The 257472-nt window shown below is 36.4% G+C and overlaps 7 protein-coding genes across 13 annotated transcripts; 2 read left to right on the forward strand and 5 right to left on the reverse strand.

The window, feature by feature from the left end:
• The first annotated feature begins 2186 nt into the window (after positions 1–2186).
• On the forward strand, positions 2187–28464 carry LOC129242595 (arylsulfatase B). Of its 6 annotated transcripts, none has more exons than XM_054879332.1 (7): positions 2187–2313; positions 16658–17008; positions 20935–21094; positions 21397–21623; positions 21738–21999; positions 27271–27428; positions 27500–28464. In XM_054879332.1, the coding sequence occupies exons 2-7, from the start codon at positions 16766–16768 to the stop codon at positions 28340–28342; spliced, it is 1893 nt and encodes a 630-aa protein (XP_054735307.1). In that variant the 5' UTR covers positions 2187–2313; positions 16658–16765; the 3' UTR covers positions 28343–28464. The 6 variants fall into 6 exon arrangements, with proteins under 6 accessions (XP_054735307.1, XP_054735310.1, XP_054735309.1 ...); XM_054879335.1 differs by having other exon boundaries at positions 2225–2248; XM_054879334.1 differs by lacking the exon at positions 2187–2313 and adding an exon at positions 2371–2427.
• Positions 28465–35562: 7098 nt separating this feature from the next.
• Positions 35563–36765, reverse strand: LOC129242867 (putative uncharacterized protein DDB_G0282129). Its single transcript, XM_054879758.1, has one exon. The coding sequence runs from the start codon at positions 36603–36605 to the stop codon at positions 35730–35732; it is 876 nt and encodes a 291-aa protein (XP_054735733.1). The 5' UTR covers positions 36606–36765; the 3' UTR covers positions 35563–35729.
• A 7595-nt stretch (positions 36766–44360) lies between these two features.
• On the reverse strand, positions 44361–126491 carry LOC129241033 (CD151 antigen). Of its 2 annotated transcripts, XM_054877160.1 has the most exons (7): positions 125835–126491; positions 106109–106235; positions 54285–54371; positions 50511–50702; positions 46163–46258; positions 45769–46065; positions 44361–45703 (listed from the first exon to the last, which is right to left on the reverse strand). In XM_054877160.1, exons 3-7 carry the CDS (start codon positions 54360–54362, stop codon positions 45656–45658), a joined length of 711 nt encoding a protein of 236 aa, XP_054733135.1. In that variant the 5' UTR covers positions 54363–54371; positions 106109–106235; positions 125835–126491; the 3' UTR covers positions 44361–45655. The 2 variants fall into 2 exon arrangements, with proteins under 2 accessions (XP_054733135.1, XP_054733134.1); XM_054877159.1 differs by lacking the exons at positions 106109–106235; positions 125835–126491 and adding an exon at positions 105938–106102.
• Positions 126492–142971: 16480 nt separating this feature from the next.
• On the reverse strand, positions 142972–143987 carry LOC129241272 (uncharacterized). The gene is made up of 2 exons (XM_054877517.1): positions 143874–143987; positions 142972–143816 (listed from the first exon to the last, which is right to left on the reverse strand). Exons 1-2 carry the CDS (start codon positions 143892–143894, stop codon positions 143133–143135), a joined length of 705 nt encoding a protein of 234 aa, XP_054733492.1. The 5' UTR covers positions 143895–143987; the 3' UTR covers positions 142972–143132.
• A 23865-nt stretch (positions 143988–167852) lies between these two features.
• Positions 167853–212678, reverse strand: LOC129240205 (sulfate anion transporter 1). The gene is made up of 6 exons (XM_054875847.1): positions 212580–212678; positions 183486–183922; positions 182803–183403; positions 180866–181609; positions 180653–180801; positions 167853–170709 (listed from the first exon to the last, which is right to left on the reverse strand). The coding sequence occupies exons 1-6, from the start codon at positions 212586–212588 to the stop codon at positions 170154–170156; spliced, it is 2496 nt and encodes an 831-aa protein (XP_054731822.1). The 5' UTR covers positions 212589–212678; the 3' UTR covers positions 167853–170153.
• A 38167-nt stretch (positions 212679–250845) lies between these two features.
• On the forward strand, positions 250846–252363 carry LOC129241089 (dynein axonemal assembly factor 10). Its single transcript, XM_054877249.1, has 2 exons — positions 250846–251408; positions 251466–252363. Exons 1-2 carry the CDS (start codon positions 251134–251136, stop codon positions 252313–252315), a joined length of 1125 nt encoding a protein of 374 aa, XP_054733224.1. The 5' UTR covers positions 250846–251133; the 3' UTR covers positions 252316–252363.
• LOC129241088 (tetratricopeptide repeat protein 27) lies at positions 252319–255187 on the reverse strand. The gene is made up of 6 exons (XM_054877248.1): positions 255029–255187; positions 254599–254963; positions 254275–254533; positions 253973–254210; positions 253067–253907; positions 252319–253006 (listed from the first exon to the last, which is right to left on the reverse strand). The coding sequence occupies exons 1-6, from the start codon at positions 255090–255092 to the stop codon at positions 252386–252388; spliced, it is 2388 nt and encodes a 795-aa protein (XP_054733223.1). The 5' UTR covers positions 255093–255187; the 3' UTR covers positions 252319–252385.
• Between the last annotated feature and the right edge of the window lie 2285 nt (positions 255188–257472).

The raw sequence follows: 257472 nt of genomic DNA on the forward strand, positions 1-257472 counted from the left end.
AAATTCAAGAAAAATGTTTATGGAATTTTCGGTAATTACTGATTTGGCGCGGATGTTCATTGTAATTTATGTCTTCACAACAATTTCTGAAAGGTGTAAACCACTAATGAACTGTGGCACGAGATGGACAATCATCGCCGTAAACTTTTTTCATCAATTCAAGTGTTTCGGTAAACGTTTTACCGATTTTAAAACCAAATTTGATCCTAGCTCTTTGTTCGAAACTCATTGTTGTACCGATGACACAAATATACTGACACTTTAGACGCAATAACTTCGCATCCACTGAACCGAATGTCACCAAGCTTATACTGGAAGTCAGCTAGGGGTGTAACTTTCAACGCGCAGATGGCGCCATCAAAAACAATTGGCGCAAAATTAATCACCCTATCGGAGGATTTTTACACAAGATTGGCAAACGACAGAATACGCCAATCATATTTGAAACTTGTGAACTAGACAGCTGCGGTATACAAAACAAGAAGCATTGGAGCGCGTGAAGGTTAATATAAAGACTGCGACCATTTAAGATCATATTTTATATTTAGTTAAAGAGTTATTCAAAAACGCAATTAGATGATTAGTTTTGCGCCAACTTTAACTGTCCGTTGAACAGCTTTTTTAAAACTTTCAGTTGGGCAGCCGTGACTACTACAAAGTCAACTTAAAGAAAACCCAAGAGACTTGGTAGTTTGTGTTCGTATTAAATCTGCATAGCCATAAGTTAGACCTTTAAATACAACGTTTTAACATTTCGCGCCACGCTACACTTTTCCGCCTACGTTATGACAAATTTTCTCTTGCAATAGATGGTGCGGATTGATGAGTTTTGTCTACAAATTTGACTTCTATTAAGTGCACTGAGCAAATAAGTATGTCTGAGTGCTTCGGAAAAAGCACGCCCATCTTCGTTCTCTTTCGTTCAAAAAGTAAGCATGACAAAGGAACTGCGAAGCAAGGAAAGTTTGAGGCTAATTTGGAGCGAGCGCATTAATCATTTCATCCCCATCCCGGCTTTTTGAGTGTAGCTCGAACCAGAGGCGAAGCTGGGATTCCGGTTAGAGGAGGCTCAAAGCTCAGTGATGTAGTTGAATATTCTAAAGAGTATTTCAAAAGACGCGCCTCGATGTTGTTTCTCTATTTCTTTCAGGTTTCACTATTTGCATTGCCTTTTTTTCGCCCCATTCGAGGATCCTTTTTAAAAGCTTATAGCCATAAATCGATGGAAATGTAAATTTTATAAAGCGTTCTGGAAGCTCAAGTGTTAGGTATAATTGAAATATGTCAAATTCGCGTCCAAAGTCGAAGAAGCCAGTCTGGCCAAACCCTTTTTAATTTTCAACTTTTTTACGATATTCGCTTAATAGTAGAAGAAGTGATTCTTTCGTGCTTGTTCGTATATCTGTCATTCGATCGCCCAGCTCTCCTAGACAAAATTAGGAGCCTTCCCATAACTTTAGACGCCTATTAGCCTATTTTTTATATAATATAAGACCTTATGCGCTTAGTACTCCACTTATTACGAAATAAATAAACCATGCATAGAGAAATGTACCCTTAGTCTAAGTACATCAGTTTTTTTAAAACCAATCGCTCCATATATTTGCAATGCCAACAACACTGGCACTTACATACATCATTTTCACCCTCAACCTACCACATTGTAATATTTATTGAGATTACTGTCTCTCTTTCTGCTCTCTCTCAATGACTGCCAACACTTCCCCAATGAAATCCATGAATGCTGCTCTGTTGTCTGGCGATCTCTTCACACCAAACATTGTTTTCTATCTATAACAACAAATTTTAACTTTACAGCGCAGAAATTGAAGTTGAAGTTGAAGTCGATGTCGACGTCGACGTCGACGTTGTCGTTATTTGGATTTTCGCAAATTACAACGCTCCCACTAATACACACATATTTGATTGTAATTTAGTAGGCAAATGCTTAAGCATGAAAATGATGAATGAAGCTCATTGCTTCTGCCTCCGCTCAGTAATACATACATACTCGTACTATTATAAATGTATAAGTACGAGTATAACGTAAAGAGTTAGCTTGCGATTGTAGCAAAGGTAGCGAATATAAGAACTTGGTTTGCAGGCGTATTTAAAACAATTGTATTATAGTAACTACCCCGTTAATGCGGCTGAAAAAGCTTTTCGGATATTATAGTAAAAAAATTAAATGCCTGCACACACAAGCAATAATTAAACAACAACAAAAAATGATAACAACAATAACGTGGTTGTATTAGCATAAACGTCAGCGATCGTCGGCTTTTATATGTACTTGTATATGTACGCATGTAGGTACGGTTTGTTGTTACTGTGCTAATATATTGGCTGGTTATTTGCTTTGCGGCGACTAAAACAAAAATATTGTAGAAGCGATTGTAATTCGTCAGACTGGTGTTCGGTGTTCAGGTTAGTCGTCGCGAGGAATTGGATTGGGAAGGATCAGTCGTGGATAGTAATTCGGTATAAATAGAAGTTAAAATTATTTAAACGGAGTTTGCCGTTTAAAATTTTTTTGATTTTTAAATTGTGAAGTGCTGGTGCCGTATACATCCGTACATAGGTATATGTATCTATATATACCTGTATACCTGCCGAGATTTTAGTGCATTTATTTTTTGTTAAAGTGTTTACTGAAACGGGAGAATCTATATTTTATGCATGTGAAAAGAAAAAAAAAACATATTTAAGTGTTTGTTAAGAGTGCAGCAAAATTTTGTAAATATTTAATAATTAATTAACTTTTTTCTTGCTCTCTCGTTTATATTCAAACGCGTTTTATTTAATTTAATCGCCAATCTAATTTGAAAACTCACGTAATCAACTTTTTACTCAACTGCTACTTTTCTTATGCGCACGCCGCACGCTTTTATTATATACAAATACAAAAAAAAAATATCTCGCCCAACGCAAAACAATTATTTTTTTTATATTGTTTTTTTGCTTTTTGCTTATAATAATTTTTTTTTTTATTTTCGGTTGAAACCATTTTGGGGAAGCCAGAATTTAAAATTAGATTTTTTATTGTCTTTGTTTTGTTTATAATAATTTTTTTTAATTTTAGTTTGAAACCATTTTGGAAGTTGGTATTTAAAACTTGATTTTTTATTTTTAGTCCATGAATTGCAAAAATTTTCTAAAATTTCACTAACTTCTCATTTTCAACAAGTTGATTGTAACAGCTAAATTAACAAAATGGGTAAAAGTTCAAACTTTGGAAGTTATTTGGCACAAAATTAATCACCCTTTGGGAAAATTCACATATTTTACAAATTTGAGCTTCATTACAAGTTTTAAGTCTTTACCTTATCGGTAATTCGCTTAAAACTCGGCTGCAAAGTTTCTAATGAAATCTCGGATACAGAAGAAAGTTGGTTAACATAAAAGCGGTAAAAAAACATAAAACATGTAGACCTTAAAATTATAAAAATATATTTCATATTTTAAAAACTTTCAGCAAAATTTTTTATTTTAACAATTGTTGGGAAACATCCGAACCCCTCACGAAATTCGCGCTCGCATAAAAAGTGTAACATAATTTATGAAATAATTATATTATTAATAGAAATGAAGACACCATTTAAAAAAAAAAAAACTTTTTTATTCAACATAGGCCCTTTTAGAAAGATATACAAAACATAGGGTTGGTCGAGCTCTCCAAAATACGCCTCTGTCACGACGATGACTTCCTCGGAACAAGAAAAAGTCGCAGAGAGCCAGATCGAGTGAATAGGGGAGGTGCGACAGCAATTCATAACGCAATTCATGCAATTTGGCGTCGACAAATCCGGATAAATTTGCTGGTGCGTCATCGTGGTGAAACAGCACCTTCTTTTTCACCTAATTCGGCCTTGACTCCCTCAATTTTTTGTGAAAGCGGTCCAATAACTCACTGTAGTATTTTCCTGTGATCGTTCTTCCTTATTCTAAAACATCTATGAGGATAACGCCGTGCGCATCCCAAACATCGTCGCCATGACCTTTCGGCCGATGGGACTGTCTTCCTCTTCTTTGGAGCAGATTCACCGAGAAAAATCCATTGTTTCGATTGTGGCTTAATTTCTGGTGTGTTATGATGAATCCAGGTTTCATCAAGGGTGACTACTCGACGCAAAAATGCCTTCAAATCTCGCTTAAATTGATCCAAATACTGCTTCGAAGTTAATAGCCGTATCTGCGTGTTGTCCACCATTAGCAATGGCGGCATCATTCGGGCCGCCAATTTTTTCATCGCCAATTTATCAAAAAAAATATTAATTGCCGTTCCGGTCGACACACCTACGCCCTCTGTTACTTTGCGCACTTTCGTTCGACCATCAGCGAGAATTATATCGTGGACTTTTTGAATGATTTCCTCGGTAACCACGTCTGCTGTGCGCCCTGGTGGCTCCTCATCCAAAAGGGATGTTCGCCCATGTTTAAGTTCGTTGAACCAATATCTAACTATGGTCATAGATGGCGAAGCGCCTCCATAGACAGCATCCAACTTTGCTTTTATCTCCTCGCATTTTTCCCCATCCGATAATAAAAAGTGAATTACCGAATGATAGCGAAAATTTCGAAACACGTCTTACTCGAATAGCTGCCAAATCCAAATCCTTCCTAATCTTAACTTATCAACCAGCCAGAAATTTATTTTGCCGTTGTTTGATAAATGGCAGCTCACGATGCGAACACCAACTTCCCTTAGAAATGGCCTCTGCCTTCAAAAACGGGTAATTATTGAACCGCCCTCGTATACCAAATTAGTACCTAAATAAACTGAAGTTGCAAATTTCCTTATGTCGCTTTCAAAACAGAATAAATAAATACGTGATTTTTTGCAGTCAAGTACGAAATGGAGTCGATTAAGCACTCAACGAGTTGTAACAAGTATTTTTTCCATAAATTAATTCTACCTGTTTAACAGTAAATTTGTTCTGAGACTTGATGCCAAAAACAAACAAATTATAAAAAAAATTCTAGGAATGACAAAGTCAACTCTCGTAAGCAGTGAATAAAATTACACATTTACATACCTACATATACACATGCATACCTGCATATATACACACATACCTGCATACACACATATCAAACATTCGTATGCACGCAGTTAGTTCTCCTTAACGACTCTGCTCACTTTCATTTAATTGCATCTTCAGCAGCTATAACTGGACTCTTGCGATCGATTCAAACTGTCGCTTGCACGGCTTAAAGTTCTTTAGCCATAACCTTAACCTTGAGCTGCCGGCCGGGCAGTGTGATTGCTCAGCTACGAGTACTAGACCGGTATCTCCGCCACTCTTTTGGCTTGGTAATTTTCCAAAGAATTGAGGAAGAACATTTACTATTCTTTGTTTACGCTTTTTTAGAAGTATAACGACAGCCAACATTTCATTTATATTTCTTACCTACTATGAATTTGATCACAGTGGTGCCAGTGCGTGCTTACATATTTACACGCATAGTCACTTGTCTTTTCGATACTTTGCTGCTACTTGTCCACCTGGACTTTGCATGCATGTTTGCCATGTCACGCTCATACATCAAGCGCGCGAGCGTTCAACCACTCACACACACGCATACACATTTCATATGGTACATATATGAGTGTATGTGTGTGGGTATTTAAGCCTGCATATAATCAGCCTCTTCCCACAATTGGGTTATTTGTACAAGGCATTCAGCTGCTACATAGCCAAGGTCACTTGCTGAATGGGCGGATTACAGTGGCGGGTCCATACTTTTCTACCAGCAAATACTCGTCGCACTTATCGTGATTAGTGGCGTCACGAAATTTATATTTTGCTATGGCTAAGAATTTTCTCATGATTTGCTTATAACAATTGTTTGCTCTATTCAAATAAATTTGCATATAGGTTGCATATTGGCGGTTCGTAAGATTAACTAGATAATAAAAACATAAGATTTCAATACCAAAGCGTTGATATGCTAACCCCATATTAAGTAATTATTTGACTTGCCATTCACTTGGCCAGAATAGTAGACAAATCGATCGAATCACATTAATTACGACGCGGCGTAGCCTTGAACCCCAGCCTGATAACTAAAATGTTTTTTAATAAAGACGAAGCGACATTAAATAATGGAATAAAACAAACTGTGGGTCAGATATTAGCCTGCGAAACTCTGCGCTTCTTAGATCGTTATGAATCTGTGTTACAAGCGCGTAGATTATCTTCCAGTTATTAGCTGATTTCAGCATGAAACCCATAATACTTTCTCTGTTTAAATTTTAGAGTTTTCGGAAGCTTAGCGTCGGCATTGGAACAAGTCATGTTGAACATCATCTTAACTCTCCGTGAAGCTTGGGCAGTTTGGTGAACTATCACGGCCAAATCTGTGGAGGTATTTTCCAAACACTCCGCGCCCTCAAAGGAATTGAGTTAGGCGATAGTTTGTTTCCCCGCGCGGCTCCTTTTTAAGCAGGTTGGGAGGGAGGGTATTAGCTCATGCGTGCATTACCCTTGAGTGACCTATTCCACCGGTCCTGCCAGTGAGCGATGGAGCGACGCCTTTCTTCTTCAGCGATTTCTTTACGCATTGCTCTTACGTCGAGTCCCATAGCCAACCCGAACGTCAAATGGGATTAGTCCTGCAATGACGAACGATGCGTCGTCAGAAATAGTGCGGAAGCCGCAGATAGTCCGCAAAGCACTCAGCCGATAGAGAGCTATTAGTTTTTTTGCGTAGCTATTGATGTTCATTGCATCAGTCCAGATCGGTGCCGCAGAGGGACAACCCTACTACACAGTATTCTTTTGCTATGACTAGGGCCACCGTTGTTTGGCATTATTCGTGCCAGACAGGGCTGCACACTCAATGCTTTGCCACTAGTTTGAATAAAATCTTTTTCCCGCCAGCCACTTCTTCAAATATCAAAGGAATGAAGCCATGCCTGGACTGGAGAACAGGGGGGATGTGAAACGAATTGAGTCCATATTTCTATTAATTTTGCACCCACAATAGCTGAGGCGTAAGCTGCTACATTGTCGTGATGGAAGATCTACTGGAAGGAGCTTCTGAGTCTTTGTAGACTTAGAATAGCCTGAAGCTACCGTCACTCATCCCTTATTTAATACAGAAAGGATTTTTTTGTGAAATGTTCTATATTTCATAATATTTTGGGAAAATGGAAAATCAGAGTATGCAGATATTTTATTTCTTTTTTAAATTTAATTTCTTAACAAAAAATATAAAAAAGTGTTCACTCATTTCATTGTAATGCAGAAAACAAATTAAAGCTTTATTTTTAACAAAAAAAGAATAGCCCAGACGAAATTAGTTTACTTAACGAAGTCAACATTATTTTACAAAAGGGTATGTCAACAAGGCATGTACCCAAACCCATATTATATTAGTCCCATATTAGTCCCAATGAACTCCATTTCCACTCCGATTGCACTTTGGCTCGAAAACGTGACGTGCGGTTGCGGTATAGATTCGTTTTGCTTCAAAATGTGTGCCGCCTTTGATATCATTAAAAATTGTAAATGTAAATCATTCAAATTTATGCAAGATGTATTAAAGTTTTTCAGGAATAGGGCACATAGATATGATACTTAACTTACACTTTGTTACTTAAATTAACAGTCACTGTGCATATTTAAGCCCTGGCAGCAGGCATTCAAGTATACGAAATAATTGATAAATATAGGATGGGCCATGTAAAATTTGATTTTTGAATCGGCTATAAAAAAAAACTAGTTAATATTTTGTCAAACTTGTTTTTTATTTTAAAGATTGAACATTGTAATTTATGAATTAAAAATAATATCGTTCAAATGACTGCCACGACTGGCTTTACAGTAGGCCACTCGATCAACCCAATTTTTAAGCACATTTTCGATTGTTTGGGCTCCAATTTCATGAATGGCAACTTCGATTTCGTGGTTTAAAGCATTAATCGTCTCTGGATGGCTCGCATAGCATTTGTCCTTAACGGCTCCCCACAAAAAATAGTCCAACGGGCTTAAATCACACCTCCGAGGCGGCCAATAGATATCGGAATTCAAAAACGGTAGCCAAAAGTTCGAGTGTAACTTTGACGGTGTGACAAGTTGTACCGTCCTGTTGAAACCAAATGTCGTCCATGGCATCCCCTTCAGTTTTTGGAAACAAAAACCAGTTGAGCATGTCACGGTAACGCTCACCATTTACTATAACCACGGCTCATTGCTCATTTTCGAAAAAAAAATGGCCCGATGATGCCGCCAGACCAAAAACCGCACCAAACAGTGACTCGTTGTGGATGCATTTGCTTCTCTACAGTAACGTGAGGATTTTCTGAGCCCCAAATCCACCAATTTTGCTTATTGACGTAGCCGCCGATGTGAAAATGAGCTTCATCAGAAAAGATGATTTTTCGGTAAAAATGCTCATCTTCGGTCAAACGATTTTCTGCCCATTGAGCGAAATTTTGTTCAAGCGTATAGCGTCCCATTTCGTAAATGTCAAACCTTTAAGTAAATTATGAACACATTTGACATGTCATCCTCTTCAATTTGTGTTACCATTCTCAAAAAAATAGGTGGTTCAAAAAGCACACGCTATATGGCCCACACTGTATAATAATTATTTTGGAAATCATTTCTCTGATGCCACACTTTTCTACAATAACTTCACCACGTAATATTTGCATCGCTCGTTCAACATATAAAGTAATATTAATGTTGTACGAAGTCTCATAAAATGCCTTAACAGAAACCGGCTGTAATGAGTCGAAGTTGTACCAAATAATATAGCATTAAAATAATTGTACTAACCTATCTAATACACAGATAAGTAGGTGTGAGTGTGTATGTGTACTTATTGCAAAATCTGCACTTTTTACTTACAATACATTTAAAAGTATGGCTCATGGAATCAATCTGTTATGTCTAACATAATAAAGCTGTTAACATAATAATTAACATAGTTAATGTAATGACATGGCAATGTTAATGTTAATGTAATAGAGCCATATCTGAGTGTGAGGCTCAATATTGCAGACGTAAAATAAGGTTTCACTTTTTAATTGCATTAATTTTAGAGGTTAGTAAGGCATTTTCAAAATAAAAGATTTGATGATATCTGACCAAATTTTCCTACATTGCAAAGGCAAGCGGCACACTTTCGAAATCATTTAGTTGATGCTTGTCACAGATCTTTAATAACCCTTCACTACATGAATTACTCGTAATAAAGCGTTAAATAAAAATAGTTTTAAGGCGGAAATAGATTTATTTAATTATTACAATACACTAAAAGAAAAATAATGAATAAATAACCATGTGAGGTTATTTCGAAATGTCATAAAATGATAAACAATTTTCTTGCGTTTTATTTTATAATGTATGGCCCGTGAGCTAATTAAGTTAAGGTTATATTGCATATATCCCCTATAAATAATAATAATAATAATATACCTATATTATGGGCTAAAATAATTTGAATTATTTTATTATATTCAATTTGGAAATAAAATTTAATCAGAACTGCAGTACCATAGATGGGCGCATGCAAAAAGCGATAAAAATGTAAATGCCAGCCAGTCTTTTGTTATTGCATACATCACTTACAGTATCGGACAAAACATTTACAACTGCAATGCAGCCTTCAATTTATTTTTTGTCATAATGTCATTCTTCACTCAATTGCAATTCAATTTCACGCTATGGATACTAGAGCATCTGAGTAATATTTTCCAAAAAATCTTTTCAAGCTCCTTTCCTTTTTGTAGCTGTATTTAAAAAAAAAATTAAATTATCTGGCAACTATGAGCGGCAAAACAATTGCAACCTTGTGAGCTTAGCTATATAACGGTAAAAATGCTTGAGCTTGGTTTTGTTTTCTAACTGTTCTAAGTTTAGTTTAATCGTGTCAATTTGTGAACATCAGTTTTGTGCAGAATTTGTGGCGATAACACAATTTTTTTGTAAAGTTGAGTTAAATGAAGTAATGGCTCGAAATAAGTTCGGTGAAGTATTACGCGCGCGTGTTGTAGATGAATATAACAAAGGAATGCCCCAGAAAGATATATCCTAAAAATATAATATTCATAAGTCATCAATTTCTCGAATTATTGCGAACTTTATAAAAAACAAAACTATCGCGGTGGTGCATCGAGGAGGCCGACCAAGAAAAACGGATGAAAGAACTGACAAACTGATAGCGAGAGAGGTAAAAAATATCCATTTAGAAGTGCCCCCCAATTGGTAAAGGAGCTTGGGTTACCAATCAGCTCAAAAACTGCCAGTCGTCGCCTGGCTGAAGCTGATTTACGGACGTACCGACCAGCAAAGAAGCCGCTTATTAGTAAGCGTAACCAACAAAAACGATTGCAGTTCGCAAGGGATCACATAGATTGGCCATTAAGCAAGTGGAAAGCTGTTCTTTTCAGCGACGAATCCTAATTTAATTTGGTCGGAAGTGATGGCGTATCCTACGTTCGACGCCCACGTAACAAGCGTCTTCAAGAATCATACTGTGTAAAGACTGTTAAGCATAGTGCTTACATTATGGTCTGGGGATGCTTTTCTGCTGCTGGTTTGGGACCACTCCATCGTATTATGGGCATAATGGACCAGTATGTTTACAGGGGCATTATGGAATCGGTAATGCTGCCACATGCTGAGTGGGAAATGCCCTTGAAGTGGGTCTTCCAACAGGATAATGACCCGAATGACCCATATAAAACCTATCGGAAATAGTAAAAAAGAGAATTGATCGGACTAATGTGGCAAATACTGACCAATTTTTCCAAAGAGTCCTGGAGACATGGAGAAATATACCACAAACGATAGTTGACAATTGGATAGCTTAAATTCCGAGTCGATGCTGAGCTGTTTTTCAGAGCAATGGTTTTGCCACGAAATACTAAGTTTAATAAAAATAGTTTACTGATTTCCTTTAGTTGCAATTGTTTTGTCTTATTAGATACAGGTGTTGGACACATTTGATTTTTAAATTTAAGATACGAACTGTTGAATTTCAATAAATTTGTTTTATTTACCTAAATCAACATCTTTTATTACAAATAAAGTGAAATTAACAGGTTCCAAATAAATAACGGCTGAGCAATCGAAAGTTTTCATTGCCCACATTTTAGTTGCAAATGTTTCGTCCGAACTGTACGAAATTTCAGTCAGTGAGCTTAGAAGATAATTATTATTACAGGTAAACACCAATATTTCAGTCTCCTTTAAACTGCCGGAAACGAGCAGCGTTTTTCAAGCAAACATGCAAAATGCTTTAGGATTGCTGTTGGGAGGGAGACATTAATATTTTTTCCGATTGTCAAGCTGCAATCAAAGCCCTGTCGTCGCCGTATTGCAGCTCTCTTCTGGTTAACTCCTGTAGGGAGTATGGAGTCTACACATTATTGGTTCCTGTTGTATATTAATATCCAAGGGGAGCAAATCAAGCAAGGCATTTAGAGCATCGCCAGAGGTTGTAATCATGGCACACAGAATCTATAAACATACGGTTCTCTGCAGTCTGTATAGTTCCCGGAGTGTGGACTTAACCATGCTCCGTCACCACCAAACCACAGAGGCGTAAGTGATGATTGGTCTGATAAGTGCTGTGTATATCCATAGGACCACAGCAGGTTTCAGACCTCAGGTTTTACCAAAGGCTCTGCGGCATTGCTGAAAGATCCTTAATGCGCGATTCACCTTCAGTGAAAAGTGTGTCTCCCAAGTCAAATTCTTATCCAAAATTACTCCTAGAAAGACCAAGTGTCACACCTTTCAATGTTGGAAGACTAAGTCCATCCTATTTCCGTTATCTCTTGAACAAGACTATGGTGGTTTTGTTCGGAGTAAGTAAGTTAGTCTTGTATCTAATTGCACTCATAGGAATTTGACTATCCTTCTTGTCGATAAAGTGGCTGGGAAGTTGTATATCTACTTCTAAAGGGGTATGTCTGTTAGTTAAAAGAATTAGCTTTGTTTTTTCCGTGGCCCATTTTAATCCGTGATCCTCTAGCCATCTCTGAGTTCGGATCATCACCTGATTTACCTTCCTTTTGGCTTCGAGCGATTATTACAGCGACAATGTCATCTGCGTATTCCACTAAATGCACATCCTCAGGCATCTCTATTCGAAAGATTTTATCGTAGTTTATATTCCAAAGTTCAGATCCGAGTATTGACCCTCGGGCCGCACCTGCTGTTATTTTTTAGTCTTGCAACGTTCTCGGGTTTCATATAAGAACACGAGATTGCTTAGATAGCTGCGAATAATCTTCAGTAGCTTATTTGGGACCCGTGAGATGTGGGTTGTTACTTGAAGATCAAAGATTCGACTCATTATTCTCGCATATGAGAATTTGATACCTCTATAAAATTCATATCTATGATTCCTAGAGCATTGATAGATTTCCAAAGATGTTTGCCTGTCGTAGCATTCAACATTTCCTTTAAAATTAAATTGAATGCTATTAAATTGACTACATCACATATAAATCAGGTGTTCTCGGCAAGACTCACATGGGAATGTGGGTGGCCTCTACATGGTGTGACGGGACAAAAAAAAATAATTTTGTACTTGCATAAATCACACGTTACACAAAACAATAAAACAGGCCTGTGAAAGGATTTTTGTGCAATTTGTGGCCACTTCTAATACAGGGTGGCTGATGAATTTTGCTACATTAAGAAACTCAAATAACTTTTTTTTAGTGTATGGAATTCATTTTTTTTTTCAAGTTGAAAGTCATTAAATTTTATTAAATGTAGCTTAACTAGTTTTAAAAATAATTGAATTTAAATGCCCCCCATGCTCGTTGACACAAGTGCGGCATCTTAGTAAAAAGTTGTTCATTGCTGCTTTGAAAGGTGCGACAGGAATAGCCGCAATTGTTGCCCGAATGGATTGTTTTAGTTCATCCAAATTTGTTGGCTTTGTTTTATAAACTTCTTGTTTACATAAACCCCACAAGAAAAAGTCAGGTGCAGTAAGGTCAGGCGACCTGGGGGGCCAACGAAATTCGGAGTTTCTTGAAATCGGTTTATTGGGAAATTTTCGTCGCAACTCTGTCATAACAGTCTGGGCTATGTGAGACGTTGCCCCATCTTGTTGAAACCACACAGAGTTGAAAGGAATTCTCTTTCGGCGTAGTTCTGGATAGAAAAATTCTTTCAGCATTTTCAAATAACGGTCTCCAGTAAGCGTAACTGTGTGACCATTTTCTTCAAAAAAATAAGGCCCGACAATACAGCGTGAAGAAACCGCACACCACACTGTCACGCGAAGAGGATGCAATTCCGTCTCGTGGAGTATCTGTGGGTTAGAAGTACTCCATATTCGACAATTTTGTTTGTTCACATTGCCGTTTAAATCGAAATGGGCCTCATCAGACATGAAAAGGCAGTTTAACATGTTTTGGTCTTCTTCCACCATTTGCAGGATCTTCTGGCAAAATTCCAAGCGAATCGGCAAGTCTGCTGCATTCAGTTTGTTAACCATTTGAATTTTGTAGGGAAATAAGTCTAAATCTTTGTGCATTATTGTTTGCAAAGACTGTCGGCTGACACCAAGTTGAGCAGATAAGCTTCTTGTTGAAACCCTTGGATTGCTTTGTATAGCTGCAGCTACAGCAGCGATCGTTTCCTCCGTCCGAACTGGTGGGTTTCGATGATAAGGCCTTCTTGCGACTGTTCCTTGCTCAGCAAAATTATTCACCAGTCTCATTATGGTCCATCTGCTCGGGGGATCGCCGCCAAACATCCGCCTGTACTCTCTCTGTACTAAAACTACGGACTCCAGTGCGTGATAGCGGCGGACTATCCAAATTCTTGTTTGCGTGTCCCAGTTATCCATTTTAATAAATTTTAAAGATCAATCTGCAAATTAAAACAAAAATGGAACAGATAACTTAAAAAGAAAAAAAGTTATTCAATTTTTTTTTGATAGCGGCTTTCATCAGCCACCCTGTATTAAATAATTATTTATTTCTGCCTGCCGGCTCATCCAGCTTAACTTCTTTAAAACTAAGTTGACACATTCAAGGATAGCTGCTCCGTATAATAATTTTTCAGGAAAAGCAGACAAATTGGTCTGAAATATCATCACCCTCCCAACGAGTGCCACTTAATTTGTTGTCAATGACGTCTATGGAATCACATGTTGCGCTAAAGATTGTGCGCCGTGATCCACCCAACTAGCGATCATAACAGCCTCCTCTTCAGCTTGATAAGAGGCCTTAGTGATTTTGCAAGCATCGAGGCTGTGACAACGATCTCCCTGTGTGTTTTGTATACGAAGTCCCTGATGTGTCTAATTGCAAAATCTTTATCGATAATTGGTTTAAGTTAAGGGGCGTAGATTTACAGTTCGCCAATTGGTCAGCGAGTTCACCAACCTGAACCCTTCTAAGTTATTGACAGTAAAATGAAGAAAATCACGGGTGTACTGTGATTTGATTTCATTATCAGCAAAAATATAAATATTGCGAATAGTACTATAAAGATAACAGATTACAATATAAAAATTATAGCTGGTTATAAATAACTAGATAGCTGGAAAAAAATGTATGAATGAAAATATAAAAGAAAAAGCAAATATGTAAATATGTTAATAGTAAAACGAATTTCAAGTGATGGCCAAACAATAAACGAGAAGGTTTATTAATAAATTCCTAAAACCCAAAAATTCATGAACAACTTTCTGTTGTACACACATACATACGTAAACGTACAAAAAGCAAGCACAAAAAGGTTAAGATAAGAATAAGATAAGAGTTTATTAAGTAGAAAAACGTTACAATATTTATGTTATCGCACAATTTACAGAATATGATATAAATCTTAATTCTACATCATTATATTTGTATATTTATCACAGGTTTGGTTTTTTAAACGAGTTTTTCTTTTTTTTCGAAAGGTTATTACCTGCTCAACAGTGCGTATAAGTTATCTCGCATTGCTTTTCGTACCGGATAATTCAACTACACAGATCTACAAACAAATATTAAATATCAAAATATCCAAGAGGTTTTAACTTATACACAGGGTCCGACACTCGAAGTGTAACCAATTAGAAAGGCCATAAATTTTGTTTGGAAATTTACTTTTATTCAATTCAAAGTAAAAAATGTGTGAGAATAAGTCAAAATTAAGAACGAATTTACTTATGCTCGATATGTCGACCTTTCTCCTTGACCACGGCCTTGAGACGGTTCAGAAACGAATTGCAAGCTAACCGAATTGCGGACAACGGCCTTTTTCAGCGTTTCGATACTGGGGAATTTTTCAGTTCGGACTTTGCCCTCCAAAATGACCCATAGAGAATAATCCATCGGACTCGCGTCTGGTGAATTCATTGTGTGGACGTTATGAAGTTCGGAACGTTGTTTTTTAGCCATTCTTGATTCACTCGAGCTTTGCGTGATGGTGCCGAGTCCTGTTGCAACGTCCGTGGTTTGCTTCCGAAATGTTTGTCTGCCCACGGCTTCAAAGCAACCTCCAGAATACTTTTCCGATAATATTTCCCATTTACCTTGACGCCAGGCACGAGGAAAATGATTGGAGAGTGCCCATCTGCAATTACAGCGGCCCAAACAATTACCAGTGGCGGCCCCCTGGTGGCCAATTGATGACTCAAATTCTCGTATGAATAGTCGGTCAAATGAACTCTAGCGTTTTGGGAGTTTACGAATTGTTCAATTTGAAAAATTTTCTCGTCAGAAAACACAATGTTCGGAAATTGACCGCTTTCGGCCAAGCGAAGCAACTCCTTCGCTCTCTCAAATCTGACTTGTTGCTGTTTTGGTGTGAGATCATGCGCCTTTTGGGTCTTTTAAGGCTTGAATTTGAGATCATTTTTCAGTATGAGGCGGGTGCTACTGTCAGCCATTTGATTGGCACTTTGTCGGAGGTCGGGGATTTCGCTCAAGTCCCTTCATCACTTTTTGAACCATTTCACGTGACGTTGCAGTCTTTTGATGGCCCCCTCCATGACGTTTCATTGTGACGAGTAATGCCCGGGCATCAGCTGCGCGAGCGGTATGAAGTTGGTTACACGGCAAGTGTCGAAGCCTGTATTATTTATTTTTGGTATTTCTCGTTTTCTTTTTCCCAGGTCTGAAATGAGTGCAAATTCTTTATTCTCAAAACTCTTGAAAATGTATGTCATTTTACCTCTTTTTACATTTTTTAACAATTAAATATAATTATGGAATATGAAATGTAAAATTAAAAAAAAAAATGTACTATTTATAACACAAAACAGAAAATATAATATAAAAATTAAAAAAATATATAATATAAAATACAAAATATAAAATATGAGATATAAAATATAAAATACAAAATATAAAATATAATATAAAATATAAAATATAATATAAAATATAAAATATAAAATATAAAATATAAAATATAAAATATAAAATATAAAATATAAAATATAAAATATAAAATATAAAATATAAAATATAAAATATAAAATATAAAATATAAAATATAAAATATAAAATATAAAATATAAAATATAAAATATAAAATATAAAATATAAAATATAAAATATAAAATATAAAATATAAAATATAAAATATAAAATATACAATAAAATATAAAATATGTCCAAATCGTTCATTTTTATTCAAAAACTTAGTGAATAATAGTTCCTTAACTCGTTTTCCCCTTACAGATTAAAAAGCGTGACAGTCATTTAAATGCACGCAGCACAACAAATAAAACTCAACATACCTGAAAACTGAGAAGCACAAAAACCAAAAGCAAAAACAAAACACGCAAAATGCAACACCTAGTTGACCGCCAGCGAAGTTTCGTTGGCCCCTATTTGTTGTCGTTGCTCGTTTTATTGCCGGCATTGCTCAATCAGAGGCATCACGTGGCTGCAGTTACACCAATTAACTCGGAAGCAATGAATGAAAAACAACAACAGCAACCAACACAACCCACAATACAGCAGCAGCAACAAAACCAACAGCAAATCAACGCAAAGCCAAACATAATAATTATGTTAATAGATGATATGGTGAGTTTTACTTTAACTGTACTTGACGTACTCAACCTCTCTCTGCGGCGCTAATGTATTAGTGCTGTACGAGTATTAAAATTGCAAGCAAAACCGAATGTTTGTGAAAAGTTGTGTGTTACTGAATTGACTGAGTGGAATTTCTGAATGGGAAATGTTAAAGGAACTTAACAATATTTTTTTAATCAACATTATTAACGAAATTTAAAAAATTTTGAAAATATTACAAAATTAAAAAAAAAATTTGTTTGTGGGTTGTATTTTGATGTTTTCCCACAAATGGAGAGACCTACAGTTTTGTACCGCCTCCAAAGCGCAGATGATTTTCTCTAATTTCTTCAGGTGTAAATACACCAATAGCTCGCTGCAGACCTGTTCTCTCTACGTTCCACCTCTCGCATTTAAAGAAGGTGTGTTCCGCATCATCATACTCAGTATCTCCATATAAGCAGTTTGGTTGGCTCACTTTTCCCATTCGCCACAGATACTTACGAAAGGACCCATGTCCGGACAAAAACGGTGTGAGGTAATAGTTAACCTCACCGTGCTTTCTTTCTACCCACTTTTTGAGATCGGATATTAGTCTCGTTGTCCATCTACCATACCTTTCAGAGTTCCATCTTGCCTGCCAAAGTGTGAGTGTTTGAACTCTATTATCGGAGAAGTATGGTACTGGGATTCCTGTGTTTTTGCCTCCCATCTCCGTTTACGCTCTTGTGCTAGAATATCTATAGGGATGGTTCCGCTGATAACTAACACCGCTGCTTCAAATACTGTTCTGTATGACGAAGCCACTCTGAGAGCACAGGTGCGTTGCACAGATTGCAGAATTTTCCGCCGGCATTGCACCTTAAGAGAATCGAGTTCGTCGTGTCCATTAAAAGTTTGCGCTTGTTCTGCGTTGGACCTTCAAGGTTTGCCATGAGCTTACTTAGCATGCCACTTACCTTGGCAGCTCTTGTGGCAGCATGGTTTATATGCGCCCAGTAGGTTAGTCTTGTATCTAATTGCACTCCTAGGTACTTGACCACTCTTTTTGTGGATAAAGTGGCATCAAGTACTTGTATGTCTACTTCTAATGGGATACGTCTGTTCGTTAGAAGGATTAGCTCTGTTTTGTCTGTGGCCAGCTTTAATCCATGGTCTTCTAGCCATGTCTGGACTCGGATCATCACCTGATTTAACTTTCTTTTGGCTTCGTCGGTGTTTCGGGCGATTATTACAGCTGCAATGCCATCTGCGTATCCCACTACGCTATATCCACGCTACGAATAATCTTCAATAGATTCTTCGGGATCTTGAATGTTACCTTTCAGGCTTCAATTACGTCGTTCCAGCTTAAACTGTTGAAAGCATTTCTAATGTTCAGTGTGGCTAGTAATACTAAGCGTTTGGAGTATCGATTACCCGCCTGGGCATGTTCTACGCTAGCTATTACATCTTGGATGGTTCCTAAGGTGGATCTGCCACTTCTAAAACCTACGGCTTCGCTAAGCCTATGCTTTATCAGTTTCTCAAAGAGTTTTTCTGCGCTATCCAGTATACATAGCGGTCTATAAGAGGACGCTAATGTTGGGTCTCCCTTCCCTTTAGATTAGTACCAGTTTTTGTTTTTTCCATATTTCTGGAAAAATTCCTTCTTTTAGGCATGCGTTGTACATGTTTAGCAGCAAAAGAGGGCGTTCGATTGCCAATAGTTTCAATATTTCTGCAACTATGCCATCAGGTCTTGGCGCTTTATTGCATTTCATTGCTTTTGCAGCATCTATTAGTTCTTCTTCTGTGAATGGGACAGGTTCCGTTGTTTCATGCTCGAGTTCTTCCCTCTCAGCACAGTGTGTTGGGAAGAGTGTGTCGACTATTTTGCTTACCACTTCGGTTTCCATATCAGCAGCAGGGGATTTGGCCCCTAGCTTTTTCATAACGATTTTGTAGCCCAACCCCCATGGGTTATCGTTTCGTAGCTCTTCCCATTTGTCTTTTTTGCTTTGGCTTATGGCTTTCCTCAATTTTTTTCTGCTCTTTTTGTATTCTTTGGATTCCGGTATCGCCGGGCCCAATCTTCTGGCTCTAGTATACTTTCTACGCTTATGGATGCACATATCTCTAAGTTCTGCGATCTCATGTGTCCACCAGTATACAGCATTTCTGTTTTTGTTCTTATCTATTTTAGGCATAGATGCGTTGCAACCTATCGTAACGCGTGTCGGCATATAGCCGACCAAATTAGTTCGTAGCTACACGGCTCGCAAAGTCTGTCGTTCTGAGCGATAATAAACGCATAGGTATAGTAAAAGAGTCACGTTTTCATTCAAAGACATTATCTTCCTTATAATGTCAACTTACGATGTGAGACGACGGTAGAGTCAGAACGAATTTCAGTTCTTCGTTTCAGTCTCTCTAGGTCTCTGCCAGAGGAACCAGCAGGCTTTTTATATATTTTATCCTACGCACAATGGCTAAGCTATCTAGAGATGATACTTTAGATAGTGACAGTTCTGACGAATATTACTCTGAATCTGATAAGACCGAAGATGACGGCATTGCTTCGTCAATTTGAGCAATACCACAAAATGCTCGAATATAAAACGTATACATAAATACGACCAAACATCTTTTTGTTGTTTTTTTTTTCAATTTGTTTGTTTATAATTATTTTTTGATTTTATGAAACATTGTTCTTGTGTTAAGTAAAGCCTTAGTTTTTATAACGTTCAAAGTATTTATTTTCTTTACTGCGCAATCCAATATCTCTCGACCTCATCGACGCTCGCCCGTCGAGCGGCTCCGCCCCGAAAGGGTTAAAACTTGGTAATTCGTCGCGCTCCTATTATTTCTTTGAGTACAGAAGTGCAGTTAATTTGTTCTTATTTTTTTTAATAAAAGAGTTTTAATAAAATATTTCGACAAATTTAATTGTATTATATTTGCATTGAAAAGGCAATTTGGTATTGGAATATTATCATTTTTGACTCAGAGGAATTTCGTATCTAAAAACGCAAAGGAATTTATTGAGAAAAACGGCCAGACACGTTTAGCCTTTTTAGGCCTCCTTTCAGAATATAAATATCATTAAAATTGTGTGTGTATGTAGGTCTCCCTCATGTGTGATAATATGTGCACGGTGTAACCAACAATTTATGGAATACATACTTTTGCCTTTTAAGGGGTTAGGGGTACTCAGAATTTTCAAAAAATTGAATTTGTTGTTTTGAATTTTCTGAAAGTATAACTAATTTCTCTTCTCCGATTGATTTTAGATGAATTTTCAAGGACTTGTAATGATCACCGCAAGGGACTTCTGGCGAAACGGGCTCCACACAAACAGCGATAACTTTTAAAATTATTAATTTTTTTTTGAAATTTTGCTAAAGTTAAATCGAAACATGACGCACTTGTGCTAGCAAGTGACTAGCAAAAAAATTATTGAAAATCATCATTTTTCGGGCCTCTGTCTACCCCTAAACCCTTAAGCCTATACAGTTTTTCTAGCTAAATTTACTTGCACCTTCTTCTTCTTGCTCACCTTTAAAACTATTTACTATATAAAATTAGTATCACTTAACAAGGATGCTGTTAGTTGCCAGCTGATACTGCCTTGAATTTGCGAATTGTTTAGCCATTTTTAATAATTTGCATTTAAAGATTTCATCCTAACTACTTCCTTCGCACAAGCGTTTCAGTCAAGTGAAAAATCCCTATAAATCCATTAATTAAAAGAGCTTGCAATTTACAAACACCCAGATTTGCTACTCTAAAGCACACAATGCTAGTATGGCACTTTAATGTACCCATCACTGCCACTAATCAAAAGACAAAACACAAAAAAAAAACACATCAAGAATCGCTCAGTCGCTCACATTCACACACACGCGTGCATATACATTAATCACACGCCATGGGCTCTATGTTTTCTCCCTTTTCAGGGCTTTAACGATGTCAGCTTCCACGGTTCGAATCAGATATTAACGCCGAACATTGATGCGCTCGCCTACAATGGCATCATACTGAACCGTCACTATGTGCCAAATCTATGCACACCATCACGTGCGGCGCTGCTCACGGGCAAATATCCCATACACACAGGTGCGTATGTTAGTGCTCACACATAGTAAATGCTCACTCATACAAATGAACTATGTATGCGCTAAATGAGACTGTGAATGGATTAATTGAAGTGGCTTAACGAGGAGAACTCATACGAAATACGTTTAATTAAGAGCCAATACAGTGACAGTTTTTTTATTTCATTTCATCGCGGTTTTTTTCATTTTTGCACAAATACATACACATTTTGTTGCTTTGCTTTTTCTTTTTCGTTTTTTATTTAATTTTTTTGACACCTCAAATTCTCTTCTTTGCCACCGCAAACACTGCGCGCCTTTTAGGTATGCAACAATCTGTCATTATTAACGATCAACCATGGGGCCTGCCACTCAGCGAACGTTTGCTGCCCGAAATACTACGCGATGCCGGCTATGCAACGAATTTAATTGGTAAATGGCATTTAGGTTTCTGGCGCAAAGAGTTGACGCCTACATTGCGTGGTTTCGACCATCATTTCGGCTACTATTCGGGTTACATAGATTACTACAATCACACAATGCATATGCTGGTGAGTTAGAAACTGTAGTAAATTAAATTTTAATTGCGCGTATTGACCACTTCAGAAGTTGAAATTTTAATTTCATTTTTTTTAATTAACTTTGACTGTTGATTTCACTTTAAGGATCGTAATTACACGGCCGGCTTGGATTTCCGTCGCGACTTGTCGCCATGGCCTGAGGCGGATGGCCTTTATGCGACTGATATTTTCACCCAGGAAGCGGAACGTGTTATCTACCAACATGATGCGGCGGCAAAGCCTTTGTTTCTGCTAATGAGCCACTTGGCCGTGCATACCGGCAATGAAAACAATCCAATGCAGGCGCCGGAAGAAGAGGTGGAAAAGTTTTTGCACATCAGTGATGAAAAGAGGCGCACGTATGCAGGTGGGTAGGAGGATGAAAAGACTATAGTTGTTAAAAAATTATTTGGTTCACAGAGTTTATAGCAGTATGAAAGGCTAACTTAAATCAGTATTAACTGTAATGAGTAGATATTTATTTTTTTTGTTTCAGTTCTTGGAGTAAAAAATATTCTTACAGACTACACAGCTCACACTGAAGTAATCTAAATGTGAATCAATCTCAAAATTGATACAAATATTAAATACATGAGCTAAGATACTGGTTGTTCAATAAGTTTGGCAGTGCGATATAAAAACCAATTGGTTTATGGTTTAAAATGCGTTTATTATTCAGTATAGTCTCCCTGAATATCTATACCCTTGTTGCAACGAGATTCCAATTAATGAATTCTATCCCTTAAGCGGTTAGAGGTAGTCAGAGGCCCGAAAACATTATAATTTTTTAATCATTTTTTTTTTGCTAGTCAATTGCTTTAGTTTACAAAAATAAAAATATAGCATTAATACCTAATATTTCGACTTCAGTTTAGCAAAATTTTAAAAACAAAAATTTATAATTGTAAAAGTTATCGCTACTTGTGTGGAGCCTGTTTCTCCAGAAGTCCCTTGCGGTGATCAACACAAGTCCTTGGAGCTTCACTTTGTTTTTCAAAAGCAGTATAAATTTTATTGAAATCTAAGAAGCGATTTTTAATTGATCACTGTTATTTACCAATTCAAAAAACATGGTTTTAAGAAAAACGCATTTAAAGTTTTGCTATCGGCTCCGGAGCGCCCGAGCGTCCTTTGTTAATTGTTGAATAACTCGAAAAGTATTTGTCGGATACGTTTCAAATTTACACATAATATTTTTAAGATATTATACTTTAATAAAATGGAAAGAAAAAACCATTTTTTTTTTTTTTAATTTTGACTATCCCTAACCCCTGAAGTGAGAATCTGAAAGGTTGCAAAATACGCTTCCACAGCTGTTAAGACCCCATCATTTGATGAAAAACATTTTCCACGCATGAATTTGTTTAGGTCTGCAAACAGTTGGAAATCGACAGGGGCCAAATCTGGTGAATGCGGGGGATCCTCTAACAATTGGATCCCTAATTCATGGATTTCGGTCATCGTCAAAATCATCTTATGAGACCGTGCCTTGTCCTGATTAAAAGGAATTTTTTTCGTTTGCAAACTGTTTATTTTTTTACGAATGTTTTCCTTCATTTGGTCTAAAAGGTTACAATAATATTCAGAATTTATTGTTTTACCAGTTTGCAAGTAATCCACAAACAAAACTCCTTTCCTTTTCTTGGCCGATTTCTGAACACGAACTCATTTCGGAGCCGAAGAGCCAGGTTCACACCATACTTTAACCACCTGTTTTAATTTAGGATCATGGTGATACACCTAAGTCTCATCCATAGCAAAGAATCGGTATACAAAATCCACTTTATTCGAGTGTTCTGAAATGTTTCTGAGACATTCGCTTTCGAATGTGTTTTTGTTTCATTGGGCTTTCCAAAACCCAATAACAAAGAAGTAAATAAATAGTTGGCGCGTGCACTTCTGTTAGATATTTGGCCGAGCTTTTCCTCCTATTTGTGATATGCGATTTGATGTTTTTCTCGAAAAAGGGGAGCTACGGTTTTAAGCCGACTCCGAATGGCAGTTGGTTTTTTATGAGAAACTTTTTCATGGCATCCGCACATTTGCCATTGTCTGCCGAGAGGCGACCGCTATTGGAAAAAAACTATTTCTCTTATTTGATGTTCAAGCACGGATATATGAATCTACGCACTCCTGAATGGTAGTCACGTTCCAACCCATTCAGCTACGGCGGCCACCTTCTGAAACCCAATACTTCAATATATTGCTCACACTGCCCAATGAGATGTCTAGGGTTTCTACTAAATCTCTGTCACTCGATTTTCCAATACGATTTCCTGTATTTTATCTGCGATTTCTGATGGTGTTGCTGTTTTGGACATACCGTATACACTTCAAACATTCGTTCATAAATTTACGTTGCTTTAAAACATTCCAAAAATAAAAATTCAATCGCTGCACGATACTTGCCCTTTTTCCATTGTATTGGGTTGTTCGGAAAGTAATTTCTTTTTTTCCCGACAGAGGATTTAATTGTATTTTTTCACAGCTAACTTCACACTTAAGTCGCATTGTCGTTATATGTTTTCAAAGCTGATATAGCAAGGCTTGTGTGTGAATAAGTTCAATTGATTTTACGCAGTAGTTTTTGGTGGTGCCCTTTTAAATATGGAGCGCAATAAACAGCATTTTCGTCAAATTTTACTTTTTTACTATACAAAAGGTAAAAAAATGATGTTCAAGCCAGAGGGAAATTTACCGATGTGTATGGAGGAGATGCGTTGACAATATGCCAGTGCCAGAACTGGCTTGCAAAATTTCAATCCGGCGATTTTGATGTCGAAGATGCACCACATTCTGGAAGGCCGGTTGAAGCTGATCAAGACGCGATAAAGATATTAATTATTGCAAACCGGCGAATAACAACACGTAAGATCGGTGAGCGGTTAAATTTATCGAATTCAACTGTTTATGACCACCTGGATTTAACGTCGAAGCTCAATATATGAGTTCACCATGTCCTCACGCACAGTGCGGCCGATTCCCGAAAAGCTGGCCAAAACTCAAAAAATTAAGTAATTGATTCAAAATTTTTACTCGGGGGTTGTCGGGGTCGCTGATTACGAATTTGATCTTAAAATTTTGAAAATCCACCCCCTTCCACCCCTATTGGCCACCCCCTCACGTGAAATAGCGTATATTCTACAACATAATCAAGATGCATGTAAATTTATATGTTTTCGGGGTCGCTGATTACGAATTTAATCTTAAAATTTGTATAGAAACCTACGTTACTTATACAAGCAGATCCCCTCTTGAAAGTATAGGCTTTCACTGTTTTCTCTCATTCTCTCTTCGTATTTATTTCTTGTGCACAAAAAATAGCATAAAAGCCAAGGTAGCAAGTAGTAGCAGCTGAATCTTGTTTTATTCAGTAACCATTACTTTTTTGAGTAACCTTTAATAGGTTTCAAAGCAGCATATGACGGCGTTGTATTACTATACAGTTTGAAAACTCAAATTTTATAAAAAAAAATTGCAAAAAATGTATCTACGTATTGCTGCAGCTAAAAATTTTGAGTCGAGGTATTGATATGTACTAAAGATTTCTCGTATTTTACTAACCTTCCGAAGATGATTCCATTTGGTTTTGTTCAATTTACTCCATTACAAAATCTTTCAAATGTGTACAACTTTCACTATTCATCGACAGTAATACGATGCTCAAACGAAGGCCACGTTGCGACTGAAAATACAGAGGATACTTAGGGTACAGGACGTTGCTATGAACGGTTTTCACTACTCAAGGCATTACTGTAGCCAACCCAAAGACGAAAAAACTCTATCTAGAAACTTTTTTTTCGACTTTTGGCCAGCTTTTTGGGAATCGGCCGCACTGTGTCACGTCAAGAAATTTGTGTCGTCGCGCTGACGTCTGTGCTTCACTCCTCAAACGTCACGAAAATTTTCAATTTTTGAAGCACATCATTACTGGGGACGAAAAATGGGTTGTATATAACAATGTCAAGCGCAAGAGATTATGGAGCAGAAAAGATGAGCCGGCTCAAAGCATTTCAAAAAACAATATCCATCAAAAAAAGGTGATGCTGTCTGTTTGGTGAGATTTCAAAGGAGCAACTTTTTTTGAGCTTTTACCGGATAACACAACAATTAATTCGGAACTCTACTGTCATTAGCTGGGCAAACTAAATGTTGCACTTCAAAAAAAAAACGGCCAGAATTACTCAACAGGAAAGGTGTAATGTTCCACCAAGATAATGTGAGACGCCATACAAGTTTGGTCACTCGCCAAAAGCTTTTACAGCTTGATTGGCTTTACTGCCACATAGTCTTCAGTCCTGGCCCCTTCGGATTATTATTTGTTCCGGTCACTGCAAAATTTTTTGGACGATTGAATCTTTACCTCAAAAATCACCTGGATTAGTTTTTTGTCAGCAAAGACCAAACATTTTACGAGCGTGGAATCATGCCACTACCGGAAAAATGGCAAAAGATGATGGATCATAATGGCCAATATATAATTTCATGAAATATTTATTCATTAAACGAAGATCGTCTCTAATTTTCAGTACAAAAAAAAAACGAAATTACTTTCCGAACAACCCAATAGAAAATACTGTGCCACGTCGATACTAAATAGTTTGATTACAAAGTGTGAATTGAGAGATTGATATAAAACTTAACATACGGTCGTATGAAGAGTGTACCAACCTAACACACAAAAAATGGTGGCTAGTAGCAACGCCATCTCTTATCGAACCGCAAAACTTATTGAACAACCTAGTACTACAAGTTACGTGAAAGCATTTATTGCTATTAAGCTTCCACTTTTTCTGTTTGTGTCGGATTGCAGATTGACTGACTCACATAAATCTGTATTGGCTGCAAAAATTTTAAGGTCGTCAACGCAAAGCAGAGAATAGGCAAATTTGAAGGATGAGCTGATTTCACTGATGAAATGAAAAAAAAAAAAAATTTTCTGACTATAACGGAAAGTTTAGAGGACTCGAACAGAGAATTCGCTAGCACCTTTCTGCTGGTGACATGTAAAGCAGATCTTTGAAGATTTACTTGGTTTCAATGTGAATTTCAGTGCGGAAAATATTGCTCATAAAGACAATCTGTTGTTCCGAAGCGCGAGAAAAAATCGGAACCAACATATCGATCAAACATTTTAGAGTTTATGCTCGTTGTCGAGGTGACATTTCACACTAAAAAAATTCGTTTGTTGTTTTTTGTTTAGTCCATTCAGTAGTAAGTTACAGGGTGTTAATAATGGAAGTCAACAAAGAGAAAATTCGGTACAGTTTACAGTTTTTCTTTGATAAAGGCGAAAATGCAAGCCAGTTCGCTGAAATTCTGATTCGTCGATACCATTCAGGCGTTTTTGATGTTAAAGAAAATGTCAATAATGTCGATAAAATCACAGAAATAATTGAAGTTGAGCGGCCTGTAACTAGTCATAGCTTCGCGCAGCAGATAAAAGATCGACCATAAAATAATTGCAAGCTATTTGCACAAAATAAATAATAAATGAAATAAAATGAATTTCTTTCTTCCAAACTAAATAGGGATTAGTGTACCAAACTAATTTTAAGCACTTTTTCAAACTCCCTATTTGAATTTTCGCTCACTTTTACGATTTACCAACTCATATTACTTTATCTAAATTATCTAGCGATGGTCTCGCGCTTGGATGACAGCGTTGGCCGCGTAATGCGTACTCTCTCCAACAAAGGCATGCTGAACAACTCAATAGTCCTGCTATACTCAGACAATGGTGCCCCTACGCTGGGTATACATTCGAATGCGGGCTCTAATCATCCTTTCCGCGGCGTAAGTACCTTCAACAAAATTATACCTCTTCTAAATCAATTAACCCTTAATTTGCTTCTCCACACGCACAGCAAAAAGAATCACCTTGGGAGGGCGCTCTACGCTCGGCTGGCCTCATCTGGAGTCCGCTGTTGCAGCAACAGAGTTACGTTTCCAATCAAGTAGTGCATGCCATCGATTGGCTGCCCACATTAGCTAGTGCTGCTGGCATAACACTTCCGTCCGAATTGCAACTGGATGGTGTCAATTTGTGGCGTGTGCTTAGTGAAAACGGCGCCGCACAACCTCGACGTCTTATTCACGTGCTGGACGAGTATGTCGGCTATAGCGCCTTTACGCGTGGCAATCTCAAGTATGTGAATGGCACGAGTTTTGATGGCCTCTACGATGGCTGGTTGGGTGATTTGGCCGCAAACGAACAAGACCCCACTGCAGCGTATTATGCGCAACAGGTGCTTTCATCAGAGGTGCATCACGTGCTCGGTAGTGAAGCGCTTAGTGTGGCGATGGTGGAAGAGCTGCGAACTCAAGCAACACATAACTGCCCTGATAATGTGGCGAATTACACAGAGGCTGTTTATCGCTGTGAACCGTTATTAGAACCTTGTTTCTTCGATATCGAAAAAGATCCATGCGAGCGTTATAATTTGGCTAAACTCTATCCACTGCAGGTGCAATTGTTGGCACAAGAGGTCGAGCAGTTCAGGCAGGGTGCGATGGCGAGTGTACGGCAAGTGTTTAGTGACCCACGTTGCGATCCGGCATTGCACGGTGGCGTTTGGGAATGGTGGGCAGAGAAGTCGGCGGCTAACCTACGATGGAATATACACGTTGGAGGCGTAATGGTGATAACTGCGGTGGTTAATGTGATAGCGAGTGCTTGGCGCGGAATACTGGCGGAGCTCTGCACTTAGTGAAACATAATTTTAAACTCTCAGCTTCAAAAAATGTTTACTGCTTTTAATTATTATTTAATTAATACTTCGTAGTTATAAAAAATTTATATTATATAGGAACTATTATTTAAGAACTTAGAGCTTGCCATTGGTAAATAAATAAAGTATTAAAACTAAAAAGCAAATATTAAATAATTTTCGCATTAAATAATCACTAAAAGGCGACGCAAAATTAATCAACCTACTGGAAAATTTATAATTTTTGCAAATGGTGTCGTGCGTCAATCATATTTGACGCTTAGGGTATAGACAGCTACAGTATGAAGCGCGTAATGGTCAAAATAATAAATTTCCACACTAAATAAAAAAAATTATTCTAAACCAAAATCTTGTAGCAGGAGCAGGAGCTTGGCCAAATGCCCAAAAAAGGTGTAAGCGTCACTAATAAATATTTTATTTTATTTATTTCTATTTATTGGGTTCGGGAATTAGTTCGTAGCATTTTTAATAGCAACTTTTATTTAAACAAAAAACAATAACAATTTCAATAAGTTAATCAGTTGTATATTCGGTTTTGCTGTTTGCAACCTCTTCCCACCTCTCGACGAATTTGTTCATACCGTTCTGCCAAAAATCTTCTGCTCTGGTGTCAAAGAAGTTGTTAATCCAGTTTTTAAGGGCCTCTTTATTAACGAAGGCTACGCCTTTCATACGGTTTGCAGGGGAAGGAAACAGATGATGATCGGTCGGTGCAAGATCCGCAGAATAGGTACGGTGGATGCTGAAGTACCTGCCATTCGAGTTCTTGGAGTGCGGCTGTGACGACTTGTATAACATGGAGCCTGGCGTTGTCGTGAAGGAGTGTGAGTTTGACTTTGTTGATTAGGTCTTTTTAGTGGAATAGCCTCATTCACGCGGTGTAGCTGGGCATCCTTTTTCATTAATTTCGCAGTGTACCATGAACTCCCAGTCCCACCAAACACTTAACATGATCATCTTTGGATGAAGATCCGACTTGACTCTCGGCTTTGTCGTTTCTCCTGGAGACACCAAAATCCCTTCTTTACTTCATATTGATGCACCATTTCTCATCTCCCGTGTGGTTCATTTCTGATAATATTTTCTTTTGATGTTGTAGCTCAATTTCTCCATATAACGACCGCATGACATTTTTTTCGTCGTGGGCAAAAAGTAAGGTGAATTTGGTTGTAAAATGAAAAATCTTTACTTATTCTTGTAAATCAATTTCATCCCCTTCAAAATAATCCCCTCTCGATGAAATACACTTATGCCAACGATTTTTCCAATCCCCGAAACATGCCAAATTGTCCATTTCCGGTATATCCATCAGCACCTTCTTCGATTCAGCTTTTATCTCCTCAATCGACTCGAAACGCGTTCCCCGGAGTGGTCTCTTGAGTTTTGGGAATAGCCAGAAGTCACACGTAGCCAAATCAGGCGAATACGGTGGTTGCGGAACGATATGCGTGGAATTTTTGGCGAAATGGTCACGAAGAACGAGTGCATTGTGAAACGGTGCATTATCGTGATGCAAAAACCAAGAGTTGTTGGCCCATAAATCTGGCCTTTTTAGACGAATTGATTCACGTAAACGACGCATAACGCTCAAATAAAATTCCTTATTAACAGTTTGGCCAGGTAGAAGGAATTCATAGTGCAGTACACCACGAAAATCGAAAAAAACTGTCATCATGACCTTTATTTTTGAACGACTTTGACGTGCTCTTTTCGGTCTGGCCTCGCCTTTAGCACGATATTCGCTTGATTGGTCGGTTGTTTCAGGGTCATAAGCATAAATCCAAGTCTCATCTCCCGTAATGATGCATTTGAGCTTGTCCTGATAGTCTGAAAGCATTGTTTCACATACATCAACGGAACGACTTTTTTCCAAGAAATTGAGAGTTTTCGGTACCAAACGAGATTTGACTTTTCGTAGGCCCAAATGGTCTTTCAAAATGGTTTTCACAGATCCTTCTGATATTCCGATCATATCAGTAAGGTCTTTAACAGTCAACCGACGATTTTTGAGCACTAACTCCTTCACTTTTATTGCTCCAAGTCATCAACACGTTCTCTCTTTAAAGTCTTTGTACCCCTTATAAACATTTTTCTGCGACGTGGTCGAATCACCAAATGCCTTCTGCAACATGCTAAACGTTTCAGCAGCCGAAATTGCATTCCGCAAACAAAATTTGATGGCACTTCTCTGCTCAATTGTAAAAATTGTAAAAATCGAAAAATGCACTCTTGGTCGTTTGGTAAACACAAGCGTAAATATATTACTGATAATGACATTCACATGAAAGTTGGCCCAGTTATTAACAGTGTTGCCAACTCATGAAAAAAATAACTAGAGCGAAATTTTAATCCCGCGAAGTTTGACAAATAAATTCACCTTACTTTTTACCCACAGAAAATGCGACATAGCTTAGGGGAAAAAATATTTGGAATTAGAAATAAATATTTTGTAATCAAACGGTTTTTATTGAAATATAACGCAAAGTATAGAAAAATAAAGTATAAAAGCAAAATATGTATCCGCTTTGGCTGCTTACAAGTGAATGATTGAAAAGAGACAGTAGAGAGCATTTCGACAGAAGGTCTAAATAAACCAAATAAGGTTGCCATGTAACTAAAATACATTAATTGGTTCAACACTCCCATTTTTAATTACATTTCATTTTAAAAATTAAAAAAAAAAAAAACTTGCAAATGCACAAAACTTGAGTTTTTATATGAGAATCAAACTTAATTGGTCTCTGAAATTAATAAATTTATCTTTTGCAAGCGATTTTGTTAAGCCGTCCGCCAGTTGTTCAGCTGACTTTCTGAGCACCAACTCACTATGCCATCGCACAGTGGTCCGGCGGCTGGACAAAATTCAATTTACAACATTTTTGAAATAAAAACTTGATAATGCAGATGTTTTCTTAAATATTCAAGGCAGATTTCCTGAAAATATTACTTAATTTAAAAAATTTTTCATTGTAGTTTTTTGACTTTAAACATGAAATTGTATGCAAATCGTACTTCATACAAGAGTTTCATTTTCATGTCTGCAAATAAATATTACCATTTGATTGTTAACCAAATATTAAAAAAAAAAAAGATAATTGAATATATTAACGAAAACAGTAACAATTATCTTAAGTTGTGGTACAAAATCCAATTTTTTTTTTTTTGAAATTTCAAAATTTTTCGAAATTTTTTTTTAAAGATCATTTTTTTGAGTGGTCCACACCGGTCCACTTGAAATCAACATGAGTGATGTAGCCACATATTTCAGCTATGATCTCAAACTGAAATCTGTTGCGCAAAGTTACGCAAATGAAAAATAATATAGCTTTTGTGCATTTACCCACAGGCAAAACGTTACATATGGCTTATGCAATTTTGTGTAAAAGACAGAAAAAGACATCACAGACCCCATCAGCATTAAGAGACAACAAAAAAAAAAAATTTAAATTAAAAAAAAAACAAAATTAAAAATTAAAAAAAAAAAATTAAAAAAAAAAATAAAAAATAAAAAAAATCTAAAAACAAAAAAAAAAATGAGGAGAAAATAACCTTACCGTAAACCTCCACGTGGTACTCTCTGGGGTCGTGAAAAATGTAAAAATGAACTCACCAGCTAATTACGGAAGTAAAAATGTATTTATAGTATTCAATGAATTTAAAATTTGCTAAAACTAAGGTCAGATTCGTCATCACTGATCCTTAAAACCCCTAAATATATATTTTCAGCTTAATTAAATGAGTTTTTGAATTTTGTCCGCCAACGCCTTCTGGTCGGACCACTGTGTTCGCGTCTGCACATCACCAGCGTAGTCTGCATCGCTGTAACCACGTAGTTCAAGAGCGCTGCTACTTTTATAAAATATATCCATACTCAACGTGCCATTGAGGTATGTACCTTAGTTTAACGTGTGCTGTTGTCGGCTTTTCGTTATACCGACTCATATTTCACCCAGCAAAAGCTATATCCGGCGGTGGCTACAACCAGATACATAAGGCTGCCGATGGTCTCTCTACAGGGAAACTTTATCGAATCACCATCATTGTCAAGATCGCTCCAATTGGTGGAACTGTCAGCGGGTGGGACTGCAAAAGAAGAGTTTTGCATATTAAACCTTGCAAAATTACCTTGTTAGCATAAGTATTTTGACCAATGAAAATTGAAAAGAAAAAAGAACTTCGCTCCAAAGAATTTTATTTTTAAATTTTCCTGTAGATGCTTCATGAGTCCCGTAACGAGTTCGCTATTTGTTGCTGCAACTATACCACAATCAATGTAGATAGCCAAAATCTAACATCCATTTTCGGTGTTGCGCGTAAAAACTCCTAGATAGCGATTTGAGATCTTGAGTCCAAAATGTTGAAGAAAATATGTAAACTTCTTATTCCAGCAACGCGACGCTTGCTTGAGTCCGTATAAACCTTTTGGCAGTTTGCATACACGACCACTTTCGTCGTCATACCCTTTCAGCTGCTGCATAAAAACATTTTCACTTAGATCGCCATACAAAAATGCCGTCTTTACGTCAAATTGCATAAGATGCATTTTACGCACTGCTGCCATAGCCAAAATGCATCGAATCAATGTAAATCTTGTCACTGGACTAAAAGTTTCTTCGTAGTCAACGCCATACTCTTCGGTAAAACCTCATGCAACCAAACGTGCTTTGTAGCGGTCAAAAATAAGTACTTATTAAAATCTTGCCAATATGTGAGGCCTTATGATAATTTCGAAGAGTGTTTTTACAAGAGACGGCGCACTTCCAAAATCAAGACTAATTGAATGCAAAGCACCTAAAATAAGTTTAAAACCAAAACCTATTGATGTATAAAATCACTTTCGTGTTATTGATTGGTACCTCTGATATTATGAAACCTTCGTACACATAATTCTTTATTCATATATCCATCATAGTACTCGTATTGAATGGCCTTCTGCATGTACATTTTATTTCACAGATATCTGTAAAATTTCGAAAAACATTTTTTTTTTCATAAAATTTTAATATAATCCTTTAACCAGTTAACTGTGGCGCTCCCATTTAAAAATGCCAAGTTTTGTGTCGCCAGAATTGAGCTATGACGAGTATAGTCGTCAATCACAGAGTAAGTTGCGCTGGTAAGATATTGGATGAAAAAGATGGGTTAATTTTATAAAATTGGGGACAAATGAACTAAAAATAAAAAAATAGTAATTTACAGAACTTCTGGACAACTTTATAATATTTACGCACTTGAAATTCTTACGTTGCACTGTACTTATTTGATAGGAACCGCCGACACTTGGTAAGATATGCACTGACACACACGAGTTAGCTGTCTAGTTTATAAATCCACTTTTTGACTTTTGCCTTTGCCCCTTTTAGGTTAGCATCTAAAAAACGTTATCATCGCACATAAATAAATTCATTATGCGAACTGGTGAACTTTTTCAACCAGTGCATACGGGGAAGCATGACATCATCTCAAATTGTTTATATTTTCTATTTGTTTGTTTAATTCCGGCATAGCATCAAAATATTCTAAACATCTTGAAATTTGAGAATATGTGTTGTTTTTCTCAAAAATTGTAATTTAAATAGCCAATGGTCACTAATTTATACGCATGACGAGTATACTCGTCAATACACAAAATTTTGCCACTTCTCCATGACGAGTATACTCGTCAATCACAGTTAACTGGTTAAGAACATGTCAAAAAAGTTTTAGAATGTAAATTTAAGTATTTCTTATATAGGGTGGGCGATGTAAAATTTGCTTTTTGAATCGGCTATAAAAAAAAACTAATCAATATTTTTTCAAACCTTTTTTCTTTATTTTGAAGACTGAACATTGTCATTTATGAATGAAAAATATTATCGTTCAAATGACTGCCACGACTGGCTTTACAGTAGGCCATTCGATCAACGCAATTTTGGCAACTTCGATTTCGTGTTTTAAAACATCAATCGTCTCTGGATGGTTCGCATAGCATTTGTCCTTAACGGCTCCCCACAAAAAATAGTCCAACGGACTTAAATCACAGCTCCGAGGCAGCCAATTGATATCGGAATTTCGTCTGATTATTCGGTTTTCAAAAACGGTAGCCAAAAGTTCGAGTGTAACTTTGACAGTGTGACAAGTTGTACCGTCCTGTTGAAACCAAATGTCGTCCATGTCATCCCCTTCAATTTTTGGAAACAAAAACTAGTTGAGCATGTCACGGTAACGCTCACCATTTACTATAACCACGGCTCATCGCTCATTTTCGAAAAAAAATGGCCCGATGATGCCGCCAGATCAAAAACCGCACCAAACCGTGACTCGTTGTGGATGCATTTGCTTCTCTACAGTAACGTGTGGATTTTCTGAGCCCCAAATCTGACAATTTTGCTTATTGACGTAGCCACCGATGTGAAAATGAGCTTCATCAGAATAGATGATTTTTCAGTAAAAATGCTCATCTTCGGTCAAACGATTTTCTGCCCATTGAGCGAAATTTTGTTCAAGCGTATAGCGTCCCATTTCGTAAATATCAAACCTTTAAGTAAAATATGAACACATTTGGCATGTTCATTTTCAAAAAAATAGGTGGTTCAAAAAGCAAACGCTATATGGCCCAGCCTGTATTATAGATCGTCAACCGTGACGACTCTATTCTGTGCGTTCGAGCGCTGAGAGAGGTTGAATTTTCATGTATTCAAACTTTAGACGCGTTTTTCTCAAAACTTTATTTTTCGAATTGGCGTACACAATAACTCGAAAAGTTATTGACCGATCTCCCTAAAATTATACACACATCTTTTTTATGATATTAATTTCTATGTGAATTTACAATTCGAAAATTTTTCGAAAAAATAATTTTTTCGCAGAAAATTCACCCAAAATTTCCTTTTTTTTTTTGAAGCATTTTATTCCGCAATTTTTTTCCATTTTTGTTTAATTCATATAGAAATTATGACATTAATAAACAAAAAACTGTTTGGTTTTTTGTATTCAGGTCACTGACGCCGATGCTACAATGCCCGCCGACTGAGAAGCCCCGCTGAGACCTTCCTGGAGGAATTGAGTGCACATCCGCCATTTTAAATGATTAAAATTAAAAAAAATCAAAATTTTGAAAAAAATATATTGACTTCTTCATTTTAAGTAATTTTAATGAAAATCAGAGAAAATATGGCCGTTTACAGGTATCTGTCCCCTTAAAACCAAAACAGCATCAATTCCTTTAAATTCTTATCAAAACCAAACTATTATTTATTCAGTATAGAAAATGGTCACACAAAGCAACACAATAAAAACAGGCTTATTATGTAACACCATTTCGCAAAATAAAATATTAAAAAAAAAAAAACATTCAAATAAAAGTATTAAGCAAATTATAATAAAGTTAAGAGCCATTCAATTCGCTCAGCAAATCTAAAAGTATTTTTTGATGCTCCACCGCACGCACACCCATGCGCTCAAAGTCCACTGCATTCATATTCAAAAACTGGTCCAAGCTCACATTTTGCTCTTCAAAGGCCTCTGTGTACCGCTCCAGGCCGACACTACGCAACAGCGTGGCCACATTCATGGTGCGATCGAGCAGATTCATGTCGCTCAAATTCTTTGACACGTTACTGTTGTTGTTGGTGCTATTAGTGAACGTGACATTGTTGCTGCTGCTCAAACTTGCTGCCGAATCATTAGTGCTGCTATCGCTGATGCTGTTATTATTAACACTCCCAAGTATAGCTGAGCTATCGGGGCTTGGGATGTCAATGCAGAGGTCTGTGTCTGAATTTGTCGTAGAATTCAAAGTGAAGACTGGCGGTGAATCGCCCACAAAATGTGAACCGTAGGCGTTCTTCAGCTGCTGTGATTGTTCTTGGTAATTTTGTTGCTGCTGCTGCTGCTGCTGCTTCTGTTGTTGTTGTTGTTGCGATTGTTGTTTTTGATGTGAATTTTTGGACTTCGAAAGAGGTGCTTTGAAGTACTCCTCCTTAATAGGGGCCGCCATTGGCTTGGATTTCTGTAGGCACTCCATATTAGCTGCCACTCCTATGGCGACACCGCCAATCAGCGTCTGCGTGCACTCGTTGATGGGTGAAAGCCCGGGCGATTGAAAGTTCTTCATAGTCGGAGTGAAACAGCGCACTTGGATGTGATTTACAAAAAGGCTTTGTCCGTCATGGAGGCGGCTCGGATCGAAAACCATGGTGGGCGTAACCTCATACTTGAACTCCATCACCTGGGCCAGCGTTGGCGTTTGACAATCTTCCATTTTACGGGGAGGCAAAAATGTAATTATTTAAAAATAAAAAAAATTATATCCTATACAAAAATTTTTCAATTATGTACTATTGGACAAACGAACACACACAAAATTACTAATTAAATGAGCTGTAATGCCGTTATCTTGGAATAAGTAGCTGCGCGATATGAAAGCCGTTATGCACTGGCGCGCTGTCAAAACAAATGACAGCGCGAAAGTAAAGTAATGCAGAAGAGATGATTTTTTGGGTATTAAATTAAGAAAAAAGAAGAAAGGACATTTATAAAAGTAGATATTTTAATTTATTTTTATTAAGGGGTTAGGGGTATTCAGATGCCCGAAAAAATTATGATTTTCAATAATTTTTTTTTTGCTAGTCAGTTGTTTCATTTTACAAAAATAAAAACATTGCATTAATACATCAACTTTCGACTTGACTTTAGCAAAATTTCAAAAAACAAAAAATAAAAATTGTTATCGCTGTTTGTGTGGAGCCCGTTTCTCCAGAAGTCCCTTGCAGTGAACATCAGAAGTCCTTGGAGATTCATCTAAAATCAATCGGATGAGAGAAATTAGTTTCATTAATAGATAATCTCGTGCCTGATCGAAGGCGGCCTTAGTAAATATGTTTCAGATTTTCGAGAAAAAAATCGACAATTAATTGTTTAAAAAAATTGAAAATAAAAAAAAAAATCCTTCGATCAGACACGAGTTTTCTATGCTTTTCAAAAGCAGTATAAATTTTATTGAAATCTACCAAGCGGTTTTTAAGTTACAGTGATCACCAGCTCAAAAAACATAGTTTTGAGAAAAACGCATTTAATGTTTTGCTATCTGCTCCGGAGCGCCCGAGCGCCCTTTGTTAATTGTTGAATAACTCGAAAAGTATTTGTTGGATTCACTTCAAATTTTCACACAATATTTCTAAGATATTATTCTTTAAGAAAATGCAAAAAAAGAAAAAATCAAATTTTTTTGAAAATTCTGACTACCCATTAATGACAAAGTATGATATATCATACGCAAAAAGAGCTTTTTTCAAAAACTCACCAAAAATCCACTATTACATACATATAAGCTTTTTATATTTACAGGACGAGTGAGATAAAAGAGTAATTTGAAAAAAAAGCTTTTTAGTTGTCATTTAAAGCTCTTTTGTTGACATTATTCAAGCCAATACATGTTGCGTTTTTCGAAAAAGTGAATAATGTCACGCAGGTGAGAACAAGCAACAGTATTATATACATAAAAACGTGCATTTACTCAAGGGTGAAACCATGAGGCATTGAATACATATAAAATGCAGTGAAAAATGTGCCCCGAAATGTGTTTTACCTTCTTGTAAATCATTTTTATCATACGTAAACGCTACCCCAGTTTGGCTTTACGGGCATTCATATACAATACCTTTTTATAGACAAGTAACAACTGAGGAGATAATTGGATGGCTCGAAGATCTGAATGAGGACGATAATGCAGACATTATAGACGACATCAGAAATGCCAATACTTCCACCTGAAGAGCAAGAGTTATCCGATTGCGATGATGCAGATGAGGACGATGAAGGTACACTGGGCGACTTGGGCCGCGGGGTTCTAAAAACACCATGCGAGATAAAAATTGCCAATTCAGAAGTCGATAATGTATAGTTTTTTAATGATGTGAGCAATTCAAAAACCTCGCAATCAGTGAGTTTCACTCAAAGGAAAAAGAAAAACCCACAATTCGTCGAAAGTGGTTCAAAAAAGAACTAAAAGGAAGAGAAGGCACAAACACAGCAATACGCGTTCACACTCCAGATATTATAGCAGATATTTTGAATAACGATTTAAGTCCTCTAGAACTTTTTAAACTAATTTTTAATGACGATTTTATGAAATATACACAAGCACAGACTATAAAATACGCTGTAAACAAAGGAGATGAAGCATTCACCCTAAATCTTGAGGAATTGTACACTTATCTAGGCATCCTTATACTAAGTGGGTTCAACAAAATGACTATTCTCAACCATAATTTCACTTGATTACCTGATAAATTTATTAGTTGCATTTTTAGGTACCAGCTTCTCGGATGTACTGGGAGACAGAAAGTGATGTGTACAACCATTTAGTGGCAGGTTCAATGGTGGAATGATAATTATAACGTCACGATGACAACAAACTGTAAAAACGATAACATAACGACCATAACAGGACTATGCAAAAGATATTGTCAGCAACAAAAACGTAGACAAGACGTAAAGCAACCAGTAATCATCAAGAAGTATAATTGCGGAATGGTGGAGTCGATCTCTTCGATCAGCAAACGGCAGCTTACCGAACTCGGATTAGATCAAGGAAATGGTATTGGCCCATTTTCAAATTTTGTCTAAATGGAGCTATTGTAAACTTGTAGATGTTATTTCGAAAAGCTTATCCAAAAGTAACTCTTCACGACGTCTTACAAGAAGCATTCTTTCAAAACCAATAGAACTTCATCCAGTTTCAGGACGAAAGAGGAAACGAGAAGACGAAACTAGATACGATGGAGTCGACCACTACGTAAATTATTCAAGAACTCAGCGTCGATGCAAATTTTGTGACAAGTGTACAAAATTTATATGCATGAAATAAAATTTCGGATTGCACCCAGATAACTGTTTTTACAAACATCATGTAACTGACTCATCAAATAACTAAGAAATTTAAAAATGTGTGGAAGTACATATAATATGCCAATTTATAAATAAAATGTTGATTAGAATTCAAAACCTATGTATATATTGTAATTTTACTTTCATAGAAGTAGCTCTCCGAATACGCTTATGTATGATATATCATACGCTTTGCCACGCCTACATCTTTTGAGATAATTTTTTGAAAAATGGAAATGAGCCGTTTAACATCAACACAAATATTTGGTGAAAATTTCAGTCACCTTTCTTAACTCGTTTTATGTGTGAGCATTAATGGGTTAATGAAGATTTAAAGAAATATTCCATTGTACATTTGTATGGGTAGCCTTTGTTTGTCCAATATTTGTTATGCTTAATTACGAGTGGAGTTCAATAAGTGCTCGTGTTACAACTGAAGACACCATTTTTTTCAAATCATTTTTTATCATTTGCGGCAGCGATTCATAACGATTCATGCAGTTTGGCGGCGGCAACTCCGGATGAATGGGCTGGTGCGTTATCGTGGTGAAACAGCACCTTCTTTTACGCCAAATGTGGCTTTGTGAAAGCGGTCCAATACCTCACTGTAGTATTGCCCAGTGATCGTTCTTCCTTTTCTAAAAAATCCATGAAGATGATGCCCTTCGCATCCCGAAAAATCGTCGCCATGATCTTTGCGGTCGATGGGACTGTCTTCGCCTTCTTTGGAGCAGATTCACTGAGAGAAATGCATTATTTTGATTGTTGCTTACTTTCTGGTGTATAATGATGAATGCAGGTTTCAGCAACGGTGACAACTCGCCACAAAAATTCTTTCGGATCTCGCTTAAATTCCTCCAAATACCGCTTCGAAGTTAACAGCTGTATCCGCTTGTTGTCCGCCGTAAGCTCCCACCGGGCCGACACTTTTTTCAGCGCCAACTTAACTTGTAAAATATTAATTGCCATTCCGGTCGAGACACCTACGCACTCTGTTACTTCGCGCTCTTTCGTTCGTCGATCAGCGGGAATCATGTCGTGGACTTTTTGAATGATTTCCTCGGTAACCACGTCTGCCGGGTGTCCTGGTCGCTTCTCATCAAAAACGGATGTTCGCCCACGTTTAAATTTGTGGAACCAATTTGTAACTCTGGTCATAGATGGCGAAGCATCCCCAAAGACAGCATTCAACTTTGCTTTTATCTCCTCTCATTTTTCCCATGTAAAAACAAAAAGCGAATTACCGAACGATGCTGCTCCATCATAGCGAAAATCATGAAACACGTCTTACTCGAATAGCTGCCAAATCCAAACGAACCTATCAATCAGTCTAAGATTTGTTTTGCCGTCGTTTGATAGATGGCAGCTCACGATGCTAACACCAACTTTCCTCAGATACGCCCTCTGTCATCAAACGCGGGTACTTATTGAGCCGCCCTCGTATAATAGCGCCTTGTGATGTATAAAAAGTAAACAAAGCTTATGGCAATTTTGTTTCTCCTAAAAACTGTTGCCTTTTCTTTGGCTTCCTTTCCTTTTCCTTTTTTCCTGATCAATTTTAAAATAAGTGTAGTCCGGCGCCAAAATACTGTGTTCGATTCTAAAAATGTCACAATCAGTGAAGGCAATTGGTTTATCGAAAATCATCTGACTATTCAAAACGTTAATATTAAGATATGCGTGGGTCAGACGAGTCTTGGAAAAGGCCCATGAAAGAAGAATCGACACACACCATCTTTTTGTCGATTTTAAACCTGTTTTCGGCTGCACGAAAAGGAGTTGTCTGTATGTCGCGATGTCTGAATTTGGAATCCCCTAAACTATTACGGCTATGCAAAATGACGTTGCTCAAGCAGCGCCATCAGAACTGGAAAGGACCTCTCCGAGCCGTAGCACTTAACAACCGCGCTGTTAGTTCCGCCTTTTCCTAACTTTATAAAACAGCGAAGGCAATGGGTCTGGTACAAAATTTCAGTCATGGTGTGGGGATGCATATACAACAAGCGAATAGGTGCTTTGATGTTTATGGAAGATAAGATAGATGCTCGATAATATTTGAATATTCTTCAATGTCATTCGACAAATAGTGCAACAAAGTTTGGCTTCATTTGTGGAAACACTCAGCTCAGTTTAAATTCTACCAGAGCAAACATCCAAAACATTAAGCTCATATGGTCAGAATGTGGCTTCTTTTTAATTCCAGTAAAATATTGGATGTAGTAGAGGAAGAGGAAGGCCTCCTCTGCGTTGGAAAGATCAGGTGGAGAAGGACTTGGCTTCACTTGGTGTGTCCAATTGGCGCCGGTTAGCACGAGAAAGAAACGACTGGCGCGCTTTGTTAAATTCGGCCAAAATCGCGTAAGCGGTTATCGCGCCAATTAAGAAGAAGAGAAAATATTGGATATCAATCCAATAGAAAATTTATTGGCATATTTAGAAATGAAAGTTGCAAGAAAAAACACTGAAAAAGTCGAGCAGAACTCGTTATTTTAGAAGGATGACAGAAGATACCTCAGGGCTGTCAAAAATTTAGTCATCCTATGAGAAGCAGACTTTACGAGGCTGTGAATGCTCGGAGTAGTCAAAGAAAGTACTGATTCACATTTTATTTTTTAAACTTAAAACAGGTATTAACTGCAACGTAGAAAGACTTTTTTGACAAACTGTATTTAAAGGGTGTTCAGATTGGAGGTAATTTTTCCAATAGAGTTTTTTTGACAGATAGCGCGTGACTACTGTCAAACTAATTTTTTTCAGTATTTATTGACATTTCATCATGAAGAGACTTACGCCTCAGCAATGTTTACAAATCGTACAATCGGACTACGACAATCGACGCTCTATGAAAAGTGTTCATCGCGCGCTCAAACCAACTTCTGGTGCTCAGCGATGAGGCCCATTTTTGACTTAATGCTTACGCAGTCAATAAGAAAAGTTGCCATATTTGAGCTGAAAAGTAACCTGAAGCGTTTCCAGAACAGCCATTAAATCCTTTGAAAACAACCGTTTGGTACGGCCTATGGGCTGGAAGAATCATCGGCCCATATTTCTTCAAAGCCGAGGCTGTCTGAATGGCGAACGCTATCGCACCATTATAAATGAGATTTTGGTGCCGGCAATTGAAGCCCGTGATCACCACAACATTATGCTTTTTTTTTTGCGGATGATGGGGTCTAAAATTCATAATGCATCATCAAAGCTACCTTCGCTGCAATGGTGTGTCCCCGGACTAAAACATTCTCCCTCGTTTGGATCGGTCGCCCACTCTGGAACCGCTTTTGCATTACTTCAGAGTGGCGTTCCATCTTTCTCATTGTAAATGTGCCTGCGTCGAGGTCCCGTTTCTTTACATGGAGAATTCTTTCCGCGAAACAACTGATAATCTCCGAAGTTTCCTCGCTACTTAGCATCTTGTCGATTTCATTTCCAGTTGTTAAGTGACCGACTGCATTCTGCAGCGTTCGACGTTCTTGTTCCCAACGCATGCATTGGAAGCGGCATGTGCATGTGGGGTGCTCGCTTTTTCATATTTTGAGTAGGTATTTCTAGGCGGCCGCCGTGGCAGAATGGCTAGGTGCGTGACTATCATTCGGAATTCGGAGTACGTTGGTTCGAATCTCGGTGAAAGACCAAAATGAAGAAAAATATTTTTCTAATAGCGGTCGCCCCTCGGCACGCAATGGCAAACCCCCGAGTGTATTTCTGCCAAGAAAAAGCTCCTCACAAAAAATATCTGCCGTTCGGAGTCGGCTTGAAACTGTAGGTCACTACATTTGTGGAACAACAATAAGACGCACACCACAAATAGGAGGAGGAGCTCGGCCAAACACCCAAAAAGGGTGTACGCGCCAATACATATATATATTTATATATTTCTGCAAATACCCGTGCCTCGAAAGCATTTGGGTTGTACAAAAATTGACCTCGCCGAAGTCCCTGCTGTTTCATGTGGCGATGTCTTTTATAAGCCGAGCCGTCCATCTGCCGCATGTTTCGTTAATCCAGAGGTCTTGCCATACATATCCTTAGCGTTTCATCCCCTATTTCGCGCGCTGCATATTTGCTAACTCTTTGTTCCATCTCCACAACATTTGGTTCCAACAAGACGGCGCTACTTATCATACAGCACGAGAAACAATGGATTTACTGCGTCGTTGTTTCGGTATGCAATTTATCTCTCGTCTCGGACCAGTGGATTGGCCACAAAGATCGTGTGATACCACACCTCTGGACTTTTTTTTGTGGGGGTATGTAGAGTCTAAATGCTTTGCGGATAAAACAAGCTCCAATTGAGGCATTAGAAGCCAACATTGCTAAAATTATTCACGAGATACCGACCGAAGTCCTCTAGCGAGTCATTAAAATTTGGTGTTTACGGATGGCCGAATTGCGGCGCTGTTGCGGCCAACATTTGAATGGGATTATTTTCTAAAAATAAATGTCATGGATGGTTCTAGACAATGAAGTTTGCCAATCAATTTGAATGTTCGTATATAGTATGTATAATTGGCGCGTATACCCTTTCAGGGTGTTTGGCCGAGCTCCTCCTCATATTTGTGGCGTGCGTCTTGATGTTATTCCAGAAGTGGAGGGACCTACAGTTTTAAGCTGACTCCGAATGGCAGATATTTTTTTTATTTTTATGAGAAGCTTTTCTATAGCAGAAATACACTCGAAGGCTTGCCATTGCCTGCCGAGAGGCGACCGCTATTAGAAAAAACTTTTTCTTCTTTTGGTCTTTCACCGAGATTCGAACGTCCGTTGGCTCTGAATTCCGGATGGTAGTTACGAACCAACCCATTCGACTATGGCGGCTATTATTTCAATTTAAAATCCAATACCCCTAAGTTGAGCACCTTTTTATATGGAGAAAAGGAAAAACAATTTCATATTTGATTCACTGCACTTTCTTTCGCGCCCTTTTTGACTCACCGCTTTAGATTAAACTAACGTTATTTTTACCATTTCTTCACATTTAACTAAATTTAAAAATATAAAAATGTAATAAATTTCATAAATTTACAAAAATAAACCCAAAGTATTCTGTGTAATTTCAGTGAAAGTTTCATGGCTGAAAAATTCCACTAACAGCATTTCGTCTTCAAGTTTCAATAAATTCCAGTCTACATTCGTGTAGTTTAACAATATTTTATTTGACTTTTATTGATTAACAAACATCAGTATTACTACGAGTACATTTATTATTTATATTTATAATTTATATTCGAGTACATACATACAATGCAAGAAACAGATTTTTTAATTACAGAATACAAGACCTATAGAATTACGATATTTTACAGAGTTGCTGATTACTGCATAAAAATACATTTAAGTACGCAAAGAATATTGTATTGTATTGGGTAAGGGTACATTTGTATTACATTTATATAATTTACATGCTAAAATAAGGGTAATATAATGAAATGTACTTTCATTCAATTATTTTATAGACTAATATTATATATGTAAGTAAGTTTATTTAATTTTTGCATGGAGACTACTAAAATATCAACGAGTGTATATGTATGTATATGTGTATTGAAACTAATTAAAAAATTACAAATAATTGTACATAGAATGAAGTTTTCGGAGAACCGCTGGCTTTATGCCACAAACTAATCAAAGCAGCCTAAAAGTATATACATGGTTTTGTAAAGTACACAAAGTGCATTGCCTGTTAAAAACACGTGCAGTAACGTTCTTGCGTTGAAGCATACTTTTAGGCAACCCAGCGCTCCTTTGAAACGCAAAACATTTTGTACAAATGTACATACACCTATTTTACAAATAAAAATAATGACATATTCAGCACGCCTCATAACAATGCCAAAATTAGTACTAAAGTATACGAGCGTAGTTATATTCACTTACAAATTCGAAAATAATACTTTTTTTTTTGCATCAGTGGCGATTTGTATCGCAAAATTTACAGGCAATATAAACAACCTTCTTTTTGTTGTTGTTGAGTTGTTTAAAAGTCTAAAAACTAAATGAAAGTGAGCGCGAAAAATGAGACAACGAAGAAATATTGCATGCCTACTATTAATTATATACAAACATATGTATATGTATAGAGGTATGGTGAGAGTTGCTGAAAAACGCGCGAATTTGCGCGATTATAGATGCATACTTTCAGGCTAACTATATTAGCGCTTAATTGAGATTTTGATTTCAATTTTGCTCATTGTTCAATATTTTCCTCTTAAGTGATGTTTTGAGTGATTGTGTGTGTGTGTGTAGTGTATTTTGTGTTAGTATATGTGTGTCTACTTTGGAGTATATGCGACTTTGAATGCATGTGTGTATATGTGTTGGTGTGTGTGTATGTGTGTAAGCGCTTTAAATTGCTAATCAGTTGTATGTGCCTTCTCACTTTTTTCTCTTCCCCATCTTCCTCATAAGAACTCTCAACACCTTCCACTATTCAATCATATTGAATAGCAGGCATGAGAATATCATGCCGAATATCTGCAATGCAAAAAAAAACAATTAAAACAATTTCCTTCCTTATGCAACACCTCTTAATCACATACCATTAATATGGCCACCGCTATGGCCGTGCCGCCAATTAATGCCGCATGATCGCGTATAAAGTTTGTTGTCACATACAAACAACCCTGACTGTATAGATTTGTTATGGTTGGAAAAATGCTGCATTCTTTACGTTGACCTCCAAACAATTCCTGACAGCAAGATTCCGGTACGGGTCCATATCGATTCCAATCGTGCCAAGTGTCAACACCACAGCACTGCAGACGCTCCTGCGTTTGATCCCAAGCCATGGTGACATCACGACGGCTTCCATAGAGAGCCATGGTGGCGCGCATTTCCTACGCAAGCGCGAAAGAGAGGTGGATAAACGAATAGGAAATATTATAATTAATGTTTCGTGCAAAATGCATTTATTTTAAAAAATGATTTGGTTACCTGTCGCATCGTTTGCTGTACGCGTTCTCTGAAGACATAGCCCAGTATGCCACCGATTAGCATCGTCACAAACACTAATGCCACAATTATGAAGTACTGCAAAGCATATAAAAGTGGTAAGTTTAAAAAAAGTTTTAATTTGGGTACTTAAAGGTATTAAAAAAATCTATGAAATAACATATTCTATGAACGTTTATTTAAATGTAACTCTTTTGAACTTCATTTTCGAAATGAAATTTTGAAACACATTTCAATTTGATATACTGATAGATCAGTAACTGCTGCAATAAAGCTGACTACACTTCAATAAAACAAATTTACGTTTAACAACTTTTGCAGCTTAACCATGAGTAGCGTCATTTTTCTAACAAAAATTAAATTGTTATTGTAAAGCTGCTGATAAGTGTACTTCCAACCCAAGAACGATTGGTTATCCATCGTGCTTTCAGCCGTTCTCTAGTATGCAATGGCATTACTCTGACTCTTTCTTATACATGTATATAGGTAAGTATATACTTATACATCAAAGCGACACTGCAGTTCCATTGAATTCAAGAGCAGCCGTTAGTTTTTTTCTCTCATAGGCTCATACATATTTTTTTTAATTCATTTTTCGAGTTTAGAGGGTGAGCGTCTGGTGAGCGTTTTCAGGGGTTAGGCAATTAAGGGGAATTAACTATTAGGCCTCTTTTTTCACCAAACTTAGCAAGTGCCGAATAGATGAAGCAAATAAACATATGACCGCACCGCGAGAAGAGAATTTCCTGAAATAACATGTGCTGGTAAGGCAGTGCGGCCTAATGAACAATGTATAGCCATACTCGCTAGCGGCGATTCTTACACGATAACTTTGTTTTTGCTTTCGCATGCAAATTTTTCGTCAAGTTAGGCGAACATAGAGACAGGGAGCGCGGAAATGGCGAATAATAATGAAGATTTCAGCAAAATCATTAAGCATCACTTGTTTTATCGGAATGGCGGCGCTTGATTTCACTGCCCAATGAGCAGACGACTCAACAGTCGTAAAGATTAAAAAGACCAATCTAAAATGCTGCTCTTAATCTATAATAGTGTTCTCCCTAGTCCAGATTACCAACCAGAATATCATAACTTATAAGAAACTAAATGGAGTGGCGACGGTCAAGGACTGTCTGAATAATCCCAGGCAGCACCCGCATGGACTAATTCAAAGTCAAAAAAGTCAGAAGGTCGAAGAAATAGGGCCCTTAAGTGCTAAGTCTTTCCTGGAAAACGATTTTGAACTCACTGCGAGCAATGTGTTTCCTAAATAAACCTATAGAACGCTCTAAGATTTACTTTAACAAATTGTGAACTCAATCGAAATCAATTATTATTATTCATATTTATCTATGAAAGATACCCAAGATTCCCATGTTTATACTGAATGTAGTTGAGCTTCTGCATTTTTTAGACTTTTTGGATTACTTTTACCACTTATTCATATCATCATAAACATACGCATTTTGTAAAGACGGCGCTAATTGTGATTGGAATGAACTACTGCGTCCAAAAATTTAGTCGCCATGCTGCTCACCACAACTACTCTTATGCAATTCAATACTTCCTTTCCTAAATTTCTCTATCGAAACTCAAATATTCGTGTGGGAGCAGTGAGATCCATCTTGGCATTAGTTCTTGTTTCAGGATTCTTTGTAACTTTCAGCTCATTTTCATTTTCAGTTTTCTTAGTGTTTGCCATTATTCTTTACTCTTGAAGTCATTGCTGTAGATTACCTGACCGAATTAAGGCTTGCTGTGTTCTTGAATTTAATACTAAATATCGAAGATTCGTGAAACACAGAACTGCTGACAACAGCTGCGGGTGGGAAGGAGTAAAGAGATGATTTACTTACTTATATTTGAATATGACTCGAAAAGTTATGGGAAGCCCATAATGAAAGTAACAGGGATTGTCGTGCATTATCTCAACTATGTATTAAAGAAAAATATAAGAAAAAACCTGAGGGGGAGGTATTTTACAAAAATTACGAAAAAAAGCTTTTTTCGAGCATTTTGAAAAAAAAAAAATTTTCCAAAAAACAGAAATCATTTTATCAAGTTATTTTACCTTAAAAAAATTGAAAAGAATATGTATACCTATATAAAAAGTTAAAAAAAATCGAAGATACTACTGTTAAAAGAAAAATATACCAAAATTTTCAGCGTTAAGTAAATCTCGAAATAGTGAAATTTTTTTAAATTTTTTCAGTTTACTTTTTACTATACTCGTACTCAAGCCTACAAATAAACCAATTTTTAAAAAAAATTTGCGGCAATGTCAAACTACGTGGCCTACTTGACATGGAATCGCGCAGTAGCAGTCATTGTATAGACCCAAAAGTAAAAACACTTCCAGCTGGTCATCGAAAATTGCGCACAGCTGAGATCACCTGATTCCAAAACGCTGTTTTACTATATGGGATATGGTTACATCGCATCAAAATCGTATCAAAAGTGGTAAAAACTGACGTAAAAACTTAAATATAATATTTCTCAATAAAAAAGCATTATTATGGCTAAGGAATATATAACGAACATTTGTTATTCTAAAATTTATCCACTAACTTAATTTTCGAGAATTCGTTCTCAGGAGAAAAATGTCGAAAAGGAAGTACATGAACGCAAAAACCAGTAAAAAACTTAATAAATTTTATCTAAAATATATTTACTTGCATTCTCCATTATAATAACCTTTGACTCAATTCGCAAATTTTAATTCGTATTTATTTTTATATTGCGATCAGCTGTTTTTCTCACTTGCAAATTCTTACAAGTAAAAATGTATCCAGTAAACACTTGCAACTTCCCCTCAATATGAAATATTATTTTGCTCTCTCACTTTCCCCTACTTGGCAATTTGTAATAATAATTACAAATTGTTTGCTTCATGAATAGGCCTAAATATTTGTTATTCTAAATATTTATTATTCCAAGTTAAAGATATTATTTTGTATATGTTTTTTTTTTTTGTCGATATTCTATTGTTTTTAGTGTTACTATAAAAATTCTTATTTGGCATAGCAACCCCGCCAATACCTTCAAGCGAAATTACCCAAGCACTCACACCATCACACACCTCGGTACCTATCAAAAACAAAGGCAGAGGAAGAGAGTATTTACTTGTAATTTTGCACAATGGTTGCAGGAGAGCACCTAGCAGTAGAATCTCCTCTCACAATAATAAAATATACGCCACTGTTGATTTTGCTCCACTGCTGCTACCTTGTAAATGTGCATTGTTCGTGCACATCGCTGTACCACTACTCGGCTCTCAATAAATTTGGCAGGGTCGACTACTGAGCTGACGAAACTGGAAAGTTGCGCCTATTTTTGTTTTTTTGTTTTTTTTTTTTGCTTTAAGAAAAAAATCCTCCTTTTATTCTCTCTCTTTCTATTATATTTCTTGTTCCCATTAACGTAACCTAACTTTTAATTTCTCTTTACAAATCTTTGCTATTTTCACACTCTCCTTTTAGTTCTCTCACACACATCGGCTGGAATTACGAAATGCTATTTTTCCACATCGATATGCGTAAGCTTGAATTCTGTCATTGTTGGCGACACTGAAATTGAAGTCCTACTGCCGCCTTATCCGTAACCCCCTCACAATAATTCCAGCTTTGCAGTTGATCATAGAGCTACAGAGTCCATTAAAACTAGTTCAGTGTATTCCAGTCAGCTTTTTTACTACTTCAAAGCTTTGGTTACTTACATAGGTGCTACCTAAATGAGGCGAATTCGCTAAAATGATTAGCAAAATTTTTCTTTTCTAGGAATCACAATTTGAACTTTGTGGCACACAAGGAAGCACAGAGCAGCCTGCTTCACCCGAACTAAAACCTACGAATATCTAAATTCTTTTATAGACAAGAAAGCGCAATTCTCGGCTCGAGCCTCTAACAAAACTTTGCCTAGAAAGTGCACCCAGAAACCTATCCCATTGGAAGTAATTAGAATCGGTTTAGGTTCCAATTCAATTTTGCATGATGATTTTGCCAGCCGAGCTAAAAAATGCGCCACCCAAAACCCCATTGCAAGTAATTATTAGAATCGTTTAATGTTATAACTCGGTTTTGCTTTTGCGTGATGATTTCTCTAGTCAAGTTTTGCTAACGAAACGAGCCGGGAACTGCACTTTCTTGTCTGTATGTCTTCAGTGCTAACACTTAAGTAAATTATGATTTACTACACTTAGTTTTAATTCAATTTGTTTCGCTCCAATTTAGTTCATATCAGTCCATTTCATTTGATTTGAGTATTTGGGTATGCATTCCATTCCATTCCATTTCACCTTGATTTTATTAACTTCATTCTTCATTCAACTCACCGTTAACAGCAAACATTTGACCTCTTTACCCGCTCCCACACAACCCAAAAACGAGAGTAAACAAATCGCTACCGAAGTGACTAATAATACGTAAACAGCACCCGAAAATAGATTCGTGCCCAACAACTCGTTCATGAAACTGCGATCGACCAGGGTCCAGAGTGTAAGCGTGAAGACAGTTGCGCCACCGATCTGAAAAATACCAAAGAGTGAGACAAACTTTAAATTAAACCGAAAAGAATGGTTTTGATAAATAAAATGTTGCATTAAAAAAATGCTGATATTGAATTCAATGTTTTTTATAGAGGGTGTTTTTTAAGAGCTTGAAAACTGAATGTGATAACACGAAACAGAAATATTGTTGGAATGGTTTTTTTTATTATAATCTAGTAGATAATTTCATGGCATTTTGTGAATATAATTTTAATTAATTACGAACCACAAGCAGCTTGTAGTCAGCTGATAAATTGGCTAATAAAGGCTCTGTAAGTATGCCACTAGGCCCTGAACTCTTTCTAGGTGTCAATTCTGCATCAATTCAACCATGGATTGACGACTTCATAAGGTCTATCCATAGAGAGCGTTGGTCTGGGTTGAACTCATCCGGAGTAGTCAAGTGCTTTGTGAAAGAACCAAACAGGAAAATAGCGACCGTTCTCCTAAAACTCAGCAGAAAGGACCTGAGAGTACTGGTGGATGTAATCAAAGAGCGCAATGCCTGTGGTCAGCATATGGCTGCCTTGGGGCTCGTCGACAGCCCGATATGCCTATACTGTCTTGAGGATGACGACACTGCAGAGCATTTTCTCTGTAGCTGTCCGGCGTTTTCCAGAATCAGACTTAGGATATTGTGTTTGCGATATACTGAGTAAGGATAAAGTTCATCCTCTCCCTCTCCCGGATATCTTAAGATTCATCAATAAATCCAAGGGATTTGTAGAAGAGTGACCTCAAACAAATTTTTCCGTCTTACCACCCACATTTTATCTTTCCTATCTCTCTATTCGTTCTACTGAAATCTATCCGGGTGTAGTACAATGGTCTTCGTACTGAGTGCTTGGTATAAGTATCTGTTGCGTGCCCAATGGCCGACACTTCGACTTAAAAGAGCTTCTGTGCCCTAGTACATGTTTTAGAAGTAGTTAATACTAACCCTACTGACTGGCGCTGCTATCTTAAATGTATTGCATAAGGTTTTATTTAATCTAGATCTTCCGTGAAAATCAAAATCTTTCAGTAAATTTTCCACCTTGTGGACAAATTTCAGAATATCTACAACAGGAGTATTCTTGATTGCATTCGGATCCATTTGAACTCGGTAAAAGATTTGCAGTATTCGCTTTGTCAAGCCAATACAGTTGCACAAGTTACGCTCTGTGGTTTTAGCATCCTCCAGAGTCCAGAGTCTACACTCTGTCTTATTCCCAATATGAATTTTTGCGAGCTGATAATTTAAGTAATAGTGACCTGTCAGAAAAGCTTTTTTTTCTGATGTCTGCTTTAGGCAGGTATACGACCTCGGTAATCTAGCGTAAGTGCACTGGCCTACCATCCCAGAGGTTGTGTGTTCGAATCCCACGGTCCACGCACTTTTCCAAATTCGCCTACTTTCCCTCTTTCTATTGATTTTCCATCCCAAAAACATTTTCCAACTCACTCCTCAAACACCAACTTATCCTTCCCATCCTCACTCCTGCACAGTAGTTAGTGTATTATTTGCATTGTGGCTGATAAAATAAGCAAAAACAAAAAACAAAACCGGTTACATATTGCATCAGTGGCGCCAGCAAGAGAAAGCGGGCAACCGCGCTAATAGTGCAAACACATCAACTTTAGCGAAGTCCTCAACCATCTGTGCGATCCTTTTGGCAGAAAAATGTAAAACACAGATGGTGCTCCGAGCAGTAAGAAGGCGTTGTTCTTAAGTTTAGGACTGGTAGCGGCAGGCTGCTCACCTACTCTGTCCGAAATCAAATAGATTAACGTATCCAACGCAAGACAAATCTCTTGTCGAGTCCCTATGCTCCCGAGAGGAGTGAACAACGAGAAAACATAAACATGTCTTATAAGCCTTTTGGCTTTGTGGAATTCTTGTGTGACTTTCGAATGGCTAATTCTTTGAGTATTTTCCCAACAATTTACCTTGCATTTAGCCTCTGCCCAGTTGATACCTCAGAGTTCATCCGCAATTTCATTACCTTTCATTCGAGAATAACCCGGAGTCCAGCAAAGTACAATTTTATTTATTGCACTAAATTGGTTTAGGTCGTTAAGGCAGTCGTACACTAGTTTCGAGTCCACAGAATATGACTTCACCCCTAACATGATTTATTCTCGCACCGATTTAAATTGCTTAAAATTCAGACTGAAAGACGCTAACCGATGAGCCGATTGGTTTGGAGATTTTCGTGTTTGGACTATAAATTCCCGCACCGATTTCAATATTTGTTTTCGAACCATCTGTGAACCACTCGAGATGCCTGGGATCGCCGCAAGATCCTCCCAATACCCGTTCATCGCGATCTGAGATTATGATTTCAAAACAGTAGTTAAAAGCCCATTGGAATCATATCATCTGCTAATGAATAGATAATATTCTGAACCGGCATCTGTGATTTCAATACCAGCGGTACCACATTTCCACTGTTCCGGCGTAAAACCATACATGATGACTTGCCACACCTTATATAAAGAGTTTTCCAATAACAGGTGTTACAGGTGAATGGATTGCGCTATTGAGAGATGATTCACGATTTTTTATGGCTGGAATTGGATGGTATTGATCTGGACAACGTTTTTTTATCAACAAGACGGCGCTACGTGCCACACCAGCAACGAAACCATTGCTCTCTTACGGGAAAAGTTTCCGGAACGTGTTATCTCTCGAAGAGATGATCACAATTGGCCTCCGAGATCTTGTGATTTAACACCTTGTGACTTTTTTCTTTGGGGCCACGTGAAAGAGAAGGTCTACGCCAACAGCCCAGGGTCGATTCAAGATCTCAAAAATGGAATTCCTGAGGCTATCGAGGACATAGGGCAGCCACTTTGCAATTCATTATAGAAAATTTCATGAAAACGATATTGTCCTGTAAGCGTGATCGTGGTGGTCATTTGCTTGATGTTATTTTCCACTATTAACGGTGTACTTTGCTCTTTATAATGAAATAAACATCCGATCATTTATATTAAGAAAAAGCAGCTTTCTTTGAATATCAAAATAACATCTCTTATTAAAAAACCGTTTTGAACTCCTCCTATTTGTGGCGTCCGTCTTGAGGTTGTTCCACAAATGGAGGGACCTACAGTTTCAAGCCGACTCTGAACGGCAGATATTTTTATGAGGAGCTTTTTCATGGCAGAAATACACTCGGAGATTTGTCATTGCCTGCCGAGGGGCGACATTATTAGAGAAAATGTATTTCTTAATTTTGGTGTTTTACCGAGATTCGAACCTACGTTCTCTCTCTGAATTCCGAATGGTAATTACGCACAAACCTTCTTGTCTACGGCGGCCAGACCTTACTGAACTGAAATGTGAACACAGCTTGCCATTCTCAGCTATCAAACCATAGTTATCGATATCGATAGTTCTCATGCAGGTAAAATGAAAAAGTCCGATACAAGAAATCCAACACAAAAATGTTTTCAAATTAAGGTCACAAATGCGACGTAAAGCAGCAAGGTCTTGCATTGAGTTTTTACAAAGCGACTTCACGCATTTACGATAAATAAAGTCTGATAAATGATTTTTTTTTTTCAATTTTCACTTACAAATATTACTAAATTCGAGATGAAAAGGCTGTACTTGACGAATTGCCCGCAGCAATCCATGCGCGAACTGAAACCCATGTCGTCGTCCTGCAAAAGAGAAGATAAGAGGAAGGTGTTATTAAAAATTAAAAAATATAATTTAATAAAAATTCATTATTTGCTACAAAATTAATAATAATCAATTGACGCTGCGCATAACTAATTTGCGCGCGTTAAAAAGTCAATGCCAAATAAATTTGAAGAATTCGCACAATGGAGTGATGAAAAGATGAAGGCTCACTTTGGCGTTAACTGTAGTTGGGGTCTTGCATATTTTAGTTAGCCAGATGTTGAGCCTTTTGCTTCACAAGACGAGTACTGTTATTATAAATTTAAATTTATTTTTTGCTCATTTAACCTGTCACTTCAGTCACGCTGGATTTGTCACAATTGATTGAACATTAAATTAATTGCGTTCGCCGCTATGGGCGCTTTGGGGCTCTCAAGTGTCGAAGAACGAAAAGAGCAAATGAAATATACTATAAAGTGAACAAAATGGAATAATTTTTTTTTTGTTTTTGCCGTATACACTCGATTAATGGCAAGTATTATAAAGTTTTGTATAAATTACCAGTATCCGTCAATACTGGAAACTATACCTGTCATCAAGCTGGTATATCGTAGCCATATAAGTATTTATATATGGCTTATATGTAAACGGATTTCGGAAACTTACAGTGAATACTTGAGTTGTTTTGAGTGGCAGGTGATACCCAAGCGAGTTTCCGGATTTAAAGCACCCACCAGCACATACCGCGCAGTAGTTCTTGATTTGTTAATTTTCAAACATTAGTTGGGCAATTCCCCATATCAACGATATCCACTCAAGTCATACTGCGGTGTTGAGTTCAATGACTGTGCAGATGCCGCTGTAGATAATATATGTAAATATGTTTGTTGCTATGTAGCCGCAAACAGTTAAGAACGACTTGTGAGTCATCTCGGTAGGAATTGTACGCGTAACAATAGGTCGTCCACAAGCAGAAAGCTGTGTCAGCTTAGTGGTGCCTTTTATGGCTTTAAAATTGATGTGAGAATTGGCTGAAATTACTTTTAATGGCGCACTGAGTTGTTGTTCTTTTTAATAGCCAACTGAGTTATTTAGTTTTTCCATTAATAGTATGCGTGGAATTTTTGATATATATTTGGATACAATCGAATATGTACACCCGGCGACAGAAGTCTGCATACAGTGATTAATTTTACACTATTCACAGTAGATTAAATATTTTTCTATATTTTTTTTATACAAATGTAGTTCATTCAAGACGTACTATGCTAATATAAAATTGTTCGAATCAAAGGTTTTAGCCCAACGGCAGGAAATCAAGATGTATAAAACTTTGATACGTCCGGTTTTTACTTATGGTGCTGAAATCTGGATACTGAAAGTTAATGATATAAACCAGCTACTGCGATTTGAAATAACCATAATGAGAAAAATCTACGGTTCTATTCGGCTTGAAAAAGGCACGTATCGAAACAACAACGAAATTGAAAACTTTATTGGTGGTGAAAAAGTAATACGTTTTATTAAAGCGCAGCGAATAAAATGGATGAGTCACATCATAAGAATGTCCAACGAAAGAATCCGAAAAATGGTGTTTATTTTGCGTCCAATTAGAAGAAAAAAGAGAGGCCGACCAAGAAAGAGATGGTTTGATGTCGTCGAAGCAGACGATGAACGTTCGTAATTGGCGAAATGAAGCAAGAGAGAGACTAAATTGGAGGAGGTTTGTTGATGAAGCTATTGTCCACCATAGACTGTGAAGCTAAGAGAGAGAGAGTTCATTCAATAACGTAAGCCATATAAAAAAAATTCAAAACTTTGAAATGAATTGACGAAAATACATAAACTGGGCTTGGAATAAATTCATTGCGCTTTTATATTTTCTTTATTTTACAAGGATTTATGCGCTGTTTGGTAAAGAGTAAAAATTCGTTCGATAGAACTTTTTCTGCTCTGATGTTGTTTATATTTTTGAGTTATGTATTTTTTTATTAGTTTTGTGGCTTAGAAATGGGATACCCAGGAAAAAAATCAACATTTTCGACACCTACTCTTCTTGGCTTTTCATCGAGATCAAAAAGCTGCCGAAACAGGCGAAGCAGCCGGAATATTTGCGACATTGTGGAGAAGGTGTCAGAGGCGAATTTGCAAATTTCAAAAATGGCGACTTTGACATCGGTGACACGTCCCGCAGCAAATCGTCTTCTGAATTCGATGAAGAATGTCCCACTCCACTTTTAAAAGAGAACAGTCGTGAATTGGTGGAAAAAATGAGCTACGATCATAAAACGATCACCTTGATTCAATGGGATTAACCGAAAATTTTGGAGTTAGGGTGCCTCACGAGCTCAACGAAAAAAACAAAGAAAGTCGACTTCAAATGGCTTCTTAGCGTTTCGCCCGCCATCGAGCAACACGCGGTCATAAACAGCTCTTTTTGTACCGAGTCATCATGGGAGATGAGAAATGGTACATCTACATCAATATGAAGTAAATGAAGTAGTGGGTGGCTCCAGGAGGTGCGACAAAGTCCAAAGTCAAATTGGATCTTCATCCAAGGAAGATCATGTTATGTGTTTGGTGGAACTAGGAGGACACGGTGCTCTGGAAAATGCATAAAAGAATGCCGCGATCAACAAGGAGCTCCACATTGCCCAGCCACACCGTGTGAATAAGGCTATTCGAGTGAAAAGACCTGATGGAGGTGATCAAACCATATTCCTTCACGACAACACCAGACCCCATATTGCACAAGTCGTCAAAGCCGCACTTCAAGAGCTCGCATGGGAACTCCTTCAGCATCCGCCGTATTCCCCGGATCTTGCAGAAACCGATTACCATCTTTTCCGCTCCCTCTCAAGCCATATGAAGGGCGTTTCGATAGCAAAGAGGTCCGTAAAAACTGGCTCAACAACTTCTTTGACACCAGACCAGCCGATTTATGGCGGAACGGCATCAACAAATTGGTTGAATTGGTCGAGAGGTGGGAAGAGGTTGTAAACAGTAACGGCGAACTGATTAACTTGATGATATATTTTTTGTTTTCTGTTTTCCGTAAAAACGCTACGAACTTATTCCCCAACCAAATAATTAAAGTATGTTTTATCAAAACTTTTAAATTTAAGAATTAAGAATTTAAAAAAAAATCTAAGGTATGCAGTTTATAGCTCAGTCCATTTCAATACTTAAAATCCAACGTAGAATCACACTTGGCTACTTTGGACTAAGTAGACAATTGAGTAGTAAAGTCCTCTCTCGATAAACAAAACTAACACTCTACTAGGCTCTCCTCATGCCCGTCCTAACGTATGGAACAGCAGCTTAGACGATGACAACACTTGATGAGGCGTCCCTTGGAGTGTTTGAGAGAAAGATTCTGCGAAATATTTTTAAGCCTTTACTCATTGGTAACGGCAAGGGTTGCATGTGATGGAACAATGGCTGTTTGGTAGCAGAGGAAGAGGAAAGTCGCGCCTCTGCGTTAAAAAGATCAGCTGGAGAAGGACTTGGGTTCACTTGGTGTGTTCAATTGGCGCCGGTTAGCACGAGAAAGAAACAACTGGCGTGCTTTGTTAAACTCGGCCCAAATCGCTTAACACATTAAAGACGGTAGATAACGCGACGACGGTCCCACCTCATTTTACATCCTAGACCGGACGATATTTTGTGTAAGCATAAAACAATATGGAGTTAAGAAAGTTTATTTAAACTCTTAAAACTACAGGAACTATATAAAAAGAACTAAATACTAATTACAAAAAGCTTTTTAAAAAAATATTTATGAAAAGAAAAGTGCATTGCAAAATTCGCATTTGAAGCAAGTCAACTTTCTATTTTTATGTGCCTGACAAACTATGCAGTTTCGTTGGGCATATAGCGTTTTGCCTTTATTTTCTATCCGAATTAATTTGTGCTTTTTGATGTCTAGCGAAAGGGGTGGATAAATTTTATGTAGCTCCACCGTGGTGCCCAGTTCTATGTACCATGGTACCAGGTTGTGGCTCTTCAATGCCCATCAATGCCCCACCTTCGGTTTTTTTGTCAGTTATAAGACAGTCAAGATAAATCGAGTACTACAACTCCCTTCTTTAATGAGTTAGGCGGTTTTCGCGCCAACCAAGAGGAAGGGGAGTATTTTTTATGTTAAATGCCTGTTCAAGTGAATACCCAAGCACACAACATTGCTTTCTTGCTTGTTCAAGATATCAACTGAAATTTTTAAAAATATTTCTTGATAGGCAAAACTTTAGAGCCTGACTACCTATAACTTTTCATGCGTAAATCGTTGGAGTTTAAAGCGGAATATAAGAAACATAAAAATTTACAATGAAACTTAACGGTTTAGCTTGTTGTTGATTGTCGCTGCATGATCTCGACACAAAGAAACTTCTTAATTCTAAAAATGCATTAAAAACTCCAGATTATTAAATTATATCTAATGGAGAATATAACAAGAATATAGACTGTGGGAGTATACCACCGAAGCCCCTCATTTATTTGGTGACAAATCATTTTTATTATATTATATTTTCTAGAACTGAAAAACGCAATAACGCACATCTGCTCCAATAAGTTTTGATATTTCGTAAATTTGTTGTTCGAACATAACTCAGAACTATTTCGCCTTAAAAAAACAAAAAAATTAGCCGCACTCAAATGATTCATTCAAAAATACTAAGAAGCGCTTAATTAGCAATAACTTAATGACTGTTGAAAACAGCGCAATAAGCGAAAATTGGAAACTAAATAGCAAGAACAAAAAACGAAATGTACAAAAAAACAAACAACAAATAACTAAAAATAACAACGAAAACAAGCAAATACAGCATCTCAACAATGACATTCAGCCAACCAATTTTGAAAAGTAGAAAAGCGTTAATAATGAAAGAGCACATTGTTTGTATGTGTGTATACGTGTGTGTATGTGTGTTTGTACATTCCAATATGTAGCAAAAATTATAAATATTTTTGAGAACTTAATACGATGACTGGTGGCTAAAACTTTTTTTGCGCACCTGAATTGTGGCGACGGACAATTATGCTAATTGTCAGGCGTCTATATGTAGGTGCGTATGCGTATGCATTAGGACGGGTCGATTTAAAAATCGCTCATTGCTCTGTGAAAATCGTATTCTAGGAATCAAAATAAGAAACTTTGCCGAAGGAACCATACCTCTAAAACGAATTCTGATGTCCCCCAATTTGGGTCGAACGAAAAATCCCACTTTGACCCATTTAGAGTGCTCCAATCGAATCCAACTGTATGACCGACCCCCACTAACTTTGGACGGCCGAACCACCCATGCCAGTGGCACACCCCCTGCAACTCTCCTGGGGGGTTTCCCATACAATAATTTCAAAATATCACCATTTTTGGCATCTACATGAGAAAAGAAACTAAACAGTTCGACCCAAATTGGGGGACATCAGAGATCGTTTTAGAGCTTTGGTTCCTTCGGCAAAGTTTCTTATTTTGATCTCTAGAATATGATTTTCACAGAGCAATGGGCGATTTTTTTGCAAGGTGGCGCAAAGTTATTAACCCGTTTTGTTTTTGAATAAATTTTTTACTATGTAAAAAAAAAACTTTGAGTCATGGAAATCTATATTTTGACCTTTATGCGCTTCATTGCTTACATACATACAAGGTGGCGCAAAATTAATCATTCAATTCTGTTTTTGAATAAATTGTTTACTATATAAAAAAACTTTGAGTCATGGAAATCTTTATTTTGACCTTTGTGCGCTCCATTGCTTACATACATACAAGGTGGCGCAAAATTAATCATTCAATTCTGTTTATGAATAAATTGTTTACTATATAAAAAAAACTTTGAGTTATGGAAATCTTTATTTTGACCTTTATGCGCTTCATTGCTTGCATACATACAAGGTGGCACAAAATTAATCATCTTATTTTTGTTTTTAGGTGACTTTTTTACTAAATGAAAAAAAAGATTTGGAGAGATGGAGATTTTTATGTGGTCCTTTACGCGCTTCATTCCTTGTCTGTTTGTATACTGCGGCTGTCTAGTTCACAAGCGTCAAATATGTTTAGCTTGAGACGCCATTTGCAAAAATTATACATCTTCCGATAGGGTGATTAATTTTGCGGCTTCTTTTATATACATAAAAAATCTTTCAAAGGATTATCTTTTTTTTTAAACAAATGTAAAAGTTTAGATTCTTTCAGGTTTCACTATTTTTCAGAACGCCGAGATATGCATCGATGTTTCAAGTTGTTCAGCAACACTTTGCGCTGCAGCAGCAATATTCTCAATAGAACGACCAGTTTTTGGTCTAACAGTCCTTTTTCTAGCCTCCGCAGAGTCAGATTATTGAAATACTCTCATCAATCTTTGGTTTGTCGACTCATTCGGATGATTGTTTCCAGTAGTTTAGTAATTTCGATCCGAATGTTGGATCGCTGGAATCGTTGTTGGATTACATATTTATAATACATAGACTTTGCTTAAAAAAACCCGAGTTTGGTATGTTCTCTCCAGAGAAGTTTGGAGTCAATAGTCATTCCAATGCATCATGCTTTGGTGTCTATCGGGATTTGTGAATTTTTTATTGTCAGATTCTTATGTCCTACTTTCTTGTCAGAGTAAACTACATGAATTGTATTGCCACTATTGATTTGTATACCCCAAGCATTAAACCATGTTAGTGTTTTGTTCAAAATTTGTTGCTACTTCTAAGGTTTTATGAGTTGCCAATAGGCCGGTGTCATCTGCAAAAGTTTCTATCATATCGATACTTGCAGGCAAGGGAATATCAGCTGTGTACAGCACATATAGTACAGGCGCTAGTACACTGCCCTGAGGTACGCCGGCTTCCATCAGTTGGATATTAGAGTATTTGTCTCCATGTTTCGCATAAAAGTATCTGTTTGCGATGGTCCGGTCTAGAACGCTGTAGAACTGCAAAGTGTTTTGTGACAAGTGCGAACAGAAAACTGTCAAACTTTCTACTAAAACTTAGAAGGAAAGAGGTTCGGTTGATAGTCGGTATCATTACAGGACACAACCCATGGGGTCAGCATATGACCACCATTGGAATCATTGAGGCCCCAATGGGCCTGTCGTGCTTGGAGGAGGCGGATAGCACTGAGCACTTTCTCTGTGAGTGTCCTGCCTTTGCTAGAGCACGGCTACGAGTTTTGGGTTCCGATGTCGTGAGAATGCGTAATATTCGTTCTCTAAAACTGGAGGATATTTACAGATTTGCCAAAGAGTCTGGAAAATTCTTACAGGACTAACTATCTCTATCTCTGTCTCTATTCTTTCCTATTTCTTTCTCTGATACTTTTCTCCTTCCCTCCTTGACTATCTAGCCCCTTTCGAGAGCTTTAAATACAATGCTAAATACAAGGCTAAAATCCTGATTGTTTTAAGAGCCACCAAATCGCCTGGTGCTCCTTGGCTCGACCTTTTCAAATTTCAAATTTCAATTTTCAATTTCAATCCGTTTGCTAAATAGATTTTCATTATCAAATAGTAGTCAAGTGGAAGATACTGTTTAAGTTTAAATATAAACCTTTGTGCCACACGCTGTCGAAAGCTTTCGCTACATCAACGCAACGCATGTATTTCTTTTATCAATTTTAGACAATATTTTATTTGTTACTCTATGTACCTGTTCTATTGTTGAATGTTTTCTACGAAAGCCGAATTGGTGTGAAGGAAATAAGTTTCGCGTCTGTAGTATGGGGTCAAGGCGGTCAAGTATAAACTTAACAAAAAGTTTGGATAATGATGGTAATAAATTAATTGGTCTATATGAAGAAGCTTCGGAGGCGACTTTATTAGGTTTGGGTATTGCAATAATTTCGGCTACTTTCCAAGGCAGTGGAAAATACTTCATTATATTTCTTAAGTACAGAGTGCCTTTGTCAGGTAACTCCTTTAGAATCCTTCCTACGATTCCGTCATTATTTACGTAAATTTTTGTCTCAATTGCTATTCGTATTTCTTTCGAAGTTATTTGCTTAATTGGTATGTCTATGTTATTTGTGAGGTGAGCATGAAATTCAGAGTTGTCAATGTCATTGATTATTATGTTGAATTGTAAATGTTTTTTTTTTTCAAAATGATCTGCCAGTATATTTGCTTTCTTTTGGAGTTTTCGCCCAAGAATTTGTCCTTGCCCTCAGAGGGGGTTGGTGCATAACAACGTTGTTGATTTTTTTGCAGGCCTTCTATAGTGTATAGTTTGTAGCTCTAGCAGCTTCCAGTGATGCGATTTTTTTGTCAAATTGTTCGTCCTTATCTACTTTTAATATATCTTTAATTTCTTTTGTTGCTTTATTCAGCCTTTTTTTAATAACTGGTGAACGTGTAGATTGCCATTGTTGCCTTAGTTTTCGTTGTTCTCTGATTTTTCCCTAAGATTTTATGGGATAATTTTTATTTGTTGTTACTCATTTTGATTTGTGGAAGTTGTTGTTGCATACATTATTGCACTTTATTTTAATGCGCATAAATTGTCAGCTGCTAATAACCACAAATTTGCGATAATTTTGTGGTTAGTTCAAGAACTGCTGGCTGGTAGAAAAAATTACATTTACAAAGGGAATTTGCTTGGATGTTGTTGGCAAAAAAAAACGAAAAAAATTATTGTATATATAAAAATAAATATAAAAAACGTATATTTGGAAAACATTTAAACAAATTTTTAGCACCTGCTGTTTTCAAGATTAACAACTCATTTTTTTATAGCTACGCTACGCGGCATTGAAAATCAGGTGGTGTACTTAAAAAGTGTTACTCGAAAACATTTAAGTACCAACCACAATTTCCAGTACTCCACACAATTCAATCAATCTTTGTGTACGCCGCCAAATTATTTTCTCAATTTTTTTTTTTTTTTTGTATTTTCATTGAATGAATGAGAATTATTGTTGGTCGCGCAGTAGTGAAATAATGAAAAAAATAATCGCAAACAAGTTAAGTACACACTGAGTAATGCCACTAAGTTGCGCTTGAATATTAATTTTAAAAATATGTATAAAAAAAATAGAGAAAAAAGCGTGCTAAAAAACAAAAACAATACAAAAACGCTGGGAATCGTGCTAAACCACGACAGGTTGCCTCTTTTGTGGTTGACTGCGCTTCGTTTGTTTAACTAACAAATCTTCAACGAATGCCAACTCTGCTGCCGCTGCCGCTGCTGCTGCTGAACTAAGTAAATATAGCAGCCGCACAATGAAATGCCTCACTCTGGAACTCTTTCATCGCTTCAAACGGTTGAGTGATTGTACAACCATTTAATTGTTATTTCATTGCTTTTGACTTTTATATGACGATAAAGAAAATTTATTACTTTTAAGTGGCCTGAGTGATGTTTATTCGTAGCAGACGTCTTATAGTTTTAAATATTTAGTTTCTTTGTATCAATCACAGCTAAATCTGGGTGCAAAAGGTTTACGCCAAAAGTGGTAGTAAAAAATTTTTTAAGCCAACTTTAAGCACAAAGTGACTATCATTATTTTTATTATAAGCTTTTTGCAAACTTTTTATATACCGCAGATTTTTTATGTTTTCTTTGAAATTTCCTCATATGAGTCTTAGATAATCATATATTTAATTTTTGTACTTTTTTTTTAATTTTAATTTTTTTATTTTTTTTTTTTGTATTTTTTTAACTAACTTTTCAAAGTTCTTTGCTCTTGGCGATCAATCACTCTGAACCTACTTCTGAAAATTCCTCGCTCGTGCGATAAATTACACGTAAAATGGTTGTATGCCTGCTACCTTCTCAATCATTGCTTGGCACCAGTCAGCATTCACTTGACCCAGAAATTAAAAACCTACTAATTATAAATGGGAAAACTAATTTCTTTGATTGGGATTAACTAATTACAAAATATTTGCATTCACTTTAGAAATGCTGGAGGCGCTTAAGTAATTGGTTGGAAAAGATTACATTCTCTTGCCGTTTTGTTTTTTCTGAAGCCTCACGTAGAGCCTCGTATAGAGCTTTAGATTGTTTGCCAAAAATATATCTGCGTATAGCTGACTAAGTTAATGATATACAAAATACCTACTAAAAAAATTCAAAATAGACACATTAGGGCAGCTCACAATTAAGTGCAATTGAGCTGGCATCGTAATTTCAGAGGGAAGCAACAAGCTGCACAGAAAAGAGGTTGCTTTTGGTCAACGAAAACTGGAAATTTTGGGAATTTTCAGCCACGATCTAATGTTAAATTCTTTGTTAAGAAAAGGAAATATATTGCAACCATTTTTTGAAAAGAGAAATGTGAAGACGAACCTCAGCCGAGCCATCAAGTAATGGTAATGGCCGAGGGAAATATAAAAACAATAAATGATTGGCGCGCACACTTCTGTTAGGTGTTTGGTTGAGCTGCTGCCCCTATTTGGGGCGTGCGTCTTAATGTTGTTCCGCAAATGGAAGGACCTACAGTTTTAAGCTGACTTCGAGGAGCAAATGGTTTTTTATGAGCAGCTTTTTCATGGTAAAAATACCCTACGATCAGAAAGTACCGGGAATGTTTAAATAAAACAAAACAGAGTTAAATTTCAGGCAAATTTATTTTATCGCCTTCCAAATATGACCCATCTGAAGCAACATACCAACTCACATGTGACAACGTTTAACTCAGTCCTCCATACACTCCCGGGAGGCCGACGATCTTGATCTTTGATCTTCTCTATCGACTGTAACGCGTCTCATACCCAAAACATCCACCACAATGAGTTGTGCTGTTCCATATGAAATGCCAAGTTTACTAAAAATCTCTCTTAAGCTGGCATGACGATTTTCCATCACGATTTCTTTCACTTTCTCAACGTTCAACGTAGTGTTCGACGTCGATGGGCGTCCACAACGAGGCAAATCTTCCACTACTGTAGGACCACTTTTAAAGGCTTTATACCACTCGTATGCTCCTGTTTTTGATAGAGCAGATTCGCCAAATGCTTTTTGCAGCATTTTCAGTGCATCGGAACATTGGAAATTTCGTTCGTAACACAATATTTCAAACAAACTCTTTGTTCAACAAAATTATCCATGGTAAAATGCGACAAATTGAAAACAGTTGACTGATGTAAACAAACGCCAGGCAGACACTAATAATCCGATAGCGCTGAAAAGTGACAGATGTGTGTCTTACAGTCCTACCAACATAAGAAAAAAATATGGACCGGTTTTTGATCATAGGGTTCACTCAGGGAATTGTCATTGCCGAACGCTATTAGAAAACACGTTTTCTATCATTTTGCTGTTTCTTCCACGAATACTTGAACGCACTCCCGAATGGTAGTCACGGACCAACTCATTCGGCTAGGGTGGCTGGAGTGAAATATGCTTGGTTTAATTGGTGATTCCAACTAGCGCTTCTGCACCATTTTGTTGTCACATCCTTGACACCACCTTTTTAATGGTTATTTACTACATTACTATATCCAGTCTATCCGGTGCAGGAGCATTATTGGGTTGTTGACATCTAAGCCAGATTCTTAGGGTTAATTTGTTAACTTCTTTATGAAGCAACTACCACCAGCTGCCCATTAACATGACTTCCCCAAGATGCGCATTACCACAGCAATCCATAACGGCATAAACACTCAAATAAACCGAAGACTTTAATAAAATCGCCCCTGCGAAAGATCAGTCCTAGTAGTGTTGGGCCAATACATGAATTTCGTCACAGTTAGCCACGCAACGCTACTCGTTAACAATGGAAAATTCACTCTCATACAGTGATTGAAGGAGTAGTGTGCAACTAGCTCTGCATTCGTCGATAAGATATTTCAAGATCCAAACTTTTAAACAGAGCAGCATAAAGCAAGGCTCGACGCAAGGTGGTGCCCATTTTTCTCACCTCTTTCTTTCTATATCTCGAAGCCACCTCAACCACCAGAGCTAATTCCCTGGTTCTCATACGCTAACGATTCTTCGATAGGAAAGTAAACGGTCAAGTCTTTCACTTACAATCTTCACTGCTAGGAATTTTTCCACATAAAATCCACGCGATCTTATTTACGATCTGCACAAAGGTGATCAAACTCTCAGCGGAAGTCGATAATACACCAATTCCAACTACAAACCATCCAATCTTCCTGGCTGTGCCTTTGGATAGTTAGCTCTCCTTCTCAGCGCATAGATACGCAATCTCCACTAAGATCCAGTACCGCAACAAGGTCCTTCAGTCCTCGCAAAGAAACGTTGCTGGCGGCGGGCTTAGCCATCTGGTGGGCTTAGCCATCTGGTAACTAGCGATACACAGTGGATGTAGCTCCAGACATGCCAAAATACTACACTTAGCACAGCGACAGGGTGCCTCCTGATGTCGCCTTACCAACAACTCCAACACGCAAGGTAGGTATACTCACTCTTAACCAGCATAACATCATAAACAGTGATTACCGAAGGAACCAACCCAGTAGGCACTTGCTGGCGGCTGAGCCACCTCTTAGGCACATCAGAAAGCACAACAATCTCTGGTATACTTTACAGTGACATACAGATCAGTTATTAACAATCCTCACTGAGAGTTTCTCACTAATTTTATGAACACAGATCGCAGACAAAGAGCTTCAGCTGTCTCGTTATTCAGGTTAGTCTCATTATTCTATTGGTAGTAAGTTAAACTCCTACTTATCCAGAATTGACGCAGACATATTCAACATTTAGCTTAATGGGAGCCTACGAGGTACGACACTACCTACATCTTTACCTGCTCACTGGAACCCACTCATCTTCCTTTTCCCCTAGTCATACCGTGTCGCTGCAACAGGTTTCCTGTGCCGGCCTTTCAATGAGGCAGTCGACGTTAATGACCGATTATACTGGGCAAGGCTTGAAAACTACTATAAAAATAGAATACGAAAATGTAAAAAGTCGAAAAGTTAGTACTGCCTCATCGAGGAACTAAATTGTGACAGATAGCAGAATAACTACAGATGAACAAAGACCGAATTGGAGGGGAGACTCTACGTGAGCATTTTCATATGGAAAACAGTAATGGGCATTGGATAACGCGAATAATCACACCACTCGAGCAGCAACGACGAAAGGGCTCATATTTCCAAAGCTCATATTCCCTTGCTCGGGATGTTTAAAAGCCACACTACAGTTCAGACCTGACTCCCAGGTTTTCGGATGAAAGTGAGATGAAGCCGAGCACACAAAATCATTTTGAAAATAAATTAAAATATTTTTTCAGTGGCATCGCAAGTACTCGACGTACGTAAGGCCACACAAAATCGATGGACTATAAAGCGGCGTACTCGAAACTTACAAAAGAATTCTGATTGAATAGTGTAAAATGTTGATGAAAACTTGAATGGATGATGGAAAACCATAAGCGCTTACGGCGAGCTTAATCGAGCCACAATCACGAATTTTTTCTCGCGCAGTGTTCCGCTCAATCGCATCAATTGAAGTCGATACCGATCCCCAGTGATGGGTTCACTTGGTTTTAACAGTTCATAATAAATAACACCAACTTGGTCCCACCAAATACATAGCACAACCTTCGCAGCGTGAATATTCAGCCGATGCGACGACGTAGAAGTATAACCGGGCAGTCCCCATGACTTTCTTTTCTTTGAATTGCTGCAATGATTACATTTTTCATCGCCCGTCATGATGCGATGAAAAATACCCTTCCTTTTTTGCCGCTGGAGCAGTTGTTCATAGGCGAAAAAACGACGTTCAACATCCGTTGTTTCTAACTCATAAGGAACGCAACTCCCCTGTTTCTGAATCATTCCCAAAGCGTGCAATCGCTTGAAAATGGATTGGCGGTTAACTCCTAATACTGAAGCAAGCACTTCTTGCGTTTGTCACGGATCCTCATTGAGCAATGCCTTCAATTCAGCGTCTTCGAAGGTTTTTGGCCTTCCTTCACGCGGACGGTCGCCAACATTCAAATCACCGTCTTTGAAGCGACGGAACCAATCTCGGCACGTTGTTCCACTTAAAGCAGCATGTCCATAAACTTTTTGTAGCTCTCGATGCGCTTCAGCCTCCAACGCAATGGGAAATGGCAGCAAAACCCATAACGCAAATGGCAAATCTTTTTCACAAAGTATTTATAATAAATCCCCTTGTACCGAAATAAATTATTGTCCAAATGTACAATAAAAAAATTATTTTTTTGTTTGTGCACAGAAGCAGCTGCTTCTATCTTCATTGGCCAGCACTGTATCGTGGGTGGTTCACTGGAGACAATTTATTTGTTGGCATGCGTAATTTTTTGCAGAGTTGTAGGTTTCGATTATGAGCCGCATTTTCGAATTAAATTTTACCAGAACGAAATTAATTTGTAATTGAATCGTCTACTTTTTAGTTTCCACCGAAGCAGATTCAACAGGTAGGGGGCAGTAAAGTAGCTTATTTGATTTCTGCGCTATTCGTTTGGTCTCCGAATTTTCAAATTTTGTGTTAATTACTCTAAACTGTAAATTTTTTCCTAGAGGTTTTTGACATTCCACGCACCAAAAAGCAACAACAAAACACATTGTTCTTCTTGTTTTTGCGCTGCTGCTACTATTCGCCTGTTCGCTGCGCCTTGGTTGCGACTTATGAGTTTTTTTCAGTTGTATGAACTAATTGTTTATGCCGTCATTTTTTAAGTAAGTTTTTCATCATTATTCAGGATATGCTAACATACACATATAAGTATTTATTTATTTTTATTTATATGTAAATGTACGCACATATAAGTAAAATATTAGTACTAAAAATGCTAAAAAGCAAATATACAACTTTTTTCTTTCATTTTTCCATATCTTTGGCTGAATCAATGCGAAAACTTGCACTCGCAATTGAAATAAAGAATTTGATTTCATGTTCACTCACTTAGATTTTAATAAAATAACTCATATATTATTCAAATTTACGCATGTAAATGGTATACCTATGACTTAGTTTCCTTAATTTGTATTTTTTTGAAAAATATATCACAATTTACACACCACAACGCGGATTCCCCGACACTGCACTGCTGTAAAATTCAAAACAGATTGTTTGACTTTTGCTTTTCATTTTCTGTTTTTCAGCTGTCAGTCTTCAGAGCACGCACACACCAGCCATAACACACTTACACACATGCACACATCGCGTATACATACACACGCATATGTATGCGCATGCGCTTGTTTTACCCACAAATAAACTCGCACACGAAGATCGCCAGCGTCGTGCGATTATGCAGCCAAGTCATGCTCCACAAGTACATTTAACCATGACCCACTTTACGAACATTAAATAAATGTTAGTCTACAACTTATAATGTTTGTTGCTTACTAACTACTCACATACATACATACGTACATATGTACGTGTGCTTATGCAGGCACACATTCACATCTCTATTTCTGTTTGTGAGCCAAGTTGATATGAGAGACGTGCAACGACGCAGCAGCAGCGCGATTAGACGATGAAAATTGGCGTTGCGCATGCGCATTGTTTACGCTGCTTACTGCTACTCTTTTGGCTTTCAAACGTACGCGCATACACGCGCATTTGTCTGGCGCACTTCATGCGCACATGCGCGCGCACAGTGCCAGAGGTGGACAAGGAAAATGCTAAAAAAAATTAAATCAAATGTAATTTGTTGCTTTTTAATTGTTTGTCCAAAAAACCGTAACAAAATTGCTAGGTAATACAGCAAATTGCTACATGATCTTCTTCCTCCTGCGGCTTTAAGCCTACGTATTTAGTAATTCATAAATTCAATCGAAAAAATCGCTCGCTTTTTTCACTCACTTCGCATGGCCGAGGCAGGGAGTGAACTTGTTAAAATGCGCTCGACGCATGCGTAATAATTTATGTGTCATTAGCGCGCTACTATGTGACTACAATACGCCTCTCACGCCATACCAAAATCCAACAATGCGAATGACCGTCAAGCCGGCAAAACGAAATTGAAAGTAAATTTTTTTTTCTGGTGTGCACAAAAGACAAGTGGAAAGACAGAGGAAAATAGAAATAAATGTAAGAAAACCCACGCATACTTGAACACATAATTATGTTGCATAGTGTGAACATTTGCTTAAGAAATTTTACAAGTAAAAATAAATTTTGCGCTTATGGGTTAAACTTATTTTATTCTTTAGAAGAAAAAAAAAGAAGATGATGATAAAAAATAAGATTTCGATTAAAAATTAAAATAAAAGAGATTTAGCAAAATCCCACTCCTTTAATGAGAAGCACAGATGATTTGCATTTGTGGTACATTAACGCTTCTACAGGCTGCAATGCCTCTACAAGTAGTGGACGCCGCAGCTGCTATTTTTTTTTTTTTTTTTGTCGGCCCAACTAGCAAGTGTAGCACTCAGCCACTATTAAGTCTACTATACTACACTCGGATTCCCTTTTAATTTTCTTCTACCGATTTCCGAATAAATCTGAGTAGATCTTGTGGTGTCAAGAAGCTAAGGTGATCGCTTCTTAACACATCAGTGCCAAAGAGCTCAAACCTGATTCGAGCGATTCAAATCTGCAGTCCCTTCTGCTTAATGAAAGGAGAATTTGCGACAGTCGGTCGGACATGACATCAGTTTAGTCCATCTGCAGCCTCTCTTAGCCTGCCTAGCTTAATTTTGGGTTGTATGATAGTAACCCATTTGCTAGCCGTGGCTTTGATGGCTGCAAAAGGGAGTGGCAGAACGGGCTCCGGGCAAAAGAAGTTGGCCTCAAAGCCCGTCATAGCTAAGGTCTCATAATCAAGCTATTGTGTCCAACTACAGGACTTGACTGCCCCTGATGTGGTTGGGGAGCTGTCTAAGGCCCTGAGCGCAGCTTGGCTGTCGCTGCAGATACATATTGATCTGGCTCTCCATCTGTTTTCCTCGGTCCTGGAGCCATCCGTGAAAATGCGAAAACAGTGTTTGCCGAGCTCATTTCCTGAGTTTGACCACAACTCTTTTCAATCACGACTCTGAATGGTATGGAGTCAAGGGGCATGGCAAGGATTGTTGAATCAAAGTCAATGCCTACTCTGTTGTCCAATGCCGTACAAGGGCCGTACCAATTCCCAAAGTGTTTCAGCCTGCAGATAGCCTTCAAGGCCTCTGTGACAACGTGTGGCTTCCAAAGAAGTTTACTATTAAGGACTACTCTAAGATATTTGATTTGTTTGGATTGTGACTCCTTTTAGCTTAGGCAGAACGACTCCATCAAGCTTCCTTCTTCAGCTGCCATAATAAGGAACATAAATTTAGCGTCAAGTTGATGATGACAAACATTCCAAGAAGCAACATTTTTAACATTCCAATCGGTGTAATTCCTCAGTATCTCTCTCATTTACGCACACGCTCTGGCAACTTTTTTCCTATGGCGTCTTGCCCTCTCTGCTTTGCTCAACTCATTGCGATGGTTAAATGTAAATCAGCTTGAATGCTGTTTGGACACTTATGAATTTGAATATATATAAGTAAATGTTGGTATACACATGTACATACACACAACACATACATACGTTTATAAATATGAACTTGAACCTGGTCTCCATTATCGTTTTTCACAATACGCCTTATTGAATAGTAAAACCAAAAAATGTTATGCAAAGAGGTCACCACAAAAAAGCGGGAAGTAAAGATGAGTAAATGATGGTATATTTGAGTCATTTATTGTTTTTTATTTTTATTATTTGTATCAAACGAAGAGACTCTAAGAAAGATTATCGAAACCAGAAACTTAAAAAGTATTTTGGAGAAAAGAAAACGAAAGAACGCGCTTAATAAAATATTTGAAGAAAATTTTTGTATGGAATACTTTACTTTTTTATATGAAATTTCTTTATTAAACTCTCTTAAGCGGACACCTAGGGAACTGAAAAATTAGTCCGCCTATGGGAGGTGTCCGCTTATGAGAAAATTGAAAAACAATGTTCGTAATATGTTATAGGAGGTTTAAGGTGTTATGGGCGGGTTGTCGGCTCAAAAGAAAAAAAAATTGTTTTAATACTTAAGGATTTTTAGTATGTATTGAAAAAAGTCAGCTTATGGGAAATGTCTGCTTTAGAGAGGTGGCAGTTAGGAAAGGGTACATTGTATTAAGTGCATATTTTTCATTCAGAAAGTTACTTAAATCTTGCGAAACTCGCCTGTTTTAGAATAAAATAACATTTTTAATTTACGTGCTTGCTCCTGTCTATGTAGTGAATAACCCTATACAAATTGAAGATATCTTAACGCAACTTACCTCAGGCATAATTCTTGACATGAGATTAGGAAAAATACGAAAATAACGAAGAAACATACGCGTTTTTGTAACTCTCCAAAAAGTGGAGACTTTGGTTTCTTTAAAAAAAATGCCTACATCACCTTTTTAAACACTAAAATGTAGAAAAGGGTAAAGAAAAAGTGCATTTTCCAGCTCTCCAAAAAGTTCATATTACTAGTTTTATACAAAAACTTCTTCCCCACCGAAGGGAACGCTCAAGAGGATGGAAATATCAACACCGGTAGATTTTTTTCAACTCTACATAAAGTGGAGACTTTTCAAAAAATGCAAATTTATCTTCAATTTTTGCTAATTACGTTAAAAAAAACAGATATTTAGTACAGTCAATCATGCACAATGAGTATTTTACCGACCGCCTTTTTCTCCACTTTCAACTATAGTACATCGTTCTTTATCAACTTTAGCGCCCCCCATAAGCATTGACAATCCCACGTAGCTTTTAAATAAGTGCATGTGATTAATATACTACATGCAAAAACTATTATTCCTACCACATATCAATGTTCTAATGTTTCTAACACGTTACAAAATTTACGTGTCCATAAAGTTGGAAAACTAAATAAATAAATTACGAATATGAGCACACTTTTAACACAATGGTATTTTGATTGACAACATGTGCGCATAAATCCGCGTTAAATAGTTCAATTTGCATAAATGACTAGAATGCCATAAAATTGGCTTTTGTAATTCAAAAATCTACAAACAAGTAAGATCAAGTATACATTTGGTTTTATTAATAGCAACAAGAGTTTAAATGACAATCTCAATGAGCGCACAGGTGTCGGATGCGAAAGTAAGCAATTAAAAAAGATATGTAAAGTATAGGTATACGTAGCACACCAATAAAAAAAGAAACATAGAAATAAACGCTGAAATAATTTTTCAAAAAAAACGTGAACACAGCAATGTCGTTGAAATTCTCAACATCTGCTAGCTTACATGCTTATATAGTAGGTAGTTTTTTGAGGTGATATTGATTTTTTTTTTTCTATAATATTTTCATTTCTTTTTTTTGCCTCACTACAAATTTTGACTTGTCGAATTTTGTAGAAGTCTTTACAGTATTAGCTTTTTATTCGACTTAGCTCGTAGTCAATTAATTAGTTCACCACGCTGCCATAATTATGACGTGATCCACAAATTGTAAAGAAATCAATATACATAGATAAGCTCAGAATATGTGCATATGTATACGAGGTATGACTACTAAGTAACAAAACTAATGCTGCTACGCAAAAAGTACGCTAAACGTGTGTTTCACGTGAAGCCTTCTCTGTCGAGTATGGTATTCGCCCAATATTTAAAAAGCATTATGCTGTAAAACTGTTATCTTTTTTCTAAAACTTCAATTAAAAAGTTTGAAACTTTGAAGCAAATTTATTGATTTGTTTTAATTTGCAGAAATTGTAAAACTTGGTTTTAAATGGTCTTTATAGCAGAATTTACTAGATATATTCTAAAAAAAAATATTTCTAAAATATAATGAGAGACAAATAAATTTTCAAAATTTGTCAATAAGTCAAGGGGCCTATAGTTATTTAACGCAGAGTATATAGAATATACTCAGCAACAGAGCTTTAACAGAGCAGCATCGAATGAGAATATTTGCCGAAATGTAGGGCGTAACTTTCCACAGTTACCTGCAGAAGCAACAAGCATCGTAAGGCAGAAAAAACGATTTCTCACCACTCGTATAACTCTCACACATTCTTCAAAAGCATGTTACGATATTTAAGGGCCACATTTTTAGCTGGAGACACACACCCTATCGTAAGATTTATAGTTTTTCAAATGGTGTTTTATTTGACACTTGTGAACTATGCAGCTGCAGTATACAAACAGACGAGCAATGGAGCACGTGAAGATCGAAATAAAGATTTCCAGCACTTAAAATCATTTTTTTTTTATTTTGCATTTTTTTTTTATTTTAATATTAGCTTTTCAAAAACAAATTTTATTATTAGTTAATCAAACACAAATTTGCATTGGATATGCATAAAAGTTTAATACTGTTTATACGGCACACTGCCTAAATGGTTGAAGAAGAGCAACTAAAACTGAGCTATCGAACCAAAATAATGGCTGCTAATGTGTCCTAGTTTTAGCCTCTATTTTTAAGTCTTAGTGCAACTCAGCCACGCATTTCTCACGACAGCTCTTTCTGCCCATCCACCCTAAGCAGGTGTTGTTGACTGGCTTATGTGATGTTATAAAAGGCCTTCCTTCACTACAACAGTCAATCTGCTCTACAAAAACACACAAATATCAAACTCTTACTAATTGCGGTCACTTTAGCGAAGGAGGGGGCAAACACTCCCTTAATAGATTCAGAACCTTTCTGCGGGGTAAATAACAGCTTCAAAAGTGCCTGAGCAGGAACAACGAGGCCTAATCGATTACTGAAGAGCCCAATTGGGAATGCGGCAATCGAAAAGACGCATACATCCAGAACGGATAAAGGCAGAAGCAATTCTTAACCTAAACAGAAATGACATAAAACTTCACACTGAACTACTAACAGGGTACTGTAAACTTAATCATCACATGAAAAGGATAGGTGCGATAGAAAATGATTCCTGTAGACTCTGCAAAGAGGCACACGAAACACCAGGGCACGTGCTATGCGACTGCCCAGCAGTGGCACGACTCAGACTAAATTACCGGGGAATGGGTCTGTTGATCCAAAATTCCTAGTAGGAGCAGTTTAAGGATTTATTAACAGCCTAAAACTGTTTGAGCAGGCTACATGGCTGCACAATAGATTTCTTCAGGTCGCACTGCACAAACAACCAATCAATAATAATAATAATAAAAAAATCTTATACTAACAGAATATCTTATTTCTCTACACAATTTTGAATATTCCTTTAACCACTCATCTGCTTTACATCCGCCTTTTTAGGTAATTTACCCTTTCTGCTAGACAATAAGCGGCGTTCGTCGGTCAGCAAAGCGCATTCAGGTGATTTATTAGCTTTTCGGTAATTAGTACTACTAATTATCTGCATACATAAATACATACATACATGTTAATATGTGGCTTTTCCTCTATTTCATTAACGAAGTATCTCAGAACATGCAATTTTTTGCGCTCAAATTACCCCGGCACTTTTTAAAAAATAGTTAAATGTTATTTGTGTATTTATTTGTTCAAGCTTTGGTAATTTGGCAAATTACTGCATAAATAATACAATACTAACATACAGCTGAACAATCAAAATATTAGCATTAATTTAATTATAGAATATTATTTAAAAGAATTACTCTTTTTCATTTCATTGACCAAAAGTGTTAAGAAATTAGACGAAAAATATCTCACACACTAATTGAATAATGTCTTTAAATATTGAGAATTCTCGTAGTGCTGCTCTTTGGGCATCAAATCAAATTAAGAGTGGAAACTGGCATCTTAAAAGCGCAGATTTTTGGATCTGCCAGTTAAAATTGTTTAGGCTAAAATGCGGATATGCGGCACCGAATGGGGTGAGAAAAAAGCAAATGGGCAGAAAGAAGCGAAATATTTTTAAATTCTATTAACACTAGCACTATGCAGCCGCCGTAGCCGAAAGGGTTGGTGCGTGATCACCATTCGGAATTCACTGAGAGGTCGTTGGTTCGAATCTCGGTGAAAGCAAAATTAATAAAAACATTTTTCTAATAGCGGTCGCCCCTCGGCAGGCAATGGCAAACCTCCGAGTGTATTTCTGCAAAAGCTCCTCATAAAAGTATCTGCCGTTCGGAGTAGGCTTGAAATTGTAGGACCCTCCATTTGTGGAACAACATCAAGACGCACACCACAAATAGGAGGCGGAGCTCGGCCAAACACCCAAAAAATATATATTAGCACTACTCTCAGGCAATGAATGTGGAATAGAGCACTAAGCAGCTGTACAGCACAATTCCGCTGTACTTTCTTTGGAAAAACCGTCCTTGGTAACACCGAAATAGCTCACGTCCTAAACGATTTAAATGATTTTCAATGGAAAAAATTATTCAATTTTAGTTCTAATGCTTCAAAGTACAGACAAGTTATTGAAGATGAATAGACAACTTTTAAAGTCATTATATATACATATATAAATATAATTAGCGCGTACACCCTTTCTGAATTCCGAATGGTAGTCACGCACCAACTCATTCGGCCACGGCAGCCGCCATTGCCGTATTTTTATTTAAATGAAGTAAAAAATAGTATAAATAGTTTTGTAAGATTTTATCTACCTAAATGCGTACATGAAATCAAAAGAATTAGCGGTAAGCTTTGCTAACTTTAGGAGTATTTTAATCAAATTTTTAGTGCTGACAAGCCAAAATTCAATGTGTCGAAAATAAATCCAAAAAATTCGGGTAAAGTTTTCCTATATTTCAAGCTTCCGCAATGAGCCTCTTTCGATTAAAGGGACGTATCTCCGTAAGTTTTCATCGGATTTCCTTGAAATTTTGGCCCAGTATTTGGGGAGCATTATGTTATAAAAACTGCAATACTTTTTCTAAAAATTTCGATCTGGACCGCTTGCCAGATTTTTCCGCAGACTGGCGTACTCGCTTAGTTGACTACAAGGAAATGGTTAACAAATAAATGTAATTTCTTAACTCTAATTATAGTAGTTTTTTTTTACTTATTCAACAGAATTGTCATTCTTTCTGAACTTTTGCGCCCAGAAGATTTACTTCGAAGAACAGACCTCAAAATTTACTTTTGCCAGACATGAATCTTTAATATAATAAGTCATTATTACATCCTCATTATTACTGAAAACCTTTGCTCTCAATTTATTTTATTTGTTTCTTTGGAAGCAACCAGAAAGTATAGAGGAGAAGGTGCATGTATTGGGTTGAAGAATATATTAGATTAGGTTAGTCTGGTTGGCATTAAGCCACGCATAGATCTTTTAGTCCCTAGTGATTCCAGATGGAGACCGACCTCTATGAATACTGAAAGTAGGCATCATGTAGGATGTCAAAGCTTTTGGCGAATCTAAGCAGAGCTGGGGGATCCGCTTTTGAGAGGTATTCCAGACCTTCAAACAGTGGGGCTCCTAAGCATTTTAAACGCGTTTTTAATAATGCCACACAGAAGGTGTTCTAAAATTTCCTCAACATCCTCTCTGCATTTCCTGCATTCGTCCGTGCTAGCAATCCCTATTTTGTGAGCATGTGCGGCCAACATATTATGTCAGCATACCTATAATAGCTTTGCAGTCCTTTTGTGAGGGCGTACTTTTTGCTATCTCTTCTAATATTTCGTTTTGTGCCCAGGTATCCAATAGATGGGCAGCCTTTTGTTTGCGCTAGTCTTTCTATGGCCTCCCTGCTCCGTTGAACATTTTTGGACTTGATACAATATGAGCTTATTGCTTTTATTACTGCTTAACTCTCCACGTATATATCAATTATTGAGTTCTTTCTTGCTCTTTTATAGGCTAGCGCTGCGGCTTTCCCCACATCAAAACCTTCTGCTTAAAAATACTGCTGTGGTCTGGCAGCTTGATAGGCTGTCTTATCCCTAGTTTTGAGCAGTAAATGCCCGCTCCCTAACCGTCTAAAGTTTTAGAGCCATCCGTGTAGATATGAAAATTCCTACGGCTAGGTTTCATGACTTTGTGGAGGATGTCAATTGTAGTACGAAACCTTCTCTCCCTACGGTGCCATGTAGCCTGTGCAAACTGAGTTCCTCTTCCTATTGAGCTATATCCGAAGGTTCTACAGGTAAACACTCCAGCAGGAAGGATTTTCCTGACAGATTTTCCGCCATAAGGTCAATAGGTGGTATGCTGAGTATCATTCCAGCGGATTGGGGAATAAGTTCATAACGTTTTTATATATTTTTTTTATAAAACAATGATTTATTTGCTATTTGGCAAAGGGTAAGTACCCATTCAATAAAACTCTTTCAGTTCAACAAAACTACGTTAATTGTATTTTTGAGTTATTTCATTTTTTATTAGTTTTGAGGCTTAGAAATGGAATAGGAGGCAAAAAACAACATTTTCGTCACCTGCACTTCTTTGCTTTTCATCGAGCTCAAAAAACTGCCGAAGCAGCCTGGGACATTTGCGATGTGTATGTCATAGGCGAGTCTGCAGCACAAAAATGGTTTGCAAAGTTTGAAAATGGCGACTTTGACGTGGATGACACGTTCCGCAGCGGAAGACTTTCCGAATTCGCTGAAGAACGTCTCAAATCCATTTTGAAGCAGAACAGTCGCCAAACCAATCATGAATTGGCGGAAAAAATGAGCTGCGATCATAAAACGACTCTCAATCACCTTCATGCAATGGGATTTACCGAAAAATTAGAAGCCTGGGTGCCTCACGAGCTCAACGAAAAACAAACAAGAAAGTCGCCTTCAAATCGCTTCTCAGCAGCTCGCCCACCATCAAGCGACTCGCGATCATAAGCAGCGTTTTTTGTAGCACGAACTTATCCCGCAACCTAATAATATGTGCCTAATGAGCAGCCGCCGTAGCCAAATGGGTTGGTGCGTGACTACCATTCGGAATTCAGAGAGAGAACGTTAGTTGAAATCTCGGCGAAACACCAAAATTGAGAAAAACATTTTTCTAATAGCGGTCGCCAATCGGCAGGCAATGGCAAACCTCTGAGTGTATTTCCACCTTGAAAAAGCTTCTCATAAAAAGACGCACACCACAATAAGGAGCTCGCCCAAACACCCAATTATATATATATATAATGAATTTCCGGCAGGCTAATCAACTACCCTGTCAGAAATTAAATAGATTATCGAAACTAACGCAAGGCAAGTCTTGTCGAGGCCCTATGCTCTCGAGAGAAGTGAACAAGGAAAAGAAATGAATTCCCACCATCCTTCTGATCGTTATGAAAGCCAAAATAGGGGCTCAGCTCAACTTTAGGCCTTCTTTTAGCTCTTTTTCCATTTACCTTTACTACTGCAGTAATTTGGCTGTTTGGTTCTCCTAGTATGATTAGATTAGCTGCTGGTTTTGGATTCAGCTAACAACTCAGAGAAAAGTTGAACACAGCGTTCTTTTTCCAGTTTTTATAGTCGTGCATTTTCGTATTTAAGAACATCTATAGAAGTATGTATGTACAGTTATTTGTGCACAAAAGAGTGATGTTCCCTTTGCACCTTCGCTTATGAGAAATAATAATTCTTAGTAATTGCCACTCACATGTATAGCAAAAAGTGAATATGATTTCATTTTAACAAAAATTTTAGTTTATAATAAAATCTCACACATTAACACAATATTTATAAAAATAAAATGATAACGAAACGAAGTGCTTCAACCGAACTGAAATTTGTATGGATCAGCTCCTTTTGCTGGTTCAAATGCGACTACTTCGATTAACACTCATTCTGTGCCTGTATTTTCTTAATTGAACTTCGTAGAAAATAATTTGAATACAGGTATTTTGTTATATATGCCAACTTTTTGAATACGACACTACTACCTTATCGCATTAAAAATACTTTTCGAATCATGTAATTAATTCCTTGCTCACGCTCTACAGGACGTATACGTGACAGCTAAATTAACTCAGTCAACCTTTCAGTGCTGAATCATACCATACATCACTTTCTGCAATGTATTGCGATGTAGGATTTCAATGCCTCAGAATTTGTTAAAAAACAGACACATAACTTAATTATATTTAATCAGCCTAGGGGGCGAAAGTAATTAAAGCGGGCAAACTGTAGTACTTGCAAATGGAGGTAGATCTGTACTTATACGAGTAAGTTGTATGTAGTACGAAATTTAGCATTTCAGCAACCGCACTCTATCTTATAAAATCGATTTAACAAGCAAATGACTCAAAAAACTGTGATTCTCAAATGCTAAGTAAGTGATATTTATTCAGATTTCATGCCCCACAATTCGTTGTGCGCAATTACGCTATGAAATTAGTTGTACAACTGGGCGTATACGTGACCAGAACCGATCACACGCTGATGATGCATTAATTACGAGTACATACATATGTGCATACATATAAAGATTTCAGATATTTTTTGTAAACTTTTTTTTATGAAATTGCTTACTTTTACTGGCATACTAAAAATCATTTACAAAGTGCGTTTCATTATCATAAGACAGACCAAGTTTTTCAAAGTATTTTAATTTATAGGTTTCAGGGGAAAATAAAAATTGTACATACAACAAAATTGCAGTAACAAAAGTTTATCTATTTTATTACAGAATTTGGAATTTTTTTAACACATAAAGAAAATTTTTAGCAAAAACATATTTCCAGGCGTTTCAAAATGATAAGGCACTGTTTAATTAAAGTGATCGTTTAACAAAAGTATACTTTTTGCGAATTCTTTTATATCTTCTAGAATATTTCAGTACTTTATGGAAGCATCATTTGCTTCAGCGACACAAAATAACCTTTTTTCATCGATTCTGCTAACCTTTTAAGTAAATTTACATCTAAAGAAGCCAATTCTGCCTTAATTGCAGCTTTAAGCTCGTCGGTGTTGTCAAATTGGCGATTGTTGGCGTAAACTCTTGTGACTAATATACCCCAAATGTTTTCTATTGGGTTTAGATCCGGAGAACATGCCGGCCACGCCATAGTTTCTATGGAACAATCGGTCAAATACTGCCTTGTTTCCCTGCTTACGTGAATTCGGGCGTTGTCTTTCAGAAAAACGAAGGGCACTTCGCGATTATCCTGAATAAAAGGAAGGAGACTATTTTTCAAAACGTTTTTGTAGTCCCCACTATTCATTCGTGGTGATGTAAACTGTATATTAAGAGTTGCTTTCGATGTAAATACACCCCAAACCATAACAGAACCTCCACCGAAGTTGCGCTTGGAAAATAAGATTGGGTTCTTGCGCAAATCTCTCCAATAATTTAAAAAACAAAGGTTCCATTTTTTTCATTCGAAAAAATAACTTTTTTAAAAAATAAATATGAATAATGTCAACATTAAAAATATTCCAAATATCTTACTCCAAACTGAAGACGCGCCAGCTTGTGCCGTGGCAAAAGATGGTGTCCTTTTCTTATTTTTGATAAATTTAAATGATTGCACCTCTGTTGTTTTTGAAACCTTTTTTGAACCTCAGCGGCCAAGTTGGCGTAAGACTTAGTCGACTTGATAGTGATAATTTTCTTCCAACGGGCTTCAAAACGTTGTAATTCTCAGGATTCCGTAAAAAATTCCGGATAACACAATGATAATATTGAACCCCTGGGCATTTTAGGTTATATATATTTATAATTGGGGCGTACACTCTTTTTGGGTGTTTGGCTGAGCACCTCCTCCTATTTGTGGTGTGCGTCTTGATGTTGTTCTACAAATGGAGGGACCTACAGTTTCAAGCTGACTCCGAACGGCAGATATTTTTTATGAGGAGTTTTTTCATAGCAGAAATACACTCGGAGGTTTGCCATTGCCTGCCGAGGGGCGACCGCTTTAGAAAAATATTTTTCTTAATTTTGGTGTTTCACCGAGATTCGAACCGACGTTCTCTCTGTGAATTCCGGATGGTAGTCACGCACCAACCCATTCGGCTACGGCGGCCGAATTGAAATATTATTATAATTAAAGTATAAAAAAATGAATAAAATTATAATTAAAGTCATCCAGAATAACAATCAGCACCTTTTATCTCTTCAGAAGTTTATTTTCGACTAGACTTATTCAACGCTGAAAAGACTAGCAAAAGTGCAGCTTTTTGGAAAAAGATAAAAATATAGTGAGCTTTCGCACTAGAAACAATTGATGGAAGTCCTAAGTCTATAACTGTTAAGATGACGCCACTCCGAGTTCATGGAAAGTTACTCCGGAAAGTAAACGCGAGTTTATGGTAATTCAAAAATTGTATACCAAAGGTGTCTTATATTTATGAAACGCACCTTGGAAACACTAAAACTACCTTTTACTTTCCACCGCCGAATGAAGTGTCCAAGCGCGCACAAGTACGAACGCTAACGAAGGGGCAAGAATGAGCGCGAAGGAGAACGAATCAACAACAATGACTTTCCCTTCATATGATTGATATCTGTCCCAAGTATTTGTGTAAATGATGAAATGGGATCGTTCGACCAACCGCTTTGTTTTCGAATACCAATTATTAAGCGAAAACAAAAAAAAAGAAACAATTGCGAAAATTGCAATTGAGGCAAAAAATTTAAAACCGCAAAATATTTTCAATATTTACTTGAAATAGTATCGCACCTGCTAATTCACATGCTTACCTGTGCACATACACAAGTCATTCAATATGCGCATGAGCAAACTCATAAAAACTAAATGGAACTAAATTACCAGGGGTCATTTGCATGGGATGACAAACGAACAATTTCTACTTAATTGTTGCTAGTAATTTGAGTACCTGAGCTACAGGCTCAAGTGAAAATTACGAATTTATGCACTTTTGACTAAGCAAAAACCAAAAATACAAAATAAAGGTTTGATACACAAAAATAGGTGTAACAAATTTGTGCAAGTAACAACCCTAAAGCTTATATATAAAAAATCAACAACAAAGCAATCATTTACTCACAATTTATCTTTTGAAAAATAACTTCACATTAAAGTCCCAATTCTAATAGCTGCACAGCCATATATTGCGCACAAGTGAATGATAAATTAAGTTTCAAAAAATCTTCCCACAATTGTCTCAAGCATTTCAAATAAATCATGACATTTGTGTGGCATATCTTTATGGTTATACTTGGACTTACATATATATTGTATACTAATAAAAATGTGACTAAGTGTAATACACACATACACATATGTACACAGCAACAAATTTAAGCTTTGAAAAATTGCGGCCAAGTGCGCAATTCCAGCTGAGCTCTACGCTTGGCGAGCTTAAAAAATAGTTCCCATAATTAAAAATATTGCCACTTTTCGAGTAATTTATGTACATGGAAATGTTTTTTTTTTAAATTGAATTCGGTTTTATAAAGTTTTGCATAACATTTGCGTGATAAAGGTATTATTTAAGAGCAAATAATTTTATGTAAATTGGAGTAATAAATTGTTGTTCTCAAATTGAAAATTATTTCCCTTTAATATAATAAAGATTTGCCTTTACTTTAATAACTAAATTTATATAATAGGTTAATTAAATAATTATATTGGATGTAAGGCTAGACGCCCTGTGCGCCGACTAGGAGCGATATAATATGCACTATGATATTTTTCTTAATGCCCTCGACTCATTTGAAATCTTGTGTTTTGAGTATTTCGTTAAAAGCGTGTAAAACGGAAACAAAAAAATTTATTTATTTCTGTTTTGAATATTTTATTTCTTGATCTAGGTATTATTAAAAAATTAATTTTTTTTTTGGTCATATGAAGTTTGTTCAAAAAGTTGTCAGCCTTAAAAAAATGGTATTCACATGGACAATAGCCACAGATATAGCCGGTTCTACTGAACCGATCTTGTTGGAATAAAATTTAAATGACGTAGAGTACTTTTTTCGGACCTTTAAAGTAAAAAAAAGAGGGTCAAAACACGATCTTTCATCTTTGAGCGTCCGCCATTTTGTCAATTTTTTTTTTTAAATCGTAGTTCACACGATAGCGACATTCATACTGAGAAAGAAAATTTTGTTATATAGTATTTGATTTTAGACACCGAAGTGTCCCGGAATCCCTATCGCCTGCGACATACCTTTTCTTGCAAGACCATTTTTAGAAAGCTGACAACTTTTTGAACAAACTTTGTAAGCCTAAAATTTTTTTCTATTTTTTTTTACAATGAATTAGAGAATAAAATACTGAAAATAAAAATAAAAACTCTTTTCTCATATCCGTTGTGCACGCTTTTAAAGAAATACCCAAAAACACCATTTCATAGCTATTTTCATGTAATACTCATACATACCCTATGATCAGAAAGTATGGGGAATGTTTAATTTAAACGAACCGCGCATGTGGGAGCCGGTCCATATTTTTTCTTGTGTTGGTAGGACTGTAAGACACACATCTGTCACTATTTATCCGTTTTGAAGCGTTTGAGAGATGCTGTATGTCGCAAACGGCCGGAAATGAGGGCAAACAATTTTTGGATCTTGCATGATGATAACGCGCCATCGCACCGGGCCCAAATTGTGCTGGATTATTTGACCAAACACCAAGTAAATACCATCGGGCAAGCACCCTATTCACCTGATATGGCCCCGCGCGACTTCTTTTTGCTTCCCAACTTGAAGTTAACACTTCGTGGAAGGAGATTTCAGTCGATAGAGGAGATCAAAGAGAATGCGACGAAGAAGGTGAAGGCCATCCCTTCGTCGGGCTACCAGAGGTGCGTGGAAGCGGGAGTTAAACGTTGACACATGTATGTTGCTGCAGAGGGGTCATATTTTGAAGGAGATAAAATAAATTTGCCTGAAATTTAATTCTGTTTTGTTTTATTTAAACATTCCCGGTACTTTCTGATCATAGGATATATTCTAAAAAGCTACTTTTTCGTTTATATTAAAACCAAGCTTAATCAATGAACTCTACAATTTTATCAACAAAATATTTTTGCATCCATTTGTACTGGTTTGCCATTATGCTTGCCTTTTTATTTCAATTATTGTAAGGTAATCATAATCAAAAAATAGTCAAATGGTAATCACCAAACGCACCACTTCGATTTACGCCCACAACCTCCACAGTAACCATGACGAAACCATTATCTCCAACCAACAATCACTTGTTATTAACTTGAAGGCTCCAACCTAACAATGCTTTAAATGTTCCACTATCAAGTTCGTTAATATTTCAGCCAAAGCACAGTTGTTGGTATGTGGTACTTCTCTCATATGTACACAAAACCAGACACATTTCAAGTGCGTAAGTTAGATTTTATTTATTATTTATTTTCTTCGTTCGATATATCACACATTTTTGCGCTAATTAAATAAGTTGTGTATGGCAGATAGGAGCCATTTAACACATCACACTTGTTTGTTTATTCTATACTTTTTTCCAAATAAGTAGAGGCCAACAAACGTTTCTTTAATGGAATCAACTGTAAAATCAACAAAAATTTGAATTACAAACCAAAAAGCACTTATTCTGCATACTCGCACACCACCGCACACTACCGCAGATTGTGTGCATGTATGTCTATGTATATGTAGCTATGTGTTTGTAAGAAATGTAATTACGCTTGAGTTTCTACCGCTGCTATGGTCATTGGACGTGCTTTGATTCAAGGTTAAGGTTGCATTTTTACCTGTTGTAAGGCTATCAACCAGACAGTCAGGCTTTTAGTGCTGACAAGCCAAAATTCAATGTGTCGAAAATAAATCCAAAAAATTCGGGTAAAGTTTTCCTATATTTCAAGCTTCCGCAATGAGCCTCTTTCGATTAAAGGGACGTATCTCCGTAAGTTTTCATCGGATTTCCTTGAAATTTTGGCCCAGTATTTGGGGAGCATTATGTTATAAAAACTGCAATACTTTTTCTAAAAATTTCGATCTGGACCGCTTGCCAGATTTTTCCGCAGACTGGCGTACTCGCTTAGTTGACTACAAGGAAATGGTTAACAAATAAATGTAATTTCTTAACTCTAATTATAGTAGTTTTTTTTTACTTATTCAACAGAATTGTCATTCTTTCTGAACTTTTGCGCCCAGAAGATTTACTTCGAAGAACAGACCTCAAAATTTACTTTTGCCAGACATGAATCTTTAATATAATAAGTCATTATTACATCCTCATTATTACTGAAAACCTTTGCTCTCAATTTATTTTATTTGTTTCTTTGGAAGCAACCAGAAAGTATAGAGGAGAAGGTGCATGTATTGGGTTGAAGAATATATTAGATTAGGTTAGTCTGGTTGGCATTAAGCCACGCATAGATCTTTTAGTCCCTAGTGATTCCAGATGGAGACCGACCTCTATGAATACTGAAAGTAGGCATCATGTAGGATGTCAAAGCTTTTGGCGAATCTAAGCAGAGCTGGGGGATCCGCTTTTGAGAGGTATTCCAGACCTTCAAACAGTGGGGCTCCTAAGCATTTTAAACGCGTTTTTAATAATGCCACACAGAAGGTGTTCTAAAATTTCCTCAACATCCTCTCTGCATTTCCTGCATTCGTCCGTGCTAGCAATCCCTATTTTGTGAGCATGTGCGGCCAACATATTATGTCAGCATACCTATAATAGCTTTGCAGTCCTTTTGTGAGGGCGTACTTTTTGCTATCTCTTCTAATATTTCGTTTTGTGCCCAGGTATCCAATAGATGGGCAGCCTTTTGTTTGCGCTAGTCTTTCTATGGCCTCCCTGCTCCGTTGAACATTTTTGGACTTGATACAATATGAGCTTATTGCTTTTATTACTGCTTAACTCTCCACGTATATATCAATTATTGAGTTCTTTCTTGCTCTTTTATAGGCTAGCGCTGCGGCTTTCCCCACATCAAAACCTTCTGCTTAAAAATACTGCTGTGGTCTGGCAGCTTGATAGGCTGTCTTATCCCTAGTTTTGAGCAGTAAATGCCCGCTCCCTAACCGTCTAAAGTTTTAGAGCCATCCGTGTAGATATGAAAATTCCTACGGCTAGGTTTCATGACTTTGTGGAGGATGTCAATTGTAGTACGAAACCTTCTCTCCCTACGGTGCCATGTAGCCTGTGCAAACTGAGTTCCTCTTCCTATTGAGCTATATCCGAAGGTTCTACAGGTAAACACTCCAGCAGGAAGGATTTTCCTGACAGATTTTCCGCCATAAGGTCAATAGGTGGTATGCTGAGTATCATTCCAGCGGATTGGGGAATAAGTTCATAACGTTTTTATATATTTTTTTTATAAAACAATGATTTATTTGCTATTTGGCAAAGGGTAAGTACCCATTCAATAAAACTCTTTCAGTTCAACAAAACTACGTTAATTGTATTTTTGAGTTATTTCATTTTTTATTAGTTTTGAGGCTTAGAAATGGAATAGGAGGCAAAAAACAACATTTTCGTCACCTGCACTTCTTTGCTTTTCATCGAGCTCAAAAAACTGCCGAAGCAGCCTGGGACATTTGCGATGTGTATGTCATAGGCGAGTCTGCAGCACAAAAATGGTTTGCAAAGTTTGAAAATGGCGACTTTGACGTGGATGACACGTTCCGCAGCGGAAGACTTTCCGAATTCGCTGAAGAACGTCTCAAATCCATTTTGAAGCAGAACAGTCGCCAAACCAATCATGAATTGGCGGAAAAAATGAGCTGCGATCATAAAACGACTCTCAATCACCTTCATGCAATGGGATTTACCGAAAAATTAGAAGCCTGGGTGCCTCACGAGCTCAACGAAAAACAAACAAGAAAGTCGCCTTCAAATCGCTTCTCAGCAGCTCGCCCACCATCAAGCGACTCGCGATCATAAGCAGCGTTTTTTGTAGCACGAACTTATCCCGCAACCTAATAATATGTGCCTAATGAGCAGCCGCCGTAGCCAAATGGGTTGGTGCGTGACTACCATTCGGAATTCAGAGAGAGAACGTTAGTTGAAATCTCGGCGAAACACCAAAATTGAGAAAAACATTTTTCTAATAGCGGTCGCCAATCGGCAGGCAATGGCAAACCTCTGAGTGTATTTCCACCTTGAAAAAGCTTCTCATAAAAAGACGCACACCACAATAAGGAGCTCGCCCAAACACCCAATTATATATATATATAATGAATTTCCGGCAGGCTAATCAACTACCCTGTCAGAAATTAAATAGATTATCGAAACTAACGCAAGGCAAGTCTTGTCGAGGCCCTATGCTCTCGAGAGAAGTGAACAAGGAAAAGAAATGAATTCCCACCATCCTTCTGATCGTTATGAAAGCCAAAATAGGGGCTCAGCTCAACTTTAGGCCTTCTTTTAGCTCTTTTTCCATTTACCTTTACTACTGCAGTAATTTGGCTGTTTGGTTCTCCTAGTATGATTAGATTAGCTGCTGGTTTTGGATTCAGCTAACAACTCAGAGAAAAGTTGAACACAGCGTTCTTTTTCCAGTTTTTATAGTCGTGCATTTTCGTATTTAAGAACATCTATAGAAGTATGTATGTACAGTTATTTGTGCACAAAAGAGTGATGTTCCCTTTGCACCTTCGCTTATGAGAAATAATAATTCTTAGTAATTGCCACTCACATGTATAGCAAAAAGTGAATATGATTTCATTTTAACAAAAATTTTAGTTTATAATAAAATCTCACACATTAACACAATATTTATAAAAATAAAATGATAACGAAACGAAGTGCTTCAACCGAACTGAAATTTGTATGGATCAGCTCCTTTTGCTGGTTCAAATGCGACTACTTCGATTAACACTCATTCTGTGCCTGTATTTTCTTAATTGAACTTCGTAGAAAATAATTTGAATACAGGTATTTTGTTATATATGCCAACTTTTTGAATACGACACTACTACCTTATCGCATTAAAAATACTTTTCGAATCATGTAATTAATTCCTTGCTCACGCTCTACAGGACGTATACGTGACAGCTAAATTAACTCAGTCAACCTTTCAGTGCTGAATCATACCATACATCACTTTCTGCAATGTATTGCGATGTAGGATTTCAATGCCTCAGAATTTGTTAAAAAACAGACACATAACTTAATTATATTTAATCAGCCTAGGGGGCGAAAGTAATTAAAGCGGGCAAACTGTAGTACTTGCAAATGGAGGTAGATCTGTACTTATACGAGTAAGTTGTATGTAGTACGAAATTTAGCATTTCAGCAACCGCACTCTATCTTATAAAATCGATTTAACAAGCAAATGACTCAAAAAACTGTGATTCTCAAATGCTAAGTAAGTGATATTTATTCAGATTTCATGCCCCACAATTCGTTGTGCGCAATTACGCTATGAAATTAGTTGTACAACTGGGCGTATACGTGACCAGAACCGATCACACGCTGATGATGCATTAATTACGAGTACATACATATGTGCATACATATAAAGATTTCAGATATTTTTTGTAAACTTTTTTTTATGAAATTGCTTACTTTTACTGGCATACTAAAAATCATTTACAAAGTGCGTTTCATTATCATAAGACAGACCAAGTTTTTCAAAGTATTTTAATTTATAGGTTTCAGGGGAAAATAAAAATTGTACATACAACAAAATTGCAGTAACAAAAGTTTATCTATTTTATTACAGAATTTGGAATTTTTTTAACACATAAAGAAAATTTTTAGCAAAAACATATTTCCAGGCGTTTCAAAATGATAAGGCACTGTTTAATTAAAGTGATCGTTTAACAAAAGTATACTTTTTGCGAATTTTTTTATATCTTCTAGAATATTTCAGTACTTTATGGAAGCATCATTTGCTTCAGCGACACAAAATAACCTTTTTTCATCGATTCTGCTAACCTTTTAAGTAAATTTACATCTAAAGAAGCCAATTCTGCCTTAATTGCAGCTTTAAGCTCGTCGGTGTTGTCAAATTGGCGATTGTTGGCGTAAACTCTTGTGACTAATATACCCCAAATGTTTTCTATTGGGTTTAGATCCGGAGAACATGCCGGCCACGCCATAGTTTCTATGGAACAATCGGTCAAATACTGCCTTGTTTCCCTGCTTACGTGAATTCGGGCGTTGTCTTTCAGAAAAACGAAGGGCACTTCGCGATTATCCTGAATAAAAGGAAGGAGACTATTTTTCAAAACGTTTTTGTAGTCCCCACTATTCATTCGTGGTGATGTAAACTGTATATTAAGAGTTGCTTTCGATGTAAATACACCCCAAACCATAACAGAACCTCCACCGAAGTTGCGCTTGGAAAATAAGATTGGGTTCTTGCGCAAATCTCTCCAATAATTTAAAAAACAAAGGTTCCATTTTTTTCATTCGAAAAAATAACTTTTTTAAAAAATAAATATGAATAATGTCAACATTAAAAATATTCCAAATATCTTACTCCAAACTGAAGACGCGCCAGCTTGTGCCGTGGCAAAAGATGGTGTCCTTTTCTTATTTTTGATAAATTTAAATGATTGCACCTCTGTTGTTTTTGAAACCTTTTTTGAACCTCAGCGGCCAAGTTGGCGTAAGACTTAGTCGACTTGATAGTGATAATTTTCTTCCAACGGGCTTCAAAACGTTGTAATTCTCAGGATTCCGTAAAAAATTCCGGATAACACAATGATAATATTGAACCCCTGGGCATTTTAGGTTATATATATTTATAATTGGGGCGTACACTCTTTTTGGGTGTTTGGCTGAGCACCTCCTCCTATTTGTGGTGTGCGTCTTGATGTTGTTCTACAAATGGAGGGACCTACAGTTTCAAGCTGACTCCGAACGGCAGATATTTTTTATGAGGAGTTTTTTCATAGCAGAAATACACTCGGAGGTTTGCCATTGCCTGCCGAGGGGCGACCGCTTTAGAAAAATATTTTTCTTAATTTTGGTGTTTCACCGAGATTCGAACCGACGTTCTCTCTGTGAATTCCGGATGGTAGTCACGCACCAACCCATTCGGCTACGGCGGCCGAATTGAAATATTATTATAATTAAAGTATAAAAAAATGAATAAAATTATAATTAAAGTCATCCAGAATAACAATCAGCACCTTTTATCTCTTCAGAAGTTTATTTTCGACTAGACTTATTCAACGCTGAAAAGACTAGCAAAAGTGCAGCTTTTTGGAAAAAGATAAAAATATAGTGAGCTTTCGCACTAGAAACAATTGATGGAAGTCCTAAGTCTATAACTGTTAAGATGACGCCACTCCGAGTTCATGGAAAGTTACTCCGGAAAGTAAACGCGAGTTTATGGTAATTCAAAAATTGTATACCAAAGGTGTCTTATATTTATGAAACGCACCTTGGAAACACTAAAACTACCTTTTACTTTCCACCGCCGAATGAAGTGTCCAAGCGCGCACAAGTACGAACGCTAACGAAGGGGCAAGAATGAGCGCGAAGGAGAACGAATCAACAACAATGACTTTCCCTTCATATGATTGATATCTGTCCCAAGTATTTGTGTAAATGATGAAATGGGATCGTTCGACCAACCGCTTTGTTTTCGAATACCAATTATTAAGCGAAAACAAAAAAAAAGAAACAATTGCGAAAATTGCAATTGAGGCAAAAAATTTAAAACCGCAAAATATTTTCAATATTTACTTGAAATAGTATCGCACCTGCTAATTCACATGCTTACCTGTGCACATACACAAGTCATTCAATATGCGCATGAGCAAACTCATAAAAACTAAATGGAACTAAATTACCAGGGGTCATTTGCATGGGATGACAAACGAACAATTTCTACTTAATTGTTGCTAGTAATTTGAGTACCTGAGCTACAGGCTCAAGTGAAAATTACGAATTTATGCACTTTTGACTAAGCAAAAACCAAAAATACAAAATAAAGGTTTGATACACAAAAATAGGTGTAACAAATTTGTGCAAGTAACAACCCTAAAGCTTATATATAAAAAATCAACAACAAAGCAATCATTTACTCACAATTTATCTTTTGAAAAATAACTTCACATTAAAGTCCCAATTCTAATAGCTGCACAGCCATATATTGCGCACAAGTGAATGATAAATTAAGTTTCAAAAAATCTTCCCACAATTGTCTCAAGCATTTCAAATAAATCATGACATTTGTGTGGCATATCTTTATGGTTATACTTGGACTTACATATATATTGTATACTAATAAAAATGTGACTAAGTGTAATACACACATACACATATGTACACAGCAACAAATTTAAGCTTTGAAAAATTGCGGCCAAGTGCGCAATTCCAGCTGAGCTCTACGCTTGGCGAGCTTAAAAAATAGTTCCCATAATTAAAAATATTGCCACTTTTCGAGTAATTTATGTACATGGAAATGTTTTTTTTTTAAATTGAATTCGGTTTTATAAAGTTTTGCATAACATTTGCGTGATAAAGGTATTATTTAAGAGCAAATAATTTTATGTAAATTGGAGTAATAAATTGTTGTTCTCAAATTGAAAATTATTTCCCTTTAATATAATAAAGATTTGCCTTTACTTTAATAACTAAATTTATATAATAGGTTAATTAAATAATTATATTGGATGTAAGGCTAGACGCCCTGTGCGCCGACTAGGAGCGATATAATATGCACTATGATATTTTTCTTAATGCCCTCGACTCATTTGAAATCTTGTGTTTTGAGTATTTCGTTAAAAGCGTGTAAAACGGAAACAAAAAAATTTATTTATTTCTGTTTTGAATATTTTATTTCTTGATCTAGGTATTATTAAAAAATTAATTTTTTTTTTGGTCATATGAAGTTTGTTCAAAAAGTTGTCAGCCTTAAAAAAATGGTATTCACATGGACAATAGCCACAGATATAGCCGGTTCTACTGAACCGATCTTGTTGGAATAAAATTTAAATGACGTAGAGTACTTTTTTCGGACCTTTAAAGTAAAAAAAAGAGGGTCAAAACACGATCTTTCATCTTTGAGCGTCCGCCATTTTGTCAATTTTTTTTTTTAAATCGTAGTTCACACGATAGCGACATTCATACTGAGAAAGAAAATTTTGTTATATAGTATTTGATTTTAGACACCGAAGTGTCCCGGAATCCCTATCGCCTGCGACATACCTTTTCTTGCAAGACCATTTTTAGAAAGCTGACAACTTTTTGAACAAACTTTGTAAGCCTAAAATTTTTTTCTATTTTTTTTTACAATGAATTAGAGAATAAAATACTGAAAATAAAAATAAAAACTCTTTTCTCATATCCGTTGTGCACGCTTTTAAAGAAATACCCAAAAACACCATTTCATAGCTATTTTCATGTAATACTCATACATACCCTATGATCAGAAAGTATGGGGAATGTTTAATTTAAACGAACCGCGCATGTGGGAGCCGGTCCATATTTTTTCTTGTGTTGGTAGGACTGTAAGACACACATCTGTCACTATTTATCCGTTTTGAAGCGTTTGAGAGATGCTGTATGTCGCAAACGGCCGGAAATGAGGGCAAACAATTTTTGGATCTTGCATGATGATAACGCGCCATCGCACCGGGCCCAAATTGTGCTGGATTATTTGACCAAACACCAAGTAAATACCATCGGGCAAGCACCCTATTCACCTGATATGGCCCCGCGCGACTTCTTTTTGCTTCCCAACTTGAAGTTAACACTTCGTGGAAGGAGATTTCAGTCGATAGAGGAGATCAAAGAGAATGCGACGAAGAAGGTGAAGGCCATCCCTTCGTCGGGCTACCAGAGGTGCGTGGAAGCGGGAGTTAAACGTTGACACATGTATGTTGCTGCAGAGGGGTCATATTTTGAAGGAGATAAAATAAATTTGCCTGAAATTTAATTCTGTTTTGTTTTATTTAAACATTCCCGGTACTTTCTGATCATAGGATATATTCTAAAAAGCTACTTTTTCGTTTATATTAAAACCAAGCTTAATCAATGAACTCTACAATTTTATCAACAAAATATTTTTGCATCCATTTGTACTGGTTTGCCATTATGCTTGCCTTTTTATTTCAATTATTGTAAGGTAATCATAATCAAAAAATAGTCAAATGGTAATCACCAAACGCACCACTTCGATTTACGCCCACAACCTCCACAGTAACCATGACGAAACCATTATCTCCAACCAACAATCACTTGTTATTAACTTGAAGGCTCCAACCTAACAATGCTTTAAATGTTCCACTATCAAGTTCGTTAATATTTCAGCCAAAGCACAGTTGTTGGTATGTGGTACTTCTCTCATATGTACACAAAACCAGACACATTTCAAGTGCGTAAGTTAGATTTTATTTATTATTTATTTTCTTCGTTCGATATATCACACATTTTTGCGCTAATTAAATAAGTTGTGTATGGCAGATAGGAGCCATTTAACACATCACACTTGTTTGTTTATTCTATACTTTTTTCCAAATAAGTAGAGGCCAACAAACGTTTCTTTAATGGAATCAACTGTAAAATCAACAAAAATTTGAATTACAAACCAAAAAGCACTTATTCTGCATACTCGCACACCACCGCACACTACCGCAGATTGTGTGCATGTATGTCTATGTATATGTAGCTATGTGTTTGTAAGAAATGTAATTACGCTTGAGTTTCTACCGCTGCTATGGTCATTGGACGTGCTTTGATTCAAGGTTAAGGTTGCATTTTTACCTGTTGTAAGGCTATCAGCCAGACAGTCAGGCAGATTTGCCACCAAGCCGACCAAGTCACGATCGGTAGAAACAATTCATTCATCGCAGCAGTTGATCAGCTATGAACCAAGTGAATTTACTGCCGTTTCCAATTCATGAATGTATGTGTCCATATTACTAAATAAAGCATTGTCATCTAATGAAGTTATATAAAAGATTTTTAGTACTTAATGGCTTACGAGCAGATATTCAGTATGCAATTCGACTTTTAGTGCACAGCACTCATAAAAAACGTTTAAGCGACGACGTTTATGTTAGGCGAAAAAAAATTCTAAAATGCAAATCACATTTTTATGGGAAAAAAATGATTTCCCTTAAATGAATTAATATGTGTAGTATAAAAGTGTGAACTGAGAGCCGCATGTGAAGTCATTACTCAGCAACATTTCACAATCATTCATCATACGCCCAGTTGTTCCGCGTGTGACCACAATGCACAGTGGTCCGACCAGAAGGCGTTGGCGGACAAAATTCAAAAACTCATTTAATTAAGGGAACTCGGAGACGTACGTAGGATTTTTTATTTATATTACATAGTTTTTTGTTTAATCAACAATTTTATGTCGTTCTTTATAGTGAAAATTGTAACTTTTTGTTCAAACGTGCACCATTTCGCGAAAAAACAAAATATCGGAAAAATCCTACGTACGTCTCTTTCTGTTGTTATATAGAAACTAAAAAAATTTTATTTTTTGATCCAGGACAAAAATTAAGGAGTTTACGTCTTCGGCAATGGACCCACTAGAAAAAAAGGCGCCTTAGGAGAACTGCTGGACAGCGGGCATTTTGAAATTAATTCAAACGAAAAATTTTGTATTTGTACCATGAAAGCTATATTATTAAACCTATTTCACAGATTTTCGATTGATTCCTTTGTTGAGTCAAAATAAATTCATAAAATATGCCCATTTTTTGCGCTCTAGACCAGCTTCCCCCCTTAAGCTGAAAATATATATTTAGGGGGTTTATGGATCAGTGATGACGAATCTGACCTTAGTTTTAGCAAATTTGAAATTCATTGAATACTATAAATACATTTATACTTCCGTAATTAGCTGGTGAGTTCATTTTTACATTTTTCACGACCCCAGAGAGTACCACGTGGAGGTTTACGGTAAGGTTATTCTCTCCTCATTTTTTTTTGTTTGTTTTTAGACTTTTTTTATTTTTTTTTTAATTTTTTTTTTTAATTTTTAAATTTTTTTTAATTTTTAATTTTTTTTTATTTTTAATTTTTAATTTTTTTTTTGTTTTAGTTTTTAATTGTTTTTTGGATATTTAGTTGTTTTTTTGTTTTTCATTTTTAATTTTTTTTTATGATTCAGAATCCTCGGTCTCTGATGAGCTGTTTTCTGAGGCTGGATCATTTTTCAAATTTAAAAGCGCAAGAACTGTTTTTGAAAATGAAAAGGATTTAAAGTTGTCGTTTAAGGGAAAATAAATTTTTTCAGCTAACCAAGATGCATTCTCATTTAATACGCGACCCCAATGTCTGTTAGATCGTTCTAATTTTCTATTAATATCTTTACAAAAATTACTAACAATCTTCAAAACCTGATCTTTCAATTCTTTCACACTATCATCATGGTATTGAAGCTTCTCAAGAACGTAATCTTGTAATTCTAACTTCTTTGACTCAAAACTTTTTTTTCTGAAGAACGAAAAAAAATAAATAACTCCTTTTTTTCGAAACTATACGTCATTTTGATTTTATTATTACAAGCAATTCTCAGATGTTCGTTAATATTCTAATCGGCTTATGCCCGTTCCTCCAGTGACAGATAAAAATGTTATATTATTATATATAATTTTATTGTATATAGTGTTATATATACATATATCATATTAATATTGTAATAATATTAAAAAAAAATTTTGTTTTTTTAATAATTTTTTTTTTGTTTTAGTTGTCTCTTAATGCTGATCTTTTTCTGTCTTTTACACAAAATTGCATAAACCATATGTAACGTTTTGCCTGTGGGTAAATGCACAAAAGCTACATTATTTTTAATTTGCGCAACAGGTTTCAGTTTGAGATCATAGCTGAAATATGTGGCTACATCACTCATGTCGATTTCAAGTGGACCGGTGTGGACCACTCGAAAAAATGATATTTAAAAAAAAAATTTCGAAAAATTTTAAAATTAAAAAAAAAAAATTGGATTTTGTACCACAACTTAAGAGAATTATAACTGTTTCCGTTAATATATTCAATTATCTTTTGTTTTTTCAATATTTGGTTAACAATCAAATGGTAATATTTATTTGCAGACATGAAAATGAAACTCTTGTATGAAGTGCGATTTGCATACAATTTCATGTTTAAAGTCAAAAAACTACAATGAAAAATTTTTTAAATTAAGTAATATTTTCAGGAAATCTGCCTTGAATATTTAAGAAAACACCTGCATTATCAAATTTTTATTTCAAAAATGTTGAAAAATTGAATTTTGTCCGGCCGCCGGACCACTGTGCAATGACTACTGTGCTTCTATAAACACATGTTCCGACACTTGTTTCAGCAACATGTTTGTATGACAATTCATTTTTGACTGGTGATGACTTTATTTGTTTTTTTTTTTGTTTCATAAGAACTCAAGAGTACTGAAGTGCTTATTTCAGTAATTACCAGCTAAGTAATGAACTATGTAGGTAGATTTTGATGATTTGACTGGCAAACAATAAACTACTTTTTATTGCTTACTTTTTATTTTTGCCGATCTAAATAGCCCATCATTGTTAGAATGTTTGGAAAAAGAAATGCCTAATAATTGAAATAACATTTATTTGCAATGAAGATTTCAAGAATCATCCTATAGTGCGAAACACACAAAATATCTTCGACGACTAACGAAGCAGCAGGAGCGCAAATCAATACTTACAAACATTTTTTGCTTTGTACTTTGGCTTTGACTGGTAGTTTGTAGCAAGAATTTGTCCGAACTGCAAATCAAGCAACTAAGTCTAGATTTTGACAAAAGCTACCCAGAAGAAAATATCGGAGAAATCAAGTGGGAAAATAAGAGGGAGCCCATCTCTCTCTCTCTCTCTCTCTCTCTCTCTCTCTTCACTGATGGGTTCAAAATGGGCTGCAGTGTTAGGGTGGGCAATTATTCCAAATGACACTCAATCATAGCGCATGCGAATCCATATCAGCATATTTTAAGCGACACTGCCAACGTGAAATTCTACTTTGTTTTTATAAACTGAATGCTAAAATTTCCATGAGAATATAAAAAAACAAAGCAACAACAAAGGAGCAGGGCACTTTGGCAATATCTCAAACATCGGAGTACGAAAGAAACTTTTTTTTGAATCCATTTATTTATGCAATCTATTTTTCTGAAAAGAAACTGATGAAGAAAAGCTGGAGGCCGAGTGTCGAGAAGATGAATTGTAGCGGAAGCAATGGTTAACCCCGAACTGTGGTGATGGTGACGAAAAGAAACAAAGCAGAAAAGGAACAGCGTTTTTGACAGCCAGGTTCTACTAATAGCAATCCCATCACCATTAACCAAATTCAAGCTAGTAAAGTAACACAAAATAATAACGCACAGTGTCTTAGTCGATGGACAACTCTCTTAACTGAGTGCAATACATAAGGAACACCGAAGCCATGAGAAAGCTGATTAAACTACCTAAAGCAGGAGTCAGTGTGGGTGAATCGCTAGAGGCCGCAAGGAACACAATGTTATTATACTCTACTTTTTAGAAAAGGGGGTAGAGGTGGTCAGGTAACAAAATATGAAAAATGGCTACACCACTTTGGGTAAACTTCCGCAAAACGAAAGCAACAGATGTGCTAAATAGACCAAACACAGGGGTATTTAGAAATGTAGTGACTACTTTATGGCGTTGGGCACTGAAAAGCATGGCGCAAGAAGTTTCATTTGAGGAATGAGATACAACAGAATATTTCGATTTTAGTAACCTACAATACTTGGAAAATGAAAAATAAAAAAAATTGGCCCGTGCACCCTTTTTGGGTATTTGGCCGAGCTCCTCCTCCTATTTGTGGTGTACGTCTTGATGTAATTCCACAAATGAAGGGACCTAGAGTTTCAAGCCGACTCCGAACGGTACATATTTTTTCTGAGTAGTTGTTTCATAGCAGAAATCACTCGGAGGTTTGCCATTGTCTGCCGAGGGGCGACCGCTATTAGAAAAAACTTGTTCCTCATTTTTGTCTATCACCGAGATTTGAACTGATTTGAATTTGGTTGTCACGCACCAACTCATTCGGCTACGGCGACCGAGTTGGCTTAAGACGTTTGCATTGGTTTAATTCAGTTCAACGAGTGAGTAAATTATGTTTCTTCTATTGAACGAATATCGAAGCAGTAAGAAAGCAAACATGAAATACAATACACCTTTACCATTATTCAGCCGCAGGGCAATGCTTTTTTCGTTTGCTTCACTATTAAATACTGCGCATCGTGGAAGGCTTTCTGACCACTATTTTCTAAATAATAGCTATCACTCAAAGTAAATCAAGAAGTTTGTATTGGTTATTAAGAACTTTATCATATCTCTTATTTTTCATTAATTAAATAGTATTTTTTTAGTCAAGTGCTGTTTGACTGCTTAAAAATATGGTTATTCACCAATGCCTGCAAGACGGCTTACGAGTTATGAATAACTAGAAGAACTAGTGACTACAATTCTTCAGCCTTTATTCAAAAAAAGTGACTGAATAGTTTCAGTTAAAAGCTGTTACTCATTGAATGTGACTGCAAGGATTTTAAGTTGAACTGAACACCTCTAATATGCGATTATCCAGCCGATTTTTAGTGTTTAGTTTTATTTATATGTATTTATGGTAAGAAAAAGCCCTTTTGGCACTTCTGGAAAATATAAAATAAATGAAATAATGAGAAAATTGAGAAATATCTCAATTCAAAACAAAATGTTTTCTTAATTTTGTATGAAATTTCAAAACAAAACGAAACATTTATGAACGATATGGCAGATATTTTGTGTAAAAGTACTTCACTATATTCGTCAGTATCCAAGTACAGGCTTTAACTTAAGAGCTAAAAATAACTGAAACTAAGTTTTAGAGAGACTTTTACAGAGAGACAAATACAGATATATGTAAGTGTCAATTAACATCAAGATAAACAGAAAACGTACGTATGTATGTATGTGAGTATAAATAAACATTAGCATTAACAGAGGTAAGTATATATGTTAAGTTGAGGTTGATAGTAACATTAACAGAAGAAAGTATGAATAAAATAACATAACAACATTAACAGAGCTGAGTATTTAAGGAAGGTACATACTAACACTAGGAAATATTATATATGATGTAAAGAATGAGTTTTCTACAGATTGACTGTGAGTGTTATACAGAATGTTAGTGAAGTTAATAATAAGGAAATAGGAGTTAACATAACGCATACCTAAGCAAAGGTGGGGTTATATTGTAATGTAAGCAGAAAATGTTAATGAAATGAAAAGGCGCAAATATTACTGTTAAGTATTTTTAATAAAACTTAATAAAATTTTTAATTATCTATTATATGGCATGCGAGTAATTATCCATTTTTAATACCAATTTTTCTTTCTTCCCTATCGTATCGAAAAATGGGAAAAAGTATTATGAAAATTATGCCTTCGATGGCGAATCACTCAGAAAAAAAGAGTTGAGTTGGAATTTTTTTTTTTTTACTATTTCCGTGAGAAAAAGTATGAATTAGCAATTCATTGTAAAGGAAAAATATTTAAACTATTTTTATTTATTTATTTATTTATTAAACCAATGAATATAATAGATTCTTATAGGCTAAGTAGACATATTTTAAGATTAATGGGCAATAAAAAAAGAAAGTACAATTAAACTATTGATAATAAATATTCAAAGATTTTAATAGGTGATCTTTTGAAAATGAAAAATCTATCTCAACAAATTTAGAGATTTGATTAAACACAATTAATGTTCCAGGAGCTCAGAGTTCTGGCCGGAATATTAAAGAAAATCCTCTCAAGAAGCTTCAGACAGTCAACAGCCCCACGGATTAAGTCGAAAATGAAAGATACAGATAGGATAATTCTCTTGCTTTGCAATCATTTTAAGTTGAACAATAAGCATCGCGCTTGATATGTAGGGATAGGATCCGAAAAGTGCAAATTACGCAACGCGAAATGTAAAAATACTTTCTGGAATCGTTCAATTCTAGCAGCATGGGACGAATAATGCGGCGACCAAATGAAAGATTTTTGCTTACATTTTATGATTTTTTCATACTTGCGCATGTTTATACATATCAAAATTTATATAATTGAGTTTATATACAACGCTTTAGCGCCAATTGAAGAGAACATGAAAAAATATGAAAATAATGAGATTTCATTACCAATATTTTCATCAAGTATAGAATCTCCGCAGCGGCTAAGGCGACGTAAAGTGCAAAAATAGCCTTAATGCCGTTCAGAAACAACACGACATCAAAATGTAAGCCATTCCTAGAAAAGTTTACTTCATAACTGCATATACACATACAGTTATATGTATACATATAATTGGCGCGTAACCGTCTTTGGATGTTTGGCCGAACTCCTCTTCCTAATTTGTGGTGAGCATCTTGATGTTTTTCACAAATGGAGGGACCTACAGTTTCAAGCCGATTACGAACGGCAGATATTTTTTATGAAGAGCTTTTCCATTGCAGAAATACACTCGGAGGTTTGTCATTGCCTGCCGACGAGCGACCGCTATTAGAAAAAACTTTTTCTTAATTTTTATCTTTCACCGACGTTCTCTCTCTGAATTCCGAATGGTAGTCACGCACCAACCCATTCGGCCACGGCGGCCGCCAACACATATACACATACAGTTGCAAATACGAAAATAGCAGTACCAAAAAATATATTAGATTTAGAAAAAAAATATGGTAACTAAGATGTGTTTAGAAAGTGTGTTAATTAAATAAATTATTTAAATAAACTATTTTTTAACAAAAGATAGATATTCATGCATCCGAAATACAGGTATGCCACTCAACAAAATTTAAAAAAAATGTTAATAAATAGTTTAAATAAAAGAAACGTACTTTCGTCTAAATATGCGCAAAATTTTATTAAAATTCCTTGCATAACCTTAAAACACGGAAGGCACTGCTAATTCAATGTTGCACTTAAAAACGTAACTACGCCAATAAAAAGCCGTTATTTATAGTTAATAGTTACCAGATTTATGCAGATAAACTCTACACAACCTAAAACTCTTAAGGCCCTCGCCTCATTTGAAATGTTGTTTTTTGGGTGTTACTTTTAAAGCGTTTGAAACGGAAACGAGAAAAGGTTTTTTATTTTTGTTTTCAGAATTTTATTTTTTGATTTGTTATTACAAAATAAAAAATAAAAAGTTGTCAGCCTTCAAAAACTGGTATTCACATGGATGATGGACAGAGATATAGCCGTTTTTGTTGAAAAAAAAATTGTAATGACGTAGAATTGATATCGGTATCTTGTGAACTATGATTATTGTGAAATAAAAATTGTTTAGTTTTTTTTTTCGGACCTTTAAAGTCAAAAAAAGAGGGTCAAAACACGGTTTTTCATCTTTAAACGTTCGCCATTTTGTCAAATTTTTTTTTTTTTTTAAGATCGTAGTTCACACGATAACGCCATTCATACTGAACAAGAACCTTTTTGTCTTTTTGATTTGAGACGGCTGTGAATACCATTTTTTTAAGCCTGACAACTTTTTGATCGAACTCGTATAGCAAAAAGAATATTTTTATTTTTAACAATAGCTCCAAAAATAAAATACTGAAAACAAATATATTTTTTTTTTTCGTTTCCGCTTTACACGCTTTTAAAGAAACACCAAAAAAACACCATTCCAATAAGGTGTGGGCCTTAACTCTTCGTAGATATTTGGTATTGAAATTTTCGATTGTATGATTTATAGAAAAAAAAATTATCGACGTCAAAATAATTTTTCAAGTGTACTACTATTTTTATGTTTCCAACTGTACTTATACATATACGTACAAGTTGGAATAGCCAACGCTATAAAATAATTTTTCTTTTTACAGAATATTTTTTTTTTGCCTTTACAGCAGCATTCAAGCAAGAACTTACTCTTTGAAGCAGACCGCCTGGGAAAAGGGTGATACAAAAAATCTTGCCACACTTAAGTAGAAGCATGACTTAGCGATTCAACTTGGTAATACCTGAAATTTTTACACAATTTCTTCTAGCGTTATATTTAAAATAGTTTTCTGTGGAATTGTAATCTTCAGTATTTTTCCGCAATAATTTCAAAGCAAATTTTACTTTCTTAGGCTTCTCTTCTTCAAGTCTAAAAATAGCTAATGTAAGTATTAGGAATATTTTTTCTCTTAACTTTGAAGCCGACAAATTTGTTCTTAAAGAAGCAACAACAACCATAGCCAAGCAAGCACTTCAGCTCCATTATGTTCAGCAATTACTTGCGCCCTTTCACGTTCCAACGAATGGGTTAGCATAAAAAATTAATTGTAAGTTACGCAAATGTTTTGCTTGCCACACGTGCCGGTGAAGCAATGAAGGCTTTAGTGTCGTTTAGCTTTTGTGTTTTGGTCATTTCACGCCTTTTTGTAATTAAATGAGAATGTAATATAAATATTTTAATTTTTTTTTTCAAATTTTTAGGTTATGAAAAATTTGTGACTGATAGCAATTTACAAAATAAGAAAATGTAGGTTTTTTCCCAAAATATTTTTAGTAGTAGCCCATATACTCGTATATGCATTAAAAAGTAGTGCAGGGTGGCGCAAAATTAATCACCCTATCGGAAGACTTATATTTTTTGTAAATGACGTTTTACGTCAATTATATTTGATATCTGGAACATACAAAGAGCCGCCATCGTAGCCGAATGGCAATTTTTTTTTTAAATATAGCATAACAATTTTCTTAACAAAAAATTATATGAAAAAATGTAATACTTTTACGAAATTTAAAAAATATTATTTCAATTATTTTTCAAAACTTTCCATACTCAAATGCACTGTTTCAATAGAAAAAACACGAATTGTTTTTTTTTTTTTTGAAAAATAATATATAGATTTTATTAACAAAAAAATATTTCAAAAAATTTAATATTTTTACGAAATTTAAAAAATATTTTTTCAGTAGAAAAAAAGAACGGAAAACTATTCTGCACAAAAAAACAACTAATATATATTACATCAATCAATAGTAATAGTTAATCAATAATGTCATAATTAATGGCATTGAGATTTTTTTTTTTTTTGAAACAAAGTACATCAAAAAAAGAAATATTTTTTTAGATTTAAAAAAATACCTAGAAAACTTTTTATTTAAAAAATTTTCATTTTTATGTCTTCAGATTCTTCTTTCTTCTTTACATTGCCATCACAGCAAGCAAGCTTCCACAAAAAAAAATTTTCTTTGTCAAAACCTCAAAGTTGTAGTTTTTATTATAAAATAAAGTAATATTCATTAATAATGATTAATTAAGTTTTTTTTAACAACAACAAATTTAATTTGTAGTTTACTTTTCTTTCTAGCAATTAGAAAGAGATACAGAAAGAAATTTTTTTTTCAAAAATCTCGATGTGCATATTTTTTTTCTTCTTTTTGTTTTGGTTTCTTGTTTCTTCACTTGATTTTTTTCCAAAAAAAATACGCCATTTTCGAAATTTCTGTATATTTTGTTCCTGGTATTTTTTTCATTTCTTTTGTTCTTTTTTAGTCGATGTGTTTTGTTACTTTACTTCGTTCTTTCTGGCAATTGGAGAGAAATACAGAAAGAATTTTTTTTCCAGAAATTTTGTACAGGTTTATGTACATAACTTCTGCCTTCTCCCGACAGTTGCCTCAACGTTACCAGACCGTTCCAGATTATTAAAAATTTTATATTAAATCCGGCCGACCTCAAACCGGTACAGTCACCTCAGCAGCGTCCCTCAAACATTAATAAAGAATGTTTTTGCTCTTACAACAATAACAATCTATATCTTGACTTTGAATTCAACTGTGTGGTAAGTTCCTAGGTTTATAGTAAAAATTAGATGGCAACTCTATCAAAAAAAAATTTCGTTTAAATTTTCCTAAATTCTTTTTCTTTAAACTCCATATCTTATATCGTAGATTACTATTTTTGAATTCAAAATTCATAAAAATCAACTACAATCAGTAAATTTTCAAATAAAGTAAAATCAGTTCAATACTTATTGATCTTATTTTAGAGAATTTATTTTTTAATTTTTATAAATGTTTGAACGTACTTATATATACAGATATTTAATTAAATCTGCTTCTTGTTGTTATTTTTTTTTTTGAATCCTGCAGTGTATATAAAAGCAGCCCTCACAAAATTAAAGGGTCTGAGTAAAAAAAAAAACAAAGAAAAAGATCTTTTAAATAAAATATTTTTTATTTTATTTTATTTATTTTTTTTTATCTTTTTTATACTTAATTTTTTTTTTTAATTTGTTTTATGTTTTTTTGTTTTTATTTTATTTTATTTTATTTTATTTTATTTTATTTTATTTTATTTTATTTTATTTTATTTTATTTTATTTTATTTTATTTTATTTTATTTTATTTTATTTTATTTTATTTTATTTTATTTTATTTTATTTTATTTTATTTTATTTTATTTTATTTTATTTTATTTTATTTTATTTTATTTTATTTTATTTTATTTTATTTTATTTTATTTTATATTATATTTTTTTTATATTTCTTATTTTTATTTATAAATAACTTCAAAAATCAATTATATTTCTTAATTATTGCGTACTGACTATAATTGATAATTTTTTCACTTATTCTTAACTGCGCATCTATTTTCTTATTACCTTTCCCCTCTTTTCTCTCCATCTTTCTAGGCATTCACTTTATTTGCCTACACTTGATGCCTGCACTCATTTTAACCTCCAAAAACCTCGTAACCTCAAAATTGTACTTTTTACAATAACAAAAAATACAAAACCAAATTCTATTATTTTCCCGCTAAACAAAATCGCAAACACTTCAAAATTTCCCTGAGAAATACCACTGACTACCTTGCCGATCGACTCACTTACCTTCCCACAAATTTATTTACAAGTTTACGCATTGAAATAAGTGGAGAAGGTTGTTAATGGGAAATACATAGCTTCACGCTTTTTCGCAACAATTATTCAATATCGCACATACATATTTATGCGTGTAACAAATTCGACGAAATTGTAATAATTTGAAAGTAAACACGACTGCAAACTCACCAATAGCTTTGGGCTTGTTGAATTTGAATTTTCCTATGAACACTCAGCTAAGTGATCTTTTTTTTTAGAAATTAAATACTAAGCAAACGCACAAAAAACAAAACACGCACTTGAAACTCGACGAAATGCTACAAAGTGTATTCACAAGTATACTGACGAAATGTCACTCACCTTGTAGTCGTTGAGCACAAATGAGGTTTTCGTTAGGCGACCAATTTTGGCGGCTTTTTGTAACAACAACAGCTATAACTACGATGTTATTGGTTTGTTGATTAGCACAACCGCAATGGGAAGGGTGCTGAAAGAAGGATAAAAAGAGAAGAATAAAATGAAAATTGGTGAAGAGTTGCAAATGGGCATATCACATAATTGCAATAAAGATTTTCCTATAAAAAAATAAATAAAAAAATTCTCCGTAATTTAATAAAAATGGAAGAATTTTGAAATTACATATTTCATTCATACACCTTGTAAAGAGAAGAACTTCTCGCAGTATTGGCATTTATTGTAGATTTTTTTCAACTGCCCCTGTGTATGTTTTATCAGGGCCAACCAAGAAATCGCAGATTGAGACTCAAATTGGTATGAACGTGACAATTTTTGAAAAGACAAGTTTCTTTTATGGGAGGTTACCACCATTCGCTTGGATATATTAAAAATATAAAATAAAAAAATAATTTATATTTTATAAAATATTCTATAGCCCCTCCTTGAATTTGAATATCTATATTTTTTAAATGTCTTATAGAAGAAAACAGTAATGAGTATTATATTACTATACAATTAAGATATCAGAAAAATTTATAATCCCAAAATAAAATTAGCTGTAACCTTCTAATGCGCAAATTTCAAATTTGGGGATGAGGTTCATAGCGTTTTTATGTTTTCTTTTACTTTACAACGATTTTTTTGCTGTTTGGCAACTGGTAAGTATTCATTCGATAGAACTCTTTCTGCTCTACAGAACTATGTTAATTGTATTTTTGAGTTATTTCATTTTTTATTAGTTTTGAGGCTTAGAAATGGAGTACCAAGGAGGCAAAACGAACAGCTGCTAGTCTTTGCCTTTCATCGAGGTCAAAAAGCTGCCAAAGCACCCAGGACATTTGCGACGTGTATGAAGAAGGTGTTATAGGCGATTCTACAGGGCGGAAATGGTTTGCAATGCTCAAAAATGGCTACTTTGCCGTCGATGACACGTCCCACAACGAAAGGCCTTCAGAATTCGATGAAGAACGTCTCAACTCACTTTTGCAGGAGAAGGTCGAGAAACCAGTCGAGAATTGGCGAAAAAATTAACTACGATCATAAAACGACTCACAATCATCTTCATTCAATGAAATTTACCGAAAAATTGGGAGCCTGGTGCCTCATGAGCTCAACGAAAAAAACTAAGGAAGTCGACTTCAAATTGCTTCTCAGCATCTCGCCCACCATCGAGCAACAGGCGGTCATAAACAAGGCTTTTTGTACCGAATCGTCACGGGAGATGAGAATGGTGCCTATACATCAATATGAAGCAAATAAAGAACGCGCCAAAGCTGAGAGTCAAGCCGGACCTTCATGGAAAGAAGACTATGATATGTGTTTGGAGGGACTGGGAGGGTATGGAGCACTAGAAAATGCTCGAAAAGAATGCCACGGTCAACAAGGAGCTCTACAATTCCCAACTATACCACATGAATGAGGTTATTCGACTGAAAAGGCCTCATCGACATGATCAAACCATATTTCTTCACGACAACGCCAGGTCCCATGTTGCACAACTCTTCAAAGCCGCACTCTAAGAGCTCGAATGGGAGGTACTTCAGCATCCGCCGTATTCTGCGGACCTTGCACCGACCGATTACCTGATTTTCCGTTTTTCCGTTCCCTGTCAAATCATATGACGGGCGTTACTTTCGATAACAAAGAGGTCCTTAAAAGCTGGCTCAACAAATTCTTTGACATCAGACCAGCCGATTTTTAGCGGAACGGCATCAACAAATTCGTCGAGAGGTGGGAAGAGGTTGTAAATAGCAACGGCGAATTTATAATGGATTAACTTATTGATATAATTACTTTTTTTTTGTTTAAATCAACAAAAACGCTACGAACTTATTCCCCAACCTTACATAATTGGCGCTTACATCCTTTGTTGGTTAGCTCTTCTCCAATTGGTGGTGTGTGTCTTTGTGTTTTTCGGCAAAATGTAGGTGCCTCACTGTTCTATGTCGTGTCCGAACGGCAGCGATTTTTTTATGAGCAGTTTTTTAGTGGCAGAAATGCACTCCAAGGTGCCTGCCGTAGGTGCGTATTTTGATATATTTTACTTGTTAAAAAAATAATAGTTTTGAAATAAATTGAAACCAGGGCTGCCTGCATTGCCCAAAACACCAGCGTAAGGAAAAGATTGGCGAGATGAGAGAATCGTTTAAAAAGATTTCTGAACAAGAGTTTCTATGTATTTTTATACACAGATGCCAAACCAGTACATGGAAACGCTATGAAGGAAATAAAGCTCCCAGTGATCAAACTCATACAGATTTTTTATTGAGACTTGATCTCAACTTTGCCTGCTGAAGTGAAAAGCCTTGCAGACCGAGAAACCAACAGAGCCAATGTTAAGTATAGGTCCAAGTTCAGCGAGCAAATGATTTGGGAACTTTGGGAACAAGACACGCGACCAAAATGACCACGCGACTTTGCACGTCTGCGTACTAACCCAGCGCTCACTGAGTTGACGCAATACCCGTCTTTCCAGGAGCAAATCACAAGTTCTCAAGGAAACCCCAATCCTCTCACTTTGCGCTGAAACCGTCTCTAGAGGGGCACCCAAATGAGCTTAAAGTCGAATTATTCGGATGCAGTCGAGAGAGAAATCAGGTATTCCCCAACTAATTTCGACTTAATAAACAACTTTCTACCGAAATTTTGCACAGGAATTTGAAATCTCTCAGTATAAATTGTATCGAATTTCATGTTACACCCTAATAAGTAAATACCACAAAAAATTAAGCCTTTTCCTCAGGTGGCTCAGAAATGATAATAATAATAATAATAATAGACGCTTACCCCCTATATTGGTTGTTTGGGTGAGCTTCTCCTCCTATTTGTGATATGCAATTTTTCCCGCCTCCGAATGGCAGATAGTTTTTTTATATATGACGAGCTCTTTCATGGCAGGAATCCACTCGTAGGTTTAAAATTTCCTGCCAACAAGCAACTGCTACCAGAAAAAACTTTTTCTATCATTTGGTATTTCGAACCCGGACACTACCGAATGGACACATCCGGACACACCAACCCATTCGCCTCAATTAGGCTCTGAAACAATAAGTGACATAAAATTGTCAATGACCTGGCCGATGTGTGTGGAAGAATGTTGAAAAGTATGACTCTAAAGAAGCGATCGCTGAAAATGTGCTCTGTGGTCATATTGAATTCTAAAAGGGAATTTGACATGAGTTCAAGTACTATTATACCTGGTATATCCGCGTAACCCGACATTTTTTATTCAGCACAAGTATCAGCGGAGGTGAATGCTGGCAGGCTAAGAGAGGCTGTAGATGGGCAAAACTGATGTTACCTGTCATGTCTGACCGACTGTCGCAGTTCCTCCTGTCATTAAGCAGAAGGGACTGCAGACAGCTGGTGACGGGCCACTCTCTATGTGCGAAGCACATGGAAAAGATAGGCATCTCAGACAGTGCACTCTGCCCAGCATGTGGAGAGAAGGATGAGACGGCGGACGACTTTCTGTGCTTCTGCCTGGGCTTCGCTCGAATCAGGTTTAAGGTCTTTGCCACTGATGTGTTAAGAAGCAACCACTTTGACTCCTTGGCACCACAAGATCTACTCAAATCTCTTCGGAGGTCAGGTAGATTTAAAGAAAATTAGAAAGGCAACACGAGTGCAGTACAATGGACTTAATTGTGTTGTGCTGTGCTGTACTTTCTAATCTGTCCCGACAAAAAAAGGGCAGGTAAATATGATTGCGGTCCCACGTTGCTCTGCATCAACGGTCGTCCAGACTTCTTACTTGCCTATAACAAACTCATGAAGTCTTAGACTTGGCCTACTCGAAGTGGCAGAGTTTTCCAAAGCCAACTAATGGAATTGGTGCAGCTCAAGAAGCATTGCAAACCACAGTAAATTGATGTGTGGCTTTTTTGTAATTTTTTATTTAAGGGGGGGGGGGGGTAGGGTCACAAAATCGAAATTTTTTTTCTTCACTCATCTTATAGTAAATCATTTCAAGAATGTTGTGTCAAAATTTTAAGTGGATCGGAGCAGAACTCTCAAAGTTATAGCCTTTGTAGGCACTCTACCTCGAATACGGAGCATAGATAATTTTTCAGAGTCATTTTTTCAAACGCGTTTTTCCCGAAACGACTTCTTAAAAGTCGGTGCCAATCACAACTCCGAAACTATTCAACCGATTCTTTTCAAATTTGGCACACGTTTTCTAAATCAAAAATACCTCCCCCCCCCCCCCCCCCCACTGTTTTTTTTTTTATTTTTTTTTTTTAAGGTTGTTTTTCACTTACAAATATGGCGAAATTTTTCGCCAAAAATGCTCGTTTTACGTTTGTTTGCCACCAAAACTACAAAAATGAGAAAAAAAAATTTATTAATGGGGGGGGGGGGGGGCATTACGTCATACTTTAACTGAAAAATTCGACTTTTTTAGTTTCAGACGATTCTACGACGAATGCCGATTGGCACCGCAGAGCACCTCTCGAAAAACATATCTCCAAAAAAACTCTGTCATGGGCTTATTTGTCAATATTTTATTATTAATTTTTTTTAAAAACTTACTGAAAAACTGATTTTATTAAAGTATCTTAAGCCATATTTCTGTAAAAAATTCAAAAAAAAAGTTTTTTTTTTTAGCGCTAAACCCTACCACCCCTTTAAGAAAAAGACTTCATTCAAATATAAGAACATTTTTATTCACCTTATTTTATTTCATAACCGCTTATCTCTAGCATATTTACAATTCATCTTCTTCTACGTCTCGAATAATAAGTGAGATGTTGAGCGCAAGCTATCGTTCCGAAAAGAATAAAAATGAGTGCCAGACCAAACAATAAAAGAAAATGCAAATTTGTCATATTTGTGCGATTAGTTTGAAACCCTTTTTTTTTTTTGAAAACTATTTAACAAATACTTGAATAATATAAAATGAATAAAATAAAATTTGAAACCAGACTCCAGTTAATGTAATGCCAACAAGCACAAACGCGCAATAATCATAAATTGCAACACTGCATTAGTTGGAAAAGAAAAAGTAAAAACAACAATCTAAAAATATGAAATAAAATAAATTAAAACAAAAACAATGTTGCTGTATAAATTCCTTTCCACGCAGCCGTTGACTCGTTTCGATTTTCGCTGATTAATCGTTGTTATTTTTTGATTATTTTTTATTTTTTTCTCTTTGCTTGCTTCACTTGCCCATAATTTGTATGCTTTTGCTGCTTAAATGGCCTTTGATTCTATTTATTGTAATTCTCCTTCTTCTTGTTCTTGGTATTTTGCAATCCAGTTTTAAAAAGCAGTCTTGTGTTTGACTTTTGTTTCAATACAAAGTTTAGTTTACTTGGAGTTTTGTGCGTTTTTTTGTTTGTATTTTAACTACACATATACAGTTGTGGCTGCCAGGAGGCTCGCTTAACTCGTAACGGTATCAATTGAACAACGAGTTTTCGAAGGGGTGATTTAAACAAAAACAAAATTTTGCTCGTGTTGTTTATTTATAAATGCTGTTAATGCCTTGACTTTTTGCTTGCGTGTTTTTGTGGCTGCATTTCTTGTTTTTTTTTTTTTTTTGTAGTTTGTGTTTGGATTTTTTTACAATTTTATTTGGATTTATTTCTCCTCCAATACTTACTCTTACTTTTTTCTAGAGGTTGGGCAGTTCGTTGGTTTAGTAGGTGCACTGTTAACTTGTGAGTATGTATGTGTGTATGTGCATATGTTTCTTATTAATTTGTATGCGGTGGCTAAAACCCACTTGCTGAAGATTTGCATTTTACGTTTGGGTTGTTTTTTTTCTTTGTTTTTCCTGTGTCACTTTAAAATCAGACAAACTATGGACTTAACTGTTAGGAAAAGTTTCTGAACCCACCAAAATAATTAGTTGTACATATCTTTGTTATTTATTCATATGTATGTGCAAGGATGGTTCCATGTGTAGAAGTCCACGCAAGTGGGGAAAGTTACTGATCGCCATTCACTTGGGAGTGGCCAGGACGATTCTTCTACATATGGTTCAAGCAGCTCACAACGTCCGGGATTAGCCCACGTATCCTCTGGTTAGCTTCCGAACACCCGTTCGGGAGTGAGCTAACGTGAGAAGGCGAAACATTCCAGGATAGCTGGTTGTGCGCTGGGTTTGGGACCCGCCACTTAAAAATCCTCCCCAATGAAAAGATTAAAAAAGCCTCGGATGAGAACTGCCTTTACTGATGACGACCCCTGCAAACGAAATAAGGAATATGATTTGAGGGCATGCACCTGGAATGTCCGGTCCCTTAATGGGGAAGGTGCCTCTGCCCGGCTGGTTGATGTCCTCGTGAGAATAAAGGCTGACATCACTGCCATCCAAGAGATGCGATGGACGGGGCAAGGAAAGAAAACCATAGGACCTTGCGACGTCTACTACAGCTGCCATGTAAAGGAGCGCAAATTCGGTGTCGGATTTGTTGTGGGAGAGAGACTTCGTCGCCAAGTACTGTCGTTCACTCCGGTGGACGAGCGTCTCGCAACAATCCGGATCAAAGCCAGATTTTTCAACATATCGCTAATTTGCGCCCACGCCCCGACGGAAGAGAAGGACGATGCGACCAAAGATTCCTTCTATGAGCGCCTGGAACGTTCCTATGAGCGCTGCCCCCGCCACGACATAAAAATCGTGCTTGGCGACTTCAACGCCAGGGTGGGCAAGGAGGGAATTTTTGGTCCCACAGTCGGAAAATTCAGCCTGCACAACGAAACATCCGGTAACGGACAGAGGCTGATCGACTTCGCCGGGGCCCGAAACATGGTAGTCTGCAGCACCAGATTCCAGCATAAGAAAATACACCAAGCTACCTGGCTGTCTCCTGATCGAAAAACGCGAAACCAGATCGATCATGTTGTGATAGATGGAAGACACGCTTCTAGTGTATTAGATGTACGTACGATCCGAGGACCCAACATCGACTCGGATCATTACCTTGTTGCAGCCAAACTGCGCACCCGCCTCTGTGCAGCAAAAAACGTGCATCTACCTACGCAAAGAATGTTCGACATCGAAAAGCTGCAATCACAACAGACAGCCAGGAGATTCGCCACTCGACTCTCACTCCTGCTCTCCGAAAGCACTGCCCAACAAATCGGCATACGCGAGCAATGGAGCAACATTTCTCGTTCCCTACGTACCGCCGCCGAAGAAGAAATCGGATTCCGGCGAGCCCGAAAAAACAATTGGTACGACGAGGAGTGTCATGCTGCCGCAGAAAGAAAAGATGCCGCCTATAGAGCCACGCTGCGATCGGGCGCAACGCGAGCCATGTGGGATCGCTACAGAGAGCTGAAAAAGGAAGAGAGACGTATTATCCGACAGAAGAAACGAGAGGCCGAAATACGTGAGTGCGAGGAGCTTGAGATGCTGGCCAATAGGAACAACGCCCGAAAATTCTACCAGAAAGTTCGGCGGCTTACAGAAGGTTTTAAGACCGGGGCGTTTTCCTGTAAGAACAAAGACGGCGATCTGGTGACTGACGTACAGAGCAATCTTAAATTATGGAGAGAACACTTCTCGAACCTGTTAAACAGTGACAGCTGCGCATGTCATAGAGAATGTGAAGATCCCGATACCCCAATCGATGACGACGGAATTGTAGTTCCGTTACCCGATCATGACGAGGTGAGAATAGCGATAACGCGCCTAAAGAACAACAAAGCCGCGGGCGCCGACGGACTCCCGGCTGAGCTATTCAAACATGGCGGCGAGGAGCTGGTAAGGTGCATGCATCAGCTCCTATGCAAAATATGGTCGGATGAAAGCATGCCTGCCGATTGGAATTTAAGTGTGCTCTGCCCAATCCATAAGAAGGGCGATCCTGCAATTTGTGCCAATTACCGCGGGATTAGTCTTCTAAATATCGCCTATAAGGTTCTAGCGAGCGTATTGTGTGAAAGGCTGAAGCCCACCGTCAACCAACTGATTGGACCTTATCAGTGTGGCTTCAGACCTGGAAAGTCTACCATCGACCAAATATTCTCAATACGCCAAATCTTGGAAAAGACCCACGAAAGGAGAATCGACACACACCATCTTTTCGTCGACTTCAAAGCTGCATTCGACAGTACAGAAAGGAGTTACCTGTATGCCGCTATGTCTGAATTTGGTATCCCCGCAAAACTAATACGGCTATGTAAGATGACGTTGCTCAACACCAGCAGCGCCGTCAGAATTGGGAAGGACCTCTCCAAGCCGTTTGATACCAAACGAGGTTTCAGACAGGGTGACTCACTGTCGTGTGACTTCTTTAACCTGATGTTGGAGAGCATCGTACGAGCCGCAGAACTTAATCGCTCAGGCACAATATTTTATAAGAGCGTACAATTACTGGCGTATGCCGATGATATTGACATCATCGGCCTTAACAACCGCGCTGTTAGTTCTGCCTTCTCCACACTGGATAAAGAGGCAAAGCGAATGGGTCTGGTGGTGAATGAGGACAAAACGAAGTACCTCCTGTCTTCAAACAAACAGTCGGCGCACTCGCGTATCGGCACCCACGTCACTGTAGACAGTTATAATTTTGAGGTTGTAAAAGACTTCGTGTATTTGGGAACCAGCATTAACACCTATAACAATGTCAGCCTTGAAATCCAACGTAGAATCTCTCTTGCCAACAAGTGCTACTTTGGACTAAGTAGGCAACTGAGCAGTAAAGTCCTCTCTCGACGAACAAAACTAACACTCTACAAGACTCTCATCATGCCCGTCCTGACGTATGGCGCAGAAGCTTGGACGATGACAACATCCGATGAAGCGACGCTTGGAGTGTTCGAGAGAAAGATTCTGCGTAAGATTTTTGGACCTTTGCACGTTGGCAACGGCGAATATCGCAGACGATGGAACGATGAGCTGTATGAGCTTTACGACGACATAGACATAGCGCAGCGAATAAAGATCCAGCGGCTACGTTGGCTGGGTCATGTCGTCCGAATGGATACAAACGCTCCGGCTTTGAAAGTATTCGATGCGGTACCAGCTGGTGGTAGCAGAGGAAGAGGAAGGCCTCCTCTGCGTTGGAAAGATCAGGTGGAGAAGGACTTGGCTTCACTTGGTGTGTCCAATTGGCGCCGGTTAGCACGAGAAAGAAACGACTGGCGCGCTTTATTAAGCTCGGCCAAAATCGCGTAAGCGGTTATCGCGCCAATTAAGAAGAAGATGTGCATATTTATGGTATATATACAGTGGTGGCCAAAATAATAGCAGCGTTTATTGGCAAGTCAAAGTTTTGACTATTAAGTTTTTGTATTTAAATTTAAATAAAAATAGAAAAAAAAAATAAAATAAAAATTATTTATTTTAAATGTTTTTATGTATAAAAAATTTTTTTTTTAAGAAATATATACGAGCTGGCGCAAAGTTCATCACCTTAACGAAGGATATATAATCTTTACAAATGACGTCACGTGTTAATTCTTTTTGATTTCAGTGGTGCTCAAAATAATAGCAGCGTTTTTATTTAAATTTAAATAAAAAAAGTTTTGACTACCAAATTTTTGTATTTAAATTTAAGTAAAAATAAAATAAAAAATAAATATTATTTATTTAAATATTTGTATATATAAAAAAAATTGTTTAGAATAATAAACGAGGTGGTGCAAAATTAATCACCCTAACGGAATATTTATATATTATATATAATTTTATATAATTTTTTACAAATGGCGTCATGCGTCAATTCTTTTCGAATTCAGTGGTGCTCAAAATAATAGCAGCGTTTATTGGCAAGTCAAAATTTTGACTGCCAATTTTTTTTATTTAAATTTAAGTAAAAAATAAAATAAAAAAAAATATTATTTATTTAAATGTTTTTATATATAAAAATATTTTTTAAAATAATATACGAGGAGACGCAAAATTAATCACTCTATCGGAAGATCTTTAATTTTTCCAAATGGCGTCGTGCGTCAATCATATTTGACACTTGTGAACTAGACTCCCGCAGATTTTTAAGCTTTTCATCACCCAAACTCATTTCTGTTTTTATTTAGTAAAAAATTTATTCAAAAACAATATTTGATGATTAATTTTGCGCCACCTTTTAGCTTATGATGAAAATAATGATTACTTGTTGTGCATAATACAAAGTTCATAATACAACAAAAACCATATACTTCAAATAGAAGAGTGTAAGATTAAAGGTGATTTTTTTTTTTGATTGCAAAATTTTTGGAACACTAAAAATTAAATATAATAAAATAAATTTCGATGAACTATAATTGTAGAAACTGCTGAACAGCTTTCTGTGGAGTTGGGTAGAATATATTGTATAATTTTCTGACCACCTCACTTTCTTGAGTTCCATATATATTTTACTCTAATTTATTTTGCTTTATTTGCTTTAAAATATTTGTAACGAACTGAAGTTTGAAGAGGCCGAATGAAACTTTTCTCAAATATTAGTTTATATATATTACATAAATTCATTCCAAATATTCTGTGCTTTTCCTTACCCAAGACAAAGAAAAACTCGAATATGCCTCGAAAAACTGAAATCGGTGCGCAGGCAAAACTTCTAGCTGGCAGAAGTATATAAAGATCTTCTAAATCTACATTTCTGTGCTTAATGCCTTGGTTTCATTAGAATTTTCTGCAAGCCAGCAATTCTCAAAGAGCTTAAGAGTTATTTTTTTATACACGAGAACTTTTCTTATCACACCAGAACTCTTCGCATGAGACTCGCAGTAGTAACGAGTATACCTAATATCAGTATTTAATAAGAAGAGAATAACCTGCTTATTAAAAGCAGCCTTATTCGTAGGAGAGACACGTATGTGTGTCCTCTTCCGGATTTGTGTAGGATTCGGTCTAACTTTACCAGCTTTTCTCATTTAAGAAATACTGCCACATCTTAATACCATCCCATTAGCAACTACTGGGATGGAAAAATTGCCTGATAGTGCCACAAAACCACTCTACAGGGACTGCTGAATTCATAAAACTAAAGAACAAATATGTTGTCCTTGAAGAAGAAAGTTGTAAGGGGGTCTTTATATTAATAATTTTAATGGAAATTTTATGAAAAAATTTTGCTTCAATAAAAATACTAAACCGTTTGCGTTATTGTTTACATTTATTTTACTTTTGTGCTGTTTCAACTTTCATGAAATCTTAGTAAAAGTTGAATACTCATTAACCCTCTGGAAATATGAATTACAATGAACGTAAACTTGAGTTTAAATTTTAAAATATGGTATTCCAAAAATTTTCATAAAAATTTTAAACTTTTTAATTTCTGAGTATGCAATTTTGTAGCTCATTCATTTTGATATATCCTGATACAAGCTTGAAATGGATTGATTGTTGATTTTTCATTTTTTTTTTTTGTTTTGGTGGCGGTGTTATGTATTGTCTTCCATATGACGAATGCTCGAACGTTTTTTTATATGGAAGCAAATGCGCAACACCGTCAATGAAAAAGAATTTACAAACATCAATGAAAATTTTAGTTACTTCATGCTGGCACCTTCTCATATCGAAATTCAGTGGGCTACAACCAAGGTGAATCTATTAAAGGTGGTATTGGTAAATCTGCTGAGTTTTTTTTACTTTCGCCGTGTCCATGTGGCTGTCAGCTCATAAAGAATCAAGGCGAATATTTTTTTCTAGTTTCTTAATACTTTGCTTTCACAATCAAACGTGCAGAACAGTGTTGTTGGTCTAGTGCCATCACCTTTAAGGAATGCGCCTTGGCTACAACCTTACGTATTCCAAATTTATTTCAATACTTTGATTAAAAAGTTTGAAATTTTGATGAAAATTCATAGATTTTTGTTTTTTTTTTTGGCACAAAATTTAATTAAGAAAATTATAATATATTTTCACAAAAAGTATTTTTATCAAAATTATTTAAGAAACAATTAAATTGTAAAAACTTGTCAGTGAGTCGCTGTGCTACAGTTATAGAAGTCACTGTACTTCTACATTAATACTTAGCTCTTGAGTAGCATCCTTTGATTCTAAGTGCTCTTCTATCAGAAGGCACGGAGTAGAAAAAATCATTGTCAGATGGATTCATTCTATGCAATCCACGAGAGTACTTATTACAGATGGAGGAACCGATGAAAGAGTCAAGGTGGAGGTTAAGAAGGGCTGCCTACTAGGCGGTGTACTCTCTCCCCTACTTTGGGGCTTTGTTGTGGACTCTCTTCTTAACAATTTGCAAGAAATTGGACACGTCCTAGCTTACGCGGATGATGTGTGCGTACTAATCTCAGGACCGTCACTAGTGCATTGTTATATGCAATAAAATGCAGGTAGCTCTAGACATTATTGATCATTGGTGGGAATTGCGTGGTGAATCCGGTGAATCCTATAAAAAGTACCTTTTCACTAAGAAACGCAATACGAAAACCTCTTCTGAGGTCAAATACTTAGCGGTTGTTGTTAGTGAAATAATCCTACTGAAATAATCCTAATTAGCGACCAGCATTGTTTTACTACCACTGTTCTCATGTGATAATGGCTTTTTTATTTTTTTATTTTTTTGTTTGTTTCAAAGTCAGATCCATTTTGTGAGATGCAGGTATAGCTAATTCTTTATCTCGATGTCTGAGATCTCATTAATTTGCTCTAAGAAAAGCTTACCGAAACCCCGAGGTCCGTGCCCTAGCTAGCCCTAGACATTCACATAAGTAGTGGAAAAGGCTTTCCTTGTCCTCTTCCGCTCGACAATTTCTGCAGATGGGATAGAAAGGGAGGTTCAGTCTGGCTGCATGATGCCCTACCTTAAAATGACCTGTAAGGGTTGCAGTGATGCGTTAATTGTTTGGTAGAGAGCATCATAACAGATGATTCGTCTTTTGGATTTTGTACGGCGGCCATGTGTTTTTTGTTGTAATACATGTATTTAATTGCTTCAACTTTCTTTCGGCTAAAGCATGATAATGTGAAGCAATGGATGCTTTTATTGGTTTGAGTGGGGTGGCGACTGCCACATCCTCTGTTATGCCTAGTGTCGAACCTTTTCTTACTGGTTCATCTGCTATCTCATTACCCTCTATATTCCTATGACCGGGAACCCATATCAGAGTAATTTGAAGCCAGTGACCAAGCAGCTCTATTTCCTCTCTACACTATAAGACTAATTTGGTGGAAATGGAGTTGGAGTCTAAGGCCTTAAAAGCTGCTTGACTGTCTGAGAAGATAGCTACTCTTACACCACCTTCCTTGTAGATTTTTAGTGATTTACATGCTTCTCTGATCGCTAATAAATAGTTCTGCAGTTCTGCCTGGAACACGCTGGCATAGTCAGGTAGTCGAATTGACTGAGATAGGTTGAGCGGCTCCGAATGGAAGCCAGCTCCCACACCACAATTCATCTTAGACCCCCGTGTTTAGGGCTAATCCTAGATTGTAAGTGGACCTAGAAGACGCACGTCGAGCAGAAGGTCTCTCAAACACTAAAAGTCTTCTGGCAGTGTAAGAGAGCCTTTGGCAAGGCATGGGGTATAGAGAGCGGCGATAGTACACTCGTTGTGCATCACCCTGATTAGACCCATTGTATGGTGGAAAGCCGCAATGGTTAATTCCGGAGTAAAACATCTAAACAGGCTACAGATAAATGTGTGCTTGGGTATCGCAGATGCTATAAGTACGACATCTGGTGATGTCCTTAATGTCATCCTGAACTACTTGCAACCTCTAGATCTTCAAATCCGGAAGGAAGCAATGAAGACGGCGTACAGAGTCAAAATCAAGTCAAAACGGAAACGAAGACAACACTGGCCACTGATAGATTTGGCACCAGTTGTCGGAGCGGTGCACACTGTTCTCGATGCCAGCGGACAATCAGGTGCCTTACGTTGGCTTCGGTAGGAAGGATGACGTTTTGATCCCAGATAGAGATCAATGATTAAGTACAGAAAACATATTAACGAGATTTCACACCGCCGTATCCAAAACCAGCGATGGTAGCGGATCGGGATGGTGCTTAAACAAAGACACTAAGTATTCCTACGCTACAGAATAGATGACTACGGTGCTCTTAACAGAGGTCTATGTGATCTTAAGTGTAGTATACTGGCTGATTGAGAAAAAGTGGCGGTATATTAGTGCTGGAATTTGTAGTGACAGTCAAGCTGCACTGAGAGTCCTTGGGTTCAAAATTGGTCGATGAATGTAAGACAAAACTGCACAGAAAACACTCGACGAGTATACAAAAACATTGAAGATCTGTACAATTTAGTAAAAGCTTAACGGTATTCATTGCTAAAATCCAAAATATATGTACTACCTTCTATCTAAGCATAACTCAGCATCAGTTGAAATATATTTTCATGCATTTTCTGTATTTACAACACCCATTATAAGTACGTATGTATTTACAACTGTGGCTCATGCCTCGTACTAGCTAAGAGCGCCTACGCTCTCAGCCACAAACTCATTTGCACTCCTCATTAAATATTATCTATGCCATTCTTATACTAAATATTTAATTAATAAACAAATTTAGCCGCAAACTCCCCGCAACACTCATAGATGACCACTGCAAAGCGCATAAAGCAAAAACAAAACAAATGGCATTATTTTTATGGAATTTTTTTTTTAATTTATTATAGTGGCTTTAATGTCATATCATCGCTGAAAGGCAGGTTGGAAGTCGTGTCGTATCACTGACAAGGAAAAAACAGAAGCAAGCAAACGAGTCGACGACAACGATGACGCCCCAGTGCCTTAGTAAGGAAAAAATGCTTAACAAACCAACCTTTTTCTTCAATTTTGTATTTTTGTCTTTGCAAATGCTGTTTCGCTTCCCATGCACAAGAGATCAAACGACTGATATCAACAACTACAGATTGGAGGTGAGCGCATCCAAGTAATAAAATATGAATGTTAAGAAAAAACGTTCGTAGTAAACATTTAAAATGAAAAGCGCGTGCACTTCAACTATTGCATAACTACAATTAAAAAAGTGAATAAGTGAGCAAGTAATTTTTTAGATATTATATTTATATACATATTTTTCGTATATTTCTTATATAACAGCAAGCCGTAAACCATCTAAGAAAACTTATGTAAAAAATTAACTAAAGGGTGATCAGACTGGAGGTACCTTTTCCAATAGAGTTTTTTTGACTGATCACGCGTGACTACTGTCAAACTAAATACTTAATTTTTTTCAGATTTCCTTCATATTTCATCGTGTAGAGACTTACGCCTCAACAACGTTTACAAATCGTACAATCGTATTACGACCATCGACCCTCTATGAAAGTGTTCATCGCGCGCTCAGGACCCGAATTCTGTTCAGCGATGAGGCACATTTTGGGGAAAATGGCTATGTTAATAAACAAAATTGTCATATTTGAGCTGAAGAGCAACCTGAAGCTATTCATCCATTACATCCATCAACAGTCATGGCATCCATTGAAAACAACCGTTTGGTGCGGCCTACAGGCTGGAGGAATAATCTTCCAAGACGAAGCTGGCCCCAATATAACAGTGAATGGCAAACGCTATCGCGCAATGATAAACGACTTTTTGTTTCCGGAAATTGAAGCCTGTGATCTCCACCACATTTGGTACCAACAAGATGGCGCTACTTGTCCTACAGAAAGACAGCTCGTGAAACAATGGATTTACTGCGTCATCGTTTCGGGGAGCAATTCATCTCTCGGTTCGGACCAGTGGATTGGCCACCAAGATCGTGTGATATCACACCTTTGGACTTTTATTTGTTGGTTGGTTGGTGCCGTACTACCATTCGGAGTACGTTTCGGGGAGCAATTCATCTCTCGTCCCGGACCAGTGGATTGGCCACCAAGATCGTGTGATATCACACCTTTGGACTTTTATTTGTTGGTTGGTTGGTGTGTGATTACCATTCGGAGTACTTAGGATGGAATCTCCGTGAAATACCAAAATGAAGAAAAAGTTTTTTCTAATAGTGGTCGCCTTTCGGCTCCACAAATAGGAGGGGGAACTCGGCCAAACTCCCAAACAAATGGGTGTAAGCTCCAATTATATATATATATGTAAAGTCTAAATACTTTGTGGGGGAACCAGCTTCGATTGAGGCATTGGAAGCCAACATAACTAAAGTTATGCACGAGATACCGACCGAAGTCCACTAGCGAGTCATTCAAAATTGGTGTTTACGAATGGCCGAATTACGGTGCAGTTGCGGCGAATATTTGAAAGGGATTATCTTTAAAAAATAAATGTCATGAATGGTTCTACAAAAAAAATAATAAAGACTGCCCATTCAATATGAAATTTCGTTGTTTTATTTCAATTTAAAATCCGATGCTTTTAAATTTATCACCCTTTATAAACGGAACATTTTTTCTCCACCATAAATCAAAAATTGCTGGTGCAGTTGGTGCGGTCACACGTTTTCCAAAGTAAATCTGTACCGCCGCCATTTTATTTTATAATACAAAGTAACGTAAAACTAATCACCCTGTCGGAAGATTTATAATTTTCGCAAACGTCGTCATACATCAATCGTCTTTCAATTGTGAACTAGACAGTTGCAGTATGCAAATAGACAAGCAATGGAGCGCGTAAAAGTCAAAATAAAGATTTCCACCACGGAAATATTTTTTTTATTTAGTGAAAAATTATTAAAAAAGAAATAAAAAATTGAGTGATTAATTTTGTGCCAACTTGAAAAATAATAAAACTTTTGAAAATAATAAAACTATATACGGTTTGTAATATGTGCAATACATTGACCTTTTTTAGAGTTTTGAATTATTAAATTGTCGCGCAGAAAAAAAATCTGAAAGTATGCAATTTTTTCTTACGCTACAAGGTTCTTCTAACCCTTAATAAATTGTTTGTGGCCTTATAGTATACATCTTTAGTTTTTCTTAAAAATGTCATCTAAAAGTTAAAAGTATATATTATAAAAAAAATATAAAAAAATTGTTTAATTAAGCATAATTAAAGAGGTCTAAGAATAAAATTTATCACGCATTGTCAATAGTGTTCTGAGAGCTCTGAGGGAATTCTTTGCGCTGATTTGAAACATTTTTCTTTGAGGCCACTCTTTATGCAACCAGAGTTAATGGTATTCGTATTTTGTAAGTCAAATTTGAAATAGAGTGAGAATTTTTTTATTATTATTGGTGATGCATCCAGAAGTGAAATTTAAAATTCATGTTGATGGGCGTGCAATGAAAGGAGGCATTCAGGGTGTAAATTGTTTTTATTAAATTTTTCAGGCACCGACATGCAGAGAGGATGTTGAGGAAACTTGAGAAAACCTTCTGTTCGTTTGTCCAGCATTATTAAACACGCGCTTAAAATACCTGAGAGCCCCATTGTTTGAGGGTCTAGAGGACGTCCCAAAAGCAGATCCCCCAGCTCTCCTTAGATTCGCCAAAAGCGCTGACATCCTACATGATGTCTACTTTCAGTATTCATAGAGGTCGGTCTCCTTCTTGTATTGCTAGGGACCAAAAGGTCTATGCGTGGCTTATTGCCAACTAGGCTAACCTAACCTAACCTTTTCAGACACCGTCTTTTTCATATCGCTCATTTACTGGAAGGAACGTTATAACCAAAAACAGTACCTCAGTAGGTAGGTAGGTAGGTTAGATGGCAAGAGTGCCACAGGTATATGTCAAGGAACACTTAAATGCCGTTTTGATATCACAATGTGGGCCACTACCTGCGAAAAAATTTTGGGAAGAGAAAACTATCTACAGTCATCCAATGCCGTTGATGTAGTGGAAGAGAAAAAAGGGATCCAGGTTGGAGAATTTCCTCAAGCCATCCCCAAAAGGCGCGCCAAGGAATCTCAAGCGTCTATCCGCCAGAGTCGGACATTTGCATAAAAAGTGCTCAACAGTCTCTTTCACTGCAGTATCCCCACAGCTTCTGCAATAGGGGTTGTACGGAAGTCCAAGCTTCTCCGCATGAGTGCCGATCACCCAGTGACCAGTGAACACCGCAATGAGTTTGGAAATTGAATGGCGGAGAATTCCCATAATTCCCATAGAAACGTCCTGTTTCTATCGCATTGCGACCATAGTGTTTTTTTAAATAACACCCGATGAGACAAACCTCCATCTGTCTTGCGCTTTTTGGAGAAAGAAATTGTACAGTTTCCCTTTAACAACGGTCAAGGTGACACCGATGTCTGAAAGGAACAACTGAAACCGGTTCCCAGGAACCCAGTTAAAAGAAATGTTTCCTGTACGTTCGAGACGTTTGAATTCCTCCATACAGGAGTTAACCAGAAGAGAGTTGCATTACAGCAACGACAAGGCCTTAATCGCAGCTTGACTATCAGAAAAAATATTAATGTCTCCCTCCCAAAAGCAATCCTTAAGCATCTGGCATGCTCGCACGATCGCGAAGACCTCTGCTTGAAAATACGCCCGCTCCCACTCCAGATTTCATCTTGGATCCGTCAGGGAAAACAGAAGTACCTATATCCGCGTCGACTCTCCCCTCCTTCCAATTTTTCCTACCCGGAAAGATAGCCCTAGCACAACCCTCAAATCCCAGTTTTCGGAGGAAGTGGTCTGTACAGAGAAAAAAGAGAAGGAAGGGGACATTTGCTTCAAGATGCTACTATGTCCTACAGGAAGTTGCCTCCTCATTCAACCTAATAGCGCTCTGAGCAGCAATGGATTTAACTTGAAGATCCCGTTGAGCTTTCCAGTACCTCAGTAACTCAATAAATGAAAATGTGTCTTTACTTTTTCTTAAAAAGGCATGGTAAATTTAACACTTTGACGGCAAATTAGATTTAATTTAATACAAAATTGTATACTTATTGTATATAAAGGGTTTTCCAATATCAGGTGTTATGAATGAATGGATTGCGCTATCGAGAGATGACTAGCGATTTTTTATGGCCGGAATTGGATGGTATTGATCTGAACAACGTGTTTATTTTCAACAAGACGGCCTTACGTGTCACACAAGCAACGAAACCATTGATCTTGGACGGGAAAAGTTTCCGGACGTGTTATCTCTCGATGATGTGATCACAATTGGCCACCGAGATCTTCTGATTTAACACCTCGTGACTTTTTTCTCTGGGGCCACGTTGGCTACGCCAACAGCCCAGCGTCGATTCAAGACCTCAAAAGCGGAATTCGGAATTCGTGAGGGCTATCGAGGACATAGGGCAGCCACTTTGCAATTCGGTTATGGAAAACTTCATGAAAAGGATATTGTCCTGTAAGCGTGGTCGTGGTGATCATTTGCCTGATGTTATTTTCCACTATCAACGGCTTACTTTCCTCTTTACAATGAAATAAACATTCGATAAAACGATCATTTATATTAAAAAATAGCATTTTTCTTTGAATATCAAAATAGCACCTCTTATTGGAAAACCCTTTATGTATAGCAATAAAAATATAAAAAAACCAAAAAAAAAACAAAAAATTAGTTTTTTTATACAATAAGTATGCAAGATTTTTTTTATTTTTATTTTTGTTCTAATATTTTTTTAAATTTTTTTTTAATTTTTTTTGTATTCATTTTTTTTTTTTTTAATTTAGCTTCAATACTGTTTACTGAGGATAAAATATTTCACAAATATGTTTATTCTTTATTTTAAATTATTTGGCAGACTTCTTTCTGAACACTCCTCACTCCTATTGGAAATAGTTTTACCCTTTACAATAGGCAGAATTAAAGTTGCTATGTATTTCTTACGTTTTCTTCTCAGCTACTTAATGTTGCTTTGCTTGTTGTTCTAATGATGATCACGCCTTCTGTGTGCTTGTGAAACTCAAAATAATAGATCTCAGCAGACGTTTGGCGTCTTTCCACTTCTTTTTCAATTGTTATGTCTTACTTTTATTGCGAAAATCATAGGCATATCAACTTTGATCGATCGTAAATCGCAGCCACACCGCACGGAATTGATCAACAAACGTTTGTATAAGCGCAAAGCTAAGCAATAAATTAAAGCCCAAATAATGTTTGGTTTTTTTTTTAATTATCAAGGCATTAAAACCAAAATAAAAGTTAACTAACACTCGTCTTCACAATAAAAACAAATACATAGCAAGAAAATTGCCGAAAGTGTAGAGTTGAAAATTACAAAATATTTTTACGGACGCTTATAACTCGTTTCCTCCTTATCTTCGCTTTTTCGTGTTTTTATACGCGCATATTTTTTTGTTTATACAATTTTGTATTTTTTTTTTGTATTGTATTTTACGTTTTTATTTTGAAATTCAAAAATTTTTGCACCTCATAAACAGACTAGAAATGCGAGATTGCATGAAGACCGCATACCGGAGCAGGAAACCAACTAAGCCGGAGACAAACGATCGAACGAACTGCTCAGCGCGAATACTTTACCGAAACTGGTATTGGGAACACTTTGGTAACGCGGTTTTTTATGAGTTACGCCAACAATGGCGTTCGTTGTTTGAATCAAAAGCTAAAGCTGAGGTACCATATTGAAAAAGACAAGCTTTAAAAAATAGCTGAAAGGGAATTATGCGGTAAGGCACTTGTTGCGGTTGCGCAGGTGTGACTGTTGTTGTTGTTGTTTTTCCCATGCTGTGGCTTAGAGCGGCTGCTGTTGCTGTAGCTGCTCCCACGAATGTCGCCACAATCAAAGCCAATAAAATGCTTGTTGAAGAGCGCAGAGAAATAAAAGCATTCTTAACATAAATGTTGTTGCTACCGTTTGCTGCTGCTGCAGAGTCAGCAAGTTTATTACCAGTTGCTGCTAGGTTTTCTTGACTTATTCTTAATGGCTCTCTTACGCCTATACTGAGTGGCTTTTATTACTTTAGTTCAGTTTCGCCTTTTTATTGTTGTTGTTTATAACTCAGTAACTCAGCTGGTAAGCTTTAAGCCAACATTGACCAACAATCAAAAGCTTCGCATGCAATGTTAATTATCATTATGATTTTTTGCTAATATAAAGTTGGCGTGTAAAAAACGAGAGACAACAAAATTTTTGTGAATTCGCGCAGTGGTGCATCGTGAATTTGCTCCAGTAGGACAGTAGTCGATTTAGTCCATTATCTGGCTGCCTTGAGTTGTTTACGAGAAACTACCAGAGGTTTTGTAAAACAATTTATAGTCTCTTCACGCTTGGCATCGACTAAATCTTGAAAACAAATTTAAAAAAAAAATTGCAATTTTTTTATTTTTTTGTTTTTTATTTTGGCAAAACCAAATCCCAGTTTCTATTGGGTATGGGAAGTTCTTAATTATTTCAATAATTAAATAATACATGAAATTATATGAAGTATGCGCCATAGGAAGCTACAACTTTACTCCGTTTTTCAGGCAGCATACAGATTCCTCTGACGAAAAATTCGTCTTTTGATTTGATCTTTTCATTGAGGCAGTTTGCGATGCTCTCGTAAGAAGTGAGCCGCAAGATTTCCCAATTCAGTCCTTCTAAATATTTCTGGATCGATTTAGCAACGTGTGTCCTGGCGTTGTCATGCAGCAAAATCAGTTTGTCATGTTCACCGTCCCATTCTGGCCGCTTTTCTTTGAGAGCTCAATTCAAACGCATTAGCTGCCGTCGGTACCGATCGCCAGTGATCGCCAGTGATGGTTTCAGATGGTTTAAACAGTTCAGTAATAGATCCATTTTTCATCGATGTGATGCAGAAAACGTTTTCTTTTCTGCCGTTCAAGAATCATCTCACACGTCACCAAATATCTCTCGATATTCCTCTCCTTCAATTAATGAGACACCCAGTTACTAGTTACCTGCTTTCTGGATCATTCCCATCGCGTGCAAACGTTTTCCGACGGTTGATTTGTCAACATCCAACTCTTTAGACATATCCTCAAGGGTTCGGCATGCGTGTTCATCCAATAATTGTTGTAGTTGAGTATCTTCGAATGTTTTCGGTGCCTCTTGGCACCGCAGCGCAGATAAGCTAAAGATCAGATAAATGATCAGTGCTAATTTTTTACGAAAATTTCGTTGACATTCTTAACGTTTCAGTTAGAAGTTTTTTATTACTTGGCTTTGAAAAACTCTCATAGAAAAGAATCCAATGGCATCAGATCCCAACATCTTGTAGGTAAATTTACATTGACGCGGCGCGAGTTCACAACATTTTCGACACGCCTTCGTAAAACTCTCATAATTTCGGTAATTACTTTTTACAAATACTTATTCTGAACCCACCAGGTATCATTTTAATACCGCAACGGGCCTACTGTTCTTAAACGCATTCTAGGCGCTCATGGAAACGATTTTTTGCCTGACGATCCTCTCTTCTGCAGAGGCGTGGGCCATATGTTGAGTATCCCCGGGCTTATTGCAGGTTGTTGATCAACGACAGTCATGGTTGCATCCACAAAACTCTCGTCATTTTAGTCGTGAATTTTCGCAATACACTTCTTCTTACCCACCTTGCGGTTGAGATTTAAGGCCTAGAGATTGACGTGCTTGAGATTAAGACGAAGATTTAAAAGACGAAGTTCCTCACTTCGTTACAGTTTGTTACGAGATGCTTGTACGTCGAGGTAAAGCACAACACTTGACGACGAAGTCTCTTCCCTACATTAATCGCAGTCGTTCTTAATATCGAACGGAGATCTCAATCGAGGTTTTAATCAACTTTTTGTTGCAAGCAATTTTTAGAGAGTACCGCAGGGTATTAACTCAGTGCATAACTCGACTCTGGAGTATTTAGTTTAAAACTATTACCCGTATGTTCTAAGAAAGACGCGTGCTCATATCCGCACTTATTAATCCATACTTAAGGCCCCAACATGGTTAATCTACAATTTCTACATTTAAATAAAAATAAATAATTGGCGCGTAGACTTCTGTTAGGTGTTTGGCCGAGCTCCTCTTCCTATTTGTGGTGTGCGTCTTGATGTTTTAAGTCGACTCCGAGGGTTGACAGATGTTTTAAGAAAAAACTTTTTCTATTATTTGATGTGCATGCACGAAGATTCGAAACTACGCACTATAATTATCACACCTTGAAATCCAACGTGGAATCTCTCTTCCCAACAACTGATACGTTGGGCTAAGTAGGCAACGGAGGAGCAAACTCTCTCTCGAGGAACAAAACACAACATTGTGAGTCCCTAAATTTAATTTCCTTATTGAAAGGCGCTTAAGCCGATGAGACGGCTCTCGAAGTATTCGAGGGAAACTTTCGACTAAGACGTTGTATTCACTAAGTAAAGCCAAGTCCTTCTCCACCTTATGTTTCTAACGCAAAGGATGTCTGCCTCTTCCTCTGCTACTACCAGCTAATACTGCATCAAATAAGTTCAAAGAAGGAACGTTTGTATCCATTCGGACGACATGACCCATCCAACGAAGCCGCTGGTTCTTTATTGGCTGTAATATTTCTTTGTCGTCTTAAAGCTCATGCAGCTCATTGTTCAATCGCCTTCGATATTCGCCATTACCAACGTGCAAAGATCCAAAAATCTTGCGCAGAATCTTTCTCTCAAACACTCCAAGCGTCGCTTCAGCGGATGTTGTCATCCTCCACACTTCTGCGCCATACTATAGGACAGGCATGATAGGAGCCTTATAAAGTGTTAGTTTTGTTCGTCGAGAGAGGGCTTTACTACTCGATTGCCTACTTAATCCTAAGTTGTACTTGTTGGTAAGAGAGATTCTCCGTTGAATTTATTATCGGTATTAATCAATGATCCTACAGAAATAAACATGTCGAAATCAAACTCTCAACAGTGACGTGGGTTCCGATACGCGAGTGCGCCGACTATTTTTTTGTTTTTTAACGACAAGAGGTACAGGGTGGGCCATATAGCGTTTGCTTTTTGAACCACCTATTTTTTTGAGAATGGTAACACAAATGACATGTCAAATGTGTTCTTAATTTACTTAAAGGTTTGACATTTACGAAATGGGACGCTATACGCTTGAACAAAATTGGGAAATATTGAAAACAAATTTCCAAAGTGGTGAGTCTTCTACTTCTTCCGCGGTTACAGTAAATGGCGAGCGTTACCGTGAGATGCTCAACGAGTTTTTGTTTCCAAAAATTGAAGAGGATGACATGGACGACATTTGGTTTCAACAGGACGGTGTAACTTGTCACACTTCCAAAGTTACACTCGAACTTTTGGCTACCGTTTTTAATTCCAATATCAATTGGCCGCCTCGGAGCTGTGATGAAGCCCGTTGAACTTTTTTTTGTGGGGAGCCGTTAAAGACAAATGCTATGCGAACCATCCAGAGACGATTGATGCTTTAAAACACGAAATCGAAGTTGCCATTCATGAAATTGGAGCCCAAACAATCGAAAATGTTCTTAAAAATTGGGTTGATCGAATGGCCCGCTGTAAAGCCAGTCGTGGCAGTCATTTGATCGATATTATTTTTTATTCATAAATGAAAATGTTCAATCTTCAAAATAAAAAAAAAAGTTTCAAAAAATATTGACTAGTTTTTTTTTATAGCCGATTCAAAAAGCAAATTTTACATGGCCCACCCTATACTTCTTTTTGTCCTTTTTCGCCTTCTTTCACACCAGACCCATCCGCTTTGCTTCTTTATCCAGTTCGGAAAAGGCAGAACTAACAGCGCCTTTGTTAAGGCCGATAATGTCAATTGGGCATGAGCGATTAAGTTCTGCGGCTCGCACGATCTTTCCCTCGTGCGGTATCAAACGGCTCGGAGAGGTCCTTCCCAATGCTGACGGCGCTGATGGTACTGAGCAATGTCGTTTTGCATAGCCGCATTAGTCCTGCGGAGATGGCAATTTCAGACATCGCGGTATATAGGCAACTCCTTTTCGTGCTGTGGAATGCGGCTTAAAAATCGACGAAAGAATGGTGTGTGTCGATTCTACTTTAATGGGTCATTCCCAAGACTTGGCGTATGGGGGATATCTGGTACATTTTTGATTTCAAGCATAGATTGATTAAGTCATATCTTACCAATGAGTACAAAACACTTCAGCTCTAAAATACTTGATGTGCTATCTGCTAAAGATGGCAGAGCAAGAGGAAGGTGGTTCATTATTGGGAAGATCAAGCAGGGAAGCGTTGGCTTGCATTTCATGAATCTAATTGACGCCACCTAGCACGAGACAGAAGAAACGATCAAAGCGCTTTGCTGCACCGTAGATAAAAAATCTCTTCTACCTTTGGAGCCTTGGAACCTTCGAACGCCATCTAGATTTATGCGACACAATTATCGACAACTGAACCTCCCAAATACGTGCCATTGATCAAAAGGCGCGACGTACTTTTGAATAAGTTTACATTCCACAGCTAATGTCATAAAAGGTTATTTGAAAAAAAAAAAATCTCGTACATTTTTTTATTTACTTTAAAAGACACTTTATTTTCAGAATGAAAAACACATTTCCTGTACATTAAACAATTTCAATTAATGGCAATGGCCTTTGCGAATCAAAATAATTTACTTAGGCACTATTATTATATATGTATGTGCACATATGTATATGTATGTGTACATATGTATGTATGTATGTATGTATGTATGTATGTGTGTATATGGAGCCACATATTTAATTAAATAATAGTGTTTTTTTTTCAATCTAAATAATTTTTCGTTTCCACTCCAAAGAAGTTGGCATTGCCTAGAATCTTGCCACCCACTTAATAGGCCATTCTTATGTAACTTGTGTGTACGTATGTATGCATGTGCGTATGTATTTGTATGCGAAGCGAACCTGCAAATTGAGACAAATACGCAGATTGAATCATTTAGCCAAATTACCACTTACTGTTCAGGTTGTCACGCCAATTACGAACAGAACAAATTGATACATAAAAGCGTTTGCTTTTTTCTCCACACGCCTCTTGCCACACATGCCACATGGGCCGCTTGTGCGTGTACTTGAGTTGATAATTATTGCCACTTAAAGTATTTTGGGTGCGTGGAAGGGAAATGTTTTTTGACAGAATTTTTTTGCCATAAATTTTCGTGCTAATTACAAATTATGCGCAATGCTAAAATGTTAAACGTAAACTATAAATTTAATAAAAACATAATTTGATATTTTGATAGAATTTTTGTTTGTGTTTTGGCATTCTTATGAATCATCAAGGGAGTTGTAATTAAATATATGTAACCGGAAATATTTGTAGGTGTGCATACGCAGGTATATATCTATGTATTAGGGTTGTAAACTTCCGGGATCTTATTTTGTATAATAAATAGTTTCGGGAATCCGGAACTGTCCCGAAATGAGGAGATTTTTGATTTTGTTAAAATTTATTGCAATGCTACTCAAACTAAAAATGTATATGTGACAAAACAATATAGCTTTTAGCGATTTATATATTTATTGAAAGAATAAATTCATTTTATTTATAAACGAGTAGGATAAATGGCTGCCCACGCGGGGGAGCCCACTTGGACAAAGAATACAAAATTCATCCATTTTGATACCTTAAATAAAAAAAATAAAAAATAATTGACGTGTACACTTCTGTTAGGTGTTTTGCCGAGCTCCTCCTCCCATTTGTGATGGGCGTCTTCATGTTGTTCCACAAATGAAGGAGCCTACAGCTTTAAGCCGACTACGGATGGCAAATATGATGTGATATTTTTATGAGGAGCCTTTTCATTGCATAAATACACTCGAAGGCTTGCCAATGGCTGCTGAGGGGTGACCGCTATAAAAACAAAAACTGTTTCTATCATTTTACTGTTTCATGCACGGAGATTCGAGCTGACGCGCTGGCGAAAAGATAGTCACGCACCGACCCATTCAGCTATGCGGCCGATACCATGCCGAGGAGAAAAACAGAGCGAAAAAAACAGAGGGAAAAGCACCAATCATAGGTGGAAAAAGTAAGAAGGGGCTATGGATTAGAGGATGATAACCAACAGTGGATAACTGCGTTTGCATTAACCGCTTCAAGCTACTGATGAAATTCACCAGGTGTGAAATTTAAGTCCGCAATATCCGCAGGTGTAGCAAAAAAGTAAGAGCTCAGATGTATAAATGTTTGTGCGAAGAAAACAGGGCAGCTGAGGAGAAGGTGCTGAGTTTATTCCACCTCATCATCCAGACAGTTTGAAGCAATCCTAAGTCTCACCACCTGGACACCTAACGGACAATTTCCGGTAAGGATACCCACGAAATTCGATAGCTGCGAATTTATTAGCCTTAGAAGATTCCTCGAGTGCCGCCGATCTACACGTGGCTAGAAGGATCTCGCGACTTTGCACGTTTGCGCACTAGCCCAGCGTTCGCTGAGTTGACGCAAGTCCCATATTTCCATGAGTAGGCTACAAGTTCTCAGGGGACCCGCAATCCTCTAATTTTGCGATGAAACTGTATCCACGGAGCCGTTCGTTCATTCAGTTGAGAGAGAAGTCAGGCATTCGCCGACTAATTTCGAACGCACAAACAAGAAAGCCTAAGGCCCTTATTAACTCTTGGTTGTCGGAGTAGATATTTACGCCCTTTACAGTAATTACAAAAGTAAGCAACCAATCTACTGTTTCTTAATTGCTTGGAAAACACTACAGTGGTGCGGAAGCCTAAATTTGGGCTTAACGGGGAATTCCTCGCAGAATACTCTCTTACCAACTCTTCCATCCAACTTCGAGCCATCCAATATACCTATATATTTCTTGCATTATAAACGAGTAAAACAAACCTTTATTTCTAAAAATAAAAGTCTTTTTTTAAGGTATTGCTTTATTCAAAAGCGCTTTATGGAAATGACTGTCTCAACTAATTTTGTTGTAAGGTATTCTAAAAACCAAATTTCTCTTGATCAAATAGATGGTTTTTGGCTTGTATCTCACGGCCAAAGATTCGCACGACACTCGCTTTATTGACCTGAATCGTTTTTAAATTACACTTATAACTTCGATATTTCAGGGAATCTTACAAGAAAATTTTAAAGTGGTTAGATCGGAGATCCGAGGCGCGAAAATTATAGCACCAAGGCGGCTGATAACACTACCGAATTCGGCAAACAAACAATCGTTTGTGGAATGAACTGTACCGCTCTGCTTCCCATTTCACTGCAGCCGAAGTACTTCACAGCTCATCCGTTCAATTATGGCTCACAAAAATTCGGCAAGCTGCAGAACTCTTACGGAAGAAGTAGTCTAAAGGTAACACCACTTCTAAATCAGCACCAAACTCGCACTTTCTACGCATATAAAGGGTGATCAATTTAGAGGTATCGGATTTTAAATTGAAAAAATAACGAAAATTCAAATTGATTAGGCAATCTTTATTATTTTTGTGTATCACCAGTCATGACATTTATTTTATCAAGATAATTCCTTTCAAATGTTGGCCACAACTGCGCCGCCATTCGGCCATTCGTAAACACCAATATTGAATAGCTCGCTGGAGGACTTCGGTCGGTCGGTCGGTATCTCGTAAATAACTTGAGTAATGTTGGATTCCAATGCCTTAATCGAAGCTGCTTCACTCACAAAGTGTTGGGTATGGGAATAAGTTGCATATATTCAAAAGTCACGTTGTGCATCTGGTGGTGTCATCTATTATGAACTACTTAAACCATCTGAAACCATCACTGGCGATCGTTACCGACTGCAGCTAATGCGTTTAAATTGAGCCCTCAAAGAAAAGCGGCCGGATTTGGACGATAGACATGACAAACTGATTTTGCTGCATGACGTCGTCAGGCCACACGTTGCTAAATCGGTTCAGAAATATTTAGAGGAACTGAATTGGGAAATCTTGCCCCACCCGCCGAACTCCCCAGACATTACAACTTCGGATTACCATCTGTTCCGATCAATGCAGTCAGCCCTTAATGGAGAGCGGCTCACTTCTTACGAGAGCATCGCAAACTGGCTCAATGAATGGATCAAATCAAAAGAACTCGAATTTTTCATCAGAGGAATCCGTATGCTGCCGGAAAGACGGAGTAAAGTTGTAGCTTCCAATGGCGCATTCTTCATATAATTTCAAGTATTATTTAATTGTTTAAATAATTCGTAACTTTGGCTGAGAAAGGACGGAAACTTATTCCCATACCCAAAATTTGTAAACATTCTAATCATTTTAAGCCTTTCAAACTTCTACCAGTGAGGAGAAGAACAGCTATGTAGAAGTAAAGTCTTCCACTTTGATCTCTAACTCTATGAATCAGATTCATAGTAACAGTGCAAGGGTCCTACGACTGTAAACCCAATATCAGCATATTTGCTGTGTCCATTTGGGTATGTCTTCCTCTTGATTCCGCATATCCGCAGCATCACTTTGCTGATGTCGCATACCTCTCAAGATCACATGACTTTGTGTTGAACTTAATTCCTTACTTACACATTTACCCGAAAATTAAGACTCACAATATTTGCTGAGAATAAACTACAACAAAACTTAAAAACAAAAACAATACAAGTGACCGTAAAATTAACTAAAGTAAATATTATTTTCAGTAGCAGCCATTATTGTTGTTGCACTCATACTCGTACACAAGTTTTATTGCTCCTGCCAAAAGAAATAAAGTAATTGTTTAGACTTGGCAGGCGAGCTCGAGGTTGCGCGAACACATAAATACTCGTATGTATGTATGTATGTTTACAAGCAAAAACCGGGCAACAACAGCAACAAACTGAAAATTAGTGTAAAGTCAATTCAATGCAAATGTCATGAATTATAACCACAACTAACAGCAACAACAACAACTATAATAGGGCAATTTTCGTATGTGTGAAAAAATACTTAAAGCGAAGAATTCTGTGGTATATTTGACGGCAGCAAAAAGCAGTGAGTTGCTTTGGCAGAAAATTGTATGTGAGAAAATTAAGCAGCAAAACCTGACCGCTCTAACCGCCTACTGTGGCCTTGAAGTAGGACTTTACTTATCCGAAACAAGCTCTACGTATATAAGCGTGAACCAACTATCGATAAAAGTAGACTAAGAGAGCTTACCCTTGGTACCTAAACCTTGACGATTGATGGTTGGGCGTGAGTACATCTATGAAGAGCTGGGCTTTACCGTTGATCGGCTTAGGCATACTATCAAGGCCACCCATGTTGGAGATGTCAAGCCATTATGGTATATGAGTGACTGGGATGGTCATTAATCTCCAATGCCACTGGAGGCTATTGCAAAGCAGATCTTCTTTCCCCCTCACTCGCAATCAAAATCAATGATAGGTAGGATTAACCTAAACCGATTTAAAGATTCGTTTATCTTGGAATCAGCATTAACACCGAAAATAATGCCAGCCTTAAAGTTCAACGTAGGATCTCTCTTGACAACAAGTGCTTCTTTAGACTAAGTAGGCAATTGATTAGTAAAGTTCTCTCTCAACGAGAGGTTGAGTAGTAAAGTTCTCTCTCAACACTCTATAAGGCTCCCATCATGCCTGTCCTAGCGTATGGCGCAGAAGCTTCGACGACGACAACATCCGATGAGGCGTCCCTTGCAGCGTTTGAGGGAAAGATTCTGCGGAAGATTTTTGGACCTTTGCACGTTGGCAACGGCGAATATCGCAGACGATAGAATAATGAGCTATATGAGCTTTACGATGACATAGACATAGTGTAGCGAATAAAGATCGAGTGGATTCATCTTCCGATGTTTCTGTTTTGCGGCATATGCAAAAGAAACCTCGATAACGTATAACATCCATACGTCCATGTGAGAGGAGCCTAGGAGCATGCCACACATACCACTGGAATGATGACGCAGAGATATTAGAAGATGAGCCTATAGAATGAAACTGTCTACAAATATGGTGAACCCAGACGTCGGTGGAGAGTATTGGTCCATTTAATGGGCATCGTTCTGGGCCTTCCCAAAATAATGCAAAGTAGTTCCGGAAAGGGAGTCTCCTAAGAAGAGGAGGAGGGATTGTTTTAGTGGCTACACCATTCGGCGCAGTTGACGACGATCGCTGTAAGTGCGAAAGCATTTTAAGCCCTACCCACCAAAAAAAAAAAAACAAAAAAGTGACTTCGTTGGCTGGCTCATGTCGGCGGAATGGATACAAATACTCCGGCTCTGAAAGTATTCGATGTGGTATCATCTGGTGGTAGCAGAGGAAGAGGAAGGTCTCCTCTTCGTTGGAAAATCAGGTGGAAAAGGACTTGGCTTCACTTGGTGTGTCCAACTGGTACTGGTTAGCACGAAAATGAACGGCTGACGCGCTTTTTTAAACTCGGGCAAAATCGAGTAAGCGCTTATCGCGCCAATTAAGAAAAAGAAGAATATTTAAAAATTGTGTGGTATTAGATAAAAATAAATTTGGGATCATCCCAGGAATTCTAACAGGGCAGTGTCTATTGAATTCTCTTCTTACTAACCTGGGAATACACTCCAATGGAACTTGCAGGTTCCGTACGGAAAAAAACAGGTGCCGGCGTCATGCCCAGCGCTGGTACATAGCCGGACCAACACCGGGGTAAACATGTTTTACTATAGGAAGAAATACAACTCAATAAAATAGGACAAGTGCCAAAATTTATTAAAGAAGTTGGGCTCAGAGAAATTCTCTGATTCCATTAAGGAGGCTCATAATAATTATAGCAATAGACTTTAAATTTAGATTTATTGGAGGGTTGCACTTCGACCTCATGATCTTTTGTGCCCTCTTCTCATCACAGTACCTCATCCACACCCAGTTCCTTTATTAAACTTAAGATAGAGCTGGGTTGGACTGAGCGTATGTGCCTTTCATCCAGATGCAAATGGCCGAGATGTCTCAACCTTCGGCGCGCTGCATTCAAGCTGAAGGTGCATTGGAGTCTACTGGGTTTGGTCACAGAAACAACAAGAGTCGGTGAACCATATCCTGATCCAGTGCAGACGACTACGCAATCTACGATGGCCTGGAGAATGCCCGTAAGCATTCTAAGTTTATCCTTGGGGATAGGAGACTTTTGAACCTCTTTTGGTTGTACCCTCTCCCAGCAAAGATTTCGCCTGGCGTAGACCCACAGTTTGGTGTCAGGTAACCTCCCTTAGTTGAAGCGCTTCACTCCTAAGCTTTTTCTTGATGGGGTATTGTCCCATAGCAAATAAGGCCTCGGTTTCTATTAATGGCGAGGGCGCAACCTCTCGTTTTCAGTTATACCACTGCGTCCTGGGACTCAAATTTGCCGGATGCAATTGTGCGTACCTAACAATCAGAGTTTCTCGGACTGGTGAGGACTTAATTTCACAGGATGGGTAAGCCTTAAGTGCCGCTTGACTGTCACTCAAAATGGCAATTCGCTCACTCCGGAAATTCCTGTCTAAGTTAATATCTGCACATAGACAGAGGGCATACACCTCCAATTAGAAGATGCTTGGAAAATTACCCATCATCACAGAACGCTTGGTTTTGGGACCATATATTCCAACGCTTATGTCTTCTGGTGACTTCGAGCCATGTACCAGGGCAGCATACACTCCTGTAGTTTACTTCTTCTACTTTTCAAATTCTGCACTTCTTTTCGAATTTAATGCCTTTAGTGATATCATCTGTGAGTAGCTGGATGAGTGGGAAATCCAGACTCAGCAATTCCATCTTCTTAGATGATATCACTTTTCCTTTACCGAAGCCTTCACTAGTATTATTTAACAGGATACGCTTGACTGATTGCTGGATAACTATATGAAGCGGTGTCAGCTCGAGCATCACCTCCATCCCAGCTGTGAGGCAGGTCCGCATTGCTCCCGTGATGCACACGCACACTAAGCGCTGGTTCGCAGTGCCCGCATTGTTGAGACAGCGGCTCTCGATGCCCAAGCAACCGCTCGATATGTTATCATTGGACTGGCTTAAAAGGGTTTCGGAGATTTAAGTATATTCATACACCTGCGTCTGTGCACTCCGAGTAACGAAAAAAAATTTTTAAGTAGAAAGTTTTGAGTCATGTCTTAAAAATGTAGCGTTCATAGCAGTAAATTCCGGCGTAAATACAAATAATCTGAATATCCAGACTGAGCGAACTAATACTCATTTGGATCATTTTGGAATACAGGACACCTGAAAAAACGGGTAAGATGATGGATATCATAATTACGTGGCTTTGGATAAGTATCCAGCTGGGTTTGCTGTATCAGATATTTCGAGTCTCCAAGATGCATTTAAAATACTCGTACAGCTACTGTTAAAATAGTGGTGCAAAATTAATAGTCCAGTTTTGTTTTTGAATACCATTTTTATTGAATAAAATAATTTATTTTGAGTGATGATACTCTTTTTGGTCTTTGCACGCTTCCATTACTTGTCTGTTTGTATACTGCAGCTGCCTAGTTTACAACTGAAAGATGATCGACATATGCGCCATTTGCAAAAATTATAAAACTTCCAATGGTGTGCTTAAGGGGGGTCTAGAATTTTGAAAAAATCGAAAAATTGTTTTTTGTCTTAAAAGGTGCTTTAGGGTCTTAGAAATAATATACCAAATGAGGGATGCCAGCAAAAATGTCTAAATGCCCAAATTTTTCATTCGACGGCAGTGCCTCGCAGGTATGCCCCGAACGCTACTTACAATTTTAAACGCGTTTTTCTCGAAATCACTTTTTTTAAACTGGCCGAAGACATAACTCGAACAAATCTTTACCGATTCTTACGAAATTTTGACAATACATTCGAAATACCTTTCTCCGGAGACGTACGTAGGATTTTTTATTTATATTACATAGTTTTTTTTTAATCAACAATTTCAACAGTTCTTTATAGTGAAAATTGTAACTTTTTGTTCAAACGTGCACCATTTCGCGAAAAAACAAAATATCGAAAAAATCCTACGTACGTCTCTTTCTGTTGTTATATAGAAACTAAAAGAATTTTATTTTTTGATCCAGGACAAAAATTAAGGAGTTTACGTCTTCGGCAATGGACCCACTAGAAAAAAAGGCGCCTTAGGAGAACTGCTGGACAGCGGCCATTTTGAAATTAATTCAGACGAAAAATTTTGTATTTGTACCATGAAAGCTATATTACTAAACCTATTTCACAGATTTTCGATTGATTCCTTTGTTGAGTCAAAATAAATTCATAAAATATGCCCATTTTTTGCGCTCTAGACCAGCTTCCCCCCTTAATTTTACGCCACCTTGTATACCCAAAAGAAAGCCAAAGCAAAAAATATAAGTAAAATAATAATAATAAAAATAAGATAATTTTGTTTTATACTTTTTAGTCAATTTGATTCAATTAAAAATAAAGTTGGACAAACAATTTTCGCATATCAGACTACCTTAAGGGGTTATATACAGTTAGAAGGCCAAAAAATTTCCAGAATTTTTTCTGAGAAAACTTTTAAATTTACTGATCTAAAAATCTGTGCACATATTATGTTATCGTTAAACTGTATTTTAAGACTTCTTATTAATAAAAATATTCATTTGGAAAGGAGCTACAGCTGATCTCCGGGAGCTTCTCTCAAAAAAAACGTTTTGCGATGACCACTATATCTCTGAACTCGATCCTCTGAAATTAGAAAACCAAACAGATTCCGTTAAAGTAATGTAAAATCTAGTAATTAATCGACGGAATAAGTTTTTTTTCTGACAAAGTGGCGGTTTCTCAAAAAAAATCGATTTTTGACCTAAATTGCGGCCTCAAATTGTTTATAAAAAAAATAAAAATCGATTTTTTTTTTTTGCATGTTATTGTAGTAAAACATTTCAAAAATACCGTGTTAAAATTTTAAGTCAATCCGAGCAAAACTTTTTAAGTTATAGAGCATAAAGCCGAGCCGCCTCAAACATCTGCCGAGACGCAGCAGTTGCGCGCGTAGTCCGTTACAAACTTTAAACGCGGTTTTCTCGAACCTTTTTTTTTTAAGTGCGTAGTCATTGGCATTTGAAAACTACTCAACCGTACCTTTTGAAATTATGCACACATATTTTACATATAAAAAACCTCCCCCCATTTCGCCCATTTTTCGCCATTTTTTTTTATATTAAGGTGGTTTTACACCTACAAAATGGCGGCATTTTTTCGTCAAAAATCACTTTTTACTTCAAACGACTACCAAATGGCTGAAAATGAAAATAAATCGTCAAAATAAACGTTGGGGGGAAGTTTAACTCATACTTTAACTAAATTATTCGATTTTTTTGATTTCAGATGATTCTACGCTGAGATATGCTGACTGCTGCAAAATGTATTTTTGAAAAGACGTCTACGTAAATGTGCTCTCATTCGCTCATTTTGCAATATTTTTACATGAAAATTTTATCAAATATTCTTGAAATATTACTTTATAATATGCAACAACTTTTAATAAACTGACTTGAACCGTTTCGCTACAATAAATACATGAAAAAAGTGTTTTTTTAGCGTTTATCCCTGTATTTTAAGACTTATTAGTAAAAATATTCATTTGGAAAGGAGCTACAGCTGATCTCCGGGAGCTTCTCTTAAAAAAAAAACGTTTTGCGATGACCACTATATCTCTGAACTCGATCCTCTGAAATTAGAAAACCAAACAGATTTTGTTAAAGTAATGTTAACTCTAGTAATTATTCGAAGGAATAAACTTTTTTTTTGACAAAATGGCGGTTTCTCAAAAAAAAATCGTTTTTGTCCTGAATTTCGGCCTTGAATTGTTTATAAAAAAAAATTTTTTTTGGGTGAGAAAAAATCTTCGTTTAATTACTAAAAAATATATTTAAGAAGCTCGTATTAAAATTTGAGACTAATCGGTTTAGCCGTTTACGAGTAATGTTGGTCACCGACTTTGAAAACACCATTTAGAGGAAAACGCATTTAAAGTACTTTCTTATACTTTCAAGCAGTCTGAAACGCCTTCTCAAATTTGCGTGTAACTTTGAAATATTCACCGGAATGATATTCAATTTTTTGTGTGTATTCTTAAATATATGTACATACATTAAGGAAAAAAATCGATTTTTGAAAATTCTAACTGTATATAAGAGGTTATACAAATAAAATTCATAACATAATAAATACCTGAAAACTAAATGATATAATGATTAAAATAATATTAGTACGATGTCCTTAAGGGGGGGGTAGGGTTTAGCGATAAAAAAAAACACTTTTTTTTGAATTTTTTACAGAAATATGGCTTAAGATACTTTAATAAAATCAGTTGCATGTTATTGTACATCTTTTCAATAAGTTTTTAAAAAATATTAATAATAAAATATTGACAAATAAGCCCATGACAGAGTTTTTTTGGAGATATGTTTTTCGAGAGGTGCTCTGCGGTGCCAATCGGCATTCGTCGTAGAATCATCTGAAACTAAAAAAGTCGAATTTTTCAGTTAAAGTATGACGTAATGCTCCCCCCTACATTAATAAAATTTTATTTTTTTTTCATTTTTGTAGTTTTGGTGGCAAAAAAACGTAAAACGAGCATTTTTGGCAAAAAATTTCGCCATATTTGTAAGTGAAAAACAACCTTAAAAAAAAAAAAATAAAAAAAAAACAGAAATTTGAAAAGAATCGGTTGAATAGTTTCGGAGTTGTGATTGGCACCGACTTTTAAGAAGTCATTTCGGGAAAAACGCGTTTGAAAAAATGACTCTGAGAAATTATCTATGCTCCGCATTCGAGGTAGAGTGCCTACAAAGGCTATAACTTTGAGAGTTCTGCTCCGATCCCCTTAAAATTTTGACAACATTCTTGAAATGATTTACTATAAGATGAGTGAAGAAAACAAATTTCGATTTGTGATCCATTTTGTACTGCCTCCTAAACTTGCATATAATTTCTTGATTTGAAATTCTCTGACGAAATACCTAAAGTAGGGTAATTTCTGTACGAACGCTCTTTAATGCTAAAATACTTTATTTTAAACCTTTTTTGTTTTCAATATTAAGACTTTATTGGCCGTTGAAGAAATTATCGCGGCCACCAGCGGCATGTAGTGAAATTTATAAAAAACAAAAAAGGCCATTCATAAAAACACAGAACACACAGAGACAATACTAATTGCATGCCTATTTTAGGCACTACTCTCTTTTGATCGTACTTTATACAATTCATTATTTCTAAGCAACTTAAATCTATCAGTTCAAATAAGTAAATATGTACATAAAATAAAAATTATTCTGCATTCCCGCCTAGCCATGCGGTACGGAGGAACATTAAAACTCCGCAGTGGATTCGCATTCAGCCAGTTTCAGCATGGCATGCTCCGTCATTGCTTCAGAAACTAGCAGCTGAATTCTTGCTTTAGTTCGCTTGACGATTCGCACATCGTCAAGACTATTAAGGCTAGCCGTTATATATTCGCCAAACTTCTCGTTCGATCCTTTCCCACCGCTTATATATTCGTTACACTTTTCGCTTGATCCTTTTACGCTGCTTATATTTTCACCGCAGGATTCGTTAGAACCTTTGAATACAATTGAGTGGTCTTGAGTTATGTTTAGCTCGTCACTTAGAGGGTCTAATGTTGTTGTTGTTTCATCGTGGTCTAACTTGCGCTTTGACACTCTTAGCGGGGTCAACTTGGGTGAAGCCGCCGGTGAAGCACCAGTTGGTTCCGCCATGAATAGCAGCGCGTTGTAGAACTCCCATTTCGGGGGATGGACAGCTTTACTGCCGCCTCTCAATTGTTTTTTGTGTACTTGCATGAAATTTATACGCAAATTTCTCAATTTCTCGCGCACAGCCTCAGCTGACACACCAACTATTTCAGCGATTTCTTCCATGGCGACAGCTTTGTAAATCTTATTCGCATATTGTTTATCTTCCTTATGCCAAAGGCATGGTCGCTGCTCAGCCTCCTTTATCAGTTTCATAGTCAACTTATGGGTCCACGTAAACTAAAACGAGAAATGTTTGCATTAGAGACTAGCAAATGAAAAACGTAAATATTTCACCTTTTCTTGTGAGTTGTCCATTTTTTCTAATATCTAGAAATCGCCAAGTTTAAACGTAAATAAGAGTTTAGATATTACTGACAAATGCTTATAAACAAATCTAGTACCAGAGCTGCCACTGAATGCAAAATTGAAAAGTAAAAGTAATGGCTGTTAATATTGTGTACCGGTTTTGTTGAAACCGGTATCAGTTAAACAATGCATTTGGGTCTAGTGTACGGCATTGCAACCAAATTGCGGCATGCCGAACAGCTGATGGCAAATGGAGACACTCGCGCCGCCTTTTAACAAATACGCGCCGTCAATTTTTATTGGCGTCGGCATAAATTGTGTATCTGTTATCTGCGAGTCAACGAGCAAATGCAAAAGTATTTATATACCAGCAAACCTGGCCCCCTTCGATGGGCACACTAAAATAGAATAGATATGGTTTAGAACAGAAAATATATGATTTTCATATTATTTATTTCTTTAGTCTTTATTCAAGCGCTTTGGCAAAAACAATATTTTTTGTTTTTCTATTTGTTTTTGAGTAAATATAAAATATAAATTGAAAATCAGGAAAAAAGAAGATTGTTTTTAAATTTCAAATCAACGCATATGAATAAACAATCGTCTTTTTTCCTGATCATACATGAATTTTTCGTTTCAATTTATGTGTTTTATTAAGCAATGGAGCTTTTTTAACCATTATCCATTTATATTTTTCAAAACAAAATAACGAAAAAAAATTTTTTTTCCACGAACACATAATTTCATTCGGATTTCACATTAAATTCTCAAACTACGTAAGAAATTATTCACTGTTCCAAAATCCACTCCAAAAAAATGCACAAACAATTTTTACATGTTGCACTTACGTTTTTCCTTATGGCATCCAAATCAGAAAGAAATATTGACACATTGTAACTCACACTGTCAATTTGACAGTTCAGTTCCGCCCCAAGCGTTAAAAAAGTAAGCGACATTATGGCTGGTTCAAAAGAACGCTGTAGCCGTTGCCAGTGCTCCGAATTACAACCAAACTTTACGAAACCCATTTTCAATACTTACCTAACAATACTTTAATTCGGTGCAAAGACACGGCGGGTCCACGTTTTGGCATATATTTCGAGACCCTAGTCATCAATAGGTATGAAAATTACCCCGTATTAAAGCACTTATCAACAGCTTTCATTTGATATCCATCCATCCCTATTTCCAAAATAAAATATAATCCATGTTACTCGTGGATGATGTAGCTTTCGAATGGTGAAAGAATTTTTAAAATCGGTCCAGTAGTTTTTGAGCCTATTCATTACAAACAAACAAAGTTTTCCTCTTTATAATATTAGTATAGATTATAGTATAGAAGTATAGATGATATATTTTCTCTTTTAATTAAGCACACGCAATACATTGTATAAAATATACAAACATTTTTATATCTCCATTGGAAGCTACGCATTGAAAATCGGGTAAAGAAGTAGCCAGTATAGCCTTCTACTCCTGCAAATCTATGTATGTTCGGTAAAAAATGGGAGCTCAAGCCACAGGTCGTGCTGTGGATGTACAACGCAGTGGTTTTGCCAATTTTAACGTATGGATGTCTGGTTTGGTGGTAAGCTCTTCGGAAGGGCTAAAATATTACTAAACTGGAGAGGATGCAAAGGACTGCATTCATTGGTATCACCGGAAAATATAAAACTTGACTCAGTGCTGCCCTGAATGTCGTTTTGCGCTTACTTCCCATCGACTTTTACGTTATTTCCATCGCAGCTCAAAGTGCAATCAGGTTAAAGGAGGTTTGCCTCTGGCGGCAATCTCTCAAGGGGCATGGTAGCATTTTCGGGCAGTTAATATCGTATTTCTCCGAGCTTCGAACAGATCTCTCTATCCGCAAACTAGAGCTTGAGCGTCGTGCTAGGGCAATCCTTCCAAATATGCAGAATTGGATCGAGGGGAAAGTCTGCATCGAAGCTTGCACCTCTGTGTTCACTGACGCTTCCAAGATGGAATCAGGAGTCGGAGCAAGTGTTTTCTCTAAATCAGCCAATCTGCTAATAGTCCGATGGATTCAGATTTGGACTTCCAGACGGTCAATCTTGTGCGGCTATGGAGCCAGAAATATTGTTTTTTAACCACTGTCGGGTGTTTTTTGCTTTATGAGCTAAAGCGGAATCTGGCTGAAAGATCTAACTCCCTCCATTAAAGAGAGTACTGCTCAAACCACGTCGTTTTCAGTCAGGGATTTTAAGGACTGAAATGGTATTGTACAGCACGAATATATGCCAGAAGGTCGAACAGTTAATAAGGACTGATATTTGGGCGTTATGAGACGTAAAATAGAAAGGATTTATGGGAAAAGAACTCGGTTATTTTGCACAATGATAACGCACCGTCGTACTGTACCATCATTATCCGTGAATTTTTCGCCAAGAACAAAATGAATACCATCCAACAGCCATCGAATTCACTTGATATGACTCCCTGCGCTTTTTTCTGTTTAATTGAATTAAAAACCCACTACGGGGATCGCACTTCAACAGTCGAAAGGAAGTAATGGAAAAATCGAACACGGCTCTAATGGCTATACCGAAAATAGAGATCCAGAAATGTTTCGAGAGCTGGATCAAAGGCTGGCATAGATGCGTTGCAGCTGATGAGCACCACTTTGAAGGCGATAATATCGCTTTTGAGTAATGAATTTTTCTTTGGAATTTTCCGAATGTAGTCCGTCAACTTTTTGCTCAAGGTGGTGAACACAGCTACATAGTTTTTTCTGCGGTAATGGCATATGTTATCTGAGAAGGTTACAAATCAATGACTTCACACACTTTGCAGGTTATATTACAGCAATCTATCGCTTAAATTTTGAAATGCCTCACACGCACTGTTGTACGTTGAAGTTAATCCGTTTAAGTTTTAAAACAACCTTACGACAGTTTGCAGGTAAAGAACAGTAAAGTCACTGTCCATTTTTTCTCACAATATCTATAAGCGATGCTTCATTAACTAAAGCTGATATGTACATATATTTGCAAGGCCCAAACCATGCACCAGCCACCAAATGGCAACCGCTGGCGTGCAAACAAAGCAATTAGCGTGCCGCATTCCACTAAACGTTTTGTCAAACTAAGATATTTGTTTACGATGTCACTATTTTTAGTTTATAGTTGCACTGCTGTTATCTGTGAATTGATTGTGTCGTTGCGCTGAGAATGTCGTCACTTGTAAACTTTGTTGTTTATTCGCTGTTTATTTAGTTTAAGGTCACATGTCGCATTTTTGTTGAGGCCACTGTACGCGGGGTTTTTTTTACGTTAGTAAACAAAAAATAATAAGGCAGCAACGAAAAAGCTATTTTAGAGCAAATTAAGGGGGGCGGGGGGTAGGGTCACAAAATCGAAATTTTTTTTCTTCACTCATCATCAAGAATGTTGTGTCAAAATTTTAAGTGGATCGGAGCAGAACTCTCAAAGTTATAGCCTTTGTAGACACTCTACCTTGAATGCGGAGCATCGATAATTTTTCAGAGTCATTTTTTCAAACGCGTTTTTCCCGAAACGACTTCTTAAAAGTCGGTGCCAATCACAACTCCGAAACTATTCAACCGATTCTTTTCAAATTTGGCACACGTTTTCTAAATCAAAAATACCTCCCCCCTACACTGTTTTTTTTTTCATTTTTTTTTTTTTAAGGTTGTTTTTCACTTACAATATGCCGAAATTTTTCGCCAAAAATGCTCGTTTTACGTTTTTTTGCCACCAAAACTACAAAAATGAAAAAAAAAAATTTTATTAATGGGGGGGGGGGGGGGGGGGGGAGCATTACGTCATACTTTAACTGAAAAATTCGACTTTTTTAGTTTCAGATGATTCTACGACGAATGCCGATTGGCACCGCAGAGCACCTCTCGAAAAACATATCTCCAAAAAAAACTCTGTCATGGGCTTATTTTTCAATATTTTATTATTAATATTTTTTAAAAACTTATTGAAAAGATGTACAATAACATGCAACTGATTTTATTAAAGTATCTTAAGCCATATTTCTATAAAAAATTAAAAAAAAAGTGTTTTTTTTTAGCGCTAAACCCTACCACCCCCTTAAAAAACTGTCAGAACTCAACGGGTTGTGCTGCATATCTGTCTAGGAGTTAACAGGTACATATAATACACGTTGGGAACACAAATCTATACTAATATTATAAAGAGGAAAACTTTGTTTGTTTGTTTGTTTGTTTGTAACGAATAGGCTCAAAAACTACTGGACCGATTTTAAAAATTCTTTCACCATTCGAAAACTACATTATCCACGAGTAACATGGATTACATTTTATTTTGGAAAAAAATAGGGTTCCGTAAGATATTTGGATTTTTCGGACACAAACTGAAAAAAATCTTATATATAAAATAAAGTCAACTTTTTGTGTGTGTTCACTAACCGGCCGTGTCTGCATCGAATTAAACCAAACTTACACACATTGTTAAGAAGGTATTGAAGATGGTTCCCGTATAGTTTCGATACCTATTGGTGGATAGGGCTCGAGATATAGGTCAAAACGTGGACCCGGGTAACCTTTGGTTGTGTATGTACAATATGGGTATTAAATGAAAGCTGTTGATAAGTGCTTTAATGCGGGGTAATTTTCATACCTTTTGATGACTAGGGTCTGGAAATATATGCCAAAACGTGGACCCACCGTGTCTTTGCACCGAATTAAACCAAACTTACACACATTGTTAAGGAGGTATTGAAGATGGTTTCCGTATAGTTTGGATACCTATTGGTAGATAGGGTCTCGAGATATAGGTCAAAACGTGAACCCGGGTAACCTTCGGATGTGTATGTACAATATGGGTATCAAATGGAAGCTGTTGGTGAATGCTTTAGTTCAGAGTATTTCCATCCGCTCCGTGACTAGGGTCTCGAAATAGAGACCAAAACGTGGACCCTAGAATGTGTTTGTACAATATGGATATTAAATGAAAGCTGTTGATAAGTGCTTTAATACGGGGTAATTTTCATACCTATTGATGACTAGGGTCTCGAAATATATGCCAAAACGTGGACCCGCCGTGTCTTTGAACCGAATTAAACCAAACTTACACACATTGTTAAGTAGGTATTGAAGATGGTTTCCGTATAGTTTGAATACCTATTGGTAGATAGGGTCTCGAGATATAGGTCAAAACGTGGACCCGGGTAACCTTCGGACGTGTATGTACAATATGCGTATCAAATGGAAGCTGTTGGTGAATGCTTTAGTTCAGAGTATTTTTCATGCCACTCCGTGACTAGGGTCTCGAGATAGAGACCAAAACGTGGAGCCTAGAATGTGTTTGTACAATATGAATATCAAATTGAAGCTGTTGGTGAATGCCTTAGCACAGAGTATTTTTCATGCCGCTACGTGACTGGGGTCTCGAGATATACATAGGTCAAAACGTGGACCCGGGTAACCTTTGGTTGTGTATGTACAATATGGGTATCAAATGAAAGCTGTTGATAAGTGCTTTAATACGGGGTAATTTTCATACCTATTGATGACTAGGGTCTGGAAATATATGCCAAAACGTGGACCCGCCGTGTCTTTGCACCGAATTAAACCAAACTTACACACATTGTTAAGGAGGTATTGAAGATGGGTTTCGTAAAGTTTGGTTGTAATTCGGAGCAGTGGCAACGGGTACAGCGTTCTTTTGAGCCAGCCATAATGTCGCTTACTTTTTTAACGCTTGGGGCGGAACTGAACTGTCAAATTGACAGTGTGAGTTACAATGTGTCAATATTTCTTTCTGATTTGGATGCCATAAGGAAAAAACGTAAGTGCAACATGTAAAAATTGTTTGAGAATTTTTTTGGAGTGGATTTTGGAACAGTGAATAATTTCTTACGAAATTTGAGAATTTATTGTGAAATCCGAATGAAATTATGTGTTCGTGGAAAAAACAATTTTTTTCGTTTTTTTTTTCTTTGAAAAATATAAATGGATAATGGTTAAAAAAGCTCCAATGCAAATGCATAAAGCATATAAATTGAAACGAAAAATTCATGGATGATCAGGAAAAAAGACGATTGTTTCTTAGTTATTCATATGCGTTGATTTGAAATTTAAAAACAATCTTCTTTTTTCCAGATTTTCAATTTATATTTTATATTTACTCAAAAACAAATAGAAAAACAAAAAATATTGTTTATGCCAAAGCGCTTGAATAAAGAATAAAGAAATAAATAATATAAAAACCATATATTTTCTGTTCTAAACCATATCTATTCTATTTTAGTGTGCCCAGCGAAGGGGGCCGGGTTTGCTAGTTAAGTATAAAATTTCAAATTGCATCTTCAACAACAAGAGAAAATGGACGTGTTTCACCACATAAAGGTGTATAATGCCTTTTAGGCGTTACTATGCGCCAGAATAGCAGTTACTAAGGGAACATTTTTCAGTGTTAATTTAACTACAGGGTTTGATTGAAAAGTAATGAGCCTTCCTGCGCGGAGCGTCTGCCAAGCGATCAACCGAATCGGCTGGTGGAGGAAAATGATCGGTTTCTAGTGGAAGGGGAAGCCACTAGAAACCGGTCCCAGTTCGCTGGCAACAGCGCTGCAGTCAACATCGCTCCGCGCGTGAAAGCTGTTTTAAAAGTGTATTAGGATTTTGCATTGGCGAAAATGCAGCGATCGTTGGAGCAACGTTACTCCATCAAATTTTGCGTAAAGCTAAGCAGTTTGTATCTCCAGGAAGCACTGTAAATGCGGCATTTTACAAAGAAGTGCTCCTTCGGCTTGAAAAACCGCGTCGCCCGGGTTCGGCCTGACCTCGTCAACAATTGCACCGTTCATCACGACAATGCGCCGGCGCACACCGCCTTCCTCTGCACCTCTGCATTGGCCAAGATGGGGGTTCCGGTCCTTCCCCACCCTCCCTACAGCCCAGACCTGTCCCCTCCGAAATTCTTCTTGTTCCCGCGCCTGAAAAGAAAGCTGAAGAGGAGGCGTTTCGACTCCGTCGAGGCGATCCAAAAAACTGTGTCAGCCGAATTGAACGCGATTCCGGCTGATGAGTAAAAAAATGTTTCCTGCAGTGGAAGGACCGCTACCAGCGGTGTATTGACGCTCAAGGGTCCTATTTTGAACAATATTAGTTGTATAAGCCAAAAGGTTTAATAAAACTGCTTAAAAAAGAGGTTGTCTGTAAAGTCGGTTTACTGACGATAGTTTAACGTGATAACGTCATAAGAAAATACTAATTGAATGGTTGCATTTTTCAAAAGAAAATTTTAATTTTATTTGTTTGATAGATATTTTGTATGGATATAGAGAATGAGTTAACATTAACATAACATAATATACTTTAACATAACATAACATAACATAACATAACATAACATAACATAACATAACATAACATAACATAACATAACATAACATAAGATAACATAACATAACATAACATAACATAACATAACATAAGACAACATAACATAACATAACATAACATAACATAACATAACATAACATAACATAACATAACATAACATAACATAACATAACATAACATAACATAACATAACATAACATAACATAACATAACATAACATAACATAACATAACATAACATAATCACGTCAAAAAATAATAATAACATTAAAACAACAGGTATTATTAACAAACTTGGTTTTATTTTAAATTCTTCAAGTAAATCAAATTAATAATAATCAATAAGAAGGCATATGCAAATACAAATACGTGAATTTATATATGTACATATGCGAATATACATACACATATACGCTCACTTAAGTAGGAGAGAGCAAGATGTCGAACCTTGCCGTTCGTTTGCTTTGTTTGCTTTGTCGTTCGTTCCGCGTTTTCGCTTGCAGTTCATTCAAGGTAACGGCAATGAGCAAGGTAACGACATATGAGCAAGGTAACGGCAATGAGTAAGGTAACACTAATGAGCAAGGTAACGACACATTTTTTCGTGCGTGCAGCCTGTTAAATCGAATTATAAGACGTTATCACGTCAAAAATAAGGTTCATTACTTTTCAATCACACCCTTTATGCTTTCCAATTCAACTATGTTTAAAGGCCCAATTTTGCAGGCATAGACTTAGTTTAAAAATTCCCCCCAATTGAACTAGCCTGTGTTAAAGAATGCAAGAGTTTGCCCTCGTTTATCCAACAACAAAACACCACACTTTGCTGGGTCTCCGGCCACTCTGGAATGGATGGCAAGGAAAGCGTGGATGAGTGTGCAAAGAAAGACACTGAGCTTGACCTTCAGCGAATGGATGAGGACATAACATTACTCTAAACGAAGTGCACACTGCGATTGACTTGAACGTAAACGTGAAAACCAATAGAAGGTCGTCTGTGACTACACACTAACTGCAAGGTCTCCAAAGCGCTCTAGTCAAAATCTTAAAAGGACAAAATGTCTGCTTGGATTCAGCAGATCAACTACCAGCGTCCTCACAAGTGTCATAACAGCTCACTGCGTTCGAATGGGTGTACCTCACAATGACTTCTGCAGGAGTTGTGGAGATGTAGAATAAATTGAGTCGGTACAACACCTCCTCTGTGAATATCCTGCCATACCACATATCTTAGAGATTATTTCTTTGATGACCTGGGAAATTTTGAAAATGTCTCACTGGAGATATTTGTTACCTTCTTAAAAAAATCTAAGTGGTTTAAGCAACTTAGTTAGGGGATGGTCATCAAATGCAGGAGTCACAATGGGACTTTGGGTCACCGAGTGTCCTGTGTGAAACAAACAACCTGGTTAACGTTTAGAATTGGAATCTATAAAATATCATTTTTCAAAGTCGCTTTAATGTGACCAGATGCGAACTATGGATATTTTTATTTTTTTATTTTTTATCATTTTGAGTCTAAGAGAAATACTGGCCCAGTGCGTAATAGAAACAAGTTTTTATATATCCCTACTAATATTAATATATAAATGTGAATGTAAGTTTGTTTGTTACGCTTTCACGCCAAAACTACTTAACCGATTATTATGAAACTTTGTACTCTGCCCAGCTTGTGAAGAGGAGGATGAGACGGCGGACCACTTCCTGTGTATCTGCCCCGCCTTCGCCCGAATCAGGTTTGAGGTCTTTGGCACTGATGTGTTAAGAAGCGACCATCTTGGCTCCTTGGCACCACAAGATCTACTCAGATTTCTTCGGAGATCGGGTAGATTTAAAGAAAATTAAAAGGGAATCCAAGGGTAGTACAATGGACTCAATTAATGTCTGAGTGCTGCATTTGCTAGTTGTCCCGACAAAAAAAAAAAAAAAAAAAAAAAAAAAAAAAAAAAAAAAAATACTCTTATTAAAATTTTGTTTTTTGAATGATAAAAAAATTGTTTGTCAAAAAATCTCAAAATTTCAGCTGTTTGAAATTTTTTTATATTTATTGTTTTTTTATTAAACAATTTTACGAATATTTAGCTTGCCCAGTTTATTTATTTGTTTGTTTGGGTCAAATTTAGTAGTTGGAATTTTACCCTTTTCTTGATGACAGATTGATCTGATATTTGGTTTTCTTCTGTCATTTTTATATTTTTATATAAAATATATAAAATTTTGATTTTTGAGGTTTGGTGTCATTTTTGTGGTTAGATGTCACTTGATTATTTTAAATCTTACCACTGATTTTAATTCTGACTCTGTTCTTCTTTAAAAATGCCTCGGAAACGGAAATCTGATCTATCCAAAAATTTGTCGCGGCTCCCTGCGGCAAAAGTTGCACGAAATCAAGTGTCTTCGATTCACGCAGAGCTGAGAAAACAAGAACATCACAGCGACAAAGGAGCACGCGCCGTAGAAATTTTATAAGTAAGGAGTGGTCTGTATTTAATGGTACTGGATCTTAATATGATCCTTCAATTGAATATCATAAGCATCCTTTAATTGTTATTGGCACAATGGATAAAAAATGTCAGTATTGCGATGCTTTCAAGTGGAAAGATGAAACTGCTGGAATGTGTTGTTCCAGTGGTAAAGTTTCACTTCCAGTACTTGGTGAACCAGAAGAGCCTTTAAAAGCTTTATTGTTAAATGTTACAAATGAGTCAAAGCAATTCTTAAGCAAAATAAGAAAGTATAACTCTTGCTTTCAAATGACATCCTTTGGAGTTGATAAAGTGATAAGAATGCCCGGATTTTCACCAACTTTTACTTTACAAGAGCAGATATATCATCAAATTGGATCACTATTTCCGGAAGAAAATTATTAGCATACATTTTTGCAAGCTTATTTTATGGGTGATGAACAGGAAGATTCACCCATCTGTAATTTCAGTAAAAATAGTTCGCGAGGTAGGATGCTCCGAGAATGTAAGCTTTTAGTGTGGAATGAAAGTACAATGTCTCACAAGAAGGCTATGGAAGCTTTAAACCGGACTCTCCAGGACTTGCGAGATAGTTCAGATATAATGGGAGGAATGGTAGTTTTATTGGCTGGTGATTTCCGACAAACCCTCCCAGTTATTCGGAGAGGGACACCAGCAGATGAAATTCAAGCATGTTACCTACATCTTAAATCATCATGCTTATGGCCGAAAGTTGAAAAACTCAGCCTGTAAACGAATATGAGAGTTCATCTTCATAATGACGTGGACTCGGTACTTTATGCAGAAATGTTGTTGAAAATTGGTGATGGTTGTTTAGACGTTGACAAAGAAGGTTATATGTATAGTATATCACTATGAAGAGAACTTTGCAATTTAGTAGAAAATGATGTGGATCTCATCGCTCATGTTTTTCCGGAATTGCAACAAAATTTGAGTTGTGATCAGTGGTTGTGCGCAAGAGCAATATTAACGCCAAAAAATGAAGTAGTTTCTTGGATCAACACTGACATTTTAAAAGAGGTGCAAGGAGAAATGAAGGAATATTTGTCAATGGATACAATTATGGATACGGAACTAAGTACTTCATATCCTATGGAATTTTTAAACTCACTTGAACTGTCGGGTGTACCGTCACATAAAATTCAATTAAAATTGAATGTACCAGTGATGCTTATGCGAAATCTAAATGCTCCTCTGCTATGTAATGAAACAAGGCTCCGGATAACAAAATTGGGGCAAAATATACTTGGTGCTACTATTTTAACCTCGCATTCCAATTATTCCCACTGACCTTCCATTCCAATTCAAAAGGATTCAGTTTCCCGTCAAGCTTAGCTTTGCTGTTACCATAAAAAAAGCACAAGGGCAGACATTGCAGGCAGCGGGAATCCATTTAGAAAAGCCATGCTTCTCTCACGGTCAACTATATGTAGCATGTTCGCGAGTGTCTAATGCCCGGAATTTACACATACAAGGACTATATTCATGAATAAAAACGAATTTTGGCAAAAAAATGTGTTTTAATTAATTAGTCACACACATTTTTGAACGAAGTGTTATTTGCAAAAGACGGAAAAACTTATAATATAGTCTACAAAAATATCCTAGATTAATACTCTCCATTATATCTTTTTGAATTATAAGAATTTAAAATTATTTATTTTTGTTACAGTGAAATATATTTTCACATTTGTTGTTGTAATTAAATAAAGCATATTTTAAGTTTTTGAAACTGATTGTATGTAGTAATTTTTAAATACTAAATCACATTGATTCAGTCCTATTGAAATGTAATGATCTTTGATATTTATTTAAGGGCTTCAACGCGAGCGAAGCCGCGGGTAACAGCTAGTATTTATATATAATAATATAACTATGGGAAACAAGAAATCTATTATTTTCTCGATAGATGGCTGTAGGGATCCATATCTCCTAAAGTATCGATCAAACAATTTAATGTTTATGCTCGTTGGCAAGGTGGCATTTCAGACTACACAAATTATTTTACTGTTTTTTGTTTGTGAATTACAGAGGGTTAACAATGGAAGTCAAAAAAATCAGTACATTTTACAGTTTTTCTTTGATTCTTTGAGCGAAAAGGCGAAAATGCAAGTCAGGCCGCTGAAATTGTGAATGGTGTTTCTGGTGCCGATACAGTAACAGCTAATAACATGCATGTTTCTACGAAACAATTCAGGCATTTTTGATGTTAAAGAAAATGACGATAAAATCGCAGGAATAATTGAAGTTGAGCGGCATGCTAGAAGTCCTAGCATCGCCCAGGAATAATATTGTATATTTATTTTTCCCCAAACTAATAACTTCACCTGTTGCTGTTGTTGTTGTAATGATATTGAATGATAGTCACTATTTACAATATCATTAGTCGAAGCTATGCTGTCTTATGTGCTTCACCTCACTATATTCGGCTTAAGAGGCCACTGAAGCCTTCATATTCCAGACGGCAAGGCTGCAAACGACTAAGAAAATACCTGTAATTTCGGAATGTGCCTCGACATTAAAGTCAATCGATACGACCGAACATGATCGAAGGAAGGCCAAGGAAAGAATTTTTAATTCCAAACATTCTCTAAAGCATTGACGGCTACGAATGGTAGAAATGAATACTCGAGCATGACGAGAGACTGTGGGCCGATGATGACCAGAAAGGTGATGTGGAATTTAGCACAATGAGGATTTTTGAGATTTCTTTTTTTTTCTAAATTTAATACCAAATTGTACTCGGGCTACAGCTGAGGAGTATTGCTAAGTGGAATGAACCTCCTCTCTTTTATATGATTTTGTCCCATGCAATTTTTTTGTCTTCTTTTTTGGCTCACTACATCTTTGCTGCAGAATTTCTGTATGCATTTGAACAACTCCACTTACGAACGAAATTACAAATAAAGCAGGATATTTTTTTAATTTCTTGCTTCCTCGATGTATCGGGTGTTTTTATTTTTATTTTTTTTGGTGGGTGAGGTAGGGTTCAAAATGCCTTCGCACTTACAGCGACCGTCGTCTATTGCATCGTGTGGTGTGGCCACTAAAACGATCCCTCCTCTCCTTCTGGGGACACCCTTCCCGGAACTGCTTTCTATATTACTTCGGGAGGGCCCAGAACGGCATCCATAAAGGACCAATTCTATTCACCCACGTCTGGGTCCACCATATTTCTAGCCAACTTTCATGCTATAGGCTCGTCTTCTTGTGTCTCCATCTGTGCGGCTTCACTTTGTTGCACTGTGTCGAGGTCAATCTTTTTTTTTCGTAGTACGTTCTCGATGTATTTCTTTACCGCGTTCCAGTTGTCCCCGCGTTCGAGCATTTTGCTGATTATGTTGCTTGGTGCGATGTCGCCGATCTGCTCCCTCAGAGCATTTCTCTCCGCCAGCCATCTGTCACAACTAAAAATCGTGTGTTCAGCGTCATCGCTCGGTGCTTCGCAGTATATGCACTTGGAATCGGCTACCTTGCCCATACGGTATAGGTAGCTCCGGAAGTATCCGTATCACTTCTCCGAAGCTCATTTGGACCCATTTGTCAATTGATGGAATAAGTTTCGCCGTCCATCTGCCACTCGGTTCAGTGTGCCATCGGCTTTGCCACCGCAGCATGGTCTGGCGTCTCCGTTCTGGGAAGCTACAGATTACGTGTTTCTTCTTGGAGTCCCACGCATCCATTCGTTCTGGGTATCTGACCGCTGATCACGAAAATTGCAGCGCCTGAGAAAGTGCAGTAGGCTGAGGCAACTCTGAGTACCGCTGTTCGGTGCACAGCCTCCAGTGCTTTGCGCTTGGTTTTGCAATTTAGCACAATTCCCCATACTTCGCTGCCGTACAGGAGAATTGAGCTTGTGTCCGTCATAATTAGCTTTCTTTTACTCTGTGTTGGCACACCGATGTTTGCCATTAATCTACTTAGCATACCCGTGACCTTTGCTGCTTTGGTAGCCGCATGCCGTATCTGGGCCCAGAAAGTAAGCCTGCAGTCAAGTTGAATACCTAAGTATTTTACTACTTTTTGGGTCACTAAGGACGTGTCGCCTATTTGCATGCTGACCTCGAGTGGCATGTGGCCTCGTGTCATAAGGATGGCTTCGGTTTTATGTTTGGCGAGTTCCAAGCCGTGGTCCTCAAGCCATATTTGCGTCCTTATCAAGACTTGGCTCAACTTCCCTCTAGCGTCCTCAGTGTCCCGAGGTGGTATGACCGCCGCTATATCGTCCGTGTATCTTCTGGCATTTCTATGCTCAATATCTCATCGTAGCTCAGATTCCAGAGATCCTTGAGCTGCGCCAGACGTTATTGCTTTTGTTTTCTAACCATCTGGTGTGTCGTACAGCAGTTCGCGCGGGTGTTAAGATCTGAACCTAAAATGATAATACGAGTACAAAACAGAAATATTTTTGGAATTAATTTTTTTTTTTTTTTATAATCTGATAGATAATTTCATGGCAAATTTATTTCTTGAATATGATATATGGTATAAGTCCGCCGCGGCTATGAGTTACATGGTGATGATGATGCCTTATGCTTCAGAGGAGATGCCGATAATTTGGCGCTTTCAACAAGACAATGATCCGAAGCACTCTGCAACTGTAACAAAAACTTGGCTCCGTAATGAAGGTATTTGGGTACTGGAATGGCCCTCGCAGAGCCCAGATCTCAACCCAATTGAAAATTTATGGGGAATAGTGAAGCGAGAGCTCTCTAAAATGCCAAAAGCTACGAATAAAATGGATCTATGGAGAAAAGTGTTACAGATTTGGCAACCAATTCCAAAGGAACAGTGTGAGCGGCTCGTGGACTCGATGCCCCGAAGGTGCGCTGCTGTAGTCCAAAATCGAGGTTCAACCATTAATTATAAAGGCGTATTTAAAATTTTATATCCATTTTTTAGTGAAATAGCTGCTACTTGAAAAAAATTTGAAATAAAATGAAAAAAAAGTCTATTTTTTTTTTGCCAGCCTGTTAGGTACTCTATGAGCAAGAGTCGTGTTTTCTCTTATTTTTTAATGGAAAGGTTAATATTTTTGTTGTTGTTGAAAGCACTAGATTTGAACGAAGAAACGTGTACAAAATTATTAAACAATTGTGCAACAATATTGGGATATGAACGATCAAATGCATTTCAAGGCTAAGAGTCTATTTTTTTCCACCACTGTACATGGTCAACTCGATCAGTCTAATTTTAACTACTTTTTCCAATAAATTTGGCCGTATGGTGTCAATGGTGGCTTGAATATTTCAATAAATCGATAGGTCGCCATTTATCATAAGAGCAGATCCTTCCACATTTCGGAAGAAATAAGGACCGATGATGCCGCCAGTGCTCTATGAACTTCGCGGACAGATTTTTTTCAAAATAAATTTATACAATTTGGAAGCGTTGTTTTGGCGTTAAACGATTGATGATGACTTGCCCAAGCTTACTGAACAGAAATGTCAACACAGTTTACCATTCTCAGCTGTCAAACCATTTCGATATCGGTAATTCTCATGCAGTAATAAAAAACACCCGATATAAGCTGTATTGGTTCTTAAAAATTTAGACGGCGATTGTTTTCCTCTAAAATATGAGCAATTAACTTAATGAGCCTGGTCCTTCCGGGACGATACTACTAACGTTTGAGTTGTACCCCTCGATGAATGCTGAACGCCGGCACCTTTGTGTTTTTACCTTTGATTTAAGGGGTTACATGGGTTTCGTGGGTTCAAAAAATCGTTTTTTTTTTGCTTATTAATTTCTACAACATCTCAAGAATATTATCCTAAATTTTCAGGGTCGATCCAAATAATAGTTTCGGAGATACAGCTTTTGAGAGGTGTGCGCTCCAATTCAGGTTTATTGTTACTCAAAACTGTAAACGCGATTTTCTCGGAACCGTGTGTTCAAAGTCGGTTGTCAAATGTTCTCGAAAACTACTCAACCGATCTTGGAGGAGTTTTAATTTTTTCTTTTTTGAAAATTTCAGAAATTATTCTTTAAATATGTATCTATAGACAGAAAAAAGTTTGAATTGAATAAATAATTTTTTACATAGAAAAACAAATATTGAAAATAGGCCTTTTTTTTACATGACGAAACCCATCTAACCCCTTAAAGAAATATACAAGGTGGCGCAAAATTAATCATCCAGTTTTGTTTTTGAATAATTTTTTTTTATTAAATACAAAAAAAAATATTTTTAGATATGGAAATCTTTATTTTGACGTTTGATAAAAATATCACAAAAACAATTTTATACATGAACGCAAAACGAGTAACAATTAGCAAATTTTACGAACAGTTGATTAAATTGTAGGCGGGAAAAATCACAAAAATTAAAAAAAATTCAGTTGAGCTACCGCGTTTTAAATAAAAAAAAAAAATTATGCAAAGAACATGCAAATAACGACCTCAGCAGCACATGATTTTATTTTGTCTGCAAACATTTGTTCCATTTCATCAGAAAACGCAAAAGATACCTTCAATACTTTCGATTTGTATTTCAGAAACTGCTGCAACGGCAACTGGAGGTTGCGGTTCTATATCATTGACTTATTCCTATTTAATATATATATTTTTTTTTAATTTAGAATTTTTACTCATTCGCAAATTTTAATTCGTGTTTATTTTTACATTGCGATCAGCTGGTTTTCTCACTTGCAAATTCTTACAAGTAAAAATTGATCCTGTTTCCCTCAAAATTAAATGCCATTTAGCTCTCTCACTTTCCCCTACTTTGAAAGGTTTTTGTATACATGAACACCAAAACCATTGTTACAAATTATTTGCTTCATGAACATGCCTATAGTTTGAGAAAATGATCAATTAGCCGTGGCCTATACTTTTTATTTATTAAGGGGGGCCTCTTATCAGTCGGCTTCAAAAAATCGATTTTGTTTATATTTTTTAACACCTTTTTTTGAAAAAAAGCGAAAAGAAGCACTTTTTCAATAATTATGCTGAGGTTTTGGCATCACGATTAAAACAATGGAATCTTGTAGAAAATGATTTCAAAATAACATTAACAAGGAAAAACTCTGAGCGGACTATTTTCAATAACAATTTTGAAATTGATGGCGATGACCAAAACCTTGCTTATTGTAAAGATGTTGAAAAATTGTTTGAATGCTTTAACACGGAACATCAATCGAAAAATTGGCGATTATTCATCGATGGATCGTGCAAAAGTGAGTATTTCATCGATTTTACGAAAGAATGCAGTGATTTTTCCAAGTAAATAATCATTAAAGACAAAAACTATGGTTCCACAAATGGATAGATATTCAAGGCATTTTTTTCTATTTACGGAAAACTAGCGTAGTTTACGCAATTTTTGGCCGATTATTGAAAGTAATACATTAATTTCTTCGTTAATAAATGCACTCAAAGAATATTAACAAACATCTTTAATTTTGTAGTAAAATTATGCAATAAAAAATTGTTAAAGTTAAAAAAATGATAAAAAAACACTTTCTCCAGGTTTAATCAAATAAAAATCAGAACTAACTAGTTTGAATAATTACTTGTTGTACATCATTTGAAAGGTCTGACAATATCATTTTCAAAACATATAAAATATTGAAAATCGGTGAAAAAATGACCGAGATATCCGTAGATTACTGCGCAAAGTCTGAAAAAACGGTTTTTTATAAATAAATAAAAATTGGAGGGTACAACAAAAATAACAAAAATATTTTTATGCATTATTCGACCATATAAACAACCTACAGTGTGTAATTTGTCAGGTGTATTTTCAGTGTTGCACCGTGTAATTAATAGTGTGTTCATTTTTTTCATATTTTTACACAGGAGTAGTCTATTATATGCGGGAAAGCCTTCTGAATAAGACAATATTTTTCTTTTGTGTTTCAGGTGAAAACTACGACCACTATCTTACACGCCCTTTTACTAGCGCGCAACGAGAAGCTGTGCAAGATCCCTCATATGTCCACCATTTTTTTTTTTATTTATGTTAAAAAATTGTTTATTACTCTTCAATCATGCCTTCAAATAAATGCAAAAGATTATTCCTGTGTGTCGCTTTATCCGTCTCGAAAAAAATTGAGAAAAAACACCTTTTTTTGAAGCCACTGATAAGAGGCCCCCCGTAAAGCTCATTGTTAAAATAATAGCGGTCGCCCCTCGGCACACAATCGCAAGCCTCAAAGTGTTTTTCTGCCATGAAAACACCCCTCATAAAAAACTATATGCCTTCGGATTTGGCTTAAAACTGTATGTCCTTCCAATTGTGGAACAATCACAAGACGCACGGCACTAATAGGAGGAAGAGCTCGGACGAACACCCAGAAAAGAGTGTAAGCGCCAATTATTTATATATATAACTAGCAAACCCGGCCCCCTTCGCTGGGCACACTAAAATAGAATAGATATGGTTTAGAACAGAAAATATATGATTTTCATATTATTTATTTCTTTATTCTTTATTCAAGCGCTGTGGCATAAACAACATTTTTTGTTTTTCTATTTGTTTTTGAGTAAATATATTCAAATCAGAAAGAAATATTGACACATTGTAACTCACACTGTCAATTTGACAGTTCAGGTCCGCCCCAAGCGTTAAAAAAGTAAGCGACATTATGGCTGGTTCAAAAGAACGCTGTACCCGTTGCCAGTGCTCCGAATTACAACCAAACCTTACGAAACCCATTTTCTATACTTACTTAACAATGTGCGTAAGTTTGGTTTAATTCGGTGCAAAGATACGGCGGGTCCACGTTTTGGCATATATTTCGAGACCCTAGTCATCAATAGGTATGAAAATTACCCCGTATTAAAGCACTTATCAACAGCTTTCATTTGATATCCATATTGTACAAACACATTCTAGGGTCCACGTTTTGGTCTCTATCTCGAGACCCTAGTCACGGAGCGGATGGAAATACTCTGAACTAAAGCATTCACCAACAGCTTCCATTTGATACCCATATTGTACATACACATCCGAAGGTTACCCGGGTCCACGTTTTGACCTATATCTCGAGCCCTATTTCCAAAATAAAATATAATCCATGTTACTCGTGGATGATGTAGCTTTCGAATGGTGAAAGAATTTTTAAAATCGGTCCAGTAGTTTTTGAGCCTATTCATTACAACCAAACAAACAAAGTTTTCCTCTTTATAATATTAGTAGGTATAGATAATAATAAAATAGTAAAATCAAAAAAATTAAACACATTTCAGTTTTTATAAAAAATACTCAAAATTTTTATTAACAACATATTTTTGTTTCTATTCAGGTTTCTTTCCAAAAACTTCTTATTTCACTTTATCACTCTTTAATTTGATTTTGAGGTTATGTGCACTTTATAATAGAGTCTAAACTGTAATAAACAATATCTACATTAATTTAGTTAAGCCTAAAAGAATTTTAAAATTTTATAGATCGAACATGAATGTACAATAACAAAAATTTTGCGTTTTTCTGCATTAAAATTTTCCAAACTAATTAGTAATACAAATCGGAATAAATTGAATATAAATAGTGTGGAATATTTTTTTTATTATATTTTTTATTGTACCAACGGCTTAGTTTTGGGTTAAGGCCCTTAATTTTGATTTGAAGTAGGCGAAAATATAATATTTGCGGGCGTATGTAAATTAAGTACGGCGTATAAAGATAATTTTTGTTTTTCCTGTCTTTTTATGCATTAAAATAATCTTCGGAATTAAGTATTTTTAAATCATTTATTAACTTAAATTTAAAAAAAAATGTTTCCCTTTTTTTTGACACGCAATGCAGTTGTATACAGATTTTTAATTTATTTCAAAATGTAATTTCATAACATACAATGAAAAATAAATTATTTAAACGAAGCGCTCGGAATTTATGGGTTCGAAATGAGTCCTGCGTATGTTAGAGGCATGAATCTCAAGAAATGTAGCCAAGGCCAGCAAAGGTGTGGATGCAACACGACAGTCCGTTCTACGTAACCGGAACGATCCGGACTTACATCCGGCCAAGAACTGTCACTTCAGCAGCATTCCCAGTATACATATATGTACATGGGGATTGTTTATGCTGCTAAAACAACAATATGCAAAATTAAATGACCATGCATTAATATTCTAACGGCAATTTGTACAAAGAACAAACAAAACAACGTTAGAATTGATATGCAAAATGAGTTTGATTGTTTTGCCGAGATCACGTTTTTGTGGGAAGCAGTGTGAAATTGCAGAAACTTTCAAATGAAAAAAATTAAAAAATGTATTTATCAAAAAATTTACTACAAAGTGTCATGTATGAGGCCAATAAAGATCAATCAAGAGTTTAAGAATTCTTCTAGTCTCATTGAGGCGAAAGAAGAATCACAAGCAAATTCAAATTAAGTCCTATATGAGGTCAAGAAGAAGCAAAACTAATGCATATTCATGGCAGTTGGCTCTGCGTTCCCACGTATATGTATGGAGAATATTTATGCTGCTACAACAAAAACAACAACAACCACAATCGGTTCTATGTTACTGAAACGAGTTGAATTCAAGGCGTATTCGTTAAAAGAGGTGGCACTAGACCAACAACACCGTTCTGTACGTTTGATTGTCAAAGCAAAGTATTGGGGAAACTGGATAGAAAACAAATAATAAATTCGCCTTGTTTCATTCCGAGCTTAAATAGATTTGCCTTGAGTTGGATTTATATCCACCCAAGGACTGTCACTTTTTATTTTATTTATTTATTTTTAAGGACTGCCACTTCACCAACATTTCTAGGGAATGTTTTATGCTGTTACAACAACTAACTCATAACAACAAGAATAACTCATATACAGCCACATTTGGTATATGAATCGTGACTCGTATAAGTGACGCTTTGCAAAAAGACGGATCTGAACTACGAGCCCGTACACCTCCATGACTCATTTATGACTCTAGATGTTAGCTGGGAAGAAATTTGATGGGTTTTATAATTTTCTACTAAAAAAAAAATGTACACCTCCTGTGAATTACAAGGTGAAGTCCAAAATAAACAAGACTGGGCTAAAATTGATACGACAGGATACGACTACGAGTTTATTTATTTAAAATAGTCCCCTCTGGTCTCGATACACTGTTTTGTGCGATCTAAAAGCTTTTCGAAAGAGTGTTTCAGGTCATTGACCGGAATGTCCTTCAGGATGTGGGTACAAGCCTTTTGGATGGCCTCTACGGACGCAAAACGTTTTCTTTTCATGGCCAAATGCAAATTTCCGATTAGGTGGGAGTCCCAGGGATCCATATCAGGCGAATACGGTGAATGATTGATGGCGACGATGATAAAAATGGGATTTCTAGTCAAAAAATCAGTCACAAGAGCGGATCGATGAGATGGTGCGTTATCAGGTAATAAGCGCTAGCTTCCTCCTTCGCGATATTCAGGGCGAATTTGACGAATGCGATCCAACAAACGCTTCAAAACGCCAAGATAGAATATTACATTAACGTGACACGAACTTCTTGTGGATAATTCCTTTGGAATCGTAAAAACAAATGAGCATCGACTTGATTTTTGATTTTCCCAAACGCAATTTTTTGGCTGGTGGCTCGTGTAGGTTCTTCCATTCGGTACTTTGACGCTTAATTTCAGGTTCATGTTGGAAACACCACGTTTCATCACCAGTTACAATGTTGTAGAGGAGTCTCTCATCTTTTCTCGCCTCTTTAATGAGGTCTTTCGAATGTTGAATTCCCAGCAATTTTTGGTACTCAGTTAACTTGTGCGGAATCTTTCGTAAGCCCAAATGTTCAGTTAAAATGGGATAAATCGATGTTTTGGAGATATTCAACTCCGATTCCATTAATTTCAACGATGATTTCGGTTCATTTTTGATAAATTTACGAACAATTTCGATGGAGTTTTCGATGATTACTGAATGTTCATTGTCATTTATGTTCTCACAACCATATCTGAAACGTGTAAACCACTCATGAACTCTGACACGAGGTAGACAATCATCGCCATAAACTTTTTTCATCAATTCAAATATTTTGGTAAACGTTTTACCGATTTTAAAACAAAATTTGATATTAGCTCTTTGTTCGAAACTCAATTTTGTACCGATGACACAAACGTACTTACACTTCAGACGCAATAACTTCCCTTCCACTGAACCGAATGTCACCAATTTTTCACTGGAAGCCAGCTAGGGATGTAACTTCCCAGGCACTAACACATTAAAATGATGGCGCCATCAAAAATAGTTTTATGACCCCAGTCTTGTTCATTTTGAACTTCACCTTGTATTAGTCTTCGTTTCGTTTATAAGTTCAGTATTGAAAATATATAACATTTCATGTATATTTTATTTTTACAATCTTTTATCGCTTTCACCCTGAATTCAGTTATTCTAAAACAATCTCTATGTATCCTACATGCTTTAGCAGCAGTTATGCGCCTACCATCGCGGGCTTTCATGGAGGCACTTGTTTTGTTCGTATGTGGAATAGTCGCTAAATAGTTATGCAAATATTCACTTATCTAAATATTGTTTTCTATTATTGCACAACATCTTTGCTTACACACATATATATTTACATTTATATATTATATTTACATATCCTTAGTTGCTTAGTCTTCGTAGTAATTGAATTGCTAGGTTATGAATGATCACAATTTTTGGACTTTTCATACTTGGCGTTTGTAAGAAAATATTACACAAAAAAATTTTTTAGTGTTCTTCACTTTAAAAATATATAGGCTATTTTTAAGCGCTTTCCTTGAAATGTTATTTTCTTTCTTTTTCACCTTTTGAATGTTTATTTGTGCTGCCAAACCGCCTTGTAGAGGAATGTCTTGGCGGCAAGTAGCATAGCAATAGCGCGGCTGCTAAACATCTTTTGCCAGACTAAGCGGGCCCGGAAACCAAAAATGCGCAACCAGTGCTGTGATTTATCAAACTGCGAGTTTAAGGGGTTAGAAGTAGTCAGAATTTTAAAAAAATTGGATTTTTTTTTTGCATTTTACACGCAATACAGATGTATACATATTTTTAATTTAGTTCAAGTAAAATATCTTAAAAGTATTGTGTGAAAATTTTAAGTGAAATACTTTTCGAGTTATTCAACAATTAACAAAGGGCGCTCGGGCGCTCCGGAGCAGATTGCAAAACTTTAAATGCGTTTTTCCTAGAACTATGTTTTTTGAACTGGTGATCACTGTAACTTAAAACCGGTAAAACTTGGTAGATTTAAGGGAGGGGTCTAGGGTTTGACTTTCAAAAAATCGATTTTTTGGAAATAGCTTTTTCTTATAGTAAATCATCTCAAAAATATTGTCCCAAAATTTCAGCTCAATCGGAGCAAAACTTTTGGAGTTATAGACGTTTTTGTCCCCACTCCTCTGCGACAGCTGCGAGCGTTTGGAGCGGAGCGTTACAAAAATGCCTTTTTTTCAAACGCGTTTTTCTCGAAACCACTTTTTCAAAGTCCGTGACTATTAGAACTTCAACAATATTTAACCGATCCTTTTCAAATTTGGTATACAACTTCTATATATAAAATACCTCCCCCCCACTGAGAGATTTTTCACTTTTTTGTTTTACATTAAGGGCGGTTTCCACTTATCAAGAAAAAATCAGTGAAAATCGCACTTTTTGCTTCAAAAACGCGCTGGCAACGTAAAAATGAAAAAAAAAAAATCGGAGCCAGTGGGGGGGGAGGTTTTGGTGATAATTTAACCAAATAATTCTGTTTTTTTTTTATTTCAGGTGATTCTACAACTAGATACGATAGTCACCGCAAATCACCTTTTAGAAAAGGCGTTTTCGGAGAAGTTACCTCACCGGCTTATTTCCCGATATTTTCTTACAAAAATTTAGTACAATATTGTTGAAATGATGCTTTATAATGTACAAAAAGTTTAAATACATTTTCACTATTCATATCTCTAAAGCAAAGTCTCAAAAATTCATTAAAAAAAATGCTCAAACCCTAGACCCCTCCCTTAAATAAAATGTATATCGCTTTTGAAAAACTTAAAAAACTCGTGCCTGATCGAAGGATTTTTTATTTAAAAATTTCGATTTTTTTTAAACAATTAATTGTTGGTTTTTTTTTTCTAAAAAATCTGAAAAATATTTCCTGAGGCCGCCATAATTTTAATTTTGAAAAAAAAAAAAAAAAAAAAAAAAAGCCTCGATCAGGCAGAAGATTATCTATTAATAAAACGAGTTTCACTTGTCCGATTGATTTTAGATGATTCTCCAAGGACTTGTGAAGAACCGCAAGGGACTTCCGGATTTTAATTTTTACAATTTTTTTTTTTTTGAATTTTACTAAAGTCAAGTCGAAACATGATGTGTTAATGCTATTTTTTTTTTTTTTTTGTATTATAAAATAAAGCAATTGACTAGCAAAAAATCATTATTGAAAATCATCATTTTTTCGGGCCTCTGACTACCCCTAACCCCTTAACGCGTTCAACATGCATGAATTCGACTTATGGGCCAATGTTTTGACTACTCCTACAATTTTCCGGATATAAAATGAATTTATTTAGCTTCTTTTTTTTGAGTAAATTTTAACAAAAATTCAAGTTTGTATTAAAACACTTTGTTGGTAAGCATTTACAATTTCTATAAATTCAAATTTGCTTCTATAAATTTAAATATTTCAAGTCATGCTAGATCTACTTAGTACATATTTACTACCCTAGTAGTTGTATATTATTTACAATTTACATAGGTATACCTCAAATGGTAATGCATTTTCTAAGTAACAACATATTTTTATATTTAATATGCATAACTTTTCACTTTGGCTTACGCTACATAATTTTCCTTTCATTTTGTATGCATAAAAATAAATATATTTGTGATTAATTAATGTCGTTGTACATTTTAGGTGGTACCAATTACAGTTAAAGAAAAAAATGTAAGTGTATTCACGGCAAAATATACGCATTAAATTTATACAAGTCTGTATAAAGGGTTCTTCAAAAGATACACCTAGTTTTTGTGTTAAAATAAAGCATGTAAAAGAGAAAAATTTAGATACTTTCAGGTTTCACTATTTTTATGCGAAATAGGGCATGACATCATTTAAATGCCCACCATTAGCACGTCTACAAGTAAAATGCGCCTAACAGTCGATTCATGAATAATTAATTTTTTGGGAACGTCGGGATATGCATCGATGTTGAAGGTTGCTCAGCCTTTACAACCTCCATAGAATCAGATTGTTGAAATTTTTAGACCAATCTTTGAATTGTCGACTCATTCGGATGATTGTTTCCACTAAGTACAGCATTCTCGATCCGAATGTTGGATCGCTGGAATTGTTGTTGGTTTATTTATATAGAATTTGACACTCAAAAAAACCCCATTTTGGTCTGCCATTTCTTTCTATACTCGACAGAGCCAGTTTCTTGAAATTTTTCCACAATCTTTGAATTGTCGACTCATTCGGATGATTGTTTCCACTAGTTCACCAATCTCGATCCGAATGTTGGATCGCTGAAATCGTTGTTGAATTATTTACATAGACTTTGCTTAAAAAACCCCCCAGTGTTGTTAGGCAGTCTTTTTCTATCCTCCACAGAATCGATTGCTTGAACTTTTTTCACCAACCTTTGAATTTTCGACTCATTCAAATAATTATTTCCACTAAAAAAAAACACAAACTTTGTGATATTGCGTTCTTAACGCTTTTGCATCATTCGATGGAATAAGCCGCGAACAAAAAGTCGCTATTATCACCTAGAGCGGAATAGTCCGCGCGAACAAAAACTCTCTCTTTCACGAAGAACGGAATAATCCGCAATAAATTACACTATTTTTTTGTTAAAGTTTGAGGAAAATAAATAATTTTGGTATCAAAACGGCGCTTTAGTGCTACTTGAGGAGTGCCAGACTGGCACTTAAACCATTTCCCCTACCTACCTAATCCTGTAACATTCTTTTTCTTTCGAATAAACACTAAAAGTCTTGCCGATGCAAGGTATTATGGACGCAAGGTATTTTGAGTGCATCGCGCATGTGGAGCGGTGATGCAAAAGGGTGACCATTTTCATCATAAATTTCACTAACTTTAAGGCGTTGTACCATCGTGTAAAATTGTACATCTGCCTACTTGACAAATGGCAAAGATTACATAAAAAATTACCCCCTATTCAATTATTTTCTACTGGCATCTAAGTGTCACTTTTGAAAGACCCTTTATTAACATTACGCTTTAACTAGTTATTTTTTGTTTGTTGATCTCAGCACTCACTCATTCTTAAAGCTAAATTTTGTATGTATATATATAAATATCTATGCTGATACACTGTAAATTTCTTAAAATTTTCTATACAACTCTGCTTAGCTAATAGCGACATAGTTTGCCGGAGTTTTCGTTCACAGCTACACATTTACAGGGTGCTGACTAAACACCGTAGCTACATGCCACAAACGAAAGGCTTAAATCTTTCTTATCCATTTCCCCACCGTGCCATTCTTCCTCACGCTACCCGACAAGCATTGGCATATTCCACTGCATCATGTAGAGTGGGAAAGATTTCGAATGGCCCCTCACCTAATGCCATGCTGTGCACTAAGGTATCGTAAACGCGATCAGATGGACTGGAAACGAAAATACGCACACCCAACACTTTTAGCTCTTTCATCATATCCGTTATGGCCTTACAACCAGCCACATCAACATGTCCCAGCATGGAGAAATCCAACACCAAAAATCGAAAATCATTCAGCTGTCCCGCTTGACCATTCTCGGTTGTGGCGCCGTTCGCTTTCACCACTTTCTTACTACGTTGCAGTTTTTTTGTATCTAAGCCGATGACGTTGTAAAGCGAATGCCGGAAATACATATTGCTGGCGAAGTTTAGCGATCCAACATAGCGGAAGATTTTCGTTTCAGGCACTTCGACTGCATTGCGATGATGATTGAGGTCCACATAGACGGCAGCCGCTTCGGGTATTATACCCAACAAGCAGCAATAGGGTTTGAGGCCTTTAATATACAGAGCCAGCAGTGATATGAAAATGCCAATAAGGAGACTGTAAGAATATGAATAAAAAAGTTATTATTTAGAAATGTTTGCAATTAGTTACAATTGGTTTTGTGAAGAAAATGGAGTATAACTTATTTCTCTTAGCAAATTTGAATTTAAATGCATTTGCTTCACAATTCTGATATAAAGGGCGATCCGATTAGAGGTACATTTTCCAATAGGACATTTTTGACAGATCACGCGTGACTACTGTCATACAAAATACATAATTTTTTGAGTATTCATTGACATTTCATCATGGAAAGACTTACGCCTCAACAATGTTTACAAATCGTACAATCGTATTACGACAATCGACGCTCTATGGAAAGTGTTCGTCGCGCGCTAAGACCAACTTCTGGTGCTCATGAGGCAAATTTTTGGCTTAACCCTTAACTGGTATCGTGGGGGCCGCGCAGACCCCACGCGTTTTATTTTTTTGAATTTCTTAAAAACTACGCATAGTACGCGGCTGCTATTTTGAGTAATCTCATTACGTCGCGACACGCGGCGGGTGTCGGACGTTCGGCGCTGAAGCTTTTACCAGAGCGGAGCTACGTACGTTGCGGGGGCCGTGCGGGCCCCACTATACGTTGAAATACTTATGTTTTAGTTTATTTTTTCAAAGTTGATTTTATAAGAAATAAGAAAACATACATATGTTAGCTAAAGACTTTCGAAATAATAGTTTTTCTTTATTTTTATAGTGGTAAGAAAAAAATACCAAAAAATTGTCCAAATTTTGTGATCTCTTGTAGTAAATAAGTTAAAAGAAGTATATGAATAAAAACTTATTAATTTCATAAAACAAGCTTGTTATTTGTCCTATCAAAATAATTCTTGAAAAAAATTGTAGACATTTGTGTCCTAGAATCTAGTTTTAATAGGGGGCCGCGCGGCCCCCACGATACTAGTTTCGTTAGTAAAATTTACGATACCAGTTAAGGGTTAATACCTACGTCAGTAAGCAGCATTGCCGTATTTTGGACTGAAGAGCAACCCTAAACCATTCATCCACTCATCCATCAACAACCATCACATCTATTGAAAACAACCGTTTGGTGCGGCCTACAGGCTGTAGGAATCGTCGGCCCATATTTCTTCAAAGACGAGGCCTGCGCCAAAGACACAGTGAATGGTGAATGCTAACGCACCATGATAAACATCTTTTTGAAGCCGGTGATCTCCACAACATTTTGTTCCAACAAGATGGCGCTACTTGTCCTACAGAAAGACAGCCCGTGAAAGAATGGATTTACTGCGTCATCGTTTCGGGGAGCAATTCATCTCTCGGTTCGCACCAGTGGATTAGCCACCAAGATCGTGTGGTATCACACCTTTGGACTTTTATTTGTTTTTTGGTTGGTGCCGTACTACCATTCGGAGTATGTAGGTTCGAATCTCCGTGAAATACCAAACTGAAGAAAAATTTTTTTCTAATAGCAGTCGCCTCTCGGCAGGCAATGGCACATCTCCATTCAGTGTATTTCTGCCATGAAAAAGCTTCTCATAAAAAATATGTGCTGTTCGGAGTCAGTTTACAACTGCAGGTCCCTCCATTTGTGAAACAACATCAAGACGCACACCACAAATAGGAGGAGGAGCTCGGCCAAACTCCCAAAAAAAAAGGGTGTAAGCTCCAATTATATATATATGTAAAGTTTAAATACTTTGTGTGTGAAGCAGCTTCGGTTGAGAGATTGGAAGCCAGCATAACTAAAGTTATGCACGAGATACCGACCGACCAACCGAAGTCCTCCAGCGAGCCATTCAAAATTGGTGTTTACAAATGGCCGAATTACGGTGCAACTGCCAACATTTGAAAGGGATTATCTTTAAAAAATAAATGCCATGAATGGTTCTACAAAAAATTAATAAAGATTATCCAATCAATTTGAATTTTCGTTGTTTTATTTCAATTTAAAATCCGAAACCTCTAAATTGATCGCCCTTTACAGGCAGTCTATTAAAGGCGACAGCATTAGACCAACTGATTTGTTTATTTTTTCTTTTCCCGGGTACATTCGGATATCAGCGCAATTTTTTTTTTTTTTATTTTTTTTTTTTTTCTAATTTGCCATCATAAATAAATCACTTCTTTATTTTCTACTTTGAAACTGAGGCCTATGGCCACGAGTAAACTAATAATGAAAAACAAAATTATCCAAGAGGCCAATAAGTCATGGGAAAATGAAGATACAGGCTTAGCAGCTAGACTACTATGGCCGCAAATAAACAAGAAAAGGACAAAGGAATTGCTTAGCCTCTCAAGAGATCATATATCTCGAAGAGACTAGGAGTATTCTCGCATAAATATTGTAGAATTTGTAGAGATGAGGAAGAGGATGAAACAGTTGAGCACTTCTTTTGCAATTGTCCAGCCTTAGCTAAAATCAGAACAGGTTGTCTAGGTAAACACTTTTTCAATTCTCGTGGGCATTAGACCATGAGAGCCTCAAAATGGTTTCATGAAAATAAGTAAACAAGGTTTCCGTGTCGCACAGTAGTATCACAACGGACCTGTAAGATCTAAGTGAGTTGGTCATACGGATCGACTACCACCATGATCTAACCCAATCTTTCTACTTTGATGTGACATTCTAATGTACAAAATATTGCTGTTGGCCCAGTGGTACCACCTTTAATAAATTCGCTTTGGTTTATATAGGAGGTTGAATTAGTTTTAAAGGTGACACACAGATGGTGCTATTTATTACTTTATCGCGTTGGCAATACTGAATATATATTCATGACAAAGCCTCATCCCTAGGCTTTGTTTATCAGTATCTGTCATTTCGCTGAAGTATAAACAACGCAGTGTTTTCGTGCTCCGAGTATGTCAACTTTCGTGCCGTCGAAACGCAATTTGCGGGAAGCTTTGCTTTTCTGCTTCAATTTGAAAAAAAATACAGCCCAAGCCCGTGAATTGCTGCAGGAGGCCTACCCAGACCATACTCCGTCGATTTCAACATGTGAGTACTGGTTTCGACGATTCAAAAGTGGTGATTTTCACACCGAAGACAAGGAGCGTCTTGGCCAGCCCAAAAAGTTCGAGGACGCGGAATTGGGGGAATTGGTAAACGAGGACTCGTGCCAAACCCAAGAAGAGCTTGCTGAATCATTGGGCGTTGATAAATCAACCGTTTGCAAGCGTCTAAAAGCGATGGGAATGATCCAAAAGCAAGGACATTGGGTCCCGTACGAGTTGAAGCTGCGCGACGTCGAACGGCGATTTTTTACGTGCGAATTGCTGATCGAGCGACAAAATCGGAAGGGTTTTTTGCATCGGGTGGTGACTGGCGACGGAAAATGGATCCACTACGATAACCCAAAACGCAAAAAATCATGGGGTTTGCCCGGCCACGCATCAACGTCGACGGCCAAGCAGAATATTCACGGCAAGAAAATCATGCTCTGCATTTGGTGGGATCAGGTCGGCGTCGTATATTTTCAGCTGCTCCACCCGGGCGAAACAATCACGGGGGATCGTTGCCGACTGCAATTGAGGCGTTTAAGCCGGGCATTGAAAGAAAAACGGCCGGAAACGGTAAAAAGGCACGACAAGGTTATTTTGCAACATGACAACGCTCGGCCGCATGTTGCTCAACCTGTCAAAAAATACCTTGGAACGCTTGGCTGGGAAGTGTTACCCCACCCGCCGTATAGTCCAGACATAGCTCCCTCCGAGTATCATTTGTTCCGGCATATGAGTCTCGATTTGGCGCACCAGCGGTTCTCCTCGTACGAGGCTACCAAAATATGGGTTGAGTCATGGATAGCCAAGCAGCGGCCAGAATTTTGGAGAAACGGCATCCGGAAATTGCCCGAAAGATGGGCGAAAGTTATAGCTAGCGATGGCCAATACTTCGAATAAAATATTTTGTACCGTTTTTTCACAATAAAGCCCCAAATCTTCGAAAAAAATCCTTTAAAACTAATTCAACCTCCAATAGAAAAAGTTGTGCATGAATTAAATTATGAAAGAACACAAAATCTAAGTATTTGAGTTTTCGAAATGGAATAATTTTTTACAAAACACTTATCGTAATAGGAAAATAGGAAATAATCAACACTCACTTTTCACTAACCAATCTTTAGGTGCATACTTAATAATAATATACTAAATGAAGCTCCGTCAAAGCTAATTCTAAGCCCAAACGGTAGAAGAGAAAAGTCTAAGAAATTCTTGGCGCTGCAAATTTAGAATTTAAAGCGAATGCCTAAGCGAATGGAAATAATCCTCTAAATCAGGGGTGGGCAAAAGCCGGCCCGCGGGCCGGATCCGGCTCTCTTGCTAATTTTATCCGGCCCGTTCAAAAATTCCGCACATAAATTTTTTTAAACTCTTTTATGAGATTTTGTTGACATCAGCATTATTAGTGTGCGTACTGTATATATAATAGTCTTAATAAAATGGGCGGTCGGCTAACTACACTAGTGTGGACGATGTCGTGAGCTTGAAACAATCCTCGTGTGTTTCACACGGGTCGCTCGCGACGATCGCTCTCAGGGCGGTTTTTTCGTCAAACACAAAGGAGATCGCGCTAGGTTCGAAATGCCTGTGAGTACGGCATATGCCATAGATGACTAGATGTGAAACTCTTTTTCTCGTGAGAGCGCTGAAAAATGTGCATTTTTTATAACATTTTCCAATATTGCCACACCGGTAGAAACATGAATTGGGTATTTTTGAATCAAAGGTCTGGAATTTTTAGTTTCCACACCACCATTGAGGTTAGTATTTAGTGTGCGGTTGCCCAATAGCCTTATATCACTCGTAAACACCTACATATACCTACATATAAGTTGTGAATTTTATTCGAGGACGTGCCGTAAACCATCGACAGTTTGTTGAATTTTTGAAAGAAATTGAAAGTGACTTCTATGAAATTCCTTATTACACTGAAGTGAGATGGCTTAGCATTGGTAAAGTTTTGGACAGATTTCAATATTTGCTTGATGAAATAGTATCCTTCTTGTCGATAAAAGAAAAACTACATGATTTTCCTGAATTGCAAAATAGAGCTTGGCTAAACGATTTCTCATTTTTAGTAGATATCGTAAAATATTTGAATGAACTAAATATAAATCTACAAGGGAAAAAACAATTCGCTTTCAATATGCACTCAAACGTCAAAGAATTTATGACAAAACTAAGTTTATTTGCTGAAAACTTTAATAATAAATTATTAAATCATTTCCCCTCATTGCAAGCACGGCGAGAATCATTGAAAAATACAGATTTTTTTAAATATAGTACAATAACACAAGACCTGCATTCTGAATTCCAAAAAAGATTTCAAGATTTCAAAGCTATTGAAAAACCTTTATCATTAATTAGCCAACCTTTCAATTTCGATGTGCAGGAAGCCCCTGTTGAAATTCAACTAGAACTAATTGACTTACAATCAAATATTTTACTAAAAGAAAATTTTCACTCAAACGAATTGAGTGCTTTCTATGGCGCTTTGAATGATGAACATTTCAAACATTTTTTGAACTATGTTCAAAAATACCTTGTTTTATTTGGTTCGACATATATTTGTGAAGGAACTTTTTCTTTAATGGTTTCCACGAAAAATAAATATCGATCACAAATTACTGACGAAAATCTACACTCGGTATTAAGGATTGCTGCAAATGATTTGGAACCCAATTTTGAAGAAATAATGTCAGATGAACATTCGAGATTTCACGTTTCGCATTAACTTTAAATATTTATTTTACCGTTTGATGTTTTTCTTTTCTTTTTTGAATTCTATTTACTATTATATTTACGAAATGCAATATAAATGTTAAATTGTAATAACTATGTGTCAATATAAAATAATTTGTATCATTAAGACATAAATAAGTAACAAAATAAAATGTTTCATTGACTGGTTTATCTAATAGGCATTTATTTATAAAAATATTTCTTTAAAAATTACGTGACATATTTTATTCAAATTGAAATGATACTTAGTGTTTTTGTCAAAAAAAAATTGGCAGGGAAAAAACTCCATCCAAAACATCCGCTTGTGCAAAGCATATGCGGTATAGTCCTCCGGCCCGGGAGACATTTTGAAAATTTCATTTTGGCCCGCGCTTTAAAGTATTTGCCCACCCCTGCTCTAAATGGTGGTAACGAAAGTAGAAGATCCCTACTTCCGACAACCGCTGATATGGCTGAATTAGCAAATGCTTCTGAGCAGCCAATAATTTTTTTAAGCTTGCAGCATTGAGCGGATTTGTGCGAATTATGAAAAGAGTCGCGCTGATGAGGATAAGTGCTTTGTTGTAGATGCTTTCCATTTCAATTCAACCGGGCTATTCGGGTCATGTTCTTCGATTTCGATGTAACTGAAATATGTTGCTCTCTGATCAAAATAATGAGACACGTATTTTTTTGTTCGCCCGAAAAAAAAATTTTTCAAGAGTTATCGGCAATTTTGTTTTTCGGCTCAAACTCGATTTTTTTTAATTATATAAGAAAAATTTTTTTTTAAATGCCCATAACTTAGTCAAAAATGAACCGATTTTAATAATTCTGGGTTCAAAATGATCGTCATTACTTACAGGAGCGACTTAATGTAGAAACAATTGCAAACAAGTAGTTGAAAATTTTTTATTTAGCAAAAAAAAAAAAAATTGAAATATTTTCGAAATTCAATATTTCAAAAAGTGTATTTTTTTTTTTTATAACTTTTTCCTAATCAAAAGGACATCTCAAACTTTAATTGAGCTGAATGCACAGTAGCTAAAATGAGTTTTTTTGAGTAATGAATTTTTGAGTAAAAAACCTGTTTCGCACTTTTTGTTTTTTGCAAAATAAAAAATGTTTAACTACTTTTTTGCAACTGTTTCTACATGAAGTCGCTCGTGTAAGTAATGACGATCATTTTGAACCCAGAATTATTAAAATCGGTTCATTTTTGACTAAGTTATGAGCATTTAAAAAAAAAAATTCTTATATTATTAAAAAAAATCGATTTTGAGCCGAAAAACAAAATTGCCGATAAAGCTTAAAAAAATTTTTTCGGGCGAACAAAAAAATACGTGTCTCATTATTTTGACCAGAGAGCAACATATTTCAGTTACATCGAAATCGAAGCACATGACCCGAATAGCCCGGTTGAATTGAAATGGAAAGCATCTGTATGAAAATCAAGGGTGCAGATTAATAGGAATAGACTTGCAGCAGGCTAATCAACTACCCTGTCAGAAATCAAAATGGTCTAACGAAACCAACGCAAGACTGAGTCTTGTCGAGGCCCTATGCTCCCGAGAGGAGTGAACAAGCAAAAAAAAAACTTGCGGCGAAGCACAGAAACTAGCAGTCCTATGATCGATCATGTCTTAGTTCAATTAATCAGAAAAGGGGTTCCACTCAAAAGACAAAAAAGATTCACATTCAGGTATTGAAACCTTTGGACGAAAATGATAAACTAATGGAACTAATCGAAAAGATAGAACAACAAAACTAGGCGATGAACTAGCCATAAGATCGTGACCATTTGACTGCTAATTTTGACAAGGAGAGAGCAGCTGAAGAAAATCACCCTAGAAGACATGCTTGAGGATTATCTAAACTATTCCAGCCCTTTTGGCTCACAAACATGGGCCCGCTTACGTTGCCACGGCAGTTATGTCGGCGTTACCGAAATGACACGGGTTACTACCCGGCTAAGAACTGTCGCTTCAGCAGCATTCCTCGTGCATGTATGGAGAATGTTTATTCTGCCGCAGCAACAAAAACATGGACCCTTTGACTTGCCGGTGTTATTGTTCTAGTCAACATTTATCCGCCAAGCTCGCTGTGAAATCATGATCACTATTTAGCTCTTCTAAGGTACACAGGTACACGATCAGAGGTACACAGTATATTCCGGTATGCTCTTGCAGATGTTGACTAATCTTTGATAAGGCTTGCTTTGGAGACAAACAGCAACATTGTTTTTATTTGAGCGGTTACATTTCATTTCCAAAATGAGAGTTGTTTACATCTGCGGACACCAAAGGAGACTAATGTGAAAACCAAAGTGGCCAAAGCGTAAGCGAGTCATTTGTCAGTTTCAAATTGGCCAATCCAGATGCTAATTAATCTATTTTATTTAAAGATGTGCTTCAGCCGGAATACCTTCAAACTAATTAAAACATTAGCCGAAACCAAGGTACTAAACTACATTTATTGTGCCGAAGTTCGGACTCAAAAATATATTCCCTCATGTAATCCAGCCGACACATGACTTCTGCGGAAGCTGTCTAGATGAGGAATAGGAAGAGACGATCTCGCACCGCTTGTGCCATTGTCCTGCTCCATCCATCCATACGTAGATTTACCATTGCTAGGGAGACAATTTTTTAATGAATGGGAGATCAGGGATCTACTAACATTTTTGAAAAGTATACAGTGGTTTTAGAATAGAAAAGGACAAGTTCCCCACGCAGCATCACAATGAAATACGAAGGGTGCCTTTTATATTTCGGGATTAGAGAACAAAAACAAATTTTAATCATCGAAAATCACTTTATTGTTTTTCAAAATATTCTCCATGAAGATCTATACACTTTTGCATGCGTTTGAACCAATTGTCGAAGCACTTTTGCCACTCTGAATGAGGTACCTCCAAAACATGCATTCTGAATGCCGCAATCGCTTCTTCAGGTGTCGAAAAACATTGACCTCTCAGTTTGTTTTTTACGTACGGGAATAAAAAGAAGTCATTTGGTGCCAAGTCAGGACTATACGGCGGATGACCCATTAATTCGATGTTTTGGGTGCTCAAAAATGCAGTTGTTTGAGCCGATGTGTGAGAGCTCCTATTGTCCTGGTGAAGAGTGATCCGTCTTTGGCGATTGGTTTTCCTAACAACAACTAGCAAACAAATGGTTGTGTACCGCTCAGAATTTACTGTTCTGCGTTGTTCTAGTGGTACGGTTGCGACATGTCCAGTTTTTCCGAAAAAACAGGCGTCCCTTTGCTAGGAAGTGCTTCGTGCGCGAACAACTTTTGTTGGATTTGGCTCATCTTGAAACACGCATACAGTCGACTGCTGTTTACTTTCGGGCTCATACGCGTAAATCCATGATTCATCACCTGTCACGATGTCATAGACGTGTTTCGAAGCCCCGCGATCGTATTTTTTGAGCATTTCCTTCGACCAATCGACACGAGCCTTTTTTTGAGCGATTGACAAATTGTGTGGGATCCAACGCGAACAAATTTTTTTGACAGTCAAATGTTTATGCAATATTGAATGTATGCTGGTCCCACTAATGCCTAAGATTGTCTCAATCTCACGATAGGTCACATGACGATCTTGCAATATCAGTTCGCGCACAGCATCAATGGTTTTCGGAACGCAAACTGATTTTGGACGACCTGCACGAAATTCGTCTTGGAGTGAACTACGACCACGATTGAATTCACCATACCATCGATAAACACTGGTCCTTGATGGAGCTTCATCGCCAAAAATGATGCTGAGTTGCAATGTTGCTGAGTTAATCCATGTCGAAAGTTGTAAAAAATAATCGCACGAAAATGTTCACGATTTAATTCCATTTTTGGACCGAGATGAATCTTTTAAGTTACTGTAAACAACACAAATAGCGCTGGTATTTCAAAACGTTCTGAGTACGTAAAAGCCAAAAAATGTCAAACTTTGCGATACAGCTGTCAGTTGCCAGATTGCACCACCAAGTTTGATAAATCCTGCCAAATAAAAAGCACCCCTCGTATGAGTCTGAGTGTGTGCCAGTAGTGGACAACTGCTTCAACCTAACCTAACCTAATTCAGTCTTCCGTTCAAAAGTCTACAGCCTGCCCCTCTAAGGCTTCATTCACTCCATCAGCATGACTATGATCCAATTACTCAAACTTCGGTCACGGTTACTTAACGAAAACTTCAACTTATCGAGCTCGAGAACCGTAGCTTAAAACCGTACTGAAAACCTCTCATACTCACCCATAGTCAATGTCGATCAACACCACAGATACGAAAGTTGCAATCCATGTGAGAAGTTCCAATTTACCCTGTTTGGAGTATTTCTTCAGCTCTTTCGCCTGCATGAACATCGGCTTCAAGGCGACAATAATCACACCAGCCAGCACGCACTAGAAACATCCATTAAATGAGTTATTAACAGTATTTATACACTACTAATATGACATTACTCACCCTCGGTAGTGTGCTGAAGAACGGACCCAACCATAGCAACGTCATTATGATGAGTATCGCCGATACGAGTGACGCCAGCTGGGTCACACCACCCGTCTGCTCTTGTATCACAGAACGCGAGAGTGAACATGCCAATGGATAGCAGGAGAAACAACTGGATATACAATTTGCCATACCCAAAGCGAAAAGCTCTTGATTGGCACGCACCTCATACGAATGTTTCTTAGCGAATGTTATCCCCATAGACATGACCACAGAAAAGCTCACAATTGCAATCGCTATTGAGTCTACCGCCACCATGGGTATTAGATCCATTCGCGGCAGTTCGGGCATTGGTAAGCCCTTTGGAATATCACCGACTAATGTCACAGCATAGTTGCCATGCACATCGAGCAGACGTGAGACCAAAGTGCCACCAATGACTGAAATCAACTCGCCCGGAAAGGGTAGACGACAGCGTTTACGTAGACAAGGTTTAAGGAACTCATTACAGATCGTCATAAAGATAATGATACAAAAGCAAATGGCCAGTGCTATGATATTTGTTTTTGGTATGGATTTGAAGAGGTCAATGACGGTGTAGACGACCTTAAAGGCACCCTTATAACGTGGTACTTGAACACCGAGTACATCCTTCAGTTGGCTGACGATGACATGTACGGCAGCGCCGGTGGTGAAGCCATTAACCAGAGGGTCGCTAAGGAGAGCTGCTAATGTGCCCAGGCGGAAGAAACCCATGATAAGCTGTGTGGGAGAAAAAATAAAAATGCATACATTAAGAAGGCGTGGAGTTATGTGGAACTTAGAGAAGTTCAAATAAGAATTTTTACATTTCAAATTTGTTTCTTTTTTAAGAATTTACTATATGAGTACACCATAAATTTATCGTTACCAAATACAATTACAAAATTTTGCTTACGTTCCACAAATGACTTCTGCCTTAATTCAACAGTTCTATGGATGTCAATGTGCCAAGTTAGACGTAAGTAAGTGATTGAATCTGGTTTATTTATTTCATGCTATTTCACATTTGAGTTTCAAAATAATTCAATTTTAATAATTATTTCATAACTTTCGCAAGCTTTACGAGTTATAAAAGCCATAAGTGCATGTTTCCTTTCAGAAAGTAAAGGTGTAGTATCGTTGGAAGATCTAACTGGATTCCCCAAAAGGTCGGGAAAGTTAGTTACACCTTTTTTTTGATGTTTGGCCGAGCTCCTCCTCCTACTTGTGCTGTGGGTCTTAATATTATTCCACAAATGGACCTACGATTTTAAGCCGACTCCGAACGGCAAATGGTTTTTCTTGGTGTTTCACGCACGGAGATTCGAACCTGGGTAGTAACGCACCAACATATCCGACTACGGCGGCCGCCATTATTAATGCTTAACAAAATTAAAAACGGGCGGCCGCCGTAGCCGAATGGGTTGAGAACGTAGATTCGAGTTTAGGTGAAACCTCAAAATGAAGGCAATGGCAAGCCTCCGAGTGTATTTCTGCCATGGGAAAAGCTCCTCATAAAACATATCTGCCGTTCGGAGTCGGCTTGAAATTGTAGGTGCCTCCATTTGTGGAGCAACTTCAAGACGCATGCCACAAATAGGAGGGGAAACTCGGCCAAACACCCAAAAAGGGTGTACGCGCCAATTATAAATATTTATATATATACATTAATTACGTTCCACTTACGTTCCACAAGTTTTCTTTACTCCCCCAACTTTCTTACGAATTTAATTACAGTTCATATGCATACACATACGAGAATTTTATGTGGAACGTAAGTTTTTCTCTTGAAAAACATCTCATCATGTTTTACACAATTCCAAATTATCTCTAACAGGTTTTTCTACATAAAATTATTATCCTATTTTTCAAAAAAAATTTTAAATACATAAGCAGCAACACAAGTTCCACTATTAATTACACTTTATACTTACATGCAAAAGTCCCGTACAAAACGCTAAAGCTGTTGCCACCTCTATCGGCGTTATTATCTCTGCTACCCTCACAGTTTCCGCCAATTCCGCCGCCGTATCGTTTAGGCCCACTATCTGTGGCGCTAATTTTCCATGATCCTCCGTTGCGTATGTTTGCACCACTTTCAAGGTCATCATAGATATCACAGCAAAAGTTCCAATCGATATGTGCCTAGATGTACCCAACACCATATACACTAATACCGGGAATATGGCGAGTGCAAGCCCACAGCCAGGTGTCACACCAGCAAGTATACCATAGGCCATGCCATGTGGTATATTCATAATGGCCACAGTAATGCCTGCTACAATATCACCCATTGTATCACGTCGCAGCGAGTAGCGCGGCAACCATTGCACAATCGGAACAATGCCGGCGAACAGGGAGAGGAAGGACCAATTACTCCATGAGCGACGCATGCCCGATGGAATGCTTTTGTCGCGTGCCCCATAGCCGGTCTGTTTGATGACCAACTCGTGTGATAACACATCGCGATGCACGTCATATTTAGGTTGTATCTTCGGCTTCTCCGTAAGGTATGCTTGTGTGAGAGGTTTAGTTCTGATGAGAGAAAAAAAGAGATAAAAATGGTTGCTCGTAAAATAAAAACTCAAATATATATTGTATATTTAATTTAACTTACTCATTATCAACATTCTGTTGTGCCATTTTTTTCAATTCGCACGCATCCACAACCACATCGGTATACCGATGATATTGCAGCCGTTGTTTATACTGATTGTGACGAAAGCTGGCGCGTGGTGTAATTGATGGTGGTATTGGTCGCAGACGCTTCGATCGTTGTTTCGGCCTAGTACCGGTTGGTTTCGCAGCTTGAATTACAGTTGATAGTTCAAGTGTTTCGCCGAGTGGTGATCGTGTAACGTTGAATCTACCAGAGATCAATGACGTTGCTGACGAAGTACCTGCTCCGCCGCTGAAGCCAGCAAAAACGTTCCGCTCTGCACTGCCTCTATCAACTTTAAATGCTGATGATCTGGCTGTGTTGCCGTGTGGATCACGTCTGCGTTTGAAGTGCTCGATTGCAAATTTGCGAACGTTTTTTAAATTGATCGGTTTCTAGAGTGGTTGATAAGAAGAAACGAAAATAAAATAAGAGCAGATTAGAATGAAGTTGTGCTTATGTGTTGCTTCTGGCGGAGGAAGATTATTGACTTTATGTTATGTACGCACATAAAATATAAAATGTGTCGGCAGAGAGCAAATTAATCAGATCGTTGATAACACGAGTATTTATGTGATTACGACTGTATTCAAATATTTTGATTAATTGGCAGGTGAAGAGATTGCAATAAATGACAGCATTTTATCTGTATATTTATGTAGATATGTATATATTTTATATACACCTATATATATTAGGCCGGGTCGATTTGCGGGGAGGCAAAAAAATCGCCCATTGCTCTGTGAAAATCATATTCTAGGGATCAAAATAAGAAACTTTGCCGAAGGACCCATACCTCTAAAACGAATTCTGATGTCCCCCAACTTGGGTCGAACTTTTAGTGTCTTTTGTGGGGAGGCAAAAAAATCGCCCATTGCTCTTTGAAAATCATATTCTAGGGATCAAACTAAGAAACTTTGCCGAAGGAACCATACCTCTAAAACGAATTCTGATGTCCCCCAATTTGGGTCGAACTTTTTAGTTTCTTTTCTCATGTAAAGGCCAAAAATGGTGATATTTTGAAATGATTGTATGGGAAACCCCCCAGGGGAGTTCCAGGGGGTGTGCCACTGGCATGGGTGGATCGGCCGTCCAAAGTTAGTGGGGGTCGGTCATACAGTTGGACTCGATTGGAGCACTCTAAATGGGTCAAAGTGGGATTTTTCGTTCGACCCAAATTGGGGGACATCAGAATTCGTTTTAGAGGTATGGTTCCTTCGGCAAAGTTTCTTATTTTGATCCCTAGATTACGATTTTCACAGAGCAATGAGCGATTTTTAAATCGACCCGCCCTAATATATATGTATAGTTCAACATAAGATCAGTGTGACAGAGGACAGAGGACAGATAAGAAATTTATTAGGTAGAATGTATCTTGCTTTAGAAAACAAAAACAAAAATGTCTACTTTAGTGTTACAAAAACTACGCAATAAAAAGTGTTGAAAACAGGCATTTTGAGTTGTCTTAGCTTGACAATCTTCAATTACGATAAATGCGCACAGTGATAAAATATTTTATAAAAATTTCTATAATAATAAATTTTTTTAGTTGAGTTGTTGAGTTGATCGTATAACAGTGAACATATTAAAATACCACATAATAAATTAGCCAATGCACTGAGGCAGTAACTATTTATACTAAGCGGTAGAATTAATTTGTTCCACATCTGTGAATAAATATATTTTTTTACCTGAATATTAATTTTATTATATTCGATATATCTCATAAGCTTTTAGTTGCGCATATAAATACGTATATATGTGTATAGGTGTTTATAAATAAAAAATTTCGTGAGCAAATCCATTAATATTTTATTATTTTTGAAATACACTCCACAAGTACTTCACCCTAAATCCAGTCTTAAAGTATCAAGCAAGGTTACTAAAACATCTATTACATTAAAATTGTGTTTCAAAAATACGATCCACATGCGATCCACATATTTCACCCTAAATCCAATCTTAAAATATCACGCAAGGTTACTCACACATCTATTATATTAAAATAGCGTTTACAAAATACGATCCACATACGATCCACATATTTTAATTCAATGAAAAATGTGTGGAATGCATTCTACAGTTTATATTGCACGGAAACCAGGAAGCCATTTATTTTCTACATTATTGTCTGGCTTTGCGGCGAGAAAGATAAATTTTCACTTGAAATTAAAAGCTTTTTTAAGGTATATATATGCTATATAAAAACTAAACGTAATATTCGACAGTTTTAAGTGTTATTTTGTTTTTATTTCTGGGGAGTTTTATTTAAATACGTTTCTATTTTTTAATCGCGATATGCAAATTGAAAAAAAAATCGAATTGAAATGTGGATGATTATTCACCAAGCTTTTTGTAGGCGAGAAACATTTGTATTCACCTGTCAAACTGTCTACAACAGCTCGACTCAGTTCTATTCTAGCGATGATATTACAATTTTGTGATCTGCCATGTGATAATATTTTGTGTTACAGCAAAAAATATGTTATTTTCACCATTGAAAGGCTCTGACCATAAAAAACCTTATAGCGCAGTAAATATTTTTTGTCAATTAAATAATAAAAAGGAGCCAAAAAAGATTTTCTCCAGCAAGAACATTTTTGAGAAACAAAATTTGCTTATTTTTGTCTTTTGTTTTATAAGTAGTAAATACATATATGGAATTTCTATAAATGAATCTCTCAATCATCTTTCATGTAATTTATTCCGCATCGATTTCAGCGATTAAATTTGAAAAAAATATTAACGACATTTCTGTAACCCCCGCCCGATCTTAAAGCTAAAATAAGCTTTTTTTAGTACCGCTTAATTGTCCAATCAAGCTAATTTATGAAATACTATCAGTAACGAACGACGCGGACGCCGTAGACGAGTGAGTTTGTGTGTGACTTACATTCGCTCAGTCCGGGTTCGGGATGAAACCCAATGAGGAAATGGAAAAAGAGATTATAGAAACAGTTTTTTCTAATAGCAGTCGTGCTTCGGCGAGCAGTGGCAAACCTCCGAGTGTATTTCCGACAAGAAAAAGCTTTACTTAAAACGTCTTCTGTTTAGTGGCAGCATAAAGCTGTAGACGCCCGTATTTATAGGACAATATGAAGACGACGCACAGCACAAATTGGAGGAGAATCTCGGTCAAACACCTAATAAATGATGTACGCGCCCATTATATATATGTATGTATGTGTATATTTACATAGATTAGTACCCTTAACCAATTCCGCAAAAAAAAATCATACTCACTTCCACAATAAATTGCACAAGCCTGGTAAAAAATTTGCAAACTTTCTAACTATCTGTTTAATATTACCAAACTTATAGCCAGATATGTACACACAAATTTAACAAATAGTCAACTGCAACTGATGTTACATTAACAAGGCCTTTTAAGGCTGTCCAACAGAGCATATTTCAGCTCCTCCTACTTTTGAAGTATTTTTTACCAATATTTTTGTTAACTTTACTAATCAACTATAATATTTTTTAAGCTTTCATAACAAATGTACAACGTTACTACATATGTACAAATGTATGTGTGCGCTCATTTCGTTATCTCTGCTACATCACTGTTATGTAGAAAATATGTATATACCAACGAATATACGTAACGCATACGCCGTGTTGTACTTGACGTACCAGACGCAGCACCAGCAGGGGAGCCAACGACGAATCATAGGTTGGCACCGAAGTAACAGGTGATATTGAATGTGAAATCGGTGAGACAACACCACGGTTTTAAGCAAGAAATTGTCCAAAAATTCAATACTAATTAGCACAATGAGTCAAGTGAGTGTGAAATGAGAGAAACGCAACCAATAGAAATGTGAAAATATGTGAGCGCCGCACAATATTGAGTAAGAACTAAAAAATGTCACTCAACAAAAATGGCATATTCACACACTAGTGACAGCAATGTTTTTATATATCTTTATTTTTGTTTTATGACAGATATGTAAATGTGCGACATATCTAAAGATTAGAGATTTATGAGGTCTACTTTTGGGTGCTTGCATTTATGCGACAATATCATTGATTCGGACCGGCTATGTTAACTGATTGCGAATGCATTCGATGAAAATAGTTGAACAATTTTATGAAAAATTACTGGTAAAAAATGTTTTGCGCATTTAATTGGGTATAGAAGTTGGGAAAATATCTAAAATATTGTAATATCATAAAATAGCAGTAGTAGTAATTCAATTCAAACGACAATAAAAAAAATAAATAAATAATTGGCGCGTACACTTCTGTTAGGTGTCTGGCCGAGCTCCTCCTCCTATTTGTGGTGTGCGTCTTGATGTTGTTCCACAAATGGAGAAATAGGTTTGGCTATTTTTCCATGCGATTTGCGTCAAACAATAAAAAGGAAAAGCAATGAAACCACATATAAATTTATTTTTCATGCCAATACTGTATTATCCATAGGTTTTTCCATATGTCTAAATAATTGAGGGAATTTACTAGGCTTTTTTGTTGCAGCTGTTTTTAGTCTAAAGTGCACAACAGCAAGTTTACTAAAATGTTACACAATTTTCCCGTTTTTTCGTCTGCAATTCTCAACCAGCAAACAAATATTTCTTAGGACATAACTTAGCATAGCTTAACCCACGCCAAATTGATATCTGAACTGATATCCATCTGCAGTAAGCGCAAGAGCTGATGCTATCTATGGAGAGCTAACACGAATGTTGCCTAATATTGGCGGCCCGCAAGGCAGCAGCAGACGTGCCGTTTAAATTATGAGAATTAAGTCAAGTTGTCAGTCCGCATTTTTTTCCCTGATCAAATACCGAATCATGTCGTTAATCCCGATTAACGCCAGCGTCTGTCCAGGCTATTATGTTACACTATTTCGTATATTATAATCTAACTTGCATGGAATATTCTTGCAGAAAGTAAATATTTCCGATTTGTGATTTTTTTTTTATACTAAGAAAATATTTTGAAAACAAAAATAAAACTCAAACTCGCCACCTGTACACATATATGTAAGTATTTACTTATAGAATTGAAAATTTACTAAGAAGTAAGACACCTAAATATTTTTTCACTTTCAAATTCAAAAGATTCCAAGAATTTTTAATGGGAAATTTTGTGAATTATGAGCAGCTTTCCCCTAAAAAGTTAGTCACACTCTTTCATTGACATAAATTCAAACAAATAAAAAAGTTAAACAAGACTGCCCACTGTCGCCTATTAGCAGCTGAGTGAATGAATGCAATTATTTGTTTGTCATTTTTAAAATGTACCTATACATATACAGGTGTGTATGTATGTGTAGAAATCACGCTCAAAAAAGGCGCTAAGTAATGCTTTCAGGCATTTAAGACGAACGACTTAGTAGCCATTACAAAAGAAGTTCAAATAATAACCAACTGTTTATTAGCGAAAAATTTTTATGTGGAATCGAAGTAGACTCAGTTGCTGGCTCAACACAAATTCTGTGGAATAAAGCAAATGATGCCTCGCGATTATATTTAGTTTTAATGATATGCGAGTAAGCTGTATGGAATGGCCAAATATAAAAAATACAACACCAGTCATGTGAAGTCTATTTACATACATATCTCAATATTTAAAAACATGCCTACAGCACGTATACGGGCAATCAGTCTCGATTTGTTATATGTAAATGTTAGTAGATCAGGTGTTTACACATTGCCGCAACATTTATCTAGAGTAGTCACGTCATTTGTCAATATATGCCACGCTTATCTGGTGTGGGTCGTAATTCACAATTTGGCATATCATTTTATTGTTGTCTGAAAAAGTTGTAGCTTTTTCTTTTCCACTTTATTCATCACTCGGTTATTACATACCTTACCTTACACACTTGCATACATACATACACTCTAAAAATGATTTTTTTTGCTATTTTTATGTTCATATTTTCTTCGCCGTACAGCACACCTAGCGAGTGAACATTGCACTTGGCATTATGACCTGCATTATGTCGATTTGAGTCAAAGATGAGCAAATAAGGAAAGAAACAAAATTTTGCAAAAACAAGTATGCTTATATGTATAAAAAGTCCACGCTGCTTTTAAATTTAATTTCAAGGTTTAAACTGCAAACGCGAATATGTCACTTGCAAGTTCATAGAAAGCGTTGCATGCACATTTGCTTGCATAGGAAATTTTGCATCGGCTTAAAGCGAAATTGAGTAAGCTTTTAAATAAATTTTCATTTCCCTGGTCACTCAAACTAGCAGGCAACAAAAGTAAGCGTCATGGAAAGTAAGCGCCAAGTAAAAGAATAAAATACTTTATTTGGAAAATAAGAGAAATAACAAAAATATAAATGAAATATTTAATTTTATTTACTTATACATATCAAGCCATTACCGCCAAAATAATGTATCCCACCCCATAATCGATTTTTGTTTTGTTATCGAAATCGATAGTTCAACATCATTTGCATCATCTGTCAAAATTTCATGGCTGTAGACTAAACCGTTATGATTTTATAACAAAAACAATTTTAATGTAAATGCATATGGTGACTTGTTTACATTTTCTTTGAACGCTTGTGTGGAATACAATTAAATTCTCTTTTAAAATAAATGAAACACAAGGGAAAAAAATAAAAAAAATACAATTTTTTGAGACTTTAATTAAAGATAAAGCTTTAGAACAATAAACAAATTTATTTTTTTTTGCAAAATATGTTTTTGTTTTCAATTATTGGATATTTTTACAGCTCTCCCTGGTACCGTATAGCGATTCAGATGAATCTTTCGTTAATTTAAATGGTTTGGAAAGTTTAAAAGAAGTCGAGGAGGAAACGTGTGTTGGGAAAACGGGCTACAGAAAGCAAAAGCGAATACCTAAAAGGCTGCAAAAAGTTAAGAAAAAAAATACGAGTGTTTTGCCCAACCCGTGCTTAAAAAAAAGGTCCAAATTCGTGGACAGAACAAAAACAGAGCTATGCTTGCGACATTAACCGATTTTGTTGAAAATTCTAATTTTGTGACTAATATAAAAATCACATACCTACTTGTCGCCTGGACACACCATGATGCCTGTTGATTCGATACATAGTACAATTGAATCGTTTATTCGAAATAGGACTATTTGGGCTCCAGGTGAGTGGTACACCATAATATCAAATGCAAGAACTAACCCAAGAAAATATAATTGTATTGAATTAACTAACAGTGATTTTAAAGACTGGAAGACATTTCCACAGGCGTTACTTCCAAATTCAGTGAAAATTCAATTTACAAAATTACGCTCTGTTACATTGGAAAAAAATATTCCAAATATTACTCTTAAATTTGGCTACTTTGATGAATCTGAAACCATAAATTATGATCTAGATTCAATTCCACGATCTAGACGAAACTCCGAAATAGTTTGTGAAGGACCTACTCAATTATATGATGATATATTAAACATTTCTTCTGCTAAATAAAAGGATTTGAAAACGCTTTGCGATAGAAAAACTTTACCCGTAAAATCCCAACACGAGTATTTATATTTAAAATGGGATGGATCTGTTAAAGATTTGCTACCTAAAACAGACCAGGAAGATAGTATTTAGCATTCTTTATATATTTTTATCTACCGTTATTCAAGTTTACAAGATTTTAATATGAATAACATTACTTTGTTAACAGAAAACTTTAAATACCTACTATATGAATTACATTACTTTATTTTTGTTTTATCGAATATACTAAGAAATGTATACATTTATTTTTTTTTTAATCAAATGTTATTTAATTTTAAGAACTAAGTAATATAAAAAAATTAAATAAAAAAAAATGGGAAGTCACTTCTTTAAAATAAATTTTTGTGTAACCCACACACTTTTTTAATAATAGGTTGCCAGAAGAAAAACAAAAAAATGTATCCCACAAAAACAACCCTTATGATGCAAATATCTATTTAAAATTATTAAAATTAAATGTATTCCACAAAAAACTATTTACATTATAAATTTTAAAATAATGGCTTTATTCAAACTGATTAAGGAGGAAGTCTACTGTGACAAGGGAAAAAACAGGCTTATTTTCCGGATTTTATTTCTAACAAAATATTGCTCGTACATAAAATCTATTTAAACTCTTATCTTTATTATATATTTAAGTTTTTGAAAAAAAAATTTTAAGTCAAAATATTCAAAATGGCCGCTGTGGCACTTCTGCAAGCGCAGGTCCGCTTTTCTTAGGTGCCTAAACGGTGTACATGAAATCTTACGTTTCGGTGATCTAAAACAAAAAAACAAAATATTGTTATCATATACATAGTATTGACTCTCGTCTGACGTAGGATTATGTCGATAAAAAATTTTGGCGTTGAAAAAAAAATTCTTGAAATTGTTTTCTTTTTTTTTGCCTAAAATTGATGTTACTATTGTTTATAACAATTTAACAAATAACGATATCAAAAAAATCCTATGTCAGACGAGAGACACTATTACAGAGAATATATAATTAAATTTTTAAGCTGATTCATTTATCAGAACTCGAGATATCGTGTACACCGTATACAAAAACTTAGTTTCGAGAAAAATGCGTTTAAAGTTTCAGGTGCCGCAGGTACGCGCTTTGGAGCGCTTCGGGAAAAGGTCGAAATTTCAACGAAGAAATATTTAGCCAGCTGTAACACATATTGTACCTTATTTAAGAGGGTTCAAAGTATTTTTTAAGCTAATAAAAAAAAATCGATTTTTTGAAAAATTCACAGTAGACTTCCCCTTAATTAAAAAAAAAAACCTTCCCCTGTAAAATTTCGAGTTTGTGGGATACATTTTTTCGGCGGTTATGGCTCCATATATTTGTAATTATTGGGCAGGCAACTAAGTAATTGCGGATTTTTTTAGAATATCAAAGACAATGTTTTCATGGAACTAAATAACTTTGTTCTGTAATGAATTGCCCATTTTGATCAATGACCTTTTGCCATCTTTCAGGCAGCATCATAATACCACGTTCATAAAACTTCTGGTTTTTATTAGCAAAAAACTGAATCACGTAAGATTTGACATCAACATCATTATTGAAATTTTTACCATTGAAGGAGTTTTGTAAAGATCGAAACAAAAAGTAATCAGATGGTCAAAGTCAGAACTATATGGTGGATGTGGCAAAACATCCCAACCAAACTCCAATAATTTTTGCCGAGCGGCGAAAGATGTGTGTGGCCTTGCATTGCCATGATGGAATACAATACTTTTTCGTTGTGTCACTTCGGGCCGCTTTTCCTCAACTGCACTGTTTAATTTCGTTAGTTGTTCACCGTAGACATCAGAATTGATCGTTCGGTTGGGTGGTATGAGTTCAAAATAGACAATTCCTTTGTAATCCCACCAAACTGATAACAAAACCTTCTTTTGATGAATATCAGCTTTTGATGTCTGAGTTGGTTCACCTGGCCTGCTCCACGATCTTTTCCGCCTGATATTTTGGTAAACTACCCATTTTTCATCGCCAGTTATTAGACGTTTTAAAAATGGGTAATTTTCATTACGTTTCTTTAGCAAATCGCAGCTGTTAATGCGTTTCTTTCAGTTCGTGAGGAAGCCATGTATCGAGTTTTTGAACATAGTCAAGTTGTTTTAAGTGACTTTGCTTCTCTGCAATCTCACGTGTTGTACTGGGACGATCCGAATCGATTATTGCTTTGATTAGGGCGTCATCAACTTCAACTGGACGACCAGAGCGTTTTTCATTTTTGAGTGAAAAATCACCAAAACGAAATTTGGCAAACCAATTTTGACACTGCCGCTCTTTTAAGCCTTCGTCACCATAAACAGCACATAACTTTTTATGAGCTTACGATGCGGTTTTCCCTTTGCGGAAATAATAAAATAGGTATGACAAAAATGTTCCTTTTGATTTTCCATTTTTCAACGAACGCCAAACGAAAATTACGCAACTGATCAAAAAACTTTTTTTTACTGATTGACAGCTGAATTGCCAACTATCAAATAACAAAATGTGTTTTACATTTGTACTTGCAAACCTAAAAATTCAACTGAAGCCATCCATGACTGAAATCCGCAACTACTTAGTGCCCAACCCAATAGTTACAAAAAGTAAGGGGTTGGGAATTTTACCTTTGAGAAAATGCTAAAAAAAAGTAAAAAAAGGATGAACTCATGGAAGTGGAACTCATATGAAAACGTGGAAGTCATATGGAACATTTTGTATTTTTAATAAACAATCGATTTTTAGTACTAATATCCCAAACATACTATAAATCTAGCGCACGGAAAAATCTTTGAATCATATGTGGAACGTGTTTCGATTTTTTAAATAAATATTTATTAACTTCAGTTCAAAATAGTAAACCCTCTCAAAAAAGCTAAAAATACAGCACAGCTCAAAATCAGCTCACACAAAAAATGTTGTAAAGTGTATTGCGAGTGCTTAAGTAATGAAAACCATAGCAGAAATTTCGTTTTTAAAGTAAAACAATAATTGATTTTTAATTAATTGATAACTGAATTTAATATTTTATTGATAGTTAAATTGGTAAATTAGAATATTTAGGGACAATTATACATTTATAATTGATTTGATAGCTACAAAATATTTAGGTAATACGAGTTACATTTTTGCAAAGTAATTTCTATAAAAATACAATTTTTTTATTTGGATTTGACTTGCATACCCAAATACACAATAAAGTGATGAAAAATGAATGTTTAAGATGATTTATTGTAAATTCAGTCATGCAGCATATCCGAAAGTATCACAATTTAATGCTACAGCCGCTAACAATATGTTATAATTTTAAACACATTTTTCAAATGCGAAAAATGTGTGGAACGTATGTGGAACGTATGTGGAATGCATGTGGAACATATTCCTAATTGGAGAAAAAATGTTATTTTCATACGAATTTCTATACTTCACATATTTAAAGTACCAGAAACTGATGTGGAACGAACTATTCAGCTTCAAAGACAGATCTAAATAAAAACTTGTACATGATTATCGAGATTATGAAAAATAAAAAAAAATAAAAACCAAATCAACATAGTAGCAATTGCACATACATAGGTATAAGCAAAACCATAAAGCTTCTTGGAAAAAAAACAGAACTAAACTTTAAGGGCGAAAAATTGGTTGTTTTTCGCTATGTCCCGATAGAAAGATTTATTGCATTTTTAATTATAATACACACGCAAGTGGAACGTATATTGCAATGTGTGTAGGACATGTATGGAATGTATTGTGAAATTAAAATAAACACAAAACATGTATTCTCAAAACTTATTACTTATCATATGGAGTTTGATGGAATGTATTCGAAATTTTAATTAAAACTATGCGAAACAATTTTTTTTTTTTTTGGAGTAAAATTTTCGGCTTTGAACAACTTTTTGCAGATGAAGTTCATCTTTGAAATGAAAATGAAAAGAAACAAACAAATGGAAATTTTTTCCTTTCATATGAAATATGTAACTAAAATGTGAAAAATAAGTTTATTACTGGCTTATCAAAGAAATCATATATAGGGTTAAACAGTAGCAAATAATTCTAGGTTATGAACTTTATTTACCTTTGTACCTGTACTGACTTCTTTGCTTGAGATTAAGATAACCTACTTCGCTACCTCAGCGTGAAATAATTAAAAATTTGCTAATATGTCATTTAAAGGAATTTGTTGGGAACTAATAGAGTAAGTTTTAAACACCAACAAAAAAGAAAAAAACAAAAAAAATAAAGTTAGTGTTGTATTGGTAATAGCCTAAGTTTAAACACAATTATATACTTGTTGATAAATATTAACAATCGTTTTCGCTCAAACCAGCAATTAATTCTGTTTCACTTGAAATGTTGAGCCTAATCAGCTCTAATCATCAATTTTTAACACCAATGTTAAGAAATGAAATTAAATATAGGCGTATAATAAAACACCTGCTGAATTTCTACATTTTGGCTAAAGATTAATTTTTTACCGGCATTTATTAATTCTTTATTTTTATTTATTTTAGTTGCTTTTATTCTACAATATTCAGACTACAAAATACATATTTTCTCCACCTGATCCAAAGCTAATTTATTAGTCAGATTCCTCTTTCTAATCATCTTTCTTAAGGGGGGCACCTCCTCCAGACAACGAGTTTTTCAATCAAAAATCAATCGAAAAACTGAAAATATTTTTTATCTCAAAATAAATTACATATTAATATTCATGCTTAAATGAATATAAAAAAATTTTTTTAAATAAAAAAGAAACAAAATGGCGGCACTACTGCTGCTCATACATGGCTCCTTTAATTTGCGCTGTGGAATGTGCGGCCTCTTGTAATCAACTGAAACCAACCAGACAAAAATTTTTTACTACTATAAATTATTCCGCTTTGCACTTACCTATTTTTAACAAAAAAACAACAAAACAAAGAAAATTTTAAGTGAAAAAGAAAAAATTACCCTTTTTTTATAAAAAAATTAATCAAAACGGCGCGGAAAAATACGTATTTCGAGAAAACGCGATTAAAGCTTTCGTTTTCTTACTCATCTTTCGTTCGACGCTCATCACTTCGCTAATTTTATAGGAACTTTTTAGACTTTCTATTAAGTTTGAAACAATGAAAGGATATTCTTTCAATTGTAAATGAATCTTTAAAGCAAAAAAGAAAGGAACATTTTAAAGTGCTGGAGGAGCTGCATCCTTAACCCTCCGATGTTCATATGGGTCTGGCCAGACCCATTCGATCTTTAAATGTAGATCTTTTATTTTTAATATCTGAGTTTTCTTAGTCCATGACTTCCTAAAATGTAGTGTGCTAAACACAATGAAGTAGCAAAATTAAGATTTTTGCTATATTTGTTGTAAAAATAATAATTTTAAACTAATTTCGTTAATTAAGCTCACATGGGTCTGTGCAGACCCATATAAGCTTCTCATGTAAATTGGTTAACCGTTAGGTGTAAACAACTAAACTGTTAGCGGAGGCAGCGGCAGAGATAGTTTTTTAGTTGACATTTGTGTTTTTTAATTAGTGGCAATGTTTTTTTAAACAAAATGGAACAAGTAAATATGGATGAAGTTGATGTGATGACGCGTTTACTTCGTAAGGTAAGTGCTGCAAATGTGAGTCCGCAAGAACGTCAGCGACTTCAGGCACAAATTGAAGAAATTATGGGACAGGAGTCCGATCCATTTGAAACAAGTGGCGACGTAGAAGATGATGAATATGTTCCAGATGAAGATGACTTCGGTGAAGCATCAGATACAGAACAGGAAATCGAGTTAGAGGCTGTTCTGGATGAAAACCATGATGATATTGAGGATTTTTATAGAGAAGCTATCGCCCTTCAGGCTTCAACCACAATGGAATCATGCAGCACATCTATTACCCAGGGCCTTATATACAGTTATTTCCATATCGTAGGCGCACTCGATTCACCCAATATATTCCGAGTAAGCCGGCAAAATATGGCATGAAAGTGTGGTGGATTTGTGACTCTGTTTCAAACTACCCTTTGAGAGGTATAATTTATACCGGAAAACCACCAGGTGGCCAGCAAGAAACGAATCAAGGTGAACGGGTCGACATGAAATTGATGGAAAATTATATGGACAGCGGTAGGACTGTTTATGCTGACAATTTTTTTTCAACATACAACTTGGCAGAAATGTTGATGGATCGTAGAGTGGCTTTCGTCGGTACCGTAAGAAAAAATAAGACCTTCATTCCGCATGAATTGCTTAACCCGAAGCGTGATGTTAAAAGCACTTTATTTTGTTATCACAATAATAATATCGCTATTAGCCAGTATATATGTTATCCACTGCCCATTACCGTCAAAGCACCGATCCATTGAAAGGATTCAAGCCAGATCAAATTTTGGACAACAATAAATTTAAAGCGGGGGTAGATACAATGGACCAAATGTTGACTGGCTATTCGTGCAAACGCTCGACAAACCGTTGGCCACTGGCAATGTTTTATAATATGCTTGATATGGCCGGTTTGGCCTCATTCATCATCTATGACGAGCTGAATCCGGCAAAGCAGAGTGATAAGAGGCGCTCATTTATCATTGAATTGGCACGGCAGCTAGTTATCCCACATATGACGAAACGGACGACCAACCCATTAGTATGGAGGTTTGCTCATATAAGACAAGCAATGAATCTTTTCAATATCAAGGTGAGTATGAATTATATACACACCTACATATATCTCCGCGTATAAAGATATGTGTATGCATGTATTCATATTTACTAATTTAAAATAAATGATTTCGCTACTTTTAGGTACCGGAATCTTGTCCATCGACATCAGATGCAGCACAGCAACAATCATATGCTCAAGTTGCTTCAACACGGTCATCGTGATACCATTGTGCTGGTTCTTCTTCGAAAAAGCGACGTAAAACTCGTTATAACTGCAGCAAATGTAATCGTCCCATATGTCTTAATGAACATTCCATGCAACTATATAGTTGTAAACCCAATTGCTCTTCGTAATTAATACTAATCCGTTCAAATAAATAAATAAAATTATTTTTAAAACCGTATTTCTTACATTATTTGTATGGGTCTGGGCAGACTACTGGGCAGCACTTACTGCATCATAAGGCACCGAACATCGGAGGGTTAATATTCCCTTTGAGCAAAGAGAAATAGAAGTTCCTATTACCGATTTCGAATGAAAATTATTTAAGGATTATGTTATTAAAAAAAGTTTCAACAAAAACAAAACAATTCAGATTGGTGTGATTGGGTGCTAGCGGGACTGCAATCGAAAGGAAATAAATAAATACCATATACCAATTCAATCATGCATCCCACAACAATTTGGCTTCTATTTAAACTGAAATACTACAAATGTTAGCCAGCAGTAATTTATGCTACGCAAATTTTTATATGAATTCCACATGCATTCCACATGCGTTCCACTTATGTTCCACATACAATCCACATTATGAAACCGCTTGATTGACTTAAATTTTGCAAATTGTAGTTAATTGCGAAATTTAGTTTTAAAAGTACCACTTGGGATACATAATTTAAGCCAAGTGTTGACAAATATTCCACGTACAATGCAATAAAATGCACTATAACGTACATATTTTTGGGAAAAAACGCAAAAATTGATTTTATTACATGAAAAATTTACCAAATTTAAAAATTATTCTATAATTAATCAGGTGTTGACAAATATTGCACGTAGAATGCAACAAAATGCACCATATGTTATATATTTTTGGAAAAAACACTGAAGTACTCAAAAATTCTCTTTATTATATTACATGAAAAAATTATCAAATAATTTCGAAAAAGCTATAATTGTTGGTCTTTTAAAAATAGCAAAAAATTTAATGAATTAAATTTTTAATATTTTATCACAAATTTTACTATTAAGGGCAATGAAGAGATAAGAGTTTATTAAGTAGAAAACGTTACAATATTTATGTTATCGCACAATTTACAGAATATGATATAAATCTTAATTCTACATCATTATATTTGTATATTTATCACAGGTTTGGTTTTTTAAACGATTTTTTCTTTTTTTTTTCGAAGGAAAAAACTACTATGAAAAACCTCCGCTATACATCTTACAAGCTAGGGTTAATCTGTACGCATTTAAGTACCAGGGCCTAATTGAACATTAAGAAAGTTCAGTTATTAGTAGATTGTCCGAAAAACTGGAACGAATTTTGAATCTTTCAGTCAAATTTTTTATTTGATCTGACAAAATCTTAGTTTTTGATTCATCATGAAGCTTTCTGGTGGAGAAATTCCATGGGAGTCGTAGCATCATTTTGAGTACCTTATTTTGGCAGATTTGCAGTTTCTTAACATGTGACTTTGCGATATTACTCCAGGCTGGACAGGCATATAATATTATTGGCTGAAATATAGACTTATAAATTATTAGCTTATTTTCATCACTTAAGCCTGAGCGTCTATTTATTAGGGGATATAACATTTTAATCGCCAAATTTACTTTCTCCTGTATGTACTTTACATGATCGCACATGAAAAAATTATCAAATAATTTCGAAAAAGCTATAATTATTGGACTTTTAAAAATAGCAAAAACTTTAATAAATTAAATCATTAATATTTTATCACAAATTTTACTATTAAGGGCAATGAAATGTAATTAGAACTCTATTAGATATCACTGAAATTTTTTAGTTCATACACAAGACGTCTAATCACAACCGCAGCGCCATTAAGCTTTGAATTGACGTTAGCTGGTGAATTTGAAACCTTTATAACCAAATCAATTACCTTTTGTTTAATGTTTTCTAATAAAAAACACAAATGTTTTTGCACTCACATTTTCAGGTGAAAAGCAGCTATTAATAATACCGTTTAATTATTTATGTATGTATGTGCACATATATATACGAGTAAGCGTCATATTTCACACAAACTAAGCAGAAATTCAATATTCCTCAGCCCATGCAAACAATGGAGTAAAGGAAAACACTCTTCATGCATGTGTACATATGTATATGTAAGAGAATGTGCATACCTGCAAAGGCAATAAAAGAACGCTCCGGATATTTCTAAATCCAGTATAAAACGAAATATAATTTATAAAATGATTTGGAAATGGTCATAAAAAACTGGGAGCTAAAACTGATAGTATCGCACAGTGAATAATGCGAGTATTGTAATCGTGATCCAACAATGCTGTTGATTATTTTTGGAAACTTCATACAAAGCACGATCGGTCCGAATACAATTATTATTATTTTTTTTTTTTTTAAGCGATTAAATGTTATCGCAGCCAGTATGAAATATGAGTAGAGGCATACAAATAAGACAGTTTTGAACTTTGATCGTTGACTTCTGCAATCATGTGAAGGGATAAAAGAGAGAAACCACTTTACTTCCCTCCACTCAAGTATAATTGATGAATTTTAATTTATGAATATAAAGAATGAAGTGTAATACAAGGTGGCGCAAAATTAATCACCCTATCGAAATATTGTATAAGTTTTACAAATTACTTGAATGCAGCTCAAAGGGGAAAAACGCGTCTTTTGAATTATTTACCCCTAAAAATTGAATGTATTAAAGAGAACTTGCGCTTTTGAAATGAATTGCTACGTTACATTGCCGAATATTGCTAAATGTAAACAAATAATTTCTTATTCTTTAACTAAAATCAATCCTATTTTTTATCTTTTCTTTAATGCCTTCTGCGACTTCAACAACAACTACAACAAAATAAATTGAACACAGCTCAAATAGCAACTATGGTAGTTCTACGTATGTCGTAGCGCAACAGAAGTGAGAGTGGTAGCGGTAGCTGGAGATTTTGAAATTGAAATTTGAAAAGGTCAAGCCAAGGAGCACCAAGAGATTTGGTAGCTCCTAAAACACTCAGGATTTTAGCCTTGTATTTAGCCTTGTATTTAGAGCTCTAGAAAGAGGGTGGAGAGTCAAGGAGGAAAGAAGAAAAGTATCAGAGAAAGAGATAGCAAAGAATAGAGACAGAGATAAAGGCTAGTCGTGTGAGAATTTTCCAGATTCTTTTGCAAATCTGTAGATATCCTCCAGTTTTAAAAAAAGACGTTTACTCATTCTCACGACATCTTAACCCCTAACTCGTAGCCTCCTTAATGTTTCCAATGGTGGTCATATGCTGACCCCATGGTTTGTGTCCTATTATACAATAACACCAACCATCAACCGAACGTCTTTCCTTCCAAGTTTTAGTAGACAGTTTTCTGTTCGGAATTGCCACAAAACACTTTGCAGTTCTGCAGCGTGCTAGACCGGACGATCACTTTTTATGTAAATTGCATACATAATCGCTGATCCAATTGATGATTCCTGCGGAACTGATTCTGATTAATGGTTCTGGCCCTTGTGGGGGCAACGCTGATCCACGGTTGGCCAATTCATCGGCAATTTCGTTTCCTTGAACACCGGAGTGCCCTGGAGCCCATATAAGTACAAGCCTGTTTTGTCTAGCGACATAATTAAGCTTCTTCTTACATTCTTGAACCATCTTTGAGGTTTGCTTCGCGTTCTCCAGGGCCTTCAGTGCAGCCTGACTGTCACTGAAAATTCCAATCTGTTCCCCGCTCCATCTCCTCTGGATTATCCATTCGGCTACTTTCAGGATGACAAAAACTTCTGTTTGGAAAACAGTTGCCATTTCCCCCATAGCATAGTGATACTTATTACTATCGTTTAAGTACCATCCGGCTCTAGACCCTATTTCATTCTTGGACCCATCGTTAAAAAAAATATCCGTCAAACCTCCCTGCATGCATTCTGGATTGCTCCATTGCTCACGCAATGGAAATCTGGCATCGAATTTCCTTCCAAATGAAACTGTGGGTATCAGGTCGTCTTTAAGTGCCAAAACCAGTGGATACTGCCTGTCTTCGTGCCAGAAACCATATTTATGGAGTCTACACACTGCTTTTATTGCTTCCTGCTGTATCTTAAGATCTAAGGGGAGCAAATCAAGCATAGCATTTATGGCATCACCAGAGGTTGTACTCATGGCCCCCGTAATATCATACATAAACATCCGCTTCTTTGCAGCCTGTATAGTTCCCGGAGTGTGGACTTAACCATGCTCCGTCGCTACTAAACCACAGCGGCGTAAGTGATGACTGGTCTGATAAGTGTTATGTATATCCGTAGGACCACAGCAGGTTTCAGATCTCAGGTTTTTCAGTGAAATGTGTGACTCCCAAGTTAGCTTCTTATACAAGATTACTCCTAGATATTTAACTTGAACAATTTCGCAATTAGCACTCCGGCCTATTCCAAGTTTTTGCTCCTACTCCAACTACAGAGAGCACTGAACTGGAAACCCTTAAGGGCTCCGAAAGAACGGCAGACCTAGGGGCTCTTGGCGACGCTGCATCGAAGAGGAATACAAAGCCGCGGACAAAACAATGGCCTGGCAACAAGTGAAAAATATATCCGGGAATCCCACAAAATGAAAAAAATTTACTTTGGCTCTATGCTCCGCAACGGAGACGAAGGTATGATGATGATGATGATGTGAAGGCACACCGCACGTCACTAACCATCTATTCACATGCCCTCTCAAAGCCACTCAACCCTCTCCCAGACCCAACCTGTCGAAATACGTTTCTGGCCCTGCCGCCGGTTAAGTTAGACGATGACTACACCGCACTACAGGCCGAAAAAACTACTAGAACAACAACAGCATCATTTATAAAGCATTATTTTGGGTAAGCATAAATTTGTACACAAAGTCAGCTGATATGTCTAGTTTTCCGGTTTTTGCAAGTGATGGCAAAATTTTGCTTTCGTTAATTTTTTTCTTCTTGCCAGGAGATAATTTTCGCTTACTTTTGATTTGGAAGGCTGGATGGTCATGGCAAATTTTATCAGCGCACAGAACTTTTACCCACTCAAGCAATAAAGTAATTTACTAATATTTATACTGAGTTTCGCAAAATGTTTAGGGTAGCCCAACAGTCGTTTAAGATTCCCAAAAATTCGTAACAACAAAACGTAAAGTATATTTATATAATATATATATATACATATATGCCTTTGAAGTCAATTCTAATAAAATTTTGATGTAATAAGTAGCCCTCTTTGCATTCACAATCGAGGGGCTTTAAGGTCATCAAACATTAAGTTAGTCGCATTACTAATCACAGAACTCAAACAACTAAGCTGTTGATGTAATATTTAAGGCACCTAATAGTTTATTTAAAACAATTATCGAATATCTTTAGCCACAAACATGCAAAAAAAAAAATAAAATAATTGTAAAAATCATTCAAGCACGAACTGTAATTATTGTTGGTATTGTAAAAGGAGCAATTTGCAAACTAAACAAAAACACAATAAAAAACAGCAGAATACGACAACAGCCTTGCATATATCTGTGCACGAATGTATGTACATATGTTTACAAATAAAATAATGAATTACAGACTAATAAGTAAACAAAATATGACAGTAAAAAAAAGTAGTGTTGATAAGATTAACTAACAACTAAGGCAGATTATTTGACATAGCGGAATATCACAGAGTTTGTATCTACGATTATAATATTTATACATACAGATATACATACCTATATGGAAGCGGATCTAACTACACCTATACTATGTATGTATGTGTAAACAAGCACCCAGGTACCAATAAGCAGGTACACACGCAGTAAAACGATAGCACATCAACAATTTCAACAGTTTAGACTATTTTTCTTCTTTTTGTTTTTTCATTTTTTTTATTTTTTTTTTTTTTGTGTGCAAAAATATAGCTCATTCTCAAACAAAAACTATATAAATACAATTTTCAAATTTCATGTAAAAAATATCCACAAACTTTTCATCACAATGCGACGCACACTGTGACTTTTTATCGTTTTAGGATGCCAAAATTAAAAAAAAAAAGTTCTGCGAAAATGATTTTCTTTCGGTATGTTGTGTAAAAATGACCAAATTTTACGACAGTGTACTCAAAATTTATCAAAACAATAGTTTTAAGAAAGATAACCGTTTACAAACACAAGCCGGTGCGTCAATTGAATAATTTTTATTTATTATCCGAACATCGCTGTGAAGTTTGTCAAAAGATATAATACGAATAAGTATCAATTTCATAAAATTGAGTATTTGCTGATTAAATTTCAACAATTTTGTACTTCAGGGGTAAGTAAGAGGATTATAAAGTTTTTACTATCGATACAAATCCGCTCCGTAAAATATCACTAAAACAGCCATAGCTTAATATTATTTTTGATATTTTACTGAGAAAAACTTATATTGGTCCATCGAGTTCCGTCCATTCTTTAACAGCGAAACGACCTTTAGGATTCTGTGTTTCAGGAATAAAATTTTGCTACAAATTTGCTACCACAGCTTTAAAAGAAGTTTTCATGGCGATTCCTCGGAAAGAACTTTTTGAAATTGGGCTGACGAGCTCAAAAGAAACGCGTCGTGATGCGGTGTTAGAGAAAATTTTTGCGGTGATCGGAAGAGACGTGGATACTAAAAAGCTAGGAGAGCGTATAAAAAAACTGTGTTACCAATTTTCTTCAAAGTGGGAGGGGTCTTGCCGAGTTAAGGCCCGTGTTCTAGCCCGTAATTATAGTTGGTTTTCCAAGAGTGAAGACTTTGGAAAATACCGTCTTGATGTTGGGCCATCAATTTCATCCTCTATTAGATCCAATGTAGGTAGACCATATGTAGCGTTTTCCGATTCTTATCTTCGCACAAAGAAAAGAAAAGCAAAGAGTCTTTTAGCAGTATCAAATAGCGAACAAGTGTTAATGGTGGCAGAAATGGGACTTAGATCAAACGGTAAGAGAAATTGAAAAAGAAACGCGAGATGCTATTGTGAGAGAAGTAAAGATTGTGGAAGACCAAATTTCTAATCTTCTTCCTACAATAATTAAGATGGAAAATTTAAACTTTAAAGTTACTAGTACACTAATTTTGTGTATGATTGACGGTAAAGTATGTAATGCACTTTCAGCATATACCTCATCTCAAGCGTGTTATATATGTATATGGTGCTTCAGCGAAGGATATGAATAATTTTAGCGCTTTGTCGGAACGGAAAGTTGACGCAAACATGCTAAGATTCGGCATTTCACCACTTCACTCATGTATACGGTGCATGGAGTGTATGTTGCACATTGCATATCGGTTGGAACTAAGGACATGGAGTGTAAGAAGCGCCGAAAATAAGGAAAAACTGAAACAGAGGAAGGAAAGCATTCAAAGCAGATTTAGAAACGAAACTGGGCTTTTAATTGATATGCCAAAAGAGTAATCTGGCAATACAAATGACGGAAACACAGCACGACGTTTTTTTAGTAATGCAGAAGTTACTGCAGACATTACAGGCATTAACTTATGTCTCTTAAAAAGGCTTTTCACCATATTGTCTTGCTTAGGGTGTGAATTTCAGATAAATGCTGAGGCCTTTGAAGTATACGTGAGAGACACACGCGATCTTTATTTGAGGGAATATGAGTGGTACAATATGCCAGTCAGTCTGCATAAAATACTGTTCCATTCAAGACATATAATATCGTCATGCATGGTTCCTATTGGTCAGCTTTCCGAAGAAGCGCAAGAATCGAGAAATAAAGATGTCAGAAATTATCGCGAATGGTATTCAATGAAAAGTTCACGAACTCAAACCAATGAGAATTTATTGCACAGGCTTCTAATATCATCCGATCCCTACATTTGCAGCTTACATAAGCCATCGAAAACCAAACGCGGGACTTTGCCTCAAGATGTAATTGCATTGCTGGCCCAGGAAGAAGTATTATGAATAATTGCTTTCGAATAAGTGTTTATGTTTTGTTATGTTTAATCTATAGAAACTGTTTATTGGCTTACTATTATTAAAATAAAGATTAGTGACGTATTTATCATTGATTATCTCCTTCATTGAGCAGTATAATGTAGTATAAAAAGGTACCCAGGGGCTGAATGAAATCTTTTAAATATTAGTCATAAGCCTCTAAGCTAAAGTTAAGAAATCTAAACAATTTGTATTTAAATTGGCACTGGAAAATGCTTTTAAAGTAGAAAATATGGTTATGTGAAATTTTACCTTACATGTGGGCAAGGAGAAAAAGTGGGCGTATCACGCCCATTTTTATTCTCAAATCAGATTTAGGTATCTGCAACCACACTGCAAAATTTGAAATGAATTGCTCCATTGGTTTGGCTGTTATTAATTTTGGCATCCTAAAAGTGAAAAAAGTCACACTGTGCACGGTTTTTAATTAGGATTTTTGAATTAGAAGAGATTTAATAAGAAAGATTTTTGGTATGAGTTTTATAACTAATCAGCGTCTTCTTCCCTATCCGTGCAGATTGGGCAGTTTGGGGAACTGTCATCGCCGAATCTATGGAGGTATTTTCGAAATAATCCGTGCCCTGAAATAAATTGGGTTAGATTGAAGTTTGTTTCCCCATGGTTCCTTTCTAACCACATCGTAAGAATGGGTATTAGCCCATGTGTCCATCTACCTTTCGGTGATCTGTTCCACCGGTCTTGCCAGTGGGCGATCGCACGACGCCTTTCTTCTTCTGCAACAGTTTTACGACTTGCTCTACCGTCGTGTTCAGATGGCCTTATATACACTCTCTGCATCTCTTTCGTCAAAATGTCTACTAGGACTAGTCCTGGTATAACAAAGGAAGCTTTGTCCTACTTCGTACGGAAGCCGCAGATAGTTTGCAAAGCGCTTAGCCGATAGACGGCTATGAGTTTTTTTGTGAAGCTATTTAAGTGCTGTGCATCAGCCGAGATCGGTGCGGCATACAAAGGAATCGAGCTAACTACCCTGCCATATAGAATTATTTTGCTGTGGCTAGGTCCGCTATTGTTTGGCATGATTCACGACGGACAGGACTGCACACTCGATGCCTTCTTCACAGCGTATTCCAGGTGCGTTCTGAAGTGTAAACGGCTGTCAAGCATCACTCCTAGGTATTTAATAGCGGATTTTGAACTAATGTTTACAGATCCAATATTTACATTTATATTTTCTACTATCTTCCTGCTTCTTATTAGAACTACATCGGTCTTATGCTCAGCTAATTCCAGCTTCATAGACCTTAGCCAAGCCTTGATCCTTCTTACTAATTCGCTGGCGATCCTCTCAATTTCGTGGATATGTTTTGCTACCATTACCACCGGGATGTCATCCGCGAAACCAATGACTTTAGTTCTAGGAGGCATATCCAGTCTTAGAACCCCGTCATACATTAGGTTCCATAGCAGTGGGCCCAGAACTGATCCTTGAAGAACCCCTCCTCAGCGCCTTTGTCACTTCTAAACCTTAGTTTACGGTCCGTGAAATAGCTCTCAATTATTCTGATTATATAACTAGGTGACCCTATTTTTGCGAGGGTTTCTAGTATGCGCTGCCAGCTAGCTGTGTCAAAAGCATTTCTAAGGTGCCGCCGCGCCATCTCTTGCCTTCAATGGCTTCTGTTGCTAAATCTACCACACATTTGATGGCATCCACTGTTGAGCGGGACTTCATGAAGCCAAACTGATATGTGGATAGAATACCTTTATCTTCAGCGAAAGGCGACAACCTGTCGCAAACAATTCTCTCCAGAATTTTTCTCATTGTGTCTAGTAGACAGACACTCGCTGTCTGTATTTATGCTCTTGCATTCGAACACAGCGTGTGGTTGCCAAACACTGCTGTACACACGCGCCACACACTGTGCACAGTGGCAAAAGTAATTGCACACTTTAGACAAAACTCCAGATAAGTAACCAACTACTTTACAAGAATGTCGTCTGGGTTCCGTGATTACTACAAGGAATATTAAGAGGCAGTGAAATCTAACTTTTACATGATTTTCTACACGAATGCGTACACACAAACATGCATACATATATACTGCATGTGCCTACTATTATACGAGTTGCATGCAATTCGACTACAGCTCTACTGGAACAATAAATTTACACAATTGTTGGCAGTAATAATAAGCAAGTCATAGAAATTTTCGAAAACAGTGACGTTTTCTTCAATTCAACACCAAGAATTATAAAAAAACAAATTATATTATATAATGTAAGTGCAAGTGGAGCTAATCAGCTAGCGTATCATAAATAATTGACTTTTAAAGCAAATAATTAAATATGGTATACACCAATACCTCACTTTGCATCGTGGTTACGTTCCAAAAAAACACAACGCAAATTGAAACGACTCAAAGTGAATTAAGATTTTCTATAGCAAACCATGTAAAGATCGAAGATAGGTGCCAAGGTCACGAAAATACTACTTTTTAAAAAGAAAATTGAACAAAGTAAACCTTTAAATCTATACTAATATTATAAAGAGGAAAACTTTGTTTGTTTGTTTGGTTGTAATGAATAGGCTCAAAAACTACTGGACCGATTTTAAGAATTCTTTCACCATTCGAAAGCTACATCATCCACGAGTAACATGGATTATATTTTATTTTGGAAATAGGGCTCGAGATATAGTTCAAAACGTGGACCCGGGTAACCTTCGGATGTGTATGTACAATATGGGTATCAAATGGAAGCTGTTGGTGAATGCTTTAGTTCAGAGTATTTCCATCCGCTCCGTGACTAGGGTCTCGAGATAGAGACCAAAACATGGACCCTAGAATGTGTTTGTACAATATGGATATCAAATGAAAGCTGTTGATAAGTGCTTTAATACGGCGTAATTTTCATACCTATTGATGACTAGGGTCTCGAAATATATGCCAAAACGTGGACCCGCCGTGTCTTTGCACCGAATTAAACCAAACTTACACACATTGTTAAGTAGGTATTGAAGATGATTTCCGTATAGTTTGAATACCTATTGGTAGATAGGGTCTCGAGATCTGGGTCAAAACGTGGACCCGGGTAACCTTCGGACGTGTATGTACAATATGGGTATCAAATGAAAGCTGTTGGTGAATGCTTTAGTACAGAGTATTTTTCATGCCGCTCCGTGACTGAGGTCTCGAGATATAGGTCAAAACGTGGACCCGGGTAACCTTTGGTTGTGTATGTACAATATGGGTATCAAATGAAAGCTGTTGATAAGTGCTTTAATACGGGGTAATTTTCATACCTATTGATGACTAGGGTCTCGAAATATATGCCAAAACGTGGACCCGCCGTGTCTTTGCACCGAATTAAACCAAACTTATGCACATTGTTAAGTAAGTATTGAAAATGGGTTTCGTAAAGTTTGGTTGTAATTCGGAGCACTGGCAACGGGTACAGCGTTCTTTTGAACCAGCCATAATGTCGCTTACTTTTTTGACGCTTGGGGCGGAACTGAACTGTCAAATTGACAGTGTGAGTTACAATGTGTCAATATTTCTTTCTGATTTGGATGCCATAAGGAATTGTTTGTGAATTTTTTTGGAGTGGATTTTGGAACAGTGAATAATTTCTTACGAAATTTGAGTATTTAATGTGAAATTCGAATGAAATTATGTGTTCGTGGAAAAAAAATTTTTTTTCGTTTTTTTTTTTTTTAAATATAAATGGATAATGGTTAAAAAAGCTCCAATGCTTAATAAAACATATAAATTGAAACGAAAAATTCAAATTTTATGATCAGGAAAAAAGACGATCGTTTCTTAGTTATTCATATGCGTTGATTTGAAATTTAAAAACAATCTTCTTTTTTCCTGATTTTCAATTTATATTTTATATTTACTCAAAAACAAATAGAAAAACAAAAAATATTGTTTATGCCAAAGCGCTTGAATAAAGAATAAAGAAATAAATAATATGAAAATCATATATTTTCTGTTCTAAACCATATCTATTCTATTTTAGTGTGCCCAGCGAAGGGGGCCGGGTTTGCTAGTATAATATAAAATTTTATTATATTACATATATACATAAAACAAAAAAACAAACTATTCAATTAATTTATGAAAAACAAAATTAAAATTTATGTCTCCATAGTGGCTGTTGTCGTACGGCTTTCTTTCACACAAAATGTTTGCTGGCAGCTTTTTTTTCAACATAAAATAAATTTTCTTGCAGCGATTGACATTCGTAGCTACCGCCTGGGACACTTTAAAACTCTTTCCGCTATCAGGATCGTTTTTTAAAAGAAATCTCCGTTGCTTCGTCAATCAAACACATCGCTGGAGGTTAAATTTTGTTCTTTGGAGATTTCTTTTGAACGGTCACTGTCATCTTCTTCATTAGCAAATTGCAATTCCAGTTGCAATAGTTTTTCCTTAGAGAATTCTTGGTTGTGCGAGGTTAGCAATTCATTTATGTCACTCTTCTCTATACCATCAAAATTAGATTATCTAACTAAATTAGGAATTTCAGGACTAATAGCTGGTGTACCATCAACTTCTGAGGCGCATATTCGGTGAACACATTCAGGCCATATTCTGCGCCAAACACCATTCATGCAAGAAGGTGTAATCTCCTCCCACGAATCGGAAATTATTTCTATGGCTGTCATAATGTTGAAGTTTTTCCAAAACTCTAGCATGGCAGGCTTATCTTGTCCAAAGAAGTTGAAATGATCGTCGGAGATTATGACTTCTAAATACATATATAGTTTTTAAATGATTTTTTTTTATATTTAGTAATTCTAATTCTCTTCTAAAAAAAGCACAACACACTACGTAATTGAAACTGAACGCTAAAATTAGCAAAACAAAGTGAAAATAAAACTATTGCGTTGATTTTTGCTTAGAAACGAAATCCCGGAGTTTTGATGGCATGGCGCAATTAGAAACAAAAAGTTGCCATATTTTAGAAAAGAAAGAAAATTTCAGAAAAAAAACAAAAATTAAAGACTCGAACCCCAAATTTAAAGCTAAATACACACCAGGCAACCGTTGCAGCAACTCGGCCATGTTGAAGCAACCGCTGCCTCGTGTGTAGCTGTGTTGCCAAATGATTTTCGTGTTGCTGCAACCGTTGCCTGAAATATCAAATAAATTTGATTTTTGGGATAGGTTGCTGCAACCGTTGCCTCGTGTGTATCATTGTTTACTGCTTTTACTCGTTCAGTTCGTTGAGCACAAGCAAAGAAGAAGGTTCGTGCGGAGTAAAATAAAGTGAAAAAGGAAAAAATGGCAATTGAAAATAATGAAAATTATGTTAATTTTATTAACGAATATAAAAATTTGAGAAAGCTGTGGGATATAAGTAGTGCAAAATATAAAAATAAAAATTTTAGAAAAAAAGCATACGAACAATTAAAAAATGAATACAATAAAATTGATAAAAATTTCAAGTCCGCAAAAGCGTTTCCTGTTGCAAGATACCGCAAAGTTATTGCCAGTCTAATTTCTGCTGATATTGCCTTTCTCATTATGGTATCTTGTTTCGTTATTTTGGCCTTTACGAAGTCCAACAATTTTCTAAACAGGGCTTCGTCCATCCTCATATAATTTTTATAGTCCGCTGGCTCATTTTCCTTCAGTTCTTTCAGCAGCCTCTCGTTCGAAAATTCGATTTTTTTAAAAGCCAATTTTTGGACCAGATTTTTTTTCTCTTCTTTTGTTGCATCTCTTCTTCCTCATTTTCGTACAAAAGTTCGTCAGTTATAATAAGAGAAGTAATTTTACGCATCGATCATTTAAAAAATTTAATTTTACGTATCTTCCGCTTGTACCTTTCCTGCACCACAGTTACACACAATACTGAGATTGAAGCAACGGTCGCAACGTGTTTCTTAAACAAAGGCAACACGTTGCTGCAACCGTTGCTTCAACGGTTGCCTGGTGTGTATTTAGCTTAACGACGAACAGGGAAAATGAGTACTAATTAAGCAGCGATGCAACTTCGAAAAAACGGTAAACGAAACGACGCAAAGCGCGGTATTGGTGTATAATAGAAATTAATATTGAAATATATGTGTACGTATATATATGTACTGTATATACATAGTATGTGTATATAGTATGTATAGGCATGTATATGCACTAGAAGTTTTTATTGTACGTTCAAGCAAAGAAGTTAAATAAGCTTCAGTTTTAGAATGTAAAGGAAAAATAGCATATTTCACATGAAATTCACATGGGGTCCACATAGGTTCCACATATTTTTTACACGTTTTTTAATGTTAGGCGTATTTTTTGAGTGTGCTACAGCATGCCACTATAATATTATGAATTATTTTATTTCGGCAAGTCGTACACATAAAAATTTTGTTTCAAATCACTTTCACGCGTTTGTGATTAAAGAATCGCAAGTTCGACGTATGTTCCACATGCGTTCCACATACGATCCACACACTATTTTAAATTCCGCTTGCTTTAAATATCCTTATATAGATTCCATGCAAACGTTATATTATTATGTAACATAACTCGTGGTTGGTGAATTGTAATTTAATACGTATTAAATTAATTAATACAATACGTACGCATTACTACTAAAATCACATACACTGCGCACACATTCATTTCGCTCTATAGTTTTAAAGACATCATTATCCAAATACCAAGCTTTATATTGAGCATAACTTAAAAAAAATATTAAAAATATTATACCTATAAAATTTTTTTAAGTGAAAATAAATATGTTTGTACTACATGTATTTTTAAATAGGCAGAGAATCGACAATACGAGTATTTATTTTATACTTAAGTAATACTTTACGCACATCCAACATTGTTGCTGATTTGAAGTATCGCAAATAATATTAATAATCACAGCTTAAACTGTAGTTTCTTCGGGAGTTTGATGATGCTTATTTGTTTTTATTTTTTACACGCACTTTCAGTCATAAGAACAATTCAGCATTATTACACAGCCCGTTATATTGAAATGCATCGAACAAGTTCTTATATTTCAACTTTTTTTGCATTTAAACTTTTTTTTATTTACATTTTTTTATATTTAAATTCTTTTATTTTTATTATTAATTTTAATATATTATTACTATTTCTACAAAATCCAACAATTTTGCAAATTCCACATATAATTTTTGTGTTTTTTGACCGCACGAATAAGATCCATCCAGACGAGTCCACCCAAGCAAACTAACTTCAAATGAAAATATCTGAAAAATGTCCAGCATCCCAAAATAACAGCAACTCAATTTAATAATTACGTAAATATACTTGTATGTATGTATGTATGTAGCTTTGTTCTTATAATAATCTGTTCCATAGCAGATAATTTGGATTATAACTATGATTTGTGGCTCTAACGCAGGCGATACAGAAAAGTTCAAACAGTTATTATCTTTTTTCAAGTGTAGATAGTTGGTAGAAATCTCATGGAATACCGTATACTCAAATACTTACTTAAATATTATATTTATTTAGTGTCTGTTCCAGTTCTGTACGCAACACTTTAGCAAGTAAACAAGGACCTAGGTTCGCGTAGCAACTTTCATGTTAAAATTTTCACTTTCACATTAAATTTTCGTATTGCACTAAAAAAGGGCATTCTTCCCAGAATACCCTACGAAAGAATCCAAAAAAGGGTTTTTACTTTGCGTCCATATTGGAGGAAGAAAGACAGGCCGACCAAGAAAGAGATGGCTTGATGACGTCGAAGCAGACTTAAAAGCGATAAACGTTCGTAATTGGAAAAATGAGGCAAGAGAGAGACTGAATTGGAGGAGGATTGTTGATGAAGCTATGGTCCAGCACAGACTCATTCGAAATATATGTATGTATGTATAAACGGCCGCCGTAGCCGAATGGGTTGGTGCGTGATCACCATTCGGAATTCACTGAGAGGTCGTTGGTTCGAATCTCGGTGAAAGCAAAATTAAGAAAAAAAAGCATTTTTCTAATAGCGGTCGCCCCTCGGCAGGCAATGGCAAACCTCCGAGTGTATTTCTGCCATAAAAAAGCTCCTCATAAAAATAAAAATATCTGCCGTTCGGAGTCGGCTTGAAACTGTAGGTCCCTCCATTTGTGGAACAACATCAACACGCACACCACAAATAGGAGGAGGAGCTCGGCCAAACACCTAACAGATGTGTACGCGGCAATTATTTATTTTTTATTTTTATATATATAAACTTCAAAGAATACATGGATAGCAAAGGCCTTGCTCTAACAAAATTTTAGTCTTGCCTCCGTTTGCCGCCATTACAACTCTCCTATTTCTGATTACTACGGGTTGATTAGCCCAAAAAGCTCCCTCGTCCGCATTCGGTAAACTTTTGACAAAAAAAAAAAACACTGTCAGGAGCTTACTAAGCTTATGCACTTGATCAAAAGCAGCTGCTAAGTAACCAAAGGAGTAAACCCCAATATGCTTTTCGTTCAGAGTATGTAGCTGCTTCGAAAGTCAGTTCACCTTAGTCAGTTCATTTACTGTCATAGGAAAGCATTTTTGGGCTGGCGCGAGTGAAGTCAGGCAAACTTCAATTGATTTCGATCCCATTATGCCCAAAATTCTGGGCCTAAATCTTATGCCTTAACTTTTAGCAGTGCACACTGATCCGAATTGACTGAAATCGAAATGTTCGTAGGACTGTAAAACACACATGTGTCACTATTTATCCGTTTTGAAGCGTTTGAGAGATGATGTACGTCGCAAACGGCCGGAAATGTGGACAAAGAATCCTTGGATTTTGCATGATGATAAAGCGCCATCGCACCGAACCCAAATTGTGCTGGATTATTTGACCAAACACCAAGTAAATACCATCGTGCAAGCACCGTATTCACCTGATATGGCCCCGTGCGACTTCTTTTTGTTTTCCAACTTGAAGTTACCACTTCGTGGAAGGAGATTTCAGAGAATGCGACGAAGGAGCTGAAGGCCATCCTTTCGTCGGCCTACCAGGAGTGCATGGAAGACTGGGTTAAACGTTAGCACATATGTGTTGCTTCAGACGGGTCATATTTTGAAGGAAATAAAATAAATTTGCCTGAAATTTAACTCTGTTTTGTTTTATTTAAACATTCCCGGTACTTTCTGGTCATAAGTATAACTTTTATAGAGTCTGAATACTCGTATTTTTTACACAAGCACCCCCACACAAGAATACTAAGTAGTTGAAGCCTATTGTTTGCCTTCCCCCAGGCGTGGAATTCAGAATAGTGTTGGTTAGAGGTGCAATCCCATTCCAACGCAAAAATTTCTGCGGCAGTGGCAGGAGAAAGAAAAAGAAAATCATGCGCACTCAAGAATGGATAATGAGAGTTGAATAGCGAAATTGTTGACGCGATGGCGGGTATTATTATTATTATAAGGTTGGCAAAAAAGTCTTGCGGTATTTCCGCAAGCTTGTCTTTGCAAGCGCGTAGTTCTAGTTGTATTCGTCGCATCGGTTCACGCTAGAGCTTTTTGGAAAGCTCTTTTCACGTGCTAACACGTGTTTGATTAATTGTTGTTTGCTTTTAGTCGTTCGTGAGTTATATACGACTTGACGCAAAAAACATTTTTGCCCGTATGGATGCATGTGAATCGCTTCTGAATGGCAACAAAATCGACCCGTTTTTGAAGCGGATGGTGACTGGCGATGAAAAGTGGGTCACTTACGACAACGTGAAGCGCAAACGATCGTGGTCGAAAAGCGGTGAAGCTGCCCAGACGGTGGCCAAGCCTGGATTGACGGCCAGGAAGGTTCTTCTGTGTGTTTGGTGGGATTGGCAGGGAATCATCCACTATGAGCTGCTCCCCTATAGCCAAACGCTCAATCCGGACCTGTACTGCCAACAACTGGACCGCTTGAATGCAGCACTCATGCAGAAGAGGCCATCTTTGATCAACAGAGGCCGAATTGTCTTCCATCAGGACAACGCCAGGCCACACACATCTTTGGTGATGCGCCAGAAGCTCCGGGAGCTCGGATGGGAGGTTCTTTTGCATCCACCGTATAGTCCGGATCTCGCACCAAGTGATTACCACCTATTTCTGTCCATAGCGAACGAGCTTGGTAGTCGGAAGTTGTCCTCAAGAGAGTCCTGTGAAAATCGGCTCTCCGAGTTTTTTGACAATAGGGAAGCGAGCTTCTATAAGAGGGGCATTATGAAGTTGGCATCTCGTTGGGAACTCGTCATCGAACAAAACGGCGCATATTTGACTTAAATCGCATTATTATAACCAATTTTATGAACAATTGAAAATTCAATAAAAATACCGCAAGACTTTTTTGACAACCTTATATTATTACACTTCTGCGCACTGTGACCAAAAGAGATCTATTGTGTGGTAGCCTGATTCGGTACCCTATATTTTAAGGTATTTTAAAAATTTTACCACATTCTAGGATTTATTGCTCCATAATTTATGTGAATTCACGGCAATATCACCAATATCACCAAGCTGGTGTTGCCTTTTTCTGCCTAGTGCAGGACATTCAAAAAAATGTGTTCTGAATTGTCAGTGTACATTTCAGAATAGACAGTTGATGGTCATTTTTGTTTAATTGATATCTCAGGCTACAGTGGCCTGTAAAATAACCAGTTAAAGGTCTCAAGTCTATTCTGCTGAGCGAAAGCAGCTTATCAGAAATTCCTCTGTCCGGCGCTAGGATGGCGGTAATATCAGCCTTAGCAAATTACAACTTAGTTAGTGAAATTTGGACCAATTTACAAGCGAAAATTTCTAGCTCCATTAGAGTTACACCTGTTTAAACATTGCCGAATTATTCTTTTCGCTTGCAAGATATTTTGAATTACGACCTATGAAAATATATAGCATAGATAGATAGGGGACCTATGTGTACATGCGTGAAAAGTGCCTCTGCCAAACTTGTCCACGAATTTATGAAATGAAGGCAACTATAGTTTTTTTTTGTTTTTTTTTTTTTGGCAGATTTCTGTGTATTTACACTCGAAGGTTTGTCATTGCCTATAGAGATAAACTTTTTTATGGTTTAACAACCGCAGTAGGGGTTTAAGGCAAGTTATACTGTTTGTATGCCACACACAAACATATGACGGATGTCATTTCCTTGCGGCTAAAAAAAATATCAGTTTATCATATAAATAAAATAAAACGAATAAAAAGTGTTCGTCAAAGGGTTTAATAAAAAGGTGTAGAAAAACATTCTTGCATTTGTACATACATACATACATACCATATGTAAAATATAGCATAAGTGTCCAAATAAATAAAGGGATATTAAAATCGGTATTTTTAAATCCCAAAAACTATTTAAAAATTTTTAGAGATTTTGTAATTTCTTACGACCCATATGAAATGGAAACAGAAATATTCTCTTTTATATAGGGGTTTTCAATAAGGGCGGGTAGATGTTGAAATGGAATAAAATGGCGTTTGCTGTGTGGCACGTAGCGCCATACTGCTGGAACCACAAGTCGTCTAGGTCCATATGGTTCAATATGGAGCATAAGAAATTGGAAGGGCCACCACATCTACCGGAAAATGGGCGCAATGCGCGCAACGTTTGCGTTAATGAGCACTCATTTTGAGAATAAAGTTTTATCATTTGAACACGCTGTTCAATCGTGTAACTTGCCATGATGATTTGGCATAAACAACTGAATAATAAACAAAAGATTTGACAGATGTCACCAAAACAAAATGGCTGCCACAGGGTGCCAAAATCGACCCGCGCCAATTGAAAACCCCTTTAGCAAAAAAACAAGTTGAAGAACAGTTTGCGTTTACTATACTTTTGTGGCGGAACTCAGCTGGTTGTAGTGTGTTCAATGCGCAGCAGACCGAAATATTAATTCGTTTTGTATCAAAGAATGTAAAAATATATAATTAATATGCGAGAATTTGAAGCGAGCCACTTACGATACGTATGTATGTACATATGTACAGGAATAATAATATTAAGTTCTAACTTTATCATTTCAAGTTCAAACCATATTTTGCAGATTTTGTCTTGCCCAAAACGGAGTGAGCAGATTTCTTCTACTTTTTAAAGTTTATTTTTGCATCGCGCGTTTTGCATCATACTTTAACTTATTTTATTATATACTATACATATAACGGGTGATCAATTAAGAGGAGTTTTTTTCATTTGCGTTTTTTTTACAGATCGCGCGCGAGTTGTGGCAAACTGTCATCGTGGATTTGTTGAACAGCGTTTGGCATTTCATCATGGAAAGACTCACACCGCAACAACGTCTACAAATTGTTCAACTGTATTATGAAAATCAGCGTTCTGTGACAAATGTTTTTCGTGCGCTTAGACCGCCTTATGGTCAACATAATCGGCCTGCCTTAAACACTATTCGACATACCATCAACAAATTTGAATCCGAATATCCATTGGTGGATAATTCTCGACCGAATAGACCACGTCCAGCAAGAAGCATTGAGAATATAGCGGCAGTAGCAGAGAGTGTACGTGAAAACCGCGATGAATCGATTCGGCACCGTTCTCAGCAACTTGGACTGTCGTATGGAACATCTTGGTCAATTTTACGGAAGGATCTTCATTTAAAAGCATACAAAATACAGCTCGTACAAGAACTAAAGCCAAATGACCTTCCTGCACGTCACCGTTTTGCTGATTGGGCTCTTGAAAAGATTGAAGAAGATCCGCTGTTTTCGAGCAAAATTTTGTTCAGCGATGAGGCGCATTTCTGGCTCAATGGTTACGTCAATAAGCAAAATTGCCGTATTTGGGATGAAGAGCAACCAGAACAGGTTCAAGAGCTACCTTTACACCCAGAGAAAACAACGGTCTGGTGTGGTTTATGGGCTGGTGGAATCATCGGTCCATATTTTTTCAAAAATGATGATGGCCGCAACGTAACTGTGAATGGTGCTCGCTACCGTTCCATGATATCGGACTTTTTGCTACCTGAAATTGAATCTAATGATCTCTACGACATTTGGTTTCAACAAGACGGAGCCACTTGCCATACAGCTCGTGAAACAATGACTTTATTGAGAAGTCATTTCGGAGAGCAGCTGATTTCACGTTTAGGACCTGTGAGTTGGCCACCAAGATCTTGTGATATCACACCTTTGGACTTTTTTCTTTGGGGATTCGTGAAGTCCAAGGTCTATGCTGATAAACCAGCTACTATTGAAGCTCTGGAAGCCAACATTACGCGTGTTATTCACGACATACCAGTCGAAATGCTCGAACGAGTGATTGAAAATTGGACCTTCAGAATGGACCACCTTAAGCGTAGTTGCGGCCAACATTTGAATGAAGTCATATTCAAAAAGTAAATGTCAAAGAATGTCCTTTCAAATGATAAATAAAGTTTTGAACATAATTTACATTTTTGTTTTTTTTTTTAACTATTGAAAAAAGCACCTCATGATTGATCACCCGTTACTAACGTATTATAAAATGTGTATGAATTCAACTATTCTCTATTGCTTTAAATAATTTTAATTTTTTGAATATAAAGGAAACATCGCATGTTCCACATGAAATCCACAAACATTCCCCATAGGTTCCACACAGTTTTCGCATGTTTTTTCAATGTAGCGCGTCTTTCCTGAGTGTGCCTGAGCGTGCCACTATACTATTATTAATTATTTTATTTCGGCAAGGCACATGCACATAACACCTCTTTGAACCCACTTTTACGCATTTGTGATTAAAGTATCACCAGATCCACATATATTCCACATACGTTCCACATACGATCCACACATTATTTTAACTTTGACTTATTCTAAATGTTCTTATATACATTTCAGGCAAAAGTTATATTATTAAGCAAAATAACTGCACAAAAACGTCTAAAAAATTGAATTACCGCAACAAAAGCAAGCTACGTATTATTGCATAACTACTAAAATCCCGTAAGTTGTACAACAAGCTGTACGGGCATGTGCAAAATTTGCATTTGCACACATTCATTTCGATCTAGAGTTTTATAGACACCATTATCCAAATCTTTCGTTTTGTTACTAATCAAATAATTTTCATTTTAAATGAAAAATTATGTTTAAAACGGATTTATTTATTAATTATTATTATTATTCTTTTAGAATTAACTTGTTGCAAAGTAATGAATATCTAAACCCCGGGATTTCGGGCTTGTAAAAAATCGGCATCGTAAAAATTTACATCCCCGGTATGCACCCTCATAATAGATAATATTCGAACAGGAGGCATCATATTAACTGAACTGAAGTTATTTATCTTATCGCTATCAGTCAATTATATTTGTGCACAACGCATTTAAATGCTTATTTGGTTAAGTGCATGAGTAGATACATAAGTATGCATGTATGTATGTGCACATGAAACATTTGTCAATTGAGCGCACGTGGAAAGGTGAACGCTGTTGTGAAGTGCCAGTGATGTCATGAAGCACAAAACATGTGACATGTGTTCGACAGCTTAAAAAGTAAGGCCATAATTCCACCTCTCAAATGCAATAAATATGTATGAAATAAGACGGTTTCGTCGGCAATAATCTTATAAGTTTATGTACTTAATAAAATCAGCTAAGTGACAAAAAAAACAATCAAATTCCAAAGTCAAAATATAAATATATATCTTTGGAAGAAACATTGCAAACAACTTTTCATTAATTTCATGTGATTAGTTCAGACACGGCGGCAGCTGAGTTTGAGCATAACATACAACAACAATAATTAGTAGATTATGCGTCGATAACCTCTGTGAACATGAAACATTAAAATGATAGTTAGCAAGCATTGGCAACCTAAGAATGATAGAATACAGTGTTGTGACGTCGGCATGGAAAATAAGAAAACGAAAAAAGAGGAAAAATAAGTGAAAGCAAATGGAAAGATAAGAATGATGGAATACAACTTGGTGGAAAGAGAGAAAAAAACTACATTTGGAGGTTTCAATATCATTTGCGCTTTCACCACATAAAAGCCAGCACTTCATTTTCGTTATTTTAACTTGTACATCAAAATATTCAGTTATCCTTATCAAATTACAGTTATATATGGTTGTCAAAAAAGTCTTGCGGTATTTTTATTGAATTTTCAATTGTTCATAAAATTGGTTATAATAATGCGATTTAAGTCAAATATGCGCCGTTTTGTTCGATGACGAGTTCCCAACGAGATGCCAACTTCATAATGCCCCTCTTATAGAAGCTCGCTCCCCTATTGTCAAAAAACTCGGAGAGCCGATTTTCACAGGACTCTCTTGTGGACAACTTCCGACTACCAAGCTCGTTCGCCATGGACAGAAATAGGTGGTAATCACTTGGTGCGAGATCCGGACTATACGGTGGATGCAAAAGAACCTCCCATCCGAGCTCCCGGAGCTTCTGGCGCGTCACCAAAGATGTGTGTGGCCTGGCGTTTTCCTGATGGAAGACAATTCGGCCTCTGTTGATCAAAGATGGCCTCTTCTGCATGAGTGCTGCATTCAAGCGGTCCAGTTGTTGGCACTACAGGTCCGAATTGAGCGTTTGGCCATAGGGGAGCAGCTCATAGTGGATGATTCCCTGCCAATCCCACCAAACACACAGAAGAACCTTCCTGGCCGTCAATCCAGGCTTGGCCACCGTCTGGGCAGCTTCACCGCTTTTCGCCCACGACCGTTTGCGCTTCACGTTGTCGTAAGTGACCCACTTTTCATCACCAGTCACCATCCGCTTCAAAAACGGGTCGATTTTGTTGCGATTCAGAAGCGATTCGCATGCATCCATACGGGCAAAAATGTTTTTTTGCGTCAAGTCGTGTGGCACCCATACATCGAGCTTCTTTTTGAATCCAAGCTTCTTCAAATGGTTTATAACGGTTTGATGACTCATGCCCAGCTCTTGGCCGATGCTACGGCTGCTACTATGCCGGTCTCTTTCGATCAATTCAGCGATTTTTTTTTTATTTTTTGCCTTTATTTTAGTAGTATTGTAAAATATGCCGTGTTTTCTCTTTATTTTGCTCCATGTTTGCGACGCTATAACTCACGAACGACTAAAAGCAAACAACAATTAATCAAACACGTGTTAGCACGTGAAAAGAGCTTTCCAAAAAGCTCTAGCGTGAACCGATGCGACGAATACAACTAGAACTACGCGCTTGCAAAGACAAGCTCGGAATTACGGCAAGGCTTTTTTGACAACCTTATATCAAAACAGTGTAAACTACAAAGGCTGGCGTGCCTAAGCATAACAAGGGCTATGAGAACTACCCCAACTGCTGGCCTGGAAGCGCTTTAAATCTATCACCGCTACACTTAGCAATAGAAGAGGAAGCTGCTTTCTTTCATATATTTCAAAGAAAAATTTAAACCAGGAGATCTTACTGGACACCTGAATATCATATACCAGGTTGAACATGCAGCATGCATGACCCAGGCGAATGAGCACACGGAACCCGTACTTAATTTTACCAAGCGATACAAGGTTACATGATGACTCGCACAAATGGCATGCAGATGAATCCAAAACGCTCCAGGGGGTAGAAACAGGAATAAGGAGCTTCTTTTTCCTTGTTCACTCCCCTCTAGACTTTTTCATCGTACACAGTTCCTGCAGCATCGACCTTCTCCAAGAGTTTTCTGGTCGACCGCCGTTTCCAGTCCAGAGCCTTTCTTGTGATGCTATCTAGTGGTTGTCTCAATATGTGGTTTTCTCGTTCGTTAATCTCCGCAGTGTTGATGAAGGATTGTAACCTCTGCGTGATGTTGTTAGAGACCAGCCATGTTTCGCTTCCGTACAAGAATACGAACTTCACGCATGAGCCATTCAGTGTAGTTCAGTGCGCCTTGAGATTTGCGAACTTCCCCACACTGTATGCATTCACCCGAATGCCGCCCTTGCTGCGTTTAGCCTGCAGTTGACATCTTCATCTGCTCCACCCTCTGCCGTGATGATGCAGCCGAGGTAGCAGAAGTTTTCGACGAATTCCACCGGGCATCCGTCAACCAATATCTGCCTTGCGTTATTGTGGTTAACTCTCATGGCCTTGGACTTGGCAATGTTGACCTCCAGTCCGACAATGCGTGCCAGCGCGACTAGTTTGTCTGCCTTCGCTTGCCTATCAGAGAGTTCGTGACAGAGGAGACAGATGTCATCGACGAAGTCCAGATCCTCAAGATGTCTGGTGGGTCTTAGAACACACAAATCTTTAACATTGAGTACAGATACCACAATTTTCCATGCGGAGCTTTTCGCCGTAATGGAAACAGTGGAAATCGTAAGCAAAAGACGGTTCGAAAAAGTAAAAAATTAAAATACTCTCGGACAGCCAAACGGTTCTCAAAGCCTTAAATAGCTTTATGATTAATTCAAAAGTCGTTATAGAGTGTAACAATGCACTCAAGATACTGGCGACTCGTAATCAGGTCTCCCTGATTTGGGTACCAAAACATGAGGGACACGAAGGAAACGAGAAGGCAGACTTTTATGCCAAAAAAGAGGCAGAAGGGCATTTTTCGGCTTTAACATAAACAATCTAAAACAGGAAACCATAAAAACCAGAGAATACTAGAATGGCGTAAACGGTCTTAGTCACTCCAAACATTTCCTGAACTTGAATACCGACACAGCATCTGCTCTAACCCTAGGTAAAAAAGGGCTTTAGATTACTCTGTGGGGAGCACTCACAGGCCACTTTGCCTGCCATAAACATTTCAAAACAATACGACCATTTAGAACTAGCTTATGCAGGTGCTGCTGTGATGAAGACGAGTCCATGCAACACTCAATCATCAATTGTAAAGCATTAGGTCAGAGGATACACATAATCCTGGGCTCGTACCTACTAGAGAATGAATACTTACAAATGCTTCCTCCTAAAGACTAATAAGCTGCTTCGATTCCTCGCAATACTAAATAATTAAAATTAAGCACTTAAGGGCGCACAATAGAACAATTTGGTCACAGTGCACAAAGGCCTTAGCCACACTCATGCAACCATTACTATCACCATTAGCTTTGTTTATTTTTGTGCTAACGTCACTCGAATGTGAAATTCGCCAAGAACCAAGTTTCTGTTTGCGGATGGCGCCACTTATGTATTCTCTACATTGCAATGTATTTCGGTCATAAAAAAGCTTGTCGTAAACCACCTATCGTTCGAAGGCGACATAAAACTTTAGAATTCCAAAATTGTAGGAAACAATAAAATTCACAATAAAAACCGATGGAGAAGTTCAGTCGCAGTACCTGACAAAAATGCATGCGAGGTATTAGCAACCTAATATAGAATTAAATTTCTTCATATATATACGAGTATAAGTATATAGTGTATATAATTTTGTGCACCCTTGAACTTGTCAAAAACAACCTACAGAACATTAATATTTTTAATTAATCGAATTAAATAAAAATGATTCAAAGCGCAACCTTCGCTTCTGACGTAAATTTTCTATGCTTTCATTTTGCTCGTACGCTTAAAATTCGCATGTAACTAATTTTTTGTACGGGCGCACCCTTTAGGAAAAAGCTGAAGTAATGAAACAAACTTCTAGCGCACTCCAACTACTATTTTTATCAAGGCAAATCACTTCATTTTGAATTTTAGTTATAAAACTTATAAGTTTAAGGGGGGAAACCAGTTTAGACTGATCAAAAAATCGACTTTTGAAGTGAAAACTTCTTTAGAATCATTGGGAGTGATTTGAGAAAAAGTGAAACGAAAAAAGCCACACTCTTGGCTACGAAGCGTTATATTATATGTTGATATAAACGTAGCGACGAACTAAATAACTTTTAGGCCAACGCCGACAGCATGGCGCGATAGCCGAGCGGCTAGCAATGTGAGCTTCCGATCCAAAATTCTTGGTTCGAATCACAAGAAAAAAAAAATTTTTATACAGTTATTTTATTTTATTTATTTATTTTTCTTCATGGCAGAAATACACTCGGTGTTTTGCCATTGCCTGCTGAGGGGTGAGCGCTATTAGAAAAATAGTTTTCCTTAATTTTGGTGTTTTCACCGAGATTCGAACTGACGTTCCCTCTGTGAATTCTGAATAGTAGTCACGCACCAACCCATTCGGCTACGGCGTTTGTTTAATTTTACTGATGCAAAAATGAGGAAAAATATATGAATAAAGTTTGCTTACTGTTTACACATTTTCCAAAGGTGACGGAGAACCAAAAAAAAAGTCGATTTTCAAACAAATACGAGTGCATATGTGTAATTGTGTTAGAGTTTCGGTCACGCCCCAGCAAAACCTGCGTGCATATGTGTTTGTAACATTCAAAAAAATGTAATTGTGTTAGAGTTTCGGTCACGCAGGTTTTGCTGGGGACGCTCATAATAGCAACCGCGTGTGTATTTTTATATTCGTAAATATTTTCATTTTTAAATATTTACCGCAATTATGCCGAAAAATAATGCAGAAAAGTGTCGTGAATATCGACAGGAAAAAAAATCAATAAATAGCATCACGGAATTCATTCACGAAAATTTAATAAAGTATACACCAGAAGTATCGCGGATACTTAGAAAAGATTACGATAAAGTTCCAATGATTTTAAGTGGCGATTTTAACGTAAATTTTGCATTGGACACAGCGGTTCCTTCAATTGACTTTCTCAATACAACATTCAATTTAAAAATGTGTAACAATCGCACTGAATCGACAACACGATCAACATCAACAATTAACGCGGTATTTCAAAGATATGTTGACAACATCGAAACCAAAGCATTTGTATCATATTTTAGCTATCATAAGCCACTCGTATCATTTGTTTAAATTGAAAACATTGAGGATGCATAATAATAAAATGAAGAAAATAAAATATGAACTTTATAGCAATATTATAATGAACCTATTATCCCGCTCCTAATGCTGCTTTCGTCTTATTCTCTCTCAGTTTGTTTTACGGAAGGTTTCACTTCTATCGCGTCTAACCGTTAGACTGGAATTTTTTTTATTGCATAAATTGTTAGTATATCTACTCAAGAAAATGTGGTAAAAATTTTAAACCAAATTTCGCTTTATTCCCGATTCTATGTGCACTTAAGTGAGCGCCCGTCGGTTCGGCACCGTAGCGCTTACGCGTTTTTATCGAAACGACTTTTTTTCAACTTGTGGGCACTTTAGCTCAAACAGTAATCGACCAATCGTTATGAAATTTTTTCGGAGTAATCTTTATTCAATTCTAATTCATATGAATCTAATTCTGGGATTATATTTTCATTAAAAATATTTCATACTCTTAAGAAACATGTTGTTAAGAAACAAAAATTGTTGTTGATTACAGAGAAAAATTGCAACTTCAGAAATGCCCACCAGCAAGATACTCGGATGGCGATCGTCAATTGACAGCACGCTCTAACGCTACTATTTTCGGCGGAAATAGCTTGAAAAAATGTAAAAGTGTACTCTTAAAAATATGAATAAAATACCCTCAGTTTAAACAATTTCTGATTATTCCTTCCTTGTTCAAAAAATTCACGAAAAACACCAAAATCTCGAACTCCTATACCGGGTTTCCCCTTAAATACAAGTCTGTAAAAAACAAAATAATAATAAAAGCTAAACTAATAGACCCCCTAAATCTTCCGTCAATGCTTCAGCCTATCCATACCAGCTGGAGATATATTAGAATAGCATTTGGTTGATTTTCCTTTATCTGGCAGCAACCTAGCCGTCTCCACTGGACCAGCCAGTGCACCGCCTGTTGTTTTTTTTTAACACACTTTTATTAGGATGGGTTGTATGTATGTATGTATGTATGTATGTATGAATGTAACGGAATTTTTGAGCTTAATTTTCACTGGCTTCTAAACATCTGATCGACTTGAAATTTTGCACACCTATCAAGGACCGATGACAATGCAATAATTTGATAAAAATTTTCCATTATCCTTATTGGGATTGCCAGGATTAATATTTTCTTTTTTTATCTGTGGGCAAAAAGTAAGGTGAATTTGGTTGTAAAATGAAAAATTGTCATTTATTCTTGTAAATCAATTTCATCCCCTTCAAAATAATGCCCTCTCGATGAAATACACCTATGCCAACGAGTTTTCCAATCCCCGAAACATGCCAAATAGTCCATTTCCGGTATAGCCATCAGCACCTTCTTCGATTCAGCTTTTATCTCCTCAATCGACTCGAAACGCGTTCCCCGGAGTGGTCTCTTGAGTTTTGGGAATAGCCAGAAGTCACACGGAGCCAAATCAGGCGAATACGGTGGTAGCGGAGCGATATGCGTGGAATTTTTGGCGAAATAGTCACGAAGAACGAGTGCAGTGTGAGACATGTGAGATAAATTTTCCATTATCCTTATTAGGATTGCCAGGATTAATATTTTATTTTTTTAACACACTTTTATTAGCTCGGGTTGTATGTATGAATGACTGTAACGGAATCTTTGAGCTTAATTTTCACTGGCTTCTAAAAATCTGATCGACTCGGAACACACAACATAGATGACTAGATGGGAAACTCTTTTTCTCGTAAGAGCGCTGAAAAATGTGCATTTTTTATAACATTTGCCAATATTGCCATACCGGTAGAAACATGAATTGGGTATTTTTTTAAACAAAAATTGGGAATTTTTAGTTTCCACACCACCATTGAGGTTAGTATTTAGTGTGCGGTTGTGTAATAGTATATTATATTACTCGTAAACACCTACATATACTAAAAATAAAAAATAGTTAAAAAAAAACTAAAAAACACGCTTTTATTGCTAATTGAACTAAAAAGTAGAAAATAAAATATAGCTTAAAAAAACTAAAAAACACGCTTTTATTGCTAATAGAACTAAAAAGTAGAAAATAAATTTTAATGACAAAGACAAGCAGTTTGCTTCACTTTCATAACCCTCTATACATAGGTAGTTGCCAATAGAATGATTGTAATATTTACTATATCAAGCATCCCACGCTTTTAACTCTAATTTGAATTACTCTATTTGTATCTTAATTTTTGTTATAATTCTGTTCTGAGGTAGTTGACTATGACTGATCCTTCGATTTGCTATTACTTCATTATAGGTCCCTTTGTCATTAAAATTTATTTTCTACTTTTTAGTTCGATTAGCAATAAAAGCGTGTTTTTTAGTTTTTTTTAAGCTATATTTTATTTTGTTTCAAGCGCTCTTTATGCGGTATTTGTTTAAATATTTCGATAGCTAGGCTTTTTGATAGTCTTGTTTGCTATTTGATAGTCTTGTTTGGTATTTTTGCATAATAGAAAAAGTGGATGTAACAAATTGGTCCAGAGGAATAATTCAGAGCTTTGTAAAACAAAAAATGGATAACAATACTTGAAACACCATAATCAGAGGTCCAACTGCTATCTCTTAATGATAATGAGTTTGACTGGGGTTTCCAAGTGGTTCGTTCGGATAGTGGCAGTTGATAAGCTGTATACTAAAATTCTTTGAAATTTTTTTAATTTTAAATTTCAATTATTCTCCTTTATGAGTATCATATTTACTTACTTTTGCGATCATTTAAGTTATTTTCTTTTTTATTTGACACATTTTGTATAATATTATTTCCTTCACTTACGCTCGACTACTTTTGACAAATATTCGAAGAGTGTCTGAATGGCTCACAATGATATCAAGTTTCACACTTTTCAATCATTCAAATTTATTTCATTAACACAAAACGAGTGCCCGAAAGTGCCCAATTGTATCCACCAATTTAATTGATGTGAATTAAATTGAAATGGAAGTGTTAATGCAAGTATATTGAATATTTATATTTGTACTGTTTTTTGAACTACTTCTCAGCCTAGCAAAACGGCGGTCACATATATAATATGTATGTACATGTATTATAAGCAAATAATAAAAAGAAAAAACTTTCTTTCAATCGCTGACTGTTTGTATTGTCGTACTTTTTTAACATTCAAGTTTTCTGCTTAAAGACCTAAAGAGGTAAAAGCTCCCTTTATCACGCCGGGAGCAAATTTCTGTTCCCTGGATATTAAATATAAACTTTACTTCACGCGACATTAAAATTTGTGTCTAGACTTAAATCGGAGTAAAGCCAATTAAGGCGATTTGATAACGTTAAAAAATACGTGCAAACTATGTGGAACCCATGGGGAACACATGTGGATTTTATGTGGAACTTTTTATTTTTTCTTTAAATTATATAAAGATAAAACCTACATGCTAAGCTCACAAGACTTAGTACATATAATATAGGGTGATCAATTAAGAGGAGTTTTTTTCATTCGCGTTTTTTTTACAGATCGCGCGCGAGTTGTGGCAAACTGTCATCGTGGATTTGTTGAACAGCGTTTGGCATTTCATCATGGAAAGACTCACACCGCAACAACGTCTACAAATTGTTTAACTGTATTATGAAAATCAGCGTTCTGTGCCATACAGCTCGTGAAACAATGACTTTATTGAGAAGTCATTTCGGAGAGCAACTGATTTCACGTTTAGGACCTGTGAGTTGGCCACCAAGATCTTGTGATATCACACCTTTGGACTTTTTTCTTTGGGGATTCGTGAAGTCCAAGGTCTATGCTGATAAACCAGCTACGATTGAAGCTCTGGAAGCCAACATTACGACATACCAGTCGAAATGCTCGAACGAGTGATTGAAAATTGGACCTTCAGAATGGACCACCTTAAGCGTAGTTGCGGCCAACATTTGAATGAAGTCATATTCAAAAAGTAAATGTCAAAGAATGTCCTTTCAAATGATAAATAAAGGTTTTGAACATAATTTACATTTTTGTTTTTTTTTTTAACTATTGAAAAAAGCACCTCATGATTGATCACCCTATATTTCAAAGTTACTCGATGCGGCCTTAAAATTTGTAAAGGGTTTTTCAATTGGCGCGGGTCGAGATCTGTCAAATCTTTTATTTATTATTCAGTTGCTTATGCCAAATCATCATGGCAAGTTACACGATTGAACAGCAAGTTCAAATGATAAAACTTTATTATCAAAGTGAGTGTTCATTAACGCAAACGTTGCGCGCATTGCGCCCATTTTTCGGTAGACGTGGTGGCCCTTCAAAGTCGACTCTTCAACGTTTGGTGGCCAAATTTGAGACGACCAGGTCAGTAAACAATCAGCCAACACCCGGTAAAAGTTGATGACCATAGACAACGCCGTTTGTTCGCTGACAGGGCTTCGAATCGTTTGGAAGAGAGTCCCAGTTTTGAGCGAAAAATCATCTTTAGTGACGAGGCGCATTTTTGGATGAGTGTGTTAACAAACAAAATTGCCGTATATGGGACGACACCAATTCACACGAGATTCACCAGGTGATAAAGCATCCTCAAAAAGTTACCGTTTGGTGTGGATTTTGGGCCGGCGGCGTCATTGGTCCGTACTTTTTTGAAAACGACGTTGGTGAGGCGGTCACCGTCAACAGCGAGCGCTACACAACGATGATAACCAATTCCTTATGGCCCATATTGACCATATGGACCTAGACGACATGTGGTTCCAGCAGGACGGCGCTACGTGCCACACAGCAAACGCCATTTTATTCCATTTCAGCATCTACCCGCCCTTATTGAAAAACCCTTTAGTTAGGCTTAAATCAATGGGAAACTAATCAAGGCGACTTAAGTAACGTTAAAAACACATGAAAAAATTGTAGAATCCATGTGGAACCCATGTGAACTTTATGTGGAACTTGTTATTTTTTCTTTATAATATATAAAGATAAAACTTACTAGCGATTTTTGTTTTTGTCAAACAACTCAGTAACCAAAAACAGATAAAGAGCACTTTAAAGTTAGGAATACTTCATCAAACGGGTTGGTATAGCTCACTGAATTAATTATATTAGAATAAAAAAACATTTGAATTGAAAATAATTAAAAACATACTTACTTTTACAATGTAAAAACTAAACAAATAAATATGTTGCCATATGTTCTTCCTTTGCCTTATGGGGTTTTTTTTTAATCGGATGCATTTTTTTCTCCATTTTCAATAGTTTCTATTGGATTTTTTCCATTGCGACGGCAGTTAGCCTTAAAAGACTAAATAAAAACCAGTGCTGCTTATAATATTTCTGACCTTGGGCACGTCCAGTGTTGTCACGCACCATATGACCTTTCCATTGGGAAAATTTGACATATTTCATCACAAACGCATTTAGACCATTTTGATGTGTGAGCCATTTTGGTGCGGCTTAAAGTGATTTTAAAAATTCATCTCAGCAAAAAGATGGACTTAAATTCAAAATCAGTTGTTGTACCAGAAAATATCGATGCTGTGAGAACAATCAAAAACAAAAACGTCATTTCACATACCGTGATATTGAGGCACCCACCCTTGGGCCCTCAGATTTTATATGATCACCTTGTGGTAGAAAAGGTGTGTTCACAGTGGATCCCACATGATTTGAAAATTTATTTAAACGAATGAAAAAGTGTATTGAGCATTATGGAGAATATTTTGAAAAACAGTAAAACCTTTTTAAATCCCCAATGTTCATTTTTCCATTGTTAGACTATAAATATAAACAGCAACCCTCGTATAAGATGTTTGGGGTACAGTAAAAATGGCTTTTAGCCGCTGTACTGAGATATCAAATTGCAATAAGGTTTTTCGGTGGGACATTTTGCCCCAATAAAGCTATAATGTAAGGAAAATTGCTGGGACAAATAATAGCAATAGGGGAGAAAGGGTTAGCTCAAAAGCCCAGTTATAGACAAAAATCTTGAATTGCCAAAATTTCGAAGTATTCCATAATAAATATAGCAAAATCCTATTGAAATGCAGAAAACTCAGAGATCTAATATTTGGATAAAAAGACTACATTTAGAAAGTGGCCGACAAGTTTTTTAGGGGCTAAATGCAGTTTGTAGAGCAATTCTGAAGGAATTTACGAACGCTGACATTGAAACATCAGCCGGAACATTGCGTCACCCTGTTTTAAAAATATTTAGCTGTTTGGCCGCACTAGCTGGACTACTGGGTAATAGATACGAAAATGATACCATTTCATTATACTCCAGAAGAAATTTCAAACTTCCAAACAACATTAAACTTTTGCAGGTATTGAAGCCATTGGCCACAGCCACCACCTGTGAAGTACGCACAGTGAGTGCGCTTAAAATCAACTCAAGCGTCTGTTTTTCACTTCAATAGGGGTCATTGGAAGTAGTGGAAACCAACCTCAAGAGACCCTTGAGATCGCATTACATACCGGTTAAAGTTACGGTTTGATATAGCTTCCAAGTCGAAGGCACGTTTTTTTTCTATATTGAAGATGCTCCTTTTTGTTACCCCACACCAATGCCAATAGCCGAATAGCTAAATGCTAGATTTTTTGCGTTTTATTTGAGAAAAAAAATGTTATCTGCCTCATCGTTCATTCACATCCTCCAAAACCTCACCAACGGACTCCCCCGCAGAACAGTTAAGTACAAAACCAATTAGGTGGCTTGTAGGTGGCCATAAGGCCAAAAGTAAGTGCGAACAAGCCAAATCAAGTGCAAATGCACGTGAGCACAGAGGGGCATACAAATGTACAAACAAGTGCGCTTACACTTGAAAGTTGTTGCCTATGAATAGTTGAGTGGGTGTGTGTGTGTGTGTGCTAAATTTCTGTGTACGGAAGTGTATGGCTAAAATTAACGGCAAAAGCAAAAACACAGAATATAAATGGACAAAATAGTTGATGCGTGACTTGTAATTTTCGAATGTGGACTACACCCGTGAACCAAAAACAAAACCCACGACCAATTGGAATTATAAATTTTGACATTTAATTTTTTAAATTTAATTTTGACTAATTTCCAATAAAAATGTGGTTTATTCTTTAATAAAAGCCATATGAATCATGGTTCATCGAAATTTCCAAATTTTTAGTTAGAATTTTTAGAAAATTTTTGCGTATGCGGCTTTGTAGCCCATGCAATTTTAGAAGGTGGTAGTTTGAAAAGACTCGGAAATCCCGTTTGCTTTTAATCGCTTTGCTTTTTTATTGATGGTGTTGTGCAATTTCTGCCATATAAACTACATTTCAAAACAAAAAATTGCTTGATTAAATTTAATTTAATTTTAAAAATATAAATTGTTTAACTTTAATTGAAATTTAATATTTTTTTAATTTAATTTTAAAAATTTGTGCAATTTCTGCCATATAAAACACATTTCTTTTATAAAGGAAAATATCAACACCACAATCAAAACAAAAAATTGCTTGATAAAATTTTATTTTAAATATATAAGTTTTTTAATTTTAATTTTTATTGAATTTATTTTTTTTATTTAATTTTAAAAATTAAATGACAAAATTTATAGTCACAAGCGGTGTGTGGGTTTTTATTTGTTGACGGGTGTATATCATAAAACGAGCGAAAAGTAAAATTAAATGACCACGAAAAATAAATACATAATTTTATTTTATCTTTCTTCACAAAAATTGATTGACAAAATTTACGGTCACAAGCGGTGTATGGGTGTTTTTGTTGACGGGTGTATGTAATAAAACGAACGAAAAGTAAAAGTAAATGGCCACAAAAAATAAATGAAACCTCTTTTTTCACAAAAACAGCAAAGTGCAAAAAAAAAATTATTTATACCTTCAAAGAATGGTGGCCGACATAACCGAATGGCTTTGTTTGCGACTACTATTCGATTAGTCGCTGGTTCGATGCCCACTTTTAGAATCGAATCATACAAAAAGTATAAAGACAAGGATGATAAATACCAGGTTTGCTCGTTAGGTATGGTGAAAACAAATTTTTTCAGGGTAGCTTTGGATTCTACGTCATTCGCTTTGTGTTTCACTAAGCTAAAGCTAAATTTTGTAAAACACAAACAGCTAAATTTTGTAAAACACGAAACAAATGACGTCGGCATATCTGTCAAATTCACTCAGAGCCGAATAACGGTATGCTAGGTAGTACACCTCTAAAACTCTTTTCGCCATAGTATAAAGTGACAATGACAAAGCTACCAGTGCAATTTTCCTCTAGCTAGTGCGTTACATTTAATCTCAGATGTCCCTCCAATTTGATGAATGCGGCAAGCGATTTGTCGAGCGCCTACAAATATGAATTCCTCTCTACCTACCAAGGCATTGCTTCAACTTCAGAAAAGCAGTAATAATTACATAGGTCAAAAATGTAGATGGAAATAGATGAGGAACCAAAAAGTTTAGAAGCCAAGGCGTTAACTGATGGGAAAAAAATCAAGGTCGACATCGTTTTCGGTAATCACTCTTCAATTTTCGCTGTGGCCAATGCATTATAAATAACTCCACGACTGTCCGGCGCAATCGCCTTGTGTGCTTAGATCTCGATTTACTGCATCTATCATCAGCTATTTGAGTACCAGTGATCCCAATTACTTCTTTCGTACTTGAAGTACTTCTTTCAACCAACCACTCAGCGAACATTCGTACGTCCGCACTAAGAACTTGAACAATTCAGTCTTAATAGAATTGCTATACAGAATTCCATTAAGCTATTACGGTCATTAAATTAATGCGCATGCCAACGAAGAAATTTTGTATGCCGACGACGACCATTCAAGTATAATTGTAGATTAAAAGGTTCAACAAAGAAAAATAGAGCAATCTCAACCAATTTATAGCAATAAAACCGAAGAATAATAAAACCTATCAACCTAGAAAGAAAGAAAGGCGAAATGGTCGCATAGAAAAAGCAAGAGACAGAGCAAGCACGTCGATGCCAAGTGCCACGCGATGGAAACATGAAACAGCGCAAAACAAGTGCAAGTGCAAGTACGACAAGCAAACGATTGGAAAGATGGTGGTTTGGAGGGGTCATTATCTCAAAAGGCGACGCCACAATCATAACATGTACATATTTGGAAAAACCATAAATAAAAATATTGAAAATGGCACAAAACAAAAACAAATAAGCAAGCAATTTCGCAAACATTCTCCCGCACTTTTGGCCTTGACATTTGTCGCTTTGTTAAGCAGGTGTTAAGGTGATGACCCAATGCAGGCTGGCTTTGCTTGCTGTTCTTGTTCTGCTCGGCTTTGCAAACTTGTGTGGCCAAATGGGCGCTTTGAACGCTGTCATAATGGATGATTCGTAAAAGGAAAAAGGCAATAAAGATGTTCGCCATATTTAACAATAAATAACATCAACGCGAATAATATTAAAGATGGTGTCTGTAAATCAGCTGATTTGTTTTTTTCTTTCGCCGTGTCCATACCGCTGTCAGCACAGAATGAAACAAAGCGAATTCATTCTTTGTTTTGTACTTTGCCGTGGCAATCAAACGTACAAAACATTATTGTTGGTCTAGTGCAAGGCGAATTTATTATAGGTGACAGCAACCACATATAAGTAAAACCCTACATGTATAATATTTGTTGTTGCGTTTGGTCCAAGCATCACGTCAACGTACAATCGTAAATGTAAACATACCAATATATACAAACAAAGCATATCATTTTGACGTAAGCCATACCTACGGCGAAAAATTCAGCTGGGTGAATGCTGTCACCTATAATAAATCCACCTTGGTCTAGTGCCACAAACTTTATTGAATTTGCCTTGCATAATACATTTTTGAATCGTGATGTTAAATGGAAGCTGTGAAAACATACTGCGAATTTTTTTTTCAATAAAAAAATGTACAAGACAAGACACCAATCACGTTGCTGCCAAAAATGTTGCTGGCATGTTGCGCATTGTACGACTACTACGGTGTTTTAGTACTACGTTGCGTGATATATGTATGAAATTTCACGCACATTTCATGGCAATGCACTTTGTATGGATTTTGACAGCCATTTCACAGGAAACGGGAACTTAGTACGATGCTCAAAATTTTTTGATTGTGAACAGTCGGAAGTGGTGTGCCATCGGCTTTGACCTTAAGTTGCAGTTTGACCTTCTTTGTCCATATGGTAAAGAGGGTCGCCGTGGACTTTGTGTAACAAAGTTGTAGATTCCTTGTAGTGAAAAAGCGAGAAAATTGGTGAGGTAATCATTCACTTTGGCGCACAAGCCATCAATGTCATTGTCTGACGCCATTATAGTGCAATCATCAGTGTAGGAGACCAGGTAGGCTCCCTCTGGTGGCTGTAGTAGCTTCGATATATAGAAGTTGAGCAGAAAGGGTTAAAGAACACCACACTGACACCAAGAGTGCCGGCCACTCAGATAGCCGACCACCTCTTCAGCCGTGGCGGTATTGTCGACTGTAAAATGTCATCTAGTCGCGCGGATTGGCTGACAGTATCGAAAGCATTCTTCAAGTCGAACGCTACTAGGACAGTTTTTCGCAGAGGGGGTTTTGGTTAAGCCCGCGGTTTATCTGGGTATTTATTGTGGTGGTACTGTGCACTCGTTGTTGTTGTTGTTGTAGTAGCAGCATAAACAATCCCCATACATATACTGGAAATGCTGCTGAAGTGACCGTCCTTGGCCGGATTTAAAACGGGTCCTTCCGGTTAGGTAGAACCGACTGTCGTGGGAACTGTGGAAACTGTGCACTCGCCGGAAGCCATGCTGATGTGGGGCTGAGGTCAGGTATTTCGTGCAGAGTGGACGTAGGAGGATTTCAAGTGCCTTCACTACTGGGAAAAGGAGAGTTATCGGCCGATAAGATTCCCCTTGGTTGGCGGGTTTCCCAAGTTTCGGTAGTGGGACCACTCTCCTTCTTTCCACTTGTCAGGCATAATGAGAGTGGCCATGGACAGCTTGAAAGCATTTGTGAGATATCCTACTCCCAATGGAGCCAGGTTTTTCAGCATCAGCATGTTAAGTCCGTCAGGACCAATGGCTTTTGATGCTGTGGTTTTGTTTATGGCCCCCCTGAACCTCATCTCATACTCGTATTACAGCACAGCTGTTTGCTAGTGAATAATGGCAAGCAGCTGATTGATATGAATTATAAACCGTGCGCACAAAAGTTTTTAAACAAACTTATCTTGTTGTCTGAGTAAATATTGGGCAGAGATTAGTCACGGCTTTAGACAACGTCTGAAAAGCATATACCTTTATTAGAATTCAAATAAGTAAATATGTCAGCAGATGCTTATTTTGTTTTCCAAAAGACTTTTATTTGCTCTGGGAATATAACGGATAAAACATTGTCTTTAATTTCAAGTGGGTATTTTTATTACATAAATATTACACAGATTTCCACTTTACCATTCTATTTATGTGAGCTTAGTGCGGCTTAACGCATTTCAAACTAAATAGTTTACTTTGTAATATACAACATTTGCTTACTCTTGGTTTACATGCAGGGCAAAAATTACTTTATCAATTGATATTCACTATTTTTGATAAGACTATCGAAATTTCATGGGCACACGATAATAGCACTACAGTAGATAACAAGATAACATATGTATGTACATATGTATGTATGTACACTATGACGGGAGGGAACAGTAGCACGCTAATTAAGGTATTAAAAATGGCTGGACAGCCCGGGGCTTCGACAAAATGATAACCGTGAACAAAAACTAATATATTTGGAATAATGCGTTATCATTTATTGAATGTGTTATTGAATTTGAAAAACACCGGTTGGTTGAAAAGTATTTTAATTTTAAGCAAGAATAGAAGAATATGTATTTTCAAAAGAAATGAAATTCTACTAATTTGATTTTCGTAAAAACAAATTTTTTTTAAAGAACAATGCAAACAGATCATTGATTACACAACAAAGAAAACACTTTTTTGTGTTCAAAATTAGCTTTATTTATTCATCAATGTCATTTCCATAAAAAACAACTCAAACATTCCAGCGCCGCACACTGGGGATTTTTGTACAGAGATGCGGAAAAAAGTATACATCCCAAAAAATATTTACATTTTTACTACTAACGAAGTTGTATATATTTGTGTATGAAAAGAACATGTTTAAAAACTATTTTAAAAAAAAATTTTAAAAAACAATGTTTTTTAAAATTCATAAATTTTAATTTTTTTTTTTTATTAAGGGGGGGGGTAAGGGATAAAAATCGATATTTTTTTTGCATGTTATTGTAGTAAAACATTTCAAAAATACCGTGTTAAAATTTTAAGTCAATCCGAGCAAAACTTTTTAAGTTATAGAGCATAAAGCCGAGCCGCCTCAAACATCTGCCGAGATAACTTAAAACTTTAAACGCGGTTTTCTCGAACCTTTTTTTTTAAAGTGCGTAGTCATTGGCATTTGAAAACTACTCAACCGATCCTTTTGAAATTTCGCACACATATTTTACATATAAAAAACCTCCCGCCAACGTTTTTTTCGCCATTTTTTTTTATATTAAGGTGGTTTTACACCTACAAAATGGCGGCATTTTTTCGTCAAAAATCACTTTTTACTTCAAACGACTACCAAATGGCTGAAAATGAAAATAAATCGTCAAAATAAACGTTGGAGGGAAGTTTAACTCATACTTTAACTAAATTATTCGATTTTTTTGATTTCAGATGATTCTACGCTGAGATATGCTGACTACTGCAAAATGTATTTTTGAAAAGACGTCTACGTAAATGTGCTCTCCTTCGCTCATTTTGCAATATTTTTACGTGAAAATTTTACCAAATATTCTTGAAATGTTACTTTATAATATGCAACAACTTTTAATAAACTGACTTGAACCGTTTCGCTACAATAAATTCATGAAAAAAGTGTTTTTTTTTTTTTTAGCGTTTATCCCTTACCCCCCTCCCCCCCTTAATATAAGCCAGCAAATATTTACGCACAGGATACATGTAAGTTCATAATTCTGAATTACCCTCAAAATGTCAAAACAAAATTAAAAGTGTTTCGTTATCATTATGCACACACTAGAGAGCGTTTAGTTATTATCATTGCCAAAAAATAATCAGTGGCGCCTGGTGGCAACTGGTGGTTTTGAGCTAGTTTCTGACTGTAGGTAAATGTAGCTCAACTTGCAGATCCAAGAATATGAAGGAATATGATTTTTTTTTTTTTCGTAAAATTAATTATAAATAGATAATCAAATGCTTCACAGCCTTTGTTCTTCCGGCTAAAATATATAAAAATACCCTAAATGAAAAATAAAAAATTGGAAGTCGGCCCAAGCAAAAGGAAAAAAAACCACCTTGGGCTTTGAAGTTTTTTCTTAGTCAGTTCAATACTATAAAAAAATTATACTTTTGACATATCTATAAAAAAAAACTGTAAGTCGGAGTTTAGTAATTCTTTTTGATTTTATTGTTGGTTCTATTCTGGAATTTAGAAATACCATTAAACATTGCGTAGGTGGTATGTTGGAAATTTGACTTTTTTCCGCAAAATCCCCAGTGTGCGCCGCACACGAAAAAAGTCAAATTTCCAACATACCACCTACGCAATGTTTAATGGTATTTCTAAATTCCAGAATAGAACCAACAATAAAATCAAAAAGAATTACTAAATTCCGACTTACAGTTTTTTTTTATAGATATGTGAAAAGTATAATTGTTTTATAGTATTGAACTGACTAAGAAAAAACTTCAAAGCCCAAGGTGGTTTTTTTTCCTTTTGCTTGAGCCGACTTCAAATTTTTTATTTTTCATTTAGGGTACGATATTTTTATATATTTTAGCCGGAAGAACAAAGGCTGTGAAGCATTTGATTATCTATTTATAATTAATTTTACAAAAACAAAAAAAAAATCATATTCCTTCATATTCTTGGATCTGCAAGTTGAGCTACATTTACCTACGGTCAGAAACTAGTATCAACGTGTTCCTTAATAGCGTCTCTTTCAGTTTTAATCAATTGCAGGTGCCATCAGGTGCCACTGCCTTTTTTTTGGCAATGATAACACAGGGCAACAAAAAAAAAAATCTGCGGCAATAATTTTGTTAATGGTTTTCATTAGCACTATGAATAAAATTGAAGAAGTTCAATCCAGGCCCGTAAATGAAGATGCACTGAAATTCGGCATGTTACCTCTCCATGCTCGTATCAAGCTGATGGAGTGTCTTCTGCATGTAGCCTATAATATGGAATTTAAACGAGGACGAGTCGACTCACATACTCGCCCAATAAAAAAAGCCAGAAAACAATTGATATAACGAGAGCTAAAAAATAAAATTGGGATACAGGTTGATACTGTCAAGCAAGGATCCGGCACAACAAATTCCGGAAACACGTCACGTCAATATGCCAACTACTCTCCATAAAATTCTCATACACGGTAAGGATATAATGGAAAATTGTATTTTCCCTGTGGGTATATTGTCTGAAGAGGCTCAGGAATGTCGAAACAAAGACTACAAAAAGTATAGACTCAGACACTCCAGAAAATGCAGCAGAATTGCCACGAATCAAGACATCATGTACCGAATGATGGTGACATCAGACCCGTTGATATCACATTTGACACCTTCTTTCAATAAGAAAAAGCACAGTGATTTAAGCAAGGAAGTAATTGCGCTTTTACAAGAATAAAATTTGCAAAAAAATATGTTTTATATGAATATGTAATGTGTATAATTTGTGTATGTATGACATCATTAAAAATAAATATTTGTTCATTATTGATTCACTTGTCGGCAGTCCATATAAAAATTTTCATATTTTTACAAATAACGCAGTAGTATATATTTCTATATGGAAAAAGCATTGATTTTCAACATTTTTTTAAAACAGTTTTTAAACATTGTTTTAAATCATGTTCTTTCCATATATTTTTAAAAATAAAATTTATGAGTTTTAAAAAACATTATTTTTTAAAATTTTTTAAAAAACATTATTTTTTTAAATTTTTTTAAAAATTTTTTTTAAAAAATAGTTTTAAAAAATAATGTTTTTAAACATGTTGTTTTCATACACAAATATATACAACTTCGTTAGTAGTAAAAATGTAAATAATTTTTGGTATGTATACTTTTTTCCGCATCTCAGTACAAAAATCCCCAGTGTGCGCCGCTCTAAGATTTCAGTACCACTTTTATAGGAACAAGACTGTACAATTTTTTTACGAATTTGTGAGCTAATATCACAACATCGCTTCCGCTGCAGGCAACGCGCATTCATTAAAGGTAATGACACTACACCAAAAACAATTTTTGTACGTTTGATTGTCAAGTAGTCAAAGTATTGAGAAACTAGAAAACAAATAATGAATTCGCCTTGTTTCTTTCTGAACTGACAGCCACATGGACACGGCGAAAGAAAAAAACAACTCAGCTGATTTACAACACCACCTTTAATACATTCGCCTTGGCTGCAGGCTTTTCTGTCACTTCCGACTAAATCCTATACAATATTTGTAGTTGAGAAATTTCTAAAATATTTTGTTTTGTAGATTTATGTATGTATTTTAGCATCCATTCAATCAATAACATTCAATGTGATTAAGTCTACCTAATAATCCTAACAGCTACCATCAGTACCTTTTATGTACGAGGTCTGGCGTACTAATGTATGTTTGTATGAAATCAATTTCGAAAAAGCCAAGCCAGATTTTTATTGCAATAAAATGAAGAAAAACAAGAAATATCGTCATGGCGCAATAGAAGCTATGTGTGTACACACAAACATATACAACATATACACTTATGTATGCACATACAAACATACGCATATACACATTCAACTTTCAGCAAATTGTCCGGTAGTTACGCGCATGCAAAAAGACACGCGACACGTTCAATGTTGGTTGGAGGTAAGATATTTAACTGTGATGAAATATGTGCATATGTATTTATGTTAGGGACGCCAATATTAGCGTAAAATATTGATGACGGAATTTCGGGATATTTTTAAAGTTATGCCTGGATTTCGGAATTCGCCCCGGAGGCCACCTTGGGAGTATAACTTTTTAAATATGAGTAAAAAGCATTTAAACAAACCGAGATAGTTCACAATTAACTGCAAACAGCCGAGGCGGATCTATTAAAGGTGGTGTTGGTAAATTAGCTGATTTGTTTTTTTTTTTCTTTCACTGTGTACATGTGGCTGTCAGCACAGAATAAAACAAGGCGAATTCATTTTTTATTTTCTACTTTTCCAATACTTTGCCGTGACAATCAAACGTACAGAACAGTGTTGTTGGTCTAGTGCCACCATCTTTAATAAATGCGAGTACTTTTCGAGTTATTCAACAATTAACAAAGGGCGCTCGGGCAAAAACAAACAAAAACAAAAACTTTAAATGCGGTTTTCTCAAAACTAGGTTTTTTGAACTGGTGATCACTGTAACTTAAAAACCGCTTGGTAGATTTCAATGAAATGTATACTGCTTTTGAAAAACATAAAAAACTCGTGCCTGATCGAAGGAATTTTTTTTTTTCAAAAATTTCGATTTTTTTTAATCAATTAATTGTCGTTTTCTTCTCGAAAATCTGAAAAATACCTCCTGAAGCTGCCATATTGTAATTTTTGAAAAAAAAGCTCAATCAGGCACAAGATTATCTATTAAGAAAATTAATTTCTCTTGTCCGATTGATTTTAGGTGAAGGACATGTGATGATCACCGCAATGGACTTCTGGAGAAATGGGCTCCACACAAATTTTTAACTTTTACAATTATTATTATTATTATTTTTTTTTTTTGAAATTTTACTATAGCCAAGTCGAAACATGATGTATTAACGCTATGTTTTTATTTTTGTAAGATAAATCAATTGACTAGCAAATACCAGTCTAACGGTTAGACGCGATAGAAGTGAAACCTTCCGTAAAACAAACTGAGAGAGAATGAGACGAAACCAGCATTAGGAGCGGGATAATTATAGGTTCATTATAATATTGCTATAAAGTTCATATTTTATTTTCTTCATTTTATTATTATTCATCCTCAATGTTTTCAATTTCAACAAATGATACGAGTGGCTTATGATAGCTAAAATATGATACAAATGCTTTGGTTTCGATGTTGTCAACATATCTTTGAAATACCGCGTCAATTGTTGTTTTTGATCGTGTTGTCGATTCAGTGCGATTGTTACACATTTTTAAATTGAATGTTGTATTGAGAAAATCAATTAAAGGAACCGCTGTGCTCAATGCAAAATTTACGTTAAAATCGCCACTTAAAATCATTGGAACTTTATCGTAATCTTTTCTAAGTATCCGCCATACTTTTGGTGTATACTTTATTAAATTTTCGTGAATGAATTCCGTGATGCTATTTATTGATTGATTCGGTGAAATATAAATTGCCACAATTAAAACTCTTTTTCCATTGCTCAATCTGGTTTCGCATGCACATATTTCTCCCACTTTAGAAAGCTGAACAGACAGTGATTCTAGTTGCTGTGCATTCAGATCTATCTGTGGAGTTACAATACGAGCACCGTCATTTTGATTGTGGTATATTGCAACACCGCCTGCAATTGCGGTAAATATTTAAAAATGAAAATATTTACGAATATAAAAATACGGACGCAATACAGCACACGCGGTTGCTATTATGAGCGTCGTAACGCGTATATTATTAGGAGGCTTGGTCTAAGCAAGTATTAGGTAGTGTAGTATAGGTATACATAATGCCTTCTCGCTCACCGTGGCTCCGTAATACGCAGGCGCGCACACATACGTACTAGCATACATACAAACATACATACGTATGACGCTTGAACTAAACACCAAAGCAAGTAATATACTACACTGTATACATACTACAATACTCTCTATACTAGCGTGGCTCGGCAGTACGCAGCCACACACATATACGTATATCAACATATAACGCTTCGTAGTGTCGCTTTTTCGTTTCATCGAGTCTCAAATCACTCCCAACGATTCTAAAGAAGTTTTCACTTCAAAAAATTATTGAAAATCATCATTTTTTCGGGCCTCCGACTACCCCTAACCCCTTAAAACAAGTTTCTTGGAAATTGCAATTAAATTTTGTAATGCACAAGTTTTTACTTCTTTCAATTCGATATTTCAATTAATGCACAATCCCGAGATTAGCTTGTTTGAGAACACCGGGATTCCGAGACTCGCATCCCTAGCGCAGGTATATACATACATACATATGTACATATATGAATAATATAGGTAATTCCCATTTTTTTAAGTTTTACCTTTTTTCTGTCTAAACAGTGGAACTCAAATATATTTTACATTTCATTTAAACTATATTCATACTTTTCTTATATCTTACCTTAGTTAATTGTTGCTAATCGTAGGCTGCCAATTCGATTGTGCTGTTGATGCTCTGTCTTTTTACAGTGTTTATTTGTTATGGGTGTTATCAGGTATTGCACCAGCTGACTTAATTTTTTTTTTTTTGCAGGTATGTAAATGTAAAGCGAATGAGACAAAGTACCTCAAAATGGTGATTCAACTAGAATTATCAACATTATTTCATTTAAAGAAGAAAAAATAATACAAATGTACTTATTCATACATATGTATGTACATATTCTCCTCATTAAATTTTCGTTTGCACTAGCTTCGCGCGAAATTTTAACATACATACATACATATGTTAAGCTATTCTTGTTCCTTTAGATTATGTATTTTATTTTTGTTTCGCTCAACACACACACTCACAGCATTGTTTTATAATCGATGACTGATTTTCTTATTTGTTCAATTTTTCTTTTTAACTATTTACTTTTTCGCGCTATCAAAATAAGATTGCGATCTTTTTGATGATCGAAATGACTGATACGTCTCTAAAGTAAAAATAATCTGCCGAATTTTGGAATTTTTAAATAATTTCACGCTTGCTGAGTGAGTATATTTCCCCACACTGGCACCGCACCAAATCTTGACGAAAACAAAAAAATATTTAGATAGAGAAGCAGTAGTGTTCGTTGGCAATCACTTTGATAGCGTTATTTAAGACGGAATGGTTTTCAATTTTGTTCTCCACCAGCAGTAGGCGCGTTTTTAATTTCCTATTCCCAACAACTAGGCTAAAAAAACTGGCGCGTGATTATTCTTTGTTTGCTACAATTATGAGCTGTCACCACGACAGCTATTCCAACAATATTCTATTGAGAAACAAATTCTGCATACAGTTACAAGTGCATTATCGCTTTTTTTAATTGCAAATTGGTCACTTCTAGCGTTGGAGTGCGCGGTATCAGCTGCTCTGCTAATCAATGTTTTATTTTATGATGATTGCGTTAAAATTGTTGGTCATTGTTGGTCACAGCACAATGAATACGAATCCCATATGTACATATACGCGTATAATAATTAATCAACCAACTCACAAAAACTCAGCCGACCGACTGCTGTATTGACGGAAAGCAGTATGGCATATCGAAATCAGCCAATATTGTGGCTTGTCATTTATTTCGTAGCACACATTCGACTGCGCCGCCACTGATGTGAACTCTGGAATTGGTTATCATTTATTTATTACTTTGACTTTTTATTTAGTTTAATGTTGGCAAATGTTTGCGATATTTATTCTAAATATTAGACGTTAAATATTAAGGTACTGAATAATTATTTTAACAAATCTGCTAAATCTTAGCAGAAAATGTTAACAAATCACTCGTTGAATCTCTATTTTACGCTCGCTTTCTCTCCATGAAGCTCCCTCGTTCTCTTCATGTTACCATCAGCTGACTGCGTTACCATTTGTCCAACATTTGTCACATATTGAGCTGTCATTGATTTTGTAAACAATTAATGAGCCAAAAGGAAATGCGAAGGTTCTATGAAGTGAGGGCCAAAATGGATATACATAAGTGCCCATTTACACAGGGAAATATTTGGAAGGGAAACATTTTGCAGAGAACGTTAATGAATAGAGAAGTCTTAATGACTGGAAAGTGTTCATTTTCGAGGGGTACTCGTCTCGCGAAGACAATTCACCATAGACAGATTTTTCAACAAAAATTAACAGTGAGGGGCTGAATTATGTAAATTTAGCAGCAGTCGATAAGAATTTGTTGGTGATTAGAAGCAAAGAATGTTAGGTAGCTTTTTAATATGACCTATATATTTGAATTTCTCCAAATCATCCAAATTATGTACATATGTTATGTCTGTCTGTTGGTGTCTGTAAAACTTTGTTGAATTACCTTCAACTGAATCAAAATCCTCTATAGCAAACGCTTCATTACCAGGCGCACAGGAAGATGGCATATGCAAATGTAAATTTGTGAATTTATATACATTTGTGAATTTATATACATTTGCGCATATGTATATGCTGTGTGTATGTGTGCTCACCAGCCACAGCTCAAGATAAAACGGTAAAACTTCGCAAGAAATCCAGCGCGCACTCATGGCGCAGCGCACATTCATTGGCACAGCATTGTATGTACAGTAAGCTTGAAATGTTACAGGCATCTTCAAATGCTCTGATTTCAGAGTAAGTTTCTAACTGCAGATATATGCATATGTTTTGTGCACTTTTTATCAATTGAAAAACTACATACGTAAAGTAATCTACTAATTAACTATTTGCCTACTATCAGTTAACATAAAATAATTGTTTCCAAATTTTATCTTAGTATTAAAATGTCCGAATCAGACCTTTTTTTTAAGCTACTTGTTTTCTTCTGCAACTTACTGTATGCTCATGCGCGCACTTGACGCACAGCAGCTGCGGCTGTCGAGCATTTAGAACGACATATTTACATACATATATTTTTGCATACATATGTACGATGCCGCGGGCACTCGACTTGACAAAAATTGAAGATTTATCAAATATTGGCAAATAATTCTTCGCGAAATATTCCAATATTGACTAATTTCAAATTGTCGAGAAAATTGGCATATGGGCGGCTCGTTTTATGAATGAAAGTTCTTGCTCTTAGAACTATGAGCTCGAATTTATCAATGAATTTTTTGAAGATGAGTTTTTGTTGCACAGAACAATAGTTGAAACTGTTCGGCGCCGCCGCGACTGTTCAGCGCTATGGCAACTAGAATGATGGCCGCTACGCCTGCGTCTATGACTGCATTTTGTTCTTGTAGTCGCTGGGCATAGAATTTTAGCTTTGAACGCCATACGCATTTTGAGGAATAAAGCGAATGCCCTGTGTGTGCGGTTGTATGTACATGCATATGTGTATATTAATAAGCATTGTTTTGCTTGAATTCAATATTTATATTTGCATATGCCATCTTCCTGTGTGCCTGGTAATGAAGCGTTTTGTATACAGAATTTTTTGATTTGAACGTACATATATATACATACATAGTTAAGGCATCAAGTGTGCATATACGCACATGCACTTACGTCGATGCATATGCAGAATAAGTTGTTTTAGCATTACAGGAATTCGATCATTCGAATATTTACACCCTAATTATTGCATGAAATATGATAAGGCGATGCTCGTGAGGTAGGTCATGTTGCTTCAGTGCATACATATGCGTGCAACACTATATTTATTAAAGATGCAATAGAACTTAGTTGTCCCATATATGTATGTATGCAAATACGTTTGTTTGAAGTTTTCTTTTATTTATTTTAAATTTCAAAGTTTTGTACTATCTATAAAATGCATACATATGTATATGAATTATTCCCTGTAATATATATGTATATGTAAATTTAAAAAAATTTCGTTTGGCAAAGGAACAAAAATGCATATTCAAATGTACATAAATATAATATGATAAGGCAATGCGTCGTGAGATAGGTCATTGTTGCTGCAGTGCGTGTGCACATATGTACATACATTTGTAACACTATAAGAATTGAAGATGCAATTGAACTTTTGCACGAATATAACTAACAAAATATATGTATATAAACATATATTGATAGGCATATATGTATATTCATCAATATACCAATATGCTCTTTGAATTCTTGTCTAAAATTAATTTCGACTCGAAAAATTAGTAAAAATTTTCATCAAATTTACACTAAAACGCACACAACAAAATGTGAGGTCGTTTTACAATGTATTTTGTTTAAATTTTTCTTTTAAAATTAAAACAGCAAACATTAAAGTTACTTTGATTTGAAATGTTGGCGCATATATTCAATTCAATCATTTTTTCTTCATCACCTTTGTTTGAAAATACAAATTGAATATATTTTCGTTTACCAAGGGAACATAAAAATGCACAAGCAAATGCCTTGCAAAATGCCGTCGGCATTCGTCAATTTGATTTCATACAGAAACCAAAAACTGAGCAGAGCCAATGTACTTGTACATAATTCACTGTAATCAGCCCTGTTAAGAACTTCCCCGCTGTCGAGTTAAGCGAGGTGAAATAGTGTTCGCCGTTTCACTTCATTTTTGACAATTCACACCATTCGTAGCTCGTGAGAATTCTCTATATTTAACGTTCTCTGTTTCCAATCTTAAAGCAATTTTTGACAGTTGCTTCATTCGTTTCCTTCTTTTGTGGGAGAAAGTTCTGAGTTCTGTGTTGGTTTTCAATCAAACGGAAGAAATCAACGATGACAAACATCAGAACGTTGCTTGGGGAAATACAGGATAATTTTTGCTAGTAAAGTAGGTGTAATTTAAAAAAAGTTGTGGGACATATTTAAGTTGAATTCTAATTTTTCCCCCATTTGTAGATAGTCATGTTAAGGGGGGGGTAAGGGATAAAAATCGATTTTTTTTTTTGCATGTTATTGTAGTAAAACATTTCAAAAATACCGTGTTAAAATTTTAAGTCAATCCGAGCAAAACTTTTTAAGTTATAGAGCATAAAGCCGAGCCGCCTCAAACATCTGCCGAGACGCAGCAGTTGCGCGCGTAGTCCGTTACAAACTTTAAACGCGGTTTTCTCGAACCTTTTTTTTTTAAAGTGCGTAGTCATTGGCATTTGAAAACTACTCAACCGATCCTTTTGAAATTTTGCACACATATTTTACATATAAAAAACCTCCTCCCAACGTTTTTTTTTCGCCATTTTTTTTATATTAAGGTGGTTTTACACCTACAAAATGGCGGAATTTTTTTCGTCAAAAATCACTTTTTACTTCAAACGACTACCAAATGGCTGAAAATGAAAATAAATTGTCAAAATAAACGTGGGGGGGAAGTTTAACTCATACTTTAACTAAATTATTCGATTTTTTTGATTTCAGATGATTCTACGCTGAGATATGCTGACTACTGCAAAATGTATTTTTGAAAAGACGTCTACGTAAATGTGCTCTCATTCGCTCATTTTGCAATATTTTTACATGAAAATTTTATCAAATATTCTTGAAATGTTACTTTATAATATGTAACAACTTTTAATAAACTGACGTGAACCGTTTCGCTACAATAAATTCATGAAAAAAACCCCTCTTAATTTTAAGTTAGTTATTCATATTTGAAGTATTTTTAATTTAATTTTTTTAAATTTTTAATAGTGGAAAATAACATCAGGCAAATGACCATCACGACCATGCTTTCAGGACAGTATCCCTTTCATGAAATTTTCCATAACCGAATTGCAAAGTGGCTGCCCTATGTCCTCGATAGCCCCACGAATTCCGAATTCCACCTTTGAGGTCTTGAATCGACCCTGGGCTGTTGGTGTAGACCCTTTCTTTCACGTGGCCCCAGAGAAAAAAGTCACAAGGTGTTAAATCACAAGATCTCGGTGGCCAATTGTGATCACCTCTTCGAGAGATAACACGTCCGGAAACTTTTCCCGTAAGAGATCAATGGTTTCGTTCCAAAAAAAGGTCACTCTGAGAAGATTTTAGTGCTAATGAAATTTTTTTTACTCTTATAAAATTTGATAATTTCAAAGTGCAAATTTAATTTTTGGCTCCATTTAAGGTTATGCAAGAATACGAAATCTTCTTCTCTCAACTTTTCTTAAGATTGAAAACCTTCTTTCACATTTTCAAAAGCGTTTGAGCTTTCTGAATGCGAATTGAAACCATAAAGGTGTAATCGTTTCTTCCGGTCATCAATCCTTAGTGAGACATAGGGCATCAAGAGGTGTATTCATTATAAAAATAAGCCACAAAATACCAGAAAATACTAAAGAAACCATACTGACATTTTTACAAAAAGAGTACCTTATCTAAAAGAGTCTCGCTTAACAAAAAAAACTTATAAATTGAATTGTACATAAGCATAACACATTTATTTAAAAAAAAACGCACATTTTAAACACAATTTGTCACGCATACAAAGTTCTTTAAGTAACACAATAAAAATTTCGTGTTTTATTTTCTTTAAATGGGCATTTAGTGCGTTTTTATATCCAAAGCTAGGCAACTCTGCAGTAGCGAGAGAGAGATTTGACTGCCGAAAGCAGAAGAACACCAACAACACCTGCAATCACGGGCAATGCCACCAGATGTTAAAAAAAATAAAGTAAAATAAAACTGAGTGAATTATTTATATAATTATTAAAAAATGTATATTTTACAAAATTATAAACATTACTTTTAATTAGAATAGGCTAGAAAAATGTCATGTGGAATGAACTAAAAATCCGAGACAAAAAATAATAAAAATAACAAAAAAAAATGCTAAATCAAGTTACGAAAATGGTAATCTGGCCATACTGGAGCTAAAATCACGTAACTAGTTGTCAAATTCGCTGAGCGCAAAGTAACGGGACCACGATGGGCGCCATCTCATTATTCTTTGCATCATGAACAACACCTGCAATCGCGGGCAATGCCACCAGATGTTAAAAAAAAGTAAAGCTAAATAAAACTGAGTGAATTATTTAAATAATTATTAAAAAATGTATATTTTACAAAATTATAAACATTACTTTTAATTAGAATAGGCTAGAAAAATGTCATGTGGAATGAACTAAAACTCCGAGACAAAAAATAATAAAAATAACAAAAAAAAATGCTAAATCAAGTTACGAAAATGGTAATCTGGCCATACTGGAGCTAAAATCACGTAACTAGTTGTCAAATTCGCTGAGCGCAAAGTAACGGGCCCACGATGGGCGCCATCTCATTATTCTTTGCATCATGACGGAGCACCATAATGCCTGCTGGGTTTTTGCTTGTTCTCTTCTGTCTCTAATTTCTCGTGGATATTCTAAAGTTTGACAGCTCAACGCCGCCGTTCAATTTGCATATGCCATCAAACGCACAGAACGTGATTTTATTTAACAAATTTATATTGATTAGTTTAAACTAGAAGAATAAACGAAGTCATAGGCAATAGTGTAATGTGTTAAGTGGATGTGCGCATAAAAACCTTTTAATTAAATAACTGCCTTAAGACAGAATAAGAGCATTTAATGTATGCATATTTCCGAAATTTACAACAAAAAAACGCCTATATCATACCGAGTTCATTAGCAAATATCTGCACGGAAAAAACTAAAGCGTACCCTCTTTTTTAATTTACCAGCCTGTTAACCTAATATTCGCCAACAAGCAACTTGTAAACAACGGTGGTTTATTTGTAACATCGGTTGCCAAAATCGGGGAAAAATAAATTAATGCTGTTCAGAAGAGCCAACTGCTATATTCTGTACACAATAGTTATTTTCCAATAAACTCAATCAAAATCTAACAAAAACCATAGCAACCGTGACCATATTTTTAATTGCTGCAATTTTTATTGAACAAACAATTTTTACAAAGCCGCATGAAAAACCTATGAGACACAAGGCCTGAAGAAATCAAGTAAAACATGGATAAGCCGCAAATGATTGAACACATCCAACAGAATGTCGACTATACGATTTACGATGTGAAGTGGATACCATGTTCCGCGAAATTCGTAGTGCTTGGTTCAAAACCCAACAGCAATGGGATATTAGAAATTTATGAGCTGAATGAATCCAAGGCCGAAAGAATTAAGCAGATCGTCAAGAAATCGGCATTTAAGTGTGGCACTTTTGGTGCTTCCAGCCTTAGAAACCGGCATATGGCTATAGGTGATTTCGAGGGACGCATGCAAGTACTGTTAGTCTACGAAAATATGTCGAAATGATGGTGTACTTAATTCGCCTTTCTTTTTAGCGATTTGGAGCGTCCTGAATTACCGGTATATAACGTGGAAGCGCATAAAAGTATAATAAACACCATCGATGCAATTGGCGGTAAACAAATGGATTGTGGTGCACCAGAAATAGCCACTGGCAGTCGTGATGGCGCCGTCAAAATATGGGACATACGTCAAGGCTCACAACCAGTGATCGAAATCAGCCCAGACGCGGTAAAAGGAGATGGTATTAATCGTACCGAACGGCGCGACTGTTGGGCTGTTGCTTTTGGTGATAGTTATAATAATAATGAACGCTGCGTTGCAGCTGGCTATGACAATGGTGATCTAAAATTGTTCGACTTGCGTCAAATGGGTGTACGCTGGCAGACGACGCTTAAAAATGGGATTTGTGGCATTGAATTCGATCGTGCCGATATACCAATGAATAAAATGGGTGTCACCACTCTAGAGGGTGGTCTGCTCGTGTACGATATGCGCACGCAGCATCCAACAAAGGGATTCAGTTGTGTGGAGGAATGTAATGCAGGACGCAGCTTAGGTTCAAATGGTGTCATAACAGGTCCTAAAGCGACGGTGTGGGCTATACGCCACATGCCACAGAATAGGGATGTATTTGTTTCGTGTGGTGGCACTGGCTCGATACGTCTATGGCAATATGAATATCCAGAAAAGCGGGTCAAGACCGACGTGGACAACAATGAAATCGGAGTTTCTGGTTCACTGCAGATGCTGCACGCCTCAACCGTGTCGTCGCAACCTGTGCAAAGCTTTGATTGGCATCCGGACAAGCTTGGTTTAGCCGTCTGCGGTTCGTTCGATCAGTGCGTGCGTGTTTTAGTGGTCACTAAATTGAATTTACTTTAAATGATTGTAGTTGTTATTTTAAATACACTTTATTTTTACTTTCACAATTAAAATTTGGAATTGTTACTTGCTAACTTGAGCTCGCCGCATTCATACGCTCCTTCACTTTTGTTGTCAGCGCCTCAAGTTGCTCCCGCAAAACCGCTAAGTTTTCTTCGTTCTCTGCCCACTTTTCAATCACTTTCGTCGTCGATCGTAGAACTGCTTGCGCGCCAAGACGTGCTGAATTCAACTGCGATGTTATCATTACCTCGGTTTCGTCGGGCGCATGATCATTGGTTGCCTCCAAAGACAACTCACAAGCTTGCTGGCACACTCGTATCACTTTGAGCGCATATGCCTGCTTTGTTGTCCATTCTAACTCTTTGGCGGTGTATGCGTTTACGGCTTTAACCAACTTTTGTGCCCGCTTTAGTGGCGTGGTGGCAAGCAATGCGGCCAATTCCCATACTTTCGGTTCGTTGCCATGTTTAATGCATTGCTGCGCCATCAAAGTAATAGCTTTCTTGCGCAAACGCTCTTGTGTCTGTCCTTTGGCATCGGCTTTGCCCTCTACAATGGCGCCCACAGTAATAGAAAGCACTTCCAAGTCTAAGTAACGGTCTTTCAACTCGCTGAGACGATTGTATGCATTCATGGCGTCCTCAATGTTAGACGTATCCACCGAAACAATCATAAAGTTTTCCCATACCTTGAATTGTAAAATTTGTTGTTCATAAATGCTTTTAATAGAGATATGAAATTGGTTTACCTTCCAGTTGTTATAGTTACATTTCAGCGATTCACTCAATACCTTATGTGCACGTTTTTTATCGCCCAACTTCACCAGCGCCTTTGCCAAGTTATTCCATGATTCAAAGCCCAATGGCTCGATATGTGTATATGTAATATACGCATGCACGGCCAACTCCCAACGCTCGAGTTGCATAGCTGCGAAACCCAGGCGCAACCATATTTTCTCTTGCAATGAATTTATATCTACAGATTTCTCTAAATGCGGTATTGCCTCGGCATATTCAGCTTTACGGAAATAATATGTGCCCCAGTGGGCTTGCGCTCTTCCGCTCGTATGCTTGGAGAACTCCCAGGCTGTAGCATAACAGTTTGGATCGTCTGTAGCATCGCCTAGCAAGCAATGCAGCAGCACTGTAGGCTTCTTCGCCAACTCTTGTTTTATAATCTCGGCAGCTTTATGACGCAGCTCAAGTCTTGTATAACACTGAATCACCTCCGGCCACGCTTGTATTTGCAGGTATATATCCAGTGCTGTTTTCGTCATACCCAATGAGAGCAATAATTCGCATAATTGCGCTTGAATCTGCCACTTGGGTTGCAGGAAGCCAGCGAAAGCGTATGAGAGCCGTTCGGGTAATAAATATATGGGCGCATCGAGCAACTTGACAGCACCTTCACACTGTTTCCAGCTGCGCTCAACTGTGCGTCGCTGATTGGACTCTTGAACACAATTGAGCAGCAAGGCAGACTGACGAACTTGTAGCGGGCCATGTTCTTGATAGAGTAAAGTTTTTGTGTAAGGCTCCAGTTCCTCGTCAGCAAGACGATCTTTAGGTTGGGAGCGTTTAAGTTGTTTTCTGTGAAGAATGTAGTATTTAATCCATGACGAAATATAAAAATGTATATATATTTATATAGTTACACTTTTGCTAGCACTAAAGCCTGTAAAACGCTAGGCAATGTCATCACCTCATTGTCTTTGGGCTCAATAAAGCGTATGCGTTCCAGCCGCGTGTCATCATCTAATAGCAGCAGCTTGGGTAAATTTGTATGGCCATTTGTTAGCTGCGCCACAGGAAATTCAGTATTAGAATGCGCCACTTTCAAACAAAGTTGAGGCACCGGCTTCTGCTGGAACTTTGTACGCACACCGAGTAAACCTATATTTTTTTTTTATATATGAACAAAAATGTGAAAATCACTAATCGAAAAACAAGTAAGTACCTTCCACATTCAAAGCTATATTAAAACGCTGGCACAATTCCGCAAGCACCGCATCGGACTTTTGAGTGCGATGAAATAGTAAATAGGCATTTGCCACTTCCAAGTAAAGCAAGGCTTGCAACTCTTTCTCCTGTACACTGTCTACATTTTTTAGCAGCGATTCAGCCGTAACTTTAAGCTGTTCGTATAAATTGCTAGTCAGCTCTTCGATTACCTGCTGCTGTATGTAAATTACACGCATACACCACCATTGAAGATACTAAAAGTAAAATATATAAAATAATCAAATCATGCTGTGCTACTGTTGCTCAATGATCGCATTACCAAAGAATCGGGCCAGCTTTGGCGTAATAAATGAAAAATTTCCTTTGCCAACACTAACAATTCGCCTAATTTTACATTTGGATTTATTTCTTCTCCATTTTCCATTAATCGTATAAAAGGATCGTAGTCTTTCAGCTGCTTTGCCTGCAAAAAATCACTAAATTCTTCCAATTGTTTAAATGGTCCTGTGAAATTGTTTTGCACAAACACCAGCGTCAGTTCGACAGCTTGACAGAATAGTGCATCCGCTGTTTCTAAACAAGGTTCTGTATTTGTGATGTTCTGCCAATTATCTAAAATATTTTGTAAACGCGTTGTAGTCCATTTGCACGACCAAAGATGACGCAGCGCTTCTGTAGGCAAATCTTAAGCGAAAAATATGAAATTAGTGTTTTTATGAAAACATATATTTAAGACTGTTTGAAAGTACCTTCTGCTAAAGTAAGCTCATTAAAATTGCATAAATGATATTTATTGAATGGTTCGTCATTCATTTCGAAGGATTTTTCTTAATTTTACTACGAGACACGAAGATATACTGCACGTGCGTTTAAATACGTATTTATTGTTTTGTGTGCTTTGCTCAACTTTTTGCCGTTTTAGCGAATGTGTTAAAATCAGCTGTTGGATTACAGTGTGTTTTAAAAGTACGTTCACATAATGCAGTAATCAACAATAAATCCACAAATGGCAGCTTACCTGCTAAATTAGCAATCAGCTGTCAATACTGCTTTGAACGGTTTTTCTTCATAGAAATTGCCAAGGTGGATTTATTAAGGTGACAGCATTCACCCAGCTGAATTTTTCGCCGTAGGTATGGCTTACGTCAAAATGATATGCTTTGTTTGTATGTATTGGTATGTTCATATTCGAATGTTTACATTTGATTACTGATTTTGACGTGATACTTGGACCAAACGCAACCACAAATACATGTAGGGTTTTACTTATATGTGTTTGCTGTCACCTGTAATAAATTCGCCTTGGAAATTTCTTCGGTGGAATATTTTGTAGTGTTTGGTTTGTTGAATTATTATTAACGATATGAAAAAAGACAAGGAGATGTGATAGCTAATGTAATTGCGCCATTGGCTGCTAATAACAAACAGTTGGAGGAAATCCGTAAACGACGTTTACTGAGGTTTAAAAAAATTATGACAACAATACGCATTCGAAATTTGATATTAAATTTTATAATAAGTATGTAAAGTAAACATGTAATCTCTCCTCCTTTGGTTTGTGTTGTATTGGAAAGGGAACTGATGCCAGACCTGTCAAAATCGCAAAAAATAAACGAACTGTTTTGGAAGGCGCCACCTATGGTACTGAACTCGCCTTGCATGCAAGCTAGAACGTTTTTAACCTTTCACGTTCCATATTAAATATCACCAAAAAATTATAGAACTTCTGCTTTATTTAAAATTTGAATTCGGTAAACATTATGTTCGTGATCACACTCGAATCTCTATATAAAGTTGTACAAAAACAAAGTAATTATTATTATTATTTACTATTATTAAAGTCAAACATACAACCATAGGTTATTTTTGGGAAAACTTTAGTATAATGTATATCGCTTTGAAAAAAAAGGTTAAAAGGGCGCGATAGAGGGGTGTATCCCCATCTTAAAAATGAAAACCGAACCTACCGGAGGCCTATAGGTTTTAAGTAATTTAATGTTAAATTTCTCTAATTTAGCGAAAAATTGGTGTTGCCATACACCTGATATAAAAAAAGAAGTAAAACTGCAGTATTTTTTGCTGTAATTTTAAGTTGAGAAATATTTTTGCAAATAAAAACATACAACTCATTTAAACTTAAAAACAATGATATTAAGCGTATCACAAAAATTATAAAGTAATTAAAATTAAATTAAAATAATTCACACAATATTTTTGCGTATAATTTCTTTTCCCAATCATTAACACTAAACTTAAATACTTAATTTTTGTTCATATTTTTGTTTCATTTGCAGGCATCCGGCAACACCATACTGTTGTCATTCCAATCTTCTTCTTATTCGCGTTTAAAATTGGAAAGTGACTGTATGGACAAATGCATTTGCAATTCATTTTAATAAAAATAATTCGAATATAAGGATAAAAATAAGTAAAAACACGCGTGTGAGTTTATAATTGGTGAATTTTAGTGAAGTTTTAAAAATATATAGTGTATGTGGCAAATTATAGTGAAGTTCCAAAGGGCATTTTGAAGGCAAATAATTTTAAATTATTATTTCCCGAATAATTTGGAGTTATAAAGAGTGTTCCTTAACACCTCACTAACATCTCCACCAAGTTTCATTAATAAAGACATAATTATAAAAATAAATTCCAGCCTAATTTTTACAATGATTGACCTTAAGAATAGCTTACATAAAAGGATTAACAGTAAAATCAAAATTAAAATTAAAATTACAGATAGTAGTAAAGAAGTATAAGTTGGAGAAAGTATTAAAAAAGGAAAGTAAGGTAAAAATAGTCGTAGTAGGAGTAGGGATTAATTGGAAGAGATTTGAATAATGTGGAACCATTTGAGTACATTCAGCAATTTTCGGCAAGGTAGCGAAGCAATTTATTTTTGAAACACGAGCTTTTTTTTATACGTTTAATTTTGTAAGGTAAGGTATTCCAAAGACGGACAGAGAACACAAAGTATTGACGTTCACTCACCAAACAACTGTATTTCATCGGGACTAAGTTTAACGAACGGCAGGATTTTGAAAACATAAGTCGATCTTTGATGTATCTGGGTTCCTGAGTGTTTATGATTTAATTATTAATATTTTTTTTTTACATTTTATTGCTTGAATGTCAAAAAAATTAATCCTAATGCAGAAAAAAGCAGAAATATTTAGCATTCAAGCCCACTGCG

This window comes from Anastrepha obliqua, chromosome 3 (assembly GCF_027943255.1).
Source record: "Anastrepha obliqua isolate idAnaObli1 chromosome 3, idAnaObli1_1.0, whole genome shotgun sequence".
NCBI lineage: Eukaryota > Metazoa > Arthropoda > Insecta > Diptera > Tephritidae > Anastrepha > Anastrepha obliqua.

Excerpts from the sequence above, each read along its gene's own strand:
- LOC129242595 (XM_054879332.1), top strand. The coding sequence starts at position 16,766 with ATGCAACACCTAGTTGACCGCCAGCGAAGTTTCGTTGGCCCCTATTTG. Across the intron at positions 17,009-20,934 it reads TTATGTTAATAGATGATATG|GGCTTTAACGATGTCAGCTT; the intron begins GTGAGTTTTACT and ends CTCCCTTTTCAG. Across the intron at positions 21,095-21,396 it reads CAAATATCCCATACACACAG|GTATGCAACAATCTGTCATT; the intron begins GTGCGTATGTTA and ends CGCGCCTTTTAG.
- LOC129242867 (XM_054879758.1), bottom strand. The coding sequence starts at position 36,605 with ATGGAAGATTGTCAAACGCCAACGCTGGCCCAGGTGATGGAGTTCAAG.
- LOC129241033 (XM_054877160.1), bottom strand. The coding sequence starts at position 54,362 with ATGGGTTTCAGTTCGCGCATGGATTGCTGCGGGCAATTCGTCAAGTAC. Across the intron at positions 46,066-46,162 it reads TACAGCAAACGATGCGACAG|GAAATGCGCGCCACCATGGC; the intron begins GTAACCAAATCA and ends GCGCTTGCGTAG. Across the intron at positions 45,704-45,768 it reads TAGCGGTGGCCATATTAATG|ATATTCGGCATGATATTCTC; the intron begins GTATGTGATTAA and ends TTTGCATTGCAG.
- LOC129241272 (XM_054877517.1), bottom strand. The coding sequence starts at position 143,894 with ATGGACAACTCACAAGAAAAG. Across the intron at positions 143,817-143,873 it reads TGGACAACTCACAAGAAAAG|TTTACGTGGACCCATAAGTT; the intron begins GTGAAATATTTA and ends TTCTCGTTTTAG.
- LOC129240205 (XM_054875847.1), bottom strand. Across the intron at positions 183,404-183,485 it reads CAACAGAATGTTGATAATGA|AACTAAACCTCTCACACAAG; the intron begins GTAAGTTAAATT and ends TTCTCTCATCAG. Across the intron at positions 180,802-180,865 it reads TCTTCAGCACACTACCGAGG|TGCGTGCTGGCTGGTGTGAT; the intron begins GTGAGTAATGTC and ends GGATGTTTCTAG.
- LOC129241089 (XM_054877249.1), top strand. The coding sequence starts at position 251,134 with ATGGATAAGCCGCAAATGATTGAACACATCCAACAGAATGTCGACTAT. Across the intron at positions 251,409-251,465 it reads GAGGGACGCATGCAAGTACT|CGATTTGGAGCGTCCTGAAT; the intron begins GTTAGTCTACGA and ends CTTTCTTTTTAG.
- LOC129241088 (XM_054877248.1), bottom strand. The coding sequence starts at position 255,092 with ATGAATGACGAACCATTCAATAAATATCATTTATGCAATTTTAATGAG. Across the intron at positions 254,534-254,598 it reads AAAGCTGGCCCGATTCTTTG|TATCTTCAATGGTGGTGTAT; the intron begins GTAATGCGATCA and ends TTTTACTTTTAG. Across the intron at positions 254,211-254,274 it reads TATAGCTTTGAATGTGGAAG|GTTTACTCGGTGTGCGTACA; the intron begins GTACTTACTTGT and ends AAAAAAATATAG.